At 40.2% G+C, this 285,943-nt stretch overlaps 3 protein-coding genes and 1 long non-coding RNA gene across 13 annotated transcripts; 1 reads left to right on the top strand and 3 right to left on the bottom strand.

The window, feature by feature from the left end:
- Positions 1 to 46,205: 46,205 nt before the first annotated feature.
- GAS2L3 (growth arrest specific 2 like 3) lies at positions 46,206 to 86,955 on the bottom strand. Of its 5 annotated transcripts, none has more exons than XM_019961153.2 (11): positions 83,116 to 86,955; positions 81,999 to 82,136; positions 69,358 to 69,459; positions 68,781 to 68,828; positions 62,629 to 62,797; positions 61,142 to 61,257; positions 56,389 to 56,530; positions 55,181 to 55,244; positions 54,390 to 54,528; positions 51,809 to 51,916; positions 46,206 to 50,146 (listed from the first exon to the last, which is right to left on the bottom strand). In XM_019961153.2, exons 4-11 carry the CDS (start codon positions 68,802 to 68,804, stop codon positions 48,830 to 48,832), a joined length of 2,079 nt encoding a protein of 692 aa, XP_019816712.2. In that variant the 5' UTR covers positions 68,805 to 68,828; positions 69,358 to 69,459; positions 81,999 to 82,136; positions 83,116 to 86,955; the 3' UTR covers positions 46,206 to 48,829. The 5 variants fall into 5 exon arrangements, with proteins under 5 accessions (XP_019816712.2, XP_070645700.1, XP_070645701.1 ...); XM_070789599.1 differs by lacking the exon at positions 83,116 to 86,955 and adding an exon at positions 82,812 to 83,109; XM_070789600.1 differs by lacking the exon at positions 83,116 to 86,955 and adding an exon at positions 82,870 to 83,109.
- Positions 86,956 to 89,663: 2,708 nt separating this feature from the next.
- On the bottom strand, positions 89,664 to 168,475 carry NR1H4 (nuclear receptor subfamily 1 group H member 4). Of its 4 annotated transcripts, none has more exons than XM_019961151.2 (11): positions 168,325 to 168,475; positions 150,330 to 150,452; positions 149,420 to 149,557; positions 133,895 to 134,260; positions 110,782 to 110,934; positions 108,506 to 108,639; positions 106,399 to 106,497; positions 105,980 to 106,079; positions 100,651 to 100,797; positions 92,114 to 92,227; positions 89,664 to 90,264 (listed from the first exon to the last, which is right to left on the bottom strand). In XM_019961151.2, exons 3-11 carry the CDS (start codon positions 149,496 to 149,498, stop codon positions 90,026 to 90,028), a joined length of 1,431 nt encoding a protein of 476 aa, XP_019816710.1. In that variant the 5' UTR covers positions 149,499 to 149,557; positions 150,330 to 150,452; positions 168,325 to 168,475; the 3' UTR covers positions 89,664 to 90,025. The 4 variants fall into 4 exon arrangements, with proteins under 4 accessions (XP_019816710.1, XP_019816711.1, XP_019816708.1 ...); XM_019961152.2 differs by having other exon boundaries at positions 110,794 to 110,934; XM_019961149.2 differs by lacking the exons at positions 150,330 to 150,452; positions 168,325 to 168,475 and adding an exon at positions 140,200 to 147,510 and having other exon boundaries at positions 149,420 to 149,552.
- Positions 168,476 to 203,312: 34,837 nt separating this feature from the next.
- On the top strand, positions 203,313 to 250,079 carry LOC109559428 (uncharacterized). Of its 3 annotated transcripts, none has more exons than XR_011566653.1 (4): positions 203,313 to 203,409; positions 218,765 to 218,947; positions 235,239 to 235,376; positions 246,826 to 250,079. It is a non-coding gene; the product is annotated as an uncharacterized lncRNA (long non-coding RNA). The 3 variants fall into 3 exon arrangements; XR_011566655.1 differs by having other exon boundaries at positions 235,239 to 235,427; XR_011566654.1 differs by having other exon boundaries at positions 235,239 to 246,703.
- SLC17A8 (solute carrier family 17 member 8) lies at positions 228,804 to 269,352 on the bottom strand. The gene is made up of 12 exons (XM_019961148.2): positions 267,895 to 269,352; positions 262,355 to 262,607; positions 255,153 to 255,271; positions 253,229 to 253,343; positions 251,443 to 251,530; positions 244,547 to 244,633; positions 243,297 to 243,436; positions 243,015 to 243,164; positions 241,926 to 242,058; positions 237,557 to 237,667; positions 230,908 to 231,035; positions 228,804 to 229,553 (listed from the first exon to the last, which is right to left on the bottom strand). Exons 1-12 carry the CDS (start codon positions 267,993 to 267,995, stop codon positions 229,212 to 229,214), a joined length of 1,767 nt encoding a protein of 588 aa, XP_019816707.2. The 5' UTR covers positions 267,996 to 269,352; the 3' UTR covers positions 228,804 to 229,211.
- Between the last annotated feature and the right edge of the window lie 16,591 nt (positions 269,353 to 285,943).

Raw genomic sequence — 285,943 nt, 5'->3', positions numbered from 1 at the left:
GCTCCTCTGTCCATGGGATTCTCCAGGCAATAGTCCTGAAGTGGACTGCCATTTCCTTCTCCAAAGGAATGTCTTAAAACTCAGAATGGCACCAGGGCCCTCACCCATAAGATGCATTTTGGGATAATCTTGGCACCAAATGGTTCATCCTGGGCCATAAAATGCTCCCATGCCTAGATGCCTCTAAATATCACCTCATTAACATAATAGAAGACTTTTTAGTGCTCTCATCACTTACAAAATTCCAAGGGTTTTAGGAGTTCTGTGCCAGAAACTAGAACAAAGACCAAATATATATTGATTATAAATCACAATATAATGCACACAGTACAGCCAGCAAGAGGGAGGCATGCCTGCCTCCCTCCTTTTGGGACACTTCCTAAACATTGCTCATGACACATTACACGTGACACATGCTTACATCCCATTGGCCAGAACTTAACCATATGGCCATCCTAACTGCAAAGGAAACTGGAATTTATTTTATTCCAGCCAGCCACACACACAGCTAAAAAACACAATTTCTTTTAATATGGATGAAATGAATAACAGATATTGAGGAGAAATTAATCTTCTTCACCACAACATACAAACACTAGACACAGAGCTTTGCTCACAGTAAGCAGTCACTATAGAGACTCGACCCTGAAGGGGGGGTTTCATTACAAACTTCTCATTGCTTATTTTGAAAAAAGCTAGCACTGAATTTTTAAGTGAAACAGAATCTGGACCTCTGCATTGTTCTTGCTATCAAATGAAGCCTTCTCTTTTATTCCTCTCCTTCCTTTCCGCTAAGACATTTTCTAGGTGCCTTTCTCGACTCATCCCTTACCAGCCTCTACTGGATCCCTCACTGCAGGGAGCACTGGCCAGGTGCCATCTGTGAGATCTGGGGTTGTAAATCTCCTTACACCTCTGTTTTCCAAGATGTAAATGGAGGTAATAATTGTATCTATCTTATAAACTTGTTGTGAGGATCAAGTGATTTAAAACTTGCAAAGCACCTGAAGCAGAGCCTGGTACATAGCAAGCACCACATACACTTTATTACCATACTTAACTCTGGCCCATATCATACAGTACAGTAATTTTCTAAAGCGGGATTTTTGTCCTTTATCAAAAGAATTGTATCAGAATGATAGTATGGCCAGCTGAATCCTTTCTCCCAGGAGGGTTTGAGGGTTATTCTTGTATAAGTCATCACCACTATGACATAAATGCGCTAAGCATGACTCAGAAAATCCTTGGGATTATCTATGTCTATTTAAAATTCTGCAGCATTCTATGTCATTATTAAAGAAAATTCATTCCTTTGTTCATTTGGTGAGCACTATGCTAGTATTAAAGATTCACTGAGGGACAAGACAAGTTCCTTCCTTAAAATCCTCACAGTTTACACGATCTGTCTACTCATCTATCTGTTGCTATCTCTCTATCATCTATCTATCAACCTACCTATCATATAACAATGAGAAAGGGTCCATTTCATAGAATCCTTCCTATTACAGATAACTGAAACCCAACTCAGATGAGTTTAAAGCACAGGGAAAATTTATTGATTCATTCATTCATTTACCTAACAATAAATTGCTGAGCTATCTAGAGGTAAATTTTTCAGACATTTCAAAGCTGGGTCTGCATGTGTAGAACTCTCTCTCTCCCTCTCTTGCTTTCCTCTGACAGGCTCCTTTCACATAGCCCAAAGACGGCCCCCAGCTTTGTCTGCTAATTTAACAACCTCAGCTGAAATAAGGAGCCTCTTTCTCAACAACTCTGGCAGAAGTGCTGAGGCTGGTCTTCTGCGGTCCAGGTGAGTCACGTGCCCATCCCTGAGCCACTGTCCAGCCTCTAAACTGGGACTTTAAGCTCAACCACCCACTCCCAGGTGGAGGTGGAGGTGGGATCAGTCCCACCCAAGCCTTATGGATGAAAAGTGGGAGGAGTGACTTCCTTAGTGAAAAGTGGGGTGCTGTTAGCAAAAGAAGGGAGACTGGACACTGGGACGGTAAACGAAAAAGACACGCACAACCATTGGCCAGCTCTTGATCCTAGAGATGAGGTGGGTGAGGAGCTTCCAAAGACACCCTCATGGAAGAGTTGATGTGGGAAATGGGTTTTGAAGGGCATTTGGAATTCAGCTGACAGATGAGAGAATTTAAAGCAAAGGTAAGAACATGTACAAAGACCTAAGGATGTGATATCTTGTGGCTTATTTGGAGAAATGAGTAGGGTTAGGATATAATTTGAGGAGATAACAGTCAATGTAGCAAGGAAGATGGGTAGGTGTGAAGCCATTGTGAAGGTCTTTGTGTGCCCCAATGAAGATAATTGGGGCACACACATCTTCACACTTACAGAGATTTCTCCATGTTATTTCACTGACATAAAAGAAATTAATCTAACACAAAAGAAAACTGAAGACAGAAATTATAATTTCTCTTTGTGTATCCATTGCCTGGCACATGGGCCAAATAAATGTTTGTAGATTTGAAAGTGGAATGTCTTTTGAGCTAAATGAGATCATTTCTCTCTACCATATCTACATAGCATAGTGCCTGGTACATTTTAAGTGTTCCATATGTGTTAGCTATTATGTCTTTGTGGTCATTAGATCAATTTTTGATGATATATACTTGTCTTTCATCATTCCTCAGACTTCAACTAATTCACTGTTAATTAATCCTCAGAAAACTTGGTATTAGAGTTGGAGATGTATTTAATTCAAACATTATTTTGCAGAATTGTACTTAAATCAGCAACAACATCAACAAAAATTTAATGCTGCTGTCTGGTGATTTAGAAAATAAGAAATGTAAGTCAACTTTCCTGGTGGCTTAGAAGGCAAAGAGTCTGCCTGCAACACATGAGACCCAGATTCAATCCCTTGGTTGGGAAGATCCTCTGGAGACAGGATTGGCTACCCACTCCAGTATTTTTGCCTGGAGAATTCCATGGACAAAAGAGCCTGGGGGCTACAGTCCATGGAGTCTCAAAGAGTCAGACATGACAGAGGAACTAACACTTTCAAGATAAAAGGGACCCACAGAAACTGCACAGAGAGTGGATCTTCAAGATTGGTAAGGATTATTTTTTATTTGAGTAAACAAGGTCAGTTACACTTTGATACATTTCTCAGTTTATTAATTTCACTTCTTTGCTGGCTTGTCTTCCCATTTTCCCAGAGCCCCTGCTGCTGCTAAGTCGCTTCAGTCGTGTCTGACTCTGTGTAACCCCATAGATGGCAGCCCACCAGGCTCCCCTGTCTCTGGGATTCTCCAGGCAAGAATTCTGGAGTGGGTTGCCATTTCCTCCTCCAATGCATGAAAGTGAAAAGTGAAAGTGAAGTCGCTCAGTCGTGTCCAACTTGTAGCAACCCCATGGACTGCAGCCCACCAGGCTCCTCCATCCATGGGATTTTCCAGGCAAGAGTACTGGAGTGGGGTGCCATTACCACTCCTCTTGGGATTATCACTGTAAGCGTACAATGATCACAAGGTTATGAAACTAGACTTTAACAGGAATCACTTAAAACATTGAAAGAGTAATGATGTATAGAAACAGGAATTCCCTCTGAAGCCAGAATCCCCATGTCCCCGTCATGTGTAGTGGTTGGAGGGGCAGAGAATCCTCCAGGCATATTTCCCACAGATGTCTCTGCAGGACATCTTTGGTGCCCCTCTTGCCTGCCCTAGGACTTCATTTCAGGCTTGCCTCTGTCAATCATTTTGAAACCTTATGTTTACACTTGATAGCCTTACCGGAGGAAGAGAAGAGAAACCATTCATTGTTCATTCAACAAATATCTATCAAGCACCTGCAACATATCAGGAACATTCTAGAAACTGGGGTTACCAAACCTCTGCCCTCATGGAATTTTTATTCCCATGAAGGAACACATATATTATGCAAATAAAAACATAATGTGAGATGGTAATAATATCCAATATACATAGATAAATAAGGCAGAGAAGGTGGGGAGGGGAGGAAGGAATGGGTGATCAGAGAAGGCAGCCCTTTGAAGATGAAATTTGAACAAACACCTGAAGGAGATAAGGGAATAGCCATGCTGAAGTTGAGGGAATACTGTTCCAGAAATTGGAACAGCAAGTAGAGATGTCTTGAGGAGGAATGTATCTCATGTGATAGAGGAACACCAGAAACCCAATATGTCTAGGGTGGAAGGAATAAAGAGGAGAATAGTAGATTACCTCAAAAGGGAATAGACATTGCAAGGACCCTGTCGGCAGCTGGGAATATCCACAATTGCTTCTCTTTGCAGACACCTCATGTATTAAATATTTCCTCTGTGTGCTGTCACTTCCCCCTTCTCCTACCTTTCCTCAGCAGACATTTTCCCTTCTCTTTCACAAGGATATTTGTCATCTTTATGGCACAGAACCCCACTCCTCCTTTTCTAAAGCAGCCAGCTAATTTTTTTGTAGGGGAAAGAGCATCTCTCCCATTGCTTGTATCAATCAAAGTGCTCCCCACCCACTCTCTGCTCAGCCAGTCACACCATCTGACCCTGGAATTAGTCTTCTCCAAGATGAATTGAAGCTTAATCAACTTGACTATGGTTCCCGGAAAATACTGTCCAATAGCTTCGGGTCCCTGGTTCCCAAAAGCTGTCCTGTCTGTCCTTTCTGGAACTTGACTGTCCAGCTCTTCTTTCAAGTCCCTAATCTAACCAAGTACGTGCATGCTCAGTTGTGTGACTCTTTGCGACTCCATGGACGGTAGCCTGCCAAACTCCTCTGTCCATGGTATTCTCCAGGCAAGAATACTGGAGTGCGTTGTCATTCCCTACTTCAGGACATCTTCCCAACCCAAGAACTGAAATTACATCTCTTGTGTCTCTGCACTAGCAGGCAAATTATTTAACACTGAGCCATCTGGGAAGCTCCAATCTAACCAAGACCTTCCAGTAAATTCATTTTTAACTTAACAAAGTACTCCTAACTTATCATCAATCCACTCTCGCTCTTCTTCTCGTCATGACTCATATCATATGGTCCCCATTAATGCTAGGTTGTGGACTTGTGGGAACTTGTCCTTTTATAGCTTATAGTTTGTCATTATAAAACTAAAATTTCAATCTAAAGAAAATGTTAACATTTCCCAATTGATTTATCAAGATGGTTTTTTAAAGTATTGTTTGCTATAATTTGACACATTAGGAAAAAAAGTTATCACCACTACAAGTGATAGAAATTTAAAAAATTCTTAAAGAGAAGGAAGGGATTAGAACATCATGATGAAACACACAAGCTCTAGAATCACACAGATTTGAGTCTGCAGTTCAGCTCTGCCATCTGGTAACTATACAATCTCAGGCAAAGATCTATCTTTGGTTCCCCTAGAAGCAGACCCTGAGATAAGGATTCCAGTGCAAACCCATATCTAGGAAGTGATTCCAGGAAACTCCAGTAGGGGAAGAGAGAGAGAAGTAGATGTAGCCAACAGAAGGTTCTTTAACCAGACAGGTAACTATGGAGCACAATCCTGCTAGGAGTCTCTGAAACCAGCCTAGAAATTGCCCCTCAGTTCTCTCCCACCCAAGGAGCAGGGAAGCTGTGATATTGATACACCAACTCCATCAGTCATTGGGAAAAGGCTGCCATGGAGGGGGTGTGTTGGAATGGGGAATGGGCATATTCCCCAGCACATCTGGCCTCTTCTGGGGTGAAAGAAACATATATAGACCTTGGCGGTGGGAAGCCAACCAGTGCCCATTGCATTGGTGGCATGGGACGGGGTACTGACAGCTCTCACCACACTACTTAGCTCTGAGGCATCAGCTTCCTTGTGTGTAAAAGAGAAGAATAATAATAGCACCTCCCAGGGTGCTTATGAAGATTAAATGAGATGATGCATGTGTAACTGCATGGCAAATGAGTACACAGGAAGTTTGAACATGTGACCATCTGAAAGGCGCAAAGAAGGAAGCACATGGAAAATCCAAGGGGAATGGTAGGGAGAAGTGGGAGGGGGTGAACAGAAAAAAAAACTCCTATGAATTAAAGATACAAAATAGACCTTGTGAAAGAAGTAATATTCTCAACACATTCTAGCAGCAAACAGTCTTCTTGCAAAGAATTTCCAAGAGATTTGCTTCTTGAGAGACAGGAAGAAAGTTTGAGCAGCAAAACCCTCTACTTCCTGAAAGTGGGTAAATACAGTGAGTGAAAAGAGAGAAAAAGGGAAAGAATCTATTTTTCTGAAATTCTGCTTCTACTTTACTGTCTTCACCAGCAAGGAGGGTAATTAGTTATCTCAATATGACAAGAACACACGTTTCTGCCTTTTGAAGATGGAAAGAAAATTAGTTCATAAAGGCATTTAAAAAATGAAATGAAAGCTCTTTTACTTACTTTAAATTAATTTTTTTGTTAGTTTTTTTGTCATGAGCCTGGGTTCTGGGTTTTTTCCCTTCCCAACAAGTCTTGCCTGGAAAACCCCATGGACAGAGGAGCCTGGTAGGCTACAGTCCATGGGGTCTCGAAGAGTCGGACATGACTGAACGACTTCACTTTCACTTTTTGCTTTCATGCATTGGAGAAGGAAATGGCAACCTACTCCAGTGTTCTTGCCTGGAGAATCCCAGGGACGGGGGAGCCTGGTGGGCTGCCGTCTATGGGGTTGCACAGAGTTGGATACGACTGAAGCAACTTAGCAGCAGCAGCAGCAGGAAGACCCTGCGTCAAGAAAGGAGGGGCCAAGTGTGCTTGAGGCACACAAAGGGAGCCTGTGTGGCTGGAAGGGCCAGAACCTGGACACATCAGAAGATGCCTTCCCAGAAGCAGAGGTGGGCCTGAGAGGAGGCAATGGCAGGGAGGGAAGAAGAGGAAGCAAAGGAGAGGAGACGAGGGAGTGCAAGGGGAAAGGGGGAACTGAGCAGATGATGGAGCAATGTGATCAGACTCACATTTCAGCAGGATCCCCTGGCTGCTGATTTGAGAACAGAGAACAGGCTGTTCAGAAGCAAGGTTGGATACAGGAAGCCTGTGGAGGGAGGCTCTTGCAACAATCCAGGTGAGCGATGACGTGGCCTGGACCTGGGTAGGCGTGGTGGGGGTGCTAAGAACTCATATTCTGGATCTACCATGAACAGACAGTCACCAGAATTTGCAGATGAACTGGATGCAGGGCCTGAGAGAGTAGGGATGAATCAACAAAGACTCAATTTACTTAGTCAAAGAACCTGTCCTACATGCCAGACACTGTCCTGGACAATGAATACAACAAACAAAATTCCCACCTTCATGAAAGATTTTGATAGTGGGAAAAAACTGACTATAAAAAATGTAAATATTCAATATGTTGGGCATGTTGGGTGGTGGTGGTACGCTATGAACAAAACCAAAACAAGGATAGGAAATGTCAAGCATAGGGATTGCAATAATAAACGAGGATTTGGGGGGAGGCCTTGCTGAGAAGGTAAGATCAGAATAAACATCAGAAGGAGGTGAAGGAGTGAACCGTGTGGTTATCCTGGGGAACAGCAAGTGCAAACACTCTGAGGTTTTGAGCACATTGATTTAATGATGCCATTTAGACATCAAAGTGGAGCTGTCAGGTGGGTAATGGGATGCATATTTGCTGAGCAGACCTCAGTGTTTCTCCTGGCTTTGGGCCCACCCTCTTCCAGGTCAGGTGACTCACTGTCCTGGTTTCCCTGGGGCTGAGGGGTGTTCCAGGACAGAGAACCTTCAGTGCTAAAACCAGGACAGTCCTAGGTAACAGCTGCTCACTCTGCCTTCAGGTCACCCTGCGTCTTGATATCAGATGGATGCTCCTAAAATCTATGCTAAAAAATGGATCCAAAAAATCCTTCAGTTGTTCCTTCTAGCATTAAAGATCAGAGTTAAAGTTCTATAAAATCTTGGACGGAAGTCCCTCCCACACTGGCCCTACAGTCTCTCCTGCCCTCCCTCACCAGCACCCCACTGTCTATCAGCTGCCCCCATAGCCAACACACAGTTCCCCACAACCCTGCATCATCCTGGATAAACTGAGCTATTTTGACTCCCTCACCACCGCTTTCCTAGGTCCTGTTCTCTAGGCCCATCCCATCCCCCGCCCTCCACTTCTCTGTGTACTTCTTGTGCTTAAGTCTCATTTCAAGGGCGACCTTCTAGAAGCCTTCTGGGCAGATATAGATATTGCATGTACATGTCTACAGGGTTTGCTGTGTTGTGCTAAGGGCTGAATCCAGGTGGACTGAGTTCCAAAGCTTATATATTTTGAGAATGCTCTTTGATTCCTTAAAAAACTGGAAATAGAATTGCCTTATGATCCAGCAATCCCACTGCTGGGCATACACACTGAGGAAACCAGAAGGGAAAGAGACACGTGTACCCCAATGTTCATTGCAGCACTGTTTATAATAGCCAGGACATGGAAGCAACCTAGATGTCCATCAGCAGGTGAATGGATAAGAAAGCTATGGTACATATACACAATGGAGTATTACTCAGCCATTAAAAAGAATACATTTGAATCAGTTCTAATGAGGTGGATGAAACTGGAGCCTATTATACAGAGTGAAGTAAGCCAGAAGGAAAAACACCATTACAGTATACTAACGCATATATATGGAATTTAGAAAGATGGTAACAATAACCCTTTGTACGAGACAGCAAAAGAGACACTGATGTATAGAACAGTCTTATGGACTCTGTGGGAGAGGGAAAGGGTGGGAAGATTTGGGAGAATGGCATTGAAACATGTAAAATATCATGTATGAAATGAGATGCCAGTCCAGGTTTGATGCACGATACTGGACGCTTGGGACTAGTGCACTGGGACGACCCAGAGGGATGGTATGGGGAGGGAGGAGGGAGGAGGGTTCAGGATGGGGAACACACGTATACCTGTGGTGGATTCATTTTGATATTTGGCAAAACTAATACAATTATGTAAAGTTTAAAATTAAAATAAAATTTAAAAAAAAGTAATACAAATTACAAAGACAGGTGTAAGAGTGAATATTTATTTAGAAGTGACACACACAAATGAGGAGTCCTGAAGCATCACAGTAAATTGCCCTCTGGTCCCACCGTCTCCACCCCACATGGAAACTGGAAGCCCCTTGTCTGTCTCCCTCTTCAGACTGTGAGACCCTTGGGGGCAGAAAACTTACCTGCTGTGCCTTTGCATCCCAAGTGCCTGGCATGTGGAAGCAGCTCAGCGGATGTTTGTTGACTGATGAAATGAATGGTCAGGCTGGTGGTGACAAAGAACACCGATCTGAGAGTCAAATTCTGATTATATTATTTATTTATTACAACAGGGTATAACTGCTTTACAATGTTGTGTTAGTTCCTGCTGTACAACATGAGTCAGCCATAGGTATACATATATCCCCTCCATCTTGAGCCTGCCTCCCACCCACTCCCATCCCACCCCTCCAGGTCACCACAGAGCACCAAGCTGAGCTCCCTGTGCTATACACTGACTTCCCAGTAGCCACCTATCTCACGGATGGTGGTGTATATATGTCAGTGATACTCTCCCAACTCATCCCACCCTCTCCTTCCCCGACCCTGGGTCCATGAGACCATTCTCTATGTAAATTCTGGTTTCGGTGACACCTACCTGCCTCTGACTAGCTGTATCACCTGGAGGCAAGCAACAAGGAACTTAACCTCCCAGATATTGAAAGATGTTTGGTGACCTACGTGGGTGAAGCAGCTAGGTAGACTGCCTGGCAAGAGTAGCTGCTCAACACATATCCATTTCTCTTTTCCTATCCTTAGGTTCTGTCCACCCTACATCAGTCACAGGCCGCCGGGGCTGGGATACAAGCCAGGAAGCCCACTGCCTGTGAAGACATGAATCCGTTTAGCTCCACTGTAGTACATTTCAGGACGACGATCAATGTTTCAGCTGAAATATTTTCCCTGCTGCTCACGAGTTAAGATTATTTAATTGATCTTTTAACCCTCCTATTTGTCTGCAGGTCAGCAGGTACATCCATAATCTGCCATTGCGCTCTTAGAACTCGGTCCAGGGTCTGTAAATAAGGATGGGAGAGTGCTGTCTCTGCTATTTAACCCAATCAATGTTATTGTTTTAAAGGAACCAATTTCCTTCCTTGTAAACCCAAGTATATAATAAATAAATAATTCAGCATCTCTGAAATATTTATCATAGGCAGGTAGCATTCTGCTCTCTGAGAAAAGCAAGTCGTCTAAGAATTGGATGCTGTTGGCTATCAGCACCTCCACTAATCATGGAGACTGTGTGCCTGTTGTTTTCCATCATTTGTCTGCTGCTCACAGCAACCTTGGGAGGCAGGGAGGGTGTCTCCTTTTTGAAGATGAAGAAACTCAAGAGGCATTAAGTACCTTTACAGAGTCAGTAAGTCTGGGAGACAGTATTCTAATGATTCTGTTTCTAACTCTCTGTGCAGGGCAAGAATTACAGTCCACTTTGTAAGCGTTAGCTCTTATAAATGACAACAATTACTGCGATTTCTTTCCAGAGAAGCCATTCTGTTTCTCTGTACTGCCGGGATGGAACCAAGTACTTATTACACCATGCATCACGTCTGACGCCCATCCCCGGGTCAGTAGCCAGGATCCCAAACCAGCCTGTTGTTTTCAAGGCTGAATCGTGTGTTTGGACCAAGAAAGATCATCAGATGACTGCCCTGTGCATTTCTTTTCAAAATCTCTGCTTTTGAGATGACCTGGCTCACGCTGGTGTTTGCTAAACGTTATTCAGGTGGCTGTTACAGTCACACACTGCTTTTTCTTGGATGGAAATCACCTGTTGTTGATGCTGATGATGGTTAATGCCACGATTAACCCAGCATTTACTTCATCCCAAGGACTGTGCTAACAACTTTACAAAATGTCATTTAGTTCTAAGAAAAAAACTTTGAGGTGGATGTTAATGTCCTCATTTTTTAACTGAGATGCTTGAGACCCAAGAAGTTGTGCTAAATAACTAGTTCTGAACCACATAGGGAATAAGTAACTAGCACAACCAGGATTCAAACTGGGATCTCACCAATCATACAATGGATGCCTCGAGCCACAAGGATACCTCCAGTGGGAGAAGAATCAGCATACGCCATTAACTAGCATAAACTCTAGTCATATTTAGGAGATACCTATATTTCTAAGCTTAGGGTATCCATCTGTGTATCCACCCATCTATTTATCCATCCATCCATCCATTCCCTCACTCGCATAGACTGTCCCCTTTGCCTGGAATGTTTCTCTGCTCTCCCTGTAATTGTGGAGCAAACCTCCTCCTCATCACTTAAGTCTCCGTTTTAAGTTTCACCTCCTCCTGGAAGTCTTCCTAGCCTGACTGTCCCATCTCCGTGTTCTCATGGTGCTCTGTGTCTCCTACTCAGGGGTGGATTCACATTCTGAGGGGTCTGAGCCACAAGGTACAGTAAAGGAGAATGACTTATGGTGTGATCGAGGGTAGAAACATGAATTAAAGAGGGCAACTAGACCTTAACTTCATTTCCTCTTCAGGTGTTTGTTTTTCTGAATACTCACTGTAGCATAATCACAGTCCTCTAGAGCTTAATCCAAGTGTTAAGCTCTAAATGTCCTTTAATCCAAGTGTTGGAATTTTATTTCTCTAAGGTACTAAACCATCTCGGCTCTAAGTAGACCAAAGTTCAAAAGATTTAAAATTATAATTGTGATTCAGATTTGAGTTCCTGAGTCTTAGATTCAGCATCCCCACAGTTGTAGCCAATAGAAATGTGAGAGCAAAAGTCCTGACCTACCCTGAGGCCCTAAATGCCAACACCTGTCATATTATGTCAGCGGTCAGTTTGATTTGCCCAGCCTGTGTTTATCAGAGCTACTTCTGCTTATACAGACTTCGTTACTGATAAAAATCAGATCACAATAAATATTACATTGTGATATTATACTGTGTTAATAACTCATACTGAAACTTAGAGATATTTGTTTCCTACGTACAATAACAGGAACTCTGTGAATGTTATTATCAACATTTTACCAGTATGGGAACTGAATCTGAGAGGTGTGACGTGATCTCCTGAAGGTCACACAAGCTAATAAAAAGCAGAGGAAACCAAGTGATGACTGCAGTGTAAATGTCCTTTGTCCATACTGAATCTCCCAAATACCAAATCATAAAACTAGACTTCACAGCTTCAGCAATCCTACTATAGAGTTACACTTCTGCATGTACATTAGCTTCACTAGAGAATGACAGATTGACATGGGCGATCCAAAACAGTCGATATTTCTGCAAATGGTATTTCCAAAGAAACTGTATTGGAGCTATCTAAGCATTGCTGCTGCTGCTGCTAAGTCGCTTCAGTCGTGTCCGACTCTGTGCGACCCCATAGATGGCAGCCCACCAGGCTCCCTCGTCCCTGGGATTCTCCAGGCAAGATTTAAGTACTACTCTCTTTAATTTACTTTGCCTTATTATAATTATGGAATTACCCCTCTGTTGAGACTGGTGAATAGACAATGCCCTGAAACCTTATGTTGATTTTGATGTGATCATCTCTTTTGTTAATACTTCAGCTCAAACCTTCTCCTGAGAATCTTTGCTTATAAATCCCTAGACATTTCTAGAGCTAACCCAAGACTCCTGGGCTCAGAGGAATTTAAAGGGAAGCAATGAGCTGATAATCAAAAGTCCCTCTGTGAGTCCTTGATGCTGTCTGGGGCACCAGGTTTCCTCCAAATTCTGCTCCTCTGCCAATCAAGCAAAACAACCCCAAGTCACTCTTGTGTCTATTCTTGTGTGGCACAAGCTGTTCATAATCAGAATAAAGGGGCTTGAAATGACAGGTGGAGCCCATGTTCCCCTCTCTACCTCCCAGACCACATGTCCTGGAGTAAAAAGGTAACAATGGGGTAACATTTACAGTAGAAAATTGTATTTCTCTACATCTTTCCTATGTCCCTGACTAACTTTGCTTCCCCCAGTTAGTTCTGAAAAGTCTGGGGTGATGGCAGATCCTGGGCATCTTCCTGCCAGCCACCATTTCAGCCCCATTGTTGAACTCTCTGCTCTGGTCTTTTCCAGTGAGTCAGCTCTGCACATCAGGTGGCCAAAGTATAAGAGCTTCAGCTTCGGCATCAGTCCTTCCAATGAATATTCAGGATTGATTCCCTTTAGGATTGACTGGTTTGATCTTGCAGTCCAAGAGACTCTCAAGAGTCTTCTCCAACACCACAGTTCAAAAGCATCAATTCTTCAGTTCTCAGTCTTCTTTATGGTCCAACTCTCACATCCATACATGACTATAGCTTTGACTATACAGACCTTTGTCCAAAAAGTGATATCTCTGCTTTTTAATATGCTGTCTAGGTCTGTCATAGCTTTTCCTTCAAGGACCAAGCGTCTTTTAATTTCATGGCTTCAGTCACTGTACACAGTGATTTTGAAACACAAGAAAATAAAATCTTTGACTACTTCTACTTTTCCCCTTCTATTTGCAATGAAGTCATGGGACTGGATGTCATGATCTTTGCATTTTGAATGTTGAGTTTTAAGCCAGCTTTTTCACTCTCCTCTTTCACCTTCATCAAGAGGCTCTTTAGTTCCTCTTCACTTTCTGCCATTAGAGTGGTATCATCTGCATATCTGAGGTTATTGATATCTCTCCCAGCCATCTTGATTCCAGCTTGTGATTCTTCCAGCTCAGTATTCTTACCGGGGTCCAGCCCCAGCAGGAGCCAGGGGTACCCTCAGGATGACGGCTTAGGCGATAAGGATAGCAAAGTGGAGAGATCAGAGGCTTGATCTTCCTTGATTAACACAGAAAGCCAATAAAGCTCCTGTGTTCCAAGGAGTCATCCTGAAAGAAGAACAGAGAGAGAAAAGGAGGGAAAAGGAAAAAAAGAACGACACGGGGAGACCAAGCTTCGGTGAACGAGGCCCATAACTTTATTTTCAAAAGGAACTTTTATACCTTGACTTGTACATAGAGGGAAATGAAAGATGCAGTCATACAGAGTCGGCCCAAACATTACATCTGTTTTGTCTTCATCAAAACCAGGATTTTTTCTGCATACCTTTCCCATATACAATGTTGTGTACATTATCTTCTGGCCTTGGAGGCCTGTGGACATTTTATGACCCTTTTTTGATAAAGGCTGCTCGACCAGAAAACTTGTTTTCCCTTGAAGTGTTTCTTCTTTATTTCTCCCAGCCTCAGAAAGTACTAAACAGAGTTACATTCTCACAGAGCAAAGGTGCAGTGGGTCACAACAAAGAAAGAACCAGTTAGCTCAAAGGTCTGATGTGGTTAATTCCAAGGCTGCTACTTGTTTTTCTTACATTCCAACTATGTTAACCAATGCACTCCCAGGCGCACAATGGATAAGGGATATGGGCACTCGGCAGCAAGCATTGGCCCAGTAATGAAGCCCTTTACCAGCACTATCTATTCTAATAATTTTTCATCCTTTAAAGGACTCTATGCTCATTGGGACTTTTAGAATGTTTTGGCTTCCCATGCCTTTCAAGGTTGGGGCGTTGTGAACAATCATGTGTGTTAATTGCAAGAGTATGGATAAACCTGTCAGGCGAGCTAGAATGCCAACAGAGGGGTTAAAATAGAAATATTCCTTTCATGCCCAGGAGACTTATTAACTAAAGCCCTAAGTTGACTTTTTCCAGAGAAAGGTGGTCGGGGAAAGCCCCCTGTTAATGTCAGAAGAGTTGGTGAAAGGCATAAAATAGTAAGACAGACAGATTTGGGTTTTGGGGTGGATGCTAGAGCAGATTCAGGGGGCCCCTTGAGGCCTGATCTGCCTTTGCCTGTCAGGTCTCTTCCGCATGACCTTTGTCATGGATGGGATCTCCCGTGGTGGCTCCCGGCACTGATAGAAGTTAAATAAGCATGGTGACAATATACAATATGTCCTACTCCTTTCCCAATTTTGAACCAGTCAGTTGTTACATGTCCAGTTTTAACTGTTGCTTCTTGACCTGCATATAGGTTTCTCAGGAGACAGGTAAGATGGTCTGGTATTCCCATATCTTCAAGAATTCTCCAGTTTGTTGTGATCCACACAGTCAAAGGCTTTAGCGTAGTCAATGAAGCAGAAGTAGATGATTTTCTGGAACTCTATTGCCTTCTCCATCATCCTACAAATGTTGGCAATTTGATTTCTGGTTCCTCTGCCTTTTCTCAACCCAGTTTATGCATCTGGAAGTTCTCAGTTCACGTACCACTGAAGCCTAGCTTAAAGGATTTTGAGTATAACCTTGTTAGCATGTGAAATGAGCACAATTTTATGGTAGTTTGAACATTCTTTGTTAGTCCCTTCTTTGAAATTGTAATGAAACTGATCTTTTCCAGTCCTGTGGCCACTGCTGAGTTTTCCAAATTTGCTTACATATTGAGTGCAGCACTTTCACAGCATCATCTCTTACAATTTCAAATAGCTCAGATGGAATTCAATCACCTCCACCAGCTTTCCGTAGTAATGCTTCCTAAGGCCCACTTGACTTCACACTTCAGGATGTCTGAGTCTAGGTGAGTGATCACACCATCGTGGTTATCTAGGTCATTAAGATCTTTTTTGTATAGTTCTTCTGTGAATTCTTGCCACCTCTTCTTAATATCTTCCGCTTCTGTTCGGTTCTTATAATTTCTGTCCTTTACTGTGCCCATCTTTGCATGAAATGTTCTTTTGATAGCTCCAATTTTCTTGAAGAAATCTCTAATCTTTCCATTATTTCCCTCTATTTCTTTGCACTGATCACTTAAGAAGGCCTTCACTGTTTTCCGTCACACTGCTGTCTGCCTTTGCTCCTGAGGCACTGGGGTCCATAAGAGCTGTACCCAGGCCCCTCCCTGTGGCGACCACAGAGGCCACTCCTTCATGCTCTCTGTACTGACCCCTCAGGTCTCACTCTGATGCCACAGCTGCTCTGCTAGAAGGAGGAAGTGCTCTTTCTGTGCCTTTTCTACTGTCACCAAAGCATGGCCTGAAGCAGGGCTAACTGTTGTTCTGGACACCCAGAGTCCTCGAGAGCCGCTCTCAGAGTTTTACAGTGACTTCTCCTCCAGGGCTCTGATGGAAGCACTGGGAGGAGGCCTCCCTATACTCAAACCATTTCTGTCTCGGCCACTAGGATGTTGTTCTCCAGCTGAATGTATAGGCCTACATCGATGCTTTTGAATTGTGGTGCTGGAGAATACTCTTGAGAGTCCCTTGGACTGCAAGGAGATCCAACCAGTCCAACCTAAAGGAGATCAGTCCTGGGTGTTCTTTGGAAGGAATGATGCTAAAGCTGAAACTCCAGTACTTTGGCCACCTCATGTGAAGAGTTGACTCATTGGAAAAGACTCTGATGCTGGGAGGGATTGGGGGCAGGAGGAGAAGGGGACGACAGATGATGAGATAGCTGGATGGCATCACTGACTCGATGGATATGAGTTTGGGTGAACTCCGGGAGTTGGTGATGGACAGGGAGGCCTGGCGTGCTACAATTCATGGGGTTGCAAAGAATCGGACACGACTGAGCGACTGAACTGAACTGAACTGAGCTGGTCTCTGTCCTTAGCACCAGTTCTTCCTCAGGAGGATCTAGTGGCTCCCCAAACAAAGAGGATCCTGCCAGGCCCACCCACCAGGCTCTTCCAAGCAGTGAAAAGAGTGCTCAGGTCACCTGCTTCCAGCCCTGGGGTTACCAGCACTCAACTCCAAAACATACACAACTTGGGAAACTGGGCTGGCTGACTTCCACAAAGCCCAGCATATTCTTCCCACTTGAGGCTGAATTTTCAGGCAGGAGAAGTTACCACTGTGCCCTTATGTCTGCTCCAAACACACCATGGCCGGGGTGGAAAGTCCACGCTGGCCACAGACTCCTACCAGAGATAGCCATGCTCTCACCTCCAATGATCTTCTAGACCTGAAGTCAACTAGGACATTTGTTAGCACCTGCCTGAGGTACCCCTTCTTAGTAGATGCTAAGGTACTTAGAGGAGGAGTCCAGAAAAATGTAGCAATTGTGAGAGTCTTTGCAATTCCATAACCCCTGAGGTATGCCTGCATTGTACAGGTACTTTCATAAACCTCATGAGTCCTTCCCTGGGAATTTTGCTTTTCTGAAAGACTCTTTGCAACTGGCCCCTTCAACAGCAACAAATACAGTGGCCTCTGAAAGGACAAACTTCCTCCTGGAAAAGGTTGCAGAAAGAGGATAAATTAGGCCAAAACGAATACACATGGTAGCCCCAAAACTTACCAATTCCAGTGTCGCTAATTTCCTGACCCCTGAGCTTCAGCTCCAGCTCATGCAGAGCGTGCCTGCTGCCAAAATGTCAGTGCAGTTCCATTCTGTTAGCCTCACCCTTGGCTTCTTTCTCGCCTGGAAAAATAATAACCTGACAAACGCAGAATACCCTCAAGACATATTCAACACTGTTCATGTTGCTGAGCTTATAGGACAAATGGAGAGAATATAACCAAGACAATGACAGTGAACAATGAACGTTACCCAAGCAAGCACTGTTCTCAGCCAAGTCTGGCTTTAGTCTGGGCAGTGAAGTGAAAATGTTAGTAGCTCAGTTGTGTCTGACTCTTTGCAAACTCATGGAGTATAGCCCGCCAGGCTTCTCTGTCCACGGGATTCTCCAGGCAAGAATACTGGAGTGGGTTGTCATTCCCTTCTCCAGGGGATCTTCCCAGCCCAGGGATCAAACCCAGGTCTCCCGTATTGCAGGCAGATTCTTTAACATCTGAGCCACTAGGGATGCCCAGTGAGGGGAAAATTCAAGGGCACAGGCAAACGGCAGAAGCCTAGAGAGATGCCCAAGACTTCTGTGCATGGTACACGGATTTCCTAATATGAGCCAGACACTGTCAAGTGCTTACTCAGGTCCCCTCTTAATCTGCACAACAGGTACCCTGAAATGTGTATTATTAATATCATTCCTATTATAGCCCAGGTATCTGGGGCTCTTTGGTGATTGCCAAGGCTTTTCCAATGCAAAGAAAAAGATTCTGGTGATTCTGACCAAGATCATGATTGCATTACTCAAAACTCAGCTGCAAGAAGCAGAAACTCAACTCAAACTAGCTTAAGGGAATAAAACAGGAATTTATAGCTGACTCAACTTCAGGCATGGCTAGATCCAGGGACTAACATATGTCACTTGGACTAACTCTGTCTCTTTCTATTGATCTTTCTATCTCCACATTCCACTGCTTCATTTTGTGTCTGTGGACTTTCTTCTACAGAATATTCCTCCATAAAATAAGGAAGAGGACCATAAATGCTTCCAGGAAACATAATCGTTTATCTTACAATCCCAGAGGAAGAGAGAGACTTTTCTTCAGAACCCATGTGTAATCTCAGAGAAGTGGGCTCTGTTCAGGTCACATCCTGCTTACCCTTGAACCATCACCATGGGTCAAGAGGTTGAGTCCCATGACTGACAGCCGAGGCCACACAGAGAGGGAAGTTTGATGACTCTTTGAAAGAAAGGTTGCTGTACAAACAACCCAGGTGTCCACAGTACTACTAGGGCCCTTATTTAGATATAATCCCTTATGAACTTGAATCTGCTGGTTTTCATTGTGTAATTTCCTTTTGTCCATTATGTGTGGTATAATCATGAAAATGGGATCAGAATGACAAAGGCGGAAGGTCTAAGAAGCTTTGTGTGTGTGTTAAAATTAATTTGAGTCAGTGATTAGTGATTTTTTTTCTAGAACAAAAAGTATGTTGTGAAAATAGAATCACTGGAATCTTTTAAACACTGTTTTAAGAAAATGCAGCATCACATTGTGGTGTTCTTGCCAAAAACGTTTAACCCAAATTTAATCATGAAAGAAGAATCAGACGAATGCAAAAAAACTGGCTTGGACTTTCCAAAACACTCAATTTCATAAAAGACGGGCCACACACAGACACACATGTGTGTTTGCGTGTGCGTGCTCAAAAAGGTGAGGAATCATCTCAGGTTAAGGTGAGTCAAGTTTATGACAAATACAGTGTGAGATTTTTTTATTAGATCCTTAATTTTTAAAAAATTATAAATGGCATAATTAGGACAATTTAGAAAACTCAATACGAAGATCTATATATTAGATAATGATATCATTATCAATACTGCATTTTCTGAAAGTAATTGTGATTGTGTAGAAGAATGTCCTTGTTCTTAGGAGAATATGGTGACGTATTTAGGGATGAAGAGTCAGGTTTATGCAGCTAATTTTCAAATGATTCAGGAAGAGAAATGTACACCTAGACAGGGAGAGATTAGAGAGACATGAGAGTGTGAGAGCTTGAGCATGTGGCCAGATGGTAAGAACTGGTGAATCTAGGTGAAAGGTATATGCGTGTCATTATATATATTATATTATTCTTACAATTTTTCTCCAAGTTTCAAAATTTTCCAAATCAAAAATTGTTGGGAAGGGAGAAAAACTGAGGTACACCTTCATAGCGATCTAAAATCTAACCCCCACACTCGTAATGCAGAAAGTGGAGTCCAAAAAACTCACCATATACGTACCAGGCCTTTACTGCCAGATTAGTGAAACCACTCAGTTTTAATAGCCAGCGCTGCAAGACCCAAACCGGTTCACGTCCTCGCTGCAGAGGTTGGCGCCACCTGGTGGCAATTGTCTTTCAGTTCAGTTCAGTCGCTCAGTTGTGTCCAACTCTGCGATCCCATGGACTGTAGCACGCCAGGCTTCCCCGTACATCACCAAATCCCGGAGCTTAATCAAATTCATGTCCATCGAGTCAGTGATGCCATCCAACCATCTCATCTTCTGTCGTCCCCTTCTCCTGCCTTCGATCTTTCCCAGCATCAGGGTCTTTTCCAAGGAGTCAGTTCTTCGAATCAGGTGGCCAAAGTATTGCAGTTTCAGTTTCAGCATCGGTCCTTCCAATGAATATTCAGGACTGATTTCCTTTAGAATTGACTGGTTTGATCTCCTTGCAGTTCAAGGGACTCTCAAAAGTTTTCTCCAACACCACAGTTCCAAAGTATCAATTTCTAGGTGGCATCCATTTCCTTGACTTGATTCAGGAGTGGCCAGGAGAATTCTGGAAACAAGGAGACTACATCGTGGGCAGGGGTTGAGGGAAAGGCGATCTGTGTCCAGTCCTTGTGGGAAGTGCTGGCATCCAGAGGCTGCCTGGCTGTGACAGTGGACAGGCTTAGTTGCTCTCTGCCTGCAACCAAGTCCCTGATTCCAGGAACCTAATGCCCATCCATGCAGGAGGGAAGTGGCTGGAAGAGTTTCACACAGCTCCTGACTCAGAGCAGGCATCATTTAGCCAGTGACAGCAAGGTCATACCAGCAATTCCTAAAAATCAACAAACAATTTAGAAATTATTTGATGCCTCATTTCACTATGATTTATATCATTTAAAGCACTATTAGAGAACAAAAGGGCATGTATTTTTAAATTTTTATTTACATGTGAATTTAGGTGACCATTGTTTTAAACTATGTTTAATATCACCTATGTGCACATGTATGTTTTGCAAAACTTATGCATGTACATTTTGGGACTTCCTTGGTGGCTCAGATGGTAAAGAATCTACTTGCATTGTGGGAGACCCAGGTTTGATTCCCGGATCGGGAAGATCCTCTGGAGAAGGGAATGGCAACCCACTCCAGTATTCTTACCTGTGAAATTCCATGGACACAGGAGCTATACACACACATACACATATATAGACACCCAGGAGGTATTCTAGCTTGTAACACTTACATGCGCTCTTTCCCCACTGCTTCATTCTGTTTTTTTAATGCTGTTAGTCTGAAAAGCACACGTGGTGTGGTTTATTTAATCAAAATCTTAACCGTAAAACATATTTTGCTAAGATTTATATCTTGCCTATTTTTTGAGAAGACTTGATGTAGTGTGTTTAGCTAAATCACATATAAAACAAGTCAGTGAAAAAAATATTTAGAAGCTTGAAAAACCATCAAAAGAAGAAAAGAGCTTGGGGTAAGTTAAATTGTCCAAGTTTAGCTCTGGATTTCTTGGGGAACAAAAAGGAAATAAGATGCGCTGTGGCTTCTGATCTCACACCAGGATCTAGTCTGGCTGGAAGGACTTCCAGGTGAACAGGACAAATGGAGACAAAGAGTCACTCAGTGGTAGCAGCTGATGACACCGAAACTAGAGGAGCAGCATCGTGAGGGCACGGTGAGAGTCAATACGCTATAAGCCACCAGAGCACTCTGAATGGGCTGCCCAAACCAGGAGGCCCAGAGCAGGGACTGAAACACCAATGAGACAAGGAAAGAGCAGCATTCCTGGGAATGCTCCTGGGCTGGCAGAGAAAGCAGTAATTTGAAGACCAGGGATACAGAGGAGATAGCTATATCTCTTCACCCCATAAAAGAAAGCTATGTTCATCTTTTATATAAAAGACATTTGAATCACGTGGTAACTCTGTATTTTGTGTAAGTGGCACAGAAATGTTCTTTTCATGAATCCTTCTCCTAATACTCCTTTGCAGAAGACAGGACCCATGGTTTTAAAAAGGCTGAATAAGAGCTAAATGAATTTGTGAAAATCAATAGCATGCCTGAAAACAACTGAGAAGTTAAGAAATATAATGAGAAAGATTTCAGTCCCAGTTACAAGTTTAAAAAAAAAAAAGACATATTTGGAAGTAATTTCTATGAGAAATGTATATGACCTCTCCAAAGAAAATCCAAAACTTATTTAAAGAGCTCAAATACTTGGTTAATAGAAAGGTATACCATATTGGAAAATGAAATAGAATGTCAGTTCCTTATAGATTTCATTTTTAGGTGAAAGACACCCAAACAAAATCCAACAGAATCATTTTCATGGGAAGAAACGGAATATATTTTAAGGACTTCCCTGGTAGCTTGAACAGTAAATAATCTGCCTGCAATGCTGGAGACCCAGGTTCTATCTCTGGTTTGGGAAGATCCCCTGGAGAAGGGAATGGCAACCCACTCCAGTATTCTTGCCTGGAGAACTCCACTGGGCAGAGGAGCCTGGCGGCTACAAACCATGGGGTCACAAAGAGTCAGGGTAAATATAGAATAATTTTCAAAAAGCAGCAGTAATATTAGAAAAGAGTCTTAGATGATAATTTGAAATATTGTGGTAATCTTTGAATAGCAGACAGATCATTGGACTAGAATAAGCACAGAAGATGTAGGTACTATTACACAGAAGAATTTAAATGATTTTTCACAAACCCATCACCAAATAACAGAGGAGAGAATATAATGGTACTAAGATAATTGCCTGTCAATTTGGCAGAAACTAATTATTTAGATCTTTATCTCACACATGTATCCCAATAAATTTCAAATGGATTAAATCTCTATATACAAAACTCAGGCCATTTTTAAAAAAAAGTAAAGTAAAATAAATATCTATCAAACTTCTGGGGGCAGTGCAACTTTCCAAACTTGGGAGTGGTTAAAGACATCACAAGACTGAAATTTCACTGCACACGATTTTGCAACTTCTTCACACAAAAATATAACCAAGCAAAAGATAGGTTGACTGAAAAAAACTATATACACAACAAGGATATATGCTTAGTCGTTCAGTTGTGTCTGACTCTTTTCGACCCCATGGACTGTAGCCCACCAGGCTCTTCTGTCCATAGGGACTCTCCAGGCAAGAATACTGGAGTGGATTGCCATTTCCTCCTCCAGGCAACAAGGACTTAGACCGAGGTTAATATATATATATTTATTTTTTACCATTTTGTAATAGCATTTATGCACATTAGCAAGAAGACCACTATGACCACTGGGGATAAAAAATGAGCAAAGGATATTAATAGGAGAAATTGTTCAGAATCAGTGGTAGCCAAAGAAATACGAACGACCAAAAAATGAACTAGCATTTGGTGGCGCTAGTGGTACAGAACCTGCCTGCCAAGGCAGGAGATGTTAAGAGATGTGGATTTGATCCCTGTGTTGGGACGATCCCTTGGAGAAGGAAATGGCAACTTACTCCAGCATTCTTGCCTGGAGAATTCCATGGAAAGAGAAGCTTGGAGGGCTACAGTCTATGGGGACACAAAGAGTCAGACACAACTGAGCATACACATCGTTTTTCATTAAGTGAGTAAAATTTTAGGGAAAAAAAAAAATGATTACTATCCAGAGTTGGGAAAGGGAGAGTAGTGGTGTGGAAGGTATGGCCTGATCCCTCTGGTGGTGTTGGAAACCAAAAAAACTTGTTGGAAAAGCAGCTGGTGATATTTATCAAGAACTATAAAAATATGTGTAAACATTTACCAGTAATCCTGATAAAATTAACTTTATTTTGGACAGATCAAAATACTTATAGATTACTTGCACTAAAGAGCTCTTTTGTTTGAAGCCACTAGCACATAATTAAAGTTGATGTACAAACATTTTAGATTTCAAAGAAAAAATTCCCACTGCTGGAACTATTCTTCCCTATAGTTTGACATCTCTGCTCTCCATTATGAATACTTTTGCAGAGTATCCAAGCCTGATGCTAAGTTAGACTAACTAATGAGTCTCAGGGTAGCTTAGAGTTCTTTCTTCCCTTGTCATTGTGACAAGTCTTTCATCTAGCAAGTACTTTTTGAGCACAATCTGTATCCACACACTGGGGGCACATAAATTCAGTTCAGTTCAGTTGCTCAGTTGTGTGTGACTCTTTGTGACCCCATGGACAGCAGCTCACCAGGCTTCCCTGTCCATCACCAACTTCCATAGTTTATTCAAACTCAAGTCCATCACATTGGTGATGCCATCCAAACCATCTCATCCTTTGTTGTCCCCTTCTCCTCCCGCCTTCAATCTTTCCCAGTACTAGGGTTTTTTCCAAGGAGTCAGTTCTTCGTATCAGGTGGCCAAAGTATTGGAGTTTCAGCTTCAGCATCAGTCCTTCCAATGAATATTCAGGACTGATTTCCTTTAGGATTGACTGGTTGGATCTCCTTGCAGCCCAAGGGACTCTCAAGAGTCTTCTTGAACACCACAGTTCAAAAGCATCAGTTCTTCAGCACTCAGCTTTCTTTATAGTCCAACTCTCACATCCATACATGACTACTGGAAAAACCAGAGCTTTGACTAGATGGACCTTTGTTGGTAAAGTAATGTCTCTGCTTTTTAACAAGCTGCTAGGTTGATCATAGCTTTTCTTTCAAGGAGCAAGTGTCTATTAATTTCATGGCTGCAGTCACCATCTGCAGTGATTTTGGAGCCCCCCAAAATAAAGTCTTTCACTGTTTCCACTGTTTCCCTATCTATTTGCCATAAAGTGATGGGACCAGATGCCATGATCTTAGTTTTCTGAATGTTGAGCTTTAAGCCAACTTTTTCACTCTCCTCTTTCACTTTCATCAAGAGGCTCTTTAGTTCTTCTTTGCTTTCTGCCATAAGGGTGGTATCATCTGCGTATCTGAGGTTATTGATATTTCTCCCGGCAATCTTGATTCCAGCCTGTGCTTCATCCAGCCCAGCATTTAGCATGATGTACTCTGCATATAAGTTAAATAAGTAGGTGAAAATATACAGCCTTGACATACTCCTTTCCCGATTTGGACCAGTCTATTGTTCAATGTCCAGTTCTAATTGTTGCTTCCTGACCTGCATACAGATTTCTTAGGAGGCAGGTCAGGTGGTCTGTTATTCCCATCTCTTTAAGAATTTTCCACAGTTTGTTGTGATCCACACAGTCAATGGCTTTGGCATAGTCAATAAAGCAGATGTTTTTCTGGAACTCTCTTGCTTTTTCGATGATCCAGCGGATGTTGGCAATTTAATCTCCGGTTCCTCTGCCTTTTCTAAATCCTGCCTGAACATCTGGAAGTTCACAGTTCACATACTGTTGAAGCCTGGCTTGGAGAATTTTGAGCATTACTTTGCTAGCATGTGAGATGAGTGCAATTGTGTGGTAGTTTGAGCATTCTTTGGCATTTCCTTTCTTTGGGATTGGAATGAAAACTGACCTTTTCCTCTCCTGTGGCCACTGCTGAGTTTTCCAAATTTGCTGGCGTATTGAGTGCAGCACTTTCACAGTATCATCATTTAGGATTCGAAAGAGCTCAACTGGAGTTCCAACACCTCCACTAGCTTTGTTCGTAGTGATGCTTCTTAAGGCCCACTTTACTTTGCATTCCAGGATGTCTGGCTCTAGGTGAGTTATCACACTGTCGTGGTTATCTGGGTCATGAATATCTTTTTTGTATGGTTCTTTCTTGCCACCTCTTCTTAATGTCTTCTGCTTCTGTTAGGTCCATACCATTTCTGTCCTTTATTGCACTCATCTTTGCATGAAATATTCCACTGGTATCTCTAATATTCTTGAAGAGATCTTTAGTCTTTCCCATTCTATCCGTAAGACTCAATTTGTGCCCACTCAGGAAGTTTGGAGGCTGGCAGACGAGTGTATGTCATTTTAGAAGCATCCTGGAAAAAATTCCAAAATAGAAAAGAAAAAAAATCACTATGAGAAGCCACCAAATGCTTTACAACACTTCTATTTTGAGCTATCTACTGCACACACATCACACCATCTTCAGCACAGATTTCTAAAATGATATACAGTACTGGTCTCATGTTACTTCATTGGTAAATGAAAAAGCAACAAACTCAGTAGCAATAAGCATCCTGAGGTGACTCTCTTGTTAGATGCTCAGAAGTGGTGAACAAAAGGCCACCACATACACAGACCACACACACATGGACCACACACACTGACAGCTCCAGGAGATACCAGGGATGATGCAGAGATACGGACCTGCTCCTATCCCTCTGGGATTCGCTGTGTGGTATCTATTCTGACCTGAGCAGGGATGTGTTTGGTGTTCTGACACATGAATCCACAATCCACGAGAACCAGGATCTACAAATACACATTCACAGGCTTGCCAGGTCTGGCCCAGAGTGAAAGGGCTTCTCGTGGTAAATTTTTCTTCACTCCCTACTTGGAAGTGTGCTAACCTTCTTTCTTCGGTGAGGAAAGAAGTATTTGTGTACATTTTATGTATAAAAGTTGTCTAGTGTACACTGTGTGCTCACGTTTAGTCACTCAGTTGTGTCTGATTCCTTGTGACTCGATGGACTGTAGCCCACCAGGCTTCTAGGTCCATGGAATTTTCCAGGCAAGAATACTGGAGTGAGTTGCCATTTCTTTCTCCACTGTATAGTAGGAACTTAAAAACAAAGTCGGTTGCATGTTAATCTGGGCAGGCTGCGTTGAAAGAGGTGCCTATCAAGATGTTCTTTAAGGAAAGAAGCTCATGTGTAAGGCTATTTTATAAACTAGATTTTTGCCATAAGCTTAATGCTTTACCTTAGTGTTTATTTCTGACGCTGTTTCTTTGAACCACTGCATACTTGGTATATATTGATTTTATTTTTGCTCCTAGAGATTTAAGCAGTGAATAGAGGTTAATTTGTTATCTGGTCCATTGATTTTTCTCCTAAGAGAATGAGTTTAATTTTCATCATTTCTGACTATCAATTGCTACTAATACTTAAATGGATCCTCCCAGCTAACTTCTTTTCCCAGCTATACTTTCTTTCTTTAATATAATTTTTTGGCCACACTACACAACATATGAGGGGGAATCTTAGTTCCCCAGCAGGGATCAAACCTGTGTCCTCTGCAGCAGAAGTAGGGGGTCTTAACCACTGGATCTCTAGGGAAGTCCCTAATATATTTTCTCAGTCATGCAATATTCCTGTGGTTATTTCAGGATTTGGTCATGATCTTTTGCTCCCATACTTCATTCTTATTTCTAAACTCCCTAGAGTGTTGCAGATTAAATGGGAGATTTCCAGGGAAACGCCCAATAAGTAGTAACCTCTTTTCTTTGACCAGGCTCTGAGCAAGTTGAGAAATTAAATAATGAGTAAAGATAGAAGCCAGAATATCAATGTGATTCATAATAGGAGCTAGATTGGAGGATCCAGTTTAGAGTATTAACCAAATGGGCCTGTTGACTGCATTAGGCAAATTTAACTACTAAATTTCAGGCAGCAATGAACCAGAAAACCTTCCTAACTTCCACTTGCCCACCCACCTCCCACTTACCTCCTAGAATTGCAGAGCAGAGTAAATCTTTTCTCTGGGAAAGCAAGCTCCTTCACAAAGAGAATTAGGGAAGAATTTTTCTTCAACCTATCAATCAAGTAAATTATTACCTCCCAGGGCTGGAGAGAGGGAAGAGAAAGAGGTCAGGAGTTAAACTGATGGAGTGTCCTTCATGGGAAGGAAACATCAGGAGATGAGAAAAAGGGTTCCCCACTAATGAGATGAATATTGAGAAGCAATAGTAAAAAATGGGAAGAGCAAGCAAGTGGAAATAAAAATGTTTGGCATTCATCTTGATTTTGTCATTTTCTAGCCATGCTGCTGCTGCTGCTGCTGCTGCTAAGTCTCTTCAGTCATGTCTGACTCTGTGCGACCCCATAGACGGCAGCCCACCAGGCTCCCCCGTCCCTGGGATTCTCCAGGCAAGAACACTGGAGTGGGTTGCCATTTCCTTCTCCAATGCATGAAAATGAAAAGTGAAAATGAAGTCGCTCAGTTGTGTCCGACTCTTAGCGACCCCATGGACTGCAGCCTACCAGGCTCCTCCATCCAGGGATCTTCCAGGCAAGAGTACTGGAGTGAGGTGCCATTGCCTTCTCCGATTTTCTAGCCATAAAAACTTGAATAATAACATCTCCCTGAGTCTCATCTTTCTCATCTGTAAAATGGAGATAATATCTGTTCTTCTTACCCTCCAAAGTTTTAACAAGATGACACAAATTAATATAACATAAAAACCTCTTAAGCATGAGGATATGACATTGGCAGATAACAACCTACACAAAGTCCTAGTAGAACATGATAGGATCAAGAGCTTGATCTCTTAGTGGGTGGTTTTTGGTTTTTCCTTTCAGCTCTTAAGCCGAAGGTGGCTGATGTTATACTTGTTTCTTAAAAGCCTTCCAAACAAATAGGAAATTTTATAGTCCAAGAAATAGAAATATAACAACCCCCAAAGGACTTTTATTTACATTTAAAATCTTAAAAGAGATAAAGGATGGAAGTTATAATCAAGAACAAAGAATTGTTAAAAACTACCAATTAAAAATTATGGAAAATAAGAAAGTAATCATTGACATGAGAAAGATATTAACTGTTGACTAGATTTAGTTAAAGAATCAGTGATTGAAAGGGAGGACTTGATCCAAAATAAAACACAGAGATGAAATGAGAAAAAAATGTGAAAATGAAACTGAGATATGAAAGACAGATTATAATGCTCTGATGTAATTTTTCAGAATAAAAAAGTATATCAAAGGTATATTAAAAGATATATCAAGCAGGACAACTTTTTTTAAAATCCACTCTTTAACTTGTAGAAGCAAAACTGCAGAACAGCAAGAGAAATTTCTTGAAAGCCAGCAGAGAGAAACTAAAAAGAATGACAGTCAGACAGATGCATTAGAAAATTTCTAATTTGCAAAATGATGCTGGAATAAATGGAGTTATATCTCCACAGTGCCAAGGAAAAGCAATACTGAATCTGGAATTCTATACCCAACTAAAATAATATATAACTTAATTGAATTTTGTATCATGTGAAAGTATTCCTTATTCCCCCAATTGAGTATAATTTTAAAAGAAAGCAAGAGAGAAAATGAAATAGATATTTTCAGGCAAAGACTAAAATAGTGTGTTATCCAGAAATCTTCCCTGAAAAAAACTACTATAGGAAGAAGAAAAAGAAATCTATGAGGAAGCTGAAGGGTTCAATTATTGACTATAAAAGAGAAATAATGATGGTCTACAAAAATAGAAATAATTATCTTTTCTTATTTAGAGACAACATGGACCTAAAATTCTAGGTAATAACATAAAAGATGGTGATGAGTGAGATTAAGAGGGAAGATAAACATGCTAAGTTCCTTGTTTTCTTTGAGAGATGTATTTTACATGTGTGTTAAAAGTTTTATTTAATGTAATCCTTAAAAGAATAGAAGTAGAATATTTGAAAATTGGTGAAAAGAAGGTAGCATTGGGGAACAGAACAGAAGTCAGTAAAGAAGGGAAAAAAAGAGAAAGTATGAAGGTAGAAACTCAATGTAAAGTAGCAGAGATAGTCCAAATTATATCAGTAATCGCAATAAATGTACCCAGATTAAATTCACATAATATAGAGACTTCTAGGTTGAATGAAACAAGCAAAATAAGGCATTTCCATGTGGCACACCAAAGTGGGTTCATCCCATTTCTTCTAAGTGTGTTTATGTGTGCATCTGTATTGTATATGTGTTTTGCAAGGTGGTGGTGGTGGTGAAGGGGGCAATTCAGTTTATATGCTCTTTGCAAAAGATTTGGGTGGCACACACAAGTTTTTGTTGGGCTCAGTTGCACAATTTTTACTTTTGCATACATTCTTTTACAAGGTATAATTCAATGAATTAAAAATTTGGGGGGATTCCATGGGGGTCCAATGGCTAAGACTCTGCACTCCCAGTGTATGGGGCCCAGGCTCACTCCCTGATTGGGGAAATAAGTCCCACATGTCACAACTAAGACCCGACATGGCCAGATAAAGAAATACTAAATTTTTTTCTCTAAAAGTTCTTCACCTGAAATGTGCAAAATACTAATAAAAAGGAGATCATAGTAGATATTGAAAAGGGTGGTATCAATGAGAATGATTAAGAGGCAACCCAAAATATCAGCTGGTTTATTCACTGTATGAGAAATAGGTCAACGTCACCATTTTATTCTAAATGCAGCCATTAACATCTCAGAGAGAGAAAATTTCACACATCACTGATTATTCTTTTGACAATTTTAGCCAGAAGCTCTTCATTCTTTCCTGGGGCCTGTATAAATCAATTGTAACAAACTGTGCAATTATCATTCTTGCAACTGACGGCTTGTGGCAGATTTAAATTCCATTTTGCAAGCGAGCCAAAAACTCTCCTTTGCCTCCTAAGCTCAAAAGCCAGAAAGCAGCTGAAAGATGGTCATTGCTTTGTTCTTGAAGGGAGCTAATTACAGAGTTGTCTGCCTGCCTGGGATGGGCTCTCACAGCCAGTGTGTGAATAGGGACAATTAGAGCTCATTTCAAGCAGACATTATTTCTAAAAAAAGACGCAGAAACTTCAGATTTTAATTACTCTCATAGGAATTATAACATTAAACAGAACCTGACCATTTTTTTCCTCCTCGCAATTCAGTTCAACAAACATGACAGTTCTCTGTCACAAGAATGTTCTAATTTTATCCTTTCTACAGATGGTTTGGTAGGAACGTGAAGTTTAGTCCTCCCTTCTTTCCTCACTAGATTTATTTTAATCCTACATCACAGTCAAGTTTTTAAAAATTTGCATAGTATTGAAATATTAATGTGTCATTTTCCTACATCTTCTTAGAATCATCATTTTTACATTTAAAAATATTCAACTAATCAATCATTTATTAAACCCTACACAGATTTTTCAAGCATTTCACTTCATGCTTTGGAAACATTTTCTTGCTTAGACCTCCTATCTACGTTAGGAGTGTTATTCTCGATTTGTAGTTGAGGACACTGAGGTGTGGTTACTTGACCAAAGTCACACAGCCAGTGAGCAGTGGACCTGGGATTTAAATCTAGCCAATTTCAAGAGCACTTTGCTGTAGCAGAATGTTAAAAGCAGTGCTAAACAGAGTAGCTCCCATCAATGAACTCGGCGAGGGAGACAGGAGACGTTATGAGGGGCTTCCCTGGTGGCTCAGCTGGTAAAGAATCTGCCTGCAATGCAGGAGACCTGGGTTCTATCCCTGGGTTGAGAAGATTCCCTGGAGAAGGAAATGGCTACCATTATTCTTGCCTAAAGAATTCCATGGACAGAGGAGCCTGGCGGGCTACAGTCCATGGGGTCACAAAGAGTCGGGCACGACTGAGCAACTAACACTTAGGAACCACAGTAGGAATGTTGGCGGGGTGTGTGTGTGTGTGTGTCTTTCTAGGGGAAGGAGCCCTGCAGTCTTGGAGATTGCAAGTTATCCTGGTGCAAGGTCAAGGGTGCAGGTTATGGGGATCAGGACAGGGAGGGGATCATACTGAGAGTGGTCTTGGCAGTTTTTAGGTTATGGTCCAAGATCAAATGACTCAGCTTTCTCCAAGATCTGTTAGGCTTGTGGAGAAATGACTGCTTTGAGATGCTCCTTCTTCTCATTTATTTTTATTCTGTGTCGTGTTCCGAGCCTGATCCCCTTGCTGCATCTCACTGACCTTCCCTTTCTCTCTGACCTTCCCTTTCTCTCTGTTCCACAAGTATTTATTATCTGCATCACACAACTCAGTGGTCTGTTAGGTACTGTTTTAGATTCTCTTTCTGTTTTTCCGGAATCACACAACTTGGCTCAGATAGAATCACCTGATTCCTCTGAATGACTCTTTTGGCGGGAAAAACAAAATCAGGAGCGAGAATATTCTCTGACCCACAAAACCCCTCTGGGAGAAAAAAAAGTTATCATTTTGTTATTGTTCATTAAAATATAATGAGTGTTTCTTTTTCACATCCAGACCTAGAATTTCGTGTCGTATATAGACTTGAGATTAAAAACTCAACTGGGATACAAGCAGGGGTGGGTAGGGCCTAAAGAAAAATATAGAGGCAGGGGAACTATTTTTATAATTTATGATCTCAGTCTCTCTGTCTCTCTCTCTTTTTTGTGGAAGGACAGGGTCACAGGTCAAGTTCCCCTGGAGAAAGACTGACATGGAGATGTGCTTGTGTCCATCTACCAGGGAGCATCCTCAGGTCAACACCTGGAAGGGAAGGGAAGGGAAGGGAAGGGAAGGGAAGGGAAGGAGGGAAGACTGGGCACAAGAAGGTGGCCTGAGATGCTATCACAACAGACACCTCAGCTGACCCTACAGGGAGCTCTGGAGCCTGGATGGCCCTTTATAAGGGTCCTGAACTGAGGAACGAGGAAATGAGCCTTTACATCCATGTATCAAGCAGTCACTGATTGCAGGCTGCCCCCAGAAATGAAGTGGATCCATTCAAACAAAGGCAATTAGGGATCAAGGAAGTTCAAGACTCAGGTGAGCGGAAGGTGATGGACCTGCCAGCACTCCAGGTCGCTGCAGGGACGAGTGCTTCAGTCCCGAAAGCTGGAGATGCACTGGCTGACACGCCACAGCATTCATTATAGAAGCTTGCTTGTTTTGCTTCTTAATTATGAAATATTTCAGATATACGAATGGAGAATAAAATAACGAATAACCACATACATACTCATACTCCAGTTTACAAAACAGAACATTTCAAATTCAGCTAAATTATACCCAGTGCACCTTTACCCAATTTCATTTCCTTACCTTCCTGAAGTAACCCCCAATTTCTTTTTTAATATTTATGTATTTATTTGGCTGTTCCAGGTCTTAGTTGGGTTTTTTGTTGTGGTATGAGAGATCTATCTCCCGGACCAGGCATCAAACCCGGGCCCCCTGCATTGGGAGTGCAGTCTTAGCCACTGGACTGCCAGGAACGTGCCTATAACCCTCACTCTGAGCCTGAGGTTTCTCTTCTTCAGGTAAGACAACCAATTGTTTTGCTGTGCCTGGAAATGGAGGGTTTCCAGGATATAGAACTTTCAGTGGTAAAACAGTTCTAGGCAAACAGACATGGTTGGTCACCCTGCCAGGTATATTTTATACTTTTACTACATTTGTATCGATTCACAAATAATATATTATATTATAGTCTATGTTTAAACTTCATGCAAAGAGGATCCTTATGCATTATTATTCTACATCTTGCTTTTTTTTCACTCAATATAACATTTGTGAGATTGAGTCATATAAGTAATTATATTAATATAATTAATATTATATATTAATATAATAAATATTATAATAATTAATATCAAGTTCACTCACGTCACAGCTCCAGAAGATTCCACCGCTGGAATACAACCACAATTAATTTACTCATTCTGCTGCTGATGAGGCATTTTGGTTGTTTCCAACTGTTTGTTTCAAAATGTCCTGCCATTAGCACTGTGGTTTCTGTCCCCAGGCACAGGTCTGAGAGTTTTCTGTGTAGGAGTAGATTTACTGGACTATCTTGCACACCCATCTTCACTTTTACTAGACAACGGGAAAAGTGCCCTCCAACATGACTGGACTAATTTCCCCCTCAATTAAGCTGTGTTTAAGGATGGCTTTTGCTCCTTTGAAAAAAGTGAAATAGTCTTTCACCTTTACCAAAGCTTGGTATTATTAGACTTTGAAAATGCTGAAATCTAGTTTATTTAACTTATATGCAGAGTACATCATGAGAAACTGGACTGGAAGTTTCTGGACTGGAAGAAACACAAGCTGGAATCAAGATTGCTGGGAGAAATATCAATAACCTCAGATATGCAGATGACACCACCCTTAAGGCAGAAAGTGAAGAGGAACTCAAAAGCCTCTTGATGAAAGTGAAAGTGGAGAGTGAAAAAGTTGGCTTAAAGCTCAACATTCAGAAAATGAAGATCATGCATCCGGTCCCATCACTTCATGGGAAGTAGATGGGGAAACAGTGGAAACAGTGTCAGACTTTATTTTTCTGGGCTCCAAAATCACTACAGATGGTGACTGCAGCCATGAAATTAAAAGACACTTACTCCTTGGAAGGAAAGTTATGACCAACCTAGACAGCATATTCAAAAGCAGAGACATTACTTTGCCAACAAAGGTCCGTCTAGTCAAGGCTATGGTTTTTCCTGTGGTCATGTATGGATGTGAGAGTTGGACTGTGAAGAAGGCTGAGCACCGAAGAATTGATGCTTTTGAACTGTGGTGTTGGAGAAGACTCTTGAGAGTCCCTTGAACTGCAAGGAGATCCAACCAGTCCATTCTGAAGGAGATCAGCCCTGGGATTTCTTTGGAAGGACTGATGCTGAGGCTGAAACTCCAGTACTTTGGCCACCTCATGTGAAGAGTTGACTCATTGGAAAAGACTCTGATGCTGGGAGGGATTGGGGGCAGGAGGAGAAGGGGATGCCAGAGGATGAGATGGCTGGATGGCATCACTGACTTGATGGAAGTGAGTCTGAGTGAACTCCGGGAGTTGGTGATATACAGGGAGGTCCTGGCGTGCTGCGATTCATAGGGTCGCAGAGTCGGACATGACTGAGCAACTGATCTGATCTGAAGGGATATGAAATTCTGGTTTCTTTTTTAAATAAAAGTCTGTTTGTACTGTTAAAATGTAAATATTCATCAGATTTTGATTCTGATAATGATTTTGTTCTCATTGTGGACTCCAAGTGTAATGACTTTTTAAATACACAGAAACCATCATGATACTTGTCACAGAGCAATCACTCAATACATGCTTCTTGACTTAATAAATGATCAAATCCATCAAGTGTTCTATTTCTTGAAAATGTTTTTTTTTCTTAAATATTTATGGAGCACCAAATAGTCATTCATTCATTCATTATCAGGTTCCTGTCATGTTGCAGGCACTCTTCCAAGGGTGCAGATATAGCAGTGAAATAGACAAAATCTCTGCCCTAGTGGCTCACATTCTTGTCTTATGTCCTCGCCCCAGACTACAGGAGACGAAGACACAGCAGATCAGTGAGGCAAGAAGCGCTCCGAGAAGGCCGTGTGAGGGAGATTAGACCAGGCTAGCCCAATACCTGAGGATGGTGCTCCTCAGGTATTCAGACGGAAGATGCGAGGGCACTGAGATGGACGCGAAAGGGATGCGTGTGTAGCAGTGAAAAAGGAGTGTTCAGGGAGAAGGGTTTAACGTTGGAACCAGAGAGTGGGCCCAAAAAGGACCTTGGAAGGAAGCTCAGAAATTCCTATTTTCAGAGTAAAACATACTAAAAGTTTTGTTAACAAGGAAGCAACATGACAAAAGATCTATTCAAGGAAGAGAGATCGGGTTGTCTGCATAACTTTTTTAGTGTGAAAAGTCTGGAGCCTGGGGGTTGTACAGAGGCTGCTGCAAAAACCCAGAAGCCTGGGATTCTCCTCGACTCCCCCCTTCCTCCTTCCATCACACACACCCACATGCCTGCATCCAAGGTTCCAGTGAGTGGCCGAGTTGCATCAATCTTTTCTCTGTAGTGGCTCCAGGAGTCACAATGTTGGTGGATGGTTTTCCTAAAAGGCAAACCTGATCTTGTCACTTCTCTGTTTCGCATCCATCAACCACCTCCATGCGCCTCACAATGAAACCCGAATTCCGAAACATGGTTCACAGCCTTCGTGTGGCTTGGCTTTGCCCGCCTGTTCCCACACCTTCAGAGCCCTGAATTCCAAACTGTGAATGATGTTTCACATTTCCATACCTCAGCATCCTGCCACTTCTTGTACTCAAAACGTGTTTCCCTGAAAGTCTGGGAACTCCTGTGCTTCTCTCAAGGTCCAGCCTCCGTGTTAGCTCTTAGAGAAGCCTTCTCCAGACACTTGGAGAGCTCACTACTCATTCCCAACGAACACCTTCAAACTCGCATCACATCCTGTCTGCAGGTCTGCCCACCAATTTGTCTTCCTGCTAAAGAGAGAGCTTTTTGACAGCACAATCTGTATTAAACCATGGGTGTAAACAGTACTTCCCTTAGGATCAAGTCGTATCTATTTGATTCACCATTACTCAAAGCTGCGCCCATATGGGCAATTAATAAATCTTGCTGAAATCATGGAAGCTAGAAAGTACTTAATAAATGTTGAATGAGTGAACGAATGGGTTTTAAGTGTAAGGTCATGGCAGGGGTGTTGAGGTTGAACTAAATTTTCTAACCACCTAAGGATTCATATTTTTTTGACTTGCTGCCTGTTGATTAAAATGTGTAAAACTAACCACCTGTAGGAACCCAGTTTATATAATATTTAGTGTCCCCTGTGTGATGTGCCTAACATTGTATGGCTCACAGTCAGACCTTTAGTTGGGGCATCTGTGTTGTTGAAGATGATATACTTATTAAATAACAAGTATCTTCAGTTTGTGATTAAAGAAATCAACGTATCAAGGGGCTTAATCACTAACTCAGTCTCTCCCCACAAAAGATGCAAAACCTCCTCGTTTACAGCCCTCACCCAGAGACATTTTCCTTCTTAGTGGACATATCTCTTTTGTGTACATTCCATCAATATCATTTGCAAGCGAGGTCAAGCCATTTAACTTCAAATAAAGCCAGCTTGAGCATATAACCTTGAGATGTAAAACCGCAAAATGAGTACAAAGTGAACACTCATTTAGTGTACTTTCTGGAAACCACAGATCTTTCAGATCACAGGTCGTTACGTGGGGTGTTCTCCTGCAACTTCAAAAGGGAATGGAAATGTTAGAAGAGCCCAACAAATGATTCATGTTAGCCTGCTCTAAAGCCCTGACTCAGAGCCCAGCTCATGGTAGGTCCTCACCTGAATGAATGAATGAATGAATGTTCATTCCTATTTTTTGTTGTTATGCTCTCATATAGGGCTGCTTTTGACAATCATTGTAAGATTCATTATGTTGTTGTGTGTAGCAGTAGTTATTCCTGTTGTGCTATGTGGCTTTAAGAAAACACTACAGTTTATTAATCCACTTGTTAAAAAGTTATCTGTCTCTCCTCCATTGAATTTCTTTAGCACTTTTGTCAAAAATTTATGGAGTGTATTTGTGTGGATCTATTTCTAAATTCTCTGTTCCATTTCATTGATCTACGATTACACTTTTTAAAATTCATATTTTCCACAAATATTTATTGAGCATCTGTTAGGTACTAAATACTTTGTTAGGTACTGCAAAGAGTGAAGACATTTGTTTTTTCTTTTTTTAGATCCCATATATGAAATCAGATGGCACCTGCCCGCCTTTTTTCACTTATCATGATGTCCTCAAGGTCCATCCATGTTGTTGCAAATGGCAAGATTTCCATCCATTTTATGGCTTAATAATTCCAGTTATACATATTATATATACACACACACACACACACACACATATGGCACTTTCTTTATACATTCATCCATTGATGGGCACTTGGGTTGCTTCCATATATTGGCTATTATAGATAATGCTGCCATGAGAATTGGGGTGCATATTCAGTTTCAAATCAGTGCCTTCATTTTCTTCAGTTATATACCCATAAACAGAATTGTTGGATCCTATGGTAACTCTATTTTCAACTTTTTGAGCAACTTCCAAACTGTTCTCCATAGTGGCTACACCAGTTTACATTCCCACAAACCATGTACAGGGTTCCCTTTTCTCCACTTCCTCCTGGCCAACACTTATTTCTTATCTTTTTTATAAAAGCCATTCTAACAGGTATGGGGTGATATCTCATGATCTTGATTTGCATTTTGCTGATGATTAGTGATGTTGAGCATCTTCTCACGTGTCTGCTGGCTATCTGCATGTTGGATTGTTTGGTTTTTCGCTGCCGAGTTGTATGAGTTCTTTGTATATTTTGACTGATGACCCTTTATCAAATACATGATTTGCAAATATTTCCTCCTATTCAATAGACTGCCTTTTCGTTTCAATGGCTTCCTTTCCTATGCAGTTTTCAGTTTGATGTTGTCTCACTTGTTTATTTTTGCTTTTGTTGCTTTTGATTTCCTAATTTCTGTTATCAGTATCAAAGATGGCAACTATACAAAAATTAGTAGAAAAAAAAGCAACTCTCTATTATGTTTGTAACTTTCATTCTTGAGAATTATTTCACTTTGTATTTTGTTTGAAGGAAGTCCAACCATTTCCTTCCTCTCTCTGACATCTTTATAGCTATAAATTAATTACCTTATCTCTTACTTTTCCTTTGGTAATTTTCCTTGTGCTTCCTGAACAAAGACCAAATTCCTGAGCCAGGCCTTCAGACTCTATGTAGTTGGACCCTTTTTCTGCTGTTCCTCTGCAAGCACCTTACACTGCAGCCCAGGGGGACCCTCTGCTATTTCCACACATGCTCCAGAATTTGCTACTTTCACTCACAACAGACGCCTCCAGCTGGAACGCTCTTTTTTGCTGGCTGCAGCACGGGCGGCAGGATTCAGAGCTTCAGCTGTGGCATAAGACAGGCTCCACCACTTGCTGCTGTGTGACTCTGAATGAGGTGCTTGTGCTGGTGGTTCACCTGTTTGCTCTCAGACCTGCCTCTTCCCTGTCTCCTTCTGGCTGCGTTCTCCGGACTCTGGGGTGAGCCAACGGAAGGCAGCAGTGGTGGGCCACCAGAAGACAGCGGGAGGGGGAGTCAGAACATTCCTCCTCCTCTCAGGCAGCATCTCTGGTGGCAGCTGCCTCTCCTCCTTGGCTTTAGCTCCCGCCAGACAGGCCTGCTGCGGTTTTAGCTTCCTGGGGTGGAAAGAGAGGCCAGGAGTCCTGAGGATCTTTGCTGAGCCCCATACCCTGTTATTCCTAAAGCAGTAAGACATGCCCTCTGCAGTTCTCATTTATGTGAGCCAATATGCTCTCTTATAAAACCTAAGCAGTATATTTGATAGCATTCCTTTTCCCCCTTTGTAATATTATATCATTTGGCTCATTTGCAATGTATTATAATGTTTGTGATCTAACAAAAAATACACAAATAAAATAGATACTGCCAGGAAACTTAAAAAAAAAAAAAAACCTAAGCCATTTTGGCTTGACGTTTTCCACTATTTTAGCAACAAATAGTCCTTATTAATTTAATCTCTCAGTTAATTTACTTTCTCACTCATAGAGCAGGTAAAGGAAACACTATTCTTAAATCACTATAATGCCATTTGATGTAGAAGACAAAAGAGAGGGTGACTCCCATCAGGACCTGTGGGGGGCACAGCCAGGATATTTGGCCTTTACTCAGATTGGAACGGAAGCCTAGGAAGGTTTTTGAGCAATTGTGTGTCAGGATTCAAGTGGAGCTATAGGCAGATGACTATAGGCTCAGTGCAGGCCTGCAGGGCCTCTGCACAACTCCAGGGGGTGTCATTGACCTGGAACACATCATGAATGGTGCTCCTAGAGCTGTGCAATGTGCAGCCTTGAGCCAGGCAGAGAGGCCGAAAGTGTGATCAAAGAGTTATTGGGAGGCTATTGTCTGCCAGGAGAGGTGAGAAGGCTGTGAACTTGGGCAGCAGCACAGGTAAGGGGATGGATTTGAGGCACATTCTAAAATTGTTTGAAAGTTTCAATATGAGAAGAGGAAGGCATGTCAACAGAAACATGGGAGTTGGAGGAAGAGTAGATTTGGTAAAGATGGAAATTTTCTTTTGAGGTAAGAGATTTTGAGGTAGTAATGGGAGAAGGCTGATGACTACTGATGGTGGAAGTAGGACTCAGGGAAACTGGGCTGAAAAATAAAGATCTGAAGTCATTTACACAGAAATGGAAGGAAGGAAGGAAATATTTTTTGCTAGAAAAGGGCCAAGGAATGGTCCTTAGGGAGCAGCTACATGGAAAGGGCAGCACGGGAGCACAAGTCAGAACACAAGTGTGAAGGATCAGAGAACCGTGAGAAAAATCAGTCGCATCAGGAAGATCAGAGGAGGAGTTTCAAAGAGCAGGGGCCGGCCACTCCCACACCCCTTTCCCCTGACACGGTAAGTGCTGAAGTGTCCTAAGGATGGAGCTTCCCTCAGCCTGGGTCCCCAAGCATCTAAGATGAGCAGAGCCCTCGATGGCCCTGATGGACATCCAGCATGACCGAGAAGTAACCTTTTGTTGCTACAAGCCATGAAGAGTGCTTTTCCACAGCAAAGCCTAGCCCATCCTGACCAACACGTGGTGGCCACGTGGGGATGAGGGGGAAAAAGAAGAAAGTGTGTCAGACTGGAGCCTGTCTGTAGGATTAGCAGGGAAATGCTGGGGAAACGAGAGAAACTGGATGTAAAAGAGGGCGTACTTGGCCAGCCTTGGCTGTGAGGGAGGCCAAGGGCTGTGTGACTCCTGTGCACACCAGCACACCACAGGTCTGACACATGAACACGTGGCCAAGACCCCTAATTGAGAGACACCTGTGACAGTCTGTGACCAGCCCATGCTTCTCTGCCCAGTGAACCACTCCTGGAGAAAGCTAAAGAGTTGAAAACCAAGTATTTGTCTGAGATGATGAAGCGTCAGGCCTCAGCACAGAGGAATGGAAGAAATATCTCAGTACCTCAGTTTTCTCATCTATAAAGTAAGGATAGTCATAGAATCTATCTTACAGAGTTGTAAACATTAAATAAGTTACTACATGGAAAGCATTTAAAACAGTATCTGGCACAAAGTGAGTTCTATATAAGTGTGATTTCCGAACCTCTTCAGGTTTTAGGATAAAGCTCTAAATATGGTGGTGAAATCTACTAATAGCTTCTTTTTTTTCCTCCTGTAATCACTTAAACAACAACGAAGGATTGTAAGGAACAGCAAAGTCCTGATCTCCAAGGAGGCAAATAGACAGCAGTGAATATATGTGGCATCTCTACTAGCTTCAAAACTAGTGTTATTAAATAAAAATCAATCTTAATTTCTCTTATACAGCTGTGCCATTTCATCTAACAAGAATTTCTTAGGGAAAACAATCAAAGACTCAGTGCAGGTAAAAGCCCTTGAACACTTTCAAGGAGTCACTGAAAGTCATTTGGGCACAGAAATGATTCAGGCTGATCAAATGCATTCTGGGCATCTCAGACAGGTCTATAAAACACCAAAACCACCAAAAGAAAAAGTCAACCAGTCTTGGTTGTTTTAACTTGATTCCCAAGCACTGGTTTGCCTTTTTTTTTTTTTTTTTTTTAAACAAACTGATTAAATCAATTGCTTGTTTTGATGCTGTAGTGTAAGAGTTGGAGTGTCTTCTCTAGAAATTGGGAAGCAAGGGTCTAGAACATTCTCTCTCCCTCTCAGAAAAGGGCTTTGGAAGACCCCACAGTGGGCTGGACACACATCAGTTTTCCCGAATTGGCCCACTGTTCAAATCAGGGGTAAAATAAAACTTGCTGACTTGAACATTACTTACACTCATCCTCAGTAACATACATATATCTGTACATTTCTAGCCATCAAGTATGGATTTAGATTTGGGAGGACTACATCTACCATCATATTGGACTCAATGATCTTGAAAGAAAAGGTCAATGCTAGAAATTAAAGGCTCCCTGATGCAAAGAGATCTCCCTTGGGACCTCAGACCAAATCCAACCTAACTCTGTGGTTGTTTACCAAGAGGACTGGACAAATCAGTCATGCCCAGCCTTTTAAGGAAAACTGGCTCTAAGACAAGTGAACCAAGCTGTCCTTACATCAAGGTAGCCAGTCTCTAGACCACGTGACCTATCTGTTCTCCAGGTTGGCAAGGGGGATGGGTATATGGAGGGCAGTAAGTTCATTGGTTGACCTGTGCAGTGGCCTGGAGCAAAAAATCTGCACAGAAACAATGGTAATTAACTAAGCCAATCAGATTCTCACTGGGACTCTGAACTGGTAAATGGTGTCAGGCAGTTTGGTTGGTTGGTTGGTTGGCTGGATAATTTTGGAGAAGATGCAAGAAAACACCCAAAGAGATGACGAAACCTGGAGGCTGGCTAGAGTATGTTCCTGGCAGAGCACCAGAGTGAAGAGGGGAAACTCAGGCTGCAGAAGGGAGATGAGGTTACCTGACTCTAGAGCTCCTTGTGCTTCTGGGCGACTCCAGTTCCAATTTCTGTGAGGCTCACTGCACAGATACTTCTGGGTTGCCGCCAGATTCCTATTGTCCTCTAGATTCTGTGTATCCATAAAGCCCAGTACTAAAGAAGACCAAAGTGAATCTGTTTCTTGCAGACAAAAGTGCTGACCTAACACAGCAGGTCTACTTGAGACACCTATGGGTCCCTTTGGGCTGCAGGACAGCCAAGAAGATGCTGCAGAGGCCCAGAGGGTGCTGTTCTGTGAGTCATAGCCATCCACTTTACAGGACAAGTTTCCTGTTATCTGCTGGGGCAGCGGGAGGCGGTACTGAGATGTCAAATCACTGAGAGCATCTGCTCAAAGCTGTGTTCCTCCGACCTAACCGAGGTGGCTGGAGAGAGACCAGCCTTACTATAGGCAGCTGGTTTGAGATCCTGCCTCTGTCCGTGGCAGGGCGACTTGTTAAGGTCAAGGTTGGAATCAATTCCCACTGTCACAGGAAACATCCTATGGAGTTAGAAGAGCATCTTTGAGCATTAAGAGATGTGTGCTTCTTAATTTCCAAGTAATGGCTTATGCAGAGAAAGCTCAAATTTCTGTTTCCAATGCCTTAAGATATGATCCTCTCTGCTCCACTTTCTGAGTAACAATTGGTGATGAATGACTTTTGTTCTTGAGGTTCAGATGCAAATAACAGGGTTTTTTTTTGTTTTTTTCTATGGGCTCCTGATCTGAAGCAATATGAGAAAAGGCAGTCTATTCTCACCAAAGTATCTTACCCCAGAAAGAACTGAGTGGGCTACAGTCAAAAAGATCATACTTTGTTATTGTTAATCACCTGAACAAAGACTGTCACATCCTGGGGAGCAGGGACTGGTCTTACCATGGGATCTCTAGCACTGAGCTTGGTGACTGTCATGGAGGCACTCAGAACTGTTTGCTAAATGAGCAAATTAATGCAGTTTTACTGCCTTGTGGTCCAGTAGATTGCTCTGGAACCAATCATCCATACAGGTAATACAAGGAGTCTGCTGGGCTGGGCTCAGGGCATTTACGATACATTGAAGGGACCAGCAATCAGGGGGACTCACACAGCCCCCTGGGACCACTGCCTTGCATTCGCTGTTGCTCCCAGGTGGCATGAATTTGGTAACTAATGGGCTCTACTAACAAACTCCCTGGGGCCTGAGTTTCCTCATCTGTTCAGCGTGAGGACAGAATTAGGTAGTAGCAGGACTCTTGCCAACCTCAGTCTATATATGATGCTCTGAGTAAATTCTCACAACCCCGAAAATAAATGTTTTAAAACAAAACCCTGTATAGACAGTTGAGAAGTTTCTAACATTTTTCTTCTATAAAAATGCAGCATTCTCTGGAACTAATGTAACTTATATGCAGAGTACATCATGAGAAACACTGGGCTGGAGGAAGCACAAGCTGAAATCAAGATTGCTGGGAGAAATATCAATAACTTCAGATATGCAGATGACACCACCCTTATGGCAGAAAGTGAAGAACTACTACAAAGCCTCTTGATGAAAGTGAGAGTGAAAAAGTTGGCTTAAAGCTCCACATTCAGAAAACTAAGATCATGGCATCTAGTCCCATCACTTCATGGCAAATAGATGGGGAAACAGTGGCTGACTTTCTTTTTCTGGGCTCCAAAATCACTGCAGATGGTGACTACAGCCATGAAATTTAAAAAACGCTTACTCCTTGGAAGGACAGTTATGACCAACCTAGACAGCATATTAAAAAGCAAAGACATTACTTTGCCAACAAAGGTCCATCTCAGCAAGGCTATGGTTTTTCCAGTGGTCATGTATGGATGTGAGAGTTGGACTGTAAAGAAAGCTGAGAGCCAAAGAATTGATGTTTTTGAACTGTGGTGTTGGAGAAGACTCTTGAGAGTCCCTTGGACTGCCCAGAGATCCAACCAGTCCATCCTAAAGGAAATCAGTCCCGAGTGTTCATTGGAAGGGATGATGTTGAAACTGAAACTCCAATATTTTGGCCACCTGATGCCAAGAGTTGACTCATTTGAAAAGATCCTGATGCTGGCAAAGAGTGAAGGCAGGAGGAGAAGGGGACAACAGAGGATGAGAGGGCTGGATGCCATCACCGACTCAGTGGAGATGAGTCTCATCTATGGAGCTTTTTCCAAACTCTGCCATGACATTTCCCCAGGGGGAAAAAAAATCATTTTAACAGTAGGTGGGCCAATATTAAATTAGAGGGTCACTTTATACATACGGATGCTTATTTCCATCAGTAAAAGACTACTTCCTTCCCTCCACAAACGTTTAGGCATTAAATGCAGACATTAAATGCAGGACCTGCAACTGTCAACAAGTGAGGAATTGATGAGGAACTGAGGTAAGTCCGTGGGGAAGTACTGCTAGATGGCAATGCAGTGACAGGACAAGTGTAAGGTGTGAAGAAGGCACACAGAAGCATCCAACCAAGCTCGGAGGGTCTGGAAGCTTCTGAGTAAGTGACGTTTAAGCAGTGATGTGGAGGGTAATGGTGAGGAGGTGAAGGGCTGGTGGGGTGGGGGAAGCAGTGGGTGAAGTCAGAACTCTCAGTTCCTGCTAGAGTAGCCTCTGAAGACCATCCTGGCCTCTTCACTTCCCCTTTGGGCTTCATTGATTTCAAGGGCTGTCATTCTCAGTGGTGATTTTTTCCCCCCCAATCTTTAAGGACACCTGGGACTTCTTGAACTTCAAAAATTATTTTCACTGATGCTTAACATAAATGGCAACTATCACAAATCGTTGTTTAAAGGCACTTGTTTCATGTTACCTCAGGGCTTGGGAATGAAATAAGAAACGTCACGTTCCACTCCTCTTCCAGTACACATACACCACAGTCTGGCATCTTCTTCCACAGCTGATTATTGGGTTCCTGAGCACCTAGCATGGTGCAGTGAATTACTGAAGTAATTACTGAAATTACATGACCCAACTTTGTATTACCTTGTCAGGGCTGTGTGAGAGAAATTTAAATTTATTTATTCCTCCTGGAAGAAGAAGAAAATTTATTTTTTCTGTTCACTCAAATGGCAATCTTTTTTTTTTTTAATGTTTTTAAACCTGGAGATTCTCGGCCACCTGCAAGTAGTACCTTTCACCAAAATCTATTTCCACTGCAATGGCAACCCACTCCAGTGTTCTTGCCTGGAGAATCCCAGGGACGGCGGAGCCTGGTGGGCTGCCGTCTATGGGGTCACAGAGAGTCGGACATGACTGAAGCGACTTGGCGGCAGCAGCAGCAGGGAATTTATTTTAATTGCCAATATAAGTATTTTGTGCTACTTTATTTTTTTCATTCATTTATCCAGCAAATATTTACAGAGCACCTTGACTTCACGACATTGTCCTGAGAACTGAGTACAAACATTCATCATTCCTAGAACATACTTTGAATACAAGTGCTTTATAAATATTAAAAATGTAAGAATATACTAATCTCTATACATTTATTCAAGTTTAGAATATTTAAAATAAAGGGTAATTCCTTAAGAGACAGTCACACTGAGTAAAGTCAGACAGAGAAAGAAATATACTGTGACATCCCTTATATGCAGAATCTAAAAAGAAATGATACAAATAAAAAAGAGTAAATCAAAACCAATTAAAGAAAGAAAGAAACAGAGGATGTGATATTCCAACAGATTTTTTTAAAAGATGCCACTAAATTCCTATTTTATCAAATTAACACAAAGAACAAATCAAGTTTGTGTAAAATTATAAATAGGTAAAAGTAAAATTATCCTTTAATTAAAATTCAATTAAGCAATCCTACTAGGATATTTTTATATTTACTACTGTCAATTATCTTGAGCCTTAGTTTCCTCATCTATAAAAAAAGAGTTCATTCATTTTTTCATTAACAAATATTTACTGAATGTCTACTATGTGCCAAGCATTGGCTTAGGCTTTGGAAAACACTGGTAAACAAAACAGATGCAATTCCTGTCTTTATGGTGTTTATATTCTAAAGAAGATAATACTACCTTATGGAACTGTTCAGAAGACTGGATGTTAATGTAATTGAAAGTGCTTCATGAGTTTCACAGTGGTGTATAAACCCAAGGTTCTTGAATGTGATGACTGTCCTATTCCTCTATCTCCGGTAACTGGAGAGAAGTTGTAGAAAACAGTGATTTAAGTTGATAAAAGTGTTTCAATAATGCCACATTTGACCACTAGAGGTCCTCAACAATCACACCCAACATTAATCCATTCTACTACATTCATTATAATTTGTGAAATAATTTAATAAAAGTAATTTAAGAAAGCTGGTCAAATTAGATATTATATATATAGTGTATTATATGAAACCATAAAAGACTAGCCACAAGAGGTTAATTGTAAAAGATAACACACTACATGCCAACACCATGCAATAAATATCGTGCCTGGCAGAATGCAGACAATTAAGAATATTATATATTAATGTTTTATCATTGTAAACTCTTAAATCACTTCATCACCATACACACTTCTTTTAAGATAAATCAACACCAACACTATTTTTTTTTAATATTTATTCATTTGGCTGCATTGGGTCTTAGTTGCATCATATATGCAATTTCTCACATGAACCAAGTGATCAGAATATACTCAGAACACACAAAAAAGTAAATTGAGGACTTGGTATATATGTTAAATTTTAATACTTGAGAAAATATATTTAAGTTAAAATCTGATACAAACATCACCAGTCCAAGAAAATATACATAAATTTGGATTCAATTGGAGTCAGTATGCAAACCTGGATACAAGACTGTATCTTGACAATTGTTACTGATGGCTTTTTAAAAAGTTAATAGATTTTTATATCAGCTATACATCACAGAGGTTATGGCAATCTTTTTCTCAAAAAATTTCCCTTATCCTTTAAGCATTGTAAATTTAGTGTGAAGAAGAAAGTTAGAGATCATCTAATTTATCAAAACATTTTGAAGATTTAAGTTTTAAGCACCTACTGTAAGGCTCAAACAATGCAAAAATAGTCAGCATTTCATTTTCCCCTAAAGGTTAATTTGATATGTTATTCATAATAACAAATTAAAGCAATGGAAAAACATTCCATTCTTTCTTGGAAGTATACATTATTTCTTCTTCCAGGTACTTCAGTACTTTAAGCTTAATATTCACTTTATTAAACAAAAAGGAAATCATGCACTATTATTAAGAAATGAAAATTTCTTCCCAACTTCAACAATGTACTTTTAACACTGTGAAAACAGTTAGAAACACTAGGTCTTTTAAGAGTATATCAAAATATATTTGAAGGAATTATCTTTCAGCCATTGCTTACTTTAAAAAAAAACAGCTTTATTTTGGAAGAGTAAGCTATAAATAAAAATTCATCCAATGCAGATATAAATGGAGAAATTTTCTGACCCTGAATATTGGATAAAATGAGTATTTCAAGAATATTCTCACTGCATCAAAGTGTGAAATTAAAACAGAATTATAGGAATTAGAAATTCCTACTATCAGTGGCCTGATGAAAATAGGACTATTTATGAATTAATTTCCAATTGAAAAAAATAAAAACTATTTCTTGGGATTTGTGTCACATGTCAATTTTATTCCTGATGTTACTGATATAGAAGCACTGTTTGCTCTTACAAAGAAATAAACACCTTCCTGAAGGTAAAATTCTTCCTTTTTGAAAGATACAGTAAATATTTCTTATCACTAGAAATGTAAAGCTTCTAGTACTTCTTGAATCCTGACTTCACTTTCCAAAGATGTAAATATTATCTCCCTCAATGCCCAGACCAACAGTGAAACTAACTATTGTGGTGACCATCTCTTTTATGAGAAGCATCAATTATTTCAAAAACTAGCTTGCATATAACTTTTGTCTTTATTCCTCAGACAAAAGATCACTTAGTTTTATACAAAAGTTTCATGCTTTATAATCTATAAACATTAGTAGTCAGCTAAAGATGGCTATTCTATTATTGTATATTTGTGTGAACCATTATTTTTCTTTAGAAACACATTTTAGTTTAAAATAGGGAAACATAAACCTCAATATGGAATAACTGATAATACTGTAGTTATTAAACACATCCCTAAAACTTCTGAAAGTACATTAATAATTTTTTTAAATAGGCACAATCTCTTTAAAAACATATTATTTACAAATACATTAGATTGATGGAGTCTATGTAGTCATTACATTATGTGGCTAAGTTCTTTTGAGAATCTGCCTACAGAACAGAAAACGGTAGATATTGACTATCCATTTGACATTGGAAAACTGAAGGCAGCATGACTTGATTGAAGAAAAGGTAACTGGAAAACTAATTAAAATGGGTATTACTATAAAGAAAAATAAAAATCACATGATAGAATTTTTATGCAGCACCACTTTTTCACTATCACCTTAATTTTGAGATTGTAAAAATATAATTTTGATGTTAACATTATTTTAATGTAAAAACTGTCATCTGCACTCATAGAAATTAGCATTATTAAAAAATATTTCTAATATGCTAGAACTACTAAGTTTCTCCTTTCACATTGCACAATGTCCATCAAAAATATAAGTTCTTATAAATAATACATGAACTTTTTTTCCAAATTTCAATTTTTATATCTTAATTTGTTTTTTTTACCAAAAATACTGGTAACAAAATATCACTGATGTTAATATAAGTCAGTTTAAAAATCAGTTCTTTCTGATTTGGAAAGCTTAAAAAATTTTTAAGTAGTAACAATTCTCCCACATCCAGTGTAACAGCAAGCAAACGTGCACCAGCCATCAGTACTCGGTATTGTTCCTTCCAACAATCCTGATCAGGAACCTAAATCAGGTGCCAAGACAAGTGCCAAACCGTTCCTTTTAAATTATAACACAATAACATAATACAGCACCTCTATTGCTATCAGCAGGGAATAACCGCCATATTTTAACACATACTCAAAATACAGCAACCATGGGTACAGTCCTAGTAGTGTTATTTGACTTTGTGTTTCCCTTAGTGGGGAGACTTTAACAAAAATGTTTCCATTTAACAAAAATGGAAAATGGTATAAATGTCTATAACTAGTAAGAACCTCCTGGTGGTGAATTCAGGTATGTGAGTTCTGATGAGACTTCTCCTGGGCCCAGCCTCTACCCCCTCTTATTGTACTTAATGTCTGAACCTTTTGGATAAACACAAACAGGAGAAACCTTTTAGGATGTGAAGTTAACACATTCACTCTCTTTCTCTTCTCTTGTTTTCTTAGAATGACACATTATATTTATTTTCTAGGTTTCTTACTTCCCGTCATAACGAAATAATGGTCATCATCTTCCTTCTTTTTAGCAGAAGGTTTTTCATCTGCACTAACCATCTCCTTGCCAGATGAGGGTGGTTTCCTGGTTGGAGCTGGGGCTTTGCCACTTTTGGGAGGCCCAGCAGCTGAGCACTGGCTCTTGGTGGCAGTCTGTACTGACTTTGGTTCAGGTTGTGTTTTGGCAGAAGACTGGGGAAGACTCACGATGGAGAGTGGGGTACGGCCCGGGGACCTGGAGGCGCTGGTTCCTGTCTTCTGGGACGTGCTTTTATTTTGAGGCTGCTTTTTGGCAACTGAAACCATATTCTTATCTTTCAATTTCTGTGCAGCTTTTGTAGGAGCAACTGAGGATATAGGAAGTGGCTGGTTTAAATTCAGGGCCGACTTAGGTTTCTGGGCTTGCGGAGCTCTACCATGGGGCTGAGCCCGTGTTTCCAGACTCCTGATGACAGTTTTGGAACTGGTTGTTGTCACTTTTGCAGGGGACTGGAAGGAAGAAGGGTTAGGCCTCACATGCAGATGTGCCTTAGGTAGCTTTGGACACTTTGATGATGAATTTAAATGTGTAGCTGAGGGAGAGACTGCGTGATCCCTGGAAGGTACATGATTGTGTTTCAAATGCTTTGGTTCAGTTTTTCCAGAACACTTATTTGGCAGAATTGTAGACTCAGGCACATCTCTTGACTTCTGGGCCGGGACACGCTTGGTCTTAGGAGTACTGGGTGATGAGATACATTTTCTCAACGACTCAGATACACAAGGTGCTGCTCTTGAGAAAGCTGGTGAAAAAGTGCTTTTACCCACTGGATTTAAAGAAGCATGTGAAGATGATGCACTGTTAGAAGGAGCCTGTGGTTTCTTTGTTATGCCCTTTGAAGACATGAGTTTGAGATGAGAAGACGCTGCGGGAGAATTTGCCAATTTAGAACGGACTGACCTAGGGGCCAGATTCCCTCCTTTCAGGGAAGACGCTGACGGCAACGCGGCTGGCAGATGTACCTGCTTCTCTTTGCCCCTTGGAATACCAAACGGTGTGCCAAGTTTCAAGTTTTGTTTCTGAAACATGCTAACTGCTGACAAAGGATTCATTTCAGGAGGCTGAGGTGTTCTGGCAGGCGAATCAGGCACACTTTCAATGGAAACTCCTTTTTGAAATGCTAGAATTTTCTGTTCTAGCGTAGCAAATTGTAATATTCGACAGGGGTCATATTTAAGCAAAAATCCTTGAAGAGTATCCCAGCCTCCACCGACACGGACCATGACATGTTTTCCGTGAAGCATCTTTCCCCCAAAAGAAAGCACAAAACAAAGCTGTAAAACTGTAGGGGGCAGCCATAATTTATTAGCAGTCACAGTCTGTGGTGTCTGTGACTATGAAATGCAGTGCATTTGCCAACAGCTTCACTGTAAATTGACAGTCTCTTTCTTGTATTATTAAAATTTAATTCATACTGAATCATGACACTAACAAGAGTCTTCCAGTTTGTAAGAAGATATTTACACACAGCTTACATCCTAAAAATCCAAATTACTAAGTGCAAAACTACAAGGAGAACACTGCTCAGTAGAGAATTCACTATTGAAGGAAGAAAGGAGTAGAGATAGTAAAGAAGAGGGAGAAGAGGAAAAAAAAGCCTCATAATAGAGAAAAAATACTGATAAACTGCAGAAGAACAATAAAAATAACCAAATCTTATACTTTAGAATTTAATAAATTAGATTCATAGGAATTATATCAATGTAATCTTTCCAAAACTTTGATATAATCTATTTCTAGTTCTTCTCTGCAGATGAGGAACTAATGGCTCTGAGAGATTAAGGAAACTGTCCCAAATCACCAACTTGGCCTGGCCTCACATTCACCAGGCTGCCAACCCCAAATGGTGCCTTCATGCAGAAATGGTACATCTTGGGTCTGCCAGCGCAGCCTAAGCTGGACCTCAGGCCCCTATTCATTCAACAGGCAAATCAGCACAATTGTATGAGACTTCTCTGCAAATTTTAACTCCAAATCCCACGCTCTGTACACTGTCACTGCATCATACTGCTTAAGAAAAGAAAGTTAATTAAAAGACAGAAAGTGCATGTACCTATTTCTGGGTGAGCTGAGTGGGGTATGGGGATCTAATGATAATATATGAAATCAAAGAAAATGTGGGTAATGAAATTGGATTTTTTTACATACTTTTATATTACATCCCTAACTTGGGAATAAAACAGCTCTTATATCAGAAGTGGACAGAATGCTAAACAGGTAAAACTTGAATCTCCTTATCAGCAACAGGGACAATTAATAAATAACAGATTGCAGAAGGGATAAAGGAAGAAAATGAGCATGTATATTAGCTATCAGTATAGATGCTGATACTGTGTCAGCAAAAAAAAGGCTTCATACTTAAAACTCAAAGTCTTATGTTATTATCAACTACAATATTTCTATTTATTTTTCTTCTTACTGATATTTAATCTTATTAGATGTTCTGATTTTGTTTCTTTCTTCTTATGATAGAAAACTATTCCTTCTTAGGAAGTCTGAAAATGAAATAAGTTATCTGAGGTATTCAAAGATATTTTTTCCCCCAATTATATCCAAAGTCTAAATAGTCTTAGCTATCCCTATGGTTAGTTGCTCAAAACAAGATCTGAACGTGGGGAGGGGTGGGGGTATAAATTGGGATATTGGAACTGACATATATATAGGCTACTATATATAAAAATAGATTAATAAGAACCTACTACATAGCACAGGGACTCTACTCAATGCTCTCTAATGTCCTATATGGGAACAGAATCTTAAAAAAAGAGTGGATATATGTATGCGTATAACTGATGCACTTTGCTGTACAGCAGAATCTAACACAACATTGTAAATCAACTATACTTTAATGAGAATTAATTTTTAAAAAAGATCTGAGTGTGATAGGATGTAAATGGTGGACTTACTCTTATAAAAAGTATTTTATCTCCTAGTCGATATCGTCCTTCAGATAAGTATTCAATAGAAAACCGATGAGAACAACTACAAGGAGGGTCTTCAGCAATGTGCTTAACCTAAGATTAAAAATAAATAAAAAGATTTAAGACTTATGCCAAAACTACTTTAACATTAAAATGTAAGGTTATTTGATAGCTGGGAAAAATCAAACTCAAAGATAAAAATTTAAAGACAGTTCAACTATTATCTCTAATCTTCTGAGTGTGTTAGTAGCTCAGTCATGTCTGACTCTCTGCTACCCCATGGACTGTGGCCTTCCAGGCTCCTCTGTCTGTGGAATTCTCCAGGCATGCATACTAGAGTGGGTTGCCATTTCCTTCACCAGGGGATTTTCCCAGCCCAGGGATCAAACCTGGGTCTCCTGCATTGCAGGCAGATTCTTTACCATCTGAGACATTCACTAATCTAATAAAAGTTAGCAGTGATGAAGTATTGAGTCCCTCTCTCGCTCTCTGCCCAAGTGTAGCCAGACTCATTGTGTACTCACTGATCACCAGAAAAGGTTTGTGAATGTGCACACAGTGAAGTCAATTCAAAACACATTCATTAGATCGTAAGAAATGTATGAGTTCATGACTAAGCTTGAATTGTTTTAAGACCTGAATTAACATATGTCAAGTCAGGGAGAAGGAATTGGCAACCCACTTCAGGATTCCTGCCTGGGAAATCTCATGGACAGAGGAGACTGGTGGGCTACAGTCCATGGAGTCGCAAAGAGCCAAACACAACTGAGTGACTAAACCACAACAACAAAATTTAAAGCCAAGAAAGCCAACAGAATAAAGAATTAATAAGTATGCTTATGTGTATATATATATATATACACACACACATACATGTCAGATAAAGTTTAACCTAGAATTTTCACTTGCCCCCTAATGCTATGCTACAGTAATACTATGGGGGAATATTCAGATATGTTCCAAAGTTACTGTTAAAATAGACATATACGTATTTATGTCTATTCACCTAAGACAGGGTAAATTCTAAAAATTTCAACTCAAGAGACATTTTTCTAAAAATACTTGCTTTGTTTCAAATAGTCTGCTATGGAGATGAGTTGAACTACCTCTACTTCTCAAGGGGTTTACAGAATTTTTAACTACAGTAAATATCTTACAAATGGTAAAAACTGAAATAAAAATTTAGGAATTCTATATTCAAAACATGGAAATTAAAATGAATTGACTCAATGAAAATATTTCCTGAGATACGTATGACTTGAAAAAAAGTCACATATCAGCCACTATGGAAAATATTTTGTTCTCCTAAAATGACACTTTTGAAAAATCAAGACCATGTTTATTTTTCTCAACTACTTGTCATACAGAGTATATCTAAACAAATTCAGTTAACTGAATACAGACATGATATTAACGAAAGTCTCTTCAGATATACTCAGTGTAGCTGAGCACTAACAGAAATTTATGACTGTCTTAATTATCTACCCAAGATGACACTTATGGATTCATCTGGGGCCCAATCAGCAGTGTCTGGATTTATCTCTCAACATCATTCATTTAACAAAATAGCATGATTATAAACAGAACTGATTTTCATATGCCATTCAATCAAGTTTATCTTGTTGACAGCCTGGGTATATGTGTGCATGTATATGTACACACATTCATACACATACATACATACCACATCAAAGGATAGCTAAAAATAATCTGAACTTGGGGAAAGGATTTATAATTATTTAAACCATTTATAAATCAGATAAAAAAGTAATTTGAAAGGAGGTAATTATTTCAGTCATTATTTTCTATCCATTAAAGTTTCTTAGGTACACAGAACTGCAGTTCTATACTTCTTCACAGCACTCAAAAAAATGAATCAGATAATAATTGCTCCCTATTTTAGACATGATCCTAAGATCTTGGCAGATCACGTATGTATAGGTGGACATTGAATATATTCATACAGCACATACAGGTTTCAAGAAATGTGTTTTCTTTTAGTTTTCATAACAAGACTAAAGGTCACTTATTTTCTTTGTTCAAAATACCAAACTCCACTTATATTCAGCAGTACAAATTAGCACTAACCCACAATATAAATAACGTGGTGAATTTAAGTGAAATAGTAAATACTGTGACTAAAAAAAATGTTCTCCTCTGGTTTTAATCTATTGCATAACTAACATTTTAACATTAAATAGCTAAAGAAATTAAAATCATCTGTGAAGTCTCTACCTTAACATCCATTATTTTCATTCTCCTTGTTCTGATACATACTTTATACAAAATAAACATTTTTCTTATTGCTATATGGTCTTCATAATGATCACATAAAATGATTATTCTGTAAAGATAATGAATCCTAATTTACCTAACCAATGTCCAATTTGAGAGTATTTATATTGCTTCCAATTTTTCACCCTTACAAATAACAGTGCAATAAACACTTACATTTGTGCTATGTTTTTTTCCCCTTTTCAATTACACTAAAAATGAAAGAGGAACACTTCTGGCAAATTATGAGACTGACGCATCACAGTTGAAAGAAAGTGTGACAGTTACTTACAGCTTCGTGCAGCTCTTCATGCTGACAACACGATTTTGGAATGCTGATGGAATCTTCAGGCCCAGAAGTATTAAGTAAAGTCTCTTCTAGTTCAATTTCTTTCTCAAGTTTTACTAATACTGGTGGCTCAACCCCATATCTGAAAATCAATTATGAGATCTCATCAATCAAGTGAAGTCTGAGGCAAGTACTTACATGTATATCACAACAGGTTTCTTTTAATTTTAAATAAAGTCTGTATGACTCTTCTACCAATAGTTTCATCGGAACATCTGGAAATGCTTTTTAATGTCTCTTAGACTGCCAAAAATTCAGATTATCACCTTTACCCCACAGCATATGTATTTGGGTTACTGAATGCTCCCAATATTCAATCTGGGATCCTAAAGGTACCTTTAAAAATCAGCTCACGAGTGAAGACAGAATTGAACTAGGTATGGAGAATACCAAACCTTGGCCTTCTTATCAAACCCTCTTTGTATTCAAAGGACTTGCCTCACTTTGAACTGCTTAAAGGTTGCATGCTCTTATTCTACTCTTAACCTAAAAAAATCTAAGTGCCCACTCTTATAGTTTAATATTAAATAAAGGCAAGCTATATGAACAAGCAAATGTTGACACAGCTCATGTGAACAGTTACTTAAGGAACAAAAAGAAAGAAAAAAAAATAAGTTACTTTATTCCAATTAAAAATTATTTTCACTTAGAGAAAATAGTATCCTAGATAAAATAAAGTAGCCTAAAACATCTTTATGACTTTGCACAAGCCTGAAATATTGTGGAATACATACCTTGAGACAATTCGACCAATTTCAAGAAGACAAAGATACACCTGTCTTGGATCTTTGTGCAAAACTGTGAAAAAATAAGACCACATATTTTAAGGGGCAAATTAAACAGGCAATTATACATACACAAATACTTTGAGGGAATATACAGACAGTCAAGTAAAAATCTTAGATAGCTTTCAGTTTGGTCACTGCAGAGACGCTTCCGTTGAATTAAACGAAATGAGAAAAAAATCAATAATTCTCCAGTAGAGCATGACTTTTTAAAATGAATTGTCAAAAACATTAATCCATTTAGATAACCAAGTTGGCAGCTTCTGTTTATGAGGTAAATCTAAACACCATGAGTGTGCATCATTTGACCTTCTGTTATTTCTGTAATTATATGGTCAAAGAGAGATTACCAGTAATTTAGACTTTGTTGAGTAATTCTTGATTAAAACATTAATTAGTTAATAAGCATTAGTCCAGAACTTTCCCACAGCCAACTCATTTAGGAAGTAAAGTCTGTCTAGGCCATTCTAGATATATAGGATTTATAACTATAAATGAAAAGTTTAATCATGTATTTGATTTGGAATCTGATTCTCCGATTGTTTCACATCTATTTAGAACATAAATTTTTTCTAGGAAAATGAGATGTGGCATTTGAGTTCTTATTTGGAAAGAAAAACTAGAAGTGAGGCATACAAAAATATCCTGCTGCTGCTGCTGCTAAGTCATTTCAGTCGTGTCCGACTCTGTGCGACCCCATAGATGGCAGCCCACCAGGCTCCGCTGTCCCTGGGATTCTCCAGGCAAGAACACTGGAGTGGGTTGCCATTTCCTTCTCCAAAAATACCCTTGTTGTTAAAATATGTTTGTTAAAACCCAACAAACAGAAGATGTCAGTATCACTGGATATGGTCACCTGAGGCCAGACTAAAGGAACCAGAGAAGATCATCAAGATCATTTGAAGAAGAAGTGAAGTCACTCAGTCGGTCTGACTCTTTGTGACCCCATAGACTATAGCCTACAAGGCTCCTCTGTCCATGGAATTTTCCAGGCAAGAGTACTGGAGTGGGTTGGCTATTTCTTTCTCCAGAGGATCTTTCCCACCCAGGGATCGAACCCAGGTCTCCCATATTGAAGGCAGACACTTTACCGTCTGAGCCACCAGGGAAACCTCAAAAATATCCTATTAAACATTAAATATGACTACAACATTTACCTAAACCTTCAGATTCAAAGAGGTAAGTCTCATCAACCCCAATGTGCCTGCACCAGTGAAGGAAGTTAGCAGTATTGTCTCTAGCAAAGAATGAACCAGATGCAGCATCTTTCTTACAGGGCACTTTTCTCATTGGAAAATTCTGGAAAAGACAAAAGAATAATTTCAAACAGGTATCAAGAATATTTTCATTAGATATCCATTTTAATATGGGTATTAAAATGGGCATTAATAAATGTTTAGTCCCTTGAAGATAGCTAAAGATTATATAGCACTAGGTAGAAATGCATCTTCAAAAATTATTTTTGCTTTATTTTGCTTCATTTAATAAGTATTGCCATTTTACTTTATTTAATAAGTATTGAGTTGGCCAAAAGGTTTGTTTGGGGTTTTCCATAAGATGGTACAGAAAAACTCAAATGAACTTTTTGGCCAACCCAATATATTCTACAAAGTCATTTCTAGGAAAACAATCTGGTCAAAATTAGCAGTTCAGTTCAGTCACTCAGTCATGTCTGACTCGTTGTGACCCCATGGACTGTAGCATGCCAGGCACCCTGTCCATCAGCAACTCTCAGAGTTGACTCAAACTCATCTCCATTGAGTTGGTGATGCCATCCAACCATCTGATCCTCTGTCGTCCACTTCTCCCCCATGCCTTCGATCTTTCCCAGCATCAGGATCTTTTCCAATGAGTCAGTTCTTCACGTCAGGTGGCCAAAGTATTGGAGTTTCAGCTTCAGCATCAGTCCTTCCAATGAATATTCAGGACTGATTTCCTTTAGGATGGACTGGTTGGATCTCCTGGCAGTCCAAGGGACTCTCAAGAGCCTTCTCCAACGCCACAGTTCAAAAGTATCAATGCTTTGGCGCTCAGCTTTCTTTATAGTCCAACTCCCACATCCATACATGACTACTGGAAAAACCATAGCTTTGACTAGATGGACCTTTGTTGGTAAAGTAATGTCTCTGCTTTTTAATTTTATGACTGCAGTCACCATCTACAATGATTTTGGAGCCCCCCAAAATAGTCTTCCACTGTTTTCACTGTTTCCCCATCTATTTGCCATGAAGTGATGGGACTGGATGCCATGATCTTACTTTTCGGAATGTTGAGTTTTAAGCCAAATTTTTCACTCTCCTCTTCCACTTTTATCAAAAGGCTCTTTAGTTGTTCTTCACTTTCTGCCATAAGCGTGGTGTCATCTGCATATCTGAGATTATTGATATTTCTCCCAGCAATCTTGATTCCAGCTTGTGCTTCATCCAGTCCAGCATTTCTCATGATGTACTCTGCATATAAGTTAAATAAGCAGGGTGACAATAAACAGCCTGCTGCTGCTGCTAAGTCGCTTCAGTTGTGTCCGACTCTATGCGACCCGAGATGGCAGCCCGTCAGGCTCCACCGTCCCTGGGATTCTCCAGGCAAGAACACTGGACTGGGTTGCCATTTCCTTCTCCAATGCATGAAAGTGAAAAGTGAAAGTGAAGTCGTTCAGTCGTGTCTGACTCTTAGCGACCCCATGGACTGCAGCCTACCAGGTTCCTCTGCCCATGAGATTTTCCAGGCAAAAGTACTGGAGTGGGGTGCCATGGCCTTCTCCGAATAAACAGCCTAGATGTACTCCTTTCCCTATTTGGAACCAGTCCATTGTTCCACGTCTAGTTCTAACTGTTGCTTCCTGGCTTGCATACAGATTTCTCAGGAGGCAGGTCAGGTGGTCTGGTATTCCATCTCTTTCAGAATTTTCCACAGTTTTTTGTGATTCACACAGTCAAAGGCTTTGGCATAGTCAATAAACCAAAAGTAGATGTTTTTCTGGAACCCTCTTGCTCTTTCCATGATCCAGCGGATGTTGGCAATTTGATCTCTGGTTCCTCTGCCTTTTCTAAATCCAGCTTGAACATCTGGAAGTTCATGGTTCACATACTGTTGAAGTCTGGCTTGGACAATTTTGAGCATTACTTTGCTAGTGTATGAAATGAGTGCAACTGTGTGGTAGTTTGAGCATTCTTTGGCATTTCCTCTCTTTGGGATTGGAATGAAAACTGAGCTTTTCTGTCCTGTGGCCACTGCTGAGTTTTCCAAATTTGCTGGCATATTGAGTGCAGCACTTTCACAGCATCATCTTCCAGAATTTGAAATAGCTCAACTAGAATTCCATCACCTCCATTAGCTTTGTTCATTGTGATGGTTCCTAAGGCCCACTTGACTTCACATTCCAGGATGTCTGGCTCTAGGTGAGTGATCACCCATGGTGATTATCTGGGTCATGAAGATCTCTTTTGTATAGTTCTTCTGTGTATTCTTGCCACCTCTTCTTAATCTCTTCTGCTTCTGTTAGATCCATACCATCTCTGTCCTTTATTGTGCCCATCTTTGCATGAAAAGTTCCCTTGGTATTTCTAATTTTCTTCAAGAGATTTCTAGTCTTTACCATTCTATTGTTTTCCTCTATTTCTTTGCATTGATCACTGAGGAAGTCTTATCTCTCCTTGCTATTTTTTGGAGCTCTGCATTCAAATGTGTATATCTTTCCTTTTCTCCTTTGCCTTTCGCTTCTCTTCTTTTCATAGCTGTTTGTAAGGCCTCCTCAGACAACCATTTTGCCTTGCTGCATTTCTTTTTCTTGGGGATGGTCTTGATCACTGCCTCTTGAACAATGTCATGAACCTCCGTCCATAGTTCTTCAGGCACTCTATCAGATCTAATGCCCTGAATCTATTTGTCACTTCCACTGTACAATCATAACGGATTTGATTCAGGTCATACCTGAATGGTCTAGTGGTTTTCCCTACTTTCTTCAATTTAAGTTTGAATTTGGCAATAAGGAGTTCATAAGAAGTTCATGATATGAGCCACAGTCAGCTACAGGTCTTGTTTTTGCTGACTGTACAGAGCTTCTCCATCTTTGGCTGCAAAGAATATAATCAATCTGATTTCGGTGTTGACCATCTGGTGATGTCCATGTGTAGAGTCTTCTCTGGTGTTGTTGGAAGAGGTTGTTTGCCATGACCTGAGCATTCTCTTGGCAAACTCTATGAGCCTTTGCCCTTCTCATTCTGTGCTCCAAGGCCAAATTTTCCTGTTACTCCAGGTGTTTCTTGACTTCCTACTTTTGCGTTCCAGTCTCCTATAATGAAAAGGACATCTTTTGGGGTGTTAGTTCTAGAAGGTTTTAAGAATGACATGAGAATTCCAAAGCACATGTTTATAGTACATCTCCTCAAACATAAATACAAACACAAAATTATTGCTGTTAAAGGTTTACAGACTGACAAATTTTTGCTTACTTCCTTATTTGCAGATTTACAAATACAGTTCTGAGTTTCTTGAGGAGAACTTCACCAATGAAATAGTAGCCCATTCTTAATTCAAGATCTTTGAAAATCGATGATCTAAGTTGTACAGAATCCTATGTTTTTACTTTTACTATCTGGACCAAATAATCCTGCTGATGCTGAGCAGTTTCTAGTTTTGTCTTAAATTTTTACTTGAAATAAGAAATTCATGTATAAGGTTTTTTCAAATGCAGCAGGCATAGTAGGGTATGTCTTTCTGCCACCGCTACCCCTCAGTTCCTTCCACTCCCTGGAGATAACCACTATTACCAGTTCCTTATATTTCCTTCCTGTTGCTATTATTTTCCAGAGTTAAAATAACTTTCTGAGTTTTTCTAATTATATATGTATATTAAAAAATCAAACAACACTGCCAAATTCAAAGATGGTTAGTAGCAACTGAAATCTCATGCACATTTCAGTAAGACATCTCTGTACACAAGCATATGTATCCCTACATACTGCTGCATGAACACACTGTTCTGTAGTCTGATTTGTGTAAGCGCATATGCACACTTAATGACAGGTTGCAGGCATCCTTGAGGGTAAATAGTCATTTCTAATGAACAGATAATATTCTACTATTTAGGTACCATAATTAATTTTAAACAACTTCTTTACTGAAGAGCATTTAGGTTGTTCTTAAATTTTTTTTGCACAATAGTTCCTATGAATTTGTGGTTATTTTTTTAGAATAAATTCCTAGAATTAGAATTATGTTACATAGCAAACAATATGCTTTATTTTCAAGGTGATATATATTACCTATTTTCTCCCAGAAAGATGGTTCTACTTTATATTTCTACCAGCACTAGGCTCATGCTTAGAACCCACACTCACAAACGTCACATCCCATGAATGAAAACATCCATATTTGATAAAAAGAGAGGAAACCTTATCTACTTCAAATCACAACCTCATGGTCAATGGAGGAAAACTGTCTAAGAAAAGTTTATTCATTCAACCAATACTTATAGAATTTACCACCAAGATAGTATATAAGGAATAAAAAGATGATGACGACGATAGCTCTTAACTGTGTGCCAGGAACCATCATAACCTCTTTTTTCATTTAACTCTTACAGTAATCCTATAAGGAAGGTACTGTTATTCTCAGGTGGAGCTAGCTATTGCATATTTACTATACACCAGGCACTAAGCTAACCACTATCTCTATACGATCTCATTTAATTTTGCTGACTCCTCGAAACTATATTCTATAAAGTAAATGTTAATATCTCCATTTTACAAGTGAGAATTTTTTTTCGGATGCTCAAAAATATTAAGTAAATTATCCAAGATTTACATATAGTTGAGGTGGAAGTTTATAATCTTGTAGAAATAAAAAGTGTCCATAAACAAATCAATATGTACCAAAGTACAAAATCACTACTGTCAAACATTTTCTTACCACAGGTTCTTCAGAGTTGCATGTTTTCACCATGTTTTGAAGAACATCAATCAGTTGGCATAACAGCACTCCATTATCAAGTTCTTCCAATAGCCTTTCGGCCTTAACTTCAATACCTAAGAACATATTTCAAAGCTAAGATTCTTCCAGAAATGGTAAATTCAAACAATATGGCTAAAATTTAATTAAATGTAATCAGATTATAGCTGAAACACTAGACAAACACTAGATCAGACCCAAGGTATTCACTCTTAGACATTACAGTTAAAACAGCAGATAAGTGAATTATCTTTCAAATTAAGTGAAAGTGGAATGAAACAAAAATATCTGTGGTATAGAAGCACAAGCACAGAAAAAATAAAATGACATCTACTGTATTTCATTTAAAAACATTGAAGTGTTTTATATTTCAATATTCACTATTCAGTTTTGATTCACTGCACATTACAGCTGCATGCACAGGAAAGATTCTCTATAAGATGGACTTTGTTGCAATTTAAAAATGAAACAGCAACATAACAAGCATTCAGGAAATACCAGCTTTCCACCTCTAAAATCCTCTTTTTGGAAGCATTATTACATAATAAACTTCAAAAAAATTATCCAAATCTTCAAACTGATATGAGATCTTTAGATTGAGTGTTCAGTGTATGTTTAATAATCTTGAAAGACCATAGATGAGATGTATGTATACCTTTTCATGAAAACTTTGGAAGGCTACACAAAATTCTGTTATTTAAAAGAGATTTCCCCCACCCCCTGCCCCCGGGGGTCAAGTTCAGAGCACTCATACCCTCTGAGTAAAGAAGTAAGATGCCATGTATTCCCCATCCCAACACTTCCTCCTGGCTTTCATATCCCCGTGCCCCTCAGAGCTTCAGAAACAGAAGTGAAGTCAAAGTTGCTCAGTTGTGTCCAGCTCTTTGCAACCCCATGGATGGTACAGTCCATGGAATTCTCCAGGCCAGAATACTGGAGTGGGTAGCCGTTCCCTTCTTCAGGAGATCTTCCCAACCTAGGGATCAAACTCAGGTCTCCCACATTACAGCTGGATTCTTCACCAGCTGAGCCACCAGGGAAACAGAAATCATTTTAATTACAGCATATATTCCACCCAGAAATCTCATGCTTTACACAAGTTTAAGGAGGAAAAAAATCAATGAAATATAGACTCCCAAATGAGACCAATACACTTAAATTTTTTTTTAATATTAAAAATGAAAACATTGATTATTCACAGCTTTTACTACTTGACCTCTACCATTAAGCCTCAAACTTGCTTACTATTCAAGCCCTGGGGGTCAGAGTGAACCAGAATGTCTTCTGTAAAATAGAATGTAAGTTTGGTGAAAATAAGGACATCAAATATTTCCTTCACTAGAGGATCCCCAACCTCTGGAACAATGATTCCTTGACAAAGAGTAAGATTCTCAATAAACATTTACTGGGTAAGACAACATAATTTTGAGTATCTTTGAAAGCCTTACCTAATAAACCATTTAACCAGATTGACAGGTCTTCTTGCATGGGCAACAGGGTGGCCTCATGCCTCACAGCTATCCACTCATCATACTGACAAACATCAGCCAAACCTGGCCCGTGTCTGGGGGTCAGAGGACTCCGTGGACTTAGAGGCAGGTCTTCTCCAAACCACACCTAGAGAAAACATCAACCAATCGGTGCAACTGGTTAAAAGTCAGGATTCCAATGTTTATTTAAATAATGAATCATAGACTATATTTAATATACATGTATACAGAGCTGCAGCAGCTCAGAGAAAGTTAACAAACTAGAAGCAAACTATTAGTCTAGATACTTGACTTACTTTCCATATTTAATTCTGTGACAAATGTAAGTGAATCTCTAACTAATGGATTCTACTGTCAAATCAAGGGGATAAAAGTTAACACATAATTATTTTTCTTTCACTTGTTAGCTGAGTAAGTTTAACGAGTTACCTGACCAGAGTCTCAGCATCTTGGTTGTAAATTGAGTTAATAATACATCTTTGTAGAATGTAGAAGACCTGAGTTTGATCTCTGGGTTGGGAAGATCCCTTGGAGAAGGGAAGTCTTGCCTGGAGAATTCTATGGACAGAGGAACCTGGCAGGCTGCAGTCGATGGGGTCGTAAAGAATTGGACATGACTGAGCGACTAACACACTTGTGGGCCTAAGAATATTTGTTGAATAATGGACAAATAAATGAATGAGTGCACAGATGGCATTTTATAAACTTTAAATCCTAACAACAGTGTTATCTAAAAAACCTATATAATCTGGTCCATCACCTGCTATTGCAAGGCCCACAAGCTAAAAATGGTTTTTACATTTTAAAATGGTAGTTATATAAGCACCTACATAATAGCTTCAATTTTGCCTACCAACTCACAAAGTCAAAAATATTTACTAACTGGTCAACCCCTGGTTTAAAATAAAAACTGACATAAACATGCTATCAAACCAACACTTGCAAATTTTGAAATACAATTAGATGTACTTTTAATATAGAATTATTGAGAGAAAAGACTGTGCTAAATTTCAATTGAGGAAAGGGTATCAGAGTCCAAGTGGTGAAGGAGTTCTCACAGGAGGGGAGAAACAGAGGATCAGAGCTCGAGTGAGGTGACAGGGTATCTACTACACATGGGTACAGCCCCAAGCACAGGGTCAGACCCCAGGCAAGGTAAGGAGGGTGTCCACTGGGGACAGTGGGGGAACGTCCCAGTGCAGGGTGTCAGAACCCAGCTGAGCTGAGAGGGGCATCAACTTAGGGAGAGGTGGCAGTAACGATGGGAGACATGAGGATTTATCAAGTTGGAGCCAGGTTTCTTCCTGCCAAAAAAGAGAGGTATAACTATGGACTGAGAGAAAATTAGAATGAACTCTATGGTGTACGAATGGAGTATCTTTTACCAGAAAGCAAAGAAGTACTTAAAGAATGATGGAGACATGCAAAAGGACCCAGAAGTCAACTTGAAGGGACTTCTGCTGGCTAAATTAAGAACAATTTGAGCATCAAAATAATGATGTAAGGGAATTATAACATACTGAACAAAATGGACAACTCTGAGTTCACACAGTTACAAATAAATGAATAAACTGGAATTCTGATGAGGGATGAGATTTTCATATAGTTTCAAAGAACTTCCACAGAAATACTTATTAGAAAGAAAGAGTAATTTCACAGTTGAGAAACTTATCAGGCAGCAACTGAACTGAGTGACACAAGTGAATATGATCAATAATGGGACAAATCAAAATCGTATGCCACTTGATGGGATGTAGTGAGATGAAACAGCATCCCTCTGTGATATCCCTGCCAGGATGCATAACCTCAATCTAATCACGAGAAATATCAGGTAAATCTAAATTGAGGGACATTCTACAAAATAATTGGTCTATAATATTCAAAAGTGTCAAGGTCATTAAAGCAAAGACTGAGATACTGCTCTGGACTGATAGAGAAGAAGGGACACGACAACTAAACGCAACATGTGATTCTGAACTGGACACTATTGGACAACTGGCAGTATTTGAAAGTGGTCTGAATATTAGACGGCAGTACTGCACCAACTGCACCAAGTCAGTCAACATCCTGACTCTGATGATTTCATGGTGGTTTTACAGCAGGAAGTCCTTGCACATAAGAAATATACTACTGAAGTTTGGAAGTAAGGGGGCACAAGATCTGCAACCTATTTTCAAATGGTTCAGCACTTAACAATTAGTTGTAGGTCTGTGATTGCTTTTAAGTAAAAAATTTTTTAAGTTTTCTAAAAAAGAGGTATAAATATAGGTAACATCAAGTGAATCTAGTTCTTTCTTGATTTTTAAAAGCAGACAATTTCCTCCCTAAAATATATTAAACTCACTGAAGTTTATTTGAGGCAAGTCTTAACTATATCAAATTAAAAGCTATATCAACACCATTGTTAGTCTAGACAAACCTGGAGGAAAATAAAGAGCCCATTCCAATCTGCTGTAGTAAGAAATAAACACATTTTTTACAAATTCCAAAGGCAAAGAAAGACAAGGAATATATACCACCAGAGGCAAGCAGGAGTAGCAAAACTTAAAAGTACCCAGACAAAGAGAAACAAAATTATTTGAGGGGCAGTGGTTCAGGAAAATACATGAGGATCCTATAAAGTTTTAGGAAAAGGATTTTGTTTATTTCCCCAAATTCTCTTAGAATTATTTCAAAGGGAGTATAGCAGCAACTTAATATCTAAAACTTCCCTTCATAAGCACATCTTGTTTCTGTTTGTAATCCCAAGATTCAGTATAAGACCTAGCACATGATATGCAACCAAAAATATTAGCTGAAAAATTGAGGGATACTAGCAAATGACTTTTTGCACCATCAAAATCAAGATGCATCTTACAATCAATGGTTTTTTATAGTCAATACAATGTTATTTGTCGTTTAACTGAGCTGACAAAAGTCAGAGAAGATGTGAATGTTTGTCAAAGAAAAATGGGTATTAGCTAGGAAGGTGGTCTCGAAAAAATCATGTGCAAAAATGGAGAAGTTAAAATTAACAAAAGTCATTCTAAATTTCTTGCCATATTAGGGAGACGAGTACTTGGATATTCCTATTATTGCAAACAGAAAACTATAAAAACCTGGGTTGATAAAAAGGAATGAATTTGAGTCAGTTGCAGTGAGGTGGGTAAACCTAGAGCCTCTTACACAGATGAAGTAAGTCAGAGAAACAAGTATCATATATTAATGCATATATATGGAATCTAGGGGGAAAAGATAGTGCTGATGAACCTAGTAGAGAACAGACCTATGGACACAGCCAGGGAAGGTGAGGGTGGGCTGAGCTGAGACAGCAGCACTGACATCTGTACACTATCACGTGTAAAACAGATGGTGGGGAGCTGCTGTATAACACAGGGAGCCCAGTCTGGTGCTCTATAATGACCTAGAAGGGTGGGATTGGTGGGGAGGAGAGGGAGACTTTAGAGGGAGGGGATATATATAATTATGACTGATTCACATTGTTGTACAGCAAAAACCAACACAACATTGTAAATCAATTGGCATATCAACGTTGCTAAAAGTTAGATGTTAACAACAAAGTCTGCATGTATAAAGATTGTCCTCAAACATGCTGAAAACTGTCATATTGCAAAGATTCCTAACCATAGGCCGTCTACAGAAGAACTTGAATCAGTACACAACTTACTGATTTAACCTAACTGACATTTAGGCAAAAATTTAGGTCTATGTACAAACAATCCTTTTCTGAGAGAGAGAGAGTTCATAGTTTTTGTCAGGTTTTCAAAAGGGACTGCTGCTGCTGCTGCAGCTAAGTCACTTCAGTGGTGTCCGACTCTGTGCAATCCCATAGACAGCAGCCCACCAGGCTCTGCCGACCCTGGGATTCTCCTGGCAAGAGTACTGGAGTGGGTTGCCATTTCCTTCTCCAATGCATGAAAGTGAAAAGTGAAAGTGAAGTTGCTCAGTCGTGTTCAATTCTTAGTGACCCCATGGACCGCAGCCTACCAGGCTCCTCCGTCCATGGGATTTTCCAGGCAAGAGTACTGGAGTGGGTTGCCATTGCCTTCTCCCAAAAGGGACTAGGACCCAAAAAAGTTTAGGAGCTATAGTTCACTGATTTTTAGACTCTAAGTTTATTTACTAATCAGAACCATGGACATAAAAAGGGGCAAGGAAGACCTTCATGAATTAAGTGAATAAGAAACAAAATGAAAACAGCTGTCTACTGGGTGCCTCCTCTCTGCAAGGCATTTAGGAATAATAAAGTCTAATTAGCAAAGAGGTGAAAATCCTAGGAAGTTCTCACATTCACCAGGGAAAGAAGCAAAAACTTCCATGAGGGATGCCAAGAGTACTCTTGAAAAAGGATCACTAGAGGTGGATCTGTGTAATCTAGATGAGAGAAAGGTTCATGGAACTACAAGAAAACACTGTGAAAAAAAAAAATTCATCAAGAAAGTATTAATGGCCAGCAGGATGGAAATGAGAAAAATATGGTCAGTGTGCAATGATAAAAAGCACTCAATAAGGAAGAAAACATAATCAACATGAAATTGATGACATGCAGAGACCTGGTTAAAAACAGACAGATGTAAATACTCAAGATAAAAATGGTTTTTAGGAATAAGAAGTTCTGAGCATACTCAATGTGGATTAGAGAGGACCCAAATAAGACCTTTTGGGAGACTGCCATGAACTGCCAAGTCCCAAAGGGAAGTGAAAGTCGCTCATTCGTGTCTGACTCTGTGACCCCATGGATTGTACATTCCATGGAATTCTCCAGGCTAGAATACTGGAGTGGGTAGCCTTTCCCTTCTCCAGGAGATCTTCCCAACCCAAGAATCTCCCGCATTGCAGGCAGATTCTTTACCAGCTGAGCCACAAGGGAAGCCCAAGAATACTGGAGTGGGTAGCCTATCCCTTCTCCAGGGGATCTTCCTGACCCAGGAATCGAACTAGGGTCTCCTGCATTGCAGGTGGATTCTTTACCCAACTGAGTTATCAAGGAAGCCCCAAAGGAAAACACTATGAAAGTGTTTACTAGCAGAGTTGGAAGACAGAGCTGCACAGCACAGGAGGAGAGAAAGCAACAACACAGCCTGAGTTGTTCTTAACCATTTAATAAATTATCTTCTCTAGGCTATCACCCACTGTTATCTTGATGTCGTCTTTCTTAATTAAAAAAAAAAAAAAGACTCTCATGACACAGGTATAATCTCCAGTTTTACATTTGGGTAATTTTGTTGTACCAATGATACAACCAAACTTCTTAGGTGCCTAGTATGTAACACATTCCAGGACGCATCAATCTCACTGATTCCTCACAACTACCTAAAAAATAAGTGCTATTATCCTCACCTTAGAGGCAAGGAAGTGGGAACTCAGAGAGGTAAAATAACTTGCCAGAACCTCATAGAGTGGCAGAACTAAATTCAGACATGGAATCTGATTGACGCTACAATTCTCACTTTTCAGGGCAAACTTTATTATCAGTTGCTTGCATCTTTCTAAGTAGACCTTCCAGGCAGTTTTAAGTTAAAATTCAGTCATGTTCTATGTATATCAAAAGAAAGAAAACTTTAAAGGATATAAGAATAAGTACTAACTCTGGAAATGATTCAAATTCAAATGCAAGATGATTCTGGTTTATCTCATTATTTCCATCTTGCTTCTCCTCACCAAAAAACTAACTAAAAAAATCCACACTTTAAATTTTAAGTTTTAATACCATGTTACTTACAGGCATTAAAGGACACATGTACAATTATATAAAATTAAAATTTTTCATTTGTTTTCATTGAAAGCTCTTTTAACTACAAACACATCCTAAATTCTAATGAGAAGAAAATCACAAAATATTCTAATTATTTTCCTTGGGTAGTATAATTAAGATGAACTCACCAACCCTAAAGGTATTTTTGATTCTTAAAAATATGCAGTATTAATGAATGCTTAAAATTAAAGTCTTTTTAGAACTAGAAAGTAAAAATAGAGTATTTCTGTTATTAAATTTGATGCTTAAAAAACTACTACAATAAAAAAAATTGTGATAACTCTACTAATTATTGCAATCTTGTTACACTGATCTCATTATTTCAAATACATATTTTCCCAAGGAAACCACTTACTTGAATTGCAGGCAGCATGGTCATCTATACTGAAATGACACTGCTGTTCTGAAAATAAAACAAAACATTAATATTAACACAATGGTAGCTTTTCCATTCCCCCAAACCCTCAACTTATAAGGAATCTGCTTTATTCTATTCGACAGAAAACCTAATACTTTTTCTTCTATTTGGAGTTATTTGATGATAGCAGAATTCAATCATACTCCTAGCTTCTTCATAAAAGTACTCCTCATTTGAAAAAGGAAAACCTGAAACACTTTAATATGCAGTTTCTGGCACTAATATCAAAGAAACTCTTAAAGCATCTGACTAGTAAAATAAAACTAACAATAAAACTTAGTTTTAAATGAAAAATGTCCCAGAATTTCTCCCTGTGAAGACACTGTAAGTATAATACAAACATCACAATGACTGATACTGAAAGTATCTTTCATCTGATCTTTACAAAAAGATCATGTAAGTTTATCTAAACTTCGTATAAATTCACAAGAGGCTAAACCATAAGCCTCTTCTACCATACAATAAGGTAAAAAAGAAAAAATATCAATTTTAACTATGAAACAACACTCAATACCTTTCTATAATAATTTTTCATAAGTTATTTTCTCCACGAGGTGTTAAAGCCAAAAACCCAAAAGGAACAGGAATTCAAACTCTCAAGTACTATTCTTGAAATCTACAAGAAAAAAAATACAACTTTAATTAAGTTAGATTAATACAATTCTTTAATATATTTTCAGAGGAAAAAAAGAGTTTGAAAACATTCAGAATAATATAGACTATATAAAACCTAGAATTTTTAGATTGCTGAGAGCAGCATAATATACTGGTCTATTTTTTAATTGTAAACCACCATTAAAACATTCTTAGAAAAAAATAGGAAATGGCTTATGGCTATAATGTTATCCATTTCCCAGGAAAAGTGACTTTCTTCCCCTAAGTCATACCAAACATACCTCAGGCACGGTGACCACTACACATTCCACTTTCCTCTCAGGAACACATCTGGTACCAAAGCTGAAATGGAGCTAAACCTATCTGAAAAGTCTGATGTTACACATCACGTTGGTTTTGTAAGAAGTCAGAGAACAGCAGAATGTTCCTGATATCATTTTTCCTTCTCTCTACCCTAGCAAAAGGCCAAAGTACAATTGAGCATTACTAATGAGCTTGTTATGCTTCCCACGAGCTAATTCAGTGGGGAATACATTTTCCTTTAGCATAAATAATCCTTTGTCCCTAACAAAGATCCACAGTAAGAAGCTTCCGAGACCATTTTTAAAAAATGCAGCAGAGAAGCTGCTCCTATTAAAATAAGGAGTCCCACATAATCAGACAAGAGCTTGAACAGTTGGAACTGCCAACCCCAAACAAAAGAAGGCTTAAATTATAAGGCGTGTGCAAATCAAGAACAGTGACACAGTCACAAAGAAGCTATCACAAGAATGTTTAGCAGTTGCACTTTTTACAGAAAATTCGACAAAATTAGTTTTATGAAAGAAATGAAGAATTTGTGCACAACCTTCAGTCACTGAACTTTAGCAGAGTCTATTTAAATATAATATATATACACGTACATATATATTTTCCCACATCACCCTTATCTCATAGAACTACTTTAAAGATGACAAAAGGACAACCATCTTGATTACCTTTTAAAAGTAGTTATTTAATAAATGTTACTCAGATAAGTTATAACACATCTTCATATGTGGAAAACTATCATGTACACAAATATATGCTCTTACTGGAAAACATTTATTAGTTGATGAGACTCTATCAGTGAATCATCAATTAACTCCAGAGTATTCACCGTGTTCCAGATACTAAGAGCCAGTGATTTGATATTTTCGAGCCATTCTCTTTCTAAGCCATTTTTGTCTCAAGTATACAATCCCAAAGCAGCTTCTTGTCTACTGCTAGCCCAGTCCCTAACCTGCATCACAACTGCAATTCTTGCTGCTTACTCAGCTTATTACCTACTTTCCTCTTATCTATCTTTCCCTAAAAGTCTCAGTCTCTACATTTTTTTCCCACATAAACTAATTACACTGAATCAGCAACTCTTCACTTTGGAGCTGCATTTTAATTAGCAACTTACTGGCCTTTTTGGTTTCTGTTTTTTGTCTGTCTTTTTGGAGAAGACTATTTTAATTCTGTGCCATCTTGAGGAAGTCTTTTCCTTTAGATCTGGAGGGGGTGGTGGGGGGTGGCAGTGGGAAGCTCTCATGTGACCAAGGCCAGACTATTTGCTAATGCGAGTCTTCAACAAGACAAACCACAAGTGAGGCATACCATGCTCAATTTTTTAAATCTGGAGAAAATGTTAGAAGCACATAATAAGCTCATCTACCTGAAACTGGAACTGAATTTGGACCTAGTCCACTTCGCCCATGGGGTCACAAAAGAGTTGGACATGACTTACTGACTGAACAACAACCCTCAGAAATAGTTTCAGCCATGAGATCCTTAAGATTATTTATGGTAAGGCTCTTTATACCAATTTGACTTCAGATCATGATGGGAATTAAAAAAAAAAAAAAATGCCAGCCTGTGGAGCTGCTCCTTTGTTCCACAGCTGTAGGCTCCGAAACCGAGTACATTTTAATTCCTAATCACATTATATTAATAAAATATGGTGGGGAGAGCGCAAGTGGCATGGCTCAGTCCTGGAACAAAACAGGAGCCGATTTGTAAAATAATGGCCAAAAAGCAAAGAAATAAAGTAAGATTCCTCAGAAAAATAACATTAACTGCCACTGCAACACACCGATAGCACCCAGCTGACAGATAACTGCCAAGACACACAAGCTGCAGGGATATGATAAATGCCCAGGTTGGCACAGTGGTCACTGCTGAGGAGGGAAGGAACGTGAGATTGGGATGGAATGCACAGAGGCAACGGTACCAACAAGATTCTCATTCAGGAGAAGTGGTGAGGACACAAGTGTTCTTACATTACTTGGTACTCCCTTCTGTGTGTCAAAAAACATTTCATCATTTTTAATGCTTCATTTGGAAAAATAGTTGAAGAAAATATCCTGATTTGTTCACGGGAATAAAAAAACTATCTTCTCAGCTTTAAAATTCTGAGTTAAATATTTCTTAGTTGCCTAGAAGAGAAAATAGAAATGCTATATTCATACCATCCCCTTCATGGATCACAGCCTTGTCGTAGTGAAGGGGCTTGCGTAATTCAACGAAACTATGAGCCATGCCGTGCAAGGCCACCCAAGACAGAGGGTCATAGTGCAGAGTTCTGACAAATCGTGGTACTCTGAAGGAGGAAATGGTAACCCACTTCAGTATTCTTGCCATGAGAACCTCACAAACAGTATAAAAAGACAAAAAGATATGACACCAGAAAATGAGGCCCCCAGGTTGGAAGGTGTCCAATATACTACTGGGGAAGACCAGAGGGCAATTACAAATAGCTCCAGAAAGAATGAAATGGTCGGGCCAAAGTGAAAACAATGCTCAGTTTATATGCATTATGTGCTCATTTTATGCTCAGTGGATATGCCTGGTGGTGAAAGTAAAGTCTGATATGGTAAAGAACAATACTGCACAGGATCATGCAAAGTTAGGTCCATGATACAAGGTAAATTGGATGTGGTCAAACACGAAATGGCAAGACTAAACATCTCAGGAATCAGTGAACTAAAATAGACAGGAATGGGCAAATTTAATTTAGATGACCATTGTATCTACTACTGTGGGCAAGAATCCCTTAGAAGAAATGGATTAGTCCTCATAGTCAATAAAAGTGTCCAAAATGCAGTACTTGGGTGCAACCTCAAAAATAACAGAATGATCTCAGTTCACTTTCAAGGCAAACCATTCAACATCATAGTAATACAAGTCTATGCACTTCAACCACTGATGCTGAAGAAGCTAACATTGATTGGTTGTATGAAAACTATAAAACCTTTTAGAACACCAAAGAAAGATGTCCTTTTCATCATAGGGGATTGCAATGCAAAAGTAGGAAGTCAAGAGGTACATAGAATAACAGGCAAATGTTGGTTTTCTGGAGTACAAAATGAAGCAAGACAAAGGCCAACAGTTTTGTCAACAGAGCACACTGGTCATAGCAAACACCCTTTTCCAACAATACAAGAGAAGACTCTATACATGGACATCACCAGATGGTCAACACCAAAATCAGATTGATTGTATTTTTTGCAGCTGAAGATGGAGAAGTTCTATACAGTGAGAAAAAAAAAAAAAAGACCTGGAGTGGACTGTGTCTCAGAACATGAGCTTCTTATTGCAAAACTCAGGCTTAAACTGAACAAAGTAGGGAAAACCACTAGATCATTCAGGTATGACTTAAATTAAATCCATTATGATTATACAGGGAAAGCGACAAATAGATCCAAGGCATTAGATCTGGTAGACAGAGTGCCTGAAGACCTATGGACAGAGGTTCATTACATTGTACAGAAGGTGGTGACCAAAACTATCCCCAAGAAAAAGAAATGCAAGGAGGCAAAGTGGTTGTCTGAGGCGGCTTTACAAATAGCTAAGAAGAGAAACTAAAGGCAAGGGCAAAAGGGAAATATAAATCCAGGTGAATGCAAAGCTCCAGAGAACAGCAAGGAAACATTATTTAAAAAAAAAAAAAAGCCTACATAAATCAACAATTCAAAACAGAGGAAAACAATAGAATGGGAAAGACTAGAAATCTCAACAAAACTGAAGATATCAAGGGAATATTTCATGGAAAGATATCAAGGGAACATTTCATGGAAAGATGGGCACAATAAAGGGCAGAAACACTAAGGACCTAACAGAAGCAAAAGAGATAAGAAGAGGTGGCAAGAATACACAGAAGAACTATACAAAAAAGGTCTTAATGCCCAAATAACCACGATGGTGTGGTCACTCACCTAGAGCCAGACATCCTGGAATGTGAAGTCAAGTGGGCCTTAGGAAGCATTACTTTGAATAAAGTTAGTGGAGGTGACAATTCCAGCTGAGCTATTTCAAATCCTAAAAGTTAATGCTGTTAAAGTGCTACACTCAATATGCCAGCAAATTTTGAAAACTCAGCAGTGGCCACAGGATTGGAAAAGGTCAGTTTTCATTCCAATCCCAAAGAAGGGCAATGCCAAAGAATGTTCCAACTACAATTGTGCTCATTTCACATGCTAGCAAGGTTATGCTCAAAATTCCTCATGCTAGAGGCTTCAGCAGTATGTGAACTGAGAACTTGGAGATGTACAAGCTGGGTTCCAAAGAGGCAGAGGAACCAGAGATCAAATTGCCAACATTTTTTTTAATCATGGGAAAAGCAAAGGAATCTCAGAAAAACATCTACTTCTGCTTCATTAACTAAAGCCTTTGACCATGCACAACAAGAGATGGGAGTACCAGTCCACCTTACCTGTTTCCTGAGAAATCTGTATGTGGGTCAAGAAGCAACAGTTAGAATTGGACACGGAATGACTAGCTCAAAACTGGGAAAGGAGTACAACAAAGCTGTATATTGTCACCGTGCTTATTTAATCTATATGCAGAGTACATCATGTGAAATGCCAGGCTGGATAAACCACAAGCTAGAATCAAGATTGCTGGGTGGAATAACAACAACCTCAGACATACAGATGATACTACTCTAATAGCAGAAAGTGAAGAGGAACTAAAGAACTTCTTGATGAGGGTAAAGGAAGAGGGTGAAAAAGTTGACTTGAAACACAACACTAAAAAAAACTAAGGTCATGGTATCTGGTCACACTGCTTCATGGCAAATAGGGGAAAAAGTGGAAACAGTGACAGATTTTATTTTCTTGAGCTCCAAAATCACTGTAGATGGAGACTGCAGCCATGAAATTAAAAGACACTTGCTCCTTGGAAGGAAAACTATGACAAACGTAGAGAGTGTATTAAAAAGCAGAGACATCACTTTGCCGACAAAGGTCCACAGTTTTTACAGTCATGTATGGATGTGAGACGGAGAAGGCAATGGCACCCCACTCCAGTACTCTTGCCTGGAAAATCCCATGGATGGAAGAGCCTGGTAGGCTGCAGTCCATGAGGTCGCTAGGAGTTGGACACGACTGAGCAACTTCACTTTCACTTTTCACTCTCATGCATTGGAGAAGGAAATGGCAACCCACTCCAGTGTTCTTGCCTGGAGAATCCCAGGGACAGGGGAGCCTGGTGGGCTGCCGTCTCTGGGGTCACACAGGGTTGGACACGACTGAAATGACTTAGCAGCAGCAGCATAGATGTGAGAGCTGGACCAAAAAGAAGGCTGAGCGCCAGAGAATTGATGCTTTTGAATTGTGGCGCTGGAGAAGATTTTGAGAGTCCCTTGGACAGCAAGGAGATCAAACCAGTCAATCCTAAAGGAAATCGACACTGAATATTCATTGTAAGGACTAATGCTGAAGCTGAAGCTCCAATACTTTGACCACCTGATGAGAAGAGCCAACACATTGGAAAAGACCCTGATGCTATGGAAGACTGAAGGCAAAAGGAGAAGGGATCCTTTTGGAGAAGGCAGAGGATGAGATGGTTAGATAGCACCATTAACTCAATGGACATGAATCTGAGCAAACTCCAAGATAGTAGAGGACAAAGGAGCCTTGCGTTCTGCAGTTCATAGAGTCACGTTGAGTCAGATAGGACTTAGCGAATGAACAACAAATTCATACAGAACACAGTTCATGTTTTTTAATGTATAAAATAAGTCACCATAAAGGCACCATTGGGGTAGTAGAAAGTAGCAGATCCATCTGGTTTGAATTTCAGATGATCTTGGGATAGTTAGTTAGCTTCCCTGGTGGCTCAGACAGTAAAGTGTCTGCCTGCAATGCAGGAGACCTGGGTTCGATCCCTGGGTTGGGAAGATCCCCTGGAGAAAAAAATGGTAACCCACTCCCGGACTCTTGTCTGGAAAATCCCATGCATAGAGGAGCCTGGTAGGGCTACCGTCCATGGGGTGGCAAAGAGTTGAACACGACCGAGTAACTTCACTTTCTTTTTTACTTTAGGGTAGTTAACTTCTCTGAATCCATGTTCTCATTTGTAAATGGGATACCACCACCTCCCTTGTCTGCTTCATGTAAAGATTAAATGAGGTGATACAAATAAAGTACCTGACACATACTGACACTTAACAAGTGAGTTGTTGTGATGATACCATGATGAAACATAATTATAGTGCACTTAACATAATTCATCAAATTAAAAAGAGATAAAATACTGAGAAATCATTAAATGTAATTTGGAAAGCTTCTTTTTTCTAACATAAAAAATTTACAACATATTGTAATACAGTTATAAACGAATGACTCTTTGTGAACCAATGGACTATATACAGTCTATGGAACTTTCCAGGCCAGAATACTGGAATGGGTAGTCTTCCTCTTCTCCAGGGGATCATTCCAACCCAGGGATCGAACCCAGGTCTCTCGCATTGCAGGCAGATTCTTTACCAGCTGAGCCACAAGGGAAGCCCATAAATGAACATTAAAAACTCTAAAAGACCAACAACTTAATTGGGAGTATACTCAAATATGGATTTGTGACCTACAAGTCTATTGCTAGAATAAGTCTTCCGGTGTGTCACAAAGAGGCTCTTTGCTCCACTCAAGCTGTCTCCTCAGCATCCTCTCTACCAGTTTTGCTCATTTCTGTGGCTCCATCACAGTTCAGACTACATGTTCATCCAAGCATGGCCATTCCTTCATTTACCCAAGTATTTACTCACACCCTTCATTAAACTAGGCACCCCAGGCAAGAGACGCAGTGATGCTCTCATGGAGCCACTGCATTCGTTTGTGTACATTAGTGAATACACAGATGAATATACAATGTTAAATCATGATAATTGCTTTGGAGGAAAGAACAGAGAGAGAACAGCAGGGGCCTACTTTAAAGACTCAGACTGAGTGATATAGTAATGGTTTTGCCAGAGGAAAAACATGAACTTGAAGAATGGTGGGAATCAGCCAGGGAGAGAGAAGAGGAAAAGTTCTATGCATAGAGAATACTTTTTACAAAGACTCTGAACAGAGAGCATTTGGTGCATTCTGAGGACTGAAAGAAGCCAGTATGACTGAAGCGTGGAGCATGTGTGCCTTAGGATAGGGCTGCAAAGTTAGGCAGTAGCCCCACCACACAAAGCCAAGTTGAGGAAATTGGATTTTATTCTAAGTGCAGTAGGAAGCCATGGAAGAGTTTTAACCAAAGGAAAGACATAATGTAATTCATAGTTTTACCAGATCTCCTGCAGCGGGGCGGGAGACATGGGAGCAAAATAGTGACGGGTTTAACAGAGAAAAGGGGGAAGGAAACAGAAGGACAGGTGGGTAGAGATGTGGGAAAAAGAATCAGTGGCTTCAGTGAGAGAAGGAGAAGAAGAGAGGAGTGGTGGGAGAGCAAAGGACACTGAGCACGTAGGAGATGAGATGGAGAACAGCCTGGAAGGGGAAGAGGAGTGGACCCACCGCAGTAGTTCAGCGACAAATGATGATGACTGAGGAGGGACGCTGGTAACGTCTCAACCAGAGAGAACTGGATGGATCCGACATCTATTTTTGAGTTAAGAATCAAGACTTGATAACGGTTAGAGATGGAGGGTGAAGGCAAAGGATGTGGGCGCAGAGTGAATTGTCAGGAACGACTCCAGGTTTTCTGGTTTAAGCAACTGAGCAAATAGATGATGGCAGTGTTTAGTGAGATGAGGATGATGGGCATCTGAACAGACTGAAGCAGGGAACCCAGCAGAGATGGCAAAAGCGCTGTGTTTTGGTCATGTTTCATTTGAGACGCCTTTAAAGACATTCAAGCCAAAATGTCATTTTGGCAGTTGGCAGTTGGAAAGTTTGGGAGGAGACAGAAATTGTCAGCAATCCTTGGGAGATAAAGCCGCTAGAAAGAGTGAGACCTTTCTGGAAAAAAAAAAAATGGAGAAAACAGTGATTAGGGCCTAGAACAAGTCCTGAGAAAATCCAACATTTAAACAGGAGAAAAAGAGTCAACAGGAGGGACAGAGTCCTCATCTAGATTATTCCAGGTTTACAACTCTTCTGATTTACCTTCTCCCAGAAGCCCTTCCTGATTGGCCTAAATTAATTCTGCTTATATCTGTAGCTCTTGAATTCACCTAGCATTTCTCCCAATTCCTTATTTATACACTGTTTTATACTCCAGTTCTTGCCTGGAGAATTCCATGGACAGAATTAAGTCCATAGGGTCGCAACTTGGTCAAGCAATGTACAGAAATAATGAAGAAATAGTATATACTTAATTCTGTCCATGGAATTCTCCAGGCAAGAACTGGAGTTGGTAGCCATTTCCTTCTCCAGGGGAATCTTCTAGACCTCTGGGCATTGAACCTGGGTCTCCTGTACTGTAGGCAGATTCTTTACCATGTGAGCTGCCAGGGAGGCAAGTCTATTACAGGATTGCTACTGGAAGTAGTGTTGAGAGAAGTATTCAAGCTGAAAGTTTAGGAAAACACTTGCAGTGGAAGATGGATGTGTGAACATCTCTAGGAAAAACCAGATAGGTAAAATGTGGTGCAAGTCTTGGAAGCAGACACACAGCAAACAAGTATCTAACAGGAAACTTTTGGGGGTATTATTTATTATTTTTCATTTTTGTTTATTATGGGACCTGAACTGATAAATAATCTTGCCTCCCATCATACATGTCCAAGGAGAAATATGTGAAGTAGTTACTAGTCAAGGTACCAGCAGGTCAAGTGAGCTACCTGACAGAAAATCACTGAAAAAAAAAAAAAGACTAAATCTGGTGTACATTTAGCCGAGGATCCAAATGAACAGGACAGAAGAGCTGTGCCAACAGGCAAGGGCTCTGGGGTCAATATACTACTCAGGAATTCATATGGCTGTCCTACTGGATAAGTACATTTTTATTACATCTTTTAAATAAACTCCATTTGCAGCAGACAGGATAATGAACCCCAAAGACATCTATGTAATAACCCCCAAACCTGTGAATATACTGTTTTCATGAGCAAAATGGACCCTGCTGATTGAGTAAATTAAGGGCCTAAGAAAATGGGAGGTTTTCCTGGTGAGCCCATTATAATAACAAAAATTCTTATAAGTGGGAGGCAGAAAGGTCAGAGCCAGAGAAGGGGATGTGAGAATAGAGGTGGAGAAAGATTGTCACACTGCTGGCTTTGAGAGGAAGGAGCCAAGAAATGTTTAAAAAAAAAACACAAAACTTAAAATCAGTTCACCTTTATATATGACAGACTAAAAGAATCAATGGAAAACATGAAAGTGAAAAGTGAAGTCGCTCAGTCTTGTCTGACCCTTCGCAATCCCATGGACTGTCACCTGCCAGACCCCTCCGTCCATGGAATTTTCCAGGCAAGAATACTGGAGTGGGTTGCCATCTCCTTCTCCAGGGGATCTTCCCGACCCAGGGATCGAACCCAGGTCTCCCATATTGCAGGCATATGTATACAATGGAAAACATGCATATACACTAACATCAGTTCAGCTCAGTTCAGTCACTCAGTCGTGTCCAACTCATTGTGACCCCATGAATCACAGCACGCCAGGCCTTCCTGTCCATCACCAACTCCCGGAGTTCACCCAGACTCACGTCCATCGAGTCAGTGATGCCATCCAGCCATCTCATCCTCTGGCGTCCCCTTCTCCTCCTGTCCCCAATCCCTCCCAACATCAGAGTCTTTTCCAATGAGTCAACTCTTCGCATGAGGTGGCCAAAGTACTGGAGTTTCAGCTTTAGCATCATTCCTTACAAAGAACTCCCAAGGGCTGATCTCCTTCAGAATGGACTGGTTGGATCTCCTTGCAGTCCAAGGGGCTCTCAAGAGTCTTCTCCAACACCACAGTTCCAAAGCATCAATTCTTCGGCGCTCAGCCTTCTTCACAGTCCAACTCTCACATCCATACATGACCACAGGAAAAACCATAGCCTTGACTAGACGGACCTTTGTTGGCATAGTAATGTCTCTGCTTTTGAATATGCTATCTAGGTTGGTCATAACTTTCCTTCCAAGGAGTAAGTGTCTTTTAATTTCATGGCTGCAGTCACCATCTGCAGTGATTTTGGAGCCCCAAAAAATAAACTCTGACACTGTTTCCACATAAAGAAATGTAAAACAACATTAAATGTCTATTAACAGGAAACCTCTAAAATAACATACAGGACATTCATACAGTGGATTCATTCAGCCACTTGAAAGAATAAGAACTGTTTGTATTGATATGAAAAGATGTCCATTATATGTCATGCAACCAAAAGCAATCTGCAGGACAGTACTTAATTATGTTACTCTGGTCACAGTGTTTTCCAAACTGTGTGAGGGTGAGAGAAAAAAATTCCTGAACAAAGTTAAGTAATTTTTTTCAACAGCCAATTTTATTTTGGCAATCAAAAACATTAACAAGTCATCCAAAGAAAAACAAAAGTCACAATATTTAAAATTCTATGTAAAGTGAGCCCTTCACCATAGCTTATACTGTCTTACAGAAAAGTTTGTTTTTGTGAGAGGAGGTAGAAATCTCTACCAGTCAGCACTTCAGCAATATCTAACATATGACTGATGGTCATAATATTGTAAAAGACCCTTACAGCAGTAAAAATGAAACTGCATTTAGTGTATCTGCTACATTTCATCATATTTTAGTTCTTTGAAAATTGGTAATTCATTGACAAGATACATAGCAACTTTCTGTTAAAACCCCTATTTTGTAACAATGCAATATGAGAAAACTTTTTGAGTTTTTAGAAGGAGAAACACTGAAGAGATAACAATTATAATTATTGGCTGCATCTTGTAAACATTACTTCTGAGGCATTTCTCTATGGTAGTTACATTTCAATTAAAACAGGGAAATTCAAAGTGAGACAACTGACTGACAGACTCAAGTTTCCTATTCTCTCAAATACTATGTACACTTCAAGTTTCATTAAGAATTTAAAAAATAACAAAGTAGAGGGAGAAACAAATAATAGGAAGAAAGTAAAACACACCCACACAGAAGTACAGCCAGTTTACAGTATGTATGCATTAACCTTAACCCCTTACTTTCCTCACAACAGTCAGCTTGAAAAACAATTACTGAAATAACTGAACTTTCATTATCTCCAAACTTAAATTGAAATTGACAGAGAAAAAAACAAAAAGAGTGCTGCTTAATAAAAAGTACAGTAAATACGAAAAAACTGAATGGGAAAATATAAATTAGGAAACATTACTTTTAAACCGACCAAGTCTCCAAACGTCATTGGACTCATTTTGTTTTTTAGTAATAGCAGTATACTGTTGACATTATTCCTTTATCACACACTTTGATTCACCATCACAAATTACTTACCACTATTTTTTAATGAAGTAGGCAAAATGAACTGAAACCCATGGGAAAAATGAACCTGGGCCATACAAACAACTTTGTGCAAAGAAGCTTAAATCTGGGTATATAAATGCAAGAGTAGTGTGATTAAAAAAAGGGGCTGGACATTGGAGTGAGACAGTCTAGACTGAATTCTGGGTGAACCTCAGTAGCTTCATTTCTTTCTCTGGGCTTCAGTTTCCTCATCTATAAAATGGAGAAAACACCAGTGACGCTGCAGGATTACTAACAGGTTTAACAATATATAAGTAAAGCATCTAGAACAGGACCTGGTACATGCTAGGTAATAATGCATTTGATAAACAGTTGTTGTCCTTGTTGATCAGTCCCTCAGTCATGTCCATCTCTTGGCGACCCCATGGACTGCAGCCAGCCAGGCTTCCCTGTCCTTCACTGTCTCCCTAAGTTTACTCAAACTCATGTCCACTGAGTCAGTGATGCCATCCAACCATCTCATACTGATAAACAGTAATGAGTACTTTACATGTACAAACTTAATCAATGAATGATAAATATTAATACCACTACCTCTGGTACTGCCTTCACCTTTTGCTCCTCTCTGCCCAGCAGCACAGAAATAATGCTAGTTATGTGTCAGGTAATGTACTAAACTAGTTACATGGATTATTTCATTTGATCTTCACAAACGTCACAGCAATAAGGTAGCAACTACTTAATATTAACCTTTGTTTACACAGCACAAAATATAGACTTAGAAAGATTAAATAACTTGCCTAAGGTCACACACATAGTAAAGTGTGACTTCAGAGCCCCCACACTTAGAAACACATAAAAAGAAACATTATTTATAATTCATTAAAGTGGAAATAGCAGACAGACCTACCACGCAAAGTCCGTTGGTTTGTAATGAGGTTTTGAAACAGATGAGTCAGACAGACACGTATCGGGATCTACACCAGACGACTACCACCAGTTTCCACTTCTTCATTCAAAACCATTCCAATCTCCTCCTAAAGGGAATCTGAGGTGGCGAGAATGCCAATTCCTAATTATTTAAGTGCCAACTGAGGAGATCAGACAGTTCACAACACGCTTATCTTCTGAGAAAGTAGGTATTAACACTCTTCACACAAACGAAGCTAAACCCAAACTCTGACCTAGACAGGGCCGGCAAAGAAACATCTCTTCACTTAATAAGAACTGACCAGCTTTTCTAACAGACGTTGCACGAAGCACTCTAAATCAGTAAGACTCAATCCTGCGGTTCGAAGAGATTAGTTAGGAACCAGGAGCGACTGAATGGCAAGCACAGGCTCCAATATTTTCCTTCGACTTCCAAGGCAATCTACAAACCTCCCCGCAACGCAGCCCTTCAAACCGAAACGTGCGGGTGGGAAAACCAGCGCTCACAGCCTTGAGGTACGTCCCCTCTTTCCGTTCATCTCGGCGACATGACCCTTGCGTGGACCGGAGGGAACAAACAGATAACTTTTCCCTCTGCCGGATGGCAAAATAACTATCTGCAATTTCCCTTCCAAGGTCAGTGACTACATCAGTTCTTCCCAGGGGTAACACCGAGGAATTAAGTGACCCTATATGAGCTAGGTGCTTGGAAACAAAGGTGCCTCTGGAGAGGCTAAATTTCAGACTCTGATCTCTTCCTGGATTCTAAAGCAGAGCGGCAGCGAGTGATTACCTCGTCTCCCGCCTAGCACACCTGCCGTCCCAGCACACCTGTGGCCCCTGCACCAAACCTGGGTGGGCAGAAGGCAGGGACTTGCTTCATCTTGACGGCCCCAGGGACCAATCAGCGCACGCGACTCCCGGAGTGGACCAATCGCACATCAACTTGAATCCCGCAGCTCGAAGCCCCTACTGAATCAACCCTTTGAGTGGGCTGAGCGCGAGGCCTCTTCCAATGCCAGTTGAGGCACCGCAGCCCCAAGAAAGCAAGTAAGAGTTCGCGAGGAAAAGAGAACGTCAAACAAAGAAGTACTCACCCGCACAGGCGCAGGACGGTCACTTCTTGCTGGGAAACATCTCGCTCAATCTGTGCCTGGCCGACACGCCCCTACCCAACCGCCGCCGCGGCTGCCTCAGGCTCAGGGTTCGCCGCGGCCCGTTTTGAAGGAACCAATCGCCGCGGCCTGTTTCGAAGGAGGCGGAGAGGGGCGGTGGCTGGAGGCCCCGCCCCGCCTCCAGGCCTCTAGGGAGCACGAGACCTGCGTGCGTCTGGATCAAGGGACTAGTCTGTTTCCTCTGCCTAGGGTCACACAAGTCTGGCGGCAAAGTCGCTCTTCTCACAGAAAATGGCTTGGTCACAGGGCACGTCCTTTCATCTGGCCCCTCAGCGACAACAATAAACCGTATTTGTCCAGATTAGCAGGAGAGGTGAATCAGTCTCTTCTCGAAGCAACCTGGAGTGTTGCTCAGAGTTGCCTGAGTTTTATCCTGATCTGTTAAGAGCCCCTCCCAATCCTAAATCCGATATTTCACTGTATTGAAGGCGCTGTCGTTTCCGGATACAAACTGTCATCCTTGTGAGGGGTTGGGGAGAGGGAGAGAAACCCTGCAGTTCCAGGCCACAACTGAAAGCAGAAAGAGGATGTTGGCTGTTCCTTCGGGAAACACCAGAGTAGGGCGTGGGGGAGGGGAGGGAGAAGGATTTGACCGCAACACAATGAGAAATAGGAGGGTTGAGGTAAAGTGGAGACTGGTCTTGAATGTAATAAAAAAATAGGTCTCTGATCACTAAGCATGGCTTGCTGCTGCTGCTGCTAAGTCGCTTAATATGGGATAAAGTCAGAGCCGAAAGCCTGGAAAGCCAGGCCCTTTCTCTCAGCTTTATTTTGTCAAATTATGTCGCCTTTCTGGGTCTCAGTTTCCCATCTGTAAAGAGTGGAATTGACCAGGAATGATACTCTTTAGCTGGAGAAGGAAATGGCAGCCCACTCCAGTATTCTTGCCTGGAGGATCCTGTGGACAGAGGAGCCTGGTGGGCTGCTGTCCATGGGGTCTCACAGAGTCAGACACGACTGAAGCGACTTAGCATGCATGCGTGCATTGGAGAAGGAAATGGCAACCCACTCCAGTATTCTTGCCTGGAGAATCCCAGGGGAGGAGCCTGTGGGTTGCCCTCTATGGGGTCGCACGGAGTCGGACACAACTGTAGCGACTTAGCAGCAGCAGCAGCAGATGCTCTTTAACATTTATTCCTTCATTCACTTATCAACAACAACAATAAAAAAAACAATGAAGAGGTACTGTTGCTTGCTGAAAGACTAAAAAGAGAAAAGTCTTTACCTTGAAAGTGCTCAGCAACGTGATAAAGACTCTGGAAATCAGAATCTGTGAAAGAGGAAACACCTACAGTGTTGAAGGGTGATGGTCAGAGCCTTGAAAAGACTTGAATTTTGAAGGACAAATAGGGATCTACCAAAGGAGAGGATAATTAGGAGTGAGAAGAGCTTTCTAGGCAGAGAGAATAAGCTTCCAGGGATGTGAGAACATCTGGAATGCTCTGGGAATTGTAGTTCTGAATGACAAGTTTAGGGATTTAGAGGTATTGATACATCAGGCTGGAGGAATAAGCACAGAGGAAACCTTTGTAGATACTACAGAATTTAGATTCTTTCTTGCAAGCAATTGTGATTGATTTGTGTTTTAGGGGGAAAAATATTTTTGAGGGTTTTGGAGACAGTAGTAAGATTGGCAGCAATTCTAAAAATTAAAAGATTATAATTACTTAAACTAGCTCAGAAGGGATAGTGAGAAAGAGATGTCTGGAGATATTTAAAAGGCTGATTTATCTGGACTTGGTATCTTGTGACAGTGATGCCAATCTAAGGAACACAGAACAACGCTGGGGGAAGAATAATGCATTTTGGTGTGAAGTCATGTTCACTTTGAAATGTGAGGGGAATGTGCACGTTGAGGTGTTCAGAAGATATGGTTGGAAAATTAGGTCTGAAGCTGGTTAAAGTGGTTCGTGCAAGAGATAGAGATTTGAGAAGTAAATATAACAAACACACTTAAGCACTTGTTCTGTACCAGACTCCATCCTAAGCAGTGGGGTCCTGCTCTTGCAGAGCTTACCTTCTGGGTTAGCCCGGTAAAGATGTCATCAAAAAGTTGACATTTAAGTGATCGTTGAATCGCTTAAATGAACCCAAGAGTGGTTGCTCCTTTTTTACTGGTGTCTTTACCAGAACCCTTTGCTGTCCATGACTGCAGTAGATCCATTTTCACAGGATCTGGTGTTCAAATCAACCTATGTTTTATATCAGGGGTCCCCAAACTCTGGAATCTAATGCCTGATTAACTGAGGTAGAACTGATGTAATAATAATTGAAATAAAGTACACAATAAATGTAATGCACTTGAATCATCCCGAAACCAGCACCCCCAACCCCACCACCACACACACACACTCTGGTCCATGGAAAAACTGTCTTCCATGTAACCGGTCCCTAGTGTCAAAAAGGTTGGAAACCAGTTTTATAGTGTTTCTATTTAAAACTAAAGGGGCAATTTGTCATACCATTTTCAGCCAAACTTCAAGTGGAATTCTGATTTTATGTTGGATTTGTTGAACCCAAATATCAAAATATGCACACTGCTTTCCAGAACCTTAAGAATAAGTAAATTGTATCACACAGATTTTGTTTGGTGAGTCAACAGTTAACAGTTCTATTTTTTCTTAGATGCATGCTATGTACCTAAACATTTGAATACTATTTATTAAAAATTGAAACTATGTTATGTGAAGTATGTATACATTCTCTCTCAAACTCACACACACACTCACACACACCACTTAGTATTTCTGTAAGCTATTTGCTGAAATTTTGGCAGCAGGGTATTTTCATGGTTGGTTTCTTTTTATTTTCATTGTCTATTTGGTTTGTCTTGGTAACTCCTCTAGCTTATAAAGGACAATGTGGTGAAAAGTGAATCCAGAGTCAGGAAATCTGTGCAAATCAGATTCTCTAAGCCCATCTTCCTCATTGGTTAAAGGTGGGGAATGGGTGAGGAGTTCCCTTCTAGATTCTTTGATTGTTATTGCTTTTCCCTTATGAATAAAAAAAGTCCTCCGTGTTGCTCTCTCAACTTCACTTTTACAAGAATTCTCAGTTAGTACCCCACCCCCCTAGTACCCCACTCCCTAAGCACATTCACCATCTTACCTACCTTGATTTTAACACTGCAATTAGTAATTGAGGGTTTCAACTAGTGAGCTGCAATTTACTTTCATGTGTAGATTTTCTAATTGGTGGTTAGGTTAATAGTAATGTTTTAGGTGTTCTCACTTGAAATTGGAATGGTCGTAATATGCAAAGCAAGCCTCACCAGTTTGCTTCCATCAGATGACAAAGTATTTTATTTAATAGTTCTAACTTTCTCCAAATTGTGATGAAAGCATCATGCTTGGAGATCTAAATTTTTCAAGTTATTACATTAGGAATATTCATTCATCTGACTACACATCTCTACAGAACACAGAAGAGTCACTCATAATCTCATAATCCTTGAATATTGAAATACGATTTGGTTTTTTTACAACCCTATAAGAATGCTCCTTTATTGGGAGGTGGGAGGGGGGTTCAGGATGGGGAACACGTGTACACCCGTGGCGGATCCATGTTGATGTATGGCAAAACCAATACAATATTGTAAAGTAAAAAAAAATAATAATTTTTAAAAAATTAAAAAAAAAGAATGCTCCTTTATTGCTTAAAGTTTACTGTAGTTGTTGGAGATTTTTTTCCTTTTGATTGATTTATTAGTGGTTTTGTTCTGCATTTTGTATTTTCTGCTGTTGTTTTTAATGCTTTGACATTAGCTATCAATCCGTGGATTCTGCCTTGTGTGAACTACTGGATGGAATTTGGGGGCTACAGATAGCTTGATTCACCCAGTTAATTAAACTACTCATTCAGCAGATGATCTATTGAGAGCCAATATTAAAAACAAGACTAAGTTCAATCTTAAAGGGATGTTATTGATTTACACTAACAAATATTATCTGTATGTAATTCAATAATATAAAATTTTATAACAGTTATGATCAATACTAAAATGTTATATTTATATAGAGTCGAATAGCCTCCCCTCCAAAATTCATATCCACCTGGAACCTTAGTTGTTGTTCAGTCACTCAGTCATGTCTGACTCTTTGTGACCCCATGGACTTCAGCACTCCAGGCTTCCCTGGCCTTCAGTATCTCCCAGAGTTTGCTCAAACTCATGTCCATTGAGTCAGTGATGCCATCCAACCATCTCATCCTCTGTCATCCCCTTCTTCTGCTTTAAATCTTTCCCAATATCAGGGTCTTTTCCAGTGAGTCAGCTCTTCACATCAGGTGGCCAAAGTATTGGAGCTTCAGCTTCAGCATCAGTCCTTCCAATAAATATTCAGGGCTCATTTCCTTTAGGATTGACTGGTTTAATCTTCTTGTTGTCCAAGGGACTCTCAAGAGTCTTCTCCAGCACCACAATTTGAAAGCATCAAATCTTTGGTGGCAAAGTGATGTCTCTGCTTTTTAATACGCTGTCTAGAAACCTCAAAATGTGCCCGTATGTGGAAATAAGATATGTATAGGTGATTCCCTCTTTAGGTTTGTTAATTTGCTGGTTTGGCTCACAGAACTCAGGAAAGCAGTTCACTTACTATTACCAGTGTATTATAAAGGCTACATCTCAGGAAGAGTCAAATGAAAGAGACAAAGGGTAAATGGAGGAGGGTGTGGCACTTCCACACTCTCTGGCACATCACCCTTCTGCACCTCGATGTGTTCACCAGCCCAGAAGCTCTCCAAATACTATCATTTAGTGGGTTTTTTTAATTGGAATTTCCATTACATAGGCATGAATGATTAAATCACTGGCCATTGGCAACTGACATTGATCTCAATGTTCCTCTCCCTTCCCCAGAGTTCGAGGAATGGGACTGAATTCTAACCCTCTAATCACGTGGTTGGTTCCTCTGGTAACCATCCTCCACCCTAAAGCATCTAGAGGCCCACCAAGAGTCACCTTATTAGCATTAACTCAGGTAAGGATGAAAGGATCTTGTTATGAATAATAAAGATCCTCCTATCACTCAGGAAATGCCAAGAGTTTTAGAATCTCCATGTCAGGAACTGGGGACAAGTTATAATACTTGCTATTACAAGGTCTTAACCACCTGAATAAGTCCAGACCTAAGAGATTAACTTCTATCTCTATCTATAGGACACCCTCAGCTCCAGCTCAGTTCCCACCACTTGCTTTTCCCCAGATGCCTTAGGATCTGGAAACACCAAAACACTCAGTTCCCCAAACTGACCCTTCTCCTTCAGGCATCCAGAAATTTACTTCTCTGTCTTAAATGTCCTTTCCTCACCACCACTTCCCTGGTGAGTCTGCAACTTCCCATTTACTCTTCATTCATCAGCTCAATCCCTTTTGATGGTGGGTACTGAGAGCTTTATTTTGCAGAGGTGAAACTGAGGCTTACAAAGGCACTGTGCCCCTCCCTCTCTGGCCCACATTCCTCCTGGTCCTTAAACATCTGTACAACTCCCCCACCTCCCCTTCTTTGGCTCCTGCCACTGTGTTCACCTTGAATCCTCTCCTTTCTTACCCTGACCCATGAAGTCCTGACTATTCTTCAGGACCTCCCCCATGAGATTTTCCCAGGTAAGCCCACAGCACTTTCCTCTGCTTTTCTTTTAAGCCCCTCCAGGCAGTTACTGGGTCTTCATCATCTTTATATCTCCCATGGAGATTAGCATAAAGATTTTACTTAGTGGGGACTCAAGTCTTTTTTCTTGTTGAAACAAATGGAATTCAACTAATGTTAGCCCCAACTCACTCCTTTTCTACTGACTAGCCTTTGTTAGAACTTCAGGATTGCCTTAATATTTTAAAATGAAAAACTCTTTGCTGCTAAGCAAGCTCCAATTTGGCTGATTTCAGGAGTTAAGGGACATGTAAACCCATTACTTACAGAAGGTGTTTTATTATATTTACTGAAGGATGGTGGGGATAAGAATGCAACAATATAACAATGAAGGAAGGAAATGAACTAATTCCTGCTTTAGGGGAAGTATACACAGCTGTGCACCCAGCTGAAGGAGTGTTTTCCAAAAGCAAAACAAACAAATAAATGAAAAATGAGTAATTACATGCATAAAGCCAATAGAGAGCACTTTTATGAGAGAAAAGGGAATGTCCCATCACTGGAGTTATCTGCATACTTGAATTTGTAAATGCCACCTCAGGATCCTAAGTAGGGAAAGAATTTGCTTGAGGGAATATTTTACGTGAGAATCATTAACTCTTCTATATGCTATGCTCTGTGAACTTTGACGAATAAGAAATTATCAAAGGGCTATCACAAATGAATGAATATTCACCAGGACCTCCGGGGATGAGAAAAGCGCTATTTATGTTGTAAGAGTTTATCTTTGTGGAAATTACCCCCTCAGACTCAATAGGATGCCATTCATCATTTAAAGAAATAAGTTTGCATATTTTCCAAATTTTGTTCCCAAAGAAAAGCCTGTTGCCATTATGTTCGGTTTATTGCCCAAATTGAACACAACTCTTTAATAAAATATATGCAATAAGGTAAGATGAAGAGCAAAATGAGAGTTTTCCCTATTTCAACAGACTTACAGTAATGATTAATTTAATTTGGCAAACAGGGCCTGCCAATTTGAATGAAAAATTCCCTGAAGCTTTGTAAAATACAATATAGAGAGTATTTCAACCTAGCCCCATATTTACAGTTAGGGTTATATAACTACCGCATAAATATAGAGGAAAATTCTGGCATGAAGCCAGGTACAAATGCAATAAAAGAAAGTTATGTATCAGATTTATATCAGGAAAATGAAGAGCTGGACCCTGCCTCTGCAGTGCTCATCACTGCACATCCCAGATTTCACAGAGAAGTGGGGTAAACTTGTGGTCATTCACTCTCCATGACATAAGCATGTCTGCGTGGTGATGGTTGAATGTCCTCAACTCAGTCAGGCGACCCAGAAGACAGGCAAAATGTTGAGGATTCTCAGGCTGATGAATCTTACATAACTTTTGTAGCACATCAAGCAGTGGTTCCTGAAGCTTCTCTACTGCCTCTCTGTCCTTTATGTATTGTCTATCTGTTTTTCAAGTTCAAAATAAAATGACAAAAAAAAGTGGAAAAGTAAAAATTTGGCATAATTACAGCAAGGTTAACTTTTTTTGAACTGTAACTTACAAATACTGTACACTTAAAATGGGCAAAGTATTCACATTGATGAATTTTTACACACATGTATATATACTCCTGTAATCACAATTAGATCAAGCTATAAAACCTTTACTGTCCCCCAGCTGCTGCTGCTGCTGCTGCTGCTGCTACTAAGTCGCTTCAGTCGTGTCCGACTCTGTGCGACCCCATAGACGGCAGCCCACCAGGCTCCCCCATCCCTGGGATTCTCCAGGCAAGAACACTGGAGTGGGTTGCCATTTCCTTCTCCAACTGCCCCCCAGAGGCCTGCCTAAATTCTCCCTCCAATCAATGTGTTCAGGAAAGACTGCACACTACTCCTTTGGTTTTAAACTGTGTACTCTGTTACCTATGCTTAGTCATTTTAACTCTGCACTTTGTAATAGAATGTTGCCTGGAGCCTGAAATATACAGAATAACCCATTCTCAAGGCTCTGACCTTTAAAAGTAAGACACTTTTCCATTCATTTAGAGATAAAATGTTGCAGAACAGAGAATAACATTTGTCTTGTTGGAGGTTTATAGGAAGATTATAACCAGACCTACCTGGACAGCTGCAAGAACAAAGGATTCCAGCACCAAGAAGTTTGCAGCAACCAACAACACCTGCTCCAATTTTATTATAAAAGAAGCCTGAGTTCTAATTTGGGTGAGATGGTTCTTTGGAACACTAGTCCACCATCCTAGTCTGCTGGCTTTCCAGATAAAGTTGCTATTCCTTATCCTAACAACTCATCTCTTGATTTTTCGGACCACCATGTGGGGAGCAGTACGAGCTTGGACTTGGTGACAAATGCACCCAAAAGGTAACCCCAAGAATAGATATAAGTGTCATTTGTGGTGAGTATATTCTGAGGAGTGGAATTTCTGGGTCATTCTTTCTAAAATTATAATTTCTCATGGTAAAACAAAGTAACAACTATTAATAGCATCTGCCAGAGTATCATATATTAAAATGGTTTCAGGCTAACACTGTAATTAAGCTTTACAAATCAGGAACATGACATTACTTATTCCCAAATAATTAATCAAAAAATATAGACAAATTTTATGTACAGAGATTCATTTCAATATTGTTTAAAAAAACAGTAATGACAAATCTGGAAACATCTTGAATATCCAAACATGGTAACAACTAAGTAAATGATTATACATCATACAACATGATGTACATATTGCAACAAAATTCTACCAGTATGATTTTTAATGACATGGAAAAAGTATAAAGACAGTATATTCTTTATTATGTTAAAAAAGTATATAGTTTTATTTATGTCCTGCTCAAATTTCAACTCTTTAGATGAGCCTTCCCTGACTACTGATTATAACAGCATTTTGCTGCCAATTTCTTTCCTTATATGACATCTTAATTTTTTTGTAGTATTACCACATCCTGAAACTTCTTTTTGTTTGTTTCTTTATTCATTGTCTTTCTCACTCTGCTAGGATATAAACTACATCCTTCCTGTTTCTTTGCTGCTATATCCCGCAATGTCTGGAAACATGTTTAGTGTATAAAGGCATTAAAAATGCAATTATTAAATGAATGAGCATGATGTTCAGAAAAAGGCTGAGAACTACACTGAAATGTTAACAATGGTTCAATCTGAGTGATGGAATTATAGGCCATTTTAATTTCTCTTTATGTTTTTTATCCAAGATTTTCCTTAACATTCCTACTAAACTTGAGAGGAAAACCGAAAAATGGAATAAAAATAAAGATATAACATTGAAATTACCTGGAGAGAGGATAACAATAGCTGTAAGCAGAGCATACTCTTCTTGAGTCATTTTCAATTCAGCAACACTTTTATAAAAGCTAAACATAGGTGTTATATATTCATCAGAGATACCTATGGGGGAAAGTTGAAAAATTGCAGAGGCATAATAAAATTTTTGAATGACTGAAAAGTGTAAAACTACAAACACACACAGACAATATTTATACCCACATACATACATTTAAATAATGACTATATATAAATATCTGAGTTAAAGGTGAGGCACTGCAAAAAAGATCAGTTAACGAAATCCTTAAAATATAAACTAATCAATGATTTATCTTTGATCTTGACTGTGCCTTTGTTTTAGTCACAATATGTGACAATAAATGATAATATTCTTGAATTACCAAAAGAATCTCTGAACTTCACCATGTTCTAGATGGGGCTTAGTTAATCTTTTAAATATCACTATCTAATAATCAAGACATAGACAGCGTATTAACCAAAGAAAAATTATTGTTCTTTAGTCCGGAAGTATAAACTCTACTTAATACAGTAGCTAGAGTTCTTTACCGGAGAAGGCAATGGCACCCCACTCCAGTGTTCTTGCTTGGAGAATCCCATGGATGGAGGAGCCTGGTAGGCTGCAGTCCATGGGGTCGCAGAGTCGGACATAACTGAGCGACTTCACTTTCCGTTTTCCCTTTGATGTATTGGAGAAGGAAGTGGCAACCCACTACAGTGTTCTTGCCTGGAGAATCCCAGGGACGGGGGAGCCTGGTGGGCTGCCGTCTATGGGGTCACACAGAATCGGACACGACTGAAGCGACTTAGCAGCAGCAGCAGCAGGTTCTTAACAGAGTTCCAATCTCTCTCTGAAGTATCAAACTGTTTATCCACTGCCTACCAGGCAATGGTACTTGGCTTTTCTCTTCAAACTCAGCATGTCCAAAAGCAAAGACACCATGTACAGAACTAAATTCCCCATCTTCCTCCAAATCCACTTCTTTCCTGATGTTCCCATCCTTAGTGACTGGTATCCTCACCCACCCAATTGTCTCCACCTGGTAACCAAGATTCAGCCTCCCTCTAACTCAGTCCAGTGCTGAGTCCTCTGGATTTGACCAGCTAACTCTCACTTGGCACCTGGTTGACTTAGTTTAAGTTTTTAATTGTTTTCATCTGGATTATTCCACCTGCCTCCTCACTGGTCTTCCTGTTTTTAGTGTGGTCCCTTTCAATCCATCCCAGAATCACCCTTCTAAAATTCAAACCACACCATGTCTCCCCAATTCTTTCAAACCTCCAAAAACTCTCCATGGTTTTGGCATAAATGCCTTCCTTTTTACATAGGAAACTCTAGGCCCTGTCCCCGGCCTTTCCCACCACCGACTACTCACCCACATGATAGCAATAGGAGTTAACATTTGAGTACTCACTATGTATTAGGTGCTGTTCTAAGCACTTCTTGCACTGGGACTCATTTAATCTTTCTCACACCTGTGCCCATGGGCACAGAGAGGTTACATAATTGACCAAAGACACATAGCTGGTGAAAAGTGGAACCAGGGTTCAAACCAAAGCTAGTAGGCCCCAGAGTCCTGGCTCTTAGTTGTGACTAAGGGGTACCGTCTTTCTATCACACAGCCTTTACTCCAGCCGTGTTCAGGCACTTGGAGTTCCCTAAACAATTCTTATTGCTCAGTTTTATACATGTTATTTTCTCTGCTTGCAATACCCTCCTCCTCCTTTATAACTTACTCCTCTTCATAATTTAAGATTCCTTTGTGCCATTTCCTTCAGTCATTCAAAAGCGATTAGTTTGGTGCCTGTTCTGTGCTTGGCCCCACTCCAGAAAAGCTTTGATTAGGGAATTGTGCAGAAAGTAAAAAAAAGAAAGGTTGGGTTGTGACTTATGGATGAATTAAGATGAGACCGAGTTTCCCAGAATTGGTTCACAATAGACAACTCTATTTCATCCCAAACTAGACCTAAAGCCTGAGAGCTTAGTTGAAAACATATCAAGTAAAATTGGATTCCAAATGCTAAAAAGAGTATAATTATCATCTAATAGTACATTTCACAGGCTTAGAAAGTCTGAATCCTCATCTTTAGATGAATCTGAAGAATCTTCTCAAACAGAATCCCTGGCCTTTCTCTCTTTTAATCAAAATAGCACTTTTCTCCCCTTCAATGCTTAATCGACCCCAGTGGGCTCTCTTAACAGTAGTGTCTTTGTTGAACAACTTGGGGATGACATCGTGTGGAAGACTTCCCTCTATCCAGCTATTACAGATTGAAGTGAATGCCCATGATCAAGCTGCTGCTGCTGCTGCTAAGTCACTTCAGTCGTGTCCGACTCTGTGTGACCCCATAGACGGCAGCCCACCAGGCTCCCCCGTCCCTAGGATTCTCCAGGCAAGAACAGTGGAGTGGGTTGCCATTTCCTTCTCCAATGCATGAAAGTGAAAAGTGAAAGTGAAGTCGCTCAGGCGTGCCCGACTCTTAGTGACCCCATGGACTGCAGCCTACCAGGCTCCTCCCTCCATGGGATTTTCCAGGCAGGAGTACTAGAGTGGGGTACCATTGCCTTCTCCGCATGATCAAGCTAGTACAACTTAAAATTCAGACGGCTGGAGTATGTAGGCTGGGACTACTAGTCCTGGTTGCCAACAGGCATAGTAGTTAAAGAGGTAGTAAGTCTGAGTCTAAAAGCTGACCTATGACTTGATCTTGGGCACACTACTTAAACTCTTTAGGCCTCAGTTTCCTCATCTGTGAAATGTGAATTGTAACAATAGTATTAAATGAGATAAAATATGTAGAGTTCTTAGCACCATGCCTAGCCTTTAGTCACTCTACTTGAAGGTAATTGTTAGGTACTTAGTATAGTGAAAGTGAAAATGTTAGTCGTTCAGTAGTGTCCGACTCTTTGCAACCCCACAGACTGTAGCCCTCCAGGCTCCTCTGTCCATGGAATTCTCCAGGCAAGAACACTGGAGTGGGTTGCCATTACTTCCTCCAGGGAATCTTCCTTACCTAGGGATAGAATCCAGATCTCCTGCATTGCAGGCAAATTCTTTACCATCTGAGCCACCAGCTCAGATGCAGCATCCTGTCTGGCTCATGGTAAACTCTCAGTAAATGTTAAACCCTCATAAATGTTAGAGCAAATAAACATAATAAGAACTATTATTGTCATTATTCAGGAAATTGGGTCAATACATCCATTCCATCTTAATCTTTGATTAAGCTCATGTACTTCTGTATTTACAAAGCTGTATTTTTTTTTTTTTTACAGTGCCCTGTTTGAGTTTCCTGAGCCATACAGCAAATTCCTGTTGGCTATCTATTTTACATATGGTAATGTAAGTTTCCATGTTACTCTTTCCATAGATCTCACCCTCTCCTCTGTTTTGTTTTTGCATTCTGCAGTTTGCTAGAGATGAATACAAACTGGCTGATCAGTGATTTGCCTCAGTATTTTTCTAGGTATTAAAGCCAAGCTAAGATCTGTATTTGTTAATAAGGCCACTCTTTTTCACTTTTGAGAAATGGCAGTCTTCTATATTTGAGTACTATACTCATCAGCTGCAGTTACCTAAAATAACTCACGACTGTCATTATTTTAAAAAATACATAAAGGTTTGGAGATAAGGTTGGTGATGGTTTAGTTGCTAAGTTGTGTCCGACTCTTGTGATCCCTTGGACTATAGCCTGCCAGGCTCCTCGGTCCATGGGATTCTCCAGGCAAGAATACTGGAGTGGATTGCCATTTCCTTCTCCAGGGGATCTTCCCAACCCAGGGACTGAACCCCCATCTCCTGCATTGCAGGCAGATTCTTACAAACTGAGCTACCAGGGAAGCAGGTAACTGATTTGAAAATATTTATGAAATCATCTTTGACTACCTAATTTCTTATTTTGTTTTCCCAAATCCCTTTCACCTTCCAAAGATGATACCATTAGCTATCTAATTGCAACTGGTAATTTGGGGGGGGGGGGGGAAACAGGTTAAAATGTTTATTAAAAATGTTCATCTTGTAAATGTTCATTGTAAAGACCAACAGTGAACATAGAGAAAATGTAGAAAATAAATAATAGAAGAGTTTAAAAAATTATTTTCCTACAGGATAGATAAATATAAAGTTGCTTTTGGAATTAGAGTGGATAATCAGAATTAATCATGCCAGCGTAAACAAAGAGATGCTTTAAGTATTTCTGAGCCAGCAATTTCTAACATAAGCAATGTAACAACAGCATCATCCTGAAGGGGCAGTCTTTTCTTGTTTTCCTGCTTCCTCCTCCTCCAGAAACTTGTTCTAAGTCCAATTAGTTGATTTTTGGTCACAAGAGGGGGCTATTTTCTAATTTAATCACAAAGCCTACCATGAAAATGTTAGTTGTAAAAAAAAAAAATCACTGTTTCTGCTTCTGTTTTTTGTTTTCCTTAAAAAAGTCTGTGATTGATCAATTATTTTTCCAATGATAAATATTCTCTGAGAGAATAACCATGTGATAGAATTAACACTATGCTCTTTAAAGTTACTTTAAATGTAAATGTCTTTATTTCCTAATTAAATTCCTAGTTTTAATTGGGGGCAAAAATAAAGCAGAGGTATGTGTGTGTGTACCAAACACAAATGCACATATACAAGGCATCCTCATTTGGCTAGGACACCCTACTCATGTTTCAAGGCCAAGTTCAAATTTTGCTTTTTCGGTGGAGCTTTTCCTGTCATGTTGAAGCAGAATTAGTTGTTTCCTCCTCTATGTTCAATTCTATTGCACCTCTCACAATTCAAATCTCTCCCTCCCATTAGAGTGTGAAATACCATCTACATTTTATAAGAACAGGAGTCAACTGCTCTATCCCCAGTGCTTGGCACACTGCCTGACCAATAAAGATGTTTCTTATTCATATCTGTGTCCTTAGTAACTAGCATCCTACTGGAGACACAGTAGGAGATTAATAAATGCTTGTTAAATTATGCAATATTATGTTTTGTTTGTTCCTAGCAATGAAGGTTACATAGCCGTGAGATGTACTAGGAGAAAGGATGCCATTCAGACAATGGAAATATTCTTGCGGTGCTAAGAGATTGGACCTTGGCCTCTGTTTCAATTGCTAACCTCCACTCAGTGAGTCATTTTTGCCATACTGTTGCCTTGATTAAAATATTTAAGATATTTAATACTTTCCAGTAGTCTGAGTGGCTAAAATTTATCTTAGGATAATGGTGCTTAAGAGTTGCCAGGGTTTGGACTGTCAAATTTTGGATTCATCTCAACCAAATTCACCAATTTTTGTGCACCTTGTCTGTGCCGGGCACTGTGTTAGTGCTGGGAACAGTTCTCAAGCGATTCACAGATTGATGGAAGAGACAAACGCATAAATAAATACATAATGTCCCAAACTGGACAAGTAAAACAGGCTTGGGGAATACTGCTGAGGGGCAATGGAAATACTGACACTTGTGTTACTTTAATTCTCTTATTTTGAAGAGGTTTCTTCCTATAATTTGACCCCCAAATTTGTCCCATGCCAAAATTATCATGTGACCACTTTGAAAAGCAACATGAGAAGTTGTAAGATTTCTAAAATTTAAGAATTGAAACTTTCTTATAAATATTCTGTCATTTGTCTCTGTACATTTCCAACCTTTCTTTCAAAGGTCTATGAACAAACAGTCTATGAACTGACAGTTTAAATCTGCTTCATTAGAGAATTTAGCGTTTATAACAATTTTCATTTTGTGTAAGTTAAAGCAGCAAAATCATATATATTTAAAAAGCAGAAAACATATACTATATACGGTATGCTTTACTATACTACAACAACTCCATCATTCTAATAAGCATCTCTCTTTCCTCTGACCTCACTGTCTCTATTCATTCTATTATTTGCTTAAATGCAATTTCAGATTGATAGTTGCTTCTTGTGCCTTCTTCAGTCAACCAAAGGGGAAGAACCATGTCTTACTGGGTCTTTATATTCCCTACCAGCTAGTAGCTGGGCAAATATTAGATCTTAGCAAGTGACAGGTACAATGTACAGAAATAGTGCTGGGCTTTGAGTAGAACACCTGTGTTCATCTCCTGATAGTCTGCTGATTAGCTGTATGACCCTGGGCAGGTCACCCAGCCCATGTAAGCCTTTCCCCAATTATAAAATAGGAACATAGCCCTCACCTTTAGAGGCCATTGGAAATACTAAGAAGATGATGCTTGTAAAAGCAAACCATTGCAAAATCACAAGGTATATTGTCATCTTAATAAACACTTACTGAATTGAATATTTCACTTATGTCTGTTGTGGGTAATCAAAAAAGGCCAAAAAAACACTATAGTTTTCACAGGTTATTTCAATTTGAAGTGAACATAACAGAACAAGTTGTTAAGTCTGTGAGAAGGTATTGCTAATTTCCTTAATGTAAAAATGTAAACTAATTAGTGTCGGCAAGCCCTTTTCAGTTCTATCATATTTTATGGTATCATATGATTATTCCTATTTTTATTAAAAATTCCAGGTTACAAATGAATTTTGCATAATACCACATTAGGAATAAAAAACTGATGCACTAGAATTATGAAAAAAACAACTCAGCCACAGGTTGTGTCAGAAATATATTCTGAAGCCTCAATTAACATAAATAAACACTGTAATCCTCACTAAGTAAATGTATCTCAGGAGACAGTATCTTGGTGGATGTAATGGGATTTAATAATAGCAAACAAAAGAGTATGAATTTGAAGAACAGGAAAAGAAATTTTACATTATATTCTCTAAAGAGCTCTGTAGGCTTAAACAGGGTAACTTTGAAATGTTATTCTGGAATTAAACATACAATAGAAATAAGAATGTGTTATATTTGCATAAAAATAAAGTTATTCTGAAAGGTCATCTTGCAAGATCAGGTTTTTATATGGTGTGGGGAAAAGGCAATGTTCTGAAAATCCACTAGGGGAAGCAAATTCATAAATATTAATAAATGGAAGCATCACTATAGATTAAAAATATGAAGCAGCACATGAATTTGGGTGGTTTCTATTGTCATGATATGTGGTTGCTGTTTGGGTAAAGTATCTTACGAGCCAGAGGCATGCATGTTTCTTTATACAGACTGTTCTAGAAAACTTTATTCTTGAACTTTTCTCAAATTTGCAGTATTACAAGTTCTGTAACTTATGTTATCAAGTAAGGTCTTTTCTTTTTGATCACTACATGTTGTTAGTCTGTAAGACCCTCATGTCTTCTCACCTAGTTATTACATTGGTCTCTTTACAGAGACCTGCTACTTGTCTTAATTCCTCCAAACCTTCCTTCACAATAAAGATCTTTGTGTAGTACTTTTATGGTCATATCGTATCTGTTCAGAATATTACAAAGAATCCCAATTACATAAGAACTAAAGCTACTTTTGTGGCATTCAACATCCTTAATAATCTAGCATTCACTGCATTTTCAGCTCCAAAAATATTGTCTTGCAGCAATATCAAGGTATATGTCAGTCCTATACATGGATGCTCTCTCATTTCTCCATATCTTTGTACCTGCAATTTCTATATTATTATATTGTAAAGGCTATATCTCTTGGAATGCCTTTTTCAGGCTTTTGTGGCTTGACAAGTTCATAACCATCCTCCATGGTTCAACTGTAATTTTACATGCCTTTTCTGACTCACCAGGAAGATTTGGCAGAAGGGAGGCACATCTTTAGGCTTCATCTTCATTTTACATACATATTCCTTACAGTCTCTCTTACACTCCTTTGGAATCACTGGCTTGGACACCTTACTTTTCCACTAGTCTGTGAGTTCCCCGAGGACATACCCTCATTTCCATACCCTCCCCATCACAGTATTACTCCACAGTAAGTTAAACTGTGTTTTTCATTCATTATTTCATTTTATCTGAGAGGCAGTGAAGTATAGTGGCTAGGACATGTGGCTTCTGAAGTCAGGCTTCCTGTCTATCTCTGAAAAAATTATTTAACCACTCTCTGTCTTAGTTTTTTCATCTATAAAATGGGAAGAATAATAGTACTTAAAGGATTTTTATGAGGATTTGAGAACTAGTATATAAAGTATTTAGAACAGTGTCTGAAACCCAATAAGTGATGTATAAATGTTGCTATTGGTATTATTTCTTATTTGGCTTTGAACTGAGATAAATAGCTTGACACATAGTCATTCATAGCTGAAGTTTCTGAATAAATGGATCTTTTTCTAGACTGAATAATCCCCACTCCTTTATGGTATTTTAAAAATCAGACTAATTTTCCAATATTTAAAAAATGTTCTCCTTTGGTCCTTCATCTTAATACAGTGAAAAGAGTATTTTTGGTATTTTGCTATTACAACAAGAATTTTTGAACCAAGTCACAACATTTGCATCTATTTAAATTGCATCTTTTCTTTTTTGAGTCATTTTCCATGCTAGTCACAATGGGCATAAATTACATAGGACAGGCAAGAGGCCTGCCTTCATGGCATATTCAAATTCTTACTTGCAGGAACAAACGCTTCTTACCATTAACCAAGTTACTTACCACTCTTTCGAATTCTTTCTTCCAGTAGGTCAGTATGTCCAGCTGGAAGTTTCTTACTGAAAATCTCAGCTGAACGGAGAAACATCGCTTCAACTGCAGACCCTTTCAGCAAAGCAATCTGATCTTCATGGTCCAATGTCTGAAATCCTGAATGAAGATGGTAATCAAATAGGTATCAAAAAGTTGAATGTTGTATAACAATATTTCACCATCCCCACTGATAGAACATTTCCATAAAGTGACTTTGTAATTGTTTTAAGACTGAGTAGCCAAATCGAGTTAATAAGTATCTGTTGTATTCCCCAAATAGAAGCTGACTTTTATATTCATTGAGCAGGATTTGGTCAATGAATTGGGCAAAAAAGGATATCATGTCTACACCAAATATATATACTTGTATACTATGGAAGACACAGGCTGATTCAGATGAAATACTGGAGACAAAGCATATTGTCTTTGAACCATTATTTTAGTCACATCAGAAAGGGTCAGGGAGGGTTGACTCTGTAGAATGGAAGTATCCACAAGCCAGAAAACATTTTACATGTACTCAGAGGCTTAAGTGAATATTTGACCAACTCATGAGTCTTTAATCTATGTGAAGAAGCGGCATTCTACCCTCCTTGCCAAAAACACAATCAGGGCCATGTTGAGGTGTCTGCTCTGAGCTCAGCACTGCACATGCAGGGTAGGGAAAATAAGAGAAATATGGGAAAGAACTGATGACCTGAAGAAATATAATGCTGCCCGGAAAATCCAAAGTCCTTATGCAGACTTATAGGCTACAGTCCCCAGCAGCCTCTTTGACCTCCTTTTCTCCTTCATCACCTCCTCTTCAGTCATTGTGCTCCAGCCACACTGACTCCTGGCTCTGCTGTGAGCCCACAAGTCTAATTTTGCTTCAGGGTGTTTGCCTTTCTCCGACTATCCCCATGCCTCCCTCCCTCACTGTAGGCAGGTCTCTGCTTCAAGGTGACCCTACCTAAAATAGTACTTCCCAGCACTCACTAGCCCCTACCTTCTTTATTTTCATTCATAGAACTTAACACTGTCTGACATGATACTATAGGATTACTGGATTATTTGTTAATTGTCTGTCACTCTCCTAGAGTATAAACTTTGAAGACAGAAACTTTGCCTGTTTCATTCATTTCTGTTCCAAGTGCCTGACATATAACTTGTATCCAAGAATTATTTGCTAAATAATTTTATAATGACTAAATGAATGAATGGGAAACAAACACAAACTCATGTACATATATGTATTAATACACAGACACACATGGACACATGAACACAGATAGAAATAAACTAATGCCATCAGAGTCTAAATGCCCTGGAAAAGCATTAAAGAGCAACAGAATTCAGAGAAGAGAGTAATGCCAAGAATTAAAAGTCACTACATTGATGACAGGCATTCAAAAATACTTGCTTAATGAATAAATGAATGAATTGAAGAACTGAAAACATAGCAAGAGTCCGTTAATGGTGATTACCTAAATAAATTATGGTAAATCAGTATAAAATATTACAGTATGGAGGACAGTATAAAATAAGGTCTCTAAAATCAGGTTGCCTGGAATAAAATTCTGTCTCTGACACTTGCTATCTTTGTGGTATTAGAAAACATAATCTTAATGCCTCACTTTCTTCATCTCCAAAATGGGGATTATAAAAGTACCTGCTTCTTAGGATTGGCAGAAGTATTAATGAAACAATTGCATTAAATAACTTAGTACAGTTTTTGACATACAGTAAGTACTTAAATAATGTTAACTATTATTATTACAATAGAATACTATGCAGTTCTTAAAAGCATGAGACTGATTTACACATATGGACATGGGAAAATCACAGATGCTTAAAAAAAATACTCCCAAAGAAATATATATTTTATGATCTCATAAACGTTAAAAAACCTACATGTATGTACATTTGTAGAGATAAAAATATGTGAAAGAAATCAAACCAGACTTCTATTAATGGTGGACTAGAATAAAGATGATACAGGTGGGTGAAGAGGGGACTTTCTAACCCTAACTTTCTGCTCCATATATTTCTGCGTTGTTTGAGTCAGGTGATTGAATTACTTACAATGGACACCAATTTATTCAGAGTTTTTCCATCTAAAACTTTAAAAAATGGAGTCAAAGATTCCTTCTTTGCCTGCCTGCTGAGCCTGCCTTCTGAGATGGCCCAGATCTACGAGGTATGATTTTTAAGGAGGTTTGGAAAGGTAGGAATTTTTTTTATCAAAGTCCATTAATCTTTTAAATTCATCCCCCCATTGATAAGCAAACATTTAAGTCCTTTTCCATAATTTGTATTTTAACCAAGTATAAAATCAGATTGTGAGAGTAAAGAATAAGCTTTTTCAAATTATATTCCCTGTCTACCTCCTACCCAAGATTCTGAATCACACTTTTAGAAGCTATGCCCCTTTGTTTCTCTTCCTAAAATATAACCCAGAAACTTAAATCAGGCCTGAAGTCTCATTTCCATCTCAGTGTCACAAATGCCTGATCAGGCCAAGTCTCAGAACCTCTGTAAGTAGCAGCTCTGCTGTAACCATCTCTTTTCCTACTGGTAATGAATAACCTTCCCCTGTTCTAAGAATTTGTCTTTTCTGTCTCTTAAAAAAAAACAAAAGTCACTACCTTAAAGACCCTAAGAGCTCCTCTGAGGGCAGCAGCCTTGCTGAGTCTCCAGCACCCTGGATAGTGCCTGGCACAGGTTATGCTCAAAGTGCTGAAAGACTCTTGCTGCGTCTTTCACAAAATACCCTTTCATACTGGTATTATATCCCTATTATTATTATACATAATAATGTTGTCATTTCTAAAGTTATTGTTAATCAATATTCTTAGTTTCTCAAGATTTTCTTGCCTTTAATTTCCTGCTGTATTTAAATTTTTTTCCTTCTACTTTATTCATAAAACATGCATTAATTAAACATGCATTAATTGTTTCTCTCCCTCGGGAACTATGTTAGGCATTGGAAATGAAGAGGTGTATAAGATTCTTGCCACTGCTTTCAGATAAGCCACCTTCTTGTAAATAAGATTCTTTCTTTTCTTCAGTTATTCCTTGGTTCAATACCAACTGACCATTTGAACTGAAAAACCTTTTCCCATAAGCAACCAAGAACATCACATTCTCCCTTTCCTAGTTCTACCCCTGACCTAGTTTCCACTCTTGTACAATCTTGGTTTTGATCAAGATTGCTTTAGCTAAATTAGCATACAACAAATTAAGTTTCTCTTTCATTGTTAATAAAGGAATGAGATATATTAATGTTTCAATGATAAGAACTTTCTCCCAACGTTTTATGACTTTTACATAAGTTTATGTCTATCTATGACACATTTAATAAAATAATAGCATAATGCTAGCAAAAGAAAGCAAATTAAATGTCTAATTAAAATCCTACATCAGAAGTTACCTTCTATAACAATATTACAGTGTTGTGCTACTATACAAGGTATATACTCTACTAGACCATGGGTTTCTAATGTACTGCTTCTGTTGCTGCTAAGTCGCTTCAGTCATGTCCGACTCTGTGCGACCCCATAGATGGCAGCCCACCAGGCTCCCCCATCCCTGGGATTCTCCAGGCAAGAACACTGGAGTGGGTTGCCATTTCTTTCTCCAATGCATGGAAGTGAAAAGTGAAAGTGAAGCTGCTCAGTCCTGTCCGACTTCTAGCAACCCCATGGACTGCAGCCTACCAGGCTGCTCCGCCAATGGGATTTTCCAGGCAAGAGTCCTGGAGTGGGGTGCCATTGCCTTCTCCGTCCAATGCACTAACATATTTTAAAAACACTGAAACAACTTAAACCTATTGACTTAGCATTGATAATGCAGCTGGAAAATGGGGGCTGGGGAGGGGTGTAACTTTGGGAGGTAAGAATCTTGAATTCCAGTTAACGCACTGGCACCATCTAAATGGGGCTTCCAAGGTGGCTGCCTGCCAATGCAGGAGACTCAGGAGACGAAGGTTAAATCCATGGGTTGGGAAAATCAGCTGGAGAAGGGAATGGCAATCCACTTCTTGCCTGGAAAATTCCATGGACTGTGGAGCCTGGTGGGCTACAGTCCATGGGATCACAAAGAGTCAGACACGATTGAGCATGCACACACAATCTAAATGATTATGGATAAGTCCCTCTCCCTCATCCTCCACATACAACTGTTCATCAAGCCCTATCAATTTTTGAGTCTCTCTTCATTTCCTCTGCATTGCTTTATTTCAAGCCCTTTACCTAGATTGGTGCAGTAGGCATACTAACTGATTCTGACTACCTGCAATGCTTCCCTTTTCAAATCCATCTTATACAAACCCAATAAAGTCATATCTCTGTAACATAAACTTCATCATGTTGTACTTCAAAAATAAATAAATAAAGCCACCAAAACCCCTTACCATCCAGGGGATAAGAATTAAATCCTTTAGTTATGTCCTCATCAGTCTGGTACCAATCTGCCTTATGTCAAACCAAGGAGCCCACCATAGAGACACTGAATCTTCTCTCCCATCTCTAATAATTCTATTCTTGTTCATGCTTCATTACATTTTCACAAGCAGATCTCTCAACTTGGAATGCCCCTTCTTTCCTATCACCAGGAAAACTCCTTTTTTGTTTTATACCCAAATCAATAAGATTCTTTCTGAAGCCTCCTGGTCTTTCTCAGGTACAATTAGGAACCACTTTCTCTCTCTTCAAACAGTGCTTTGTATACATTAAAATTTTTTTTAGCCTTTAGTTACTCTACTTGAAGGTAATTGTTAGGTACTTATTATAGTGAAAGGGAACGTCTTAGCTGCTCAGTCGTGTCTGACTCTTTGTGACCCCATGGACTGTAGCCCGAGGGGCTCCTTTATCCATGGAATTCTCTAGGCAAGAAAACTGGAGTGCGTAGCCATTCCCTTTTCCAGGGAATCTTCCCAACCCAAGGATCATACCTGGGTCTCCCAAATTGCAACCAGATTCTTTACCATCTGAGATAGCAGTTGAGACACAGAGTCAGACATGACTGAGCAACTTTCACTTAGTATAGAGCAGGTATCAGAAATGCTTATTGGATGAATAAATGGACGAATAACAATTCTGCAAAGTTTCAATTTTTAATCTGTCATTTGGTGAATTATTATAAATTACTTGCTGATGAGTGGAACATGATCTGGCCCTAATATTTCATGTCTGTAGTAGACACATGAATTTAGAGCAGATGTGAGATGACTCCCATTCGATGATAAACAGACACCTGCCTTTCAATGTCACAAGAATACTGTACAGTATAGTAGAGAAATAAGTATGTGCAAAGATACCTGGAAGTTTTTTTGTGAATTCTACAAGAACCTGTACATGACTGGTAGCCATTTCAGTTAAAATGATAAAATTTTCTTCTGCGCTGAATTCTTCTTTTAACTAAATTTTAAGGAAAAAGAGCAAACAATAAGCAGATCAGAGAAATCAACATAAAATTATTAGACTACAGAATCATATTTATATGATAAAATTTAAGACCCAACTCATATTTTCAGATCTTTGGAGAACAAATGCTATTACCAAGCTAAATATGAGACTTATTCTTTGTTTAATGTAGCAAAAAGTTTAAAGTATAACTTTAATTCTAAGCCCTAATCATTTTAAAGTAACATATTCATATATAAATTTGACCTCCAAGGTAGTCAAAGCTCGAGAAAATATTAACTTCAAACACATAATTTTCAGATATTGTACATACAAATTTATTTGTTATTTCCTGAGGCATCCTCTGCTTGCTATATGAATCCATAATATAATGAAGAAGATTCTGTTGATCTGGGGTGAGTTCAGTTTTCTCCTACACTGGCAAAAAAATAAAAGGTGTTAGGGAAGGTGGTTATAAGGCATGTTTCTCATATATGCATTCATCTAGAGTAAACCACTAGCAGAAACTGTTGAAAAAAGCCCTAAATACGGCAGAAACTGTGCATGCACTCTGTTATAATGTGTACTTGCTTTCTCTGGGCCATTGGACAAGCTATATCACATTTCACTAAATTTGTCCCACGTGGCTAATTTTCCTATCTACAAAACATGGATAGCAAAATATTCCTTTCATGTATTTCTTATGAAGAAATAATAATCTGGATATGAAGCCTATCAAGACAATTCATAAAATTACTGAAAATTCAAAGTTTAATCATAACTAAGAACAGCTTCCCACATATAAAATGGAGACTCCACCTAAGTGTAGTTATGTGGAACAGGGATCAACCAACTGTAGCCCATGGACTAAATCCACCTGGTTTTATAAATTTATTTCAACAGAACTACACTCGCTTTTCAGTGTATTGTCTATACTGCTTTTGCACTACCATGGCGGAGTTGAATGGTTCTCACAGAGACCGTGTGGCCAAGGCCTAAAATATCTGGTCCTTTATAGAAATGTTACCAACCCCTGAAGTAGTGAGTCATCAATCTGGACAATTCAGACCCCAAACACCTCTTTCCCTCTGATTAGCATCTTTTGTGAGATGAGACTAATTGTGTCAACTCGTTGCTTCCTTTACCAAAGTATTATTGACAAAGCACTGTGGCAAAGCAATATAGCCGACCCTTGAACAACACAGGGTTTGAACTATGTGGGTCCACTTATGCATGAATTTCTTTTGTTAAACATGTTCTGCTGCACTACAGAATCTGTGGTTGGTTTTTGAATTCACGGACGCAGAACTGAGGTTACTGGAGGGCTAGCATGTGAAATAACATGTGGATTTTCAACTGCTTGAGAGTGGATACCCCTAATCACCCTCATGTTGTTTAAGGGTCATCTGTACTTTTAACATAAAATTATTTTTTCTGAAATGAATACAACAGAACATAGTTGCAAAACTAAACATGGATGACATTTTCATCAGCCGTATAATATTGAGAAAGGTATGACTTGACTGATCATAGATTACTCGTTTTTCAACTAATGGAAAGTTAAAATTTTTCCAAAAGTCCTGTGCACCATCATCATATGTTTGGCCAAGCATCCAACATGCTGTTCCTCTGTTTTGTCTGAAATCCTGAAAGGATTTCTTGAGTAATTTGTGACCTCGGTGGGAATGGCCTTTCCCTATTGATCCACAGATGTGTATTCACCCTGTCTTACCCCATGAGGACTAATCCACAAGCCTCTATTGAATCCACATCCTTTCTGGTCTGAGCCTCCCTTCTCAATGACAAGGAAAAAATGTCATCAAAATGTGGCTTTAAAAAATCCTCTTTATATCCCAAGCCATTCCCACTGGCAAACTCGGGGAAGCAGGAGAGGAATGGAGTCAAGGAGATGGGGAACTTGCACTTATTTTACTTCATCCATGTTTACATAGGCTTCCCTGGTGGCTCAAGAGTCTGCCTGCAAAGCAGGAGACCCAGGTTTGATCCCTGGGTTGGGAAGATGCCCTGGAGAAGGGAATGGCTTTTGTTATCTTTTGAATTTTTACATGGAATCATATATTACTCTTTTGATTAAAAAGCAAAGAAGAGGGACTTCCCTGGTGGGCCAGTGGCTAAGACTCCATGCCCCCAACACAGGCATTGAATTGAACCCCCGGGTTCATTTCCTAGTAAGGGAACTAGATCCCATGTGGTGCAACTAAAGATCTTGTTTGCCACAACTAAGACTTGGCACAGCCAAATAAATATATAAATATTTAAAATAAATAAATAAAAAGCAAAGAAGAAATCCACTTGACACACACTTGAAATGAAATCCTGGTTGTGGCTGTGGCCCTCGTCTGAAAGCCCCCCGCCCATGTCACGACATCCTGGAAGCTCAGCAGCCACTGGTTCTGACCAACACCGTGGCCCATCATTACCCTGCATGACTTAGTTGTCGAGGTCACTTGTCTCAGGTCACGTCCTTCACTGTCTTCATGGATGGCCTGATCTGCATGCTGCTTCACGTTTTTTCTCAGTCGTTTAGATTTACACTGAATTTCAGTTAACAAGCCTGAAAAAATAAGCAGAGTCTTCACCATCCAAGGAAAATCCTATTGGATGTGTGTGGTCACAAGGCAGCTGAGCTATAGTCAGCTCTAAAGGTCTCCTTTGCCATCTGGCACTGAGCTGATTCCAGCCCTGCTGGCACTGTAAGACTTGATCTTGAACAAGAAATATATCTCCTGTGAGTCTCCGTTTCTTCCTTGATAAAATGGAAATGATATTTACCCTATAGAGTTTTTTGTAGATTAAATATGACTAGGTCACTTTTTAAAATGAGTAAACAAAGAATCTGTAATAACAAAGCATTGTACAAATGTAAGGTAGTCAGTAAAAGAAGGTGAGTGACACTCACCCTCTTCCTGGCCTAGGGGGCCTCGGAAGCTAGTGTTTCAAAACATATTATTTTTCATTGATGTTTACATAATGTACTGTAAGAAGTATATTCAATTTCACATTAAACACAGAAGTAAATGTGTTGGGTAAAATGAGGTCAACATCCTTTAGGGAAAAATCTTAAAGTTCTGTTAATTTTCAGAATTGTATAAATTATTGAGAATATAGTTATAGATGAAAATAACTCCAGGGGACTTTGAAATTTTTTTTTTTTTAATAATCAGGGGGCTTCCCTGATGGCTCAAAAGTTAAAGAATCTGCCTACAATGCAGGAGACCCAGGTTTGATTTCAGGGTAGGGAAGATCCCCTGGAGAAGATACTAGCTACCCACTCCAAAATTCTTGCCTGGAGAACTCCATGGACAGAGAAGCCTGCCAGGCTACAGTCCATGGGGTTGCAGAGTTGGACATGACTGAGCAACTAACACTTTCACACTTTGAATAATCATACAATATCATCATGAATTTTCACTTAAACAGAACAATCTAAAATACTGGAGAACAATCTCCCATGTTCCCATTTAACTTCCTCATTCTCTCAATGTTAATGAAACAGATCTCCAAGAATTTCTTTGTCCAGGGCATGTATTTTATAGGATCATACAAAAGTTCCTGTATCTGTTGCTGGATGAGTCTGTGTTTTCATAAATAATACTATAGACTCTTGTAGGTAGGATCATGAAAAATGTCCTCAGGACTTAGTTGGAACAGGTTCATATTTAAGTGATGAGGAACATGAACCACCTAGGATCAAAGTGAGTGTTTCCACTGGAAGATTGGATTCCAGCCGCAGCCCCTGCTGCAGTCTCTTGTTTCATACATGCTAAGAAGAGATTGTGATCGGCCACTATAAAACTTTCATCCATCCAGAGCTGGATTATTTACACTGCCCTATTTTTTTCTCCTTCCTGCACGCATTATTTCTTTGGGTCCATCCCAGTTGCCTATGGTTGGTGAACAATAGAACTGGAGTCATCTTCCAAAGGATTTTATTTCATGTGGCATTCCCTCTGTGAATGTTATCATCTCCTTGGTGATGTTTGTTTGTCTATTTGTGTTTTGAGAAGGAAGAGGACATATCTCAGAATCTGAGGGGTCTGCAGAATTTTCAGAATGAAAAATTAATATGTTACATACTAGCGTGCATCCCAAATTCTGATGAAGATTACGGTTTCTCACAAAGCCAGCAGTTAATACAGTGTTTCTTTATCTGATTGAAAGACCAAATTATATTAAAACTCGGAGTAGTTAATTTCCTGTGTAAACCTATACAAATTGGTTCAAAGCTGCACAAAGAAGGAGTCTTAATAAAATGACTTGGTTTAAAACTCTATCTAGACAATTCAGAGGCAGTTATATCTTATAAAACATTTTTAATTTTCCCCACAGCTGTGAATTTTTATGCTAATTAATAAGTAAGCAGGATATTAAATTATATTTGGAGGAAACTTTTAGACTTTTATTCTTTGTAGCTAATTAAAATGTGCTATTTTGGCTATATGTTAAAGCCACTTCACTTCACATATAATTCATTGCAAGAATGGACACTAAAATACAGCTGTTTCTTTCAGGTGTATGAAGTGCTCTGCAGCTGACAGTTTGGACAATTTCAGTGGTTCATTATTCTTTTCAAGAACTTAGATGGTTTACTAAGTCCCTTCCTCAATTTGTGACCTACCATTCTAATCATATGGATTACCTGACATCTGCCTCCTTAAGAGATTTTTAGTGGAATTTAATTGCTTGATGCAAATACCTGTATACATACATTCAGCCAACATTCCCATTTCTTTGCATTTCCTTAGTCGACACTCTTGGCACTTCCTTCGCATGTACATGTCCATCACACAGTTGCCCCCGTTTTTACACTTGTACACAGCGTTTTTGGTAATGCTTCTTCTGAAGAAACCTGGGGAAGAAACACAGAAAGGAGTAAGAGGCTACTAACAACACACTCGACTCCAGAGATGGCAGAGCATCTTCTCATGAACCCCTGCAGGGCACCCAGGCCATCCTCGACCATACCTGTAACAGATGTCCTTTTGGTTGCACTGCATGGTCCAGATTGGCTGCTATTTTAATGATTTATCTCTCAAAAATAAAGACATGCTTGAATGATAGCCTCTCTTAGAAAAACTCTTGGTTTTAAAAGATAGATTACTTTCATTAGTATATCTTTACAGGGAGACAATTACCCACTAATGAGCTCTAGGTGCTAGTGATAAAGAGTTGAATAAGTCATCCCTGCCCTCTTACAGTTTATGGGCTGAGAACAAAGAGATGCAAACAACCAAATCAGGGAAATTCTGTGTTCCTGGGCTGTGCTGGGGCAAAGAAGCTGGCTGAATGGTTAGTTCTGGATGCAGAGGTCAGAATCAGAAGCGAGAAATGAGCTGTCTTAAAAAACAAGGTACTGTTTACCAGGCAGACAGGGAGAGGTCACATTTGAAGTTTCATTTCAGTACTTAATATACCCGCTTGGTATAATAATAAACATGCATACCTTGCTTTAAAAATAAGCATCTCCCTGAAGAAGATGTAGCCATACCCACTGCTGCTTCAGTTCAGTTGTCTGGAGTAGGGCAAGGGATTGACTGACTCCCTCTCTGCTTCTCCTGTTCCTCCTCCACCCATGGACCTGGATGACCATAGTTCCTGGCTCTTCCATGGCGAATCAAGAAAGAATTGTGGGAGACAGGGGAGGAAGTGACAGGAAGTGCTTCCTTGGCTGGTGTTGTCAGAAGCTGGTTTCTACCTAGTGAGTTTCTGAAATCGACTCTTTATCCCACAGGTCCTGTTATTTTGAGAACTCCTCCCCTCTCCTCGATGAGGGTGAATATGTATCTCTTCTAGCCCATGGCTTGTATCTCCCTCTGCATCCAGGAATTTGGCAATTCACCTCCATTCGCTTTCTTCTGACATCCCTCCATGTGGCACTTTTAGCATGGACTTAACCCCATGCTGTTTTCTCTGCTCCAACAAACTCAGACCTATCTCCCACCTATCTATGAGCAGTCAGCTACCTGCCCTCTTGACCTTTCAACTCCTCAGGTGAAAGTCAGACATCGATCTCTGGTGTCCCTCAGCTGTGGGAATATTTTTCAGTCTCCTCAAGGGGTCTTGTTGACAACCCTTCCACTGGGCGCAGGGCAGCAGGGCCTCCTCAGTGCACAGACCTTATCTGGGGAAGAGGGGTATCTTTTCCTAATTCCCATAAAAGCTCCATACTTTTTCCACTGGTGTTGAGTGTTTGAATGTCTCCTGTGGAGGTATTTGTCAGCAGTGGCCTGCCACTAGGGCAGGGACTCTGGGTGCAGGAGACCTGGGTATGGCATAAGCCCTCTTGGAGGAGATTGCCATTAACTCCACCACAGAGCCACCAAAACTTACACAGGACTGGGGAAACAGATTCTTCGAGGACACAAATAAAGCCTTGTGCGCATCAGGACCCAGGAGAAAAGAGCTGTGACCCCACAAGGCACTGACCCAGACTTGCCCACGAGTGTCCAGGAGTCTGGCAGAGGCGTGGGTCAGCAGTGGCATGCTGCAGGTTGGGGGCACTGAGTGCAGCAGTGTGTGCATGAGAACTTTTGAAAGAGGTTGCTGTTATCTTCATTCAGTTCAATTCAGTTGCTCACTTGAGTCCAACCCTTTGAGACCCCGCTGACTGCAGCACGCCAGGCTTCCCCATCCTTCACCAACTCCTGGAGCTTACTCAAACTCATGTCCATTGAGTTGGTGATGCTATCCAACCATCTCATCCTCTATTGTCCCCTTCTCCTGCCGCCTTCAATCTTTCCCAGCATCAGGGTTTTATCAAATCAGTTAGTTCTTCGCATCAGACGGCCAAAGTATTGGAGTTTCAGCTTCAGCATCAGTCCTTCCAATGAATATTCAGGACGGATTTCCCCTGGGATGGACTGGTTGGATCTCCTCGCAGTCCAAGGGACTCTCAAGAGTCTTCTCCAACACCACAGTTCAAAAGCATCAATTCTTCGATGCTCAGCTTTCTTTACAGTCCAGCTCTCACATCCATACATGATGACTGGAAAAACCACAGCTTTGACTAGACAGACCTTTGTTGGAAAAGTAGTGTCTTTGATTTTTAATATACTGTCTAGGTTGGTCATAACTTTTCTTTCAAGGAGTAAGTGTCTTTTAATTTCATGGTTGCAGTCAGCATCTGTAGTGATTTTGGAGCCCAAAAAATAAAGTGTGCCACTGTTTCCTCATCTATTTGCCAGGAAGTAATGGGACCAGATGCCATGATCTTAGTTTTCTGAATGTTGAGCTTTAAGCCAACTTTTTCATTCTCCTCTTTTACTTTCATTAAGAGGCTCTTCAGTTCTTCTTCACTTTCTGCCGTAAGGGGGTGTCATCTGCATATCTGAGGTTATTGATATTTCACCCGGCAATCTTGATTCCAGCCTGTGCTTCATCCAGCCCAGTGTTTCTCTTGATGTACTTTGCATATAAGTTAAATAAGCTGGATGACAACACACAGCCTTGACATACTCCTTTTCCTATTTGGAACCAGTCTGTTGTTCTCTGTCCAGTTCTAACTGTTGCTTCCTGACCTGCATACAGATTTCTCAAGAGGCAGGTCAGGTCGTCTGGTATTCCCATCTCTTTCAGAATTTTCCACAGTTTGAGGTGATACAGTCAAACGCTTTGGCATAGTCAATAAAGCAGAAATAGATGTTTTTCTGGAACTCTCTTGCTTTTTTGATGATCCAGCGGATGTTGGCAATATGATCACTGGTTCCTCTGCCTTTTCTAAAATGAGCTTTAACATCTGGAAGTTCACAGTTCACATATTATTGAAGCCTGGCTTGGAGAATTTTGAGCATTACTTTACTAGCATGTGAGATGACTGCAATTGTGTGGTAGTTTGAGCATTCTTTGGCATTGCCTTTCTTTGGAATTGGAATGAGAACTGACCTTTTCCAGTCCTGTGGCCACTGCTGAGTTTTCCAAATTTGCTGGCATATTGAGTGTAGCACTTTCACAGCATCATCTTTCAGGATTTGAAATAGCTCAACTGGAATTCCATCACCCCCACTAGCTTTGTTTGTAGTGATACTTCCTAAGGCCCCCTTGACTTCGCATTCCAGGATGTCTGGCTCTAGGTGAGTGATCACACCACTGTGATTATCTGGCTCATTAAGATCTTTTTTGTATAGTTTTTCTGTATATTTTTGCCACCTCTTCTTACTATCTTCTACTTCTATTAGGTCCATACAATTTCTGTCCTTTATTGTGCCCATTTTTACATGAAATGTTCCCTTAGTATCTCTGTTTTTCTTGAAGAGATCTCTAGTCTTTCCCATTCTGTTGTTTTCCTCTATTTCTTTGCACTGATCACTGGGGAAGGCTTTCTTATCTCTCCTTGCTATTCTTTGGAACTCTGCACAAAATGGGTATATCCTTCCTTTTCTCCTTATGACCAACCTACATAGCATATTCAAAAGCAGAGACATTACTTTGCCAATAAATGTCCATCTAGTCAAGGCTATGGTTTTTCCAATAGTCATGTATGGATGTGAGAGTTGGACTGTGAAGAAAGCTGAGTGCCAAAGAATTGATGCTTTTGAACTGTGGTGTTGGAGAAGACTCTTGAGAGTCTCTTGGACTGCAAGAAGATCCAACCAGTCCATCCTAAAGGAGATCAGTCCTGGGTGTTCATTGGAAGGACTGATGCTGAAGCTGAAACTCCAATACTTTGGCCAGCTCATGCGAACAGTTGACTCACTGGGAAAGACCCTGATGCTGGGAAAGATTGAAGGTGGGAGGAGAAGGGGATGACAGAGGATGAGATGGTTGGATGGCATCACTGATTCGATGGACATGAGTTAGATTAAGCTCCAGGATTTGGTGATGGACAGGCAAGCCTGGTGTGCTGCAGTCTACAGGGTTGCAAAGAGTCAGACCCGACTGAGTGACTGAATTGAACTGAACTGAACTTCCACTGGTGCCCCCAGGGGCAGACAGCTGCACCCCACCCCTGTGAAATGGGGATGTGGGATTCCCAGCACACTAGTCACATTTCCTAAACCTTTAAAGCTCCCTCTGTAAATTCCTCCTCACTTCAAACCTTCAAAGTGGGCACGGTATTTAACTAGTCTTTAACTACCCACCACAAGATGGGCTTGCTTAGAATTATAGCATCTATTGTCTTCTTGCCTCTGTCAAAACTGAGACAGCTGTGTCCTTCTATTTTAACAGCCTATTGGAATAATAGCTGACATTTACCAAACACCCACTGGCTTTTGTTCTAACCACTTCACTTGCATTATTTATTTAGTCTTTATATCAATTTTATTATGAAGATAATATTATGTGTCCCCATATTACAGATGAAGAAGAAAGGTACATAGAGGCTAAGTACTTTGGTCATGAGCACATTGTTAAAAGGTGGACTAGAAAGTTCAAATCCAGGCAGTCATGCACCAAACCCCACACTCTTAACCACGAGGCTATAATTGCCCCTCTCACATCAGAAGAGAATCACTTAATATTAACTCCCCTGCAAGCTTCATCAAAGAATGCAAGAGCTATACCAAGATGAAGAAAACATTCCTGTCCTCAGAACTTCCAACTTAGTGGCAAGGCAAAGAAATAAAATCACAGTATAATGCAGTGGAGAGTAATAGGAGAGCTAATTAAGTAATAAATTATTGTAATGTAGATGAAAAAGTGATCATTCTATGGCCATACTAAATTCTTGTGAAGGATATGCCACATTAAAGGGGAGACAGCAGTTCCATCATAGACTTAGAGATTTGCACATTTGTTATTACAATTTCCCAAGCAGAAGGCAATAAAAATTGTTTTAATAAGATAAGTATATGACACGTTCCCATCACTGAGAAGTCTAGTGTCTTAAGGAAAAGGCATTATCTGGTCTGGGAATGAAAGAAACTGGAAGTGAAGTTGCTCAGCCGTGTCCAACTCTTTGTGACCCCGTGGACTGTAGCCTACCAGGCTCCTCTGTCCATGGGACTCTGATTAATTCCAAGTAGGGGAAGTCACTCGGAATGATTCAGGGCTATTCTGAGCCCATATGTCTTTTCCTCAAGACACTAGACTTGACTTGGGTTCGATCCCTGCAGGGGTTGGGAAGATCCCCTGGAGGAGGGAATGGCAACCCGCTCCAGTATTCTTGCCTGGAGAATCCCCATGGACAGAGGAGCCTGGCAGGCTACAGTCTACTGCGTCACAAAGAGTCAGACACGACTGAGCAACTAAGCACAGGGGGAGTCACAGGACTCGTGATGGAATTAGAATTTGAGCTGGACATCAGAGAATAAGTAGAATTTTGAAACATGGACTTTGAAGGAGGAAGGAAAGACTGGTAAATGAGCAAAGGCATGGAGTTATGGAAATTCCAAAGAAGGGTTGATAATCCATCTTGATGGGAGGGTAGAGTGTGGGGAGAATTAGTGGGAACTGGATGAGGGCATGTGGTGGGACAGAATATGGTTAAATGAACTTGAATTCCAAGCAAAGAAGCTGAAATACCTTTAAAGGGTTTTGGCATGGGAGGGTCTAACCTAATGTGTATGTTGGGCAGATGCCTTGGAGCAAGATCAAGGTGGGACAGGGAGACTGGAGACTGGAGACAAGAGTCTGTTATGGCCAGAGGGTGATGGATGCCTGACTTAGAGGCAGGGAAAACAGGGCGGAGGAAACAGGAACATTCAGGCCTGGATAACTAACTCAATATGAAAACAGGCTGAAGAAAAGGTTAGAGACGTCAAGGTTAAAAAAGTCATAAATTTGCTTGTAAATTTGTCAGCTAGTGTAACTCTCAGTAAGAAAGATACTACTGTTTTCCTAAATGTCAAATCTAACCACATGAAGTCTAAAAAAAGTCTGTTGATATTGGGAGTGCAAATACCAGATCATGCATTTCAAAAGAAACTATAGACAAAAAAAAAAGAATTTTTTCCCCTGGTACCAAATGATTGAACTCAATGACCACTTTAGCCTACCTGAGTTAATATTTCCACTTATTCTCAGCCCCTCCCAAGGATGATTCACTCTAAAATCATGATCAGTACTGATAGTTCAATAATTAACAGAAATAAAATTCCTTATTCCAAGATGAGTCAAAGGATAATTCTGCAGGGTTTTTTGTTTGTTTGTTTTTATTCTGTTAATATTGTATTAATACTGAGAAGGAAATCATTATCATCTCAATAGCTGAATTAATTAGCTTTCACTCTGAGGTGGCAACACAATACTATCATTATATCACTTAAATAAGGCTACATATACAGTATTTATACTTATGCAAATCCATCCATACACATACCTCTGCTTCTATCCAGTGCATATTCAACAATGCCCATATCAAATAAGTCACTTGAAAATGAATAGAAAGAAATATTCTCTGAGGAACAGAGGCTCCCTGGTAGTCAAAGATGAGTAGACAGGGCTGGCATTGCCACCTGAGGAGTATGTTGCACTAGGAGGGTTCCTGGGGGGGGCAGGTGAATAGCTATGGTAAAATGGACCCCTCAATTATGCAGAACACTGGACATCCTGCTTTTTTGTTTGGGGCTTCCCTGGGCATCTGTCTGCAATGCAGGAGATCTGGGCTTGATCCCTGGTTGTGAAGATCCCTTGGAGAAGGGAATGGGAATCATTCAAGTATTCTTGCCTGGAGAATTCCATGGACAGAGGAGCCTGGCGAGCTACAGTCCATGGGGTTGCAGAGTCAGACACAACTGAGCAATTAATACGTTCATTTTCACATACAGACAGAACCCATATACTGCCAAATCATACACACATGCATGCCTATACAAACACACATTCACATACTGGACTCCAGGGACTGACAGTAGGCCACCCATTAATTTGAAATCAATAAAATGTTGGTTGATGCTTAAACCTTTAAGGCTTTTTTTTTCTTTTTTTTTTTTGACCAAGGCCCTGAATCCTATTTCCTTGACCACAGCTCAAACTCATGCCCCCTGCAGTAGAAGCAAGGATTCTTAACCACTAGACCACCAGGTAAGTCCTCCCCTGGCTTTTTCAGGTCAGTTCAGTCATGTCCGACTCTTTGCAACCCCATGGACTGCAGCACACCAGGCTTCCCTGTCCATCACCAAATCCCGGAGCTTAATCTAACTCATGTCCATCGAATCAGTGATGTCATCCAACCATCTCATCCTCTGTCATCCACTTCTCCTCCTGCCTTCAATATTTCCCAGCATCAGGGTCTTTCCCAATGAGTCAGTTCTTGGTATCAGGTGGCCAAGTATTGCAGTTTCAGGTTCAACATCAGTCCTTCCAATGAATATTCAGAGATGATTTTTAGGATTGGCTGGTTGGATCTCCTTGCAGTCCAAGGGACTCTCAAGAGTCTTCACCAACACCACAGCTCAAAAGCATCAATTCTTCGGCACTCAGCTTGCCTTATAGTCCAACTCTCACATCCATACATGACTACTGGAAAAAACATAGCTTTGACTAGACGGACCTTTGCAAAGCAATGTCTCTGCTTTTCAGTATGCTGTCTAGGTTGGTCATAGCTTTTCTTCTAAGGAGCAAGCGTCTTATAATTTCATGGCTGTAGTCAACATCTGCAGTGATTTTGGAGCCCAAAAAACTAAAGTCTCTCACTGTTTCCACTGTTCTCCAATTTATTTGGCATGAAGTGATGGGACTGGATGCCATGATCTTAGTTTTCTGAATGTTGAGTTTTAAGTCAACCTTTTCACTCTCCTCTTTCACTTTCATCAAGAGGCTCTTTAGTTCTTCTATTTCTGCCATAAGTGTGGTGCCATCTGCATATCTGAGGTTACTGATATTTCTCCTGGCAATCTTGATTCCAGCTTGTGCTTCATCCAGCCCAACATTTCACAGGATGTACTCTGCATATAAGTTAAATATGCAGGGTGACAATATGCCTTGACGTACTCCTTTCCCTATTTGGAACCAGTCTGTTGTTCCATGTCCAGTTCTGTTGTTTCTTGTCCTGTATAAAGATTTCTCAGAAGGCAGATCAGGTAGTCTGGTATTCCCATCTCTTTAAGAATTTTCCACAGTTTTTGTGATCCACACAGTCTAAAGCATAGTCAATATGGCATAGTCAATAAAGCAGAAGTAGATGATTTTCTGGAACTCTCTTGCTTTTTTGATGATCCAATGGATGTTGGCAATTTGATCTCTGGTTCCTCTGCCTTCTCTAAATCCAGATTGAACATCTGGGGGAAGTTCATAGTTCACATACTATTGAATCCTGGCTTGGAGAATTTTGAGCATTACTTTGCTAGCGTGTGAGTTGAGTGCAATTGTATGGTAGTTTGAAAATTCTATGGCATTGCCTTTCTTTGGGATTGGAATGAAAACCGACCTTGTCTTGTCCTATGAGCACTGCTGAGTTTTCCAAATTTGCATACTGAGTGCAACACTTTCACAGCATCATCTTTCAGGATTTGAAATTGCTCAACTGGACTTCCATCACCTCCACTAGCTTTGTTCATAGTAATGCTTCCTAAGGCCCTTGACCTAGGAAGACTTGACTTCTCATTCCAGGATGTCTGGCTCTAGGTGAGTGATCACACCATTATGATTATCTGGGTCATGAAGATCTTATTTGTATAGTTCTTCTGTGTATTGTTGCCACCTCTTTTTACTATCTTCTGCTTCTGTTAGGTCCATACCATGTCTGTCCTTTATTGTGCCCATCTTTGCATTAAATGTTCCCTTGGTATCTCTATTTTTCTTGAGGATATCTCTAGTCTTTCCCATTCTATTGTTTTCCTCTATTTCTTTGCATTGATCACTGAGGAAGGCTTTCTTATCTTTCCTTGCTATTCTTTGGAGCTCTGCATTCAAATGGGTATATCTTTCCTTTTCTCCTTTGCCTTTTGCTTCTCTTCTTTTCTTAGCTATTTTTAAGGCTTCCTCGGACAACCATTTTGCGTTTTTGCACTTCTTTTTCTTGGGGATGGTCTTGATCACTGCCTCCTTATACAGTGTCTCGAACCTCCATCCATAGTTCTTCAGGCACTCTGTCTATCAGATCTAATCCCTTGAATCTATTTGTCACTTCGACTTATAATTGTAGGGGATTTTTAAACAGCAACAAACACCATGGCTTTTTAAACAGCAACAAACACATAGGACTAAGCAATTAGTTATCTAACTTCCAATATGGCCTAAATAGAGTCAGCGTTTAGTTCTGCCTCAGCAGACTGTAGCATAAAAAGGACTCTACCACCCACTTTATAGGGGCTTCCCTGGTAGTTCAGACTGTAAAGAATCTGCCTGCAATGCAGGAGACCTGGCTTTGATTCCTGGGTTAGGAAGATCCACTGGAGAAGGGAATGGCAACCCACTGCAGTATTCTTGCCTGGAGAATTCTATGAACAGACCATAGGGTCACAAAGAGTCAGACATGACTGAAAGACTAACACTCACTTATACATGACTTATTTTGTATCAGACACTTTAAAACATTTTGCATATTGTGTTTCACTTACATTCACAACAATCCTATGAGGTAGACTTATTCTTATCTCCCTTTTACAGATAAGGGCACTGAGTTACACAGAAATTAAGTAATTTGCTCAAGGTCCCACAGATAGTAAATAGTAGAGCTCAGATTTGAACCCTGATAGGCTCATCTCATGTAAAGATGGGCTCAATAAAGGACAGAAATGGTATGGACCTAACAGAAGCAGAAGATAGTAAGAAGAGGTGGCAAGAATACACAGAAGAACGGTACAAAAAAGAGCTTCATGACCCAGATAATCACCATGGGTGATCACTCACCTAGAGCCAGACATCCTGGAATGTGAAGTCAAGTGGGCCTTAGAAAGCATCACTATGAACAAAGCTAGTGGAGGTGATGGAATTCCAGTTGAGCTATTTCAAATCCTGAAAGATGATGCTGTGAAAGTGCTGCACTCAATATGCCAGCACATTTGGAAAACTCAGCAGTGGCCACAGGACTGGAAAAGGTCAGTTTTCATTCCAATCCCAAAGAAAGGCAATGCCAAAGAATGCTCAAACTACTGCACAATTGCACTCATCTCACACGCTAGTAAAGTAATACTCAAAATTCTCCAAGCCAGGCTTCAGCAATATGTGAACTGTGAACTTCCAGATGTTCAAGCTGGTTTTAGAAAAGGCAGAGGAACCAGAGATCAAACTGCCAACATCTGCTGGATCATCAAAAAAGCAAGAGAGTTCCAGAAAAACATCTATTTCTGCTTTACTGACTATGCCAAAGCCTTTGACTGTGTGGATCATAATAAACTGTGGAAGATTCTGAAAGAGATGGGAATACCAGATGACCTGACCTGACCTGCCTCTTGAGAAATCTGTATGCAGGTTAGGAAAGAACAGTTAGAACTGGACATGGAACAACAGACTGGCTCCAAATAGGAAAAGGAGTACGTCAAGGCTGTATATTGTCACCCTGCTTATTTAACTTATATGCAGAGTACATCATGAGAAACGCTGGGCTGGAAGAAGCACAAACTGGAATCAAGATTGCCGGGAGAAATGTCAATAACCTCAGATATGCAGATGATACCACCCTTATGGCAGAAAGTGAAGAAGAACTAAAAAGCCTCTTGATGAAAGTGAAAGAGGAGAGTGAAAAAGTTGGCTTAAAGCTCAACATTCAGAAAATGAAGATCATGGCATCTGGTCCCATCACTTCATGGGAAATAGATAGGGAAACAGTGGAAACAGTGTCAGACTTTATTTTTTGGGCTCCAAATCACTACTGATGGCGATTGCAGCCAGGAAATTAAAAGACACTTACTCCTTGGAAGGAAAGTTATGGCCAACCTGGATAGCATATTAAAAAGCAGAGATATTACTTTGCCAACAAAGTCCATCTAGTCAAGGCTATGGTTTTTCCAGTGGTCATGTATGGATGTGAGAGTTGGACTGTTAAAAAAGCTGAGGGCCGAAGAATTGATGCTTTTGAACTGTGGTGCTGGAGAAGACTCTTGAGAGTCCCTTGGACTGCAAGGAGATCCAACCAGTCCATCCTGAAGGAGGTCAGTCCTGGGTGTTCTTTGGAAGGACTGATGCTGAAGCTGAAACTCCAATACTTTGGCCACCTCATGTGAAGCGTTGACTCATTGGAAAAGACCCTGTTGCTGGGAGGGATTAGGGGCAGGCGGAGAAGGGGACGACAGAGGATGAGATGGTTGGATGGCATCACCGACTCGAAGGACACGAGTTTGGGTGAACTCCAGGAGTTGGTGATGGACAGGGAGGCCTGGCATGCTGTGATTCATGGGGTCGAAAAGAGTCGGACAGGACTGAGCAACTGAACTGAACTGACTGAGGCTCAGTTCCAAACTGTATGCACATAACCACTATATCATGCTTTCCTTCTGGTAAGATTGCATTCCTAAAAATTATCTTTTGACATTAATGTCCCCAAATCCCTAATTCCTGTGAAATGGTCCACAGTTTCATCCCTATTCCCTAGACTTTTTCGCAGACATTTCCCTGGTGGTCCAGTGGCTGATACTCCCCACTCCTAATGCAGGGGACCTGGATTTGATCCCTGATCAGGGAGCTGGCTCCCACATGCTGCAACTAAGAGTTCACATGCCACAACTAAAGATCCTGCATGCTGCAACTAAGACCCAGCAGAGCTAAATGAATAAATAGGTATTTAAAACAAAAAACCAAAACTTCTTCAGAAACATCCTATTCTCCCTCTCCCATCTCAGCTGTCTTTTCCACAGCTGCAACGGAGTACAGACTAGAGAGAATTGATGCCAATACTAAGCTAGGTAAACTTGGTCTCCATCACATAATTTCTTAGACTTCAGGATCTCAGTTCTTCTCTTTGAGTTGCTTGATGAAAATTTTAGAACTCAACAACAGACTCCTGATCACCTGGCAGGTGACTGTTTTAGATCACTGTTTTTGAAAAAGCAAACTCTCAAACTCTTGAATTACAGTTGATGAAAATTAGTCTTAACTATTTAGTTTATGCTAATGGCTTCTCTGGTGGGTCAGTGCTAAACAATCCGCCTGCCAGTGCAGGAGAAGGAAATGGCAACCCACTCCAGTATCCTTGCGTGGGAAATCCCATGGACAGAGGAGCTTGATGGGCTACAGTCCATGGGGTGGCAAGAGACGGACACGACTTAGTGACTAAACAACAACGTTTTTTTAAGTCCCCCCTCCCCCTTATCTCTTAGGGAGCCACAAAAATATGTCGACCTGGTTTTTCAACACTTATTTTTATCACTACCATTTCTCTTTTTAATTAATTAATAAATCTATTTATTGGCTCACTGGGTCTTCATTGCTGCAAGCCGGGGCTATAGTTGTGGTGTACAGACTTCTCCTCACCATGGCTCCTCCTGTTACAGAGGATGGGCTCCAGAGCACGTGGGCTTTCAGTAACGGCCATACATGAGCTCGGTAGTTGTGGAGCATGGGCTTCATTGCCCAGCTGCAAGTGGAATCTTCTTTGACCAGGGATCAAACTCATGTCCCCAGCACTGGCAGGCAGATTCTTAACCACCAGGGAAGTCCACTACAATTTGTAATAATCTTTTTTTTTTTTTTTTTAAATTTAAATTTATTTATTTTAATTAGAAGCTAATTACTTTACCATATTGTATTGGTTTTGCCATACAGCAACATGAATCCGCCACGGGTGTACACATGTTCCTTAAATAAGTTTAAAAAGATCTGACTTTGAATTATCTTTGGAAGTTGTCTAATGTCACTCCAAAGTAGACAAATCTCCAGACAACTAAGTAGTCAAAGGGCATTCGTCATACTTCTATACTCCCTCTGGGGGGAAAAATACCATGAAATAAGAGAAAAATTCAATAAAATATCATAGTCTATAAAAATGTTTGAATACAACTTCATTAGTGTATCAAAAATGTTGACAAACCTCAGAAAGACAGAAATCAGAGTAAATTTATGAAGAAACATGGCCATGGTGCAGAAGAATCAGGAGTAGTAGCAATGGGGAAGTGCCAAGTTCAGATACAAGTAGATGCAGAGAGGGCCCTGAAGCATTGATGAGGAGCACTGGGTTAAGTCAGGGGTTGGCTAACTATAGCTTAAAGGATCAGTTTAGCTCCCTATTTCTGTATGGCCCACAACCTGAGAATGATTTTTACACATTTTAATGGTTGAAAGAAATCAAAAGAAGAATATTTGTAGTATGTAAGAATTATATAACATTTAAATGTCAGCATCCATAAATAAAGTTTTATTGGAACAAAACCATAATCATTCATTTACATATCTACTTCTGCACTACAATGGCAGAGTCAAAGAGTTGTGACAGAGATCTTAATACCTGCAAAGCCTAAAATACTAACTTTCTGCCTTTTTACATACAGAAAAAGTTTGCCAGCCCCCATGCTAAGCCAGGGATAGCAGTAGTACTTGCACGCAGTCTCAAGCAACGAATATGGGTCAGTGAGGGAGAGGAAGGAGGAACAGGGAATCCTTATGCCCAGATCACAAGGACCAGAACATTCCATCTAACAGCAAATCTTGTCCTCCCTCCTGACAGGGAAAAGCAGGACACAGAAACACAAAGAGCATCCTTTGAGGGGTGGGCAAGGAATCTCCTTGTCTACTCAATGAGATTACTCTTGTTTCTAGTCATTTGGGAATTGTCTTTGCACAATTAAGTGCTTCCTCTCTCTTGAGTCAATGAAGAGAGACAGAAGACATAAATTATTATTATCAGAAAAAAAGAGGGCCATCCTAATAGTTTTATGTAGCCTCAATGTGCCAGGAAGAAACACACAACCATCTTAATAGTTTTATTTATTCCTGACGACACATCTGGAGTGGGGTCCTCCATCCTGCAGGCAAGGCTGTCATGTCCCTAGTCAGCATCCTTTCCTCTCCTAGACTTTGTTACAACCTTTCCTTTTCAGTCTCTCAACACCACGTCCATACTTCTGACTCTCAGCGAATGACTGAGCTTCTCATTTGACTGACAAAATTGAACCTTTCAGAAGAGAATTTCCACGTGTGCCACCATGAAATCCATCAACCTGTCTGTATCTGTACTACATAATCTGGTTTCCTTCCTTTTACTAAAGATGGACTGGTCCTCTTCTAAACCAAACCCACCCTAAAATAAAAGCCTCCCTTAGCCCCCATCCTTCCATTCATTGCCCTGCTTCTCTGCTCCTCTTATGACAAGACTTCTTTAACGAGTAGTCCACAGTGGCTGTCTCTACTTGATCTCCTCCCTTTTCTCTTAAACCATGCCAATCAGACTTTACCCCACCACCACTGAAAAGGATCCTCCACTTGATTCAGTTCTCAGTGCTCATCTTGACTGAACCAGTGTTTGATACAAATATGTGCTTCCTCTCTCTTGAGTAAATCAAGAATAGAGAGAAGACATAAATTACTACTATCAGAAAAAAAATAGAGGAACATTACTGCTAATCCCATGGATATTAAGAGCATAATAAAGAAATATTACCTTAAAAATTATATGCACCTTCTCTATATCTCTAATTCTGTGTTTGTAAGGAGGGAAGATAGTTCTGTGGAAATACAGACTATCCAAATGACCAAAAAACAAAATGCAAAACACACAGAAAAAATGAAACCACAAGTGATTATCAGTGTTTGCCTCTGGGAAGCAGGAGTTGAGGTGGAAATGGTTGGGCAGGGGCTTTTCCACCATTTGACTTTTGAAAAAACGTGTGCTCATTTCTTTGAACAAATGTCTCAGTGCCTAAAGGAATTGAGAGCAAAATCACTGACACCCTCAGCCCTACTGGGTATCTCTGGGAGAATGAGGGTAAGTGTAATGTCACTCTGCAGGAGTTTGCCTTCAGGTCTTTAACAGCCATTTAAACTCCCAGGCAGGCAAATTCCCAGTGACTAAAGGCTTTAGTCACTACCCTTTAGTCACTACTTTCATATCTACATACTGCTTATATATTGAAACTTTTTTTATATATTGAAACTTTTTTTCTTGTTTAAATCTAATTTTTATCGTCTTCAGTTTCTCTTATATCACTGCTCTATATTTATTTAAAATATCAATTTTTATCCATTGGAAATCACCCTCCTACCATTTCATTTTTCTGCATGTTCTTTTAGATACTATTTTACTACTTTTGTATTTTTAACCCTTTTTGTTTGTTTTCCTGATTTCTCCTTTATTTATTTTAGCTCAGCTGTGTGAACGGTTTTCCTACTTTGCTTTAAATGGTGACACTGAGTGCAAGAAGTTTGTTTTGTTCACCACTGCATTTCTTCTGCTTAGAAAAATGCCTGGAATATAGCTGGTATTTAATATTTGCTGAAAAAAAACTGAATTAATTCAAATTCCCAGCAGCTAGAGGCTTAATTAGTTAATAATGGGAGGAGAGAACCAAGATCATGGTATCTGGTCCCATTACTTCATGGCAAATTGATGAGGAAAAAGTGGAAGCAGTGACAGATTCTATTTTCTTGGGCTCCGAAATCACTGCAGACAGTGACTGCAGCCTCAAAATTAAAAGACGCTTGCTTCTTGGAAGGAAGCTATGACAAATCTAGACAGCATATTAAAAATCAAAGCAAAGACATCATTTTGCCAATAAAAGTCCATCTAGTCAAAGCTGTGGTTTTTCTAGTAGTCATATACACATGTGAGAGTTGGACCATAGAGAAGGCTGAGTGCTGAAGAATTGATGCCTTCAAATTGTGATGCTGGAGAAGACTCTTGAGAGTCCCTTGGACTGCAGGGAGATCAAGCCAGTCAATCCTAAAGGAAATTAACCCTGTGTATTCACTGGAAGGACTGATGCTGAAGCAGAAGCTCCAATACTTTGGCCACATGGCGTGAAGAGCCAACTCATTGAAAAAGACCCTGATGCTAGGAAAGATTGAAGGCAAAAGGAGAAGAGGGCAACAGAGGATGAGATAGTTAGATAGCATCACCAACTCAATGGACATGAATCTGAGCAAATTTTGGGAGACAGTGAAAGCCAGGGAAGCCTGGTGTGCTGCAGTCCATGGGCTCACAAAGATTAGAACACAACTTAGTAACTGAACAACAACAACAAATGATCCAAATTAGTGAGGCTGGATGAAGACAAGAATAACAATGATAAAATAGCAGGAATTCATCAATAAAACAACAATAACATTTGCTTTTTGAACACTCAAATATGCCAGATACAAAGTTGCTGCTGCTGCTGCTGCTAAGTCACTTCAGTCATGTCCAATCCTGGGAGACCCCATAGACAGCAGCCGAGCAGGCTCCTCCGTCCCTGGGATTCTCCAGGCAAGAACACTGGAGTAGGTTGCCATTTCCTTCTCCAATGCATGAAAGTGAAAAGTGAAAGTGAAGTCTCTCAGTCGTGTCCGATTCTTCGAGACCCCATGGACTGTAGCCTACCAGGCTCCTCTGCCCAAGGGATTTTCCAGGCAAGGTACAAAGCTAGATGTTTTAAAATCAACGTCTCATATTATTCTTCATGGCAATCCAGTGATAACAATAATAGTAGTGGATGGACATTTATACTATGTTAACTGCTTTATCATGAGAAATGCTGAGCTGGAAGAAGCACAAGCTGGAATCAAGATTGCCAGGAGAAATATCAATCACCTCAGATATGCAGATGACACCACCCTTATGGCAGAAAGTGAAGAGGAACTAAAAAGTCTCTTGATGAAGGTGAAAGAGGAGAGTGAAAAAGTTGGCTTAAAACTCAACATTCAGAAAACAAAGATCATGGCATCTGGTCCCATGACTTCATGGGAAATGGGGAAACAGTGGAAACAGCGACAGACTTTATTTTGGGGGGCTCCAAAATCACTGCAGATGGTGACTGCAGCCATGAAATTAAAAGATGCTTACTCCTTGGAAGAAAAGTTATGACCAACCTAGATAGCATATGGAAAAGCAGAGACATTACTTTGCCAACAAAGGTCCGGCTAGTCAAGGCTATGGTTTTTCCTGTGGTCATGTATGGATGTGAGAGTTGGACTGTGAAGAAGGCTGAGCACTGAAGAATTGATGCTTTTGAACTGTGGTGTTGGAAAAGACTCTTGAGAGTCCCTTGGACTGCAAGGAGATCCAACCAGTCCATTCTGAAGGAGATCAGCCCTGGGATTTCTTTGGAAGGACTGATGCTAAAGCTGAAACTCCAGTACTTTGGCCACCTCATGAAAAGAGTTGACTCATTGGAAAAGACTCTGATGCTGGGAGGGTTTGGGGGCAGGGACGACAGAGGATGAGATGGCTGGATGGCATCACTGACTTGATGGACGTGAGTCTGAGTGAACTCCGGGAGTTGGTGATGGACAGGGAGGCCTGGTGTGCTGCGATTCATGGGGTCGCAAAGAGTCGGACATGACTGAGCGACTGAACTGAACTGCTTTATACACATTACCTTATTTAAATCTATGTCAAAGCTTTCTTGAAAATGAAAGGTGTTAGTATATGTAAAGTCTCTAGATAAAGCCTGTACAAAATCATCACTCAATATATGTTTTATATCTGTCTCTCATCCTCACATTACCATCATCATCATCTCACCCTCCTCCTCCTCATCTTTATTATTATCCTCATTTTACAGGTAAGGACTCTGAAGCCCAGAGACATTAAGTAACTTGGAAGAGAATCAGCTGGTTGGAATCCAGGTTGTCTGCCTTCCGAGTCCTACTCATCCCAAGATTTTGTAACACTTATTACAAAAGGCATACCATGCAGTGAAATTCTTTAAGATAATTTGACCTATAGAGTTCTTTGAGATTCTTATTGCATTTTATAAAATCAGACTCAAAATCAAATAGGATTTCAGTAAGCTTATAAGTTTGCGACCCCATGGACTGTAGCCTGCTAGGCTCCTCCACCCATGGGATTTTCCAGGCAAGAACACTGGAGTGGATTGCCATTTCCTTCTCCAGGGAATCTTCCCCACCCAGGGATTGAACCCTGGTCCCCCGCACCGCAGGCAGACTCTCTGAGCCACCAGGGAAGCCCTATAAATAAGTCAGGGTATCTCAACTCTGAACCATAAGCAAAAGATCTATTGGAAACACTATATTTGCCCAATATACCACAATTGTTTTAATAATTCTGGAATCTTCTCTTAAACTTCAGAACTAAGTCTAATGTGGTTTCACTACCTTATATAAAAATATGTTCAAATGGATAAAAGGCCTCTCATTTACTCATAAAATGCCTTTTAAAAGTTCTACTATTTTCTCACTGATAGGCTAGACTTCCCTGGCATGGAGGTGGGCTGTGAGTGACATTGACCTATTTGTGAATGCAGCCATTTGAAATATCCAGTCAGATGCAGATCAGTTTTGTTAGCTGAGGCTTGAGGTTTGAATCAAAATTCATCCAGACCTTAGCATATTTCCATATGCTCCACTGATAACTGAAGGGGAGGGACAGGTCTCGATTTAATCTAGCGTCAACAAATGACAGTCATTGTCACTCGGCCTTATGCTTGTGTTCTGCAATTATTACATTAAAAAAAAAATCAGAATTTATCTTATTGATGCTGTTAAGTGCTTATATCAAATAAAACCTTAAGAAAAAATTCAAATATTTCTAACAGAAACAGATATAGAGACCAGTGAAATCAGGAAGTTTAACAAAGTTTAAAATCTTTCCTTTGTTTTTAAGCTTTAAAAAATTTTCTCGTGGGTATGTATGAGTGTGTATGTGTGTGTTTAAAGTATTACATGCATGACTGATCTGAGTGACGTCCTAAGACAAGAGAGCTACTTTGCACATAAAAATCTAACTTAATCTTCACAAACTCTGTGAAATAGATATTATCCCCAGTTTGCAGACTGGAGGTTCAAAGTTACATATTCTGTCAGCTAAGGACTGGCTAACTGGATCTGTGCACCCTCTACTGTAAGGCCAGGATAGTTGAACACAGTCTTTCCCAGATTCCCTTGCTGCTAAATGTGGATGTGACTTAACCTCTGCCAAACAGATCCTCTTGTAAGATATCTGAAAAGTGGAAGTTCAAGAGCTGTGCTTCTGCTGTTTGTGCTGGCAAGCAGGATCACAAAGTTCTGCTATAACAGCATCTTGGTTTCCAGTTGCTAGCTTCCAGGGCACTAAGAGAGTTGTCACAAGGCCTTCATCTTTTATATGTACAGATTTAGCAGGCACGCCATGGCTCTGGAGCCAGTAATTGCAGAAAGGCAGATCCCTGATCCCTAAAGGGCAGATATGGTGCTGTGTTCCTGAAGTCAATAGTTCTTTAGCTTCCTGACTCCCTGTCTTCTTGGACAACTGCCCTGGCATTCCAGTTCTGCCTGTGACTTAGACTATCCTCCTGGAACACAGCACAGATGCTGCTCCTCTGCCCTTCCAACTTATCCTGTATGGATTCTTCTCTGCTTGAAATTCCATTTCTGCTTTACTTTGTTGAACACTGACTAATTAATATGGTAAGTAACTTGCTTAGTCAGCCAAGAAGTACAGATTCAATGCATGCCTGTCAAATCCCAGAGCTCACACTCCCTTTGATGGAACATTATGGAGTGAGATTCCTTTTGCGTGTGGTAAATGCAGAGACCCAAGTGGGGTGGAGTGGGGACACCAAGTTGGCCAAGCTGTAAGGCTCGCAGGTGTTGGTTCTTTGGCTTGTACTCTACCCTATTCTGTGCACCTCCTCCCCATTCACTAAGCTAGAACAGTTTTCATTTGTTTCCTCAAGTGTGTTAGTTGCTCAGTTGTGTCTGACTCTTTGTGTCTAGTCTTTGCAACCCCATGGACTATATAACCCACCAGACTCCTCTGTCTATGGAATCCTCTAGGCAGGAATACTGGAGGGGGTAGCCATTCCCTTCTTCAGGGGATCTTCCTGACTCAGAAATCGAACTCTGGTCTCCTGAATTACAGACAGATTTTTCATCAAGAAAGCATGAAGGAGCCAATTATTAACTTTTCAGTCACTAAAGTCTAAGTCCCAAGATCCCAGACACTAATAAAATTTCCTCAAATTGGAAGAGGCAGATAATCAAAGAGTAATGACACACTGAATATCTGAGAAGGTCCTGAACTCTGTCCCTCCCACCCCCTAATTCTCAGATCGAGTCCTGGGGATTAGGTTTACTGAAAGCTTATAGGAACTCCACATCATTGGGGAATTCTAGAATAGAGGGATTCTTGTGCTTTTTCCAGGGGATAGTACGGGGAGGCCCCGGGGGTTCCCTGCACCCAGTGAGGCACAGAAGCAAATGATATGGCCACGTGGTTTCCCTGGAGAACCAGGCATTCCAGGTGACACTGTGGGGCTGGACAGGAAGGAGGCGTGTAGTCAGGACACCAGGACAGTGCCTCAGAAACCTTTCCCACTAATGACTGAAGGCCAGAAAGCTGGACTGAGTCCCACCCCTGCACCCAATCCCTCCATGTGCACGCATGCGTGCTAAGTAGCTTCAGTTGTGTCCAACTCTGTGTGACCCTATGGACTGTAGCCTGCCGGGCTCTTCTGTCCATGTGATTCTCCAGGAAAGAGTACTGGAATGGGTTGCCTGACCCAGGGATTGAACCCATGTCTCTTACACCTCCTGTGTTGGCAGGCAGGTTCTCTACCTGGAACCACCTGGAAGCCCAATCCCTCCACAATGCTATGTAATTCTGGAATTCAGAGGAAATCTCAGAAAAATTCAGTAGAACCATCCTGAGTTAATGAAACGAGGTTTCCATCAGGGCTTGAATTTGGATTAAACCCAGTTACATAAAAGAAGAAATATTTTTCTTGCATGCATATCCTGAGTGCTGGGCTCTCTCACTGCACAACTCCCAGTTAATTCTGATGCTGGACTCAACTGTTTTAAAATTAAGGTCAAGAAGAGTTACTGCTCTAGAACAGGGGTCAGCAAATTACAGCTAGGCCCATGAGCCACATTCGGCCCACTACCTATTTTGTATTTTCCTGCCTATTTTTGTAGGCTAAGTAAAGCCACTCTTTTGTGGCTGAGTTTGCCGAGTTGTGTAATTGCAACAAAGACCGCTACAGTGCAAAGCCTACAGTATTTGCTATCCATCTCTTTACAGAAAAAAAATTGCCAACCCCTGATATAGAACATGGGCCCTGCCTGGCTCTGTCTCATTTCCTGTCTTGCAGTCCTGTCCTTTTGCTGTCATCATGAGGGCAAAGTCTCATATCAAAATCAGTGGGAAAGCTCTGCCTTTCTCTGCTCTTACAAACGCATCCAGGTTCAGATCCAGTTTTTCCTCCCTGAACTGCCCTGAGAATCAGTCCTCCTTAGACCAGACTTCTGTGCCCTTGTTTCCTGACCCTGCACTTGCCTACCAGTCTCCCAGCTCTAACTTTTCTTCTGTATCCTTTGTGGGCGTCTCATCCCGTCTGCTTTTGGAGCCGCTGTTTCTTATGGTTGTCCACAGCACTCTGGTCTTCCTCTACTCACTCCACCACAGCTGAGAATTCTTCTGAGGAGAACCAGATTTCACGCCAGCCTTCACCTGCAAGGGGGCGATCTGGCCCAGGTTACTGACCTCAGGGTTTTGTTCCCTTGGCTTGGATAATACCAATATCTCAAGTGCCTAAATGGAGCACTTGATTCTCTTCCTTTGGCCACCAAGTTAGTCAATGTTGGCTTGAACAAATAGCTCAAAGAGCAGTAATAAAGGCTCTGGAGTCAGCTTTAGCAGCAGGAGATTTGAGGCTATGTCCCTTCTTATCTAGGAAGTGATGAGCACAGATTTTCATTATGTCATTCCAAAAAACCACTTACTCCACATTTACTACATAACCAGACACTGTTAGATGCTATGAGGTGCGGCAAAGCTGACGAAGACATAATCTATGTCTTCAAAGAATTTACATGTTCTTTTTCTCCATATGGACTTGACTCTCCACAAAAAGGATAAAAGTATTTTGAAGGCCATAAAAGAATCTTTAAAATTTTCTTTATAGATCTGTCTTGATTTTTAAATTTGGGGTATAAATACTGCTTTTGGGGAAAAAAATCTCATGAAGTCACACCAAGTTTTAGACAACCTGATCATCTGAACTTTCAAAAGTTTGAAATGTCCTCAACCATTCTTCTGTAGCTGGGTCCTCTGTTTATTTTTGCGGCAATCACTGGCATCTGGAAACACTAAATTGGCATACCATTCAACAGATTCTCCTCAAGGGATAGTTCTTAATCAGCTTTCGATGACCTAGAAGCTAACATGGGAGCATCCCATAAGTACTTGTTGAATAAACAAATTAAAAAATAAATAGGTGAACCTACTAGCCCACTATGTTCTTCCTCTGAAACTTTACAAACTTATCATTTGTGCCCTCATTAGGAGAATGATCATGTAGGGATTCATACTGAGTCATTTTCATATTTCATATGTTGTATTTTATCCATCCTATATGGATTGTAATTTTATTGATTCCCCTACAGCACTTCTATGTCCCTGCTAAGTGAAATATTTGTTGACTATCAGCTATTCTTTTTTGTTCCCTTCTGTTTGCCTTCCTCTCTTTCTCAATTAACTAGAGTACATGAAAATGTATTTTTTAATATTTACTGAATAAAGTCTTATTCTCCTTGATCTTAATTTTAAGACAGAGGAGTTCAGCATGTCTCTTTCTTAAAAAGACAATAAAAACAAACAAAACCCATAATCATAAATCCCTTCTAACTATATGTAAGGTTGTGAATAGGGAAAATATTAGTTATATCCAAGCTAAATACTCTAATAAGATCTTCCTAGAAACCTATGACATCCCAATGAAGGTGAGGAGATAAGAAGAGGGAGAAGCAGAAGAAGAGAAATGGGAAGTTATTTGGGAAAAGGAAAGAATCCAGTCTTAAGGATTTCAACAACAAATATAGAAAAACCTTAATAAGGAGAAAACTGCCAACCAAAAGACGTTTACCTTTGCATCCCTCACAGGTCAGGGCGTTATAGTGATATCCAGATGCTCGGTCTCCACAGACAACACATAGCTCATCCCCTTTGATTCTCCCTGCTGATGCTCCCAGTCGGGCCTTCTTGGTTATGGGAATCTCCACTACCTCAGTCTCTCCCTGATAGAGAGTCTCAGCAGGCATTCGCCTGAGTTCATATATTCCAGGAGAGTACCACTCTTCAGGCTGCTGGGGATAGAAACCCACATTGGAATAATAGGAAGAAGAGGAAATCTGTGGTTGAACTTGGGGAAACTGAACGTTGTTGTATTGTGAGTACGGTTCCACTTCCAGATTCTGTCCCAGAGGACCTGCCACTTGTTCTGTTAGTACACCTGAAAAAGAGTGACAACAAAACTGGGATTGATATCATCATTCTATAGATAAGAGGCAGTTTAGCATATGGTTAGGAGTACAGGCTCTAAGAAAGCCTGAAATATTTAAATGTTTACATTAAAATTTTAACATAAAAATTAACTTTTTACAGTAAAAAAAACTGTTAAAAGATTAAATGACAAAATTAAAAGCTCAGAAAGATATTTGCAACATAGAGGACAGACAAAACACTCATATCACTAATATGTAAAGAGCATAAGAATAAGAAAATATTCAACATGGAAAAAAGGAAAACATACAAGGATGCTTAAAAGAAAAACAAAAAGGAAAGTTGGAAAACATTCAACAGTTCATAGTAAAAAAGGTAACAGGTAAACATACAAATGCTGTCTTTTGTCATTTCTGTCTCATGAAATCCTATGAAGTGGGTAATAGTATTAGCCTCACTTACAACTGAGTATTCCAAGGTTGAGAGTAGTTAGGCAACTTTGCTCCTACACCCCTAAGTAGCTGAGATTTAAACTTTGAGTCTGACTTCAAAGCCCATGTGCTGAATTGTTCCTCTCTGGGATGACTTCAAATGTGTGATGCTTTAAAGAATGATGGTAAAGATTTTCTCTTCCTTCTTTTACACTTGAGTTTACTAGACCCTTCAGTACCTCCAGTTGCAGGTAACCTATAACTAGGCCTGCAAGACTCTGCTTGATCCGACTGTTTCCTTCTTTCCCAGCTATTTCCCATGTTCTGACTTCCATATTCCTTGAATGTGCCTTGCTACTTCCAGATTCAAAACCTCTCCCACATGCTGCTTCTGGAGCCTGGAACCTTCTTCCACACAGCTACCCGCCTCCAAGAACATCATCTCACTATTCTCCATTTATCTTTAAATTTCCCATTAAGTATAGCTTCTCTTGGGAAGTATTCCTTGACCCTGGGTTCTGGGAGCCTTGATTCTGAACCTAGTTATATGGTACTTACCTGTACTGCCTCGGAGAAGGCACTGGCACCCCACTCCAGTACTTTTGCCTAGAAAATCCCATGGATGGAGGAGCCTGGTAGGCTGCAGTCCATGGGGTCGCTAGAGTCAGACACGACTGAGCAACTTCCCTTTCACTTTTCACTTTCATGCATTGGAGAAGGAAATGGCAACCCACTCCAGTGTTCTTGCCTGGAGAATCCCAGGGACGGGAAGCCTGGTGGGCTGCCATCTATGGGGTCGCACAGAGTCGGACATGAATGAAGCGACTTAGCAGCAGCAACACTGCCTAGGCCTCCCTTATCTGTAAAGAGAGGACTCCATGCTTCATGATATTATAGTTCTTCTTTATATCAAAAACCTCTATAAGTTTATGATCAACAGTTTATGGGCATTACAAATAACAGCCTTTCTACAATGACAAAGTGGAAAATATGTATGTTAAATATTAGTTGAAAAAAAAAAGCTTTCTGCATTGATCTAGGAAATGATTAATGGAACACAAAGTATACAGTATCTGTGTGAAATCAACTTTGTTTCTTTCATGCCCAACTTATCTATATAAAATCAGCACTGAGTCAGTATATCTGACAGTCAAACAGTTTTGGCAATGGTGCTTTGTCTCATGACCACAAAATGGAAGAATATAAAAATATGGAATTATTACAGAAAAAAGATAAAACATAAGCAAAATTTGGATCTATTTAGTAGCTAAATATTAAAATTCCTGGAGTGAATGCTACTGAAAATAGTTAAAAGCATTAAAATCATTAGTTTCACCTAGATTTATCTTCCAACCCATCTTGCTGCTGCTGCTAAGTCGCTTCAGTCATGTCCGACTCTGTGCAACCCCGGAGATGACAGCCCACCAGGCTCCCCGGTCCCTAGGATTCTCCAGGCAAGAACACTGGAGTGGGTTGCCATTTCCTTCTCCAGTGCATGAAAGTGAAAAGTGAAACTGAAGTTGCTCAGTCGTGTCCGACTCTTAGCGACCCCATGGACTGCAGCCTCCCAGGCTCCTCTGTCCATGGGATTTTCCAGGCAAGAGTACTGGAGTGGGGTGCCATTGCCTTCTCCAATCCATCTTACCCCTACTCAACTCCCCATTCCCACCCCAGCCCCAGATTCTCTCCATCTACAGGTCCAGTAAGGTTAAGCAACTTGCCTGAAGTCACATAACCAATTAAAGACAGAATGTTGATTCTCTAGAATATAAAGAAATGTATAGTCATTTTCTCTTCAAACTTCCAAGATCTCTGAGAATTCTTTCAATAAATTTTTTACAAATCAAGAGACACCATGGAGTTCCAACCCAAGTCAAATCATGTTATCAGTATCATATCAATCTCTAGAATTATTTCAAATTAAATGGAAATCTTTCACAACGACATCAATTCTGTGATATGAAATTAATAAACAGGGTGAGATTATGATATCAGTACACACAGTATTATTAAATAATGCCTTTATTCCCAAGGCACATCCACTTCTAGTATTTCATAGTGTTCCCACCAAATCCCTCAGAGTAGAGACAATAAATATGCAAGCCACTTACAATTAAAAAAAATCCAGCATGAACACCATGCTCCAAAATAATGGAACAAGAAGAGCTTCTATGAACTGACTAAAAGATCTTAAACAACTGCCTAACATTTTTCTGTTTTCTTTTGTAAAATGAGGCTACTAACAACCAGCCTTCCTATCTCATAAGGTAGTTTTGAGTATAAGATACAGTTTCTGAGAAAAAGTTTTGATAAGTTAAACACCATAAAAAAGCATGTTTGCTTCCTAAAGAACCCAGCAAAATCTTGATTCTAATGACAGTTAATTTTTAGTTAATTAGTAAATATTAATACACACTAATCTGTTTTGATATATTATCTATCTTTTAAATAAGGTATATATATATATCTTACAATTTGCTAAACACAGAACTAGGTTCTGAGAATAAAACAGTGAACAAGACAGAAAAGAGATAGAAGAGGCCCCAGACTTTCTCTTGTTTGTGTGCTTGGGGTGGGGAGGGGTGAAGGTATGTCAAGGGCTGGGATAAAACCAAGTAAATGAATACAGAATTTTCTGACAGAGCATAAGATGTGGAGAGGGCAAAGGTAGGTCAACTTTAGAGTGTACTTTCTGAAAAGGTAAATTTATTTCTGCTTTAATACAATTTATGAATGATTTCTTAAGAATCTGTTTATCAAGAAATAGGAGAATTTGGATTTCTTTATAATAGGAAATTTTCTGTGGGAGTTCAGGGAAGAGTTCTTAAATGGGAACACTTGAATGGACTCCAGGATAGTCTGAGACCCCCTGTAAAAGAAGAAAAATTTTCTGGGTAGAGAGTCATTTAGTAGCATTTAATAGTTTCTCTAAAGGAGTAGACCAAAGGGAAATTTCTGAGACGGAAGCCCTCTATAGCTTTCAATGTGTTATCTTCTGATCATGTGGAACAGTGAACATTTGAAACATGGCTAGTGAAAATGAGGAAATGAATTTTTCATTTTCTGTAACTTCAAACAATTATAATTTAAAATAGCCACGCGTAGCTAATGATAGCCATATCCAACAGCACAGCTCTAAGGAGTTTGTGACCAGAACCACTGGGTACCCAGATGGGAGAATAAGGTTCATGTGAGAAGGATGGCGCTTTTTCTTGAACCTGTAGTTAATTGCTGATGAGCCCAATAAAGGGTTCAGATTATATCCAGTTTTTCTCCCTGGCACAAGGCTAACTCTGGTAAATGTTTCATGAATGTTTGTTGAAACGTTTCATGAGTGGAAAAACTGCCTTCTTGTCCTTTCTTTATTTCCTAACCCCTGGTTCCTCAAGTGGATGATATGACTTGGTTTGTGAAATTGTTTGCCATTCCTGGTGCCAGGCCTTTGTGATGTTGGTGCCTCTTCCCACCAAGTTTGTCAACCCATCGCCTGCTCTGTGAGGCCTGATCCAGTTTCCCTAGGTAGAATTAATCTCTCCTCCCCTCTGCACACACTGACTGCACACTCAGAAGCATGTACCATTGCTTCTGTGGGTTTACAGGCTCATGTTTCATGCTATATCATTTAAGGTGGTAGGACATATGCATTACAAGCATCCTGACATGCAGACAAATCTGGATTCAGTTTACCTGCAACATGCTACAAGTATGAACTTGGGAAACACACTGAATTTCTTTAAGCTTCTGTTCCTTTCTTATAAAGCTGGTGTAATATAATACACTACTATGTATAAAATAGATTAACTAGTGAGAACCTATGTATAGCACAGGGAACTCTACTCAATGCTCTGTGGTGAGCTAAATGGGAAGGAAATCCAAAAAAGAAGAGAGAAGTATGTATACGTATAGCTGATTCACTTTGCTATACAGCAGAAACAAATACAGCACTGTAAAACAACTATATGCCAATAAAAATTGATTTTGAAAAGGATAGGACAACATAGTAATTGAAACAAAATATAGTACCTAGGTGAAAGGTTAAAGATAACCTAAGAAAAAGAATGTAAACTGCCCTGACTAAGCATAAACATTCAATACATTTTTGCTATTGTGTGGTTAGTCTGTGGACCTTAGGGGAATACATTAGATTCAGTTCAGTTCAGTTGCTCAGTCGTGTCCGACTCTTTGCGACCCCATGAATCGCAGCACGCCAGGCCTCCCTGTCCATCACCAACTCCCGGAGTTCACCCAAACTCATGTGCATCGAGTCGGTGATGCCATCCAGCCATCTCATCCTCTGTCGTCCCCTTCTTCTCCTGCCCCCAATCCCTCCCAGCATCAGAGTTTTTTCCAATGAGTCAACTCTTCGCATGAGGTGGCCAAAGTATTGGAGTTTCAGCCTCAGCATCAGTCCTTCCAATGAACACCAAGGACTGGTCTCCTTTAGGATGGACTGGTTGGATCTCCTTGCAATTATTGTATATTATATTCCCTTTTTTCCTTCATTTGTGGCACCTTACACAGTGCCTGACACAGTTTAAATCTTTAATAAATATTTATTAAATTGAAATGATGGGGAATTTGCTTCTCCAGCTTTCTATCTACTTTCCATTTCTAAATGCAGTCTGTCATTTTTAAACAACACATTTAACCAAAATAACATGCTGCGAAGTCTACAATCAGAAATGTGTTCAAAATTACAATTATTGTAAAAATGATGAGTTTCTGTAGCTGGAAATTCAAAAGGTAAGCTTCTATTTTGAAAAAATATGAAAACAGACAATATTTTTATACTATCTATATTTTAATTATAATCTGTATTTTAGTTCAGAGAAAACAAACATACTGGGCTTAATGCTGAACTCTTTACTCATCTGATTTCCCATTGACTATTGAGAAAAAACTGTTGTGAAACTATTTCAATAAATTTTTTGGATCTCTTTTTATTTTTCTCACCACAACCCACAGTTTGAAATAAATCTTAAATCATGATCCCTATACATACTTATACATATGTATAAATAATCTGAAACAAAATTTCCATGAAATAACACGTATCCTTATCCCTGACTGCACTCTGATATTTCTACTGTACTTATTCAATTCTAAATTTTTAATGCTGGTCACAAGTCACAAAATAGATGTCATGACCCACTAGGATATAAGACTTGCCATTTAAAAAACATTGCATTAAACAATGTACTTTAAATGTTTTTTCAAGTGTCTGAGGGCATTAATACTTTAGCTGCCTAGTGTTTAACTTGGAGGAACCGTGCTACTTTGAGACAATATCCAGTGAAGAATTGTAGGGAAAACACACTTAGATTTAATCTCTATGAGATACTCACCTACCTCGAACCCTACAAAAATCACCCCAGCCAGCTTTTCACCCCAGTCTTCTGGTTCTGACTGAGCCATCTTTGATGGAGATCTGTTGCTGAAATCTCAAGCAAAGGTCCCCCACGTTTCCTCAGTCCATTGGCAGAAGCTCCGCCACAAGCAGCTGTGAACACTCTCTTACCTTTAGCGGGCTTCATGCTCATCACTTCCATGGCGAATCCTGAGGATGTGTGGCTGTGACAAGGACTGATTTGAACTGGATTTTCTAACTCCTGAAACTGCATTACCATTCTTAGCTTACTCACAGCAACTGAAAATGAGACTAGGTGAGGAGTAACAGAGGCCAGAGGTTGTGCGGTTTACTGATTAACTTCATTACTGAGCAGAATATTTGTAAATGTTTATGAGAAAAGTCCTCCATGCCAAATTGCCTAGTAAGCTGGAAACCAGCCTCTTAGATAAACATTTTGGGGGAGCACGTTCCAATTTAGGAATTTTCAGAGGATAGATTTTGGTTCAGTGGCTCTAAAAGTGGAATTTGAGGGTCTAGAGCCATGTTCTATGTTTTGGCATTTGTTCCTCTCAAAAGGGTACAGAATGGTATAATTTTGTAATGTCAGGAAACATGAAAGCATAATACTGAATGGTGTGAGGCCAGTTAATCTGGGTTTGTACCCAGTGTTATGGATAGAACTGTGTCCCCTCCCCACAGTTAGCATGTGGAAGTTCTAACTCCCAGCTTCTCAGCATGCAACACTGTTTGGAGACAGGGTCTTTACAGAGGTAAGCAAGTTAAAATGAGGTCATTAGATTGGTTCCTAATCCTATATGACTGGTGTTTTTATGCAAATGGGAAATCTGTATTTCAGACACAGAAGCTCAAAGAAAAGGCAGTGTAAAAGACACAGGGAAACATCATGTACAAGCTAAGAAGAGAGGCCAGAAACAGATCCGTCCATTTCAGCCTTCAGAAAGAGCCAATTCAGCCTTGATTTTGAAGGTCTAGCCTCCAAACTGGTACAAAAATACATCTGTCATTTAAGTCACCCAATATGTGGTATTTTATTATACCAGCCTTGGCAAACTAATACATGCAGGCTTCCTTGGCACTCACTAGCTCTATGGATCACAGACAAACTGCCTCAATTTCCTCGTCTGCAGAATGGGACTGATAATCACACAACCTCAGAGAGTTATTATGAGGATTAAATAAAATAATATTTATTAAATGCTTAGCACACTGGGTGGCTACCCATCGTCATTATATTGATATTTTAATTATTCAGCCTTGAACTCACATTGTAGGGTAGTTTACTTCCTGAGTAAGAATAATTTCTGTGGCATAACCTGTGGATACCAAGCTTGTGACTGCAGATTATTTTTTGGAAGGGAGGGCTTTAGAATAGGACTCAGTAGTTCTCGGGTTCAGCTCAGGGATAATGCAACCAGACATATCAACAGATGGTAAAAACATAGATAATAATTCCTGCCCTACTTCCCTCATGGACCTGTTGTGAAGATAAAATGATATAATAAATATGAAAGTAGTTTTAAAAGGAAAATATGATCTATATAAACATCATAATCCTTGCTAAGCCATTTCTACAACCTTTACAGGTTTACAAAGTGGCTCTGTATGCGTTGGGCTTCACTGATGGCTTAGATGGTAAAGAATCTGCCTGCAATGCAGGAGATCCAGGTTCAATCTCTGGGTTGGGAATATCCCTTGGAGGAGGGCATGGCAACCCACTCCAGTATTCTTGCCTGGAGAATCCCCATAGACAGAGGTGACTGGCAGGCTACAGTTCATGGGGTCGCAAAGAGTCCAACATGACTGAGTGACTAAGCACACACACACACACACACACACACAATCTCACCTGATTCTTACTTGCACACCTTGAGGAAGGTGTTATTTCTGATGCGCACTATCTTTTACCTTGTTTTGCAGACTTGGAAAGGCAATTCAGTGAAGTTATGTGATTTGTCTTAAGTTAGCCAGCTATTAAGGGATGAAGCTAAGGCTCTAACCCTTGTGGTAGAAAAGCTAAAGCACACCTGCCCTCATTGCCAGGAAAGAGCTATGGTTCCTGAGTGTATTTCAGTTTGGATTGGTCAAGCAAGAATCACCATTTGCAAAGCTGTTTTCAATTCTCAAAATACATTTTTCCCCTGAAGGTCTGTGCTGTTTGAAACACTAGTCACTGCCCATATATGGCTACTTAAATTTAAATTCAGTTCAGTTGCTCAGTCGTGTCTGACTCTTTGCGACCCCATGGACTGCAGCACGCCAGGCCTCCCTGTCCATCACCAACTCCCGGAGTTTAAATTAATTTAAATAAAATTAAATTAGAATTAATTCCTCAGTTACACTAGTCCCATTTTAAGTGATCAGTAGCCACAGGTAGTTAGTGGTTGCTGCATTAGACAAAGTAAACCTACAATATTTTTTATCATCACAGAAAGTTCTACTGGATAGCACTGTTGCAGATGGTACTTGGGAGCAAAGTGAATGATATGCCAGTTGTGCCAAATGGGGGCATAAGCTATGATGCCATAAAAAAGGGAAGTTCCAGAGCAAACTCTAGCAACGATTTTCTGAGAACTGTCCTTGAGAAGAGACTTGACCAACAGATTTGAGTGATACAGTCTCACCGGAAAGACCTTCTCCACTGAGAAGGTGAACAGGAACATTCTCTCAGCCTGAATCCTTACTCATCCAATTCCAGTTTCCTGGTCTGGACTAAATTTTGGTTGTCTGCTCACTACCTATGGAATCTTAGCAGATTATTTAACATCCTTAGATCTCTGTTTTCTCATCATCAAAAGGGGAATAGTAATGGTATCTACCCTATAAAAATGTTATGAGAGTTAACATTAATGGCAAATAGAGTATTTACAATGTGCCAGGCATTCCTCTGAGACTTCTTTAAATGAGATAAGTAACTCGCACAAAGTTAAGTAATCTGCCTATGACCCCACACCAGTGATATGGGACTGGCATAGATGAGACTGAATGCAGAATCCACTAACCAATCTAAAATGCTCTTTGCATGATGCCTGACATGTAGAAAGGGCTCAAGAAACGGCAGTGGTTATGATCACATTTTTCTTTTTTAACCACTGTAAATGTATAAATTTGCAGCCTGATTTCATAGTCAACCTTTCTCAGTTTGGTTATCCTGAAGTCCCTGAGACCTGTTTCTTAGCCTGCAAGGTTGAGAGCCAGGCCCTGGGTTGTAGTGGATTCACCAACTAGCTGGTCAGCCGGTACCTCACCGCATACCTCTTCCAAATGATGCATGCCCTATCTAAAAGAAGCAGTAATTTATTTTGTAATAGGGGAAGCTTCTACTGATATTTATTTTCCGTCTCCCATTTCTTAACCTTATAACAACAGTACCAGATCTGAGAATCCTGGGAGAGCAAGAACCAAAGCCACAGTGAATTAATAAAAATCCTAGAGACTGCTTCAATCTGTGGAAGAGATATAGGTAATAAAAGGTAGTAACAAAATATTTAAATAAGGCTAAAGCAAAGCTCCATTTTGTCTGAGACAATGGTGTCTTTCCATCTTCTGGAAACTTTCAGCTTTGATTCGCCCACCAGGTCAGAACTACATTGACTTGTGTTAAACTCAGTGAGATGGAAAAAGACTTGAAATTAAATGTCAGAAGTATTACACAACATTGCATCTCAAGACCTTTAATTGTATTTAAAAACCATCTGGCTGGTTCTGCAACATCTGAAAGTTTCTTTTAATTTAAGCAAAAGACATAGGCAAGAACCAGATTTCAATAAAAATAAAGCTATACAGAGAAAATGAACATCAATAGCTGAGAAAAGCATAATGTAATGAGAAGTAGCTAAAGGAAATGAAGTGTAAGTGGATAGGATTATTTAGGATCTGACCTCCTGTGACTTACTGGACCTCATTCATAATGGGGCTTTGGAAACACTGTCTGCTGCTGCTGCTAAGTTGCTTCAGTCGTGTCCGACTCTGTGTGACCCCATAGACGGCAGCCCACCAGGCTCCCCCATCCCTGGGATTCTCCAGGCAAGAACACTGGAGTGGGTTGCCATTTCCTTCTCCAATGAATGAAAGTAAAAAGTGAAATTGAAGTCGCTCAGTCATGTCTGACTCTTAGCAACCCCATGGACTGCAGCCTACCAGGCTCCTCTGTCCATGGGATTTTCCAGGCAAGAGTACTGGAGTGGGGTGCTAGGAAACACTGTCAGAAACAATAATAAAGGTAACACAAAAATGTAGATTCCATAGCTGTAATGCAAACGTGAGATAGAACATGTTTTTTTTCCTTAGAACACCCAGAAATTTAGCTTGATACTGTTGGTTTCTGTTGGCTCCTTGAAAATTCTTAGCACTCAACAATGTTAAGATCAACAGAATTTCCTCCATTTAATAAGTAGAGTGGTGCTTATCATTCCAACAGTTTAAATAATAACAACTACATTTCAAACCCTGGAGGAGCTATACTGCTTTATGATGCCTTCAGATTTACAGGACACTTTCCCACACCGTCATTCAATCCTCCAACAAGCAGTGAAGTGTTATTATTAACCCCAATTTACAGTGGAGAAAACTGAAGTTCAGAGTCTCAACTGCCTCTGAGACTTTATTTCTTCCAATTTCATCACTTATTTCCACTCACATTCACTGAACTTTTCCCAGTAACACCGAGCTAAAGGAACTGGATTCATCGTACTTGAACTAGTTGGTATGGGGACATAAGATTTGCAGTGATGTGGATGAACCTAGAGTCTGCCATACAGAGTGAAGTAAGTCAGAAAGAGAAAAACAAATGTTGTATGTTAGCACATAGACATGGAATTCTAGGGTAACTGTACTGATTAATCTATTTGCAGGGCAGGAATAGAGAGGCAGATATACAAAACGGACACATGGACACAGGTTGGGGAGGGACAGGGTGGGATGAACTGGGAGAGATACTACCATGTGCAAAATATTTTGGAATCTGGCGTATATATAACACTGAGAGCTCAGCTCAGTGCTCTGTGATGATCTAGAGGGGGTGGGGTGGGGAGTGGGTTAGAAGGAGGTCCAAGAGGGAGGGGATATATGTATGCATATAGCTAACTCACTTTGTTGTTCTGCAGAAATTAACACAACATTGTAAAGCAATTACACTCCAATTAAAAAAGACTGTACCTTTTCTTGCTTATTCTATGCTATTATAAGAATGGTTTTCTGAGTCTTTCAAATTCTGTTATTTTTTTTCTTTAGTTCTTATACCACAATTTGCTAAAAGAAGACAGATTTTAATTGACATGTCACATTCTACCCTATTCATTATGTCACACCATGGGAAGCTGTGGACTTTGTCATTATTACCTTTTATTATGTACTAATTGCATAAGACTCTGCCTTCATTCATCAGAGAAGTCTTTCTTAACCCACTCAAATTAATCTTTGACCAAGTTTCCTGGCTTTCAGGATCTCCCAAAGGAAAGGAAACTTGTCTTTTTTAGGTCACCATGTCCTTCCATCCTGAGTCCTATGTATGGATTGAGTGACCAATGAGCTAGATCTCCATGTGGATTTGTGAGGCAGGCCTGGCCACAGAATGAGTTGAAGGATCTTACAAGGTGATTCCAGACCCATCTCTGTAATTCTGTTTCTTTCCTTCTTTTCTACAAGGTCCAACCTAAGAAAAGAGAACTATAGAACAAATGTACACCACTTCCCCACCCCATCTTAGCTTTCCTTTGAGTATTCCGATTGATTGGTAGCGGGGGATCCCATTAGCACTGTGCGGCAGCCCCTCTGGTGATGGTGCACATCCTTGGCCCACCTCTCATTTCAGCTGTAGCTGTAGCAGGGGATCATGAACAAGCTTGGACTCACTTCACACTTGCACCCTGTCATTTCAAGAGCAGGCTGCACATCTCTGCTTTTTGCCCAGAGCTTCTCCAAGGCCACAGGAGACCACATGGCTTGTTTCCACTGGGAGTAGCAAAAGCACGGCCCAGAAGTTCAGGGACATCAATGCCCCCAGAGTGACCCTCAACCAGGGGGAGCCAGAGGTCAGTTAATAACTTCTCCAGTGCCTGGTGCCTTGATGGACAATTCTCTCTGCTTCTCCCAGTGCAATCAAGCTCCCCTTGCCCACAGCAGTGATCTCTATAATTCACCTCATCTTGGTTTTTCCTCCTTCCCTGTCTTATCACCCGAGTCCTTGGCTCCTGCTCCCTAGGATCATCTCTCACATAAAGTCTGCACACAATCCTTGCTTCAGGCTCTGCTTTTCAGGGTAACCATTATATGGATGGAAAGGCTTCCCCTTCTCCTTAGGCAAAGCCTTCTAGAGTGGCCCACAGTCCTCTCTGGAAGCAGCTGAAAAGCCTCATTCATGAGGTCATTAGTGTATCCACAGTCCATTAGTGAGTGCTCATCAGTATTTGTTGAGTGACATTTATGTCACTTTCTCAATGTCTTAAATTAAATGTCAATGTCTTGGGATTTAATGATAGCCTTTTGGGTGACCTGCAGGAAGGGGGACCATGCCCAGGACCACCTTAAAGGTCACATCATATGGCAGGTGAGTACCACTGAGCCCAAGTTGCCACTTCCCGACACAACGACTGTAGAGATTTGTGGACTTGAATGCTAGTTCTAGGTGTCCTAGAATTCCCAGCCTAATAATCTCCTTTTACCAATGTTGATTAATGGAAATATGGGGTCCAGAGCCAGTTCTCTAGACTCTTTCAACTTTCCTCAATAAAAATGAGAAGACAAAGCCCTTCCAAGTCATTCTAGACTTTAGACCTTTGCATTTGCATTTTCTTTACCCAGGATACGTCTTCAGATTAAGACTGTCTTTTTTAGCTCAGTTGTCAACTCCTCAGAGGCCTCCCCTGACCACACAAGTTAGAGCAGCCTCCTTCTTCCAGTTGCTATGACATCACCCTCTTTTGTTGTTTCCATAGCCCTCACCACTACCTGATATTATTTCATTTATTTATTCCTTTGCAGGTTTCTTGAGAGTTTACTCTCCACTAGGATCTTGCCTGTCTTATTTCCTGCTTTATTCCAACATCCAGCATATGGTCGGTGTTCAGTGTCTAGATGGAAGAAATTATAGCCATCCATATGCAATACCATAAACTTCAGTTGCTCTTGTTATAACAACACGATGGCTGGTTTTCAGTACACAGTTAGACCATAGGAAAAGAGTCCAGCTCTCCAGTTAGTTGAGCTTATGAGTTAAACTTCTGAATTTTGGGCACATCTCAAGATCTACAAGCGGTGACTCGGGTATTGTGGGCTACTCATCCATGAGCCACAGTTTTTCTCCTGGTGCTCTGTACCCTAGGGTCAGAGTGGGAGGTCCAGAGAATCCATCAGTGTCATCAAGACATGAAAGAAGATGGGCAGGAATTATAACAAAATGCTCTTCATCCTCCCCTTTGGCAGACTTTGGTTAGGTATGTTGAACAGAGTGAGACAGAGGCCCTGAGGGAAAAGTATGTGGGAGAAAAAAAAAGAAAAACCTTAGACCCGGCTCTAGAACTTAATAGAGAAGATTGAAGGAAACTTCTCCAACTCAGAATAACAGCCATGCATTGAGCTTATGCATTTTGTGCTATGTATTCTAAGAAATATTACAAAAAAAGTGTTAGGAAACTGGATAAGGATGTGGTCCTGCAAAGGAGAGATGACGAAAGAGCACCACTGAAAGAAAGCATGAACCACAACGCTTCCGTAGAAATCCTTTTCAGATGTTCCTAACCTGACGGCTCCTTCACAACTTTTTTTCTATCTACTTACCTCTTTTTCACCTCACCACCACTGAGGTCAGCTTTCAATCTGATGAGCTTGCTTAAAGTGGACTAGTTTGTAAGAAAAATATTAACAGTTTCCTCTTGATGTCTATACAAATTAAAGCTGGATGGATTTGTTTAATAATGATGACATCAGAGTTTAGATTTGGAGATCTTAACATGTAGTCATAAAACTTCAGAGCAGGAAATGGAGTCTATATGTGAAAAAAAAATCATCTCAAGTGCAACTTTCCTTAGTCTATGATCTGCACCTACAGTCCTAATCATCCTGTGAGTTCTGATGAGTAGATAAAATACTATAAAGATATCTATACATTATATTTTAAGGACCATAGAAGGGTAGGCTGGAACATGGAGGTCCCACTGCCCTTAACTGTATCCACAGGATGAAGAAAAGCCAACTGGAAGGAATAAGATGTAGCAAGTATGTCTGAGAACTGGCATTTCATAAATAATTACTGCTGCCTTTAGTTCTGGGCGAGTTACTGATAAACATCTTTTCCCCTTAAACCTCTTTTCTCCTTCCCTACTATTATTTATTGTTTGATTCTTATTTATTAAGTAGATACTAGGATTAATAAAATATAGTCACTGCCCTTAGATGCTCTTAAACTGAATGGGGGCAAGTAGACATGTAAAGAGATAATAATGACCCCTCCTTGGAAATGACCCGATAAACCACTGCACACTAATGCTAATGACTAGTAGGTAATAGTATAAGCTATTGATTAATATCTTTCAGGGATTTCTGCAACCGAATAGGGGATGGTGCCTTAACACATTTTGTGTAATTTCAAGTGTTTGCATTCTCACTATTATCATTGATCATGGTTCATATTTTAACGTAGTGTAAAAACCTGGGAGCATCCAAGCCTCCCATCTGAGATACAAAGCAGAAGGGAACTATTTTAAGAGTGGCAGAAAGCTGCTCTACCCCACCCAAAATACTGCTCCTGCCAACATTTTGCTGATGTTCTCAATTCAAACTCTTTATAATGAGGTGTTTTAATAAATGCATAAAGTGGAGCAATAGATCATTTTATGGTATCATCTAGTTACAGATCTACTGAAAACAACTTAGTACAATTTGTGCTCAGTCCATTTTAAATGACTAATCCTGACACTGTGCCATATCTCCCCCAGCACCGGAAGAAGGGTGGAAAGGAAACGTGCACAGAGCTATAATCTAAGTAACCTCAGCCTTTAATAGGTACAATATTAAACCATAAGAATTATGATTTCATACTTTAGTACATGCTATAATAATATTAGAATTAGCCCTAGACAGGAATGTATTTCTACTCCCAGCTCTGTTAATTATCTAGCCTCATGGCCTTGGACAAGTCACAAAACTCTCTGACTCTTGCAGTTCTCATCTATAAAAAAGAAGACTATTAGGTTCAGCGAATCCAAGGTCTGATCTATCTCTAACCTTGCAGAGTAGCTAACGTCTATGGAGTACTCGGAACAAAAAAATTTTCTGGACTCTCTCTGGACTTATCAGTTATGTTTTTTTCCTTTTGTTATGTCCAAATTGCAGTTTGCTTTTTATTAATATTCGAATGAACTTGACAACTTACCAAATAAATTGTCAGAAAGAGAAAATTCATCTGTGGCAGGTAAGTGGGAGTGTTCAATGAGATTCATTTTTGATCCCATCCAAACTTTTCTATTTGAGAATGTATTACCTTCGTTATGGTGGTCTTCAAAAAAATCCCCTGAAAGGTAAATAAATACATAGAGTGTTGGGGAGGGTGGGGAGATGATTAAGAAAGAGAGGAGGAGACAGAGAAAGCTAATTTTAACAAACACAAAAGATTCCCTTTGTAGACATTTTATCATAGCTTTTCTTACATGTCTTTCCTTGATAATTACCATTTTTTACACTCATTTGGACTTACAAATGTCTCAGATATATGCTTTCAGACTAGATAGTCTCTAATTTATCTGGGAAAACACCATATGTTTTCATTTGTTCCAGTACTTGGTAGATTTGGGCAAGATATGATATTTTGGATATGTTTATTTTATGTATAGAAAAAACAGAAACAAATATAAAAGCCTTGATTAAAAAATGGAATGAATCAATGATTTACCTTAAATTTTACACTAAAGATAAACAGGTCTTTGCAAGACACAAAAATGATTTCAGATTACTTCCTACCAGAATTTTTCATTTTCTTTTTTTGGCTGTACTGTGCAGCCTATAGGATCTTAGTTCACCAACCAGGGATTGAACCCACACCCTCAACAGTGGAAGCATAGAGTCTAATCTACTGGACCACCAGGGAATTCCTTGGAATTTTCTTAAGTTGAGTAGGCATCATATTAGCAGATTAAAAATTCAGAAGATGTTCACCCAAGATCTTTATTTTTGCCTTTTAGAGAAAATTTAAGGGGCTTACATTTTCATTCTCATGGTCTACCTTGTCATGTATTTAATCTAGGGTAAAAGAAGCTATGGCAAGAAGAAAAAGTGGTAAATCTCACCCAAATGTCTGAAGTTTCATCCTGAGAAGATGTCCAGAGTATAACCAAGAACCCTAGAGATGCGGTGTTCACTTTTACTATATTTCTAGTTCTTCCTTCCTTCCTTCCAATATGTCTTCCCCCCTGAAAAAGTAATGAAAAAAGTTGAATAATGAAAAGGTATGTTATCAGAACACTTTTTCCAAGGCCATTTTCTGAGGATGATTTTTAAGCTTTAAATCCTGTTTTTACTAAGGAATCATTTCATTTACAGATAACTACTTATATTTACAACTCAGAAAGAGAATACAGGGGGTTTGTTGGGCAATATTTATTTCATTAGAACTTCCTTACTATTCATAGCTCTCTGTTTCTTCCTCACTCAGCAAAATGTTCCAGATCAAGCAGAAGTGACAGTTCAAGCAGACATTTGGCTGCAAAGAGTTGGACACGACTGAGCAATTGAATTGAACCGAACTGAAGGTAGTCCACCAGACTACATTTGTTGTACGCAGTCATTTATTCATGTTTTCAACAAATATTTATTGAGGAGTTATTCTGAACTAAGCTCTGTGCTGGATCTTTGAAAATGAAATAACAGGAAAAATATCATCCAAAATCTTTGATATGAAGCTTAATGAGAAACAGAGACATTAAAAAACAATCACAGGAATACACAGATGATTACATGTTGTCTTGAAAGCTGCTGATGAAGGCAAAGATGAGGATGCTCTAGTGGGGACCCACCTGTATTAGATTCAAGAGGCCGTCTCACCACCCTGAAGTCAGGAGGGAAAGGGGTGTGAAAAGGAGTCAAGATAGAGAAGTAGTTAAAGGAAAATGTGTGGTTTTGAGGGCAATTTTTAAAGACAAGCAATACTAGGTCACATCTAGAATACACCAGAGAGGTTGAGGAAACAAGAGAGAGCAGCTCCTGAGAAATGATACTAGCTGTGTCCACTGTGAGAACGCAGACATACCTGAGTCCATCTGCTGAACCACTGGCCTGGCCCTACCAAAGTCTACTGTCCAATAAGCCAAAGGGCTTGTTGGGAGAAAACTCATCCTACAGTCAGAGGGAACCAGAACCATGATCTTCACCTCAGTCCTTGGAGGAATGTGTAATCCTCAATGTGGCACGTTTGACCAACCTGTATCAGATTCAAGAGGTCTTGACACTCTGAGGTAAGAAGGGAGAGGGTTATAAATAAAAACGAGTCTAGAAATACTGAACTGTAAGATAGAACTTCCAAAAGAATGAAACAAGGAGGAGAGAGCTCATTTCACTTCCATCCCCACCTTCAAACAACTCTGCAACATATCATAGTCACAGGAGCTTTGACTCCAAGGGGACTCTGGGCCTTTCTGGGGCATCTGTGAAACAGTGGCACCATCTAGGTATCACCATGACCCATGGAAACGTGCCCAACAGAGGAACTGTGACCACTGGTTGGGCACTGCTTTCCCCCATGAATACATAAAGTGATGGAAGAAGTGGCCAGAGTAGACTTGATTATGAACAAACATAAAGAGACCCAGGGCTTCCTAAAACATCTGCAGGGAGAGGAGGGCTTTGATAAGGAACTAGAAGTCCTGAGGAATAAACCAGTAAAAGTTCAGTTGTCACTATCGATGGGACCACATTCATACTCATAAGCTAGCTGCGTGTGTGTGCGCTCAGTTGTGTCTGTCTCTTTGTGACCCCATGGACTGTAGCCCACCAGGCTCCACTGTCCATGGGATTTCTCAGGCAAGAATACTGGAGTGCATAGCCTTTCCCTTCTCCAGGGGAATTGAACTTGCATCTCATCCTTGGTAGGCTGATTCTTTATCACTGAGCCACCTGGGAAGCCCCTGAATAGCTAACAAAAGTCTCCCAGAATCCAGACAGTTGACCAAGTCTGCTCAAATCAGGTCTGTTGGTTATGATTTCTGAAGGGAGTTAATACGAAGGAAACTCTTTAATTTTTGAAATGGTAACACAAGCACATGGCAAGCAATTCAGCACTACAGTGAAAAATAAGTCTTCCTTGAGTTCTGTCCCCCTTTTCCCTTACCAGCCACCAGAGCTGGTTTCTTGTGTATCCTTCTCATACTGTACCCACTCTTAGCATAAAGGCCCCCATACCTTAAACTGGAGTCTGGCAACCTACTGCCTGTAGGCCAGAGCTGGTCTACCACCTGTTTTTGTAAAGCCTGTGAACTAAGAATGGTTTTTACATTTTCAGACAGTTGGGAAAATATCAGAAGAAAGAAATTTCATGACATGAAAATTATATAAAATTCACATTTAAATGTTCATAAACAAAGTTTTATTGGCTCACAGACATACTCATTTGTTTCTGGACAATCTATGGCTTTTTTTCCCCTGCAATGGCAGAGTTGAATAGTTGCAACACACACTGTATGACCCACAAAACCAAAATTTACTGTCTAGCCCCTTTGTAGGAAAAGATTCTTTCCTCCTGCCTTATATAAAGAATAGAAGAAAAATTTAAAAATCAAAGTAATATCATAGTAAACTGTGAATAATTATAATGAGTACCTTGGGGATGTGACCCCATCTAATTTTATACATATCACGATAGTAGACTCTTCTTTGCCTCTTGACAGATCCTTCCTGGGTTTGGCAGCTTTAGTCTTAATTACCCTGTGATTTAATGAGAACCTTCTATGTACAACAAAGGTCCATATTGTCAAAGCTATGGTTTTTCCAGTAGTCATGTATGGATTTGAGAACTGGACCATAAAGAAGACTGAGTGCCAAAGAAATGATACTTTCAAACTGTGGTGCTGGAGAAGGCTCTTGAGAGTCCCTTGGACAGCAAGATCAAACCAGCCAATCCTAAAGAAAATTAACCCTGAATATTTATTGGAAGGACTGATCCTGCAGTTGAAGCTACAATACTTCAGCCACTTATGCAAAGAGCTGACTCATTTGAAAAGACCCTGATGCTGGGAAAGATTGAGGGCAGGAGGAGAAGGGGACGACAGAGGATAAGATGGTTCGATGGAGTCATCAACTAAATAGGACATGAGTTTGAGCAAACTCTGGGAGATAGTGAAGGACAGGGAAGCCTGATGTGCTGTAGTCCATGGGGTCACAAAGAGCCAGACACAACTGAGAGACTGAACAACAAAAACTACATCTGAAGCATTTGGCAAATGTTTCCACATATGTTATTCCTTTAATGAGGGTTACATCGGTGTCTTCCTTTCTCTAATACTCTTCCCTTTCTTTGGGGGAATTGCTTCACAATAGGAGAATAACTCCCTGGAAGATCTAAGAAAGATAGTAGCTCTAGAGTCTTTTTTCCTCCTTGATTTCTCCCTTTCATACAAGCAATCATTTTATAGGTTGAGAATAAGAAAATGAATATTCTCTACCTTAGTGACCTTTGAATTTTGCTTGTTTACCCCCAAAAATGAAGTTTAAAAAAAAATATTTTCCCTCAACACATTTTTGGGTTGGCATCTAAAGTTTTTTACTAAAAAATAAACTAGTTCAAAAACTGTAATTGCTGATATATTGCAAAAATTTACATTTTTATACGTTATTATATCACTCAAATCTCTTCAATTAAATCTAAATACCACAGCAACTTAATAATCTTCTTCATCGTTCTAAGAAATATAAGGAAATGTTCTTTAAATTTTGGGAAAAAAGTTTAATCATCCCTGTCCTTTTTTGAGTTCCCATTGCATTCCACTACATTGCAGAATTTTATCCTAACGTATAGTTGAATGTCTATTACTGAATATTCTATCATATTTTCTATAAGTAAGTTTTGTATACAAATTTGGATTTAAAAAATTTCTAATGGATTCAATATTTTAAATGTTTAGACAAATTATTTTTCCAGATTAAGTTTATTACTAGCTATTAATATTGGTGCTTAGCAAACTTTGTCTACAAATAGGGTGGCTCACCCTCTGTGTTCCAGAGCACAATGGAGACACCCATCTGGTGTGGAGGAAAGAGCATGCAGATGAGAAAGGAAGACGCCACTGTTGGGTAACAGCCAGAGCCAGCACTGGCAGAGCACACACATCAGGGGAAGAACACTGTCTTAGAAATGCAGGTAAAGGTTCTGGTTAAATAATGAACTTTGAACAACTGCAGAGAGAGAACCTAAGCATCTTTGAAGTTAGTAATAAAATCCCTGCTAACAGAAAGCCATCTTTTCTATTCAGGTGAATTCATGTATGTATCAACACACAAAACTTTATGTTTGGAATTGCAGCTGATAAAGAAAAATACCTTCTCTATCTTCATGCACTATTTTCCCGAAAAGCTGTTATAATTTATTTTTCAAATGAAAGCATTTTTAAAATAAAGAGGTCATTGCCGAAAATTCAGACAATAGAGAAAGGTATTTACAAAATGCTAAGTGACATTCTATAATTTTGCTCCAATTTACACTCATACCAACAGTGGATCTGGGTACGTATCTCATCACACCTTCATTGGCATTACTTGCTCCCACTTCAAACATTCTTTTCTAATTTGCCAGTGGCTAATCCTATCTCACTGTATTGAATTATATTTCCTTGAATATGAGGAAATTGAAAAGAAATTTATTTTACATCTTTATTGTCTGTATGTGGTAGATATTTTTTATGTCCTTTGCACCTTTCTATGGAAGTTTGCTTTTTTTATTGACTTAGAGGAGTTCTTTGTATATTGAGTGTGCTAGCATTCTAGTATATTTATTACAAACATTTCCATTTGTCTTTTAATTATCTTTACTTGAAAAGATTTGCACTGTATGTAGTTAAATATATTAGATTTTTTAAAAGCTTTTTAGTTTTAGTTTCTGGTACAGGGTGATTTTTCTGAGAATTGATTGCTGAATACTTTTTTCCTTTCCCATTGATTTATAATTTTTCTTTTATTGAGACTGAATTTAGTTTCCCATTGATCATATATTACATCTGCATCAAGATCATCCTTTGATTCATGGGGTCGCAAAGAGTCGGACACGACTGAGCGACTGATCTGATCTGATCTGATTATTGCTCATTTGTTTCAACCTTTTCTAAGATATTCTTACCTTCTTACTCTCTATGATAAATTATCACATCTTGTATCACATTCTTTAAGAAAAGTTTCTTTGAGAGTTTGATATGGTACCAAACCTATATATTTAGGTAGGAAGATTTATATCTTTACAATATTCAGTTTTGTCTTTCAGGGGGAAGTTGTGGCTTCATTTATTCAAACATGCTTTTATAACTCTCAGTTTTGTAGATTTTCTTTCATGTATGTCCCAACTTCTCCAGGAATGCATCCCCTATCATTTTTCTTCCCTGCTCCTCATGTGGTCATTAATGATTTAACTTCATCTGTCGTCTTCTCCACTGTATTGCAAACTCCTAGCAGGTAGGAACCATAGCTACGCTCCTTTTGTATCCCCTCTCACAGCTAGCAGAGTTATGCATACACAGAAATAATATCTGTGGTCCAAGACAGATGTCAAGAGGGATGAAACATGAGAAGATTAGAATGAAGAGGGAAGGAATGGGAGTTTCGAATTAGCAGAGAGAAACTATCATATACAGGAGGGAAAAACAACAGGTCCTACTGTATAACACAGGCTTTCCTTGTGGCTCAGCTGGTAAAGAATCTGCCTGCAATGCAGGAGACCTGGGTTCAATCCCTGCATTGGGAAGATCCCCTGGAGAAGGGAAAGGCTACCCACTCCAGTATGCTGGCCTGGAGAATTCCGTGGACTGTATAGTTGGACATGACTGAGCGACTTTAATTTCATTGTATAACACAGTGAACTGTATTCAATATCCTGTGACAAACCATAATGGAAAAGAATATGAAAAAGAATATATTGAACGTGTGTATATGTATGTGTGTATAACTGAGTCAACTATGTGCGTGTGTGCTCATTCAGTCATGTCTGACTCCTTGTGACCCTGTGGCCTGTAGCCTTCCAGGCTCCTCTGTTCATGGGATTCTTCAGGCAAGAATGTTGGAGTGGGTTGCCATTTCCTCCACCAGGGGATCTTCCTGACCCAGGGATCAAAAAAAGAAAAAGGAGACTAGCATAGAGAACCAGTGCTGACCTTTCATAGCTTCATCCATAACCTGCAACTATTCACTTAACACTCTGCCCCATTATATACCCTCAGCTGAATGTTTAAAAACCTAAATAATAGAAATGATATAAAGATTATAAGGCAATCTTTCATAAATGTCCATAAAGTGACAGGCACAAATTTGACTGCATTGTTTCCAACAGTAAAATAAATAAATAAATAAAAAAACTGGAAACATTAATAAATGTCCATTAACGATTGAATGAGTACAATAAAGAAATAGTATATGCATAGTGCTGTAAGTTGGAGAAGGCAATGGCAACCCACTCCAGTACTCTTGCCTGGAAAATCCCACGGGCAGAGGAGCCTAGTAGGCTGCAGTCCATGAGGTCGCTACGAGTCAGACACGACTGAGAGACTTCACTTTTTTCACTTTCATGCATTGAAGAAGGAAATGGCAACCCACTCCAGTGTTCTTGCTTGGAGAATCCCAGGGATGGGGGAGCCTGGTGGGCTTCTGTCTATGGGGTCGCACAGAGTCGGACACGACTGAAGTGACTTAGCAGCAGTGCTGTAAGTATATTTGTAAGTGCTATATAGCATTTAAATGAATGGACTAAGTATTCATATGGATAAACTGAGTAACTTCATATTGCGGAAAAGAATCAGGTTGCCCAGTAATACATGTGGTTTGATATAGTGTATGTAAATTTAAAGATATGTGAAACAATGCTACATATTAATCCTGATATCCTAATGCAAGGGTCAGCAAATACGATCCCCAAGCCGAACCTAGCTTGCCCAGAACCAAACATGCCTTTTTGTTTACATATTGCCTATGGCTGTTTTCACACCACAGTGACAGAGTTTAAGTAGTTGCGACACAATTGCACGTGGTCTGCAAAGCCTAAAATACTCACTCTCTGGTCTTTATAGAAAAAGCTCCTGATCCCTGTCTAACCTGTAGAGACAAGCCTGGAAGTGTTGAACGCACATTCAGGATGTGGTCAGAATGACTGGGTGGATACAGAGGGAATTTCAAAGCATCTTTAATTCTCCCCTTAAGCTAGGGGTTAAATACAAGAAAGCTGATGATATTATTCAATGTTCTTCATGTTGGAAATATTTCATAATTTAAAAAATGAATGAAATTATATACGTGAAGAATTTCCTCATCTATAAAGATATGCAAACTCATACAGAGATTCTCTCTTACACACTCTTAAACATACAAACACACACACACACACAGATTCTTGAGGCTTTGAGGAGGAAGTATTTCCTAACTATAAAATGTTGGGGACTTTTAACTGTAGTCAACGAGGTGCTATTGGAAATTTTGATGGCACAATAAAATCTATGTTCAAGAAGATTAGTCTTATGAGAAGGCGGGACAGGGGAGTAAGCAGTGAAAAGAGAAGGAAAATTCAGGAAATTCGCATTCCGGAAGTGAGATGATTAGGTGCAAAGCAGGGTGGTTTCTGTAAAGATGGAAAGGAAGTGACTTGAGTACAGTTTACAAACAGGAGGAGGAAGAAGAGAAAGCAGGCTGATGATACAAAGTTTAAAACTTTGGTACTGGTGGAAGCAGGGACAAAATGTTTATTTTACTTTATGTTTATTTGTACTATGATGTAATGTAAACCTTAACTTAAGGACCCAGGAATCATTTCAGAAGTGGTAAGCACTATTTGTTTTTAAAGTGATAAGACACAGAGTGACTGGTAGCTTGGACTCCTACTTTCTGGTTATCAGTTTGTACTTGTTTGGATAGCGTGTGTCACATGGAGTTCATGGTGGATGGAACTTCTCTGATTTAGCACAAACCATTTGGAAGAGACCTTGGAAAGACCCTGCTCCAATTAAACGGCCTTGACTCTGATTTAGAAGAATCTCAGCTCTCAGAATATGAAGATAAAAAAACAGTTTCTTGTGCTGGTTCCCCATGAACTCTCTACACCCAAAGTCACCCTTCTCAGTGACATTTTTCTCAGATAAACCCAATTGCTGGTGGTAAAGCATATACTTTGGGGGATATCTATGTAGTTCATTCATAAAGGGCAATAAAAAATAAACTTTTTCTAGCCATCATCATTTCATGCTCAGCAGAAGTCCTGGATTCAGCCCAAGGCTGGAAGAATGTTCCTAAGAGAAAAGAGAAAGGAGTTCTAGAAGAAAAGGTTTTATCTCACAGGGGATTTGGTTTTCCCAGAAGTAATCAAACCAAAGTAATTCTTTCCAGGGCCAAAATACAGATTTAGAAAAACAAATCCTTTCCATTTGGGGCAGAATGCATACTTGTAGATGTATGGTTTGAGTCCCTTTACTGTTCAACTGAAATGATCACAACATTGTTAACTGACTGTGCTCCAATACAAAATAAAAAGTTTTTAAGAAAAAACAAACAAACAACTAAACAGTTCTCATGGGGGGAAAAAAAGGGAAAAGAGAATAGATCCTTTCCAAAGTTGAGATTTAAAGGACAATGTGTGGCCATTGTGATCACATTATTCTGAGAGTAGTGCCCTGTAAGAACTGGATGACCTTTATTGCTATCACAGTAACGTTTACATCTTTTGTGAAAATAGATTAAAATAATATCTACTATTTTATGAATACTTACTATGCGGCAGCTTTCATGCTATGTTATCTCATTTGATCTGTAATAAACCAAGTAGGTAATAATATATACACTTTATAAATGAGAAAACTGAGGCTCAAAGAGATTAAGCAAACTTTCCAAGGTCACGTCGCTAGTAAGAACCAGAGTGGGGATGTAAACTCACCATCTAACTCTAAATTCATGTTTTTCCAGGCAACTCTCCCACTGAGACTGTCATTAACTACTCACCAGTGCTTAGTGAGGGTGAACTGGCATTTCTGCAAGGTCAGTTCTGCCTAAAGCATTTCAACATTAGCTGTTTATATGCACAATTAAGTAAGCCTCTACAAAGTTTGCCTGTCATATTATTTTGCTTCTTTTCAAACTTCTTTGCTGTTTCTAAAGTCTTCATTTAGGGACTTCCTGGTGATCCAGTGGCTAAGACTCTGAGCTCCCAATGCAGAGGGCCTGGGTTCAATCCCTGATAAAGGAACAAGATCCCACATGGTGCAACAAAGAGTTGCACGTCACAAATAAAGAGCCTGCATGCCACAACTAAGACTCAACTCAGTTAAACAGATAAATAAACAAAAAATAAATACTTTTTTAAATAATAAAAAATAAAGTCACCATGTAAAGTTACACTTCCTTCAGGTGTTATACAATAAGAATATTTTTGAGTCAACCAGACTTCTACTTCTGAGCTTCTGTGCTTTGGAGGTTATACAATAGGGCTCAAAGAGTGGCTGACCTTTATTTTCAACTAAGTGTAAAAGAAGCACCTGGAATAAAGGCTCCCAGGGCCATGAACTTGAGAGTCAGGACTCTTTAAATTTTGCACCCTAAGCATCTCATTTGTCTTATTCTAGTTCTAGGCCTCCTTTTTAACCTTGACCAGGGCTGATCTCTAGCAAACTATCATAGCACTGGGCACGTCTTGGAGCATGCGTCCAGTTGTAATTCTCCCTTCGTTTTTGTGGTGGTTTGGCTGTTGGTCACCCCATTGGGGGCTTCCCAGGTGGTACTAGTGGTAAAGAACCTGCCTACCAATGCAGGAGCCGGAAGAGATTTGGGTTTGATCCCTGGGTAGGGAAGATCCTCTTCCTGGAGGAGGGCATGACAATCCAATCCAGTATTCTTGCCTGGGGAATCCCATCAGAGGAGCCTGGTGGGCTACTGTCCATAGGGTTGCAAAGAGTCAGACACGACTGAAGCAACTTAGCACGCATGCACCCACAAACCCCTACTGGACCATCAGCTCTAGGAGTGCTCACCCTGGATCTCCAGTCCCCAGCCTGTGGCCAAGTACACATTAGATACACAATTAATTATTTGCTGACTGATGAATAAATGAATACGTGAACTAAACACATAAACAATAAATGAATAATATATCTCACCAGATAACCATTTTTAGAATCAGTCTTATTTCGGCCACAGAATCAACATTAATACAGGTGTAGGATAACAACACATGCAAGAGCTGAAGAAGGACTTTTTTTTTAAGTCACACAAAAAACCTGACAACTAAGGCTGCTTCCCCACAATGTAGTCCTAATTAGTGAAGCGAAAATCCACTCTTGCTGGAAATCTCTTAAGCAGTGATCCCCTACATTTTATACATGGACTGACCACCCCAGGAAATAATTTTAATCATCCTCCCAAAGCTCACTTTGTTAATTTCTCTTCCTTGAGAGCTACCAGGAATAGTTTTTGGTCTACTTAACATTCATTCTTAATAGAGAAGTTTCTCCCCATTATCTGCTATAGTCAAAATGGTCAAGATGATGGAGAAAGTTACGCTGTTTCCATGGCTGAATTGTCATCTTCTTTTCAAATAATTCATTAGATCTTCTGAAATTTTATGACTATTACTTTTTAAATCAATTTATTTGTAATTAGAGGATAATTGCTTTATAATACTATGTTGGTTTCTGCCTGACATATATCAACATGAATCAGCCATAGGTATACATATGGCCCCTCTCTCTTGAAACTCCCTCCCACTTCCCACTTCATCCCACCTATTATTTATATAAATCATTTGTTACTTGTAAAAGTGGCCACCATGGCTTCTCCCATTCTATATGCCCTTCTGCAATGAGGGTTTGCCACTACCCATCAATAGGTGAAGGCTATTTCCGCAGCCCTTGAACCTGAACTGGTCTGGTAACTTCCTTGATCAGTAGAATGGTAGAAGTGATGTTGTGAGACTTCTGAGCTTGCCCTTAAGAGGCATTGAAGCTTCTGTTCCCTCAGTCTAAGAATGCTGCTGGGAAACTGTCACATTATTTGTAGATGCCCCAGATATGAAACCTAAGGGAGACAGAACTCAGCTATCCAAACTGCCACATTTGACAGTCACACCAGGACACCAGACCTCTGTGAGGCCATCTTGGACCTTCTGTTTCATCTGACTGTCTATCAGAAAGAACCACTTGAGTGAGCCCAGGCAAAACTATCAGAGGAACTGCTCCTCCAAAAGTCACTAAGCTTTGGGGTAGTTGTTACAAAGAAATAAATAACTGCTACAGAACTGGTACTTAGAAGGGGGATGATTTTTTTTTTTAAGAGGCTAAACAAATGGCTTTGGCTTTGGGATTGGGAGGTGGACAGAGCCTGAAAGGGCAGTGGGGACACTGGTAGAAATTGGAAGAGTGGGGAGGAACTTTCTATAGGAAGCTGAAAAATGAACAGGTCATATTTTGCAGTCTCTCTCTCTCTCTCTCTCTCTCTCTGTCTGTCTCTCATACACACACACACACACACACACACACACACACACACACACATACACAGGGGCAAAACTGTTCAACTTGGAAGATACACAGTTTCCTAATGAACCTGTGGATTTTTGTTTGTTTCACTCTGGTTTGGTTTCAGGAGTGGCAGAGCCTTTTCCCCACTGACCTCCAATTACCTCTGTGGATCCCTTTGGGATTAAGGAGAACTCCAAATAATAAGGTGAATGTGTCAAGTGGTGTTTTTAGCTGTGAATAATAGGTACATGAAAACAGAGATGAATTAGGAAGGAGCTATTTGTTTTAAGCAGGATTGGAAGCAACAGCACAGTACAGCATTTTGGGCTTCCCTGGTGGCTCAGTGGTGAAGAATCTGCCTACCAATGTAGGAAACCCAGGTTCGACCCTTGGGTCGGGAAGATCCCCTGAAGGCAGGCATGGCTATCCATGCCAGTATTCTGGCCTGGAGAATCCTATGGATAGAGGAGCCTAGCAGGCTATAGTCCATAGGGTCGCACAGAGTCAAACACAACTGAAGCAACTTAGCACGCGAGAGGTCCAGGATGTGCTGGATTGATAAACAAGACTATTGTACACTTTTGTTCTTTCATATGACATAAGAGTCTCAAAATAAACGATTCCACAGTAAATATCAAATCATGGATGTGGCTATAAGATCCTTTGCTGAGAGCTCAAAAAGCATAAGGAGGTGCCTAGGAGACTCTCACATCCAGGTAAAAGAGCTTCTAAGAATTCCAGGGCATTATCCCACAACATTATTTCATAATAGCTTGGCGTGTCCAAAGTAGAAAGAAGTTTGTCTCAAAAAATTATGGAGGTAAGTTATCAGGCATGGAGTAAGTCCTCAAAAGACTAATAAGAAATCCACAAAGTGCTTTAGCAAATAGGTTTAATGAGAGCAATGCCATCTTAAACCAAAAGCTAACTCTGCAATTCTTAGAAATAAGTAAAGCCCCACCCATGAATGAGCTGTCTTGATGACTTGCTTTGAGCGACAGAATTGTTGTACTTCTGAAGGTAAACCTCAAGAGAACCTTGTTACTTTCACTTGCATCCTCTTGGGATGTTGTCCTGAGACCCCATGCCATGAAGAAGCCAGGAATGAAACACTCCAAGACAAAGACACTGGGTCATTTCAATTATCCCAGTCAACAGCCTTCATCAAGGCCCCAGTCATGAGAATGGGACCTAGTTGACCCTCCAGTTTATATGTTACCTGATTGAACTCAGGAAAAACCAGCAAACAGCCACCTAGTCAGCTCACAAACTTATAGGACATAATAAGTTATTATCTTTTTAAGCCATTAAGTTGTGCAGTAGCTTATTCATAGTACTAGATAACTGATACAATCTCCCAAAATGAACAGTATGGCATGTTGTCTTTTGTTTTACTGGGTCTAAAAAAGAGACCCCTTGCTTAAAAATACTACATTTTCTCTCTTAAAGTGGCATTTCAATGTCCATTTCCAATATCAATGCCAAGAGAATTCATCCACTCACATATTTATTCATCCAATATACATTTATTGACTCTGTGTCAGGCATTGAACAGATACAGGCAAAAAAAAAAAAAAAAAATCATGATCCTTCAAGAGGCTTAGTGGTAAAGTCAGATAAGGACAACAACCCAATCAAAATGGCATGGGGATTGCTATAATAGAGGTAAGCACAGTCCCTTCAGGAGCACAAGCAAAGGCTTCACTCATTCAGCATTCATTAATTGTTCACCAGGTACCAGTTTTGATCTGGGTCTTGGAAATAGAATGATGGATGAGACAGAATAAAAAAATAAATCCTGATAATTTGCAAGTAAACAAGTAGTAAGGTTTCCAATGATGATAACAAGAAAGTAAAGGAGATAAAGGATAAAGTGGTGTGCATGCATGCATGCTAAGTCACTAAGTCATGTCTGACTCTTTGCAACCCTGTGGACTGTAGGCCGCCAGGGATTCTCCAGGCAAGACTACTGGAGTGGTTGCCATGCCCTCCTCCAGGGGATCTTCCACATCTCAGGGATTGAACCTGAATCTCTCAGATCTCCTGCACTGGCAGGCGGGTTCTTTACCACTAGCGCCATCTGGGCACTGGGCACTATATTAGAGAGGGTGATCCTAGAAGAGCTCTCTAGAGAGTGGACATTTGAACTGAGATGTGGAGAAGAAGAAGAAGTAAGCCGAAAAAGGGGGAAATAAGTCCAGGCAGAGTGGTCAGCAAGTGCTAAGGACCTTGGTTGGGGTGCTGGAGGAACAGCAAAAGCCCAGTGAGGTTGGAGAGGAGTAAGCAAAGAGGCAGTGCAGGAGATGAGGTCTGAGAGTAAGCACCTCTCTATGGGCTGTTGACTATGAAAAGGAGTTCAAATTTATTCTAAATGGGAGTCTGCCTGATGCATGTTCAGCATGGATGTGACTAGGAGAGAAAGAAAGTCTTTTTGAGGGTGGGGGGCTGGTTCGTGAATTTAATCTCTAAGAAGTAGGCACTAAACTAAGCAGAAGGCATGCAGAGGAGATGGCCACAGGAAGAAAACAGCAGGCTGTCTTCTAAGCAGACATATATTGTCCTCATGCTGTAGTGAGTGGACTCAGCTCAAACCAGTGGAGAAAGGTGGCCTATTCAAGACCCAATAGCCAGAAAAATGATGATTCCTTTGGGGTAAAAAATTAAAACGTCCTATTTTGTATCATTTTAAGTCTCAGGTGGATTAAAGACCTTTAAAATGATAAACATTGGGAGAAAATATAGAAAAACACATTTGTGATCTTTATGAATTTAGGGCATTGAAAAAAAAGACTTATTGAACAAGAAACAAATAGGAAAAGAATCAATTTGACTACATTAAAATCAAGAAGACAGAAATCAAGACACCATAAACAAAGCTAAATATATGAAATAAACTGGGAGAAAATGTTTACCACATAAATAACAGCCAAAAATTAGTATAAACAACATATTAATAACTCCTGTAAATAAAAACAGAAAAGATAAACAACTCAAGGAAGAAACTGGCAAAGGATACAAAGAGGAAATTTACCAAAAGGGAAATACAAGTGGTTGATGAACATACAAAAACATCTGAAGCTAGTTATTAATTAGAAAAATGCAAACTAATACAACTAGATACTATTTCCACCATTGAATTATCAATGCTTTTTTGTCTGATAATATTAAAAGTTGAAGAAGATGTGTGGAAATACGCATTCTCACACACTGCTAGTGGGGGCATAGTTGTTATATCTTTTTGGAAGACTCTTTAGCAGTATATTCTGAAAAGTAAAAGTACAATTCTTAGGTATCTTCCCTGGATAAAGCTTTGTACAGGTACACAAGAATGTTCACTCTAGCACTGCTTCTATTTAAAATAGGAACTGAAATATCAAAGCTTTATTTGGACTTTTATCCAGAAAAATTAAAATTAATAAAAATTTATTTTATATTCACACCTATTAATTTTGGTCACCAGAACTCTGTTGTCATTCTTAGACCTAACAAAGAAAAAACATATTTTTCCTGTGCAATACTTTCTTTCTTATACAATACTTCCCTTGGCAATCAAGCTGCATTATGTTGGCATTGAACTGAAACAAGTTTACAAAGAAGAGAAAAAGAAGAGCAGACATTTCCTTTATTGCCCAAATTGGAAAAGGGCAAACTAAAGGGGAAAATAACTCACTGTGGAGGGCAAGGGGTCTAGGGGATTGCAGATTGGGATGAAAGAACAGGGAGGTAGGAGAAGAGATGAGGGTGGATATTTTTAGGTACTGATGACTTTTGCCTCCCCTGCAGCTGGGTGACTGAGGATACATAGAGTGATGCCTCCTACATTTCCACTCGTAGAAAACATAACAGCAACAAGAAATACCTGGGAAGAAAAACACTGTTCCCATTTCTTTTACCCCCTTCATGATGTATGTTGCTAAGATTTAAGAGAAAAACGAGACTGAGCAAAATGAAGGAAAAACACTCCCTATCAAGAAAAGAACATGAACCTTCATTCTTTTCTTTATCCACCCACCTAATGATACTGCAAGTTTCTGAAAACCTATCACAAGGTGTAACGTATTCTCCTGGTGTTCATAACCTGAGGTTTCTGTGAAACACAGCAGTTCTGAGTGCCTTTTGAAAGTCCCTGATCACAACACCAGGGAGGGTTCACTGCATCTTTAATTAAGATGAAAATAACTGAGGTGTCCAGTCAGCTCTCCTAGACTGACCTTTGGGTTAAAGCAAGTAGTGCTAATAACTTTCCACTTGCCCTGCTTGAGTGTGTTATTGGAAAATGCCCTAAGAAGTTTTAGGAATCTTTACAATTGTGCTAAGCTAAGCTAAGTCACTTCAGTCATGTCCGACTCTGTGTGACCCCATAGATGGCAGCCCACCAGCCTCCCCCATCTCTGGGATTCTCCAGGCAAGAACACTGGAGTGGGTTGCCATTTCCCTCTCCAATGCATGAAAGTGAAAAGTGAAAGTGAAGTTGCTCAGTCGTGTCCAACCCTCAGCGACTCCATGAACTGCCGCCCACCAGGCTCCTCTGTCCATGAGATTTTCCAGGCAAGAGTACTGGAGTGGGGTGCCATTGCCTTCTCTGGCACAATTGTGCTGCTGCTGCTGCTGCTGCTAAGTCGCTTCAGTCGTGTCCGACTCTGTGCGACCCCAGAGACAGCAGCCCACCAGGTTTCCCTGTCCCTGGGATTCTCCAGGCAAGAACACTGGAGTGGGTTGCCATTTCCTTCTCCAATGCATGAAAGTGAAAAGTGAAAGTAAAGTCGCTCAGTCGTCTGACTCTAGCGACCCCATGGACTTCAGCCCACCAGGCTCCTCCGTCCACGGGATTTTCCAGGCAAAAGTACTGGAGTGGGGTGCCATTGCCTTCTCTGGCACAATTGTGCTAGGTCTTAACAAATCACCCCTGTCGAGATGAAACATTTGTGGTCTGGTCCACCTGCTTTCCTCCCATCGTTCCAGATTTCAAATTCTCCCAACCTCCAACAATACCAAGGTAGCAAGAAGAGACCTTTTGAGTTAAAAAGACTTGCCCGTCCTGTTACTTCCTAACTGTGATTGCAGATAGGTGACTTGTTCCCTTTGAGCCTCAGTTTTCTCATCAGTAAAATGAGTATGAGAACTTCCATTCAGGGTTATTGTGAGAAGGAAACAGGCAATTTAGACAAAGCCTCTGACATGTTGGTACACACTCTTGCGTACAAAGTTCTTTTCTTTTACTTCCAAATACAACAACGGGGTGTTCCACCACCATGTGGCCAGATTTTGGAGGTGTGGAAATAAAAGGAAGGACAGGGATTACATTACTTTGCTTCTCCGACTGGGGGAGAGAGGGCAGAGGTGTGTGGTGGAAAACAATGCTGCAGATCCTGATGAAGGGTCTCAGAACCAAAGCATCATCCCTGGCCAGTATTTTATCAGCTAACTCGAGTTGCATCAGCCATATTGCAACATTCTCAGCAAAACAGAAAAGTCCACATTGCAGATGGCACAGGTCCACAATTTGGAGGGTGGGGGAGACTCAGAGACAAAGGTGTCTATCATTTTATAAAAATCACACTAAAAACCTGGCATTAGCTGTCTCTATTCACTTTCACTTTTCACTTTCATGCATTGGAGAAGGAAATGGCAACCCACTCCAGTGTTCTTGCCTGGAGAATCCTAGGGATGGGGGAGCCTAGTGGGCTGCCGTCTATGGGGTCACACAGAGTCGGACACGACTGAAGTGACTTAGCAGCAGCAGCACTCCCCTTGTTGATACTGCTGAGGTGGTTCTAAGGCAGCATCAGTGACATCATCAGATTTCTTTAAAGCTCAGGTGAGTTTCTCAGACCAAGGATCCAGCATGAGTCATTTGCATCCCTTTCCCCAGCCCCTCCCTTCTAAACAAAAACTCCGTTGAGAGAAATATGACCCAGGCTTCGCTCACAGTTGCCTAATTCCCTATGGCAGCATGTAGAGCAGGAGATGCTTTATCTGCAGATTCAGACCTTGGAGAATTTTAGTAATAAAGTTCTTCCTAACATTTTTCCATCTTATTTTAATATTTCCATCTGATACTAATATGAGAAATGGAAACCAATAGAAAAGTTTGCAGTAGGACTCAAAAGAGAAAGCTTTTGAAACCTACTCTTCTAGGAAAAACTTTCAGTCAAGCATAACTTAAATGTCATTCAAGTCCTAGATCTGAAGTCTTCTGACATTAGTAACATTCCCCAATTTGCATTAGGATTTGATAAATCACAGCATATTATACAGATAAGATTGCCTACAGAATCAGAACAGAGACACTTCTGAAATTTACGGTCTCCAGTGATTCTCTTGGGTGATCACAATGTTGAAAAAATATTCCAAAATAATTTTTCAGTAAGAAAAGCAATTTACTTTTTAATAAAGTACTACCCATTGACTTCTGCTTCTTTGTTTTGAAGATTTTTTTTTTTTGTACTTTTTTAGAAACCATCATGATCTCACATCAAATTCTACCAACTGAGAATTCATTCATTGACCAAACTTACTGATGCTAAAGAGAAACTTTCAATGACAATGTCCCCTCTGCTGTTTTGGGATGGATACCCCACTCCCAGAGAAATCAGGTACTCACTGAGATTGTCTTAGGCTGGAGGTGAACTTTCAAAGCCCTGGGAGGATTCTGAGTCCAGTCTTCCTCTCCAAAATGCAGTGGTTTTGCTACAAATGCTCAGGATCTGATTTTGCATTGGGGCGAGTCCAGGAGACAGTGGGGTGAGGAGGAGGGAGTTCCAGCAGGAGCCGGGGCCAGTCATGGGCGGCCTTCCCGCCCAGCAGCAGCATCTCTGCCTTGGCTCTGTGCCTCATGGACAGAGATTAGTCATTAACAATCCTTTCCTTGCTAAAAGATATAAACAGAGAAAGGAACCTTGGGACATGCTCGAGATTCCCAGGACAAACTTCCAAAGCCCCTGGATAGGGACTGTAACAAAGCGGAGGCACGCCCTGACACCTTTGAAAATGCTTCTCTGCAGGCTGTGTTTTAAGGGTCCCAGGTACCCTGATTTCTGCACACATCATCTAAAACTGAATTGTGATCTTCCCTCTCTCTCTCCAACTGCTTTCAATAGCTCCACCACCTACAAGGGACTGAAATTAGCAACTCTGAACCTTTTCGATTCTCCCTCTCCCAGGCTTTCTGTATCAAGGAGTAACAGATTAATGTAGATTTCATCTTTGTAATGTCTTCTATTTCCAACCCACTGTGCTCCTCTGCTGATTCAGGCCTACCGCCACTTCCCTTCTGAAGAACAACGTTGCTTGGCCTCTAACTCTTCTCTTCTCTTCTGGTTTCTAAATTGCACAGCAGTGTAAATTGTGGGGCTCTGCTGAGATACCTACTCATCTGTCACAACCTCAGGAAAGACACTCAGCATTTCTGCGTCCTTGTCTATAAGATGAGGATGGTGTAACTGTCCTATATGTGGTGGTGAGAATTACATGCATAGTTTAAAATGCATAAAATGTTTATAAAAGTGCCTGACAGAGAGGAAGCACCCAATGCATTTTGTTGTTGTTATTCAGTTGCTCAGTCATGTCCAACTCTGCGACCCCATTGACTGCAGCATTTCAGGTTTCCCTGTCTTTCACCATCTCCCAGAGCTTACTCAAACTCACATCATTGAGTTGGTGATGCCATCCAACCATCTTGTCCTCTGTCGTCCCCTTCTCCTGCTTTCAATCTTTCCCAGGATCAATCTTCTCTAATGAGTCGGCTCTTTGTATCAGACAGCCAAAGTATTGGAGCTTCAACTTCAGCATCAGTCTTTCCAACGAATATTCAGGGTTGATTTCCTTTAGGACTGACTGGTTTGATGTCTGTGCAGTCCAAGGGACTCTCAAGAGTCTTCTCCAACACCACAGTTCAAAAGCATCAATTCTTCAGCACTCAGTTTTCTTTATAGTCCAACTCTCACATCCATACATGACCACTGGAAAAACCATAGCCTTGACTAGACAGACCTTTGTTGGCAAAGCAATGTCTCTGCTTTTTAATATGTTATCTAGGTTGGTCATAGCTTTTCTTCCAAGGAGCAAGCATCTTTTAATTTCATGGCTGCAGTCACCATCTGCAGTGATTTTGGAGCCCCCCCAAAATAAAGCCCCCCACTGTTTCCATTGTTTCCCCATCTATTTGCCAGAAGTGATGGGACCACATGCCACGATCTTCATTTTCTGAATGTTGAGTTTTACACCAACTTTTTTCTCTCTCCTCTTTCACTTTCATCAAGAGGCTCTTTAGTTTTTCTTCACTTTCTGCCATAAGGGTGGTGTCATCTACATATCTGAGGTTATTGTTATTTCTCCTGGCAATCTTGATTCCAACTTCTGCTTCATCCAGTCTGGCATTTCACGTGATGTACTCTGTATATAAGTTAAATAAGCAGGGTGACAATATACAGCCTTGATGTACTCCTTTCCCAATTTGGAACCAGTATGTTGTTCCATGTCCAGTTCTAACTGTTGCTTCTTGACCTGCATACAGATTTCTTAGGAGGCAGATCAGGTGGTCTGATATTTCCATCTCTTTAGAATTTTCCACAGTTTGATTATACAGTGGAAGTGACAAATAGATTCAAGGGATTAGATCTGATAGACAGAATGCCTAAAGAACTATGGACAGAGGATCATGACATTGTATAGGAAGCAATGATCAAGACCATCTGCAACAAAAAGAAATGCAAAAAGGCAAAATGGTTGTCTGAGGAGGCCTTACAAATAGCTGAGAAAAGAAGAGAAGCAAAAGGCAAAGGAGAAAAGGAAAGATATACCCATTTGAATGCAGAGCTCCAAAGAATAGCAACTGCTACTGCTGCTAAGTCGCTTCAGTCGTGTCCGACTCTCTGTGACCCCATAGACGGCAGCCCACCAGGCTCCCCCGTCCCTGGGATTCTCCAGGCAAGAACACTGGAGTCGGTTGCCATTTCCTTCTCCAATGCATGAATGTGAAAAGTGAAAGTGAAGTCGCTCAGTTGTGTCTGACTCTTAGCGACCCCATGGACTGCAGCCTACCAGGCTCCTCCATCCATGGGATTTTCCAGGTAAGAGTACTGGAGTGGGGTGCCATTGCCTTCTCCAAAAAGGAGAGATAATAAAACCTTCCTCAGTGATCAATGCAAAGAAATAGAGGAAAACAATAGAATGGGAAAGACTAGAGATCTCTTCAAGAAAATTAGAGATACTAAGGGAACGTTTCATGCAAAGATGGGTACAATGAAGGACAGAAATGGTATGGACCTAACAGAAGCAGAAGATATTAAGAAGATGTGGCAACAATACACAGAAGAACTATACACAGAAAAACCAGAGGACAAATTGCCAACATCCATTGGATCATCGAGTTCCAGAAAAACATCTACTTCTGCTTTGTTGACTAAACCAAAGCCTTTGACTGTGTGGATCACAGCAAATTATGGGAAAAACTTGGTGGAAGGCCTACACTCAAATCTATTAGGAAAGCTGTATTTTAGTTCTCTTATTAAATAGCATCTGCAATGGCACCCCACTCCAGTACTCTTGCCTGGAAAGAGTACATAGACAGAGGAGCCTGGAAGGCTGCAGTCCATGGGGTCTCTTAGGGTCGGACACGACTGACAGACTTCACTTTCACTTTTCACTTTCATGCATTAGAGAAGGAAATGGCAACCCACTCCAGTGTTCTTGCCTGGAGAATCCCAGGGACGGGGGAGCCTGGTGGACTGCCATCTATGGGGTAGCACAGAGTCGGACACGACTGAAGCAACTTAGCAGTAGCAGCAGTAGGTCCTGCAGGCTCAGACTCCCTACCCCCATGGGCTTCTTCTATCTTGAAGCACACCACCCCTACCCTTTATTACCAGGAAGAGGGAAAGTCCAGCCTTGGTAAACACTGCCCTGCCAAGTTGAAGAGTCTTTCCCATGACACACAGTGGGCTCTGCAGCTCTGGGCTGCCCAAAGGGCTCCTGCATAACTCCCAGACAAATTCTTCTTGGATGATGAAAGCCTTTGTCGTGGCTTCATTCTCTTCATCAGCAGTGGAAGGTGAAGGCTGAAAGAATTCTGTGAGAATCAGTTGACTGCCTGGAACTGTATATATACATATATACAATTGTATATATAAATTGTATATATTTATACAATTATATATTTATATATACATATATAAGTTGTATATTTATTATTATTTGTAAAAACATGCTAGATATCTATTATATCAAAAATTTTTAAATAAACTTGTAAGTGTATATGTACCTGAGAGTTTATGTGTGAGTATGTGTGTGTATACCCCTTGCCCTGAGAGCTGGTTGCTAAATACTTCCCAGCACACCACTGCCCCCACCTATACTATCCCTATTTCTTCATGGTTCCTCCGTACTCTTAGTTGAAAAACACTGATGTTCTCTTTACTTAATGGGGTTATCCAAGCTCCCTCGTGCCTCAGAACCTTTCCTTATCCTGAAATGCTCCCTTTTTTCCCTCTCAGTACCTTTCATCCTCGATCCTTCAGAGCTAGTCTAGGCATGCGAATGTGATTGTGTGAAATGTCAAGAGGAAAATATTGCTGAACTCTTGTATCAGTAGCCGATTTATGGTTGCAGTTCAAGCATGATTTGACAAATGGACCTGCATTCCATTCCATTAATTCCTTCCCAATACACTTATTTTCCTGATATCACACACATGATGTACTGTTAAACTCTTAGTCTCACACAAATTACATTCATTAAAGTGAATGCTCTTTGAGCTCCAATACTACATATGTTGGAAATTCACTAGTTCATCTGAGATATGAACAGCTTTTTTGCTGATTCAAATAATAGTTTTCAAATACTGGAAGAGCGTTTATTCAATGTTTCATGTGTGCTCTTCACAATGTAAATAATCTGCATTATTAACATCACCACAACTTAGACCAGAGGTCAGCAAACTTTTTCTCTAAAGGGCCAAAAAGTAAATATTTTAGGCTTTGGGACCACATCTGGTCTCTGTCATATTTTTCAAACTTTAAAAAATTTAAAATCTCTTCTTAGCCCCCAGGCTGTACAAAAACATCCATAGGCCAAATTTTGTCCTCCAGCCTTAGTCTGCCAGTCTCTTGGACCAGCGGCTTTCAACAGGGAAGATTGGGGGAAGTCTTGCCCACCAGGGGATATCTGGCAATACCTGGAGACAGTGGTGGTTATCACAACTTGGAGGGAGTGCTAGTGGCATTTAGTAGGTAGAGAAGAGAGATGCTGCTAAAACCCTACGGCGCACAGCAGATCCTTCTGGAACAAGGGATTGTTGAGCCCCAAATGTCAATAATGCTGAGGTTGAGAAACACTGGGGCTTCCCAGGTGGCACTGGTGGTAAGGAATCCGCCTGCCGATGTAGGAGATGTAAAAAAGGTGGGTGTAATCAGGAAGATCCCTTAGAGAAGGATATGGCAACCCACTCTAGTATTCTCGCCTGGGAAACCCCATGGACAGAGGAGCCAGGTGGGCTACAGTCCTTGGGGCCACAAAGAGTCAGAAACAACTGAAGCAACTTAGCACAAAAGCATCAAGAAACAGTGTTAGATAATTAGCAAAGCAGTAAAAGAAGTACAGATTTGTAGATTTAGTTCATTCCCATGGTGTGAATATCTTCACGGTGGCCAATTTCAAGCTACCAGCATGATGTGACTGAACACAAACATGGTAAGAGAGATACAGAGGCACACGATTGCTTAGAATTTCCACCATTCAGATACAATAGATCTGAATAGCCACGAGAGCATACATAATTGTGAACTATTTTTAAATAGTTAGAATGTAAAGTTTTAAGTACATATTACCCTTGATTTTTAAGTGTCTTTAATTATAAGTTTTGGGGAAGGAAATGGCAACCCACTCCAGTGTTCTTGCCTGGAGAATCCCAGGGACGAGGGAGCCTGGTGGGCCACCGTCTACGGGGTTGCACAGAGTCGGACACGACTGAAGTGACTTAGCATTAGCAATTATAAGTTAATGTTATTTAACTTTTAATAGGTACTCTGTTTAACAGCCAGTTCAGAAAAACCTGAAAACTACTAGTTTTCATGGGCCAGGGCAAGCTGACTCAGTCCACCATTGGAGGAATGAGGACTTTCTTACATGTTGTCTTTATAATTTAGGAGCTAGGAAGTATTATCTTCATTTTTTTAATGAGGAAAGTAAGACTTAGACATTCAATGGCTCATGAAACCAAGAAAGCTGGGCTTTAAGTTCTTTTCTCCAAATCTGCTATATTTTCTCCTATATTTTGTTCTACTATCAATCCAAGCAAAGTGAAATAAAAATATTTATTCTATGAAGTGCTTCTCAATACTGGCTTATTTTAATTAGTTGCTGAATAGAACACACATGAAGGAAGTCATTAAAAATATTGACAGCGGCCAACTTTTGTACAGTATTAAGTATATAGTATTAAGTATAAAGTATTAAATATATAAGAAGAGATGGCAAGAATACACAGAAGAACTGTACAAAAAGAACTTCACAACCAAGATAATCACGATGGTATGGTCACTCACCTAGAGCCAGACATCCTGGAATGTGAAGTCAACTGGGCCTTAGAAAGCATCACTACGAACAAAGCTAGTGGAGGTGATAGAATTCCAGTTGAGCTATTTCAAAACCTGAAAGATGATGCTGTGAAAGTGCTGCACTCAATATGCCAGCAAATCTGGAAAACTCAGCAATGGCCACAGGACTGGAAAAGGTCAGTTTTCATTCCAATCCCAAAGAAAGACAATGCCAAAGAATGCTCAAACTACCACACAATTGCAGTCATCTCACATGCTAGTAAAGTAATGCTCAAAATTCTCCAAGCCAGGATTCAGTAATATGTGAACTGTGAACTTCCAGATGTTCAAGCTGGTTTTAGAAAAGGCAGAGGAACCAGAGATCAAATTGCCAACATCTGCTGGATCATCGAAAAAGCAAGAGAGTTCCAGAAAAGCATCTATTTCTGCTTTATTGACTATGCCAAAGCCTTTGGCTGTGTGGATCACAATAAATTGTGGAAAATTCTGAAAGATATGGGAATACCAGACCATCTGACCTGCCTCTTGAGAAACCTATATGCAGGTCAGGAAGCAATGGTTAGAACTGGACATGGAACAATAGACTGGTTCCAAATAGGAAAAGGAGTACGTCAAGGCTGTATATTGTCATCCTGTTTATTTAACTTATATGCAGAATATATAATGAGAAACGCTGGGCTGGAAGAAGCACAAACTGGAATCAAGATTCCCGGGATAAATATCTATCACCTCAGATATGCAGATGACACCACCCTTATGGCAGAAAGTGAAGAGGAACTCAAAAGCCTCTTGATGAAAGTGAAAGAGGAGACTGAAAAAGTTGGCTTAAAGCTCAACATTCAGAAAATGAAGATCATGGCATCTGGTCCCATCACTTCATGGGAAATAGATGGGGAAACAGTGGAAACAGTGTCAGACTTTATTTTTTTCGGCTCCAAAATCCCTGCAGATGGTGATTGCAGCCATGAAATTAAAAGACACTTACTCCTTGGAAGGAAAGTTATGACCAACCTAGATAGCATGTTGAAAAGCAGAGACATTGCTTTGTCAACAAAGGTCCATCTAGTCAAGGCTATGGTTTTTCCTGTGGTCATGTATGGATGTGAGAGTTGGACTGTGAAGAAAGCTGAGCGCCAAAGAATGGATGCTTTTGAACTGTGGTGTTGGAGAAGACTCTTGAGAGTCCCTTGGACTGCAAGGAGATCCAACCAGTCCATTCTAAAGGAGATCAGCCCTGGGATTTCTTTGGAAGGAATGATGCTATAGCTGAAACTCCAGTACTTTGGCCACCTCATGTGAAGAATTGACTCATTGGAAAAGACTCTGATGCTGGGAGGGATTGGGGGCAGGAGGACAAGGGGACAACAGAGGATGAGATGGCTGGATGGCATCACCGACTCAATGGATGTGAGTTTGAGTGAACTCCAGGAGTTGGTGATGGACAGGGAGGCCTGGCATGCTGCAATTCATGGGGTCGCAAAGAGTCGGACACAACTGAGCGACTAACTGAACTGAACTGAAGTATATAGTAGAAAAGCCATTCTGCCAAAAAAAAAAAAAAACCAACTCTCCATTCATTGACAGTGTTTCTTGGTTCATGTGGTGACTTCCTTAGCTTCTCCAGGATTCTTCTTTTATTTGAAAAATCCACCCCCTGCCCCCAACTCTAATGATTGAGTTCACCCCAGATCAGGGACTATAAGATATCCTGAGGTAAATGGGAAGTAGAATAGATGAACTTTGAATACTTGGACAGCCAGTGTGAAACCCAGCCTAAGAGGCCTGGGTGATCACCACAGAATACAAAGCCAGGGCACTCAACTTCACAGACAGACACTAAAATGCACAGAAGGAAAGGAAGGAAGAGCTTGAATCATTGATGCTGGCCTCTTTTCTTAATGACTCAGGCTTACCTGTGAGCATTAATCTCTGCTCCAACATTGTATCTATCAGAAAGTTCCATCTGCAATGGTCTTTACAGCCTTGAATAATGTCTTTTCCTTGGTAATGAGAGAGTTAATTGTTAGATAGGTTGATAAGGAGTCCAGGGCCCTTAGGAGGAGAAAGGGACAAACGTTTTATTCTACATTGCTTTGTCTTAGTCACATAAGATGTTTTTTCTTAAACTGAGTTTTATGACAACAATCTTTAAGACTAACTTTCTTTAAGCTCTAGTGGCTCAGATGGTAAAGCATCTGCCTGCAATGCGGAAGACCCAGGGTTTGATCCCTGGGTTTGGAAGATCCCCTGGAGAAGGAAATGGCAACCCACTCCAGTATTCTTGCCTGGAAAATCCCATGGACAGAGGAGCCTGGTAGGCTGCAGTCCATAGGGTCACAAAGAGTTGGACTCGACTGAGCAACTTCACTTTCTTTAAGCCAAGAGCTGATGATTATACAACAAAATAACTCATCTTAAACTATATAACAATGTATCCTTCTCCAGGACATGTTTCTCCTTCTTAAGAACCTTCTAACTAATTCTGTTATCTTACAATGTATATTGTGGGAGTGAGTCTGGTAAGACCTTTCTACTGTTAGTTCTAATCTTGTTAATTTAAGATGTAAGTTGTGGGAGTGAGTCTGGTAAAAGTATATAAGGCTTTGATAAGACTAGCAAGTGGGGCACTCTCCTTCCCCCTTATGATATCTATGTCAGAAGCTTTCTCTGTCCTTTTTATACTTTAATAAAAGTCTGCTACACAAAAGCTCTGCATATTCAACCTGGTCCCTGGTCCTGAAGCTAAATCTTCTTCGGAGATCACGAATCTGACATTGTTCACTGTAAGCTATCAGTAAGGCACCACTCTCAAGAAGCTGTGCTTTCATAACCAGAAGTTTCCAAAACTGAGGGCACCATGGTAGAGGCACTGCTGAAAGCACTGATATTAGTGTCAGGGGCATGGATTTGAGTTCTGACTAGTCTAACCATATGACCTTGAGCAAGTCAATCTCTGGGCCTGAATTTTCTCCCCCACTCCCAGCAATAACAGGGAAAATGCCTATCTTTTATTGTGAAGATCAATATGAAATGTCACATGAAGATGTGCACCATAAAACAGCAAAGGGATGCATCTGGCCCCATTAGATATGAAATTTTCCAGAAATTATCGATAGAAGCTCTATAAGGACTCCACCCACCTCTTCATTCACCTATTCTTTTTTTTTTTTTTTAAACATTACATAATTGTATTAGTTTTGCCAAATATCAAAATGAATCCATCACAGGTTTACATGTGTTCCCCATCCTGAACCCTCCTCCCTCCTCCCTCCCCATACCATCCCTCTGGGTCGTCCCAGTGTACTAGCCCCAAGCATCCAGTATCGTGCACTGAACCTGGACTGGCATCTCGTTTCATACATGATATTTTACATGTTTCAATGCCATTGTCCCAAAACTTCCCACCCTCTCCCTCTCCCACAGAGTCCATAAGACTGTTCCATACATCAGCGTCACTTTTGCTGTCTCGTACACAGGGTTATTGTTATCATCTTTCTAAATTCCATATATATGCGTTAGTATACTGTATTGGTGTTTTTCCTTCTGGCTTGCTTCACTCTGTATAATAGGCTCCAGTTTCATCCACCTCATTAGAACTGATTCAAATGTATTCTTTTTAATGGCTGAGTAATACTCCATTGTGTATATGTACCACAGCTTTCTTATCCATTCATCTGCTGATGGGCATCTAGGTTGCTTCCATGTCCTGGCTATTATAAACAGTGCTGCGATGAACATTGGGGTACACGTGTCTCTTTCCCTTCTGGTTTCCTCAGTGTGTATGCCCAGCAGTGGGATTGCTGGATCATAAGGCAGTTCTATTTCCAGTTTTTTAAGGAATCTCCACACTGTTCTCCATAGTGGCTGTACTAGTTTGCATTCCCACCAACAGTGTAAGAGGGTTCCCTTTCCTCCACACCCTCTCCAACATTTATTATTTGTAGACTTTTGGATCGCAGCCATTCTGACTGGTGTGAAATGGTACCTCATAGTGGTCTTGATTTGCATTTCTCTGATAATGAGTGATGTTGAGCATCTTTTCATGTGTTTGTTAGCCATCTGTATGTCTTCTTTGGAAAAATGTCTATTTAGTTCTTTGGCCCATTTTTTGATTGGGTCATTTATTTTTCTGGAGTTGAGCTAGAGGAGTTGCTTGTATATTTTTGAGATTAGTTGTTTGTCAGTTGCTTCTTTTGCTATTATTTTCTCCCATTCTGAAGGCTGTCTTTTCACCTTGCTGATAGTTTCCTTTGATGTGCAGAAGCTTTTAAGGTTAATTAGGTCCCATTCGTTTATTTTTGCTTTTATTTCCGATATTCTGGGAGGTGGGTCATAGAGGATCCTGCTGTGATGTATGTCAGAGAGTGTTTTGCCTATGTTCTCCTCTAGGAGTTTTATAGTTTCTGGTCTTATGTTTAGATCTTTAATCCATTTTGAGTTTATTTTTGCATTCACCTATTCTAAGTGACTCATTGGAGTCACAGGGTCTCCAGTGGGGAGAAAACCCTCCTGCACATGTTGAAGAATGCAGCTAAACCTTCATCTGAACCTGGGTGGAGAAGATTCTTTGAGAGTCCCTTGGACTGCAAGGAAATCAAACCAGTCAATCCTAAGGGAAATAACCCTGTATACTCATTGGAAGGACTGATGCTGAAGCTGAAGCTCCAATACTCTGGCCACCTGATGTAAACAGCTGAGTCATTGGAAAAGACTCTGATGCTGGGAAAGATTGAAGGCAAAAGGAGAGGAGGGTGGCAGAGGATAAGATGGTTGAATAGCATCACCAATTCAATGGACATGAACTTGGGCAAAATCTGGGAGATGGTGAGCAGACAGGGAGGCCTGACATGCTGCAGTCCATGGGGTCACAAAGAGTCAGACATGACTGAGTGACTGAACAACAATATTCTTAGAACCCATAGAGTCACAGAATACACTGACATACATAGTGTATAGAATACACTGTAATATAGTTTCTCCCAAACTCTTTAATGAAAAATAGATACATTCAAGTCTTCTCTTAAAAAATGATGTCATATGGCATATACTGTTCTGAATATGCTTTTCTCATTTAATATATCATAACTATTTTTATATTATTAAATATTTCATTACATACATAATACTAAACAATTTAAAGGAGGTATACTATTGAATTCATAGGCATATGCCCTCATTTGACTAAACCCCTACTGCTGAACCTTTGAATTATTTCTAATTTCCCTCCATTATAAATCATATTGCAATAATCATCCTTGGTAGTTAAATTTGGCTACATCTGTGATTATATCCTTGGCCTTGTTTTCTAGAGGCGGAATTACTAGGTCAGAGTGATCACACTTCCAACTGCCTTCAGAAAGGTCATGCCAATTTTTATCCCCCTAGTACGATCCAAATGTGTCTATTTCTTGCCCTTTTGCCAGCACATGGAGGCCTTGGTGATTCTTTTTTCCAGAAGAGCATTTCTGTGAGATGCCTCCAGTCCTCACCTACCCCTCCCAGTAGAGAATCAACATGGAGATTCAAGCAAGGTTTTTGAACTGCATGATATAACCCATTGTTGTTCCCGAAATCAGTTTAGTAGATCATGACCAGCATTTGTTCGTTTCAAAGAAATAGCACTTTTAAATAGCGTAGCAAATATTTCCTCTGCAAGCAGAAAGGTTAAGTACTGCTTAAGGGAGCTGTATCACCTATGTATGCATGTGTTGTTGCAACCTAGATTTCAGTATAACACAGCTGTAAGGTCAAAGTTTATTTGCTTATTTATTTACATTTATTTTATATTGTGAGACAATATTTAATACATGTATCTGACAGAGGACTGATATCATGGATGCTTTTACCATACGGAATTCTTTTTTTAGTTTTTGCAAAGTAAAATGTATCCGTCTTTTTCTTAATGCTGATGCTTCTGTTGCTATTCTTAGAAAGACACTTTAATCCCCAATATTATACAAGCACTCATTTATAATTTTTGACATTTGATTTCTCATTTTGTTTTGTCTCTGTGGCACAGAAGATCTTAGCTCCCCAAACAAGGATGGAATCCTCGCCTCCTGCATAGGAAGTGCAGAGTCTTAACTATCAGACTTTCAGGGAAGTCCCAAGGTCAGAGTTAAGAAAGTTTGAAAAGCATGTGATCAGTCAAAAGATCATTGCATCAGTGCCCATGGACTTGGATTCTGGACATAATTTGGTGGGGTAGGAAGCCAAGGGCAAAGAGAAAGGACACATATCCCATTTACTTTCTTTGTTGGAAAAGTATTGGTAGAAATGTGACAAAACTCTCAAAGGTACACATAACCTAAGTCCTGGTAGAATAGGAGAAATGGTCAATTTCAAAGGGTGTGATAAGTAATCTGAACGTCTCTTGTCCATATATTTTACTCACATTATATCTTTGGTTATAGATTTGACTCTGCTTCTACCCAGCTCTGCCTGGATCTTAACTCAATCTCTCCATGCCTGTTTCCCTACCTGGAATATAGGGATGTCCAACAAGAGGACAGCCAAGGTTCCTTCCACATCTGTGGTGCCAAGGGTCTGATGAAGGGATTAGCTGTGCTAGGCTGATATACTGTTGTTTTCTGCAACCCATTCACAGGGCTGCTTCATGAGCATGTGACCTGTTCAGTCACACAGGATCCCTCACTTAGAAGACCATATGTTTGATTTAACATTGTGCTGCCATTCTGTTGAAATTCTTAGTTTTTCAACAAAGGTCTTTCTATTTCAATTTTCCACTGAGCCCCACAAAGTATGAAGCTGGTCCAGTGTATTATTTCAGACAACAGGAAGTCTTCCTGGTAAAAAGTGTAATTATTTTCTTTGGCACTGCTAAGAGCTGAAGCAGTGACTCTGTACCTCGGGGGATCAAGTACGAGCTGCTTAGAGGGTTTATGACACAGGAATTCAAAAGTCTGTTATGCACGAGAACAACACAGAAGAAAAGCTGTTTAGAACTTCTGTTCTATCCAAGGCTTGTGTTCCATTGTTCCAGCCCCAGCTGGAGTAGATTGTCCAAACTGCATTCAACTCATTAAAAAAAAAAAAAAGGTCTTAAAATAGGATGACCCATTTAATGCCATGTGCTGCTAAATGGGTTAATTAGATGTGAAACATTCACAGCAGGTTCTCAATAAGGGAAATAAAAGATATAATAGATGAAGGTCACTGTTGGCCTGAGTGCTATATTATGTCCAACCTGCATTTAAAACCCAAAGGTTGCTGAAAAAGATTGTTAATAGATAGAACAAAGGACCATATTTGGGGATATGGCCCATTTTATATTTGGAAATGCCTCTATCCATTTGGGAAATTTAGATGATAGTTCAAAGGTAAGCTAACTGTCTTCAATAGAGACAAAGCTACTTACTATCAGGAAAGTATGCTTTTAGAGTAGTGGTGAGGTGGAAGCAGTGTCAGACTTTATTTTTTTGGGGCTCCAAAATTACTGCAGATGGTGACTGCAGCCATGAAATTAAAAGACGCTTACTCCTTGGAAGGAAAGTTATGACCAACCTAGATAGCATATTCAAAAGCAGAGACATTACTTTGCCAACAAAGGTTCATCTAGTCAAGGCTATGATTTATCCTGTGGTCATGTATGGATGTGAGAGTTGGACCGTGAAGAAGGCTGAGCACTGAAGAATTGATGCTTTTGAACTGTGGTGTTGGAGAAGACTCTTGAGAGTCCCTTGGACTGCAAGGAGATCCAACCAGTCCATTCTGAAGGAGATCAGCCCTGGGATTTCTTTGAAGGAATGATGCTAAAGCTGAAACTCCAGTACTTTGGCCACCTCATGCGAAGAGTTGACTCATTGGAAAAGACTCTGATGCTGGGAGGGATTGGGGGCAGGAGGAGAAGGGGACGACAGAGGAAGAGATGGCTGGATGGCATCACTGACTCGATGGACGTGAGTCTGAGTGAACTCCGGGAGTTGGTGATGGACAGGGAGGCTTGGCGTGCTGCGATTCATGGGGTCGCAAAGAATCGGATACGACTGAGCGACTGAACTGAACTGAACTGAAGGTATCTACTCTATTCCTGTTGTGTTTGCCAGATATAAGTCATGACCATGGAGCAGAATCAGATATGATGAAATCATAATGCTGATTTTCTTAGAACTGAGTCTGAAACAGAGGAGTCAACCAGGTATTTAAAACAGCAGTCTTTACACAAAGGACAAGCATTTAAGCAGGTGTTACTCAAAGGCTTTTACATCCTTTGCAGATTCCTAATCAGACATAGTCCACATGAATGTTCTCTCTCCCCTGTGCTCCCAAAGCATCCCAGGCACACCCATCCCAAAGCACTTTTTATTCTTTATTACAATAGTTTATTTCCTTATCTGTCTCCTTCATAAGTCTGTAAGCTCTTTGAAGGCAAGTTCTGTGGTTGTTTTTAATCTCAATATCCCTAGCCTGGTGTAGGTGACCAATGAATCTCTACAGTTAAGTAAAAGAATGAATGTAATATGATATATGAAGAGTTCCTGCAAATCAATAAGAAAATGATCAACAACACCAAAGAAAAACAAGTAAAGTGCATAAAAAGATGAAACAAAAAGGATACAAATGACTAATAAGCATATAAAAAGATATCCAAAATCAATCATAATAAAAGAAATGCAAATTAAAACCACACTGAGATATCATTTTTCACCCATCAGATGAGCAAAGATAAAAAGAAATTCACTAACATATTGTGCCAGTGAGGCTAAGCCCTTTTGTCTACTGTTGATGGGGATGTAAACTGGCATAACCTCTAAGAAGGACAAATTGCAAGTGTACATGAACTTTTACCTAGCAATTCCACTTTCAGGAATTTATTCTAAAAGATATATGCACAGATAGGTGAAATGATGCATGGGAACAGCTAAATTCTCCTGTATGCTCCAGAACTGCTGTACTGATTGTTAAAACGTTAAAACTGTTGCTTGAAAAAGAAAGTAAAGTGTTAGCCACTCAGTTGTGTCCAAATCATTGCAGTCTCATGGACTGCAATCCACAGTCTCCTCTGTCCATGGCATTCTCCAGGAATGAATACTGCAGTGGGTAACCATTCCCTTCTCCGGGGGATCTTCCTGACCCAGGAATCAAACCCACATCTCCTGCATTACTCATTGGTAAGTACTGACCTGAGACGAGACCCAGTAACTCAAGATATAATGTATGAAACTGCAGGGGCTCCAGGATCATGCTCAGCACTATGGCCAACCTCTTTCTGATTGGTCAGTGCTGGTGCTGTTAAGTGTTGCTAAATATCTGGATATCACTCCTATGTTCAAGGTCATTTACTTCAGCATAGAATGCACTAGCAAAATTTGGGAAATAATCCAAGCAAAAACTGACATTTATTAAGAGCTTACTATGTACCACATGAGCAAATTTGGAAAACTCAGCAGTGGCCACAGGACTGGAAAAGGTCAGTTTTCATTCTAATCCCAAAGAAATGCAATGCCAAAGAATGCTCAAACTACTGCACAATTGCACTCATCTCACACGCTAGTAAAGTAATGCTCAAAATTCTCCAAGCCAGGCTTCAGCAATATGTGAACCGTGAACTTCCTGATGTTCAAGCTGGTTTTAGAAAAGGCAGAGGAACCAGAGATCAAATTGCCAACACCCGCTGGATCATGGAAAAAGCAAGAGAGTTGCAGAAAAACATCTATTTCTGCTTTATTGACTATGCCAAAGCCTTTGACTGTGTGGACCACGATAAACTGTGGAAAATTCTGAAAGAGATGGGAATACCAGACCACCTGACTTGCCTCTTGAGAAATTTGTATGCAGGTCAGGAAGCAACAGTTAGAACTGGACATGGAACAACAGACTGGTTCCAAATAGGAAAAGAAGTTCATCAAGGCTGTATATTGTCACCCTGTTTATTTAACTTACATGCAGAGTACATCGTGAGAAACGCTGGACTGGAAGAAACACAAGCTGGAATCAAGATTGCCGGGAGAAATATTAATCACCTCAGATATGCAGATGACACCACCCTTATGGCAGAAAGTGAAGAGGAACTCAAAAGCCTCTTGATGAAAGTGAAAGTGGAGAGTGAAAAAGTGGGCTTAAAGCTCAACATTCAGAAAATGAAGATCATGGCATCTGGTCCCACCACTTCATGGGAAATAGATGGGGAAACAGTGGAAACAGTGTCAGACTTTATTTTTCTGGGCTCCAAAATCACTGCAGATGGTGACTGCAGCCATGAAATTAAAAGACGCTTACTCCTTGGAAGGAAAGTTATGACCAACCAAGATAGCATATTCAAAAGCAGAGATATTACTTTGCCAACAAAGTTTCGTCTAGTCAAGGCTATGGTTTTTCCTGTGGTCATGTATGGATGTGAGAGTTGGACTGTGAAGAGGGCTGAGCGCCGAAGAATTGATGCTTTGGAACTGTGGTGTTGGAGAAGACTCTTGAGAGTCCCTTGGACTGCAAGGAGATCCAACCAGTCCATTCTGAAGGAGATCAGCCCTGGGATTTCTTTGAAGGAATGATGCTAAAGCTGAAACTCCAGTACTTTGGCCACCTCATGCGAAGAGTTGACTCATTGGAAAAGACTCTGATGCTGGGAGGGATTGGGGGCAGGAGGAGAAGGGGACGACAGAGGAAGAGATGGCTGGATGGCATCACTGACTCGATGGACGTGAGTCTGAGTGAACTCCGGGAGTTGGTGATGGACAGGGAGGCCTGGCGTGCTGCGATTCATGGGGTCGCAAAGAGTCGGACACGACTGAGCGACTGATCTGATCTGATGTGCCACAGATTATTATAAGTACTTTACATTGATTAACATATTTAATCCTCAACAACCCTAGGAAGAAGTGTTAGTCTCTCAGCTGTGTCTGACTCTTTGCGACCCCATGAACTGTAACCTGCCAGGCTCCTCTGTCCATGGGATTTCCCAGGCAAGAATACTAGAGAGGGTTTCCATTTCCTACTCCAGGGGATAATCCTTACCCAGGGATCAAACCTGAGTCTCCTGCATTTCAGACAGGTTCTGTACCATTTGAGCCATGAGGGAAGTCTAGGAAGAAAGCACTATTGTAATTCCCCCAAGGTCATATAACTAATAAGAAATGAGAAGAATTTTATCAAGGTAGTCTGATTCTAAAGCCTCTACTCTTAAAACCAAATGTCCTTTACCAGGGATTGGTGAAGTTAATTACTGTATAGCCACGGAAGAGAATATTGTACAGCCACAAAGAAGATAAAGAAGCTTATAATGGAACAGTGTCCAAGCTATATTACTAATTGAAAATAAAGTACAGAAAAATGTGTTCGCTGTTAAATACATATGTAAAATTGCAAACTAGATACATAGGCTATGTCTAGAATTATAATAAATACATATGAGACTGATAACACTAACTGCTTGCCTCTGCAGGGACAAAGTATTAGGGAAAATGTTTGTAGTGTGTGCCTTTCGTACATTTTGGATTGAATACTATTCGCATGCACTGGCTACTTTAAAAATAAAACTGCCAATCAATTTTTTAAATGAATGATATGATATGGACATAGATATTCTAAGCAGAAAGTCAAAAGACCTTAGAGAGAATTAGAAAAGGTGTGTGGCTGGCTGGAGGTGGGTGAGAGTCCATTCTCTTGGTCATCAGGGTGGACTGGGTCTTTGAGCAGAGCCTTTGAAGATAAGGAAGTTGTGAGGATATTTGAAGAGTGGGGGAAGGGCATTTTAAAGGGAGAGGCAGAGATACGGACACGTGAAAAATTTTAACACAAAATGAGGTAAAGGTCACCCGAGGTCTATGTGCCCTCTGTAGTTGGGACCAGATGCATAGGAAGCTAAGACCTGCATTTGGAGGGATCCAAGGAGGGACTCAAGGGGGCCCCTGAGGCTGACCACAGATTAGAATCAGCCCAGTGATGCTCATTTTAAGGAAATTCAGAACATAAACTCAAACTGCCTGAACCTCGCCCTGTCCCACATCCAGTGCTGGTGAGGAGTTAATTTGTGGAGCCGTCCTCAAAAGACTGGGCAAGAAACAAAGATGTAATTGAAGGTTTGGGGGAAAATAGGGCCAAGGGAAAACAGTTCAAGGAGCTGAGATTGTCAGTTCTGAAGGAGGACAATTACTGTCCCCTCCTTGAACGACGCATCATTGCATTGTCAGTGGGATGGTGACCAGCTGTTCTCTGCAGTCACAAAGGAGACAAAGAGAAAAAGGGCTTCGACTGCAGCATGAGCAATTTAAATGAGATTCAGAGAAAAACTTTCCATCAGAAAAATAGAAAGTTGCTAAAAGATTTTGAGGGAGAATACAGTAACTCTCCCTCTAAATTGAGCTGGTGCTGCACAAATCAACCTGGGTTTGAATCAGTCATGTTCTCTGCTTCCCAGAGTCTTCATCCTGAGCTCTTGGTAGTATCAATAATATCACCCTCACAAAGTTGCTGTAAAGATTAAGAGATCCTGTGTGTAAAAAATTAGAACAGGGCCTAACACAGAGTAAATTCTGAATAAATTGCAGCTTTGTCCTTTATGGTAAAATGATGTCAAGTAAACAAGGTCTTAAATGATTTAGACAGTTTCTTGGGATGGTCCCTGAAGGTCTCTTTGATTCAAGCAAACATCTCAAATGCTTTATCAATAGTTCATATACACAGTTTTATAATGAAATTCTAACTTTTCTGGAATAAATATTAGACTATTCATCCTACTTGCTTTGACTGTAAAATGTTCCACTGTCAGCCATGTTCCTCAAAATCACATTTCTAACAACTTCCCCTCTGGAGGGAGGGCTGTGTAGAATAGTTCCAAACACTGCCGAAGAATTGGGTACCCTGAGAGCAGCACAGAAGTAACTGAGCTGCAGAGCCCCCACAGGCTGGGACAAGGGTCAGCTCAACAGTGAACACTGTGGGTGATGTCCCATGGTTGCAGGAGCTTTATGTGTGAGAACTTGACACAACCCCAGGCCGAGTGCCAATAATGGCCAAAATTTAATTGCTTGGCCACTTGGCAAAATGGGAAACAGAACTATTTTTCACACTCTCGAGTTTTGGCCTGAGATTTAAACCTGCTCATTTCTAGATTTAAAACCTCAGTGTTATTTATGTGGCTGAAATATTCCTTCCTGGACCAAGAAGCCTATAGTTTTTGAGAGCATACATTTTAACACGTCTGGCAAATTTCACCCCTGGTCCAGCCCAACTAATCAGATGCCACCCCTTGGGTATAAGCCCTCAGGCTGGTGTCTTACCCAGGGATCGAACCCAGGTCTTCTGCATTGCAGGCAGATTTTTTACCATCTGAGCCACCAGGGAAGCCCTGGTATCTTACAAGCAGGACCAAAATAATAGGTAAAAGATGAGCTGACTCTCTATACCAATCTCTGGAGTTTACGCTTCAGAAATAAACTCATACTACTACTACAATGATTCATCATCATCCATTATATTGGGAGGACAAAATACAAGGTGACAATCTGAGGAGACACATCTCACTGCAGAATGATGAATTACCTTAGACGTCAGCCCAGCCCCCTCTTTCCTGCTTCCAGGCAAAGGAAGGGTGTGTGTCCATATCAGATTTGGGGATCAGATATCATAGATGAAGCTGAAAAGAGTGAATGCTTTGTTATTCAACAAAGCCCATTTTCCAAGCATTATCCCTTTCTGCTGCTATGCTTATCAAAGAGAATCAGATTATCACCAGAACAGGGCCAAGCATTATTTTATAGAGAAAGCTAGATCATTACTCATTAGGATTTAATTACTGACTTTAATTTCATTGATGCTACCTCCTCCCATTCTCTCTCTGAACAAAAATTTTAGAAATTTCCCCTTTTCTTTGTGATTCTATTATTCTCTGTCTATGAGTACTGAATACCTGTTTTGCTAACATTGCTTCTTAATTTATTTAAAAAATTAAGTTCTAAACACTAGTCTCTATGAATGACTTTGGTAGTATCGTCTCTGTGAATCCATTGCCAATGATTAAATACAACTAATTGTGGGCTTTTCCATTAATAGAGAGCTAAAGTATTGCTATTTAGCATAATAGTAAATCATCTGTCTGAAAACGTGGGCTTCCCTGGGCTTAACTCCTGAGCAAACTATATTGAAAAAGCAAAACTACTGCTTATGTGGTAAAATAAGGAAAATGTGTCTATAGCAAGAACATATAAAATCTAAAGTTGTAATCATATCTGGAGTTTATCTTCTTCTTCCTGAAATATAAAAAAAAAGTAAGATGAAGGAAATTATGAAAGTCAAATAGGTTTTTAGCAATAGCAGAAAATAGAGCCTGTGACTATCAATCAGACCAGTGAGGGTATGGGGAGGGTCCAGACTCCTCTGACCTCTTCAGAAACAGAAAAACTCATACTAAAGTGCAATATAATATTAGAAGAATATATTACAATGTAATATTACATTGTATCCTGAGGTGCAATGTACTCTTTCTAGTATTTCCAAACCAGAAACCTTGGTGTATGGTATGACTGTACAGGAAGACTGTAGGTATAAGCAACAGCTCACCCCAATTCACCCTAATCCATTCATTCATTCAATCTTTCATTTAAATGCATATTTATTGAGCCCCTGCTCAGGGCCAGTTATTAGGCATATGGCAGTACATAAGACAGGTACGTTTCCTATCTTTGTGAAACACATTATGTAGGAAACTCCAAATACATTTCACATAAAATGGGAAAAAAATAAAAAAGCAAAAAATGACTGAATTGAATTGAAGTAAATGTTAATTTAGACCTCTATGGCTGCAAAGAGAAGAATCAGTTTGCTAACCATCATTTTTGTTATGTTGTAAACTGCCATTTTGCATATAGTTGCTCTTAATATGTTAACAAAAACTTTCCAAAGTAGATCCTGTTCTCCTTTTTGAAGCTGAAAAAGCTGAAGCTGGTTAAGGGGCTTGCCTAAGGTCAAAGGCTAGAATGGCCAAGCAGTGGGGCTTGAACCAAGACTAACCAGCCTTCTGAGAACTCACTCTTTCCCTGTACTGGAACATCTTTGGGAAGAGCGCTTTTCCTCCCAACTAAGAATCAGAATCATCACATTAGCTTAACAGAAGGATACCTATCTAGAGCATATTAACTTAGCTCCTCATAAGATGCTTCATAAGGATTTATCATCTGTTTTTCAAAGATCATTACAAAAAATAGCTTATATGTATATAGATAATTTCTGCTTTTGAAATACTACAGTAAACAATATCATCAGTTATGTTACCCCAGTTATTAAAGTCTACAAAATAACTTTTCACTAAGGTTATATGCTTTCTTGGAAAGAGCCTCTTGATGAAAGTGAAAGAGGAGAGTGAAAAAGTTGGCTTAAAGTCCAACATTCAGAAAACTAAGATCATGGCATCCGGTCCCATCACTTCATGGTAGACAGATGGGGAAACAGTTTAAACAGTGGCAGATTTTATTTTTGGGGGCTCCAAAATCACTGCAGATGCTGATTGCAGCCATGAAATTAAAAGACGCTTACTCCTTGGAAGGACAGTTATGACCAACCTAGACAGCATATTAAAAAGCAGAGACATTACTTTGCCAACAAAGTTCTGTCTAGTCAAAGCTATGGTTTTTCCAATAGCCATGTATGGATGTGAGAGTTGGACTATAAAGAAAGCTGAGCACCAAAGAATTGATGCTTTTGAACTGTGGCGTTGGAGAAGACTCTTGAGAGTCCCTTGGACTGCAAGGAGATCCAGCCAGTCCATCCTAAAGGAGATCAGTCCTGAATGTTCATTGGAAGGACTGATGTTGAAGCTGAAACTCCAATACTTTGGCCATCTGATGTGAAGAGCTGACTCCTTGGAAAAGACCCTGATGCTGGGAAAGAATGAGGGGGAGGAGATTTAACCAAGTAGATTTAATCAAGGAGGTAAAAGACCTATATATTGAAAACTACAAGACATTAATGAAAGAAATTAAAGAAGATACAAATAAATGGAAAGATATTCTCTGCTCATGGGTTAGAAGATTAATATTGCTAAAATGCATATCTACTCAAGGAAATATACAAATTCAATGAACTGCCTATCAAAATTCCAGTGGCATTTTTCACAGAAGTAGAACAGACAGTCCTAAAATTTGTGTGAAATCATAGAACATCCTGAGTAGCCAAAGCAATCTTGAGGAAAAATAAAAAGCTGGAGGCATTACACTCCCTGATTTCAAACCATATTACAAAGCTACACTAATTAAAACACTGCATTATCAGTATTAAAAATAAACATAAAGATCAATGAAAGACAATAAAGAGTCCAGCAATAAACCCATGCACATGTAGTCCAATAACACATGACAAAGAGCAAGAATACAGAATGGGGAAAGATAGTCTCTTCAATAAATGGTGTTGGGAAAATTGGACAGCCACATGCAAAAGACTGAAACTGGACTATTATTTTAAACCACACACAAAAATAAACTCAGAGTGGATTAAATACTTAAATAAAAAACCTGAAACTATAAATCTTCTAGAAGAAAACATAGGTGGTGAGCTCCTTGACATAGGTCTTGGCAATGATTTTTTGAATCTGATGCAAAAAGCAAAAGCAACAAAAGCAAAAGTAAATAAGTCCAAATATATCAAATGAAAAATCACCAAAAAGGAAACCATCAATAAATGAAAAGATAACCTACTGAATGGTAGAAAATATTTGCAAGTCATATATTTGATAAGAGGATAATATTCAAAATACATAAAGAACTCATACGACTCAATAGCAAAATCAGAAATAATTTTATTAAAATAGATAGAAGATGTGAATAGACATTTTTCCAAAGAAGACATATGGATGACCAACAGATACATGAACAGATGCTCCACATCATTAAGCACTACTGCTACTGCTGCTGCTAAGTCGCTTCAGTCGTGTCCAACTCTGTGCGACCCCATAGATGGCAGTCCACCAGGCTCCCCCATCCCTGGGATTCTCCAGGCAAGAACACTGGAGTGGGTTGCCATTTCCTTCTCCAGTGCATGAAAGTGAAAAGTGAAAGTGAAGTCGCTCAGTCGTGTCCAACTCTTCTCGACCCCATGGACTGCAGCCTACCAGGCTTCTGCACCCATGGGATTTTCCAGGCAAGAGTACTGGAGTGGGGTGCCATTGCCTTCTCCTTCATTAAGCACTAGGGAAATGCAAATCAAAACCACAATGTGTTAAAATAGCTATTATCAAAAAGACTGGAAATAACAAGTGTTGGCAAGGATGTAGAGAAAAAGGAGCCCTCACACACTATTGATTGGGAGTCTAAATGGGTACAACCACTGCAGAAAATAGTTCCCCCCCCAAAACTAAAAATATAAAAATGTATGGTCCAGCAATTCCATTCATGTGTGTATATCTGAAGAAAATGAAAATACTAATTCAAACAGAAATATGCACCCCAATGTTCATAGTAGCATTTTTTCCAACAGCCATGATGTGGAAGCAACTTAAGTGTTTATCAATAGATAAATGGATTAAAAAGAGGCATTATACAGCTACAGTGGAATACTACTCTGCCATAAAAAAGAATGAAATTTTTCCATTTGTGACAACATGGATGGAGGACATTATGCCAAGTGCAGTAAGTCAGACAGAGAAAGACAAATAGTACCTGTTATCACTTATATGTGAAATTTAAAAATAAAATAAATTAGTAACTATAACAAAAAGGAACAGACTCAGAGAAATAGAGAACATACTAGTGGTTACCAGTGGGGAGAGGCATTGGGGGAGAGACAAGATATGGGTAGGGGATTAGGAGGTACAAACCACTATCTATAAAATAAATAAGCTACAAGGATATCGTACAGCACAGAGAATACAGTTAATATTTTATAATAACTTTCAGAGAAGTATAACCTATAAAAATTTGAATCACTATGTTGTACACCTAAAATAATATTATAAATCAAATATAACTCAATAAAAAATTTAAAACATATATATACCTAGGAGGGGGATACAAGTTCATAGACACAAAGAACATAATGGTATTTGCCAGAAGCAGAGGGTGGGGAGTAGGAGAAATAGGTGGATTGGGTGTTTTCTTTTAGTTTTAGTTTAAATAAATTGAATTTAAAAACAAAAGAAGGATGGACAGCAGTATCATGAGCTAAGAGAGCAAAATGAGATAATTTACAAAAAAATACTATGTGGCAGAGGAAATAGCTCCAACAGTCTTAATAAAGCTACAAATATTTTTCTCATCTCCTTCTAAGTCCAGAAGCTACTTTCTATTTTTTAGACCCGTTTCCACATTTTTTGATTGACAAGCAAGAACAGCAAAGTAAAATGGTTTCTTGAATAAATTGGTTGACTACACTTCACAAAGCCCAGATTAGATGGAAAAATACCTATATAGCTGATTTCTCTCTCACAGTTATCTCTTGCTTCCATTTTGCATAAAAAGATGTTCAACAAGAAAGTTTGGTTCAGCAAAAAGCAAACAAACAAAAAACAACAAAAAGTAAAAAAGAAAGCAAGTTTGGTTCAAATGGGATTCTAATTACATAATGAAAATTATGCCAATTAGCACTATTTCTCAGTGAGACTATGAATCCCTACATTTAAGTTAACACAAATCCTTTTGATGAGATGGTTGTCAGAGACTGATTCGGGTAAAACTATTTTTAAGATTTTTTAAAATATGGACTATTTTTAAAAGTTTTTATTGAATTTGTTACAATATTGTTTCTCTTTCATGTGTTGGATTTTTGGCTGCAAGGCATGTGGGATCTTAGATCCCTGAACCTGTGCCCCTTGCATTGGAAAGCAAAGTCTTAACCACTGGACCACCAGGGAAGTCTCACTGAAGCAAAATCTAGAATCTCACACTGGCATCCTCTATCCCTCTAGCCTCTTTAGAGAAAAAATAAGATAGCAAATGTAAAGCAACCAGCAATGACTGGCATATGGTTAGTGTTCAATAGTCACTGTGTGTGTGTTAGTCACTCAGTCATGTCCAACTCTTTGTGACCCCACAGACTGTAGCCTGCCAGACTCTTCTGTCCATGGCATTCTCCAGGCAAGAATACTGGACTATTGAGGAGCCATTCCCTTCTCCGGGGATCTTCCCGACCCAGTGTCTCCTATATTGGACTCAAGTCTCCTGTATTGCAGGCTTATTTTTTTTTTTTAACCATCTGAGCCATCAATAGTCGCTACTTGTGATTAAAGCAGGTAAAAGATACCACAAAGAATTCCACCCTTAAATTCCCAGTCTCTGAGATGGGTTGACATTGGTTTCCATGGAAAATAAATGGACATTTTTAAAACCTCAAAATTTAAATTAATTGTAAACTGTTTCCCTTGGTCCTCTCTAAGATTCTCGGCAATGTTCCATCACCCCTGCTTGTTGAGCCCTCTTGTCTAATTATAAACTAAATTCTGGCTTGTTAGCAGGAAAGATTTTCTCAGGCTCTGTTCTGTAAACAATACCAGAAAAATCACAGATGCTTTGAAAACTGGGAAGCCTCTCCCAATCTGTAGTTTTTTTTTTTTTTTTTTCATATTATAGATCCCACAAAAAACTGGCTTTAAAAGCTGTATATTTGCTATCGACAAGCACAGCACCTCAAGCTTTCCTCTTTCATAGCATGCATCCCACTGTCTTGTAATTGTTTATCTCCTTGTCTGTTTCATCCATAGGAAACTCCTTGAGGGCTGCTGGCAGATCTCATTCCTCACTTTTAACCCAGTGGCAAGTATACAGCCCGTGCTCCATAAATATTCAATGAATCAATCAATTAATGAAAAGCTCCATGAGTGCAAGGACCATATTTAATACACTGTCTTATCTTCCACAACACATAGTGAATGAATGAATCAACATCATTAAGTCCTTGAGATATGAAGAGCTTTTAAAATACTAACAATTTAAACCTAGGTTTTAATCTTATGCCACAATATATGGACTTTTTTTTAAAGTACTAGAGTTAATTCTTAGAGATCGTTCAAGCCATGGCCAGCATTTAAAAGTCTGAACATCTTTGTGACTACATCCACCAAAATTCTCAAACAAATCTCATTGAGTTCATACAATGTTCTGGTGTGGAGTCTCAATGTTACACATTGTCTCTCAGTGATAGGAGAAGCTTGGGCTGAGGATAAATGGATGCCCCCAAGATCAGACTAAGATTAGCAAAGCCTGTAGCTTCAGCCTGGGTTGTGCTCTTCTTAAAACTCAAGCATATCTGGCAGATATGAAAGAGACCTGCCAGGGCTTCATTCACTGTGAAAATTTAGAAGATTCTTAGAAAATAACTCCTCCAAAACTGCATTAAAGGACAAGCCAATGGAAAGCTGAGGGGTGATTCTGAGTACTTTCATTTGTGAACTGTTTACTTTCTCAAGGAATCTCTTGTCATGCATGATACTGGTTCACACTGAAACTCAGTCCCTTCCTAGATTTCTACCCATCAATATATAAAATCCAACTTCACAGAGTCTTTTAAAACAATATATTTATTTATTTGGCTGCGCTGGTTCTTAGTTGCGGCATGCAGGATCTAGTTTCCTGACCAGGGATCGAACCTGGGTGCCCTGCATTGGGAACACGGAGTCTCAGTCACTGGACCACTAAGGAAGTCCCCGTAGAGCCTTTCTCTGAGTGGCAGACTTGATAAATGTTTGGGGAGTCTAGACTTCTGTCAAATAACTTAGTATTACTCCCTCTTTTCTCTTCGTAGGAAAAAAAAATTGCAAATTTACCCAGGCAGAGAAACATCCGAGTTCCTTTTACTGCACCTTCTCTTTCTAGTCTCTGCACTGCATATATTTTCACACAAAATGACTGAAAGATAGTTCTCTAAGCAAGACATTTCTCACCCTAAGAATTTTCTGCTGATGCTGCTGCTGCTGCTAAGTCAAGTCAGTTGTGTCCAACTCTGTGTGACCCCATAGATGGCAGCCCAACAGGCTCCTCTGTCCCTGGGATTCTCCAAGCAAGAATAATGGAGTGGGTTGCCGTTTCCTTCTCCAATGCATGAAAGTGAAAAGTGAAAGTGAAGTCACTCAGTCGTGTCTGACTCTTAGCGACCCCATGGACCGCAGCCTACCAGGCTCCTCCGTCCATGGGATTCTCCAGGCAAGAATACTGGAGTAGGGTGCCATTGCCTTCTCCGAAGAATTTTCTACCAGCTGTTAAAGAATGAAGTTTTGCTACTTGACCTAAGATTCCTAATTGTTACCCTTTCTGTGCTAAGAATGAGAACTCTTGGGTTCTCATGACACCCATAATAAAGACAATCTTTCTCAGCCTCCCTTGCTGCCAAGTGTAGCCATGGAATGAGAGAATTGACAGAGTAACTTACTAGTTATGTCCTTACAAGGAAGAAGCATGCCCTCCACTTTCTTTGCATCTCCTTCCTGTTGGATGAAATGTGGGCATGATGGTGAAGGCTGGGGCAGCCATCTTCGACCAAAAGAGGAGGTTGTGTGTTGAGAATTGACAGAGCAGCAAGATAGGAGTTCAGGTCTCTGACACTTTCAAACTGCTGCGTCAGTTCTGAACTACTTACACCTAGGCTATGTACGACAGAGAAGCATACTTTTCCCTTGTTTAAGCTGCTATTTTTTTGGTTCTTTGAGACAGCCACTAAAACTGTATCCTGCCTAATATTCCTCTTTACACAGATATTGGCAAACATCAACAGCATCAATAAATTCTGTGACAGGCATTTTAATCAGATTATCCATTAGAGTAAGCCCTACTCATTTCCTTTGTATTGCTTTTTTGTTTTCCTTTTTCATGTAGAATCATTCTGCAGACTCTTATCAAGTTGACAGATCTCTATTGTTTGGGGCTGTAAATAAAAATTTTAGCATTTATATGGGATGGGATTTTTTTCTAATCATTTCCAGTGAATGCTTCTGAATATAAATTTAGTTTACACTTAAATTAAAATTTTCTATTTAAATTTCTTAAGCATAGAATTTAAATTCCTTTTAGATTTTCATCTTTTATAAATGTTTTTGGTATGAAGTCTTCAACCATACAGAAAAACAGAGTATCTTTTTTAAAACCCCGAGAAATCACTAACTCATCAAAATCATATTTGGTTCATTTTCTTATTTGAAAGAAATAAAACCTTACATGTAGTTGAAGGTCCTGTCAACCCCAATGCCATCCACTTTCCTTCTTCTCCAAAGTTTGCCATTGTAATGACCTTTGTATGTGGCCATTCCTACACATACTACATTTTTATTATATACCGAGTCACAAACAGTACATAGTACTCTTCTGTGTGTTTTCATACTTGAAATAAATTTTATTCACAAATAGAATTTATGAAATAAATTTTTCTGCAACTTGCTTTTTCAACACTAGGCTCTAATTCATTTGTTTTAATTCTACTTCATCACTATCTGCAATGTCGCCATTCTCCCATAGATGGACATGAAGGTTTTTTCCAATTTTTCACTATTTCAATCAGTTCTGCAACAAGCATTCTTGCATCTAACACCAGGCATACAGGTTCAAATGTTTTCTAGGATATGCACTTAGAGATTAAACTGTAGTGTTGTAGTGTTTCAACTTTAATAGACTCCTGAACTGCTCTACAAGCTTGCTCTATCAATTTCTATTCTTATTCCCCTATATGTTCACTAGCATATCATATGGTCAGGTTTTCTACTTTGAGGTATGAAATAATAACACATTTATTTTGGATTTCTTTGATTACTGATTTATTTGGCATTTGGGAGAAGGAAATGGCACCCACTACAGAACTCTTGCCTAGAAAATCCCATGGATGGAGAAGCCTGGTAGGCTATAGTCCATGGGGTTGCAAAGAGTCAGACATGACTGAGCAACTTTTTATTTATTTATTATTTATTATTTTGGCATTCAGTTTTCCAATTCTGTGACATGCCTCTATATTCTTTGATCATTTTAGCACTGGGTTGCCTGGATTTTTTGTTGATTTGTAACTATTTTTTATATATGTGGGATCTTAAACCTTTCTGGTTATATGCATTGGAAATATCTTCTCTCAGCCTATGGGCTATCTTTTAATTTTGATACACAGAATTTAAACATGTTAATGTCAATTCTTTTTTCTACAAATTGTGCTTTTGTCTTCTGATTTAAGAAATCTTTTTGCTGTCTTAAATCATAAAAATATGTTTCAGAATCTTATTCTAGTAATTTTCAAGTTTTGCTTTTCAAATACAGGTCTGTACTCTATGGAAAAATAAATGTAAACTTAAATTTAAATGTATAATTCTGAAAATACTAAATTATGGCTTTTCTGACACTTGAGGATAAGTTAAAAAAACAAGATTACATTTTTAAACAAATGACATCCAAAAGTATCTGGAAAAATATCAACAGTAGATGAAAGAATTCTGCCATATGTACTTTTTACCCTTTTGGTCACTTTTTAAGTACTTATAGGATCCTTTCATCCATTTCTCATGCACTGTGTGATGTTTAGTTCATGCACTGCGCCAGATCTGCTCATCCTCACGTACTCTGCAGCCCTGGTCACTTGCCCTTCTTCCCAGATTGCAGCCATCCCAGAGACGGCTCACACTCCAGCTACAGCCACCATCACCTCATATCCTAACATCTTCAATTTTCTCAGCCTCCCCTGGGATGAGGACTGGGCTGAGACCTGGGCTTCACTGTGCCAGCAGCACGGGAGCTACAGCAAGTCTGGTGTGAGGCCAAACCTGGCTGAACTCCATGAAGACTCTAGTTTTTCCAGCCAGTGGTTGTCCACAAGGGCTGAGTAATAAAGGGGCAAGTGTGAGATTCTCAATGCCTTATAGGCAGGTTTTCACCAATGAGCCAGAAGATAGAAACAAGACTGCAGATACATGTCATGTCCTTATTCTTCTTTCACAAAGGACCATTCTGAAAAGCAGTGAATCCACATGACTGACCACTCAGGAGATTTCCCACATTAGCTAGCAATGTTTTCTTGAGAAGGCATACCTAAACTTGGCAATACACCAACTTCTATTGTTTTCCCTCCATCTCTGCTTTATTCTTTTTTTCCCTCTCTCCTATGTCCTCAGGATTGCATCCTTTTCTCCAGTAAGTGTGTAAATTTTGCTTCACACTCTCTTTTCTAGGGACCATACACTAACAGAATTTGCTTAAAAATTTAAAAAGTGTGCTATCCATCAATAACTAAAACACAAAAAATTTTTTCTTAAAACCATAAACAGTTTTATTTACAAATTTTAGAAATACAATTTGAAAATTTTGTAAATATTATATAATGAATTGTTTTGTTAGTGATTTTTCTTATTTCTATGAAAAGGAAGATAAAGAAAGGCATAATATCTGAGCCATATTAAGAAGACACATTGGGAATTTGTGATTGATTAAGGCTATGGTTTTTCCAGTGGTCATGTATGAATGTGAGAGTTGGACTGTGAAGAAAGCTGAGTGCCGAAGAATTGATGCTTTTGAACTGTGGTGTTGGAGAAGACTCTTGAGAGTCCCTTGGACTGCAAGGAGATCCAACCAGTCCATTCTGAAGGAGATCAGCCCTGGGATTTCTTTGGAAGGAATGATGCTAAGACTGAAACTCCAGTACTTTGGCCACCTCATGTGAAGAGTTGACTCATTGGAAAAGACTCTTGATGCTGGGAGGGATTGGGGGCAGGAGGAGAAGGGGACGACAGAGGATGAGATGGCTGGATGGCATCACTGACTCGATGGACGTGAGTCTGAGTGAACTCCGGGAGTTGGTGATGGACAGGGAGGCCTGGCGTGCTGCGATTCATGGGGTCGCAAAGAGTCGGACATGACTGAGAGATTGAACTGAACTGAACTGAACTGAAGGTTAAGGGATAAGGGATGTTAAAGTTTATACCTAGGTTTTTGTTTTGGGCAACTGAATGAATGGCAATGTCATTTGTTTCATTAAAGCAGAAGGAGGTCTATGTGTGTAATAGGGCAGGACCTCAGGGTTTAGGCAAAGGACTGTCAGGGAAAGTGATGAGTTTACGGAATCTGAGAAGTGTGAGATAGATGTCTTGCAGGTATTTGCATAAATGGGACTAAACTTAATGAAGTAGATTAGGGTTGAAGATATTGATTTTGGGGTGCTATGCTTGACATTATTAATTAACCATCCAATGACCACTCCCTCCCATCTTCCTTGCTAACAGAACTCTAATTTTATTCACGCAGTGATGTACTCAGTTCAAAGAATGAAATAAAAATTGGTTAAGTCAATCCTTGGAGAGGGAAATGGCAACCCACTCCAGTACTCTTTCCTGGAAAGTTCCATGGATGGAGGAGCCTGGTGGGCTACAGTCCATGGGGTTGCAAAGAGTCGGACACAACTAAGCAACTAACACACACATACATACACACACAAGTCAATCCTGGTAACCCCATTTCTGTTTGTCATTGGTATGATACAGGACTTACTTCTAAGGCAAGTGAAGTCCACTGAGGAAAGATTTTCCTCCTTATGAAGCAGAGAGCAACATGAGAAGAGAGCCCTCTTCTGCCTTCAAAACTCCCCTCCTTCCCACTTTAAAAGTATTGTGAGAAACTGAGGTTTGGAGCTTCAGCTGCTATCTAGAAACTGGTAAGATGGCTCCGTGAATGCCAGAGCTGAAAGATGTAAAGAACCTTGGTACCTGATGACATCTCTGAACTCCTGAGCCAACCCTGGAACACACTATCTCCAGATTTCTTGTCCTGTGAGGTACCTGATATCATCGTTAGGTCATTATTGGGTCCTCTGATGCCACCAAAATCTCCCTAAATAATACAGATATCACTTGCACATTCTGGTAACTGGAGCTATAGGTTAGATGAGACCAGCAGAAAAGGCCTTGGGTATAAGTCTAAAAAATACCAATGTTAAAAGGACAGACAGAGGAGAGTGGAAACAGCCATGAGGTACGGGAATGATTAGCTCAAGAAATGTTAATAATCCCATATAACAAAGGTAACAGGAGTCATAATCTAGCAGCACCACAAGGAAACAGATGAAAAGAAATGTAACTGAAAACTATCAGTTTAGCTCTGTTATTGCAACTCTGTTCAAATATTTGGCCAAAGATAAGGTAGAAAATGGGAGTTGCAGGTTTTTATCTAAATAAAGGTTGTTTTTTTTTTTCTCCAAATTCTGGGAACTTCTTTCTTTTCTTCACCACATTATCCCAATCTAGAATTTGTTTAGAGTCATTCATTGATAAAGCAAGCATCAAGTTCCATGCTTAAGAGTTTCCTGTGGGCTTGGGTCATGAAATTCACTTGCCCTGCCGAAATTATCACTTGTCAGCATGAAGCTAGCCTGATGAATAATTCTGACAACACTGCACAACAAATCAGAGAACTGGCCAACTTCAAATTTCTCTACTAGCTCCTGTTTATGCCAAGTTTTTAATTGTGAATGGACATGATAAGGTTATCCCTCTCCCTTTGCATAGAATAAATATTTGTAGACTCATTGACATTACACTATCCATATAATCCATTTATTCTTTCATGTGTTATGGATGATATAAGGGACTAATACTCCATAGGATCACAGCATAAGAGATGAGGTCAGAGAATACTTCAAATGAGATAACAGTGCAATTTTAGAAATGTTCAAGGTAAACTAAGTTAGCACTAGGAAGAAAAAAGGTCATGGGAAAGAGCTCTGAAAGTCAAACAGAATTGGTATGAAATTTTGGCCCCACCACTTAGAAACTGTGAGAAATTAAGCAAGATGCTTATAAATACTTTCCAAATCTCAGTTTTCTCTCTGCCAGATTGGGAACAAATAATATCAACTTCAGTTAGTCCTCTTTCTCTGAGAACTAAATCATGTCTGCAAAGAATTAACTCAGTGACTGGATTATAAGTACATTTTTTATAAATATGTTGCAAAAACATTCTCTCAAGCAGTCATATATTTCTCAAATACAGTGTCTTTCTTTGGGTAAAATAACAGTGTCTTTCTTTGGGTAAAATAATTTCCATTTTTCTGCAGTCAGGTCTATCCATTCATTCTCTTCATGGTTCCTATGTTTATATTTTGCTTAGGAAAGTTGTTCTAATTTTCAAGATTTAAATACACTGTCATATATTTTTTCCTAATAATTTCTTAGTTAAACATATTCCATTAATCTGAGACTTGGTGTTTAATTATGACCTAACTTTTTTTCTTTTCCAAATCAATATTCAATAGTCTCTCTTTTCCAATACTATTAAAATGATAATTTTACCATAAATTCCATAAATGTATGCCTGTTTCTAAATGTTTTCTTCTCTTTCAATTATCAAATTATCTATTTTCACATTAAGTGTCACATTATTTTAATTAATATCACCTTATAATACATTTTATTTGGAGAAGGCAATGGCACCCCACTCCAGTACTCTTGCCTGAAAAATCCCATGGACAGAGGAACCTGGTAGGCTGCAGTCCATGGGGTCACTAAGAGTTGGACATGACTGAGTGACTTAGCAGCAGCAGCAGCAGCAAGGCAAGAACCTTATTCTTTCTTAAAAATTTTTTATTCCAGCCCAATTTTTTCCAATCAGATGAACTTCAAATATCAGTTTATTAGTTTTCCTGTTAAAAACATCCAGCTGTAATTGCTATTGGGACTGAATTAAAGTGATACTTTAATGAAATTCAGTCTTCCCATCTAGGTCTATTTATTCAAACCTTCTTTTGTGTCCTTTAATAGAACTTTCTGTACATTTTTAGGTTTATTTATATATATTTTATAGTTTTTATTCTCTCTACAAATCTTGTTATGTTTCTGATGTGTGTTTTACACTTTTGTTGTAAGATAAACAGGAGTTTTATATTTTCTAATTGATCATCACTGATACACAGGAAAGACATGGTTTCTAGCTTTTCATATGATCATGTATGTATCCTTCTGAATTTTTATATCAGTCTTACTAGCTTTTCCAATGTTTTTCTTGGATTTTAAAAAATAGTACATCAGACTTTTACCAAAAGTGACAATTTTATTTCTTCTACTCAAGTGTAAATATTTTCTTCTTTTTCTTATTAAGTTGTATTTTTAAGCCCTCCAATTTAATGTTGAAATGGAGCAGTGATAATACACCTCCTTGTCTTATTTCTGACTTTGGTAAGAATTTTTCTGATGTATCACCATTATATACAATGATGCTTTTCTAACTAGTTTTGTTAAGCAATTTTATCAGGAACAAGCACTGACTTTCATCAAATGCTTTTTCAGAATCTATCTACTTCTATCTGTTGATAAATAGCTTTCTGAGCTTCCTTGCATTCCTGCAAAAAGTCCTACTTTGCTGTGAAATATTTTTTTCTACACTGTTAGGTTTAATATGTTGATGTTTTAGTTTTTTTTTTCATCCATTTATAATATGGGATAAGTGTAAACTTTCCTTGTGTATGTGCTCTCTGAGCTCTCTCAGCTCCAGCTCAGTTCAGTTCAGTCGCTCAGTTGTGTCCGACTCTTTGCAACCCCATGAACTGCAGCACGCCAGGCTTCCCTGTCCATCACCAACTCCCAGAGTCCACCCAAACCCATGTCCATTGAGTTGGTGATGCCATCCAACCATCTCATCCTCTGTCATCCCCTTCTCCTCCTGTCCTCTATCCTTCCCAGCATCAGGGTCTTTTCAAATGAGTCAGCTCTTCGCATCAGGTGGCCAAAGTATTGGAGTTTCAGCTTCAACATCAGTCCTTCCAATGAACACCCAGGACTGATCTCCTTTAGGATGGACTGATTGGATCTCTTTGCAGTCCAAGGGACTCTCAAGAGTCTTCTCCAACACCACAGTTCAAAAGCATCAATTATTTGCACTCAGCTTTCTTTATAGTCTCAGCTCCAAGCCCACTCTTCTATATGTTGATTTGTGACGCTAGGTTTGGAACTGCACAAACCACATTTCTGCTTTGCCAACTGGCTTCTTCTTAGTCTCTGACTAACAAAGGAGATGACAAGGCTAGAAGAGGAAGAAGGGATTTTTGCTCCCTGACAGCTTGCTGTGATCTTGCCGTCTGCTTCCTTTTCCTGTGTACAGTATCCTAGCAACACTTCTTCACCCAGCCAGGGCAGTTTCTTCTCATAGCAACAGCTGAATCCAGTTTGTTGTTTTTCTGACACTTGAAGAAGCAGCCTCAGCAACCACCACATCCCTCCATCTCCCCACAAGGCTGATACACCAGCACAGGTATGGTAGCAACCTCTCTTTAGAGATCTGAGTTTCAGCTCATGGACACCCTTCTTCATATGTCTTTATTTTCATATGTTCAACTTCTTTACTCTTTCACACCCTACCATGTAAACTGCTTTCTGCAGCTGCTACAATTCTGATACATTAAACTTCTCCTTTTATCCTTTTGGTTACCTGGGTAACAACTTTACAACTAGTTATCAATTCTTTCCATAATTTTCAACAATTGGCAAGATTTCTGTCTCTGACTGGACCTTCACTGGTCTTCTGTGCTTGTCTGGCTTTGTTAACATCATTTGGTAGCCTCTTAGAATGAAAGAGAAAGCTTTTTATAATTTTTTCACCTGTTCTTTGAAGTTCAATGGAACTTTCCTATAGATCCTTCTGGGCCTGGTGCCTTTTGAATTTAATTTTCAACTTCTATGAATACAGGTCTATTTGATTGTTCTATATCTCGCTGAGTCAATTTTTATTCATCTATATTTTCCAAGAAAATCATCCATATCAATGTTATTTTCAAAGTTGTTCCTATTAAGCTGCCCACAGTATTCTCTTAAAATGTTACTGTCACTCATATTCCAATTTGCCTGGTTATAGAATTTTAGATTTCAAATTCAAATCCTCTAAAAATTTGGTCTGCTAACTTTTAGCATTCTGGAAATGAGAATCCTGTTCCTACTCAGCTTCTCTTTCTTTTATACAGAAAGCTTCCCTTTCTCTTTTATTTTTTCTCCATTTGTAGAAGTTTTCCATTTTTTCCTTTCTTCTTTTAGAGTTACGAATTTGCACAGGGTGGATGTGGTTGCATTCACTCTGCTTATAATTTCTTCAGCCTCTTCAGTGTTAAGAGAAAGTGTCTATTCAGTTCTAAATATTTTTTTCTATTGCTTCAATAAGCATTGATAATTTTCTCTCTGTGTCTAGAAGTCTTATCAGTTGAATATTGGACCAGCTTATTCACTTTCACATGCTACCACCATTGATGGGATAACAGGGACTGAATTTAAGCTCTTACCTTAAACAACTAGAAAAGCAGACAAAATATACGAAGCAAAGGGGTTTTTTTAGACATTGGATAGTAGAATTCAGGATTATCATCCCTGTGAAAAGTGAAAGAAATGAGGTGAGTCTTATGACTGGCCCAGCTTCTGCATGGAGAGTTTCCATGCCACAGGGCAGGGAGGATGCAGCCAAACACAACTGACTTGGCAATCTTGCTCGGTTGAGGAGTATGGAGTATACAAGTATACAAGGAGTATACAAGTCAGAGTACGGGAAGGTACCATTCCTCAGCTACCAGACTGACAAAAATTAAAAATTATGACTGTACTTTCTATTGACAGAATGTGGGAAAACAGGCAGGCACCCTCACACATGCTGATGGCTATACAAACTGGTAAAACCCTTCATGGAGAAAATCTGGCAACACATTACAATAACTACATGTGTACTTATTTGTTGAACCAACAATCCCAATTCTACAAATCTGCCTTGAAGATACACCTTAACGATAAAAAGTATATATACAAATACTCATGTAGTTATCCATTGCATCATTGTTTACAACTGCAAAATACTGAATAATCTAAATGCTCAAATATAGAGTAGTCAGATAAACTATGACATATTCACACAATAAAATGTTACACTGCTATAAATAAATAAAGATGGGGAAGATTTCTATGAGCAGATACTATGGTCTCCAGGATATACTGTCAACTGAAAAAGAAGCCAAGAACAAAAGAATGTATATAGTATGTTACCTTTCCTGTAAGAAGTGTATGAGAAAACATACACGCTTCCATGCAAAAGAAATTCAGGAAAGATAAACCAGGAACTAATGAGATTGTTTTCTGTGAGGAGTGGGTGGGATGAGATGGGAAGAATGGGGGAAGGGGAATGGGGTAGCAGGGATGAGGTTGGCAGTGATACTTCTCTGAACATACCTTTCAGACAGCCTTGACTCTTGGAATTACGGGAATGTTTCAAATGCCAAAAATAATCAGTTAACATCAACTAAGATAAGGGTATGAATGGAAGTAGGGAGGCAGTGGGTAGGGAGGAGAGACCCAAACAGAATATAAATAATAAGTGAATCTAACTGTATTTCAGATGAATAATATAACCACACTTGTTGTAACCCTGCAAAGCCGAATCAGAATCCAAACCATACATCAAGGATTTACTGTGCAAGTCTAAGACTGCCTTTTAGCCAGAGACCTAGCTTTGTCCTTATGCTTGATGCCCAAATCTCTGGAACCCTCCAATAGTTTTACTGGGTTCCAGTCATTTGTCATCATCCTAAGACATTCTTGGCTAGCATCCAGAGAAGCTGTAAGTTTAGGAAAACGTTCATTATTTTTAGATTTGGCTCTTAGTTTTAGAAATGTCTACCACTGGGCCCAGGACCATGCCCTGCCAAATAGGGGGCAGAGAAGGGAATAGGGTTGGTGGAAAAGGAAAGTCTTCTCCTATGAAATAAAAGGCACCGTGGTAGATGAAAAGATTTCATAATTATCAGTTTCCACATGACTTTCACATGCTCTTCATGCTCATTAACACAGATTAATTATAGTTAGCCTTTTCAGTTTAATCAAGGAAGAGAAGTAGGCACTAGTTTTAAAAGCCTGGTGAGAAACTGAATAAGTGAGTGTTTAAATGATTCACCGTTGGGGACCTTAAACTCTCAACTTATCATCAAAATGTGTTAGGTATAATGCAGAGAAATGATCAATTATCAAGAAGTCATTTTTTTTAACCTTTAAAATACTGACTGCTGACTCCATGTTTAGCAATTTCTCATGAGGAAATCATCAGTCACACACAAATATTTACATGCAAAGATTGCAGCATTATTTTTCATAGCATGAAAATGGAAATGACATCCACAGTACAGCAACAGCTAAAGACATTATGCTACAGCTATCCTGTGGTACACTATGCATCTATTAAAAATGTCTTCCCAAACCATCTATTGACCTAGGGAAAAATATTCAGAATATCAGAAAATAATGCTACAAAGAAGTTTGGTGGTATTATGCTGCTTGCTGACAGAGAAATGCTGAATGTGAATAGCTCAAAGATATGATTAGGTTAAGATTTTTAAAAAAAGCAGGATAGGGACTTCCCTGGTGGTCCAGTGGTTAAGAATCTTCCTTGCAACACAGAGAACATGGGTTCGATCCTTGGTCGGGGAACTAAGATCCCACATGTCATGAAGAAACTAAGCCCACGCACCACAACTACTGAGCCGTGTGCCACAGCTAGAGCCTGTGCACCACAATGAAGATCCTGTGTGCCACAACTAAGATGTGACACAATCATATAATGAAGTTTTTAAAAAGCAGGATAAATATGTATTCCATACAGAGAAGAAGAGAAGGGGACAACAGAGGATGAGATGGTTGGACGGTATCACCGACTCAATGGATATGAGTTTGAGTAAGCTCCAGGAGTTGGTGATGGACAGGGAAGCCTGGTGTGCTGCAGTCCATGGGGTCACAAAGAGTCAGACACAACTGAGTGACTGAACTGAATAGCTAAAGTAATACATGTGTATGTATATATACACTGCTCTATATGTGCACTTACATTTTTGTATATATGAACATATACACACTCAGAGGAAAAAAACCTAGAACAATTAACAAGGAAGAAAAAATTGACTGGATGGAAATACAGGGAAAGGTTAGCCATGATGATCTTTAGGTAACAGAAACTCTGGATAATGACTGTTTTCTTAATTATATTTTAAATATTTTCCAGATATTTTGCATTAAACATGAGTTGTGTATGTGTGCTTGGTCATTCAGTCATGCCTGACTCTTTGTGACCCCATGGACTGCAGCCTGCCAGGCTCCTCTGTCCATGGGGACTCTCCAGGGAAGAATACTAGAGTGGGTTGCCATGCCCTCCTCCAGGGGATCTTCCTAACCCAGGGATCAAACCCAGGTTTCCCATATTGCAGGTGGATTCTTTATCATTTGGGCCACAAGGAAAGCCCAAACATAAGTTACTTTTACTAATTCTATGTTTCCTGATGCTCAAGTCAATGATCCTGGGGCCATCTGGACCTTTTTTCTCTAAAACCCCATATCCAATCCATCAGCAAACCTGACAACACTACCTTCAAAAAAACTTCTGGATCTGTTTGCTCACTAACCACCTCCCCTTTTGATGGTCCACATCATCATCACTGGCTGCCTGGATTTCTATCACAACTTTCCTTCTGGTTTTCTTGTTTTCATACTTGTACCCAACCCCTACCCCAGTCTCTAGAAGGACCAGAAGGAGAGGTTATAAGAGAAAATTACAGGGAATAAAACAGAGTGACATTTAGAGCAAGAAACTAAGTAGAAAAGAGGAGCATTTCTAATGGGGGAATTGCAGGAAAGGCTGATAATTTCAAGGGCATTGAGACATCGAGTATGAACTTAGGTTCCTACTCTGTGCTTAAATTACACACTCCATCTCCCATTATCCACACAAAATGCATGATAAAAATCTCTTATCCATAGTAAGCTTGAGTAGTACAGCTTGGGTTGCTCATTGTAAATCCATTCAGATCTAGCACAAAAAAAGTAGGAGTCAAGATGACAAATGAAGAGCAAGAAAGAAACTGGAGTGAGAACTGACAAACAGGAATCATCAGAAAGCTTTTGCGTAGGGTGCTGAATTTCCCACATGCGATGGAGGCTGGAAATATTTTATTCCTATATGAAGGGAAAGGGGGACCTCAAAAGTCTGGGGAACTTAGGACCACCCACTCAGGTATTTGTTACATTAACATAATGTCATTTTAGTCTTTTTATACAGTTCATGAGGTTCTCATGGCAAATATTCTGGGATGGTTTGCCATTCTCTCCTCCAGTGGAAAAGAGGGTGCCAGAGGATGAGATGGCTGGATGACATCATCAATGCAATAGACATGAACTTGGGCAAACTCCAGGAGATGATGAGGGACAGAGAGGCCTGGCGAGCTGCAGTCCATGGGGTCGCAAAGAGTCAGACATTCCTGGGCAACTGAACAACAACAATAACAATATGATGTCAGAAAAAAGATGGGCTGGACAGATGCCATTCCTGCATTGTTTTCTAACTGGCTTCATGTGAATATCTCACTGAGTAGAGGTAGTATCTCATTCATCTTTATATGCCCTACACATACCACAAGACCTTCACAAAATAGGTGTCAGAAAACAGCCATAAATGAATGGATTAATGAGTTAGGAAGGAAGGAGGAAATGGAGGGATGGAGAGAGGAGGAAAATGAATGAATGAACGAACAGATAATAAGAACGGCTAGTATTTCTGGAGCTTTTTCTTACAGTTCTAAGGGTTTCCATGTATTAACTCAATGACGAGATTAGAATTCAGTTCCCCTTGGCTTTATGCACCTTGTATATTTTCATTATCAGCTTCACCTGCAATCAGATGCATGGTGCAAAGAAACTCTCTAATGAGACGGACAGAAAAAGCAGATGTTCTTAATTAAAAAGAGGATGCTCATCAAAGTTGTTTTTACATAAGTTGTCCAGGTGCTGCTAGCTTATGAAAAGGCATATGAGTACCAGAGGCTAGAAACTCTGAGGGGATGTCCTCATCATTCCATTATATGAACAATCAAAAGTGACAGGCTGAGTAAAAGCAAAGTAATTATCCTGTTAATTTAGGCTCCCCCAAAGCTGCTTGTCTTGGCAGTTGTCTTACTTAATAATAAATCTAACATAGACTTATAATTCCCACCCCCAAGAGCTTTGAGTACATTCTCTTCCATCTAGTCATTTGAGTTTGCTGAGCACCTACAATGTCACAAGCACCATTCTAAGTGTGAGTCCAGCAGTTAACCAAACAAATCACTGCTCAGAGTTCACACTGTCTCATAATTGAGACAGCAGAACAGTGATCCCCATCTTACAGAAAAAGAACTTGGGGCTCAGAAGATGAAGTAACTCTGACCGTGATCAAATAGAGAGATAACAGCACTAGATTTCTGATTCTTGAGGCTTAAAAATATTGTGTCTTACATAGAGTGATTGTTTTGATGAAATAGTTTAAGTATTTTTGTTCCTCTTCACACTGAAAAAATATTTTGCCACATGACGCACACATACCGTGAAGGTTCTTGAACCCTCAACTATCTTGCAGCAGAGTTGCTTAGAAGATTCAGTGGGGAGATGTCTCGTGGGGAAGTCATGGGTATCCTTGATTCCTCTCTTTCTCTCAAATCCTTCAGCAAATCTTATCCAGAACCCAATCATTTCTCTCTCCCTCCCTTGCTACCACTCTGGTCTAAACCATCACCATCACTTGTCTAGATGTTTGAAGGAGGCACGTATCTGGTGTGGCCACCTTTCTCCCCTTTCACTTTCCTCAACAGCCAGTGGGATCCTTTTAATGTGTAAATTTGATTCTCCTCCCCAAATCCTACAAAGACTCCCCCATTTCACTGAGAGTAAAAGCCAACCAATATCTTAACTATAACCTATGAGGCACAATCTGGCCCCTGTTCCACCGGACCTCACCACCCACCACCCCAACCCCACCAACATTCTCTGCTTCCACTCTCACCATGGTTGTCACACTGACTATTCTTACTGTCTCTCAAACCCATAGGACATGATCCCACCTCAGAGCCTTTGCAGTAGCTCTTCTCTCTTCATCAAACATTTCACTCCAGATAACTGTATCTTCAACTCCTTCAAGTATTTACCTTCTGAGTGAAGTTGCCCTGACCACTCTATTTGAACATGCCCCTTACTTTGCTCTATTTATTTTCCCCATCACATAGATCACTTTGAAAAACTACATAAACTGTTTCTATATTATACTGATTGTCTTTCTTTCCCCACAAGGGCAGGAATTTTTCTTGCTTTTTTAAAACATATCCCAGAAGCTAGAATAATGTAGACACACAGTAAGTATGCATTATAATCATCACCATCATCATCATTATTTGTGAATGTCAGGAGGTAGGAACTATGAGATCTGTACTGAGATTTTTCCCACCTGGAGACACAAGAATTCAGAGAAAGAGACCAAAGATTTTCATAACAGATCTGAATAAGGAGATTTGAATCCTAGCTCTGCCATTTACTTGAAGTTTGGGGTAAGTTAGCCTCTGTCAGTCTCAGATCTCTTGAAAGTAAAAGGAAAAGATAACTTCTATCTCAAAGGTCACACTACTGATGAAGTATGTGTATAGAATCTGTGCATAGAAAATGTCCAGTGTAATCAGAGTACAACTCAGATGAATTCTCTCAAATTAGTACTAGCTTCATTTTGCTTTGGCAGATTCTTATTTTACAGTGTGTCTTTGAAAACATTACTTCCCCTTTTGGAGCCTCATTTCACACAGCTATATAATAAAAAGATTCCTTGATGTTCTCTCTCACGGGCTCAGAAAGTCTCAAGAGGGCTCGTGGGAACCCTAGGCCTCACAAGACATTGCTTCACCCTGCTGCTGTTCGTTACTGAGCCTTTTAAAAAGTCAACAGATAATAACGGGAGATAAATAAAACCTTTGTCACTTACTGCTGCCTCAGTTTTACACAAGTGCTGCCAAAAAGAGCTGCAAGAGGAACCTTTGGACAGTAGACCAGTCAAATGGTACATGCTGATAAACGTTTGTTTAAAATGTAGCTTTTTTTCTTTCCTGGAATTTCTCAGTAATTAACCAACCACATTAACCAACATCCTTTCAGATAGTTGTTTAGAGTAGCTGTTCCCAAATTTCTCATCATGAGGCACTCCCTGTGTTCCCCACAGCCTCCCCCAGGAGAGACCCAGGTTTCTGAAGTTTTTTCTACCAAATAAACTGGTGCGTCTGAGAGACGATGCCTGTATTTTTCTTTTACCTTAGTCAGATGAGTATAGTCAAAGACTTATGCGCTTAAGAACTTTCGATCATCAGGAGTTAGACACACTTTCATACTGAATGGTTATCCTTCCAGTCAAACCACCCCCCCCCCAAAAAAAATCTGTTATTTTAAATAGCCTAAGCAGCCTAATTTTAAGTATATTCACTCATTCATTCTGCAAATATTTAACACCTATTATCTGGCAAATGAAATTCTAAGTGCTGGGGATATATGGATGAACACATTGCATCAAATTTCTTACTCTTACAGAGTTTGCATTTTAATGAAGAGAGACTATAAATAAGAAAATAAAATATATAGATAGAATAAGTTCTAAGGGAAATACAACAAGAAGGGAGATGGGATATGCAAAGTACAGTGGGGGTCCAAGGGTGTTCTTTTCAACTGTGAGATCAGAAAAGGTCTGAGCGAGGAGGTGACAGTGATCCATTGAGATCCTTGGGAGAAGAGGTGCAAGCAAGAACCAGAAGAGAAAGCCTGCCCAGTGCAGCTGAGTATCACCTAGAAGGCCAGGGCATCGGAGACAAAGGGTGGGGCCAGGAGATACAGTTAGAAAAACAGACTGAAGAGAGCCCTGGAGTTTGTACTCAGGATTGTCTTTTACTACAAGTGAGAAGGGAGTCACTGGAGCATTTTGAGAAAAGGAGTGGCCTGATCTTCCATTTTAATGGCATCATTCTAACATCTGTGTGAGCCAAAGGGATGTTTCCAGTAGTTCCCTTGAAATACTGAAAATAGCACATGAATGTAGAATGTAGTAAAGGCAATCTTAAAATGCAGGGTTTAGGCATTATTCATAAAAGCCAAAAAGCATAAATAACCCAAATAACTGATGAATAGATAAAATGTGGTATATCATACAATGAAATATTATTCAGCCATAAAAAGGAATGAAGTGCTGATATCTGCTACAACGGGCTTCCCAGGTGGCTCAGTGGTAAAGAATACACCTGCCAATGCAGGAGACACAGAAGAGGCAGGTTTGATGCCAGAGTGGGGAAGATCCCCTGGAAGAGGAAATGGCAACCCACTCCAGTATGCTTGCCTAGATAATCCCATGAACACAGGAGCCTGGAGGGCTACAGTCCATGGGGTCACAGAGGGTTGGACATGACTGAACAACTGAGCATGCATGCCTGCATATGCTACAACATGGATAAACCTTGAAGAAATGCTAAATGAAAGCAATCACAAAATACCATATATTATATGATTCCATGTATATGAAATGTTCACAATAGGCAAATCCATAGACAGAAAGGAGATTAGTGGTCTCCAAGAGATGGGGAGAGGGGAATGAGGAATGGTTGCTAATGAGTACAGGGTTCTTTCTGGGGTGATAAAAATGTTCCGGATTAGACAGTGATGTAAATTGCACAACCTCTTGAATATATGAAAAGCCACTGAATTATACACTTTAAAAGAGTGAAATGTATAGTATGTGAATTATATCTCAATTTAGAAACTAAAGGATTTAGGTTTTTGAAACGTGGTGCCAGGCTTTTTCTCTCTGCTCTTTGCCCTGTCATTCAGGTAACACACAGCATTACGTGAATTTAATTCTGTGAAACTGATCAATATAAATGCTCACCAAAATAATTTAACCCATGAGGGTAAGGCCACCCTTCCCTCCTAGCTGTTACACTACTGACCCATCATCATGACTTGTGACTTGCTTTTTCCCCCCAAATGCCTCTCACATCCACCCTCGACTTTATGTCCCCATCACCATGACCCTTATTCACTTCATGCGAATAAATACACCAGCATGGCTGGGGTACCTACCTCTTTCCTTTTCTTGCCTCTAATCTCCAATCTGTTCTTACAGAACAATCCTAAAACATCACTTTCATCATTCCTGTGCCCCTAGTTAAGGATACAAAATTGCTTTCTTAAATGACAAGATTTTTCATATCAGAGTAGCTATTAGGTTGATGCAAACGTAATTATGGTTTTGGACTGTGAATTTTATTTTTTTATGTATTTTTTAAAATTTAAATTTATTTATTTTAATTGGAGGCTAATTACTTTACAATATTGTATTGGTTCTGCCACACATCAACATGAATCCTCCACAGGCGTACATGTGTTCCCCATCCTGAAACCCACTCCCACCTCCCTCCCCGTACCGGACTGTGAATTTTAAATCATTATAACTAAGCTCAAACACATCATTATTAACCAAAATAGGAACCATTACAATCAACACATTTTTGCCAGTGAGAAATAAGTTTGTTTATTACTATAGTATAAAAATCCATGCTTTGGGATTCAGTGAACTCTTGGAAAGCATTTTCTGTCTCCTGTTAGTTATGAAAGCGTTTTCCCTGAAAAGTGTTGTTAAGATGCTTGAAGAAGTGGTAGTCAGTCGGTGAGAGGTCAGGTGAATACGGCGGATGAAACAAAACCTCAAAGCTCAATTCATTCAGCTTTTGAAGCAGTTGATTGTGTGATGTGTGGTCCTGCACTGTTGTGAAGAATTGGGCCCTTTCTGTTGACCAATGCCAGCTGCAGGCATTGCAGTTTTCGGTGCATCTGATTGATTTGCTGAGCAAACTTCTCAGAGGTAATGATTTCACTAGGATTCAGAAAACTGTAGTGGATCAGACTGGCAGCAGACCACCAAACAGTGACCATGACCTTTTTTGGTGCAAGTTTGGCTTTAGGAAGTGCTTTGGAGCTTCTTCTCCAACTCATCTTGTTGTATAAAATCCACTTTTGCATTACACGTCACAATCCAATAGAGAAATGGCTCGTCATTGTTGCATAGAATAAGAGAAGATGACACCTCAAAATGACAACTTTTTGATTTCCAGTCAGCTCACAAGGTACACACTTATCAAGCTTTTTCACCTTTCCAATTTGCTTCAAATGTCGAATGATGGAAGAATAGCTGACATTGAATTCTTTGGCAACTTTTCAATTGTAAGAGGATCAGCTTCGATGATGGCTCTCAGCTGGTTGGTATCAACTTCTGACGGCCAGCCACTGCACTCATTACCTTCAAGGCTCTCATCTCCTTTGCAAAACTTCTTGAACCACCACTGCATTGTATGTTCATTAGCAGTTCCTGGGCCAAATGGCTGTTGATGTTGCAAATTGCCTCTGCTGCTTTACAACCGTTTTGAACTCAAATAAGAAAACTGCTCAAATTTGCTTTTTGTCTAACATTATTTCCCTAGTCTAAAATAGATATAAACAGTAAGTAGTAAGCCATTAGCAAAAATGAAAAGCAAGAAATGTGCATTAAAATGATGTATAACATAACCACATTTATTTAGACTATATTCCAATATCAAATGGCAAATTTCAACAATGCAAAAACCACAATTACTTTTGCACCAACCTAATATTTTCTAAAAAATATTCATCATTTTTCTAAAAAAAAGATCCATCATTTTACTATGATTTTGTGTTGCTTCTGCCTTAGAGTTGGAGTTTAGATGCTCAAATGTTAAAAGATGTGTTGTTGATTTACATAGAAAATGGAACACAGTATTTCAAATCAGCTAGTCTGGAAAATTCAGGAAGAATGGTCAATGTACCAACAGCTTATCAAATCAAGTTAACAAGTCAATTCCTGGCATTACTTGTTCTGCAATATCTAGTTCCTTTCCCTGTTGCTCCTCCTACATCCTTTCTGAGAGGAAGGCTTTCTTCTTTGCCCCATGTCTCTAAATCTTGCCTTCTCTTTAAGACCAGCCCTGGTTCCTGCTCTTCTCTGAGGTTTTCAGGCTAGCCAGTGGTCCTTCCTTTTGGCTGCTCTATGGGATCCTTTTGGCATTTCTAGTTGTCTGGAGTACAGCCTGGGCATCACCCCACACCCTCTAGAGTGTAGCCAAGGTTGAGGACCATTACAAAGACACATTCTCATCCTTGAATAAATAGGAATAAACAGGAGAGACAAAGCCTTAGCTCCCAAAGACCTTAATTCCAGTGGAAAAATAAGCAATAAGCATATTTTTTTAAAAAAGATCATTTAGAAAGTGATAAATAAAATAGATAAAAGCATACAAATAATAAAGAGTTGCTAAGAAAGTGAAAGAGGCAACTTAAGACATTCTGAGGGTTCTATTATGTGGAATCTAAAACAGGTAAACTCGGGACCTCCCCTCGCCACCACTGGTGAGCCAGTGGTTAAGAATCCATTCTTCCACTGCAAGGGGCATGGGCTCAGTCCCTGGTTGGGGAAGTAAGATCCCATGTGTTGCACAATGTGGCCAAAAAAAAACCGTCAAACTCACAAAAGCAGAGTAGAATTGTGGTCACTGGGGTTAGGAAGCAAGGAAGGAATATGAGCAGGTGATGGTCAAATGTTACAAAATTTCAGTTATGCAAGATAAATTCTGGAGATCTATTACACAGCATGGTGTCTAGCCAACAGTACTGTATACTCAAAATTAAATAAGTATAGATCTTATATCCAGTGTTTTCACCACACACTAATAATAGTGGGAGGAAATCTTTGGGTGGTGATGGATGTGTCTATGACCTTGACACTGATGATGGTTTCATGAGTATGTATATATTCCCAAACTTATAGAGTTATATACATTAAATAAGCATAGCTTTTTTAATGTGCCAGTCATACCTCAATAAAGTGTTTTTTAAAATATACTTTTAGTGACATTTAACTAAGACCTGAATGACAAGAAGGAGCCTAGATATAAGAAGGAGCATTGAGACAGGGAGAACAACAAGGTGAGGTCATTTGAGTAACAGAAAGGAGGGCAATGAATGAAGGGAGGAGTGGAACAATACAAAATTGAAAAGGAAGTCAGAAGATGTAGGGACTTGGGAGCCATAGTGAAAATTTGGTTTTTATTTTAATTGAGATGAGAAGCTATGGTAGGTTTGCCTGCAGAGATGATCACTATAATCCTTGCAATCCAATATGGATGTCCCATTGCAATGTGATTTTGAGGCTCCTTCCATCAGGGGGTGAAATCTATCATCCCTCTCCTCAAACTGGGGATGGCTCTGGAACCAAAAAATGTGGGAGAAGTGACACTGTGAGGCATCTGAGACTTGGCCTCAAGAGGCCCCTACTGCTTCCATTCTCTCCTTCTTATAATGTAAGAAGTACATTCTATCTATTATATCTATAACGTCTATCATGTAATGAAGCTGGGTCTAGCCAGTCAGAGGATGTGAGGCCATGTGGTAGAGAGCCAGGGCACCACAGGCAACAGCTAGCACCAAGAGCCAGTAAAGCCATCTAGGTCATCCAAACCAAGTCAAGCACAAGATGACTACAGTCACAAGGGTGACTCCAGGGAAGACCAGTAGAAGAACCACCTGGTTGAGTCCAACTGAAATAGCCAACCCGTAGAGGTGTGAGCCAGTACATAGTTTTGTGTCTCAAAGACATAAAATCAGTGGTGATTTTCCCTCAAGTGATAGACAAGTAATACAGAAATCTCTGGGATTTTAAATAGGAGTAACATAACATTTGCATATTTTAAATACCAGTTTCATCCTTAAAACAATAATGAATCCATCCATAAAAGCTATGGTCTTCGATCTCTCTAAAAAAGATAAAATATTATGGCCTTCATCAGAGAGATAGTGCAGCTCACAGAGATATGCTGGACAACTTAAACCTTTCTCTACAAAAATGAAATCTTATCCTCAAGCATATTAAAACTGTGTGAAACTACAAACACTAGACAAAAAAGAGTCAAAAGTCATTTGACTCTTTATCCCATTTCAGCCAAAAATAGAGTGAGAGAAATTCTGATGAAAACCAGGATCACATTTTAGACCAAAACTCATTATGAAATGTGTTCCTAAAGAAGATTAAAAAGGAACTATCTGCAAACCTCAAACCATGGAATTTCCATTTTATGTTATGTTGAAATAATCAAGAAAGCATTACATCATTCTTAAAAATGTGACAGACTGAAAGATGATCTTTGAATATGAATCCTTGGGAACAACTCTAAAACAATCAGCACTATCAAAATATAAAAAGCTATTTTGTGGGAAAAAAATTCTGTAATTAGTGAAAGCCAAGATGCTTGCTCTTGCTGTGCATAATTGTTTGATCTGCAGAGAAATGGGATTCACTTTGGTTATATAAATAGCATTATTTCTTAATGGTTCTTTAAGTGATAATATTTAACCAGCCTTTATGGCTATTTATTCACAGTACTTCATAGTATTTTCCATTAATTTATAGTTACATTCCAATCAAGGATGTTAACATCTTTCTGGGGTGTTTCTCATCACCCTTTAGTATATATCATGGTCAAACATCATGTAGCTTGAAAAGACACCATGCAAGTACTTTCAAAATGAGTTTATCTACTTAATGTCAATATTTCATAATCACTACTAGGAACAGTGTGAAAGATGATAAATAAATTGGAGAAGTTCCTGCCTACCTGATTGCCCCACCACTCCAAGCCAAGCTCCCCAGTGGATCTATTAAACAGTAGAGAAAGAAGAAAGGGGGTATGGAAAAGGATTAGAACAAAGACTCCAAATGAAGGAAGGAGATGGGAACTATGATAGAAAATTAAGTTCCAAAAAAAAAAAAAAAGAAGTTGGGACTATGAGAACGCCAGGCGCCTAAGCTAGAGAATCAGTTTTCCACAAAGAGCATCTCAGGCAATGCCTACAATTTACTAGGTTTCCTTCCATTTAGTACTGGTAGTTCTAGTCAAATCTTATTTTATTTTTTTGGCCATGCTGTGTGTCTTTCGGGATCTTAGTTCCCCGACCAGGGATCCAACTAGTGCCCCGTGGTAGTGCAAGCCCAGTGTCCTGACCACTGGACTGCCAGGGAATTCCCAATCTTAGACCTCTTTTGGATCATGGAAACCTTTGAGACTATGACAGCAGCTGTAGATTACAGATAAGTCTTCTCTCCAGATGACTTTCGGAGAGAAGTCACAACTTACCATCTGGTTCATATTTTCTTGTGTGTTCGCAGACCTCATGTTGAGAAATCTGCAGGTCTCCAGTGCCTACACCTCACAACCACGACCCACAACATCAGTGGCTTTAACCCACTTCAGGGGGCTTCCCTGGTAGCTCAGGTGGAAAAGAATCTGCCTGCAATGCAGGAGACCCCGGTTCCATTCCTGGGTCGGGAAGTTCCCCTGGAAAAGGAAAGAGCAACCCACTCCAGTATTCTTGGGCTTCCCTGGTGGCTTAGACCGTCAAGAATCCGCCTGCAATGCAGGGGACCTGGGTTCGGTCCCTGGGTTGGGAAGATCCCCTGGAGGAGGGCATGGCAACCCACTCTAGTATTCTTTCCTGGAGAATCCCATGGACAGAGGAGTCTGGCGGGCTGCAGTCCATGCGGTCGCAGAGAGTCAGACAGGACTAAGCGACTAAGCACACAACCAGCTTCAGGATCTGTCGTCACTCCTCCTTTCCTGTGAGGCTGTATCTGTATGAAATTTGTGGCGAAGTTAATTTCATCAACAAATGTTCCCCTTCTTCGCCTCGTTTTCATACGGCAGGTTAGTTCTGCTCGGCCACAAGCCTGACTGAAACGTGGCTCCATCCAGCCCCACCCGATTAAGCTGAGGGAAAAAAAGACAAAGCAGATCCACCTGGCAGCAACTCTCTAGCCCGTTTACCCGGATCCTACAAAAAGTCATCACACGGATGGCCGAAAGTGTCCAAAGTCTCTCACATCCATGGTATGTCTAAGTTATTTGACTTCAGCTTTACTGCAGGATGTTATAATTAGGCATGAGAAGGTTAACTCAACTTGTCAGGATCCCAAGATGGCGCCGCCCACATTCGCAAGTCACACCTCAGTCTGCACTTGGCAGGATACACCTGACAGGGAAAATCTAACCCCAGTCAGTCCTCCAACTCAGCACTGGTGAGCTCACCTCATTCTAGAAAATAGGACCTGCACGCCTTATTAAGACATCCTCGACCTCCTGGCCAAGCACACCCAGTTTCTGAGTTGTCTCTTCTAACATTTTGTAAAAGTTTTCTCTTGCCCAAAATCGCTGGGAAGACTGCTTCACTGCTAGTAAGCATTAAACTACCCACTCCTTACCGCCCCTCAGCCATGGGTTGTTTCCCTTAAATAAAGGACACCAAGGTCAGTACTAAATTGTTTTAATTTTGTCATGTGACAGCAGAGAGAGAGAGAAAGGAGAGGGGAAGGGAGGAAAGGGGGAAAAAGAAGAGAAAGAGGTTACTTTGTGCTGGTCCTGTTCCTGTGTTTGAAGAGCTTTCCAGCCCTGGAGTCGTAGTCACTTCCCAGACTCAAAATTCTCTCTATCTAGCCGTATCTGCTTCTCTGGACATTTCTTCCTTAAAAAACAAACAAACAAAAAAAAAAACAAACCTATTTTTGTGTCACGCATGCAGTGACACAACTTTTCTTCTCTTTTAGATTAAGGTTTGTTCTACTCCCTGCGATGTTGGGTTTCCTCCAATTACCTTCCTCCCTATCAGTGTTGAACTCTGTCTTTAGTATCGGAAACTTTCCTGAACTCTCAGCAATCTTTGGCTGTCTATTCATATGTAAGAGGAAGACAGTAAAAAGTCCAGCCTTTGTTGAATACACTCCATCAGGCTTTTATCCTCACCACTACGTTAAAACGATGACCTCCATGCCGCCAATTCCAATGGCCCATTCTCAGCCCTCTTACTTCATTTAATAGCAGCTTTGATGCAACTGATTGTGCCCTGACCCTATGCTAACAATCACCCCTCCTTCAAGCCCTTCCTTCTTTACCTAGCAGCAGGATGCCATCCTCTCTGGGTCCCCTTCTCTAGCCCGCTTCCTTACTTTTCCCTATCCTCTGCTAACTCCTCCTCATCTCCTGACATCTCTCTCTGTTGGACTGCTCCCAGGGCTCAATCATGTGCAAGTCTTGATGATCTCATCCGGGTCTCGTGGCTTTAACTGCCATCAGTGTGATGTGACAATGACTCATGAATGTATAGCTCCAGCTCTGACCTCTGCCCTGAATCCCAGACTGCCTTCTACTGCCCACTGGTATTGCTACTCAGCAATCAATCAGTTCAGTTCAGTTCAGTTGCTCAGTCGTGTCCGACTCTTTGCGACCCCATGAATCACAGCACGCCAGGCCTCCCTGTCCATCACCAACTCCCGGAGTTCACTCAGACTCATGTCCATCGAGTCAGTGATGCCATCCAGCCATCTCATCCTCTGTTGTCCCCTTTTCCTCCTGCCCCCAATCCCTTCCAGCATCAGAGTCTTTTCCAATGAGTCAACTCTTCACATGAGGTGGCCAAAGTACTGGAGTTTCGGCTTTAGCATCATTCCTTCCAAAGAACACCCAGGACCAATCAATAGGCAAATAAAATTCCCAAGTCAAATATGTCCAAAATTTTTGATCCTGGATTTCTCCCCCTACCAAGTCTGATCCTCCCCAGTCTTATGCTTCTCAGCAAATGTTCTGTCTTCCTTTGAAATATGTCTGGAACCTAACCACTTTAAAAGACTTGGTGTTCTTTAAATATGCCAGGTGTATTCCCACTTCATGCACAGCATTTGTACTTGCTTTTTCTTATTCCTGGAACCCTTGGCCCAAATAGGCTCCTGACTTCTTCCTCACTGCCTTTAGGTCTCTGCTGAAAGTTCACTACATCCCTGAATATGCCAACCCCTCACTCCCTGTTCCCTTACGCTGTTCTATGTTTGTCTTTAGCACTCATCACCCTCTCACATGCCATATACTGAATTTAATTATCAACCTGCTTACTTGCAGTGTCTGTCCTCTAGAATGTAAGCTCTATGAGAGCAGAGACTTATTTTGTTCACTTATCTTCTATTTGCAGTGCCTAGACCATTATCAGAGAAGACAATGACACCCTACTCCAGTACTCTTGCCTGGAAAATCCCATGGACGGAGGAGCCTGGTAGGCTGCAGTCCATGGTGTCGCTAAGAATCGGACACGACTGAACAAGTTCACTTTCAGTTTTCACTTTCATGCATTGGAGAAGGAAATGGCAACCCACTCCAGTGTTCTTGCCTGGACAATCCCAGGGACAGGGAGAGCTGGTGGGCTGCCATCTATGGGGTTGCACAGAGTCGGACACAACTGAAGTGACTTAGCAGCAGTAGCAGCAGACCATTATAAGTGCTCAATAATTGAAATGCTCATTGCTGCTGCTGCTAAGTCGCTTCAGTCGTGTCTGACTCTGTGCAACCCCATAGACGGCAGCCCACCAGGCTCCCCCGTCCCTGGGATTCTCCAGGCAAGAACACAGGAGTGGGTTGCCATTTCCTTCTCCAATGCATGAAAGTGAAAAGGGAAAGTGAAGTCGCTCAGTCATGTCTGACTCTTAGCGACCCCATGGACTGCAGCCCACCATGCTCCTCCATCCATGGGATTTTCCAGGCAAGAGTACTGGAGTGGGGTTAAAGATGATAAATAATTGTAGATTAAATAAATGAATGTCTATTCCCATTGGAAGGGCATGGTGGGTGGCCTCCACAGGAAAGGATTGGGCAGGGGTCTACTTATTTTGATGGGGAAACCCCCAAATGTCAATGACTGTAAGCCTTTCTCTTAGAAAGTGAGTTCCTACCGCTCACACTGTGAATCCTTAGGTCTCTTGCCTAGAGGGTATGAGCTTGATGACCAGCATTTTGGAAACTTGGTGCATGAATGTGGCTGAAAGTTTTCAGTGTTTAGGATGGAAACTTTTAATTAATACCCCTGTGTTTAATGAGGTTCATTCATTCATTTATTCAACAAGTATTTACCAAGTGGCTATTAAATGCCAGACACTGTTCTAGGTACTTTAGATTCATCAGTGACCAAAACAGACTGAAGTCTCTATCTTTTGGAATTTATATGCAGCTATGACAAGTGTTCTTGAATCCAGAGATTTCCTGTGCAGAAAATAAAGCTCCCATTTTGCACTAGGGGAGGGGCAGTTTAGTGGTTGAGCTCTGCAGTTATAACTACTCCTTACATGCATTTTCACTAGGGTTGCTACATCAGGCATTTCTAACCTTCAACTAGCCCTGTGTTTTCAGTTCCCTTCCTCTAACGTCAGTCTACCCACTCACTCTGTTCTCCAGAGGTACCTGTCCCTGGTACCTCCAAAGTCTCAGCTTCCGCTCATTCGGTAACACAAAACAGCTTCCTTCTTTTCTGATTTGGTTTTGCTGAACTCAGTTAAGGCTGATGTATCCCTATTTCACTCCCCAAATGTGGTTGTCTCTTCCTTTCTCTTTGTCCTGGAAAATTTATGTGCTCTTTTATTCCTTTATTATAATCTTAGGAAGTAGACTTACATTTAACCTGCCATGTTTGACCAATCAACCTGAAAATCACCTCCAGCATAATCATCCTTAAGTACATCAGATTTTGAAGAATATGTTTACTGAGCCTCTATTTTGCGCAGGGCATGTACTGAGCATCTGGACAGTGTTTGTGTTTCCATATCTTGGATGTCTGAGAGAAATTCAATCTTCTGGCAACCCCCTGAAACTCCCCAACACCACCACCACCACCACCACACACACACACAGAGTAAGCATTGGGTTCAGCCTTCTTATCGGGGTAACCAGGGAAAATTGGGAAAATAGAGGGGCCCCTATTTTCCCTAGGGGTTTTCTTCCATCTCACTCCAGTCCAGCAGCTGTTGAGAATAGGGATCTCACCTGTTCATCTGGGTTTTCACCGGGCCCTGTACTGGCATCTGGATCAAACTACCAGTTTGATCATTCCATCAATTCGCTCATTTGAACTCATTCCATCAGTTCGCTCACACCTTCCTGAAATTACTGGGACATTCTCCTGACTTTAAAAATTACCATGGTCTGAATTTACTGCAGCCAGGAGAAGAGGTGGAGAACAGATTAAACATTGAATTAAGATTAATATTTAGTTAAGATTAATATGATATTGTAAATCAATATACTTCAACTTTTAAAAAAGAATTAAGATTAAAATATGGCCATTAGAGTTCTTGAGTATAAGTTCTGCTCTGAAACACCATTTATATTTTAATAAATAGTTAAATACTTGGGAATAAATAGTTGAAATTTCCTCATTGAGTGGCCATGAGAATTAAATCAGATCACATATGGAACGGGCCTAGCATAAGAAATGAAATTTAAAGAAAATTTCAGTGACAAATGAAATTTAAAGAAAATTTCAGCTTCCTTAGCTCTTCAAATTGGTCTGCATGGCGATTAAGGCCAGGTTTGAATCAGACCAAAATCTACTGTACTTTAATGACTTTCGATTCTAATAAAGATATCAATCTCTGTGGTTTCTCCTGGAAGGGGCCCAAATAGCCTTTCCATACAAGATTTGCTCCCTACGACTTAGTTCCAATCTCCTAGAATACCGTGTAGCACAGTCACGGCATTTTTGGCACTCAGGGTTAGGAGAATCTTTCAATATGCCAAGTGAGAGTTCACAAGACCCCTACCTAGTAGAGTTGAGTAACAGAAGCAACTAGTGCTCTCTCAGTAATTCACATGCTCTCCTTTATTCTCCACCCAAACTAGGAGCAGAAATAACACTGCATTTCCAGGTAAGGTAGTGAAAAGCCAGTGTGCCTCCTTCTCCCTCCCCACTTCTTTGGTGATATCAAATCTTATAAACAAGTGTGGTATATACATACAATGGAATACTACTCAACTATAAAAAAGAATGAAATATTGTCCTATGCAGCACCAGGGACAGATCAGAGATTCCCATACTAAGTGAAGTAAGTCACACTGAGAGAGACAAACATATAATATCACTTATATGTGGAATCTAAAAAATTATACAAATGAATCTACATACAAAAAAAATAGACTCGGACATAGAAAATAAACTTAAAGTTACCAAAGGGGGGTGGGGGGAGGGGTGGATAAATTAAGAGTATGTGTTAAGAGATACACATGACTTCATATAAAATAAACAACAAGGATGTTGCATGGGGAACAATATTCAATATCTTATAATAACCTATAATTGTTCTCAGCTTTCTTAAAGCTGAGCACTGAAGAATTGATGCTTTTGAACTATGGTGTTGGAGAAGACTTTTGAGAGTCCCTTGGACTACAAGGAGATCAAACCAGTCAATCCTAAAGGAAATCAGTCCTGACTATTCATTAGAAAGACTGATGCTGAAGCTGAAACTCCAATACTTTGGCCACCTGATGTGAAGAACTGATCCCTTAGAAAAGAGCCTGATGCTGGAAAAGGTTGAAGTCATGAAAAGACAGGGACAACAGAGGAAAGGATGGTTGGATGGTATCACCAACTTGATGGACATGAGTTTAAGCAAGGTCCAGGAGTTGGTGATGGACAGGGAAGCCTGGTGTGCTGCAGTCCACGGGGTTGGAAAGAGTAGGACACGACTGAGCGACTGAATTGAACTGAACTGAACCTATAATGGAAAAGAATCTGGAAAAGTATATTTTAAAAATTGCTTATATGTTCCAAATTGTGAACAACAAAATGGTAAGTGAAGAAAAAATAAATCCTGGGTACCTGACTGACTGTTTGGAATAAGCCTCCAGTCCACTCAATCCAACCCATACTCAGCTAGTAACACAAGAGAGAAATAAACATTTGCTGATATTTGAGATTTAATTTAATACCACAGTAACCCTAGGGAAATAAATTAGTTCTAGAGAACTTATAAAGATATAATTAAAAGGGACTTCAGCATCCATTAATGGCAGACTAGGTAGTTCAGACCAACTCCACACTAGAAAAGACAACAAAAAATGTTTTTAATGTCTGCTCAAAAAAGCATTGTGGAACCATCATGGCAGTGAAAAATCACCTGGCCACCATCTGGCCATCTGGGAGAAGATGAAAGTCCAGAGAAGTAAGCCTGACATTTAAGGTCACTTTTCTCCTGGGAGCATTTGCTAATTATAACAAAGCCAGTATTTGATATCTGAGTAGTTTGATAACCTGGTATAGACATAAAAGTTGGATGCTGGGGAAAACACAGTATGTAGGATGGGACCCTGAAGTACTGTATTCCAGAAACAAGAGTAAATTGAAATAAAAAGAGTCTCCACACTGCCTGTAGCCCAAACTTCAGATAATCTGGGTGGCCCAGAATATCTCAGGCCTTTCAAATGGATTAAAGAGATTCCAGATTGCTAATGCCTTCAGGCTCTTGAAAGAAGCAAATGAAAATCCTTTCTGGAGAAAAAGGAAGCAAACAAACACAGACACACACATTATTTTAAGCCTAAAATAAATGAACATTTTTTCTAAAAAATTCTACAAGCAATTTTCCAATATAATTTTGGATACAATCAAAGAAAACGAAGCGCAGACTGAGATGAGATACTGTGAACAAGAGTCAGCAAAACCAGTAGAAAAATAGACACAGAATTACATGGTCTCCAGATAGTGACACTGATCAGACTTTAAAATAATTAGCTCCTTGAGTTCCAGGAAATAAAATACAGTGTTGAAAATTTCAGCAAAGAACTGGAAATATTTTATTTAAGGATATAGCAGGATTGAAAAAGAACCATTAAATGTTCTAAAATTGAAAACACAATAACTGAAATTAAGAACACAATGAGTGGAGTTTTACTAGACTGAACCTTGTAGAGAGAGAAATAAAGAACTTAAAAATAAGTCAGAAGATATCCAGAATAACACAGATAGAGGCAAAAAGCCTGGAAAATACAGAAGTGATGGTCAGAGTGCTACCCGCAGACTAGCATCTGTTCTGGGTTCTCAGAAAGAGCCTACAGAAAAAAGGGGCCAAAAGCAGTATAGTAAGAGAATGGCTGAAAAATTTCCAAGAGTGATGTAAGACATTGAGCTCCAGATTGAAAATAAAATTAAGTGGACTTGGCAGGGAAGAGAGAAAAGGCTACTTTCTTAAAAGTCAAAGATGACTCAAAGATTTATTTCCAGTGAAAGGGTGATGTAATTAACTGAGATAAGAAACAAGGAGGGAGGAAAAGGTCTGTTGGGCTCAGAAGGAATCAGTGTGAAATAGAAATAGTAGGTTCCAATTTTTACTTTGAATTTAACACCCCGGCAGGGATAATAAATGTGTCCTTATTTCTTAAACAATTACTATTTTTCTTGTTATGTTCATGTTCCAAAACTTTCATTGTTTAAAAAGGACCAGTCAAACTTTCTCGTCTCAAGAATCTAGCACCTCAGGTCTCCTTCCCTTCTTGCTAGAATCCATAGTTTGCCTCTAAGAACTGACCTACAAATGGATATTTGCAGCAAAATGTACAGTAACTTGCAAACCATTCAATACACTTGCCTGATGTTCCAATATAATTATTTGTTCATTGCAACCTTTACTAAACCCATCACAACAAAATAATGTGTTTTCTAGTTTTTAACACCATGACTTAGGACCCCATTTTTTTAAATACTGTAAGGACAAGTGACAGGTGCCCTAAAGGCTTTGATTTATCAAAGTAATTTGTCAAATTTCTACATATGCTGCTGACTTCAAATGTTGGAGTAAGTACAACTTTGTGTCACAATCTGCAATATTGCCTTAAGGATTAACATGAGTTCTTAAAATAGTTATTGACTTCATTAACAGAAGGAAAAAAGAAAACACTGGCTACCATAAATTTCTCTGTTTTCTTTTTTTACTCAGAAAACGGCACGACTTTCACAATAAATCCTGTCAAGAGTGAAAATGAAACAGCATGCTTTCTTTTCAACCCAAAAAAGGTTAAAAGATGATAATGATGATGATAAGTAATGTTTATTGAGCACTTTCTATGTGCCAGGAATTGTTCTAAGTTACATAGTTTCACTAAAGAGATTTAAATACATATAATAACATAAATGATATACCAATGACATAAATAATACTATTTGATAGAGAGTCAGGCATTTTCCCCCCAAAAGTATTCTTTTTATAAAATACATCACAATTCTGTTGATACAGTTAGGGACCAGAAATATATATATATGGGAGAAATTAGGAAAAAAAATCCTACAATAACAAACTGTAAGTAAATCTACCATTTTTTCTATAATACTATCTTTTTCTTCTGAAAGTAGAATTAAAAATGTCAAAAACAATAAAAAGGAAAATAATTTTATTTTCAAGCAACATTTTTACATGCCAACATTGTTTTCAAATATCATTAAATTTTAAAATACATTTAGAGAGTATCCATGTTATTGCCTTATGCAAAGATAAGTTTTTCAACACTAACTGTGGATCTAGTTGTCCCAGACGTTTACGTTCAGTATTTCACTGTTTAACTACTGCTATGTTACTGTGGTTTCCCTGAATATCATTCTGAGTAAAGTCATTAGGAATACTTCAATCATAATTTTGTCTAACTGATCAAGCTTCCTAGTATCACCAGCCAAAACGGCTAAAGACATACATTTTTTTTTAAATAGAGGACACTTCTAAGAATTTTACCTAATAAAATGCATGAACCAACTTCTTAAATTACTAAATGTCTTAAAGATTTACAAGTAATTTGGGACATTGTTTAACCACATTCTTGACATTATGATGGGTTTAAATTGTATTTTTTAGTTCACACTACACAGTTTGTAGGACCTACTTCCCTGACCAGGGATTGAACTGGGACCCCTGCAGTGGAATGGCAGAGTCCTAACCACAGGATGCCAGGGAATTCCCTGAAGGGGTGAAATTTAGTTTACTTCTTCTCAGCCATTCTGACCATCAGATTCCTGGAACTTTGCTATTTTGCTAAGTTTTTCATTTTTCCTCTTCTTTTTTTTTAACCTATTTGAATCTCTCATATAGTCTGTGACTCTTGTTATTAAAAAAAATAAGAAAAGTATGAATTCATGTTATGAGTTTCCCTGGTGGCTCAGATGGTAAAGAGTCTGCCTGCAATGCAGGAGACCTGCGTTTGATCCCTAGGTTGGGAAGATCCTCTGGAGAAGGAAATGGCAACCCACTCCAGTATTCTTGCCTGGAAAATCCCATGGACGGAGTTGCCTGGCAGGCTACAGTCCGTGGGGTCGTAAAGAGTTGGACACGACTAAGCAACTTTCACATGCATATGAATTCACAGACTCATTTGGCTCTCAGATTACCTAGGGCCCTAAGGATGTTTGAATCCAGTCCCCCATATGATGTTTGAAAGTTCTCTGCCACATCAACCCAAATGTTTTCCATCCTCCATGCCTGCCAAGATAGGGAATTATCCACATGACAACCCACTCCATTTACAGTTTTCATTATTAAAAATATCTCTTCTAACCTGAAGCAAAACCTTCTTCTCCAAAATTGACATCTATTTTGGACTCCACCAATCTCAACACTTGGAGTAGGAAATGGCAACCCACTCCAGTATTCTTTTCTGGAAATCCCATGAACAGAGGAGCCTGAAGGGCTGAAGTCCATGGGATTGCAAAGAATCGGACATGGCTGAGCACGCATGCATACACGCAATCTCAGCACTGCCTCTGGCAGGATGACCCTGAGCAAGTCCGTCTTTTGTTGCTTTCTTTTCCTCAGTTGTAAAATGGGGATAAGAATTGTTATGTCATGGTGTGTGGAGATTAAATGAGAATGTAATAAAGCATCTGGCACAATACAGGGCCTTTGAAAGCAGTGGCCTTTATTAGGAATAGGAAACCCACCCCTGCATGGCTGCTCTCAGAAAGGTAGTAACAGCTATTTTTTTCTCTCCTCCAGGCCAAATATCCCCATTTCCTTCCATATTTCTTTGAAAAACATGGCATTTTGTCTCTTATTCTTCCAATCATTCCTTCCTGAATAGTTTATTCTTTGAGAGAAGAATCAACTGCAAATCAAAAAACTTATAGCCATACGTTTTATGAACTTAGAGCAAGTTGTTTCCCTACTGCTGAGTAAATCTCTCCCTGCTCCCCCACGTGCAACAACGTCCCTAGAGTTAACCCCCTGGCAAGCCAGCCTATGGAGAAGACAATGGGTATGGATACTTTCTGGTTCTAAAGTGCGGAGGAGCCGGAAGTGCCCCTCAGACATTAGGATGCATCTGAGAAGTTTTCCCCTTCATTCTGGTAGGATGTCAGCTCTTCCTCGTTGAGGGTCACTCCTCTCTGTCTTCTCCATTCCTTTCTCTGGACTTCACAATTCTGGGTGGTGGCTCCATATGACATCTTTCTGGGACTTGCAAAACTCTCATGGTTGAGTTCTGTCTCCTCAGCTAATTCATCCTGGTCAATGATTCCACACTTCTCCTCAGAAAGGTTTTCGGGGTCTGCCCACTCCTGTTTTTCCCCAGAAGCAAAGATCCCATAGAAGATGACGCCACTGTAGTGCACCAAGGCAGCTATGAGGAACACATTCTGCCACTCCTCACGGGTCTGAACAAGGAAACAGTACCAATTAATATTTTAACCCAAAACAGAAATGAACAGTATCTTCTGGAGTCCTCCGCTGGGACAAAAGCACTTAGTCACCCCAAAGCAATGCTGTGCTTCTTGGGAAGACATGTGGCAGATGCATGCCCAGGACCCAAATGGAATTTGAGTGTTTAAAAAAATCAAAGTTAAGACTACAGTGAATATGCATTTTTTCTAATTTAGAAAAATATTTTATAAAATAAACATCCTGTAAGATCCTTGCTGCACCATTTCACAGCTCTCCTAAATCTACAAATGAGGTTAAATTAAATTTGCTTTAGGAACCCACCATTGTAAATATCAGAGGTCTCCTTCTTGCTTGCTTTGACAATTTGAGTCACAAAAATGCTCAGTTTGTACTGCCCAGTAGCTTATGTATACTCATATTTTCTGTGAAAATATATTGTATAAAAAATAATGGGAATTTGCGTTGAAAGATTTACTAACAGAATTAATAATCATATTACCAATCCTATCGTCTCATGAACAGAGAGAGAGTTTGGATCCTCTGCCTATAAAGTCACCAGAGCCCACCTTTCTTTTCTATCAAAAGATAAGAAATGTTATCCCACACTTTCTTCTCCAAGAAACTGGGAGAATTTCTGAAGTTATATTTTTAATAGGATATGCAACAACAAAGAAATAGTTGGGTAAAAATGCCATAGTATCAAACAATGTTAATTTGCAGAAGGCAGCATATCTATAACCCTTTCAAAGACAGAGATGAAGAAACCATCTGGCCTGTGGCTGAATTCTGGACGGATCTGGGATCCTCCTGTACTACTCACCTTAGTCTAAATACACAAACGTGCAGTAACGACCTGCTGCCACACCTGCGTGGGTTCTTAGGAAGGGTCATTAATGTCTTGTTTGTTTTCTTCATAATAAGGAAGTATAACTGCACTAATATTTTCACGCTGGAGCATGCTAAGCAATAACTGGAAATGGCGATAAAGTCTAATTACTTGGAATTATAAAACAACCTTGGGTAATTTATTTATCCTGAATTGATTGCCTCAGTTTCTTTTTGTGTCTTTAAACAGTCTTTATGGTATTATCACTTCTTCTACACACACACACCCCACTTCTATTTCTCAGTTTAAGAAACATAGAACCAAACATCAGTCAGTCCTGCTGCCATCAATAAATGATAATTTTTTAAAAGAAGAAGACAAATTTTTAAAAATAGAAGCTCAAGTGACTCAGCCAAGTCAAGGACATACACATTTACACAGGCTGGGACAGGGCCTTGAGACTTTGTGCAGTACTTTGGTCCTCTCATACTGTAACCCACAACCCCAAAGGAAACCATTACCTTGTGCTTGGTCATTGCACCCACAATAAGGGGACAGACCATTCCAGAGAGGGTTCCCACTCCATTTGAGATTCCCATGAGAATGCTGGCATAGCGAGGGGCAATATCCAAGTGGTTGACATTGAAACCTATAGTGAAGCCAAACATTTCAAAATCAGACTCAGGAACAGAATTCCAAATACAGTTTGGAAAATATTTAGCTTTCCCCAACTCTCATCAATCTCTTTCCTCTACTAATGGATACCTGTACCAAAAGGGCTGGCTTGAGGATTGTCAGGCTGTGTCTGCTCATAGCAGAAAACATGCTGTGATTGATTATGGCTACAATGGGTTCTTCATGGGGAGAATTATGGCACCTCTACCTTCTCAGCTTGAAATCCCAAAATAATGGTGTTTGGGGCAATCTGAAAAGCACAGCCTGGATCACATTTATTCAGAGTAAGCAATCACACAATTACATTGTTGTTGTTTAGTCCCTAAGTCATATTCGACTCTTTCGCAACCCATGAACTATAGCCCTGCAGGTTCCTCTGACCATGGGATTTCCCAGGCAAGAATACTGGAGTGAGTTGCCATTTCCTTCTCCAGGGGATCTTCTTAACCCTGCACTGCAGGCAGATTCTTTACCACCTGAGCCACCAGGTAAGCCCACACAATCACATACAGTGTGATTAAAACTAAATCTTGCTTCATAATATCCTCCTTCCTAGCTCTCAGCTCACTCCCAAAAGGCCGCCACAGGCAGGTCTGCCTTAGTACCACATGGCATATTATAAAGGGTTCTTTTTGGATAAGAAAAATTTATACAAACATTTGCAGGATCCTCTGTAATTTACAAAACAATTCCATATACATACTTGATTTGGAATTTGTAAATCTGGATCTTTAGACTTTGTTTCCTCATCTCTATTTTGAGGGTCATATTACTCCTTAACTCATAAAGATGCTGTGAGATGAGACTTAGGGGAAATATGTATGCGAGAGCTGTTGGCAAACAGCTGAGCTCTAGTAACTATCACGGTGCCAATATCAGCATCGCTGCTGTTGCTGCCACTGTAAAACACACCTGTCACTCTGGGGTCTTTAATCAATAGGTAATGCTGCAAGGAGTGGTAAAATAAAAAATCACCAGTACCTCACTATTCATCTGTTTTTCAGGAGAAAAGGATGAGTGGGATGAAGGAAGCGGGAAGGCAGAGGAAGGACAAGGCTTTGAAAGAGGAGGCATCGGGCACTGGGAACCAATTCTGCCAGTGTAGCCCACGGTTGCATTTTAGAGTCAGACCTTGGATCTGGCTGTTTAATTGAGATGCAAACCTGGACAAATGATTTAATCTTTCTGAACCTCAGCTTCTTCATCTATAAACTGGGATAATCATTCTTATAAAACTGTTGTAAGAATTAAGATAAATAACATATGTCAATTACATAGGTTCAAGGAGGTGAAAGCCAACATCAGGTTCTTTGCAGTACAACATCCATCTACCCAGTTTACTTTCCTGAGCTGGCAAAGTGTCTGGCACATAGTAGGTACTCAATATATCATTGTTTAATTAATTACCAACTTGAACTCTGAAATTACAGCAGGGGGTTATAGGTTTTATTTACTCATATTTTTATTTTCCCTTGTCTTGCTTTTTAATGCTCTATTTTGTGCAAAGAACTAAAAATATAATTTAAAAAAATTCTTTTTCTAATCCAGCATATTGGCTGCTTGTTTTATTTCCTACCTCTGTTCAGAGAGAATTTTAAGAAAACCTTTCTGGAATAAACATACCTTCTCTTTCAAAGTGGCAGAAAATCAGAATATAAAACAGCTGAAAGATTAATTAATCTTACTGTTTATTTGAATGTGATAAACACTTTATTAGAAAAGAACCCAGAGATAAGAAGCAATTAATATGATTGGCGAGTATTATATTCTGATACAAAGCCTAGACATCTGCGTTCAGCTAAAGATAATATGAGAAAAGCCATTTCGGTTTCTAGCTACACAATCCTGGGGTTTGGGGGAAATATCATTGAGAAACTGAGATACTAATAGATTTTTTTGTTTGTTTTTTTGAAGCAGACACATAAAGCAAGTTACACACAAGTTGAGAGAGTCTGTCTTCTCTACACAGGACATATTCTAAAGCAGATATCACCCATTCTTGTATCTTTCTAATCTCCCCTGTCTCAGCTCTCCTATTTATAATCAGTTCCTAAACTGAGCAAGTCTCCCTTGGCATCCTTATAAAGTTGACATATAGCAGATCCTAAGGAATCATCCTCCCCATGACCATAGTCCCTCCCATAGTCTCACTGTTGAATCAGATAAACCTTTATTCCAATCCTAATCACTTAATTTACCTGAGTAAGTTAAGTCACCTCTCCAAGCCTCAGTGTCCTCACTAGTAAAATGAACATAGCAATACTCTTCTCATCAGGCTGCTACAGGGATTAAATGAGTTCATACCTTAAAAGTGACCAGCACGGTGTAAATGCTGAAAAAAAAAATTTCTCTCTGTCTGATTGTCGCTTAAACTGGCAATCTGGGGACAATATGAGCCTGAATATTTCAATATCTCTGTGGACAGGATATGAATCTCTTTTGCATTACAGAGCTATCAAAGAAGATGTCCCTTAACATCCTGCTGGGAACAATTCATGACTGCTCTATCCTTGCTATTCAAAGTGTGGACTATTGATCAGTGGTGTCAACTTCACTGGGGAGCCTGCTTGAAATGCAGGATCTCAGGCTCCACTCTACATTGGCTAAATCAGAATCTGTATTTTTGCAAGATCCTAAGGTGTCAGTTTTCATTCCAATCCCAAAGAAAGGCAATGCCAAAGAATGCTCAAACTACCGCACAATTGCACTCATCTCACACTCTAGTAAAGTAATGCTCAAAATTCTCCAAGCCAGGCTTCAGCAATATGTGAACCGTGAACTTCCTGATGTTCAAGCTGGTTTTAGAAAAGGCAGAGGAACCAGAGATCAAATTGCCAACATCCGCTAGATCATGGAAAAAGCAAGACAGTTCCAGAAAAACATCTATTTCTGCTTTATTGACTATGCCAAAGCCTTTGACCGTGTGGATCACAATAAACTGTGGAAAATTCTGAAAGAGATGGGAATATCAGACCACCTGACCTGCCTCTTGAGAAATTTGTATGCAGGTCAGAAAGCAACAGTTAGAACTGGACGTGGAACAACAGACTGTTTCCAAATAGGAAAAGGAGTACATCAAGGCTGTATATTGTCACCCTGTTTATTTAACCTATATGCAGAGTACATCATGAGAAATGCTGGGCTGGAAGAAACACAAGCTGGAATCAAGATTGCCAGGAGAAATATCAATAACCTCAGATATGCAGATGACACCACCCTTATGGCAGAAAGTGAAGAGGAACTAAAAAGCCTCTTGATGAAAGTGAAAGAGGAGAGTGAAAAAATTGGCTTAAAGCTCAACATTCGGAAAATGAAGATCATGGCATCTGGTCCCATCACTTCATGGCAGATAGATGGGGAAACAGTGGAAACAGTGGCTGACTTTATTTTTCTGGGCTCCAAAATCACTGCAGATGGCAACTGCAGCCATGAAATTAAAAGACGCTTACTCCTTGGAAGGAAAGTTATGACCAACCTAGATAGCATATGGAAAAGCAGAGACATTACTTTGCCAACAAAGGTTCGTCTAGTCAAGGCTATGATTCTTCCTGTGGTCATGTATGGATGTGAGAGTTGGACTGTGAAGAAGGCTGAGCACCGAAGAATTGATGCTTTTGAACTGTGGTGTTGGAGAAGACTCTTGAGAGTCCCTTGGACTGCAAGGAGATCCAACCAGTCCATTCTGAAGGAGATCAGCCCTGGGATTTCTTTGGAAGGAATGACGCTAAAGCTGAAACTCCAGTACTTTGGCCACCTCATGCGAAGAGTTGACTCATTGGAAAAGACTCTGATGCTGGGAGGGATTGGGGGCAAGAGGAGAAGGGGACGACAGAGGATGAGATGGCTGGATGGTATCACTGACTCAATGGACGTGAGTCTCAGTGAACTCCGGGAGTTGGTGATGGACAGGGAGGCCTGGCGTGCTACGATACATGGGGTCGCAAAGAGTCGGACACGACTGAGCGACTGATCTGATCTGATCTGATCTGAAGGTGACTTGTATGCACCATTAAATTTTGAGAAGTATTGGGCTAGATTGAATAATAATTGAACAACTGTAGTGAATATTTTTTAATTGTTTTATGCACCTGGTACTGGGACTAAGATCTTCAAAAACTTTATTTTCACTAGACTGTAAACTTTATAAGAACAGAAACTTTTCTTTTTTTCACTGCAGTTTCTGCTGCGCCAAGAAGAGTGTCTGACTCTTGGGAAGTGTGAAGGAATGAAAGAATTACCTCAGTTCATCGCAATCTCCCAACAACCCTAAGAAGTTGCCATTATATCTCTTCAGTCTCTAGATAAGGAAACTGAGGTGAGGATTTAAATAACTCAGCATTTTTTTTTTTTTTGCCTTCTGTAAATAGTAAGTACTAAAGAGGGGCCTTACACCTAGGTCTTTGCATCCCTAAACCCAAGTTGTTAGCGTCAAGCTACTTTAAGTGCAAACATTTTTTTCCAATTTAACTATTTATAGTTGACCCTTGAACAAAGTGGGTTGGAGCTGCATGGGTCTAGTTACAGGCAGATTTAGTTCTCAGTAGTAAATACTACAGTATTGCAGGAGATGCAGGAGACATGGGTTCAATCCCTGAGTCAGAAAGATCGCTAGGAGGAAGAAATAGCAACCCGCTCCAGTATTCTTGTCTGGAAAATTCCATGGACGGAGGAGCTTGGTGGTGTACAGTTCACAGGGTCGCAAAAAGTCAGATACGACTGAGCAACTAAGCATGCAAGCATGCATGCACAGGATCTGTGGTTGATTGAATCCTCAGATGCAAAATTGAGGATACAACAAAACCCAGGATGCAGAGGAATACTTTATACAGGAGGGCTTCCCTCATAGCTCAGTTGGTAAAGAATCCGCCTGCAATGCAAGAAACCCTGGTTTGATTCCTGGATTGGGAAGTTCCACTGGAGAAGGGATGGGCTGCCCACTCCAGTATTTTGGGCTTCCCTTGCAGCTCAGCTGGTAAAGAATCCACCTGCAATGCAGGGGACCCGGGTTCAATCCCTGGGTTGGGAAGATTCCCTGGAGAAGGGAAAGGCTACCTACTCCCATATAGTCAGATTTTTGACTATGCAGGGTGGGGGATCAGCACCCATAACCCCCACATCATTCAATGATCAGCTGTATTTTGATAAGACCAAGGCCCTGTTTTAAGAGTAGTTTTGACCAGAGTTTGGGTGCTTTTCTGTTCTAGGATGTTGTCACCCTGTTTGATCTTTAAGACAGCCCAGAATCATGGAAAGAGCTCAGGCATGAAGACCAGGCAGGACTGCACCTTAGTCCTTCCTTTGTCTCCAGTTGTGTAACAATAGGAAAGTCCTTCATTTTCCTGAGCTTTAAGTTATTCCTTAGTAAAATAATGGTAATATCATTTGCTTCACAATGTTGTCAGACATGCAATGTCAAGTGTTCCATTAAATGACAATTTTTAGTATTACAATCTTTTTTAAAGATAGGAAAAAAAAATCCCTAAGTTTTGGTTTTTCACCCAGTTTTGCACAGGGAACTTCTGAAGTCTGTAATATGCTAGCACTGTTACCTCTCCTACAGTAGCTGGTTTCTGCTTCTATAAAATGGGGAGACTGAAGGCCCTAGGGTAGCTGTCAGAATTGCAGGGATTAATACACAAGAGTGGGCTGTGAACAGCCCCCAGCACAGAGTTTGTGCCTGATCAATGTTAGCTCACATCATCATTACTATTCTTCTTAAGTCTTGCTGGCTTAGCAAGTCACATTACCTCTCTGGACCTGCATGTCCTTGTTTGGAAAATGAAAGCCATGGAGAAGACAGAAAACTAAAGAAAAATTGCATCCTTAAAACTTTCTGATTCTATGTGTGTGTATACATGTGCTGAGTCATGCCAACTCTTTGCGACCTCATGGACTGTAGCCCACCAGGCTCCTCTGTCCTTACGATTCTCCAGGCAAGAATACTGGAGTGGGTTGCCATTTCCTCCTCCAGGGGATCTCCCCAACCCAGGGACTGAATCCACATTCCTGGCACCTTCTGCATTGGCAGACAGATTCTTTACCACTAGCGCCACCTGGGAAGCCCTTCTGATTCTATAACTTTATGTCAAATGACTACATCATTTGATTGTGAGTTAATGTTAGCAGTTCTCCTATAGGAAGTGAGAATCAAAAAAGTCACAAGAGCCTCTGGTAGGTCGGGTGGCCTTGTGCTAAAGTATGAAGGTGCCACTTTGTCCAGCAACACGCATTCTGCCCAGGCCCCAGAGAGGGCATCTGCATGTTGTCTTTCCCAAGATGGAGAAAGTAGTGATAATTCCAACTTGGCTGGGCTCCTAAGCCCAGTTCTCAGTGATACTCAAAATCATCCCCACTAGATGAAAATCTCTAGCCAGTGGCCCTGATCCTTGGGAATGGCCTGGCTGCCAAAAGTAGATGCTCAATATCCTTTCCTTCCTTTCTCCCAAGTCTTGCTGAATCTATGGAAAAGATTTGGAAACCCAAAGGACACTTTACCTGAAATAGCAAAACCACTAAATCCTACAGCAAGCACCAGAAAGGAGATAGCCATCCCTTTGGTATGGGAAAAGCCAACCACGAGGAGCAAGGTTGCCTCCATGCCAAAACCTGTGAATGGAAACAGCAGGGGAAAATGTCATTTTCATGACAGTCAGCCCAAGTTCATGAATTTATCACAAAATTTATTTTCACGGACCCAAGCTTTTAGTACACATATTTTGGCACAATATTTACAATCTTATATTTCTTGACTACACGACTTTGCTAATATTACCCAAGTGTTCTGTGAGCTTTCCAACAATTTCCTGGTGTGCCTTGAACACTGTATAGTCCCAGGAGGTACAATGATGCCCATGGGATAAGGAATGTTTATTATCAGTTGTTCATGGGAAGTTCCCCCTGCCACTTCTAAGACCGTCAGTGATTCTCCATTGATTACACAGGCGATGGTCTCTCACAGAAAATGACACAAAAATAAAATTTAAAAATAAAATTATTTTTATTTTTAAATAATAAAATAATAAAATTATTTTATTATTGCCAAAAGTGATTAGAAAGCAGTAGTGAATATCTGAAACAAAAAGCAGAACCTCACCACCTGTAAAGCATAAGGCAAAATTCTTCCTTTTCAGAAGTGTACCAAGCTTTCAGGCCTCTTTATAATGCCATGAGATATTTGCACATAAAATACAGTGGGACAGAAATACTTTTTGCTGCTTTCATTCAAAATAAGTGAATCCAGCACAATAAAAAAGGGTAAGGAAATGATGAAGATCCTTCTCACCAACACATAAACACACACACATGTTCAGTTGATAGCAGACAGAAAGATGATATAAGTACTGTTTCCAGGGACAGGAAGTACCCTGGGAGGTAGAAGACAGTGAAATGATGCTTCATCCTAGAGACTGTCTGCTGATTCCAGACATCGCTACACGATTGTCCTTTGAGTTACCTCAAAGATAACAGGCCCAAATCAAGTCTCTGTCCCCTATATTCACTCCAAAATAGGCAAAAGATTAAATGAAATTGGATATATAAGGTGTTGAGCATGATCACCGGCCATGGGCATGACTCAACAAATGGTAATTGAATGTTCAAAGCAGAAATCTCAGAATCAACTTGGACTTTTCTCTTTTTCTTCAGTTTTCAGATAAGAATCTATGACATTGGCTTTAGAAATATCTGCTTTTCCTTCCCCTACCATTGTCTTAGTTCTGGACTCTACTACCTCTCACCCAGACAACTTCAAAAACCTCTTTATTGGTCTTCCCATCTCTTTTTCCTCTGATCCATTCTCTGGATCATTATTTTTGTAAACTACAAATCTGATCAATTGCCCCTTTACTTAAAACGCATGTCAGTGGTTCCATACTATAAGTACAGTGTCTATAATAAATTCCTCCTGCTGTCCCAGTTTCATTTTCTGTCACTCTAACCCCCTTGCTCACCATCCAAAGCCCATGGAAAGCCCTCTACTGTTGCACACGTCTCTCCACCATTTCCTGATCACAACACTGTTTTGTGCCTGCACTGTATTTCCACAGACTGTTCCTTCACTTGCAGTACTCCTCTCGTATCACTTACTTCTCATTTCTGGAGAAATCTTACTATTTTTTAAAATCCAGTTCAAATATTGCTTTACTTAGGAAGCTGACAACCCTGCCACTCACCACCACTGAAGCTGACATCTCCTTCTTCTTACTCATTTCATAGAACTTTCCAGCATTGCCCTGTAGTTTTTCATTTGTGTTTCTGTCTTCCCCAACAAAACTGTGATATTATCCAGGGAAGGTACCATGGATATAGTACAGAGCCTGGCAAGTATGTAGTGGGAACTCGATACTTAATGCAAAGGAAAGAAAGGAAAATCAAGATTAAGTTGAAATACAAGCCAAGGCACTTTTTTGTAAACCTTAATAAGTTTCTTACCTTTCTGAATCCATTCTTCAAAACTATTATAGAAATAGGGCAAGCATCAATGATTGTTTTAGATGGTCATCTAAAGAGAATCAGTGAAATTATGGGCACAGAGATGCTTTTTAAACTGTGAGCTTCAAAGACTCACTGATACAGAGAATACATTAGTGCTTGCCAGTGGGAGGATGGAGAGAGGGAGAGGCAATATAGGGGTAAGAGAGTGGAAGGTGCAAACTCCTGGGTGTGAGACAGGCTCAAGGATGTGTGTTGCACAACAAGAAGAACATAGCCACTATTTTATAACAATTCTAAATGGAACAAAAGCTTCAAAAATTGTATTTAAAAGTTTTAAAATTTTAATTAATCAATGTTTTTTTTAAATTGTGGACTTCATACCATTACTGGGCATCCATGTCCCATCACCTCACGGCAAATAAATGGGGAAACAATGGAAACAGTGACAGACTTAATTTCTTAAGGCTCCAAAATCACTGCATATGGTAACTGCAGCCATGGAATTTTGCTCCTTGGAAGAAAAGCTGTGAGAAACCTAGACAGCATATTAAAAAGCAGAGACATTACTTTGCTGACAAAGGACTGTCTAGCCTAAGCTATGATTTTTCCAGTAGTCATGTATGGATGTGAAAGTTGGATCATAAAGAAAGCTAAGTACCAAAGAACTGTTGCTTTTGAACTGCCAGAGTCCCTTGGACAGCAAGATCAAGTCAGTCAACCCTAAAGGAAATCAGTCCTGAATATTCATTGGAAGGACTGATGCTGAAGCTGAAGCTCCAATACTCTGGCCACCTGATGCGAAGAACTAACTCCTTAGAAAAGACTCTGATGCTAGGAAAGATTGAACGCAGGAGGAGAAGGGGATGACAAAGGATGAGATGGTTGGATGGCAACACCGACTCAATGGAAATGAGTTTGAGTAAGCTCTGGGAGTTGGTGATGGACAGGGAAGACTGGAGTGGTGCAGTCCATGTGGTCGCAAAGAGTCGGACACGACTGAGCGACTGAAGTGAACCATGCATTCATGCTCAGTCACTTCAGTCATGTCCGACTCCTTGTGACGCCATGGACAGCAGCCCCCCAGGCTCCTTTGTCCATGGGATTATCCCAGCAAGAATACTAGAGTGGGTTGCTACTTCTTCCTCCAGGGGATCTTCCTGACCTAGGGATCAAACCAGTGTCTTTTGTGTCTCCTGCATTGGCAGGTTATTTTTCCCTGTATATAATTCAAATTGTGGAAACAAAATTAATAACAAGTAGTAATGGTATAAGGTCTTCCCAGGTGGCTCAGTGGTAAAGAATCCGCCTGCTGATGCAGGAGAAGTGGGTTCAATCCTTGAGTCAGGAAGATCCCCTAGAGAAGGAAATGGCAACCCACTCCAGTATTCTTGCCTGGAAGATTCCATGGACAGAGGAGCCTGGCAGGCTATAGTCTAGGGAGTAGCAAAGAGTTGGACATGGCTGAGCACACACACACACACACACACACACACACACACACACACCACACACACACACACACCATTGTATACTATTTGTGTTTTGGAAGTGGCCTGTCTTACACAACAAGGCACATGGCTCAAACTTCCCTTATCTTAACACTATTAAAAAAGTGGAACCAGAAAGTTTATTCCCCCAAAAGAATTAGAATAAAGACATTGTGTGAATAAAATCTATAAATGATACATTGATTCATCAATAAGGGAAAAAAAAGATTTTTTCCAAATAATGGACTTTCAAAGAAAGAAAAATCATTTAAGAGCATAGTGACTCCTATCTACAGTGAAAATGCTAGGACTATATGTTTCAGGAGCTGAAGGATAAAATTTAAACTTTATGGGTAATCAAGAGATCCTAGGAAGTGAAACTATTCCAGGCTGACAAGAACTAGAATTGAAAGGTCTGAGACATGTTCTCATTTCATATTAAAACAACCTGAAGTTCACATAGGCAACCAATTCAGCCAGACTGGGATTTTTTTACCTCAGTCACATTTTCCACCTTCTATATTGTTGTCCAGACACTCAGTCATGTCCGACTCTTTGAGCCCCCATGAACGGCAGCACACCAGGCTTCCCTGTCATATCTTTTTAAAAAATATCTCTTTTTTGGCCACATGACCAAAATAGTACCCCACATCTTAGTGCCCCAACCAGGGATTGAACCCAGGCCCTTGTCAGTGACAGCACAGAGTTCTAACTGCTGGAGCGCCCAGGAATTTGCAAATCATCATATCTCAGGTTGCACAAGTACAGGCTGAATGACCACTAGGCAGGGGTGTTACGGACACTCAAGTATCAACTAGGGGATGGACTTAGGGGCCTTTAAGAGCCTTCTCAGTGCTTAGACATAACCTCAAAAATATGGTTTGCAATTCAGTTTCATCTCATTCTATAAAAGCTGCTTAAGCCACCTATGAAATCCACAGTACCTCCGCAGTTCATGATTTTTCTGACAGCAGTTGTGGTCAGAATTTTTCTGCTTCTTAAATAATCAGCCAGTTGTCCTCCAATAGGCACAATGATCGTCATAACCATGTGTGGGACTGCTGACAAGAGACCCACCTGGAATGAAAAGAAACAGTGAGCTGTTTTTAGTTACTTCTAAAAGATGTACTTCTTTAACATGCATCTCCACTGACCCCTCACCCTCACCACCAAATTTAATCATCTAATTATATGGGACTGAGACAGGCCTGAAGTTTGTAATGAATAAACAATGAATGAGTGAACAACTTTAAGAATAGACCTACTCGTCTCCTCTACCAGATAGGAAGCTCCTTGGGATGGGTAGGTCTATTCTTAAAATTGTTCACAAAGGTCCCAGTACCCAGTGGGTGTTTGACTACCTGGCACATGGCAGTCAGACTCTTGGCACAGAGTGGGTGCTCTCTGATAGCAGCCACTGCTGGTTGTGCTAGCTCTTCCACAGTCCCTTCTGACAGTACCTGTAGCTATGCAGATATCTACCTCTACTAGGCCTCTGTTCTTTATCCTGTGGGAAGGAGACTTAATACTTTTAGGATGACAGCTTATGTTTTACCATCCACACTCTTCCTACCTGAAACACAGGCAACCTAATAGCAATGGTTGGGGACATTGTAAAAGGTTCTTTCTAAACCATAAAGTACTGGTCATTAGTGCTATGACTGTGATCTGCAAAATGAGCTTTAAGGTTCTTACTGCTCCTCCCTGAATAATTTATAGGCAAAAAAAAAACCTCGCACGCTTAAATCTTTTGATCTTTGCCTAATATGCAGTTCTTGAGTCAGCTTCAGAAACACTTTGAGAATGGGGAGAACATAAATCTTTAAAAGCAGCTTAATACAGCTCTGATCCTTACTAAGAAGAAATTAAATAGCTATGTATATTGTGCATAGAATGCATAACTTGTCTGACCTCCAGGGTATTAGGTGTCACAGAACTGTTATGAATTTTGATCAGTAATGTAATTATTTTATCAAGCAAAGATTTTTGCAGTGGAAGCAAGAGATTTAAAGTTCAAGAATCTGTATGTTTACCTTACTTATTGCAAATCCAAAGACCTCTTCAAAGTAAGCAGGCTGACTTATTAACAGCAAATAAAATGTCCAGCTTCTGCAAAAATTGGCCACAATGATTGCATACACTGGCAATGACGTGAAAAATCTTTTCCATGGTGTATTAAATTTCTAGAAAGCGAAAATACAGTGAGATTTTTAGTGAATATACTGACAGATTAATTTTCTTATGAGGCTAACACAATCACTGAAAGAAATACTCATAAAAAAGAGGGAAGTCTTCATCTCTCCCTCTCTACTTACACTGAGACTAACCAAGTTGGCTCCTTCTCCTATACTTGTCTCTATATAGGTCCTCTCCTCCTGGGATATTGTTGGGTGAGCTGCTGGACATTCATAGGCCTGCAACAGCCAAAACATGTACCAAATAATCCCCAAAATACCTGCAATCGAAAAACAAAAAGCTTGATGATATCGTCTCATTTTCTTCCATCTCTAAATTTGTCAAATTTCAAAGTATTCTCAAATGGCACTATATTCAGCTAGGAGAAAGCATTTGGTTGATTTTTTCCTGTCATTATGTTATTAACTGGTATTTAAAGAAAGATTATGTTCTGCTCATTAAGAAATTCAACTTTTATATACACATTCAATGAATCATCGTTAGACAAGTATTCCATTTATGTGATAAACTTGTCTTCAGTTCAGTTCAGTTGCTCAGTCGTGTCCCACTCTTTGCGACCCCATGAATCGCAGCTTGCCAGGCCTCCCTGTCCATCACCAACTCCCGGAGTTCACTCAGACTCACATCCATCGAGTCAGTGATGCCATCCAGCCATCTCATCCTCTGTCGGCCCCTTCTCCTCTTGCCCCCAATCCCTCCCACCATCAGAGTCTTTTCCAATGAGTCAACTCTTCACATGAGGTGGCCAAAGTACTGGAGTTTCAGCTTTAGCAACATTCCTTCCAAAGAAATCCCAGGGCTGATCTCCTTCAGAATGGACTGGTTGGATCTCCTTGCAGTCCAAGGGACTCTCAAGAGTCTTCTCCAACACCACAGATCAAAAGCATCAATTCTTTGGCACTCAGCCTTCTTCACAGTCCAACTCTCACATCCATACATGACCACTGGAAAAACCATAGCCTTGACTAGACAGACCTTTATTGGCAAAGTAATGTCTCTGCTTTTCAATATGCTATCTAACTCGTCTTAGTGATCCTTATTTTCATACAGTAAACTCTTAAGCCAACCCCATTAGATAGTCAAATGCCATATCTATCAATTACCCACGTGCGCGTGTGTGCTCAGTCAGTTCAGTCCTGTCCAACTCTTCATGACCCTATGGATTGTAGCCCAGAAGGCTCCTCTGTCCATGAGAATCTCCAGGCAAGACTATTGAAGTGGGTTGCCATTCCCTCCTCCAGGGGATCTTCCCAACCCAGGGATCAGACCTCCGTTTCCTGCATCTCCTGCATTGGCTGGGGATTCTTCACCACTGAGCCACCCAGGAAGCCCAGTTACCCATGGGAACTCATGAAATCAAATCACTCACCATAAGTATAAAAGACAGAGGCCCATCCAATGTACTGGACCAACACCCCAGCCAGCGGCATGGCAATCACTGCTCCTGCATAGGAACCTAGGACAAGAAAAGTTGAAGGAAACTTACCAGTCATCAGGCAAGCCCATCCAACCCATTTAGAGTTCAGCAGTCAGCCTGAAGACCAATCACACTGAGTGGGAGTTAGGATGCCTCTGTGCAGAGGGGCTGGCTAACTCCCACTGTGCCTAAAAACAGGCCTCCAAGAGAAAAAGGTCTCCAGGATACCCTTTAACTTCATCCAGACGGCATGGAAGGATTAGACAGAGATGGCTCAGGCACCTTGATTTGGAATTACAAGAAAATGGAATGAAAAAAATGAGAAAAATGTGACAGAACTCTGAAAAATTCAAACAGGCACAGTATTGGGTGCTGAAGACAGAAAGTGAAGGAACAGGGAGTTCCCTGGTGGTCCAGTGGTTAAGACTCTGTGCTTCCATTGCAGAGGGTATGGGTTCGATCCCGGGTCAGGAAATTAACATCCCACATGCTTGGAGTACAGCCAATAAGTAAATAAATAGCCAGAACATTAAAAAGAAAGAAAGAAAGTGAAGGCATTTGTGTATCTATCTCTCAGGGTTCACAATTCAGAAGGATTATTACCTAGATCTTTATTTAAAAAAATTTTTCTTTTCCCAGTTTTATTGAGATATAATTATATTGATATATAATTCACCTAGGTCTTTAAATAAGGAACTTCAAACTATGAAAGGATCATGCTTTTTAGTGTCTCAATTTTTTTTTTTTTTAAAATACCAGAAAACTGTTAAATTTCAGGATGGCAGGATGACCAGGATAGCTACTGTCTTCATCCGCCTCCTAAATGGGTACACTTTTTAGTTTCTTACTTTGAAATACCTAACCTTGTACATACTTACCTATGTGTGGATGTTTATCTTGTCTAGACAAGATAACAAGGGCTAGAGGCAGTGACCTCACCTTCACTATCTCCTGCAGCTCTATGATATCTGGTGGAGAGACACGAGCCCTGCGAACTCCCAATAAATATTAACTGAATCAAAAAAATTACTATATGAAATTCCCTCTGGGTATGAGTGGAAAAAATTCTTGCTTCAGCACAAGTGAGCAGCAAAAGGAAATGCTGTATCCCATAACCCAGTGCTAAGGAAGATCTTTGGGAAACGGGAGCTTGGAGAGCTTACAGACAAAGAAATTAAATCCCATCTTTCCAAGTTGGGCCCAGTGGGCTATGAAAGGCCTGACCTGGAATCCCGGATCTGAACATCAGGACCCCTGCAGAAGTCTCTCAATTCCTCCAAATCATTTTTCTCAGATGGAAGTGAAATCTCTGTCTTACCAGGTTGTTTTGAGGAGTAAATAAGTTATTACATGAAGGTGCTCTAATTAAGTGTTACATAAACACCAACTAGAGTTGTGGTTATCATGTCTCCTTTACACACAGAAGGTCCTGGGTTCGAGTCCCAATAGAACCAAGCCAACAGGGCTGCTTTTTAGAGCTTCCCAGGTGGCATTAGTAGTAAAAGAATCTGCCTGCAATGGAAGGGACCTAGGTTTGATCCCTGGATCAGGAAGATCCCTTGGAGAAGGAAACGGCAACCACTCCTGTATTCTTGCCTAGAGAATTCCATGGATAGAGGAGCCTGGTGGGCTTCAGTCTACGGGGTCACAAAGAGTCAGACACGACTGAGGAACTAACACTCTCACTTTCAAACATCAACGATTCTGCTATTGTGTACAGAATAATACTGCTACTGCTAAGTTACTTCAGTCATGTCCGACTCTGTACATAGATGGCAGCCCACCAGGCTCCCCCATCCCTGGGATTCTCCAGGCAAGAACACTGGAGTGGGTTGCTATTTCCTTCTCCAATGCAGGAAAGTGAAAAGTGAAAATGAAGTCGCTCAGTCGTGTCTGAATTTTAGCGACCCCATGGACTGCAGCCTACCAGGCTCCTCCATCCATGGGATTTTCCAGGGAAGAGTACTGGAGTGGGGTGCCACTGCCTTCTCCAACAGAATAATAGAGCACTTTTAATTTTTTTAACCTCAGACTTCCTCAGACCGATAAGGCAAATGTTCCAGGACATATCATCTATAAAGAAGAGCTACAGATCTGATTCCTCTGTGGGTATGGAGAAGGTGGTCTCTTTTCTTGGAGCAAATACCCTGGGAGTGGGAGGTGGGAGCTCCAGTTTAGATGATGCAAATGGGGAGGGTCAGGGGATAACCATCTATTGAACTTATATGCAGAATACATCATGAGAAATGCTGGGCTGGAGGAAGCACAAGCTGGAATCAAGATTCCCGGGAGAAATATCAATAACCTCAGATATGCAGATGACACCACCCTTATGGCAGAAAGTGAAGAGGAACTAAAAAGCCTCTTGATGAAAATGAAAGAGGAGAGTGAAAAAGTTGGCTTAAAACTCAACATTCAGAAAACGAAGATCATGGCATCTGGTCCCATCACTTCATGGCAAATAGATGGGGAAACAGTGGAGACAGTGTCAGACTTTATTTTTCTGGACTCCAAAATCACTGCAGATTGTGACTGCAGCCATGAAATTAAAAGATGCCTACTCCTTGGAAGGAAAGTTATGACCAACGTAGATAGCATATTAAAAAGCAGAGACATTACTTTGCCAATGAAGGTCCATATAGTCAAGGCTATGATTTTTCCAGTGGTCATGTATGGATGTGACAGTTGGACTATTAAGAAAGCTGAGCGCCAAAGAATTGATGCTTTTGAACTGTGGTGTTGGAGAAGACTCTGGAGAGTCCCTTGGACTACAAGGAGATCCAACCAATCCATCCTAAAGGAGATCAGTCTTGGGTGTTCATTGGAAGGACTGATGCTGAAGCTGAAACTCCAATACTTTGGCCACCTGATGGGAAGAGATGACTCATTGGAAAAGACCCTGATGCTGGGAAAGATTGAGGGCAGGAGGAGAAGCAGACAACAGAAGATGAGATGGCTAGATGGCATCACTGGCTCAATGGACATGGGTTTGGGTGGACTCTGGGAGTTGGTGATGGACAGGGAGGCCTGGCACGCTGCAGTTCATGGGGTTGCAGAGTCAACTAAGCAACTGAACTGAACTGAATATAAAATGCATTGAGTGCTTTCTGTGTGATTTCTAGTATTGTGCCGAGTACTCTGGACCCCTGATTTTATTTAACCTTTTTTTCAACCTAGTAACACTGGTACTAGTGTCATTCCCATTTTACAAGAATGCTTGGGATGGGAGGTAAATTTCCTGAGGTTACATCGGTGTGAGTGACCAGAATCTAGGTCTGCAGGAATCCAAAGCCTTTAACCTTAACTGTTTAATAATTCAGTCCTGCTTCTTCCATTCAACAATAGCCAATAATTCCTCATAGCAAGAAGCACTCTTCCATTGAGGACATTTTACAGCTTGAAATTGTCCTTTCCTGTCTTTTAGACAACTCTTCCTCATCCTTCCAAATGTGGTTGAATGTGATCTCCTATCACACCCATAGGTCCTGAGCATACCCCAATAGCGCTCTCCACCCATATTACCCTAACTGCACCTTGATCCCTCTGTGTGGTCACCACAGAGGAAGAGGAGGGTACTTATTGAATGGCATAGACATAGAGGAGTAGCTGAACTGGGGATGAGAGAGTCCCCAGTTCTGTCCTCACTTTCTATGAGAATTTATATCTTTTTTCCCCCTCCCTGAGCATCAGTCTCCTCTACTATAAAACAATGGAGTTAGAAAAAGAATTCAGATTTGTGGCTATCAGAGGCAGAGGTGGGTAGAGGGGAAATCATATGAAGGCAATAAAAAAGTACAATTTGCCAGGTATAAGTAAGTACTAGAGGTGTATCATACAACATAATAAAGATAACTAACACTGATGTATGTTGTAAATGAAAGTTGGTAAGACAGTAAAGCCTAAGAATTCTCATCACAAGGAAAAAAGATTTTTTGCCTATTTCTTTGATGTTGTATCTGTGTGAGGTGATGACATTCACTAACCTAATGTGACAAATATTTCATGATGTATGTAAGTCAGATCATTACATTGAATACCTGAAATGTAAACAGTGCTGTATGTCTCTTCCATCTCAATAAAACTAGGGGAAAACAAAACCAAAAAGCTATGTCTTTGAATAAAGCCAGTTTTATTTCTTTAAAAATTAAAATTAATTTAAAAAATAAAACAATGAATGTGACTAGATGTTTTCTAAAGACTCTTCCAACTGCAATACTTTTTAAGTATAAGAACCATTTATTTCCAAGCCTGGGTTTACTTCTAATGACATTTTTGCTGTGCTCTTCTTTGAAACCAAGGCCACACCTTAGCTGGGAAATGCAATAAAGCCTGTGACCTTGATCAGGTAACTTTCCTTGAGCATCAAATCATTTCTTAAATTAGCCATTTTAGGGCTATAAAAACACTAGGAATGGGGAGTGGCTGCTGGTTGTTCTTGTTTGCTGGCATATCAAAATAAAAGGCCTTTTAAGTAAATCATCTGAAGAAAACAGGTCAAGGTCAGCTGCGGCAGAATCTTACATCCTTCTAGAGTTGGTATAAGATCAGTAGGGGAGGTGGAGTTGATCTTGAACTGCAAGCAAGAGAACAAAAATGGTTCCTAAGGATGGGGGAGACTAAAGATGTAAAGGCATCTCAGCTGTGCGTGCATTTCCAAATGAGACACAAAATAGTCACGTGGGTGAATGTTTCACACCAAATTCCCTGGGATCCTTTATTACTACTATTGCTGTTACTACTGCTGCTGCTGCTGCTGCTGCTAGCACTATTACTACTTGTGCAGGTATAGAAGAGAGAGTGAAAGTGTTAGTCACTCAGCTGTGTTCAACTCTTTGTGACCCCAGGAACTGTAGCCCACCATGCTCCTCTGTCCATGGAATTCTCCAGGCAAGAATACCGGAGTTGGTTGCCATTTCCTTCTCCAGGGGATTTTCCCGACCCAGGGATCAAACCCAGGTCCCTGCATTGCAGGCAGATTCTTTAATGTCTGAGCTATCAGGGAAGCCCCAAAGAAGGAGAGGGAAAAATAAATAAATATATTCAGAGAAGTAAAGCTTCCTCCTTAGCTAAAATGTACAGGTTAGCTTGTGTTAGGAAAGATATGCTAGCTTGAAAAACTAAGCAGACCTAAATTCTGATCCTAATTCTGTGTGGGCCCATTGTTAACTTTTGTGGCCTAAGTCACTTTTGTCTTCTTGGGCCTCTTTCCCCATTAAAAAAATATTTGCAAATATTGGTGGCAGCACATGCTGTTATTGTTCAAATATTGATGGGTACCTAGTAGAGTCTTCTGAACACTGATTATTCTCAGAGATTCATAGAGGGGCCAGTCCCAAAGGCATGGCTTCAAATGAGGCAACCTTAGCAAGGTGAAATTTGGACACCTAGGAGTTAAAGTCACATTAGTACTTAAGGGCTATTAATTTGCTTTTGGGTAAAATGGATGATGTACTCTTCATTTTTATTTTTCTGGAAGATAATAGCAAAAGTTGATTAAATGGTCTCTATGACAAATCACTGCAGATGGTGAATGCAGCCATGAAATTAAAAGACGCTTGCTCCTTGGAAGAAAAGCTATGGCCAACCTAGACAGCATATTAAAAGGCAGAGACATTACTTTACCAACAAAGGGCTGTCTAGTCAAAGCTACAGTTTTTCCAGTAATCATGTATGGATGTGAGAGTTGGACTATAAGGAAAGCTGAGCGCCGAAATATTGATGCTTTTGAACTGTGGTGTTGGAGAAGACTCTTGAGAGTCCCTTGGACTGCAAGGAGATCCAACCAGTCCATCCTAAAGGAGATCAGTCCTGGGTGTTCATTGGAAGGACTGAAGCTGAAGCTGAAACTCCAATACTTTGGCCACCTGATGGGAAGAGCTGACTCATTGGAAAAGACCCTGATGCTGGGAAAGATTGAGGGAAGGAGGAGAAGGGGACGTCAGAGGATGACATGGTTGGATGGCATCACTGATGTGATGGACATGAGTTTGAGTAGGCTCTGGATGTTAGTGATGGAAGGACATGGACAGGGAAGCCTGGTGTGCTGCAGTCCATGGGGTTGCGAAGAGTCGGACATGACTGAGCACCTGAACTGAGCTGAACTGATGACAGTGTGTACAATGTAGTGTGTGGTGAGGAAAGCTTTGAATCAAGAATCTAATGTTCTAGCTCCTGCTCCATTCTTTGGTAGCTATGTGATCTTGAGCAAGTCACTGGACTTCTGTTTTAGTTCAATGAAATGAGATTTAAAATTTTAGTTTTAATTTCTCCATATGTAAAAAGAAAAGGACTGGGGCCTTGACTATTCTATATCTTCTACTTTCAACTTTGGGAAATATTTGTTGGCTAATCCTACAACTTCCAATGACTATTTTCTTACTTTTCTCTATTAAAGACGTTAGAAAAGCTAGGCACTGGCTTTCCCAGCTTTCTCTGTAGTTAGTAAAGCCTATGACACAGTTAGGACCAAGCAAATAAAACTGGAAGCCTGCTAGGGGGATTGGGAACGCTTTTTCTTTCCTGATGAAAAAGAATAGAGGTGGTTAGGACACCCATCCCCTCTTCTTTCTGCTTTTAGTGTGGACTTAATGCCTGGAATTGTGGTAGCCATTTTGTGACATGAGGAATATGCATGAATGCAAAAAGTTATCACTCTAAGGACAGTGGAGTAGAAAGTCAGAACATGCACAGGGCCTGGATAGACTACAGGCCAGCAAAATCAACACTAGCAACCAACCATTCACCTTTGGACTTCTGTTATGTGAAAAAATTAATTTTATTTAGCAAGGTCTTCATCTAAAGCCAAAAGCATTCCTATATGAAACTTGCTATTATTCCAATACACTCACCACAAAAGGAGGTTGTAGCCAGTCTGCTTCTCTCCAAAGGTGGTGCCCACTTACTCCACATCCCGTGACACGCTGGGTATGTCACACCCTGGCAAAACAGATGAAAATGGATGATTTGATTTGACTCCAGTTTCATTTTATGTTTCAAACTTGGACTTTGCCTCTTTGACACTACAATATAAAAGCCCAACTTACAGAAACTAAATAACATGTGTCAGCTATTTTGACTCACAGCTGCTGCTGCTAAGTCACTTCAGTCGTGTCCGACTCTGTGCGACCCCATAGACGGCAGCCCACCAGTCTCCCTCATCCCTGGGATTCTCCAGGCAAGAACACTGGAGTGGGTTGCCATTTCCTTCTCCAATGCATGGAAGTGAAAAGTGAAAGTGAAGACACTCAGTCGTGTCCGACTCTTTGCGACCCTATGAACTGCAGCCCACCAGGCTCCTCCACCCATGGGATTTTCCAGGCAAGAGTACTGGAATGGGGTGCCATTGCCTTCTCCGTTGACTCACAGCAGAGACGCTAAAATTCAAATACCAGTTCAAAGGTAAGCAAGGTGGGGAATAGGGAAGGGGGTCTTCATATTTCTTATTATTTAATATCAGTGTGGAAATGGATTTCCACAATCAGCTGATCCATCCTCTCATTTAAAGATATAGAACCTGAGGCTGACAGCCATTAAGTGACTAGATTCTAGTCTTCAGGGCTGCTAATATCATATTCTTTCTACTGTGTTAGTATTTTCCAAAGTGTGGTATATGTCCCTCCAGTGGGATAAGAATTGGATTTAAAGTACTAAAACAACCTACATTTTTATTATCATTGTTACATATATATTCTAATATGGTTTAGAAAAATATAACTAGCACATTAAACCCATTTGATAAATATCAAAAATATTGTTGCTTATGATGAGGTTCTTTTATTTTGTTTTAAGTAAATTGACCAGGGGAAAACTATAGGCAAGTAACTATATGAATCATAGTGTGAATATGACAAAAATGACAATGGTTAGAGGTAAATGACTGAGTTTGGGAAACATTTCTCTACATCAGGTGGTAGCAGATTATGGCCTGATGCGGCCCACCATCTGTTTTTGTCCAGCCCTCAAGCAAAGAATGGTTTTTAAATTTTTAAGTGACCAGGAAAAATGTTTTTAAAGAATTACATTTCTTGGCATGTAAAAATCATATGAAATAAAAAAATATCAGTGTCCAAAAAGTTTCACTGGAAAGTAGCCATGCCTACACATTTATATATCTCTGGCTGCTTTTGTAAACAACAGCAGAGTTGAGAAGTTGCAACAGACCACAGTATGGCCAGCAGAGTACAAAATATTTACCTTCTGGTTCTATATTATGCTACCCACTTCATCAAGTTAAATCTCTGTGTAAGCCTACATCCCTGGAAATGTACAGATTTATTAATAAATCCATTTAAATTGTTTTAGTAGAAAGAGCCTCGGTTATGTGAACTGAAGACTTTGGGCTTCAGTTTCAAAATTTATTAAGCAGAAGTGGTTGGATTAAATTACCTCTAAGATCACTCCTGGCTCATCTGAAATTCTGCACTCTGTGCAATGATCCTTCATTGTGTATAGATTTGGAATCACACAGGGAATTTTAATTAAAGTATTCATAACTATAATCATATAACAGAAAGTTCAGATAGCCAGACAAGGTGGGAGATAGGAAAAGCGATAAAGGAAGTTTTCTTCAAAAATTTCTAAAAGCTCGTGTTGTCTCCAACAATATCAAAATCTGTTAAGAAAAGAGCCTCTTACCTCCACTAAACCTTGCAAAATCCTGACACACATGACGCAGCCGTAGTGCGCCCTGGCTGCAGATGGAATGAACATGTTCAAGGTTGATGTGAAGAAGATGGCAGCCCCAAAGACCCTGAGAGACCAAAACACTGTGTTACTGGGCAGGCCCACCATGGATGTGGCACATTAGTTAGACATCAGGAACAAATCTACCAGTTCATGGAAGATCACTGTCTAAATTAATAGAGAAATAGATGTGTTAGGGTCTGGTGTGTGCCATGCTAGACTGTCAGGCTGCTTTGATTCCCCAGCTCCAGTCCTTGGGCCAATAATGGGAAGGTTTGGGGCAGTACAGGGGTGTTCTGCCTAGATAAGATCCAGAAGCTGGAGACTTAGCTACATGAGGTAAACCTACTGGAGACCCACCATTCTTCTAGATTCTGCCCGAATGATCCATTCTGACTACTACCTCATGACTTCTGCACATTTGGGTTGGATCTCCTGCTTCCCAGTTCTGCCCTCATGTTAGCAGATGGGGATACCAACTATCTGAGAAGCATGCTGTGTCCTGGGACCAGCCAAGCACAGGACAGGCCGGGTACCTGTCTCAGCCCCCCAGCTTTCTGCCAAGTACTGTGTGTCTCCTCTTTGCCTCGACAGGAGTGTCCCAGGAAAAGAGAGTGGGCATCATTTTATTTCTTTCTACACATGCTAATGATGCCTCAGATCTTTTATATTCTGGGAAATCTTATTATACGTTATTTCTTTTTAGGGCAGAAGTGTCAATAGTGACTTCAAAGACCATAGGAACCAGGATTTTATCACTTTTTAAGAAGCATACAACAGGCAAGTGACAATAAATAAAGGACACAAATTAGATAAGAACATAAGTAAAATATGAGTCATGCTCAGAGAAATGACTTTACATATGGATATGACTTTCAGACTTTTTTTGTTGATCCATAAAACAAAATAAATTTTATATTGCAACCCAACACACACTCATACACACAGATGCAACCAAAACAATTTCCAAAATACGATTCTAAAATGTGCAATGAGCTAAGATATTTTCTATTCTATTTGATTATCTTTCCTTCTATTTCTCTCTCTTTTTAGAAAAATAGATATTGGTAAATCACTATTGATTTTATTACCATCTAATAAGTTCTGTTTTAGAGTTTGAAAAATACTGCTTTATAAAATATACACTTCAAAAAATCCATTTAAGTCAATTACAATTAGAAATGACCTGGAAATAATTAGTACACTCCTAGTACACTCCTTTTCTAGTACATATACATATTACATATCTCCCAAGTGGCCATCACTTTTTGCTTCAATACTTTTAGTAACAGAGAACTACTACTCCTTGAGGCAGGTCATTTTTTCTTGGACCTACTTTTATTTGCTCAAACACCTCCTATAGAATCCTAAGGGTATGAAAGACATCTTACAGTCTAGAAACAAGCCCCTCCTACTCACATGACAAAACCAGTATAGTACAGGATAATATCAACATAGTAAACAGCATCACAGAATATCATTGGTCAAAGGGAATTCAGACACAATCTAATCCATGTTTCATTTCACAGATGAGGAAATGGAGGTCCAGGGGAAAAGAGGAACTCAGTAGAGGTTACCAAGTGAGTTACTTAGGGTCCAGAAACTGTTTCTCCAGACTCAGATGCAGTTGATTTTTTTTTTTTTCAACTACATTATCAGTTAAAGAATTGTGAGATAGATTAAACAAAAAAGTAAACAAAAAGATTCTTAAGAACAGGATGATATAAGATAAATGTCTGTGAATCATGTCTTTAGGAATGATTTCTATCTTTCATTCTGCACCCCTAAACTGAGAGCCAGTTGTGCAGAATTGATAAAAGTATACAAAGCCATATTATGATCTTTGTAGCACTCATGTTAAGTCAATTTATCTTACCTGTTTGCAGCAAATTTATTTGAAATGAAACCACCTGGAATTTGTGTCACAATATAACCCCAGAAAAAAGATCCATGGATAAGGCCCACCGTCTCTGGATCCCAGTTAAATTGTGCTGTCTGGAAATGACAAATCAGATACACTTGGTTTGTAAGAAAACACTTGCCTGTCATCATTCACTGATGATTGTATACAATAACCCTACGAAGTCTTTCTTTCCCTCCTTTAAATTCAGAAAATATTTTTTAGTTTTTAAATCTGTATTGGGGTACAGCAGATTAACAATGCTGTGATAGTTTCAGGTGAACAGTGAAGGGATATTCAGGAAATATCCGCCCCCCATGGGGGGGGCGCTCAATGACAGCAGGGACACAGCAAAGTCCTTGTCATTGAGCTCAACTTCTAGTGAGAGAAAGGAGAGACTATGAACAAGTTAAAAAAATGATGAAGGCTAAGAAGAAAATAAAACAACTTGTAAAGAAAACAAAAGGTAAATTCTAGGTTTACTGGGTTATTTAGGTACCAGTTTAGTCAGAATGACAGTCATGCCTCTCTTTTCTTTATGAAGATAATAAAACCTACCTATCCATAGGATGTCTGGGGATAAATGCCATGAATATTTCTAGTAGGTTATTCCTCTGTTTAGAGATTTTTGCATTTAACACATTAGGATAATGCCTGGAGCGCAGTGTAGACTCAGTAAATGTTAGCAGCTATTGTTGTCATTCTGATGATGACAATGTCAACAAAACGCCCTTACACAACTCTCAGACCAATGAAGCCTTTCCTCACTTTCTTTCCCAGCAAAGTAACTCACCCTTTTCAGATTTCTTACAAATCTCCCTCCTCTGAGGAAGCTCCTCAGCCACCCTGAATTGAAATGGTCATTTTTCCGAGGCGTTGGTCCACAGACCTCTGTTCTTGCAATCATGGCACCCACCCTGCTCCCAAACTAGCCTGTCACATGTCCATTTCCCACGTGAGGTGGCAGGTGACTCTAAGGTGGCAGCTGTGTCCTTTTGACTTTATAACCTCTGTACCTAAAACCAGGGTCTACAACATAGAAGATGCAAGTAAATATTTGCCAAATTAATGAATGGCTTTGTAAAGCATTGGTATCAAAATCCAAGATCTTCCTATTATGGAGTAAGAGTTCTTAATTATCAACATAGTACCTTTTAAGAATTTCCATCACATTTTGTTTTCCTATCACAAATTGTCACGTACTTATTTGCTCATTTATTCAATATGCACCGTGTGCTTCCTGTGTGCCAGGTCAGGTGATAGTATAAATACAAACTCAAGTGTTGCCTTTGCCTTCTAGGAGATCACAGTGCAGGTAATATTGGCTTGTGCTCTGCACTGTAGTTCCCATTTTGCAGACTAGGATGTTGAAGCTCAAGAGTAAAATGAACCTAACCATCATTCATTCAAATCAGTTCACCAAATTTTTATTTTATGCTACCAAGTGCCACACATTGTACTAGACACTGGGCACATAGCAGTGAACAACAGCAGTAATTGCTGTTTTCACAAGATGTCAGTGGGGATGGCAGGGAGTATATACAGGTGTTCACTGTGTTAGATGGTAATCAGAGAGGAAGAAAGAAATGTGGACAGAGAAGGGGAACAGGAAATGTTGGGTAGGAGTGAAGTAGGGAGATGTTTTACACAGAGTGGTCAGGGAAGCTTTCACTGAAGAAATGATTTCTGAGTGAACTCCTAAAGGAAGAAAGGGAGCAAGTGATGCTCTTCCTTATCAGAAGAAATTGCTTTCTAGACAAAGAAATAGCAAGTGCAAAGGCCCTGAGATAAGGATGTGTCTTGTGTGTTAGAGGAACAGCCAGATGTCAGAGGAGTTGGAGTGTGATGGATGAGGAAGGCATTAAAATAGGAGAGATTCAAGTGATGAAGGGCCTTCTAAGTCACCATAAGGACCTTGACTTTTACTCAAAGAGAGATGGAAGCACTGAGCCGAAGGACATGATTTTAAGTCACTTTCCATGTATTTCCTCTTTACAATACCTAGAGTTAATTACGTCATTTTCTATAGAAGAGGAAATTGAGATTAATTTACTTGCCCCAAGTCATAGAACCAGTTGTAAAGAAAGCCAAGACCAAGACCTCTTACCAAAAGACCATATTCTTTCCATTGCTCTGGAGACTTGACTTTCTCACTAAGAAGTAGAGACTAGACTTCCTTGCCTTGAGTCACAGAATGCTCCCAAGAAACCAAAGATCCAAGACAGAGGGATCCACTTCATTCAACAACTAACTGTCAATCACATGGTCCCCTGCTCATGTCTTGCCCTCTGACAGAATGGTGCTTCTTTCCATTTGGACAAAGTTACCTGAAGAAAAGTACTTGTGCCTGCCAAGAATTGACTTTCACTATCATTGAGTCCATGAGAATCATAATGGTCCTATGTATGAATTCTTATAATAAACCAGGTGCTACATCAGAGATGGTATTAGGCTGAAAAAATGGTCCCCAAAGATACATGCACAAAACCCCCAGAATCTATAGATGCTGTCTTATTTGAGAAAAATGTTTTGCTGATGTGATAAAGTCAAGGATTTCTAGGTGAGTTTTTCTGGATTATCTAACTGGGCCCTAAATCTGATGACAAATGTCCTTGTAAGAGAAAGGCAGGGGGAGACTTGAGACATAAGAGGAAAGAAGGCCATGTGAAGATGGAGGCAGAGACTAGAGTGATGCTGCCACAAGCCAAGGAACACTCGGAGCCGCCAAAGCTGGGAAAGGCAAAGACGGATTCTCCCCTGGAGCCTTTGGAGGGAGTGTGGCTCCCTCCAACGCCGAGTTGATTTCTGGCCTCCCTGACTATGAGAGACTAAATTCCCATTGTTTTTAAGCCACATGTTCATGGTCATTTGTTACAGCAGCCTTAGGAAAGTAATAGAGTTGTTCAATATATTGGTACCAGATTATCTCGTTTGATCTGCAATCAGGCCTTTTATTCCCATTTCACAATACAAAGCAATGAGACTTAGTAAAGAATTTCTAGAAGTGCCAGGTTCTACCTCCCTGCTCACATTTCCTTCTAAGAGGATTCTTCTCCTCCCCTCAGTGCCAAGGGCCTCTCCCCTGTGACTGTGGATGGACACCTGAATAGAGGGAGCCAACGTATAGGCTGGACTCTCTCTGTCTCTCTCTCTCCTTTCTCTTTCTCTCTCTCTCTAATCTGAACCCAGAGATTCTAGTTAGACAATACTGCACACTTGAAACAAGTTCCATTGGAGTCAGGGCCAAGTAAGTCAGCTCCCCAGCAAGGCAACGGCTTGAGGAACTTCGGCTTTGGAGAGCAGTGAGATACCATGGAAAAGAAAAAACAGTCCAGGAAGAGACCTGGGAGAATGGAGCCGACTCAGAGAGAAGCAGACGCAAGACCCTGAAAGGCCAGAAAGTTGGAGAGTAAGCTGAGGATTTCCTAGTTCCCATGAGGTCCAGCTCCACTCTGCCCCTCCTGACTCCTTCTCCCCACAGTGCAGTACAGCCTGGATCTCAGTCCCTCCTCAGGCTGGCTCCCTTGTCTGGGGCACAGACTGCACAAGCATACATGGCAGATAGCTTTCCACCCTTCACTTTCCTGAGATCCCCAAAGCCCTACAGTCATGTCTTTTTTAACTTGAGCTGGTTTCCCATTTCTGTTCTTTGCAACCAGCAATCCCTAACCAGGACAGAAGGGCAACTTGCTCAAGGTTCCAGAGCTAATAAACAACAGAGTCAAATTTGAAACCAGGTCTGGCAGATTCCAAAGCCCGATTCTTCTTAACCCTACATGATTCATGAGGAGTTTGGATTTTTCCTGAGGGTAATGAGAACTAATCTCCAAGTTTCTCAAACTTCAGTCATTTATTGCTTACCACATGCCAGACACTGTTCTATATGATTCACATGTTTTAAAACTCATAATTATTAAACTAAAAAAATGATTATGTTTCACACATCAACTGAAGCTACCGTTTATACTATCAGAATATATCAGACTATCAGAATATATGCCAGTTATTTGCAAGGCCTACCTATTTATACCTGGAGTAGGAAATGGAACCCACTCCAATATTCTTGCCTGGAAAATTCCATGGACAGAAGAGCCTGGCAGGCTATACAGTGTATGGGGCTGCAAATAGTCAGACACGACTGAGCAACTGAGCACACACACCTATCCATACTACTTACTTTTCTCCCTTTACTGAAAATAAAGATTTAAAAAATATCTCAGTGCAAAATATCTAGTTTTTCTCCAATAAAGCCAACAAAACAAAATTACCAGCCATTGAGAGGCTTTCTTAATACAATTAGTGAAATCTTTGTCCTTGGGTTGAACATGCTCAGATGGTATCTCAGCTTTGTTCTATTTGGATAAGTGAGAAATGGCCTGCTATAAATTGGAACTTCTGAAATGCTACTAAACTCTTACTTATGATGCCAGAGAAAATGATGTAAAGCATATTTTAGATCTTAATCAGTTTCTCTAAGACTCCAGAGGGCAAAACCATAGAAACTAGAGAGCACACACAACATTGTTTCTTAAGTTTATCAAAATGCCTTTTCCATTTGCCTCAAAGCAAATTCTGTTAACCTAGGCCTATCTTTTCATGCAACAAACAAATGCAAACCAGCATCTCATTTTGATCCAGGCCTTAGCAGACAAGTTTAATTAGCTGCCTTTCCTCACAAAAGGCTGCCAGAATGCATGTGATACACATCTGAAACCTCATTAATGTCCATCATTCTTTATTTTCAAACTGTATGACATCCTTCTTACACCTCTACTGCCCTCCCTGCCCCTCTCCCGCAAAATAAACAACCAGGATATCCTTTTAAAAACAGATTCAACTGTGGCATAAAAAAGAGAATGGTTAGAAGAATCTCCATGGTACCCTTTTCTTCTGGTAGAATAATCTCTTAGTTAAAAAAGAAAAAGGGCTGGGGAATCTGCAGGCCAACTAAAGAGACTTCTTTTTAATGAACTGAAATCAGTATTTGGCAGAAACTGTTCCAGGTAATGCTGATAGACACAGCATGAAGGAAAGCATTCTGTAGTTAAGCCCAGGAAATAAGGCACACCATGGCCCACTCGGAGATTCTCAGAGGACGCAGCACAGTAAAGGTTCCTAGTTCATATGACACCTTCTTCAAAGCACAGCCTACAGAACAGTGGTGTCCAGACACCAGTTTGGGAAACTCTGATCTAAATGCTTTCCCAAACATGGGTAGAGACTGGAGAACTATTAGAAGTCTCTCTGCAAGAAAGGAACCCTCCTGCACTGTTGGTGGGAATGTAAATTGGTACAGCCATTATGGAGAACAATATGGAGGTTCCTTAATAAACCACACATAGAGCTACCTTATGACCCTGCAATCCTACTCCTGGGCATATATGTGGAGAAAAACATGATCCGAAAGGATACATACACCCCAATGTTCATGGCAGCAGTTCACAATAGCCAAGGCATGTGTGTGTGTGTCTGTGTGTATGTGTGTCTGTGCTTAGTCACTCAGTCATGTCCAACCCTTTGCAACCACATGGACTGTAGCCCACCAGACTCCTTTGTCAATGGGGATTCTCCAGGCAAGAATACTAGAGCGGGTTACCATGCCCTCCTGCAGGGGACCTTCCCAACCCAGGTCTCCCGCACTGCAGGCAGATTCTTTACCATCTGAGCCACCATGGAAGCCCCAGCCAAGACATGGAAGCAACCTAAATGTCCATCAACAGAGAAATGGATGAAGAAGATGTGGTATGTATACATGATGGGATATTCAGCCATTAAAAAGAATGAAATAATGCTACATGCAGCAACAGGGATGGACCGAGTGTAATACTGAGTGAAGTAAATCAGATCAGAAAGAGGAGAAATATTTGATATCCTTTATACATGGAATCTAAAAAAAAAAAAAAAGGATATAAATGAACTTACTTACAAAACAGAAAGAGACTCACAGACTTAGAAAACAAACTTGTGGTTGCCAGGGCTTGGGGAGAAGGGGTAGTAAGTACTTTGGGAAGGTCATGTACACAGTGCTAGAAGTCCCTCTGCAAACAGATGGATTTCCACATGAGTCACTCCAGTGTGTGCATTCAACACAATGAAACAGATATATTGGGTATCCACTGGGCATACGTTTTTGTTTTATTCTCCCATAATCTCAATACTTCTCAAAGCTTATCATTTAAGAAACAAACCAGATTTCATCTTTTCAGTGGTTCATGAAAACAGTACTGTTTAAGTGACATCACTATAGGCTTGCTTATGACTACAAGAGCCTTTGAATGGGGCCTTCTGCCTCTGTTCACTCCAGTCCTGATCCACTGGATCCACAGGGAGATGACTGGCTGGACAGTGATCATCCTGGAGTATGGATCTGATGGTACCATTTCTCTGCTTAAAGCCCACGCCTGACTCCCCTTAGACTTGCCGGGCTCTCCACGACCTAACCCCACTTTACCTGTTGCCTCCTTCTTTTGATGCTTACCTCATTCTATCCTTTTACCAGGATTCTTAACTGGAGTCTGTGGATAGAATCCTGTGGATCTATGAACTTGAATGGGGAAAAATCAGCATCTTTATTGCTACTAACTAATAAAGCAGCATTTCCTATAATTGTGAATGTAAGCAACAAACCCCAGTCATATTATCAGGACTTGTGATTCTATTACTAGAGGAAATTGTAAATATGTTCTATCCCATGATGGCTGTTGTCATTATCTCAAATTATTGTTCACCCTTCAAACACCAAAATTACAGAAATTATTAGACCCATTGCTAGATTTTGTCATCTGATGTGTTCATAAAGAGACCCATAAGTTTCTATATCACAAATTCAATTCTTAGTTTGTTATCTGTATTTAAAATAATTGGTTTCCTTTGTGATCCTATGTGTTTTTTAAAGTTTTATTTTATTTACTTATTTATTTAAGTCGCTCCTGGTGGGCTGCCGTCTATGGGGTCGCACAGAGTCGGACATGACTGAAGCGACTTAGCAGCAGCAGCAGCAGCATGTGGCATGGGGGATCTTAGATCCCCACCCGGGCATCAAACCCTCATCTCCTGCAGTGGAAGTGCAGAGTCTTAACCACCGGACCACCAAGGAAGTCCCCTGTGTGTTTTACTTTAAGAATTTAAAACGTTAATACAGCTGTTGCTAAAAGACACTGACATAGACAGACACTGACCTGAATTTCCGGTTTTCCATCAACATATACAGTGCTGTTATTGACCATTTCCACAATGGCAACTCCAAGATTGCACCGAATGCCAAAGGAAATGCAGAACCCCAGCCCACTCATGATAGCAATGATGTAGCGCTTGGGGACCCCACAGCAGTGGCAGTCACAGAGTGGGGGCTTCTGCCTGGGCGTCTGCACTGGCCTCCCTTCTTCATTCAGCTCAATGTTAACTTCTTCCTCATTGGTCCCATCAATTTTCCTACAGCAGGCAAATGGACAGGGAAGAAAGACCAGGATTACAAAGTATACTAGGCAAGAAGAAAAAGTGTACCAAGAAAGAAAAAGGAAAACTCAGAGTAGGATGCATCCTGCATGTTTTAACATCATCATCATTATTACTAAAATAAATTATACTGGTTAAAATTTACTGATATTCTGGGTATTGTGTTGCACCCTTATAGACATTAACTTATTTTAATCTCATAACAGCTACACAAGGTAGATAGTGTTATCTTGTCCATTTATAGACAAAAAACTAAATCCTCTGAGGTAGGATGCAAGTTCAAGTCCAGAGTTTGTATCCTCAACAATATGCCTTACTGAATATCCTGCTGAAAGAGTATCTATAAACTTCATCCACATGACATGACCTAGCTGACTATTATGTTTGACTTTAATTTTAATGTCACTTGAAGCCTGCTAAAAGATATACAGCAAAAAATCGATTTATTTTCAGATTATTTTTTCTTCTTTTTCTAAGTCTTAATACAATACTAGGTAAGGAGGTACATTTTCTATCACAGCACAAACCAGTTGGTTGTGTATCTGTTCTTTCTTAAATGGTTCCAAGGTGATTCTCTGGCACTTTTTAAACAGAGGGCATGATTTCTCATTGAGTCCCATAAATTCAGATTATGGCAGTCCATTGCAGTGAATTTACTCTCTTCTTTAAAAAAAAAAAAGTAATTGGGAAAACTGAACACTATCTGTCAATAATAAAAGGAGCTGTTTGCATCATCACACATACCATAACCCTTCTGAAGATGGCCAATTAAGGTCCAAGTCTTTGTAAAAATAAGCAAAGCTTATATGTTTTCAAGAGTATCATATTCATTAATAACTAATACAATGTCTAACAGACTACATAGAAACACAAATAATTTGCCCACCAATTCATAGCAGAGATCATCATAGTAGCTTCTTATGACTCAAGCAAATGAGGTTAAAGCACATATAGAGAGAGCCTGGACAGGGAAGCCTGCCGTGCTACGGTCCATGGGGTTGCAAAAAGTCGGACACGACTGAGCAACTGAACTGTGCTGAGAGAGAGCAAATGTACTGCATTTAATTCAGCTCATCAAATATTTACTGAGTGCCTACTGTGTGTCAGGCACTATACTGAGTGTTATGGAAGAATAAAGAAAGTGACCCGGTTTCTGACCTCCTTCAGCTCTTAGAGGAAGAAAGACACATACACAGTTGTAATTGCTGGATGATGTAGGTTTTCTTGAAATCAAGGTGAAGTGCAGTGATAAAACAGGAAAGGAACTTTCAACTTTAATTTGTGAGGTCTGAATGGTAGCTTAATAAATATGCAAGAATATGGAAGTAATCGGAAGAGAACATCAACCTCCCAATGCACTTTTGTAACCTACCTGCGTGTGTGCTGGTGTGTTCTACGTTTTCTTCTATGATTGTCTTCCAAGCCTCTAGCTAAGGCCAACCTCTTTCCCTGGGCACTAGATCTCGTTGCCTCTCATGTACTCAAGGAAATCCCTATCCACATATTTCATCAATTATTTCTCCTCTCTACTAGAACGTTCCTACTGTCTACAAATATGCCCTTATTTGTCCCACATCAACATTTAAAATAAAAACACTTTCTCTTTCAGCTACCTGCCTATTTCTCACCTTCCTCTTATAGAAAAACTCAGAAGTCAGTGTCTCACTTCCCTTTGTCCCATTCTCTCTTGTACACACTCCAAACGGGTATATCTCCCAACCTGTCCACCAAAATTGTTCTTCTTGGGCTATCAATGCCCTCCACGTGGTTCAGTTCAGTTCAGTCGCTCAGTCATGTCTGACTCTTTGTAACCCCATGGACTGCAGCATTCCAGGCTTCCCTATCCATCACCAATTCCTGGAGCTTGCTCAAACTCATGTCCATTGAGTCGGTGATGCTATCCAACCATCTCATCCTCTGTCATCCCCTTCTCTTCCTGCCTTCAATATTTCCCAGCATCAGGGTCTTTTCCAGTGAGTCAACCATGAGTCCACATGGTTCAACCCAAAGGCTCTTTCCAGTCCTCATCTAGTTGACCTGTGAGCAGCACTTGACACTACTGATTATTCTTTCTTCCTTGACGACTTTGATTCCTTCATGGATACCACACTCACTTGGTGGTCCTTCTAATCCCTGCAACACTCCTGTTTTGTCTCTTAAGCTGAGTTGTTACTTCCTCAACCTGTAAACACTGGGATGCCCAGAGCTCAGTTTATAGATCTCTTTTGTTTTCTGTCTGTACTTTCTAGGTGACCTCACTCATCTCTGGGCTTTAGACACCATGCATATGCTAACAGATTTCAATTTTCATATCTAGATTTATTTGACATCTTTGTAGACACATGATCAGCATCTCAAACGTAACATATCCAAACTGAGTTCCTCTAAAAAAAAAAGTTAATTCCTGAAGCTTTTCACATTCCAAGTAATGACAGTTTTGTTCCTTTGGTTGCTCAGAAAAAAACCTTGAGTGACACCCTGGATGCATCTCTTCTCCAATCTCCATCCAATCTATGCATCAGCGTCCCTTAGTTTGGATTTGTACTCTTCCATTTACTTAGCTGTGTGACTTTGGCCTAGTTAACCTCTTTGAGCTTTCTTCCCAGGTGGCACTGGTGGTAAAAGAACCTGCCTGCCAATGCAATGCCAAGGCGACTTACTTAACCTCTCTGTGCCACAGTTTTCTCATCCGTAAAACTGTGATTATAATTGGCCCTCCCTCATAGGGTTGTTAATAGAATTAATGGTACCTGGAACATAGTGTTATTACTATCATTCACTACACATAAGCAATTAGAGAACATTCATCATTTAAGCTGAAAAAAGTCTGTATATCAGTTTCTGGACATTAATTTCCAAATGCAATGCCTTCTATCTGTTCCAAGAGTGGACGATAAGTGAATGCATCATCTTCCTACATTTCAAAAATATTAATGTACCTTTAGCTGATGAATTGCTCAGCTGCTTCTTATCAATGACTCTGCTCTCCAGGAAGACTGACAGTGTCTGGCTGTAATCAGCCCCATGGTTGGACTCCAGACACTTGTCTATGCATTTACCTCTCCCTTGACCATGAGGAAGACCCCACAGTTCAAAAGCATACAGAAAATTCCATTCAGATGATGATCTTAGTAGTAAACATTATTAGACATCTATGATTTATACTGATTGCTAAGTTAGAAAGTCGGGATTCTTAACTTCCCAATGTTCCTGCCCCTTACAAAACAGAAAACATTTCTTTGTAACTTTTTTATTACACTGGATCCTGTTGACTGGTTTTACATAAAAATCAATGATGAGAGGAAACATCCATTACATACCAGGTTCTGGGCAAAGCATTATATATATATATATATATATATATATATATATATATATTTATTTATCTTATAGACTTGAGGTTAACACCAAGTGTTAAAACAGCAGAGCTGTTTTTGCTGGAGGAGCCCTAATTCTGGAGCTCTGCTCAAAGACCACCAGAGTTGAGGATCACTTCAGATTGCCAGTCAGTTAATGCCTACCTCTGTCAATAATTTCTCTCCAGGGATCACTGAAAGACGAGGTATGAATTTAGCTTTATTCTAAAACCAATCATTCTATAATTATGACAACAATGATAACATCTAGCATGTATTAAGTGTGCTCTCTATCTAGAACTATGATAGCAGGGTTTTTTTTTTTTTTTAATTGTTCAGTGAGCCAATTCTGAGAAAACTCTTCAGAGTAATAGACACATAGCTTAATTTGGGGTTGAAGTCGCACAACTTGGAAATTACTGATTTTGTTATATCCCTAAAGCAAACCAATCTGGTAAACAAAAGGATATTCAAGTGGATCATTCAATCAAACATAGTAAAACCAGCACTTAGGACTGAGAAAAGTGATTAAATCTTAAAAAGCAGCTAAAGTTGAAAAAGAACACTCCTAAGTATTTATATAAAGCTAAATAGTTGTCATAACTTGAATATGCCAATTAAGCCACTGTGCTTCCTTTTGCATTTTTAATCAAATGAAACACCACCATAAAAAGATGTTACCCAGGAGTGCTCCACAGAAGAATAAAACACTCTTAAAAGAAAAGGTTATTATAATCATTTCCTGTGTTTAGCTAGTTTATCCTGCTGTCACTGAGGTAGGTTTTCATTTATACATGAAAATTCAGTGTAGTTCTGACTGAAACTTTTTGTTTTTAATTACCAAAGTAATAAGGTACCCAACTCAGTTCTCTTGCTAAGCTCACCAAAGGGATACAGTGGAAAAATTAACACTGGCAGGAGTCTATGTATTATAAAACACAAGAAGTGGAATGAATCTGTGGGCTAGTTTTTAAATTTATGAGAAAACATAGATAGAAAAGTTAAAAGCAGATGCCAAGGGAAATTTTCATTCATCATAATTAGAAATAATGATAAAAATTTTATCAAAGTTATTTTCACATTTATTTACATCAAAGAAATTAAAAGAATCATTTTACCTTGCACATAAGAACTGCTTATTAATTCATTTATAAAACCTAGGAGGGCATTTACTATGTCTATTTTAAAAACCACAAATTAAATATCACATCAATTCACTCATTTATAGCAAATTCTCCTTTCAATAATAATATATTTTACTTTAAAAAAAAGAATCTATTTTTTTGTTTGGACAAAAACATTCAATTCAGTGACACCACTTAACACTTTCCCATTTAATCATGTAAGATTTTCTGTTTTAAATACTAATTTTTAAAGTTACTTTCTTCATATTATTGTGCAATAATCCTTCTTTTTGAAAACTATACAATCAAGAACCACTTCATACAGTTTATATTACAAGCTTATACAATTTGAAAATACCTAATTTTCATCTGCAGTGAAAAATTCTTAAAAATTATTTCAACTCAAAGCATAACCATGCAAAGTGGTTCCTGGTTTTGTTGTTACTATTGAATTAACATAAAGTGTTATATCCCCAAATATTTTCTAATTCAATGACAAACACATAACTTGCAATATTACTGTGTCCAATAAGTGCTAATTTTGCTGCATAAACGGAGTGCTTGTCTTGGTGTTTTCCTAATTTAACCTTATCCTTTTGATGCATCTTCTTTTCCTCCAGGTGTAGTCTGTTGGAGCTGGAAGTGGCTTCAGAAGCCCTTTATTCTGACCCTCCCACTCCTTTTTAAAATGTAGCTTTAAAAACATGAGAAAAATTCTTTCAAACACCATCAGCAATGTGAAGCTACTCTGAAATAAATCTAAAGTTTGCATTCAGACTTTACCTTTGTAAAATCCCCAACGAATCTCCCACAGCGTTCTTCACTCCCTCCTTTCCAGGTTTCAAAATTTTTTCTTTGAAGGTATTGAATGCTTTAAAAGGCATTGTGATACCAGGGTACCTCCAAGCCTTCAACAGTCAGTCTCAGGAACTCTCATCCTTCATTTCCAGCATGGGGATCACTCTGCTTTCCTCGATGAACACCTGGAAGTCAGTTCTCAGGGAGGTGACTATTTAAAATCAAAAAGGCATGAAACCCAGCCCAGATCTTTCCAGATGAGACACAACACCCGCGCCCCCAAACAGGAGAGGCCAGATGATCTGTGACTGGGAATTCAGCCCCTCTCAGCTCCCAGCTCAGCAGCAGCCTGTGGTGCTGTCTCAGGCAGCCACTCTCAGGCTGAGTGCAGCCCGGCTCCCTCCCTGGGCCGCAGCTGGAGAAGCTAAAGGGGGCTCCAGCCCATGAAGTGTCCTGCGACCAGCGAAAGCCTCTGCAGCCTACCTCCAGCCCCTCCTGCTGCTTCTGACCACATTCCCTTCCTGCCTCACTCAGCTCAGCTGTGGCTTTCACTGAGGGATCCTTTCCAAGGTGATGCTATAGTAACCGGCACAATACCTGTCCCTTGGCCGCTGGGCTTATTAATGGCTCTCAGCCAGAGCAAGCACCCAGGGCGAAGTGTGTTAAACACCCACAAGTCCTCTGCTTTTCTGAGGTCTGGCCCCCAAGACAGGCTCTCAGTCACTGCATTAGGGCCTTTTATGCCTCTCTTGGGTGAGTTGAAGCAGTTTTTGCATCAGACACCAGTACGGATGTGGTCCTTGGAGGAACGTTTGCATTTGAGGAGGCTAAACACAAAACCCAAGCCATATGCCTCTAGGAGGGCATTTGTCTGATCAACAGAGCAGGCTCACTTACGGTGTAGCGTGTTAAGTGCCATTGGGACCATCAAACTGAAGGTAACTGAGCCAGTCCTAGAACCTGCTTAGTGCTCTTCCCTGGTCTTCATTGTCTTCAGAATAAACCTAAATTCTTTATCATGGCACAGAAGACACTCTGTGTGACTCTAGCCCTGCTTCTTGTCACTCTGCTCTTTCTATCAGCTCTTCACTGAATTCTGCAATCTCCCTATCACTTCTGGGGTTTACTCAAGCTGTGCCTTCTGCCTGGGTAACTCTCCTCACCCTTCATCTGGGAAATGCCAACGTATTCTCGTCTCACAGAGACATCACTTCCTCTAGAAGCCCTCACAGACAAGGTTAGGTGTCCCTCCTCTGTGCCCCGGAATCCACTGTCCTCCAAGCCAACAGGATCTGGCATGCAGCAGTGAAAAATCCTTGTTGGACTGGAGTAGAAACAGCACATGTTGCTCCCACACTGATGGCAGCAGGATGACCCCTCCGCGAATGCTGCTGCCATGAAGAAACAGCCTGCATCTGTGAGGTTCCAGAGGTCCAGTCTCCCAACTTGCAGGGGACTGACCGACCCTGTGCTTTAGACTCTCAGACTCCCCCGGAGTCATTTCCACAAGATCAGTCCCTGCCTTCTGCAGCCGCAGTCCAAATCCTTCTCCAGGATTTGAATTAAGTTGATCTAAATGAGCTGGATCCTAGGCAGGTTAAATACTACCATCAATAATAATAATTATTATTATAATGGCTAATATATATTGCTGTCTTTATGGTCCAAACTTTGTGTTAAGCATTGTTTACATATTATCACACTCTTTCCAACACTACTTTGTGGATAAGCTAATTATTATTTTCCCCAACCTCACTGACAGGAAACTGAGGCAAAGAGAGGTTTATTTAGCCTTGCTAGGTTTCAGATCCAAACAGCCTGACTTCATGCAGTCCTGTTCTCATGCTCTCTCTTTCCTCCCTCTTTCTTTCTCCTCTTCCATCTTTCCTCCATCCCCCCCAACCCATACTACCTCCTCTGAATTTACTGAGATATATTTTGCATATCATATACCTTACCCATTTCAAGTGGACAATCAATGATTTCTAGTAAATTTATCACGTTGTGCAAGCATCACCATAAAGCACAAAGCAGATAGAACATTTCTATCATCCCAATGAGAACCCTCATACTATTAATCCTTGTCTCCCATTCCTCACACTGCACCAGGCAACCATCAGTCCTTCTGTCTCTATAAATTTTCCTTTAACAGACATTTTCTATAAATGGAATCAACACACTATATACCATACAGTATATTGTCTCTTGTGTCTGACATCTTCCATTTAATATGATTTTCAGATTTGTCCATGTTACAACTTGTATCAGTAGTTTGTTCCTTCTTCGCTGCTTTCAGTGAAATAGTTTATTGTATGAGCATATCACATTGTATCTATCCATTGACCAGTTGATGGACATTTAGTTGCTTCTCATCTCTGGCTATTATGAACAAAATTGTTAAGGACATCTGTGTGCAAATCTTTCTTTGGACAAATCTTTTCATTTCTCTTGGGAAATACCTAGGATTGGAATTGGTGGATTGCGTGGTAAGCGTGTTTTTAAGAAACTGCCAAATTACTTTCCAAAGTGACAGCACTATTTTACATTCCCGGTAGCATGTATGAGCAGAGAAGGCAATGGAAACCCACTCCAGTACTCTTGCCTGGAAAATTCCATGGACAGAGGAGCCTGGTAGGCTGTAGTCCATGGGTGGCTAAGAGTCAGACATGACTGAGCGACTTCACTTTCACTTTTCCCTTTCGTGCACTGGAGAAGGAAATGGCAACCCACTCCAGTGTTCTTGCCTGGAGAATCCCAGGGACAGCGGGGCCTGGTGGGCTGCCGTCTATGGGGTCGCACAGAGTCGGACACGACTGAAGCGACTTAGCAGCAGCAGCATGTATGAGGGGTCCCATTTCTGACATAGTCATCAATATTGATTGTCTTTTTTAGACTTTCAAGTGGGTATGAAGTGGCATATCATTGTGGTTTTAATTTGCATTTCCCTGATGACTAATGACATTGATCGTCTTGTCGTGTGCTCATTAGTCCTGTATATACATTTTGGGTAAATTTTCTATTTAAATATTTTGTCCATTTTTAAAATGAATTCTTTCCTTATTAGTGAGGTGTATGAATATATATTCTCAATACAAATTCTTCATCAGATAATATGATTTGCAAATGTTTTCTCCCGGTCTACTGCTTGTCTTTTCATTTTCTTCATGCTGTACTTAAAAGTGCAAACTTCTTTGTTCATTCATTCATAGACTGTGCCTTTTTCATACACCTAAGAAAGAAATCTTTGCCTAACTTGAGGTCTTAAAGACTTTCTATTTTTTTCCCCTAAAGGTTTGCTTGTTCAGCTCTTACATTTAAGTCTACGATCCATTTTGAGTTCATTTTTACACATGATATAAGGTAAACATCTATTCAACTCTTCCCATGTGCATCTCCAGTTATTAGTAGGCTATTCTTTGTCTAATGAATTGCCTTAGTACCCCTGTCAAAAATCAGTGAAACATAAACATTAAAAAAAATTATTTCTGGACTCAGTTCTCTTCTTTTGATCTCTGTGTCTATCCTCCTAACAATTTATACTCTGTTGACTATAGTTTTATAGAGTAAGTTTTGAAATCGGGAAATGAAACCCTTCCAACTTTGTTCTTTAAAATTGTTTTGTCTATTCTAAGTCTTTCATAATTCCATACGAATTTTAGAACCCACTTATTAGTTTCTGTAAAAAAATCCTGTCCAGCCTTGTGCTCTTAAAAGGATAGATATTTTCAGGCCACCAACTTTGCCACCCACAACCCATCAAGGCTGAGAATGCTAAGACTCCAGGAAATCACATATCTAATTACTCCACCAATATGTCTTCACCCTGTCTCCAGAAAGTTCACTCATTCATCAAAAGCAAATACAATCTAACTAAAATATGATAAACACACTCTCTTGCTACAGAAGTCATTCCCTGGTGAAGCTTTTAACCTTCTTGTCAATCTCCAGATACCCTCAGTTACTGATCTCTTAGAGCACATAATGGAAGCACCAATAGGCAAAGACCATATGAATCTCTCTTAAGGGTCAATGACTATTAAGAGCACTAACCATTCCTGGAGAATGTATTGTACATGGAACGCATCTGAACCTGCAAAGGATTTTTGGTGGTGATTTAGATGGTTGGTGATAATAACTAACATTTATGGAGCACCCTCTAGGGGCCAGACTCTACACATTTAACTCATTTAATCCCCAGAATGACTCTCTTAGGTGAGTACTCTCATTATACCATCTACAAATGAGGAAACTGGGGAACAGAGATTTTAAGTCAACTTAAGTTCACACAAACTCAGCAGTGGCCAGAGGACTGGAAAAGGTCAGTTTTCATTCCAATCCCAAAGAAAAGCAATGCCAAAGAATGCTCAAACTACCACACAATTGCACTCACCTCACACGCTAGTAAAGTAATGCTCAAAATTCTCCAAGCCAGGCTTCAGCAATATGTGAACCATGAACTTCCAGATGTTCAAGTTGGTTTTAGAAAAGGCAGAGGAACCAGAGATAAAAAGGAAGAGAGTTACAGAAAAACATCTATTTCTGATTTATTGACTATGCCAAAGTTTATTGTGTATATCACAATAAACTGTGGAAAATTCTTCAAGAGATGGGAATAGCAGACCACCTGACCTGCCTCTTGAGAAACCTGTATGCAGGTCAGGAAGCAACAGTTAGAACTGGACATGGAACAACAGATTGGTTCCAAATAGGAAAAGAAGTATGTCAAGGCTGTATATTGTCACCCTGCTTATTAAATTTATATGCAGAGTACATCATGAGAAACGCTGGGCTGGAAGAAGCACAAGCTGGAATCAAGATTGCCAGGAGAAATACCAATAACCTCAGATATGCAGATGACACCACCCTTATGGCAGAAAGTGAAGAGGAACTAAAGAGCCTCTTGATGAAAGTGAAAGAGGAGAGTGAAAAAGTTGGCTTAAAGCTCAACTAAAATCATGGCATCTGGTCCCATCACTCAGAGAAGGCAACGGCACCCCACTCCAGTACTCTTGCCGGGAAAACCCCATGGATGGAGGAGCCTGGGAGGCTGCAGTCCATGGGGGTTGCGAAGAGTCGGACATGACTGAGCGACTTCACCTTGACTTTTCACTTTCATGCATTGGAGAAGGAAATGGCAACCCACTCCAGTGTTCTTGCCTGGAGAATCCCAGGGACGGGGGAGCCTGGTGGGCTGCCGTCTATGGGGTCACACAGAGTCGGACATGACTGAAGTGACTTAGCAGAAGCAGCAGCAGGTCCCATCACTTCATAGGAAATAGATGGGGAAACAGTGGAAACAGTGTCAGACTTTATTTTGGGGGGCTCCAAAATCACTGCAGATGGTGAATGCAGCCATGAAATTAAAAGACGCTTACTCCTTGGAAGGCAAGTTATGACCAACCTAGATAGCATATTCAAAAGCAGAGCTATGGTTTTTCCAGTAGTCATGTATGGATGTGAGAGTTGGACTGTGAAAAAAGCTGAGTGCCGAAGAATTGATGCTTTTGAACTGTGGTGATGGAGAAGACTCTTGAGAGTCCCTTGGACTGCAAGGAGATCCAACCAGTCCATCCTAAAGGAGATCAGTCCTGGGTGTTCATTGGAAGGACTGATGCTGAAGCTGAAACTCTAGTACTTTGGCCACCTCATGCTAAGAGTTGACTCATTGGAAAAGACCCTGATGCTGGGAGGGATTGGGGGCAGGAGGAAGGGGAAGACAGAGGATGAGATGGCTGGATGGCATCACCTACTAGATGGACAGGAGTTTGGGTGAACTCCGGGAGATGGTGATGGACAGGGTGTCCTGGCGTGCTGCAATTCATGGGGTCACAAAGAGTTGGACACGACTGAGCGACTGAACTGAAGTTCACACAATTAGGAAACTAGGCAGAGATCAGCTGTGGACACAGGAAGTCTGGCATTAGAGCCTGTACTCTACACTAGTACTACACTAGTACTCTATACTAGTGCACTAGTGTTGATAATAACGTCTACATTAGATCCGTTGATAATAGAGATAAGAAAATATAAAGCCAGACTTTGCAGAACCGAGGCTCATTGTATTCATTTGTTCCCTCCCTTGAGGGCCTAGTATGTGATAGGCCTTTTGAGACACTGGTGATGTAGGTTGAACTGTGATATTTCCCTTGAAGAAACAATCCAGAAAGTGAATAAGTCCATATGGTGTAATGAATGATGCATCTGGCAATGAAAGCAGAGGTAAGGACACCTAAATTAGCTTGCTAAGGAATGGAAGATGGTTTCCTTGAAGAGGGGATGATAGTATATGCTTTCAGGGATGAAAGAGTGAGGCAAATGAAAGAAAGCAAAGTGGGAGAGAAGACTTGCATGAAAGAGATGGTGCCTGGGGGAAAGCTGCATAGTTTCAGGGTCAGGTGAGTGCACCATGTGGTTGAAAACAAGGTTGGAACAGTGATTGTGAGCTTTATATAATTTACAGAAGAACATTAAAACATGTGCTCCCCATCTCAAAATATCAAATTAAACAAAGATAAAGGAAATGATGTGTAGAGCAGAAACCCAAGGGCCATGAAATTAGAGCTTTGGTCTATGCTGGGAATATGTAGACTGAATATGCATTAGGAAAAAAATCCAGCTGTTGACAAGCACTTGATGACTTCCTGTCATTCTGTCCAGAAACAGCCTCTTCCATTTGAGAAAATAAGATTGACTAGGACATCTTTTCACTTTCATGCATTGGAGAAGGAAATGGCAACCCACTCCAGTGTTCTTGCCTGGAGAATCCCAGGGACAGAGGAGCCTGGTGGGCTGCCGTCTATGGGGTCGCACAGAGTCTGACACGACTGAAGCAACTTAGCAGCAGCAGCAGCAGGACATCTTTAGAGGTTCTTGCCAAGATCATAGCAATTCCTCATTCTCAGGAAACTTCCTTCCCACTACTATCTCCCTGCTCTTTTATGGTAACAGGCCCCCAAAAGTCCTTTATATGCTATGATATTTCCTGTCTCCTCTGACCACCGTTGGATGAATCAAGGATGGGCACCTGCACCGTGCTGAGCCAATCAGATGCCAAATTCTCCTGTAGTTTAACTTTAGAATTGTAAGACTGCTAGTTATCTTGCAGAACCCTGGCCGGGGCAGCGGAGGGGGAGGCGGGGGCGGGTAGGAGAGGGAGTATATTCATATCATGGACTGGAGCTGCAGAGAACACAGGTCTGGCTCAGTGAGAAGAATGAAACACAATGAACCTTTAGTAGGGCAAGGGTATCTGTTTCTAATGGCCTTCCAGTTCCTGTCTGTCCAGACCCAGCTGTCCCTTCTACTCTTTGGTTTCTGAAATATCCACACCCTTGTAACCAATTGTCCTCTTTTTAGTTTACTTTAGGTAAGACAGTTTCTGCTCTTCATGGATAAAGAACCTTGACTACATTAGGGACTTCTCTGGTGGTCCAATGGTTAAAACGCCTCCTTCCAGTGCATGTGATGGGGGTTCAATATCTGTTTGGGAAGCTATGGTCCCACATGCCATGGGGTGTGGCCAAACTTTTTTTTTTTTAAAAAAAGGAAAAAAAAGAATCCTGCCTATATCAATTATTTAAAACTCAAATCCCAAATCAAATTTAGAAAGATGGTAACGATAACCCTGTATGCGAGACAGCAAAAGAGACATAGTTGTATAGAACAGTCTTTTGGACTCAGTGGAAGAGGGCGAGGGTGGGATGATTTGGAAGAATGGCAGTGAAACATGTATATTATCATATGTGAAACAAATCGCCAGTCCAGGTTCGATACATGATACAGGGTGCTCAGGGCTGGGACACTGCGATGACCCAGAGGGATGGGATGGGGAGGAAGGTGGGAGAGGGGTTCAGGATGGGGAACACATGTACACCCGTGGCGGATTCATGTCAATGTATGGCAAAACCAATACAATGTTGTAAAGTACTTAGCCTCCAATTAAAATAAATAAATTTATATTAAAATAAATAAATAAAACCCAAATCCTGAAATGCTAATACTGCCTGTATCTAACACCATGAGGGCAAGCTTGACTGTTCAGTTTTATTTTAGGTAGGACTCCAATCTCCCATGGAGAAGGCAATGGCACCCCACTCCAGTACTCTTGCCTGGAAAATCCCATGGACGGAGGAGCCTGGTAGGCTGCAGTCCATGGGGTTGTGAAGAGTCGGACATGACTGAGCGACTTCACTTTGACTTTTCACTTTCATGCACTGGAGAAGGAAATGACAACCCACTCCAGTGTTCTTGCCTGGAGAATCCCAGGGACGGGGGAGCCTGGTGGGCTGCCGTCTATGGGGTCGAATAGAGTCGGACATGACTGAAGCAACTTAGCAGTAGCAGCAGCAGCCAATCTCCCAACAGCAAAAAAAGTGGGCCTCTTAAGTTGGTTGTTAGTGAAGTCATTTCATTCCAATCTACCTAGACCTCTTCCCCCTAAAAAGTGAACAAATCCCAAACAACTTGAAAATAATATTTATTCAAGAAAATAATTTCATCAAATCAGATCAAAGTGTTAGGTGGAAAATTTTAACCCGGCTCAGAGATAATGGCCAAATTATTCACCTTTTAGGATAAGAAATTTTATAAAGAAACAGAGGTAATGAAGAAAATTAATCTTCCTGAGATTCCTTCTCTCCTGAATTCTATGGCAGCTTTTTCAGGCCTCATGCTATACCCCAGTTCCACACTGCTCTCCTCTGCTCCCCATAACATACTGATACCAACATAAAACTTTCTGTTAAACAACACTTCTCCCATCCTTTAAAAGTTTGTATATTGTTGATAACTACCATTAGTACTAATCTGAATGTATATAAAACTTGATTTTTTTCACTGCACTCTATTTTTTACATTCTTTTATTAACAGTCTGTTTTACAAAGCACTTTCTAGTATCTTATTTGATTCTCCCAACCACCTATATAACAAGCAGATAGAGAAACCGATGCAATTTTGCCCAAGGTAGCCTGGCAAGTAGAATGTGGAGACTGGGGAGCAGGTGCTTAAATCCATCTCCTGAGCTTGTGTCAGTACAATACACAGTACATTGTGATCCTATAAATCCACTGTGGGTACTAAAGACTGTAACATAACAACTCAGTAAAGATGTGTTGAGAATCCTTGTGTCTTTAAAAAGTCATTGAGCACAGAACTACTGCCTGCCCTCCATATCTATGGATTCTGCATCTGTGGACACAGAGGACTGATAAGGGACTTGAGAGATTTGGACTTGCCAAGATTTTGGCATTCTGCAGGGGATAAGGGTAGGGGGCTGGAACCCCTCCCCCACACAGATATAAAGGGGAGACTGTATAGGTAAGCTTGTGATAGCAAGAGCAATAATTTTAGAAAAAATTTTGAGGTTATATATTAATGTTTGCTTTCCCTAAAATGTTCCATCAAAAAATAGGGCAAACCAACAGTAACATAAAGAGAAATTAACATAAAACACTGATGTACCAGCCCCTGGATTAAGAGTGCCACCAGCCACCCAAGTCTGATAAGAATCCTTTTCTAAGGGGGAGACTTTTGTTGAGTCACTCAGTCCTGTCTGACTCAGTGACGTCATGGACTGCAGCACACCAGGCTTCCCTGCCCTTCACTATTTCCTGGAGTTTGCTCAAACCCATGACCATTGGGAACAATGATCTCATTCTGCAGTCAATGCTTCCTCATTTCAAGTCATTGCTGACTTGAATTTCCTGATCTCATTTCATTCTCAAAAAGGAGAATGAAAAACTAGAAATGACAAAGTAGAATGACCAAACAGTTACTATCTCCATGTAACAACAGACTGGTTCCAAATAGGAAAAGGAGTATGTCAAGTCTGTATATTGTCACCCTACTTATTTAACTTATATGCAGAGTACATCATGAGAAATGCTGGGCTGGAGGAAGCACAAGTTGGAATCAAGATTGCCGGGAGAAATATCAATAACCTTAGACATGCTGATGACACCACCCTTATGGCAGAAAGTGAATAAGAACTAAAGAGCCTCTTGATGAAAGTGAAAGAAGAGAGTGAAAAAGTTGGCTTAAAGCTCAATATTCAGAAAACGAAGATCATGGCATCTGGTCCCATCACTTCATGGCAAATAGATGGGGAAACAGTGGAAACAGTGTCAGACTTTATTTTGGGGGGCTCCAAAATCACTGCAGATGGTGATTGCAGCCATGAAATTAAAAGACTCTTACTCCTTGGAAGGAAAGTTATGAGCAACCTAGATAGCATATTCAAAAGCAGAGAACAAAGGTCCGTCTACAGGCTGTGGTTTTTCCAGTGGTCGTGTATGGATGTGAGAGTTGGACTATAAAGAAAGCTGAGTGCAGAAAAATTTATAGTTTTGAACTGTGATGATGGAGAAGACTCTTGAGAGCCCCTTGGACTGCAAGGAGATCCAACCAGTCCATCCTAAAAGAGATCAGTCCTGGGTGTTCATTGGAAGGACTGATGTTGAAGCTGAAACTCCAATACTTTGGCCACCTGATGCGAAGAGCTAACTCATTGGAAAAGACCCTGATGCTGAGAAAGATTGAGGGCAGGAGGAGAAGGGGATGACAGAGGATGAGATTGTTGGATGGAATCACCAACTCAATGGACATGGGTTTGGGTGGACTCCGGGAGTTGGTGATGGACAGGGAGGCCTGGCATGCTGCGTGCGGTTCATGGGGTCGCAAAGAGTTGGACATGACTAGCTGAGACTGAGCTGAAACTGAAACCTATCAGGAAACTGAGGCACAAACTCAAGAAGTTACATAGTCACATAGTTTTTGGTTACAAAGATTTTTGGTGGAGCCAGGATTGAAACCAGTTGATTACAAATGCACTCATTATACAGCACTGTTTCCAGTCCACAGTAAAGCATTGTTAGTCTCATTACATTTCAGTCCACTGTGAGCTGGGTACTGGAATTCAATTTATTTGTCTCTATATTTCTAGTAGGAACAAAATTTTATGCCATTATTAAATAAATGTCTCTAAAATTCTTTGCAAACATAAGCCTGCATACATGGAATAGAAACCTATCAAGTTCTATTTTCAGTTCATCAATGTAACTGCTTATTTTCCCCCAATGAAAATTTAAAATTTTCCCAATTAATGGAAAGAATTTCCCAAATTTTTCCTATTTTAATGAAATCTTTAAAGTCAAATAATAAAAATACATAAATACAGGATGTCTTTACACAGCATGAAATTATGAGTATTTTGCATTTTTCATAAAAGAATTTATATAAATTTCTTTTGTTTATAAATACTTTATCTTCATTATTCACTGTTCCTTTGAATTTATATCTACCTAGAGAAATAGGTTGGGCAGACCATTCTACTTTACTGTTGAAACCAACAGGCATGGAGAAGGCAAGTGATGTATTCAGTTCTTTTGTAGTTTGGGGCAGAATTGAAGATGAACTCATACCCATCTACTCATCTGCTGGCTGTCGTTAACTGCCTTTAACAAATTATTAACCCTTGTATCCTGGACAATCCCATTCCCATAGCCCCCGGCACAAGAAACTCAGCGATCAATTTTTGAGTCTGTTCTCTTGCTATAGACCCTGTTCTCCTCCAGGGGATCTTCCTGATCCAGGGATATAACCTGTGTCTTTGGGCTTCCCTTGTGGCTCATCTGGTAAAGAATCCACCTGCAATGCGGGAGACCCAGGTTTGATCCCTAGATTGGGAAGATCCCCTGGAGAAGGGAATGGCAACCCACTCCAGTATTCTTGCGTGGAGAATTCCATGAACTGTATAGCCCATGGTGTCACAAACAGTTGGACATGACTGAGCAGCTTTCACTTTCTTGCTATAAAGATCATTTATTTTTCTTTAATGTGTTACTTCCTATTATATATTGGTATATATTGGCTCAGACAGTCTGAAATCTCTGCATCTAAATAACGGGAAATACTGGTTCATTTCATCCAGTATTATTACAGTATGGGAAATATGTTCCAGTTTTGCTTTACACACCATGAAAATTGACTTAGAAAAGATTCAAGGATATCTTAGATGGTGTCCCAGATAGAACACGGAAAATTTGATGAATGCATTTGCATAATAATAAAAATGAAACCTGAAAATGTGAGAGGAAGTCAAGATCAGAGAGGATATTTTGGAGGATTTTTCACCACCTTAAGTTTTCTTGAAAGCACAAATGAAATCCAGAGTGTCCAGTTAACTTCAAAACATGAAGTAAAGAACAGGACTCATGTATCTAGGACATTAAGAATCATGATGGAACAAGCCTACACACCTTCAACAAGTATGTTCTGTGAGGTCCTATCCTCCTCATAGATTTCAGTTCTGTCCCAGTGAGGGTTCAAATCTGTACCTGAAGAATAGCCAACGTCATGGACCATTATTTGGAAGACAGTGACATCTTCTGGTGGTTTATAGACTAAATTCAATTATGCCAGACAGTTTTTACCACAGAAACCATCCAGTTTATTTTTTGGCCGTGAGCCTTATGGAATCTTTGTTCCCTCACCAGGGATTGAACCCGGACCCCTGACAGTGAAAGCACCAAGTTCTAACCACTGGACTGCCAGGGAATTCCAGAGTCACTGTTTTAAAGTAGATTTATCTATTCAGTATATCTTTATTAAAGTTACAAGTGTGGATTCTCAAATTTCTGAAATGTTCAATGAAACAAGTATTAATTTAGAAAATAACAATATATCTCACTTATTTTACTCTTTGAGTTGGTGTCATCTCTGGCTTATTCAGCCAGCATTAATTCCACTTTTCCTCTCAATCAAGTCATAGGACCAGACCTTCCTTAATTCAAGTAATTCTCATATAATTTCAGAATTCAAAAGGGCCTTACCTACTATAATCCTCTCCCTCATATGTCCAGTTTAATTTGGGAAAGTGCAATTCATAAGTAATCATTTGATAGCCTCAAAAACACTTTTTAAAAGACTGCCCGCAAGGTTGAGCTCAGGCCCCATCTCCTCTGAAGAAGCCTTCCTCACTCCCCCAGTCCAGGCTGGCTGTCCCTCTTATATTAAGAGTTGTCACAGAATATATAGTATGTCCCCTACACTCCAGTACTCTTGCCTGGAAAATCCCATGGACGGAGGAGCCTGGTAGGCTGCAGTCCATGGGGTTGCTAAGAGTCGGACACGACTGAGCGACTTCACTTTCACTTTTCACTTTCATGCAGTGGAGAAGGAAATGGCAACCCACTCCAGTGTTCTTGTCTGGAGAATCCCGGGGACGGTGGAGCCTGGTGGGCTGCCATCTATGGGGTCGCACAGAGTTGGACACAACTGAAGCGACTTAGCAGCTTAGCAGCTATAGTAACAACCTTCAAGTTGTGAACTTTCAAGGATGCAAAACAGGTCTTCACATGTTTGGTGTACACTGTCACATGCATGCATCCTCTAAAGTGGTCGTGCTTCTGTGTACTTTATAGTACTGCAGAGAGCGCAGTAGTGTGACCTTTATTTCCAGACCAGGATGTCCAGAAGCAAGTGTAAAAGCAGTGGTGACGTAGCTGGTACTTCTGTACTGTAAGATGAAAATGTTTAATTAAAAAAAATTTTTTATGTATTGTGTGAAAAGTATTATAAACCTATTACAGTACAGTACTACATAGTTAATTCTGTTAGCTGGATATCTAGGCTTGGACTATGAATAAATTGGACTTGACCAATGTGCTTTTGGATTGGAACTTGTTTGTATGTAGGGGACTTACTGTGTACCACACTGTCCTGGAACTGTCAACTTACTCAGCTACCTTTACAACCACAGTGCAAAATTCTTAATGACTAGGCCTATATCTCATTATGGGTTTCCCTGGTGGCTCAGTGGTAAAGAATCCATCCACCCGCCAATGCAGGAGACAGAGGTTCGATCATTCAGTCGGGAAGACGCCTGGAAGAGGAAATGGCAACCCAGTCCAGTATTCCTGCCTGGGAAATCCCATGGATAGAGAGGCCTGGTGGGCTACAGTTCATGTGGGCTACAGTTCATGCAAGAGTTGGAGACGACTTAGCGACCAAACAACATCTCGTTACTACTTGTGTCCCAAGAATCTCACAGCCTATAACCTATTTTTGGCTTATATTCTGAAGAATAAATATATTCAAATAATGCTTGGTGAGGTATCTGTTGTTCATTATTTTAGAGGCTATGTCCGTCATAAACAACGTGGGGGTCTCTACTGAACACTTACAGTATGTCAGGAGCCTTGTTGGGTGCTTCATACACATTGACTTCATTTAATCCTAAGAAGCCTGTAAGACTTGATCCTCATTTTATAGCTGAGAAAACTTATCCCGGTCAGTTAGTGAAAGAGACAAGATTCATTCACTCCACATCTTTATTTACACTCTACCTTGTTTCAAAATGAGAATTTCCAAGAACATAATACAAATCTTCTTTTTTTTAATAGAATTCAGAGTAAAGGTGCAGTAAGAATTTAAAAAATCAGATAAAGCCAGAAGGTAAGTACTGAACAATGCATACCATTAATGTCCTATGGACTTGCTACAGGTGGACTGCAAATTTGGCTTAACTTCACATCTGTTAATATGTGACTTGTTCCATTAGTCAGAGACTTTAAAAGATAGTTGCTTAGAAGCACATTTACTCCTAACTGAAACCTGAAGTTTCTCCTGTGGATTCTCAAAGCTATTGTATGTCAGAGTGATCCAGTGTCATCCTTGGCAAAGCTTCGCAAATACAGTCTAAATGGAAATTGATGTGTGGCTAATACAAGGCAAGTTGGGGACAAAGGTCTCCACAGTGAGTTTAATTTCATTTGGAATTTCTAAGGAAATGGATGGATTATTCAGCGTTTAGCCTCCTCCATAAAGCTTTCTCAAGAATGAGATTGTGAATGTTGGGCAATAAAGGTTATCTGACAAGTATCTGGGTAGAGATATCATTACTGATTAAGCGCAGGTCCATATGAACAGGGCTTCCCAGGTGGCTCAGCGGTCAAAGAATCCACCTGCTAATGCAGTAGACACAAGAAATTCGGATTTGATCCCTGGTTCGGGAATATCTTCTAGAGGAAGAAATGGCAACCCACCCCAGTATGCTCGCCTGGGGAATCCCTTGGACAGAGACAGTTCATGGGTTCAGAGTCGAACACAACTTAGTGACTGAGCACACACACACACACACCATATGATCAGTAGAGCTGGAGATAGAAATACCAATTCCTTCTGACACTGGAGCAGTTTAATGAGGATCCCACTTCAGTGAGAGGCCTTTCCATCTCTTCTCAAAAGTAATCTTAAGAGCACCCAGTTAGAGACAAGATTTTCCCAAAAACTTTTGGATCTGTTCCAACTGAACAACTATGTAAAGAATCACATTCTGCCTCCATGGAGTATGAATACTATGATTTTAGCCTGGAATTAAAAAAAAATATGCCCCCACCGAGTCCCAACTTTATCTGGCTCCAAAGTACTCCTAATGTGCCCATGGACATGGCCCATATTTGACTTTGGTTTGATCACTGCATTTAGAAAGACTGGCAGGAACCCAGAAGGGGCCTGTATGAATGTTGATTCCTACATTCAAACTTGGGACATTAGACTCTCAATCTCATTTACTTTTATATGAAAGGCAAACACAGGTTTTCGTCACAACCGAGGCCACCATAAAGAGTGTATGTCTAAAAAACAGGAGGGAAAAAAAAGAAAGTTGGAACTGTATCAAATGGGTATAGAGCAGGTAAATCATATTTCCATTCAAGGCACATTTCAGAAGAATGTTCAGAAAGTTTTAATATAGGCTATGTATATACAATTCCCTATAGCTTTTGTTAGCACCAGTACATATCCTGTGGCCCCATTTTCAAATGGCTTAACAGATTGAGGGATCTTATCAGTGAAGGTGAGGATAGGAGACAAAAGCAGACATTTAAACAGGGAAATTTTAATGAAATCATTGTTAATTAGTAGAAAGTGGCTATTTTAAGAGTTTTAAAAAAAAGAACTCTTAAGGAGTTCAAAAGTAGAAGTGGCAAAAAAAAAGGAACTACCTCTAGGCTGGGAAAAAGGAAAAAGAGAATTAAGGAACTAAAGACTAGGAAAGGCTTTCCTCCCCACTCCGAGCACTCAAGCTGAGCGTAGGACTCTTCAGTGAAGGCGTGGCTTCCACAGGAACATTCAGCAACCACCCCCGCCCCCACCTCCGGTAGTGAAGAAACTGTCAAGAGGGCCAGAGTGGGAGACAGTTGCTTGAGGGAGAGGCTGAAAGCAGCCCACTGGAGCTCCTCCAAAGTGGGACATGTGACTAAGGCACAGCTGGGGCTCTTCTGCTGGGGCTGCTGGGTTCCCGTGGTGACTACAAATGGAGAACCGGAATCCAGAAGGGACTTCATGCTGCTATTGCTTTGCAGCACCACTTTAGGACAGGACCCTCATCAACGAAGCCTAATATTCTGCCAGGCTGGCAAAGGGAGACATGTTTATAGGGTCCAGTATCACAAAGCAGGGTACAGAGGATGGATTTGGAGCTGGGAGTTGATATCAACAGTAAGGTGATAATTGCTATAGTTCACTCTTTTGTCTTTTTACCTTCCACATATACCTACACTAACATAGGAGCTACTAGTCACACGTGGTTGCTGCTGCTAAGGCGCTTCAGTTGTGTCGGACTCTGTGCGACCCCACAGACAGCAGCCCACCAGGCCCCGCCGTCCCTGGGATTCTCCAGCAAGAACACTGGAGTGGGTTGCCATTTCCCGCTCCAGTGCATGAAAGTGAAAGTGAAAGTGAAGTTGCTCAGTCGTGTCCCACTCTTCGGGAGCCCATGGACTGCAGCCTACCAGGCTCCTCTGTCCATGGGATTCTCCAGGCAAGAGTACTGGAGTGGGGTGCCATTGCCTTCTTCAAGTCACACATGGTTACTAAGTACTCAAAATGTGACTAACCTGAATTGAGATGTCCTAAGTGTAAAATACACACTGACTCTCAAGAGGAGGTACAAAAAATATATATATCATTAAATTTTCTATCAGTTCATGTTGAAAAGGTATTTTGGTTCTATTAAGTTAAAAAAATATATTACAATTAACTTCATCCATTTTTAGTTTCTAATGTGGTTACTAGGAAATTTTAAATTACTTATGTGCTCTGCATTCCACGTAGTTAAATCCTCTCTGTGAGGCTGGAGCAACTTGGCTGCTTTGGATAAAGCTTTCTATCAATAATACCTGTGTGTGTGCTGTGCTCAGCTCTTTCCAGCTCTTTGTGACCCCATGGACTATAGCCTGCCAGGCTCCTCTGTCCATGGGAGTATCCCAGCAAGAATACTGGAATGGGTTCCCATTTCCTCCACCATCAATAATATCTAACAAGCTCTAGTATGGTAAAATGGCTTTTTCCACCATACTGCTTCCTCCTCAACCAAAACTGTATGCTTTAATTCTATTATTAATACATGTCTGGGTTCTGCAAGCACTGCTGACCTGGCTCCCCCAACCATTCTCATCACAATTCAGAGAAAAAGCCCAAAGGCTGCTTTTGAGCATTTCTATTCTATCACCTTCAGAATGGACTGGCTGGATCTCCTTGCAGTCCAAGGGACTCTCAAGAGTCTTCTCCAACACCACAGTTCAAAAGCATCAATTCTTCGGTGCTCAGCCTTCTTCACAGTCCAACTCTCACATCCATACATGACCACAGGAAAAACCATAGCCTTGACCAGACGAACCTTTGTTGGCAAAGTAATGTCTCTGCTTTTGAATATGCTATCTAGGTTGGTCATAACTTTCCTTCCAAGGAGTAAGCGTCTTTTAATTTCCTGGCTGTAATCACCATCTGCAGTGATTTTGGAGCCCAGAAAAATAAAGTCTGACACTGTTTCCACTGTTTCCCCATCTATTTCCCATGAAGTGATGGGACCAGATGCCATGATCTTCGTTTTCTGAATGTTGAGCTTTAAGCCAATTTTTTCACTTTTCACTTTCACTTTCATCAAGAGGCTTTTGAGTTCCTCTTCACTTTCTGCCATAAGGGTGGTGTCATCTGCATATCTGAGGTTATTGATATTTCTCCCGGCAATCATTG

This window comes from Bos indicus, chromosome 5, assembly GCF_029378745.1.
Source record: "Bos indicus isolate NIAB-ARS_2022 breed Sahiwal x Tharparkar chromosome 5, NIAB-ARS_B.indTharparkar_mat_pri_1.0, whole genome shotgun sequence".
NCBI classification, from domain to species: domain Eukaryota; kingdom Metazoa; phylum Chordata; class Mammalia; order Artiodactyla; family Bovidae; genus Bos; species Bos indicus.
The sequence above is the reverse complement of the archived record's forward strand: the minus strand, read 5'-3'. Positions and strand labels throughout refer to the sequence as shown.

Excerpts from the sequence above, each read along its gene's own strand:
- GAS2L3 (XM_019961153.2), bottom strand. The coding sequence starts at position 68,804 with ATGACCATGCTGCCTGCAATTCAA. Across the intron at positions 56,531-61,141 it reads GCAACTCTGAAGAACCTGTG|AATTTTCCAATGAGAAAAGT; the intron begins GTAAGAAAATGT and ends TGTCTTTTCCAG. Across the intron at positions 50,147-51,808 it reads ATAAAATACTTTTTATAAGA|ATGCTTCACGGAAAACATGT; the intron begins GTAAGTCCACCA and ends TTTGGGGGAAAG.
- NR1H4 (XM_019961149.2), bottom strand. The coding sequence starts at position 140,308 with ATGGTAATGCAGTTTCAGGAGTTAGAAAATCCAGTTCAAATCAGTCCT. Across the intron at positions 106,080-106,398 it reads AGGAAATAACAAATAAATTT|TTAAAAGAAGAATTCAGCGC; the intron begins GTATGTACAATA and ends CTTAAAATTTAG. Across the intron at positions 92,228-100,650 it reads AGAAAGAATTCGAAAGAGTG|GTATCTCTGATGAATATATA; the intron begins GTAAGTAACTTG and ends TTTCCCCCATAG.
- SLC17A8 (XM_019961148.2), bottom strand. The coding sequence starts at position 267,995 with ATGCCTTTTAAAGCATTCAATACCTTCAAAGAAAAAATTTTGAAACCT. Across the intron at positions 253,344-255,152 it reads AATAAATTTGCTGCAAACAG|GGTCTTTGGGGCTGCCATCT; the intron begins GTAAGATAAATT and ends TTGGTCTCTCAG. Across the intron at positions 244,634-251,442 it reads GGCTACAACCTCCTTTTGTG|GTTCCTATGCAGGAGCAGTG; the intron begins GTGAGTGTATTG and ends TTCTTGTCCTAG.